The sequence below is a fragment of the Solenopsis invicta genome, chromosome 12 (assembly GCF_016802725.1).
Source record: "Solenopsis invicta isolate M01_SB chromosome 12, UNIL_Sinv_3.0, whole genome shotgun sequence".
In the NCBI taxonomy this organism is placed as follows: domain Eukaryota; kingdom Metazoa; phylum Arthropoda; class Insecta; order Hymenoptera; family Formicidae; genus Solenopsis; species Solenopsis invicta.
Window position 1 is genome coordinate 4,530,158 of NC_052675.1, and position 288,358 is coordinate 4,818,515.

Below are 288,358 nucleotides of genomic sequence, written 5' to 3' on the forward strand. Positions count from 1 at the left end.
AGCGGTCACCCATCCAAGTCGCGACTCTGGTGGACGTTGCTTGACTTCCATGATCGCTGCGAATTGATCCCTCATGATGACCTGTAAACATTTTATGCTGATATGTGTATATAACTGGTAGATCAGATCAATATACGTTATACGTCGAAAAAATGAAATATGTATAATTAAAGCTCAGTATTTATATAAACAAATATAAAATTATAGTTCTTTTTTACTAATTTTGCAAATACAGAATAGCATTTGGAATAACTTTTCTATTATTTGTTTAAATAAGAATGTAATTAGAAAATATACGAGGTGTGTTCAAAAAGTAACGGAAATTTTTATATTTGCGGGTTTGGAGAGTCCGACAGTCAAATTTTTTTTTTTGTTTATGTTGGTATACATGCCCCTGAAGTATGCTGAAATGTTGAGCTGTATTCATTGTTTACTTTGTCTGTGGCAGCCGCTAAGGTTACACGTGTTTTTATGAGCTCGGCGATTTTCGTTTCTGAAAAAAAATGGATCAAAGAATTTGTATCAAATTTTGCGTAAAAAATAACATAAAGTGTAACAAAGTGTGTGAAATGTTAACAAAGGCCTACGGTGAGTCTGCTATGAGTAAAACAAGAGTTTACGAGTGGTATAATCGTTTCCAAGATGGCCGTGAAGACGTTGAAGATGACGAACGCCAAGGACGCCCCAGCACATCAAGAACCGATGAAAACGTCGAAAAAGTGAAAGAAATGGTTATGAACAATCGCTGAATCACAATCAGAGAAGTCGCTAATGATGTTGGCATATCAATTGGCATATCAATGGAAAAACAATTCATGGCTTTTGCACCACGATAATGCACCTGCTCACACTTCATTGCTTGTTTGTGAATTTTTGGCCAAAAACAATACTGTAATGATGCCCCAGCCTTCATATTCGCCAGACATGGCTCCGTGTGACTTTTTCCTATTTCCGAAAATAAAGAGAACTTTAAAGGGCCGTCGTTTTACAAGCATAGATGATTAAAAGCGCATCGCTGAAAGAGCTAAAGGCTATCCCAAAGATCGAGTTTGAGAAGTGTTTCGGGGATTGGAAGAAGCACTGGCATAAGTGCATAATATCTAATGGTGACTATTTTGAAGGCGACAACATTAATGTAGACGAATAAATAAATATTTTTTTCAAAAAACGAAAATTCCCGGTATTTTTTGAATACACCTCGTATATATCAATATAATACAATAATTAAATTAAATATGAAAAAATTTTTATTAAAAATACAATTAAAAAATATTGTTTGTTTATTAAGTTGTAGATCGAGGTTTCTTCATATATGGACCTATTTCGTCTATAAATATTAAAAAATTATGATATTGCAATGTTTTCGGAATATTACTGGCATATGCCATGAGACGTTGCAGGTATATTGTTAATTTATGTTTCTGCAATGTCTCCGTAATATTACATTGCAATCTATAACATTGCAACATTGCTGCAATGTTGCTGCAAAATTTCTGTGCTGTATGGGATCTGTTCATATCTGACAATATCTGTGATTCTATATTTTCGAAAATAATCCAGATCTGACATATCTTTTCAGATCTGACAATATCTATCATTGATTTTCAACGAAACAATCCAGATGACTGCAGTATTGCTACAAATCAATGATAGATATTATCAGATCTGTTTAGATATAATCATATTTAACAGATGCGACCCAAAATACTTTACGTCTGACCAATGGTCAGATATGCATATCTCGAAATGTTATAAGTAGAAATAAGGTTGTATTTAATTAAAAGCTATTCAGATCTGAGCAGATTAAATTGATTTGATATCTGATCATATTTAATTATTATGATTAAATGTTTAATGATATTTATCTAATTTCATATTTAACTTTTACTAGCCACCATGGAGTCATTCGCATCCGAGCAAAATTTCCCGCGTTGTGTACTCCGGTCACTTTGGTACAGTACGTGCTACAGGTGCCCCGCCTATGATCAAAAACTTCTCATTACGGAGAAGTTTTTAATAGAAGCGTAAAACGCGAATAACCTCAATGCAAGAAGAGGCGAGAAACAAAAAAGTACGGCAAGTGTTAAATATATAAACAGAAATTTAGTTTATACATAGCAAATTAAAAAAATTTAATGATATAAATCTAATATGTTACAAAAAATCAATTATGAATACAAACATAATTTACTGAAGACAAAGTACTTTTTAGAAATAAAAAACGTCAGAGATTTAGTATAATTTTATTTATCAATGTGCCTTACATCTAAAATACAAAAGACAATTGCAGAAGAATAGAATTTAAATTATTAAGTACATAAGCTTATTAGGTAATAGTTAAAAAAGTAAAGAAATATCAATTTGATTGTTATTTAATAAATTGCATTAAAAATTTAAGTTGAAGTTATTTGGAGATTTGCATAAATAATTACCAACTCGAATAAGCATTATTAAGGATTCAATATTCTTAACTTTAATTAATAAGAACTGATTTATATGTTGAATAGGTATAATATGTTTAATTTTCAAAGCTTTCAAAGCTTTCTGACGACGAAAGAACATTTTAGTGAATGTAACATTATAAGGTTAAAAAATAAAGTAAAAATTATTATTATTTATTTCCAAGAAAAATCTAATAGATCCATATTTAGTTTTATTGTCAATGGTGGTTATTTATACATTAGAGTTATCATTTTTAGTAATTTCATATAGTTTTGAAGTATAAAGCTTATTTTTAATTTTAGCTCGAGCGAGAATAGATAAATTATCGATGTGTAGGCTATTTAATATTAATACTCTTTTCTCAATGTCATTCATAAATTTCAATTCTTGAGGAGAACCAAGTAATTTGTAATTTTTTTTTATATTAGGTGAATGATGGTTAGTCGTATGTTCGTCAGCAAAACACTGATTTTTAAATCGCTGCACCTTGAGCTATCTTTAAATTATTAATAATCTCTTGACTCATATTTTTAGTTCCATGTACACAATTTGCTAGAAAACCATTAAAGCTTTAAAATGGGAATCCCAATGTTGCCCATAGAGGATCCCATCACCGAACACACAAACCAAGATGTAAAAGTTGATGCGCATTGTAATAAGTTAGTTCTCTATTGCCGTACAAAACTTAATATCTTTATACGAATAATCAAATGACCAGATCTGATAAACCAGACATAATCAAACCTCAACAGATTTGAATTCAACAATATAATTATATCTAGTCATATCTGATTATATCTGGCCAGATCTGATAAACCAGATATAATCATATTTCAACAGATCTGATTTCAAAAATATAATTATATCAAGTCATATCTGAATATATCTGGCCAGATCTGATAAACCAGATATAATCAACTGATATGAATTTAATAATATAATTATATTTAGTCATATCTGATTATATTTGACGAGATCTTATAAACCAGATATAATCATATCTCAACAGATCTGAATTCAACAATATATTTAAGTCTAGTCGTATCTGATTATATTTGGCCAGATCTGATAAACCAGATATAATCATATCTCAACAGATCTGAATTCAACAATATAATTATATCTAGTCATATCTGGTTGTATCTGGCCAGATCAGATAAAACACATATAATCATATCTCAACAGATCTGAATTCAACAATATAATTATAACTAGTCATATATGATTATATCTGGCCTGATTTGATAAATCAGATATAATCATATCTCAACAGATCTGAATTCAACAACATAATTGCATCTAGTCATATCTGATCATATCCTGCCAGATCTGATGAACCTGATATAATCATATCTCAACAAATCTGAATTCAACTATATGATTATATTTAGTCATGTCTGATTATATTTGGCCAGATCTGAAGAACCAGATATAGTCATATCTCAACAGATCTGAATTCAACAATATAATTGTATCTATTCATTTCTGATTATATCTCGCCAGATCTCATAAACCAGATATAATCATATCTCAACAAATCTGAATTCAACAATATAATTATAGGTAGTCATGTATGATTATATCTGGCCCTATCTGATAAATCAGATATAATCATATCTCAACATATCTGAATTCAACAACATAATTGTATCTAGTCATATTTGATTATATCTGGCCAGATCTGATTTACCTGATATAATATTATCTCAACAAATCTGAATTCAACAATATAATTATATCTAGTCATATCTGATTATATTTGACCAGATCTGAAAAACCAGAAATAATCATATCTCAACAGATATGAATTTAACAATATAATTGTATCTAGTCATATCTGATTATATCTGGCCAGATGTGATACATCAGATATAATCATATCTCAACAGATTTGAATTCAACAACATAATTATATCTATTCATATCTGATTATATTTGACCAGGTCTGGTAAACCAGATATAATCATATCTCAACAGATCTGAGTTCAACAATATAATTATATCTAGTCACTTCTGATTATATCTGGCCAGATATGATAAACCAGATATAATTATATCCCAACAGATCTGAATTCAACGATATAATTATATCTAGTCATGTCTGATTATATCTGGCCAGATCTGATAAAACACATATAATTATATCTCAACAGATTTGAATTCAACAACATAATTGTATGTATTCATATCCGATTATATTTGACCAGATCTGATAAACCAGATATAATCATATCTCAACAGATCTGAATTCAACAATATAATTATATTTGGTTATGTCTGATTATATGTGGCCAGATCTGTTAAACCAGATATAATTATATCCCAACAGATCTGAATTCAACAATATAATTGTATCCAGTCATATCTGATTATATCTGGCCAGATGTGATACACCAGATATAATCATATCTCAACAGATCTGTATTCAACAATATAATTATACGTAGTCATATCTGATTATATCTGGTCAAATCTGAAAAATCAGATATAATCATATCTCAACAGATTTGAATTCAAGATTATAATTACATCTAGTCATATCTAATTTTATTTTACCAGATCTGATAAACCAGATATAATCATATCTCAAACAAATCTGAATTCAACAATATAATTATATCTAGTCATGTCTGATTATATCTGGCCAGATCTGATAAAACAGGTATAATTATATCTCAACAAATTTGAATTCAACAACATAATTATATCTATTCATATCTGATTGTAAAAATTGGCGCGTTTATTTTAAATATTGAGCTTAGATTGAATGGCTTGATTGAATAATTGAAGATGGTTTAATTTATTACAAATGAATTACTTTATTACGATTTGAATATAATAGATAATTTTGTTGTACAACGTCGTCACAAGAATTATGCTCTCCTTTCGGCAATACAATCGCGAATGTATATACTAACGTACGCCGGATTCCTTCGACCTAGGATCCTTGTCCCCACCTACTTGAAAATTGTCATGCGCGGTTCGATACGTATATCGATTTCAAACTACATCGTTTCATGAACTATCGCTCTACAAATTTGTACATTCTCCCACCAAATTAATGCTAATTAATTTAAATTCATTTTCTATTATATCGTCGTCAGCGATTGGTAATTTACAGAGTTTGTTAATCGCTCTTTTGCATGTTCCGTTTGCAGTTTTCGAGGTAATAACGCGTACCCTGCGATCACTTCCTTCGTGAATTTCGAGAACCTTTCCTAATTTCCATTTTAACGGCGGCGCATTGTTATCATGAATTAATACAACATCGTCGATTTTCAGATTTGGTTTCTCGATTTTTCATTTGCTCCTACTCTACAATGACGTTAAATATTCTCGACATCATCTATTCCAAAAGTCTCTCCTAATTTTCTGTATCAACTGCCACCTAATTGGTGCGTCACTCGTATCAATATCCGCCAGCTCCGGCAGAGGCTCTCCAATAAGAAAGTGCCCCGGTGTAAGCGGCTGCAAATCAACAGGAGTGGAAGGCGATTGACAAATCGGCCGCGAATTTAAACACGCCTCGATCTGAATCAAAGCCGTGTTCAACTCCTCGAAAGTCAACAACGTCTCACCGATGATTCGCCTCAAATGGAACTTGCATGATTTTACACCGGCTTCCCAAATTCCTCCCACATGGGGAGATGACGGGGGAATGAATTTCCATTCTATATTGTTGGATACACAAACTTCATCATTTAATTTCTGAAATTGTTCTTGGATGAGTCTTTGGATGTCATAGATTTCATTTTTAGCACCCACGAAATTGGTCGCATTATCACTATAGATGCACTGCGGACAGCCTCGACGCCCGATGAAGCGTCTCAATGCCGCAATAAATGAAGACGCGCTCAAGTCGCTAACGGCCTCCAGATGTATTGCTTTCGTAGCGAAGCAAATAAATAATGAAATATAAGATTTGTTAGTTTTTCTGCCGCGGCCCCGATTGACCAACGTTGTAATTGGTCCGGCAAAGTCCACGCCGGTAACAAAAAATGGACGCCTTGAAGTCACGCGATCTGCGGGTAGTCGCCCCATTAATTGTGATAATGCTCTCGGTTTATTATGAAAGCAGATCACGCAATTATGAACGACCCTTCTCGCGACATTCTTCTCTCCAACCGTCCAATATCGCCGGCGAATCGAGTATAATAATGCCTGTGGGCCTGCGTGTAGTAATCTACGATGTTCGCGCTCGAATAGCAATCTAGTGAACCTACTTTTCGGGGGGTAGCAGGATGGGATGCTTTTGATCTAATGACATTGATGCATTTTGCAGTCTACCTCCCACCCTGATAATACCCCTCTCATCCAAGAACGGATTAAGGGAAATCAACTTGCTGTTTAAATTAATATGTCCGGTTTTCCTTATACTTGCAAGTTCGCTTTTGAAATGAACCTGCTGTATTGCCGTGATTAAAGCTTTATGAGCGGTCATAATTTCACATATGGACAAACAATCGAACCGACGTTTTGTTTTAATTGATCGAGCATTAAGGGCAAATCGAAGCATCTACGCCACAATACGTTCCACTCTTGACAGCGACGAACACTTGTTGATCAATGCATCCACCGTCCGATTCAAACCATCAACATTCAAAAAAACCCGAGACTCCGAGCGCTCCTCAGACCTAATGATCTCCGACTCAATCTGCGACAGAGTTGTCAATCGCGCTCCATCCTGTGAATACTCATTGATCCGAGACAGCCACTCAGGGCCCTCCCACCAGAGTCTGCACTGTTTTAAGTCATACAGACTTGTACCGCGCGAGATCAAGTCGGCCGGATTGTCAGCGCTTTTAACATGACGCCAATGGTCAGCGGAAAGCAAGGATTGGATCTCGACCACTCGATTCGATACAAATACCTTTTGCCGTGACGGATCGCCGGAAATCCACGCTAACGTTATCGTGGAATCACTCCACGCATAGATATTGTCCAATTCAACTCCAAGGGCTTTCTTTACATTTTTAATTAAGCGGACCAAAACTACAGCTCCACATAACTCCAGCTTTGGCAGTGTGACGGTTTTACTTTTAACAGGAGCCACACGCGACTTTGAACAAACCAATCTGTAATTGCAATGGCCGTTACTGTCAATAGTCTGCAAATAGATGCATGCACCATATGCTTTCATTGACGCGTCACAAAATGCATGCATATTCAAACGAGTTGCGGAGCCGGGAACTATTCGACGCGGGATCTTAATCGAATGTATCTCTCTCAAATCATTCACGTACTCCCTCCACGCCCTCTGAAGTTCGCCGGTCAGTGGATCATCCCACTTCAAATTCGCGGACCACGTTCCCTGCATAATCAGTTTTGCGCGAATTAATATAGGGCTTATTAATCCTAAAGGATCGAACAATTGTGAAATAGTTGACAATACTTGACGTTTCGTTTTAATGGAATCGCTAATTGGTTGAACAGTGAACTGGAATATATCCCGCCTGTAGTGCCAATTTAATCCTAAGGTTTTTACTGCGTCTACGTTGATCGCGATCGATGACGATTCCCGGACCCGGTCGGTCGGCCTCAATTCATTCATGACTTCATCACAATTCGAATACCACTTGTGAAGTTCGAAGCCGCTGCCGTTCAACAGTGTCTTTAACTGCGAAATTAACCTGGTTGCTTCAAATTCACAACTGACATCAGTCAAGATATCATCGACATACAAATCATTCAGCAAGACTCTTGATGCCTCGCCGAATTGACTGCTCGAATCGATCGCTAATTGTCTGACGCAGCGTATAGCTAAAAATGGTGCGCACGCTAATCCGTATGTTACGGTGTTTAAATTATACTCCTGTATCGAATCGCTTGAAGAGAATCGCCAGAGGATCCGCTGATAATTTCGATCCTGTTCGTGTACTATAACCTGCCTGTACATTTTTTTGAGATCCGCTGTAATCGCTATGGCATGCAATCTAAATCGCAAAAGTAAGTCGATAATATTATCCTGCCAACCTGCTCCCACCATCAATGTATCATTTAAACTAACTCCCGATGCAGTTTTCGCAGACCCGTCGAATACCACGCGTAATTTGGTGGTGGTGCTTGACTCCCGAATGACACCATGATGAGGTAAATACACCGCAAATTTCGTATCGTCATCTTTGTCGACTTGCGACATGTGGTTTAGACGAATGTATTCCCGCATAAATTCCGAATACCGCGCGTGGAATTCAGGGTCGCGCTGAAATTTCCGTTCTAAATAGTTTAGCCGTTTTTCTGCTATTTGTCGAGATTCGCCCAACTGTGCCTTGTTTCCTCGGAAAGGCAGTCGAACGACAAACCGTCCCGAAATATTTCGCGTTACCGTATTTACAAAGTAGTCTTCGCATGCCTGATCCTCTGTTGACAACCTTGTATTGTCCTTCATTTCGTATTCCTCCAATTCCCAAAACCTTGCTAATTCGTTGTAAATAGAATCTTGTCTTACAAATAAACATGTATGAGCATTCGAATATGGACGGTTCGTCGATCGACTCGCGATTAAATGACTCGGAATCGAACCCGCTATCACCCAGCCGAGCTTACTATTTTGCAGCGTCGGCAAATTTTCGCCGAGCTCAATCCTCCCGGCCTGCAATAATTGCAGAAAGAACTCACTGCCGATTAGCGCGTCGATTCTACCAGGATTGTAAAAAATTGGGTCTGCCAATTTCAAATTCCCCGGAATTGCCAATTTTGAGATCTCAATGGTAAAGGGCGGTAATTCCCCTACTATTCTCGGAACTACCAAGCATTGCAAATTTAATTCGAATTCCGATACGCGTGACTTTACTTGCAATTGACAGCTATGTCTTATGATGCAGTTCATATTATTCAAACCATTTATATTTTGATGAACGTCGTCTAGTTTGACTCCCAATTTCCTACATGCTGCCAAAGTTACAAAATTTATTTCACTCGCGCTATCTAACAGCACTCTTAATTGATAATTGCCACCGTCCGCTCCCCTTACAATTGCCGTGGACATCAAGACCTGCCTACGCTTGAGTTCACCTGCCACGTGATACACCGAACCGCCGCTCGACGTTCCTGACGCCTCGGTCCCTGATGACTTCTCCTCCGCCGCGGCCGATCCTCCTCTCGCCCCAGCCGAAAAGCCTCCTGCTTCTGCCTATTGACAGAGTGTATTATGCCTCTCTCCGCACCGCCGACATCCGCTCGATCTACATTCGCCAGCAAAATGATTGGTTTTTAAACAATTAAGGCACAATTTTAATCGCTTGACCTCTCGCATCCTGTCGTCAGGCGAGAGCCTCAGAAATTGATACATGAATAAATAAGATGTGATCCCTGGCAGAAGTTGCATCGTCCTCCCTGGACCGTTGTGGATAGCGATGTTTTGTTCCGCAGATTTGAACACGGCTGTTGTCGTTTTCCGTCCTGCTTTGAGTCCGTCCTTGATTTATCGACGTGGTCTCTCGAGTCTCCGGTCAAGGATGCCCGCTCTAGTACTTGGCATCGACGCTGTAGAAAATCCAGGATAACACTAGTTGGTATATTTTCCTGTTGTTCAATATGTTCTTCCCAAGACTTTCTCGTGACGTTATCCAGATTTCTTTCAATCAGAAAGATTATGAGCTCTCCCCAGGACTCCGTGGGAAGTTTCATCGACTGCAAAATTCTCAAATGTTTTTGAACGTGATCCACGAGACTCTGAATTGCGCCAGAGGATTCTCGATGCACCCGCGGCATCTCAAACAGGCACTGGATGTGTCGCTTTTTAATGGCTCTCTCGTCCTCGTACCGCCCCTTTAGTAGCTCCCAAGCAATCGCATAATTCTGTTCCAAGATCTCAATCGATTCTATTATTCGTGCTGCTGGACCGCTTAAAGATCCAACTAAATACTGGTGCTTTTGTACGCTCGATAATTCACTGTCGTGTATTAATGTTTTAAACGTGTCTGAGTATCTCTTCCAGTCTTCAATGTTCCCGCTGAATGTGGGCAATCTGATGATCGGCAGCTTGACATGAGGCTCCCGCGATGCTCCTGACTGTACACTTACTCTTTCCAACACCTGAGTCTGCTGTGCTAACAATTGTGATAACACATCGCCGCCCGCCTCACTCGATCGCTCCGATAACCGCTCAAGGAGCGCGGTTTGCTGTTCTAGAATCGCCGCCAATGAATCCACCGAACGACCCTCAGTATCCGAACTCGAAGCAGGCAATGATGGATTAAGCCGCTCCATGTAATGTACCAGCATCGACTTTAAAGTGACATATCGTTCGTCAAATTCTAACTCCTCGTTTGCATCCCTCTCAGATTCTTCTTCAGGCACCAGGGATACTAATTGCTGTGATATGACTTGAAATTTATTATATGTCTCGTCTAAATATTGAAGACGTGTCTCAATCTCCTTAGTTGCCGTAATATTCAAATCGTCCTCAATGCGAGTCACAAAAGACTCTATTGTCGTCAACTTCGCCTTCAGACGTCCTCACTGTCTTCTAAGTCCGTCTATGCTCATCTTGTTTCTTCGTTATTACTCCACAGTCACAATTGCTCACTCGAATTTACCTTTCAGCGAAAGAATTTCGCACGGCACGAAGCTCCGATCACGCAGCCGACGCGTGCCAATGGAATGCGGCTCCGCACGATCACCGAATAACACCCGGCACCCCGGAGTCGATCGAGTGCTATACAAACGTTGTTAATAGCGTTTTTAATTGTTATAATTGCCATTAATCGTCATTTGTGTTATATCACTTGATGATCACGCGCACACGCGTGATCCGGCTCGAAGGACCATAATGTAAAAATTGGCGCGTTTATTATAAATATTGATATTATAAATATTGATTTATTATAAATATTAGATTGAATGGATTGATTGAATAATTGAAGATGGTTTAATTTATTACGAATGAGTCACTTTATTACGATTTGAATATAATAGATAATTTCGTAATACAACGTCGTCACAAGAATTATGCTCTCCTTTCGGCAATACAATCGCGAATGTATATAATAACGTACGCCGGATTCCTTCGACCGAGGATCCTTGTCCCCACCTACTTGAGAATTGTCATGCGCGGTTCGATACGTACATCGATTTCAAACTACATCGTTTCATGAACTATCGCTCTACAAATTTGTACACTGATTATATTTGACCAGATTTGATAAACCAGATATAATCATATCTCAACAGATATGAGTTCAACAATATAATTATATCTAGTCATGTCTGATTATATCTGGCCAGATCTGATAAAACAGATATAATTATATCTCAACAGATTTGAATTCAACAACATAATTATATTTATTCATATCTGATTATATTTGACAAGATCTGATAAACCAGATGTAATCATATCTCAACAGATCTGAGTTCAACAATATAATTATATCTAGTCATTTCTGATTATATCTGGCCAGATATGATAAACCAGATATAATCATATCTCAACAGATCTGAATTCAACAATATATTTATATCTAGTCATGTCTGATTATATCAGACCATATCTGATAAACCAGATATAATTAAATTTCAACAGATCTGAATTCAACAATATAATTTCATATAGTCGTATCTGATTATATCTGGCCAAATCTGATGAACCAGACATAATAATATTTCAACAGATTTGAATTCAACAATATTTATATTTAGTCATATCTGATTATATCTGGCCAGATCTGATAAACCAGATATTATCATATCCAAACAGATCTGAATTCAACAATATAATTATATTTAGTTATATCCAATTATATCTGGCCAGATCTGATAAACCAGATGTAATCATATTTCAACAGATCTGAATTCAACAATATAATTATATCTAGTTATATCTGATTATATCTGGCCAGATCTGATAAACTAGATATAATCAAATTTCTACAAATCTGAAATCAACAATGTAATTACATTTAATCATATCCGATTATATCTGGCCAGATCTGATTAACCAGATATAATCATGTCTCAACAGATCTGAATTCAACAATACAATTATATCCAGTCATTTCTGATTATATCTGGCCAGATGTGATACACCAGATATAATCATATCTCAACAGATCTGTATTTAACAATATAATTATACGTAGTCATATCTGATTATATCTGGCCAGATCTGAAAAACCAGATATAATCATATCTCAACAGATTTGAATTCAAGAATATAATTATATATAGTCATATCTAATTTTATTTTACCAGATCTGATAAACCAGATATAATCATATCTCATCAAATCTGTATTCAACAATATAATGATATTTAGTCATATCTGATCATATCTGACCAGATCTGATAAACCAGATATAATCATATCTCAACAGATCTATATTCAACACTATAATGACATTTAGTCATATCTGATTATATCTGGCCAGATGTAATAAATCAGATATAATCATACCTCAACAGATCTGAATTCAACATTATAATTAATTTAGTCATATCTGATTATATCTGGCTAGAGCTGATGAACCAGATATAATTATATCTCAACAGATCTGAATTCAACAATATAGTTATATGTATTCATATCTGATTATATCTGACCAGGTCTGATAAACCAGATATAATCATATCTCAACAGATCTGAATTCAACAATGTAATTATATCTAGTCATATCTGATTATATCTGGCCAGATGTGATAAACCAGATATAATCATATCTCAACAGATTTGAATTCAACAATATATTTATATTTAGTCATATCTAATTATATTTGACCAGATCTGATAAACCAGATATAATCGTATATCAACAGATCTGAATTCAACAATATAATTATATCTAGTCATATCTGATTATATCTGGCCAGATCTGATATACCATATATAATTATATCCCAACAGATCTAAATTCAACAGTATAATTACATCTAGTCATATCTGATTATATCTGGCCAGATCTGATAAACCAGATATAATCATACCTCAACAGATCTGAATTCAATATTATAATTATGTCTAGTCATATCTGATTATATCTGGCCAGATCTGATATATCAGATATAATCATATCTTGGCAGATAAATTTTTTTTTTCCGGGTGCTCTTTATAATGACAATCGATTTATCGAAGAAATATTTTGATATAAAAATTTTGCTTAAAAAACTATATTAACAAAATTCCATTGTTATTGTTTTAACTTGAAATGTATATGGTCAAATAAAAACTTAAATAACAAAAAAACACTCAAGTGTATGTACATTTGTGTGATAATACAATACACTCAAATTTAAGAATAATGCGGAAGTGTATCTAATTAAAGGTTATTAAAACTGTACCTTAATAATGTTTAGAATTGCTCAAAAGTAAAAATACCTTATAATAATTGTCAATCATTATGTATTGGCATATTGGCATTACTAAAAAACGGCGGGATATTAAACGAATATCTCCATAAACAATTGTTAGAATACGTCGCCTAATAACGGAAATAATAGGGATAGCCATATTGACGACAGTAGCCATAATACCTAGAGCTTTATATTATAAGAGTAGCGGAATCCTTTTATCTTAAGCGGTGTTGACTTCAACCGCCATGCTGGACATAATGGTCTCTCATCAGAGCGTCCCTCTGAGCGTTCAGTGATTTCAGTTTTCACACTTTTCAGCTAACCAGCATTAGGTCCAAGAATCGGTTGGTTGCGCTACTCTTATAATATAGAGCTTTAATAATATCCTGTTTTCCTCTACATGTTACGAGCGTCATATGATTCTGAATGAAGATCGCTATTTGGTCGCTGGCTTGGCGGTGAGGTAAGAGGAATAGTGGTAGGCGCAATTTATAATTAGATGAAAATCGACTAAAATATGCATTTTTTGCCGAGAACTAGTCTAAAATGTTATATGCTGTTTAATATTATTGTAGTAATGTTGTTAAAATGATATTTTGTTTACTGTATGTGAGTGCGTGCACGCGTGTGTGTGCCTGTATGTGAGCTTGCGCGTATATGTGCGCGCGCATGTGTGTGTGTGATTAAAAGACGTAATTTTCCATATATTGATTCTAAAAATAAAGGAAGATATGCGAAAATGGCCAAAACTAATCCGAGCAAAAACTTAAAAAATTAATTCCACAATGTTTCTTCTACACCCTACCGTAAAAGTCGTATGTGATGAAATCATATACGATCGTATATGATATTGTCAACTGTGTTTTTGGAATGTGATGTGCATAATATACGATTCATATATCTATCGTATACAAAAAAAGCGCAAAGTTTCTTTGAAATATCTACATAAATATGTATTATATTACACTACATAATCCCAATGAGCAACACAATATTTTTATAATATTTTATAAAAACAATTTTTGCAAAAAAATCCATTCTTAGGAATTTTTTTCGGAAATTCCTGAGCGGTCACCCATCCAAGTCGCGACCCCGGTGAACGTTGCTTAACTTCCAAGATCGCTGCGAACTAATCCCTCATGATGACCTGTGAACACTTTATGTGTATATAACCAATAAATCAGGGCAATATACGTTATCAAAAAAATGAAATATGTATAATTAAAACATAATATTTATATTTAACATACAATATATAAAATTATTATTAATTTTATTAGTTAATAAAATAGTTCTTTTACTATTTTCACAAATGCGAATTAGCATCTAAAATAATTTTTGTTATTTGTTTAAATAAGAATGCAACTAAAAAATATAGAAAATACTCAAATTCAATGAACGGCGTGCCGAATTAATTTTTAGTCATAACACAGTTCTAAATTGAACAAGATTTAAGTAAAGTATATAAAAATCACACAGACAATACAAGCACGAAGATTTAGCTGCAACCGTTGAAAGCATTCTTGTTCAATTTGTTTTGATACAGTAACGGTCAAAATATCTATCTACTACTTTAAAAAATATATGTTAATATAATACAATAATTAAATTAAATATAAAAAAATTTTTATTAAAAAACATTTAACAAATATTGTCTGCTCATTAGGATATAAATCAAGTTTTCTTTATTTATGAACCTATTTCGTCTAAAAGTATATATATGATTATATATTTTTCATTATTAATATCATTAATAATCTGTACAAAAATTCAAATACTGCATAGATTACAAAAAATAAACTGATTTTAAATACATCGACAATATATGTATATTATCCAATGTGTAACAGCCAAAATAATTATTTATTTAGAATGTATATAATTATAATTATTGCAAATAAATAAACAAATGTAAAATAATTTATAAATTGAGTTAACATTTATTGTTGTTATGCGAGAAAAAACTCGGTTTCAGAAGACTTTTTCAATGACGACTTCAATAATTTAATTAGAGTTACGCTTGGCAAAATATGCATGTATTTCGTATGAGATGTATATCGTATATGATGGATGTGCTATTGTATAGAATCATATATGATTCTTATACGATAAATCCGCATGTTAAACACGTGATTCTATATAATTTCCGCCCGTGATATGTAATTTGTATGTGATCGCATAACGATCGTATGTCTAATAATGCGATTGCCATGTGGTCGCATACGAGTCATATAAAAATCGTATGTACCTTATGCGCAATCTTATATGATTCGGAACATACGTCAAACATGTCACATGTGATTCCGAAACAAATGTCCAACGGTGATATGTAATTCGTATACCAACATATGTCTAATCATGCGATTAGCATGTGATCGCATACGATTTATATAAGATTCGCATATAATTCTTATACGATCAGATATGATTCATATATATCATTCGTATACTATTGATATATGATTCACATACCAAATTTACGGTAGGGCATAAAAGAGAAAAATAATATTTGTAATGCCGGGAAGTGCGTAGTTGTTAATGACACAGAATCACAACAAAATTTTGAAAATAAACAAAAATAAGTGTTTTCTATAGATTTTGGGTCACTATATCCGAATTCGTAAACCGTTTTGTTTTATCACATCCAGTTTTTATACGAGGGCAGTCCGATAAGTACTTAGCCTACAAAAAAAAACGAAAATTTTGGAAAAGTGGCGATTTATTTCTCATTATAGTCTCCTTTTAGCTTGATACACTTGACCCAGCGATGCTCCAACTTCTTTAACCCATCTGAAAAATACATTTTCTCGGGGTCTGTAAAGTAGGCCTCCGTGGCGGCGATGACCTCCTCATTCGACTCAAATTTCTGCCCGGCGAGTGACTTTTTCAAGTTTTGAAACAAAAAAATGTCGCACGGGGCCAAATCTGGAGAATACGGTGGATGGGGCAGCAGTTCGTAGTGCAATTCGACCAATTTGGCCGTGGCGATAGCGGAGGTGTGAGCTGGTGTGTTGTCATGATGGAAGAGCACTTTTTTCTTCGCCAAATGGGGCCGTTTTTTCTGCAATTCGGCGTCGAATTGGCCCAATAATTCGGCATAGTAGAGCCCTGTGCCCGTTTTGCCTTTCTCCAGGTAGTCGATGTAGATCACACCTTGTGAATCCCAGAAAACGGTGGCTATCACTTTTCCGGCCGATAGGACAATCTTCACCTTCTTCGGAGCACGTTCGCCAGGTGAAGTCCACTGTTTCGACTGCTTCTTGGTCTCTGGTATGGATCCGTGTTTAATCGACGGTCACGAAACGACGCAGAAACTCCTTCGGATTGCGCTTAAACAGCGTCAAACACTGCTCTGAAGTGGTCTCACGGTTGCGCTTGTTGTCCGGAGTAAGCATACGCGGCACCCATCGCGCCGACAGCTTTCTCATGCCCAAAATTTTATGCAGGATATGACCCACGCGGTCTTTTGAGATGCCTACAGTTTCAGCTATCTCGCACATCTTTAATCGGCGGTCTGCTAATACGAGATCATGGATTTTTGTCACGTTATCCTCCGTGGTAGCCATTTTCGGGGCACCTTGGCGTAGCTCATCAAAAACCGACGTGCGACCACGTTGAAACTCGTTAAACCAATTTTTGACGGTCGCCATCGAAGGAGAAGAGTCACAGCATCCAAGCGCTCTTTGATTTCGCTGCGCAATTTCCCTTCCAAAAACAAGAATCGAATCACTGACCGATATTGCTCTTTTTCCATTTTTCTAAAATCCGCGGACACGCCCGCTTCCACACGCGGTCAAAACAAAACTACGAGTCCGATTCGGCTGAAATTTTGACAGTAGCCGTCTACGAGAATGTATTACACGATAGTGAATCTCTCTTGCGATATTGGCACCATCGGACGGTGAGGCTAAGTACTTATCGGACCGCCCTCGTATATGTATAATCGCGAAAAATGATGAAAAATCTGTAAAAATTGACAGAAATATTTAAGGTAAAAGCAACAGTAAATTATGACATAAAAATGTGGTCGCAGAACTGATTTAAATATTTTGGTAAGTTAAATAGTCTAAGAAATGAAAAAATTTTATTTCACTAATATTAGGTATTATGGCACATCGTAAAACAAATCGATGTAAAATACCATTTTGTAATAAACAGTCAAGCGATCTGCATCAATTGTAGATTTTCTTAGAAATGAATTTTAATTGTTGCTTTTGCAAGATTAAATTAAGTGAGTTAGGCACAAAGTTAGGCACAAAGTGAAATTTTAGAAGAATTTTTAATTAGGCTATAATACCTAACATTAACATAATATCTAAAATTTGGTTATAATACCTAACATTAGTAAAGCAACTTTTTTATTATTTTTTGCGCTTTATTTAATTTATCAAAATATATTTAAATTCTGCAGTCGCATTTTTATGTTATATTTATTTAACGTTTCTTTCAATTTTAACAGATTTTTAATAATTTTTCTCAATTATCTAAAAAATTAGACGTAATGAAATAAAACAGCTTACAAATTCAAATTTAGTGATCCAAAATCTGTAAGAAACATCTACTTTGATTTAAGTTTATTTCCAAAGAAAATTTTTTTGTGGTCCTACGTCCCGAGTAGAAAATAAAACGCGGCCCTAAGAGGGGTACGCTAGGTTTTGCCCTATTGCCCGATCAGGTCTTGTTAAGGCAGCCTGACATGGCGCCTTATAAAAAATGTAACGTCGTGTTCTATATGGCCCTGATAGCAGTTTCCTGATCAGGCCCTAGTAACGCAATTCTTATAGGGTCCAGATAAGGTACTGTAAAGGAAGGAAGAAGGTTTATGGATTGCAGATATTAGATTTTTTAATTTACATTATTTATTTATTAACGAAATATATAAAAAACGTTAACATAACACTTTGGTATGAGCAATGAAAATACTAAACTCTATTACATAACATTTCCTTTCTTGGCTCGGATTGAACGATACCCTTCCCAGTCCTTTGCACTATTAATGACTGCGCCTACACTTTTACAAAAACTTTTGACGGTAATCGGCGAAGCTTTTGGATTATTTCTATATTCCGCAACAATAATATCTGGAAATAAATTAGTTTTTCTTGACATTTATCTTAAATAATTTTTTTTTTTTTTTATTTTAATGATAGCATAAATACTATCTGCTAGTGTTATGAGATACAGGTGAGAGTAACTAAACTAGAAAACTGAATATATAAAACATAGAAAACTAAATATATAAAACTAGAGATAACATCTTTTTGATAATAATGTTACTAACATAATTATCATTATCAAGATTCTTTACAATTTAATAATTCAATATTTATAATTTAAATTTTAATAAAAATATCTTGAATATAGGAAAAAAAGTTTGTTTGCTGGAAAGTGAGTTTCGTTGCCGTTTCTTTCACAGCAGTATATTTTTGTATCACATTTCTTGACATGTAACGTTTCAAAATGTTCCTTACAGTGTGGGTAAGTGAAGATTTGGAATCAACTAATGTCCATATATTAAACTTCTGAAAACCATAAGCACATCTTTATTAGTTTTAAATGCATTATATAAAAGTATGTGTTTAAAAAAATATTTTCACATTAAATATTTCTAATTATATTACAATATTGGTAAATATTGATTCTATATTTGTGTTCAACTTATAATTATTATTAGGAATATGATAATTAAATTCACAAAGTGAAAACTTACAACGTCTTCTTGAAATTTTGTATCCGTTTTTAATTTGCTGTCAAAATTCTGGAAATCTTCTAAATTTTTAAATGGTAAATCTATTTGGTACTTTTCCGTAAAATTTCCAGTATTACAGATCTCGGAGAAGTTGCCTATTTTTTTTTCTTGCAAAATATTATAAATTTCCTCTAACTGTGTACTTATTTTGGTTAGTTGTACGCTTTGGCTACGGAACCCTCTGTTTATTAAACCTTTAATATCTAAAAAAGTTGGAATAAAACAATTAAAATTACAAATATGTTTTGGACCGATAGTGTAACAACACAATGATAGTAAGAAAGCTTTCTTCGATTGCAGCTAGATCTTAGTGCTTATATTTATTATAAAACAATTGAATTTCAATTTTATTTGCAAAATGATTGTACTCACCATCCGTTAAAGACATCGGGTCAAAGTTCATGACTGGGATTTCATCGTCATATAATACAGACGTATCAGTGCTTCGCATGCTATCATTGCATGTATTTGTTGATTGTAAAGTCTTCAAATCAATTTCCTTTCTGGAAATCGAGGTATTAGATGGAGGTTTTTTATATAATTCTTTTCCTGTGTGTGAAAAATTTTTCTCTACAATACATAAAAATTAATTAATGTGATAAAATAAGTATACATATAAAAAATCAATTAAGTATAACTATCATAAAATTAATATATTTACTTTTATTTATATTTAAATCTTCTTGTTTTTGTCCAGATATTCCTTCATAATAAAAAATATTTAGATTAACAAAATGTGTATATATAAATATTTAAATTTAGCGTACTAAAAAGTTAAAAAAATACATAATTTACCTAAATTTTTATGAACAGATTCCACTTTTGATTTTTTGCTGCTCTTTTTATATGTAATGCTCGTATCATCAGAAGTCGAAGAAAAATCAGATGCTAATAATAGAAAAATTAAAATATTACATTTTATTATAGTTAAAGAAATATAATCAATTTATCAATAATTATAAAATAAATGATACATTTATCATCAACATAGAACTCTTCTAATGCAGGAACTTCCCAAAGATTCTTATTTGCATCATTTTTTTCAGATCTTTGCATTTTATAAAATTTTTTTAGAGCTGACACTTTAGCCTTTGCCGTAGTTTCATTGTCAGTTGAGAAAGCGTATTTTTGGTTTTTTAAAATCTCTACTTTTTTTAAAGCTTCCTCATACGTTTCTGGACAAGTTTATTTATAATTAAATTACATAATGTAAATATATATATATTGAAATAAAAATTAATAAAATTGATGTGAAAGTTAATAACAGTATTTAACGACTTACTTGCTTCACCTCGTACTTCAACGGTATAATTTGGCCAATTTTCTGGCGCATGTTTCTTCTGTTGCATAAGAGAATGCAAATAGGCTAAATTCTTATCATTATATGGCTGTGGCATAAATTTTGTCATCAGACCTGCTTTACCATCATAAAAAATCCAATTTGATGGGACAACATCGATACTTTTTATCCCATCACTTTCTTCAGCAAATTCAACCAGCTTGTACTGGTGCTTCACCCATCTAGGATAACATCAAAATTTAATATAAATACAAATATACAATACAAAATTCTTTATCTCATTTCTGCTAATTTTTCTGTAAAACAATCGAATTTAGAATAATAATCTAATACAAATATTTTTCATATTTTCTTCACAATATGTAATAAATTTTTAATTTAATTAATTTCTAAAATTATTGACGTATTTATAGAAAAAAAAACAATACAGCTTTTGTTGCGACTACCTTCCCTCTTTCCGATATATACCGCAGTTGATTTGTATGCACCGGCATTTGATAGGTTATATTATAACTTTGTGACTATAGGATTGTTATAATATGTATTGCCTATATTTTTATGAAAACCGCAATTTTCTAATAGCCGATATTTTTTAATTGAAATAAAATTTTGCATTTCTGTACTAATGTTCGTATAAGTTTAACAAGAAAAACAAATCTTACCTTTATGTGATACACTACGATCTCTTCGTGAGCGATGATTGCGATCGGCAATGGTCATGAAACAATAAACTATCAGCGGCTAGATTAACTCTGCTGGCTGTTCAAATTTACTACATACAATATTATAGTTTTCTAAAATGCTGAAATAAAATACTTTGGACAAAAAAGTAAAAATTGTTGAAATTAAACATTTATTGGTGAAGAAACGGCATTACATAATTTTTTTCTTGACCATAACCATCGATTTGAAAATATATCATTTTTGAAACTAGTGATCGAAGTGTACATATTTTTCTAATATGAGATTTAGTGACTTTCCACATATTTAATGACTCGGAATTGCAGGGATATATAAATATGGATTTTTCTGGATTTAAGATATTTCCAGAAATTTGAATGCCATTATTATTTTCATTTGGTGGAATATGAATTTTATCTATTTGTAATATTGAGCCATTTTTCAATAAAACTGTATTATCTGGTGAATTACATGATAATATAGCGTTATATTCTTTATAGCATAGCTTTTTGACAAGTATCTCTCCGGAGGGTAGCATACGTTTAACTTTTATATCACTAATAGCAGATTGTATTGTTACCTTTTCCTCATTAGCAAAGAATGTTTCATGAAGTCGACGACATATTTGAGGTAAAGGCCGGTTACCACTTCGGAGCATATTTTTTATCTTTCCTAAAGCATTTTCGAATGGAAACGCCGTAATTTTGCTTAAAGGGCACTTCATGTTAATAACATCATTAGCTAAATGGATAAGACTGTGCATATTCATTATTTGACTCTCTGTTCCCTACAAATTACGCGATAATTGAACAAAACGTATAAGATAAATTTTGGCCTGTCCGTGAAATTTTAAAGCTAAATTTTCTGAACACAATATCCGACACGCAACATGAAAAAGGAGAAAATGTTTGTAGAGATTACTCGGAAGGACTCTTTTTAATACAATTGGTCCACAGTATAATAAAAAAAAGCTTAATTCGGTAGCTTTCCATTTCGAAATGTCAAATATTGACCTTGTAGTCCGTTGAAAATCCGCCGATACTTGTGATTGCAAATTAATTAAAATCTGAGATAGTTGACACCTACTATTTTGACTTAATTTAGTGCTTCGATTACCTCCTAACCAATAAGCGATTAATAATTTTTTCATGATACCTAAACAGCAAAGGTGCATATAGTCCAATACAAAATGATTAATCATGTCAAGTTGAGATATTTCAATTAAAGGCGAGATGTTGATATGATGCTCGAGTTGGTCTACATTTCGAAAAGATCTGTCAGTTCTCTCATCAGAATTTGTAGAAATATACACAGTTCGTTTGTTGTATCGTTCTCCGCAAATAGTACAGCGTTCACACGAATAAAATCCACCGTGACCTTTTATGCACTTAATAAATGAGCGCGCTGGTCTGTCACATACAAAGCACTTAATATGCACTTTAAATATTCTTTCACTTATTTCTATTCCTTCCTGTAAGAGTTCTTTTAATTCCTCAATTAGACTTGATAAATATTCATTTATATCACTTGGCTTTTCGGTACCCGCATATATAGCCACAGGAAATACTTTATATATATCAGCAGAAAAATGAATTTTGCATAAGATTGGCCAAAATTGTTCACTACTTGATTTAAAAAGAGGCAGTCCGTCGATATCAAATTGTAGATACAGCTTATTCTCTTGATGCAGATCTGCATTTATACATCTTTGGAGATGTTTCGCGATTCCAAAGTATACAAATTCGCCAATAACAACATTATTCGGTCCTTTAAATTGTTTTATTTCATATTCAGCAGATGTTGTTTTCAAAAAAGTTTTGGAACATTTTGGCAACTCTGGAAGCATTCTTCGCCTAAGAATTTGAAGTAGAGAGTCTAAATGTGTATGTTTAATATTACATTTTATAGCCCATTCTCGAAGCGCTTCAATTTCATTAAATTCTTCTTCAATATCTTCTTCGTATTGGTCATCATCACTGTAATGATCATATTCACTGAAGTCATTCTCATCAACATCATCTCCACTTCCATCATCATTATTATCATTATTAATGTCATTTTCATTTCCTGCACTTTTATCTAAATCAATGTTTTCTTCACTTGCACTTCTATTTACAGAACAGTTTTCTTGACTTCTACATTCATTAGAGTTTTTTTCACTTTCATTTATATCATAATTTTCCATTAATAAACGTTTTTGATCAACGGTAAACGTCGATGATCCTGCTACTGAATAATTCTCATCTGAAATAAATTTTTTCATTTATAATACTTTTGCGGTACCCTGACCGAAAAATGATCTTTGCGGTTAACCTAAATTTTCAAAACTGGTGTGTAAATTAAACTATTTACATTCAAATGTGAAAGAATGAATTCGAAATATCCGGATACATGAGTTCCTACATTCAACAATGAATTGACAGCCATAGGGTATATAATAATATATAATAATAATTTAATCTAGAAATAATTAAAGTGTATTATGCACCTACCTTTTTTTGTGAACTGTACGAAACCTTTTAACACGTATTCGTGTTAGTTTTCTAATTTTTTCTGAACGATCCATTATTTTTTATTTGAAATCACAACAGTACAAAAATTGCGACATACAATTGAGACTTCAAAATAAAATTTTCATCAAACTCCGATGATTTGGTGCATGCGCACATTTGATAGAGAATTTTAGATAAAACTTAATCAGGGCCGCGTAAGGATTTCCGCAATTAGGCGCTGATAGAGCAGCCCTTATTACGGCGCTGACAGAGGATGCCACAGTGATAAATAATACGGCAATCCTGATTCAGGCATTAACAGAGCCAGATCAGGCTTTCCACAATAAGGCATGCCATGAAATTACCTGATTGCGCCCGGAACAAAATGCAGGCAAACCTTAATCATTTTCTACTCGGGGTTGTACATATAAAAAATGTCCATGATTAAAATATAAATAATTATATATATTTTATGTATAATTATAAATAAAAATTTTTTTACGGATACACAACAGCAATTATTTAATAATAAGTATATGTATGTAAAAATTATATGATGTAATATGTACATAAATAATTATATATAATCATATATATTTTAATATATATGGACGTATTTGATATATAAGTATATAGTTTTTTCTCGGGTATAAGTGTGTATGCAAAATATGTGCATCTAAAACTGAGCATAAATATACATATATATTAAAATATGTATATACAAGTCTGATCATATAAAAATAAAGAAAATTGAAACGGAACGTTACGTATGCATTATATATGTTACAGTTAAAACCCGAAATCCGTCAAAACCCGAATTTACTGGTAAATTCTAGTTTTAACTAAGCCAGCTCGGCAATTCGCGTTCTAACTGAAATAATGTAGTCAAAACTAGAATTGACCGAGTGCTTTAGTAAATTCGCGTTTTAATTGAAACAATTCAGTTAAAACTAGAATTAACTGACCGCTTTAGTAAATTCGCGTTTTAACTGAAACAATTCAGTTAAAACTAGAATTAACTGACCGCTTTAGTAAATTCGCGTTTTAACTGAAACAATTTAGTTAAAACTAGAATTGACTGTTTGCTTAGTGAATTCGTGTTCTAACGTGTCGCCGGCGCGCTTGTCAATTGTTTACGTGCAGTTGTGCAAGTCAGATGTGTTCGGATGTTCTTTCTGCGCAGACATTGGCGATGAGTGACAAAATGGAATGTGAGAATTTGTCTAGAAAAAGCTGGAAATTGCGTTTCCTGGAGGAATTGCTAACTTTAGAAAGGAAGGAAAGTCACTATAATGTGATGAAAAGAGATGAATACGATAAGTTATTAGCGGAGACTGAAGAAGCTAAAGCTGCAATAAAGAAGACGCCTTTGCAATACCGAAGAGTTAAAAGATTTGATGTTTTTGAAATCGGTGGAACGAAAAAGTTGATTTCAAAAGACGAACCAGTCAAGTATTATTTGCCAGCAGAAGAAATATACGACGTCATAGAAAGTGCGCATATAGCTGTAGGACATGGAGGTCGAGACAGAATGAAGAAGGAAACATCGAGGAAATACGCCAATATAACTAATGAAATGATAAATATTTTTTTGTCAATGTGCGAAACTTGTCAACAAAAAAGAAGCAAGCGCAAGAAAGGTTTGGTTTCTAAGCCGATCCTTCACTCAGAAATGAATAGCCGTTGTCAAGTAGATTTAATCGACATGCAATCTCAGGCTGATGAACAATTTAAATTTATTATGGTTTACCAAGACCATTTAACGAAATTTATCTTACTGCGAGCGCTCCAGAGCAAAAGAGCTGAAGAAGTTGCTTTGCAACTTACTGATATTTTTTTGACATTTGGAGCTCCCTGTATTTTACACTCTGATAATGGTAGAGAATTTGTCAATTCTGTCATAGAAGAGTTATTTACATATTGGCCGGAGTTAAAAATTGTTCACGGAAAGCCAAGACATAGCCAAAGTCAGGGTTCAGTTGAAAGAGCCAACCAGGACATAGAAAACATGTTGGCTTCATGGCTGAAAGACAACAATACCACCAAATGGTCGAATGGTCTTAAATTTGTACAATTTATGAAAAATAGAGCACTTCATTTTGGAATCAAACAATCACCTTATAAAGCAATGTTTGGAATTGAACCAAGAGTTGGACTGACGACATCATCATTGCCATCTGATATGATTACAAATATCCATGATGAAAATGACCTTCAGAACATAATCGAGCAGATGAATACAGAGCACGAGGAAACTGAAATAGTTGAAGAAGTACAAGAAGATGAAGCGGAGGCGATGCTAACTACAATATCGTCAAACATCTCCTTAGCCAGGAAGGAAGCCAAAGAAAATTTGGAGAAACAGGCCAAAAGAATGCAATTGATTTCCGATGCAACTCATTCTCCGGTTGATATAGGAGCTAATATCATTATACCCATTCCAGATGTTGACAGAGGAAAGGCAGACTTACGAAATCTCATAGGTATCGTTCTTGAAAGAAATGAAGATGGATTATACAAAATTGGCACAAAGGACGGAATTCTAAATAAATTATATTGCAGGTAAGTTTGGTGAATTTCCAAGCCGATTAATAATTCAGAAAATATGTTACATTAATATTTTTTTCAGATCTGAATTTGATATATCTCCTCAAATATTCTTGACTCAAGAACAAGTGCCGAAACAGGAAATTTCCTTGAGAACTGCAGCTAGAAAAGGCGCCGTTGGTACAGGACAAGGCTTTGTCCGCTGTGCTTGCACAAAAAATTGTACTTCAAAGCGTTGCTTTTGTATGAAAAAGGGCAATCTTTGCAACTTCTCTAAATGCCATAACAGTATGCCTTGTAAGAATAAGTAGTTTTTGAGCTATATAAATCTATTTTCTAATTTCTAATTTCATCCAGTTATTCGTAGCATTTAGTTTTAAAGGTGAAAGATACAGTATTATATAAAAAAATATTATTATTAGGTATTATTACTTATTAAGTTTTTTACTTATAATATTATTACTTATATTACCTATTACTTATATTATATTATTACTTATAATATTATTACTTATATAATTACTTTAATTAAAATTTTAACTTCACTGACAATTTATTTTATAAAAATTTTGTTTGAAATGTTTCTCTTCTCTCCTATATAATCAACATAATAAAAATGTTTGTTACGGTATAAGTTACAAAACCAATATAACCTGACTGAAATGATAATAAACATCATCAATCAGCATTATTTCAATATAATTATAACGCAAGAATCTTAATTTTTATTTTGTGAATATTATACATATATGTGTTACGCCCAAACACTGAAAGGCGACACGTTAGAATGCGAATTCACTAAGAGCAATCAGTCAATTCTAGTTTTAACCGAATTGTTTCAGTTAAAACGCGAATTTACTAAAGCGGTCAGTCAATTCTAGTTTTAACTGAATTGTTTCAGTTAAAACGCGAATTTACTAAAGCACTCGGTCAATTCTAGTTTTGACTAAATTATTTCAGTTAGAACGCGAATGTACTAAAGCACTCGGTCAATTCTAGTTTTGACTACATTATTTCAGTTAGAACGCGAATTGCCGAGCTGGCTTAGTTAAAACTAGAATTTACCAGTAAATTCTGGTTTTGACGGATTTCGGGTTTTAACTGTAACATATATAACATTTAATTATTACCAGTAATTTTCTCCGTACTTTTCCCGACATTATTATTATTTTGTTTCATATACATCAAGAAACACTGTGGAATTAGTTTTTTAGGTTTCTATTCGGGGCCAGTTTTGGCCACTTTCACACACCCTCTTTTAAACTTGAAACTATATATTAAAATTATTTTTTCTCGATAAACATAACAATAAAGAAAAATTATTTGTAATCACTATGCAATTTATGGTTCACCCTGTATATAACGAATACATTGGAACAGTATGTTGTTGCGTAAGTGTCATTGGTATATTATGATCGATAGCTGAACGACACTCCAAGTATGTGGGCGTTGGCACTTTGTTGCTTTCGAATTCCATTTTGTTTCTCTTTTCCTCTCTTGGCTCGCCTCGAAAACTCCGCTGGAGATGCAAAACAATGCGTATTTTCTTTTTTTTTTAATCGAAAAATGACAAAGGATAAAATTCGATTGTTGCTTGCCAATTAATCGCAATGTTGTCCACGGAGGGGAAAGCATAAAACTACACTTGCGTACGTAATATCATAACGAAGTTATCGTGACCGTTTTAATTACGCGCGCATGCATAATCACGCGTGACTCATAGAATTGTAGCCAAAGAATGCGTTCCGTAAGTTGCGAAACTGCGATCGTATAAGCTGTATATGCGTCATGATTGCAAGCCACTTCTTTCTCCTTTCCATTAATGCGGTTTTAGTTCCGGTTGAATTTGCTGCTTCATGATCTTGTGAAACTAAAGAATGAATTGTAATATATAAAATTTTTGTAATACATTATCCTCTACCTTCACCTTACAAGGAAAAAGACTAAGGTATCCTTCTTCGATTTTGACAAGCCTTTAATATGTTGTACAGATCAAAATAAGAGCACGTACTTTTTTATACGTGCTCATACGCACTTTTAGAGGGTGACACACCTCTTTGAAGAAAATCGGTTTTCTTCTTTCAAAACGTATATTGTCGAAATTATAAAAGATAAAAAAAATGTTCTAATTTAAAGTTGAATAGCTTGAAGAATACTTTATAACAGTAATAAAGAAAAATAAAAAAAAAAAACTTTTTACAAGTTTGCCCACTACTTACTTTTTTTTAAAAAAATTTTTATTTCTTTTTATAAACAAAATAAAGTTTCTTTTATTACGAATTCATTATACGAGTATGATAAAGTTATGTTCCGACATTTCCATTTTCCACATATAAAAACCACTCCATAACGCGTGCATGCACTACAGAAGTGTCCCCCTCTGATTTTGACAAGTCTTTAATATGTATAATAGTAATACAGATAAAAATACAGGACACATAGTTTTTTATACGTGCCCAATCTCACTTTTAGGGGGTAAAACATCCTTTTGAAGAAAATCGGTTTTCTTCTTTTAAAGCATATTGTCAGTGCCATGAAAACCATAAGAGAATCATAATTTTGTTAAAAATTATCATACTTGAAAAATTTTTTTTATTTTAAGGATTAAAGTCTCTACTTTAAAGTGCATTTGGTCAATTTTGAATTTCTGCTTTCCTTCTTCCGTTGTTTCTTTAAAAGTAAGGACGTGTTTTGTTTCCAAACATTTGCGTAGTTTGACGCACTCCACGGAGTAAGATAAATTTTTTTCGCAAATGTCACAATAGCCATCTTAAAATTTGGAGTTTTCCCTGCAAATTAAAAAGAATCAGGTTTGTACGATTTTTTTTGAGGAGTTAGGATGTATCAAAATTATGTATGCATTTTTGTCAATTACAGCCAGCATTACCCGGATTTCGATTTGTCTCATTGATAATGAAGCGATCATCTATAGCTGACTCGCCTTCGACTTTGTCCTCTTATTCACATTTTGCATGATTCAGAGAAACGCTGTGAAATATAGCAATTTACATTTACACCATAGAAACTACAAACACCAAAACTCTATATAAGCGTAAACTTATTCTTTACTGTAGCACTCAAAAAGCAAATGATAAAGTCGTAACAATGCCTAATTTGAACGAAATTCAATGTGCGTAAATCATTGCTCTTTTGGAAGGATTGAATCAAAGTTGTGTTGTAAAGAGAATTGGTATTCATCGATTTTCTATCTCTCGAGTTTGTGCTCGTTATCAAGAAACGGACAGATTTCGTCGAAGAAGAGGACAAGGTTGAAGACGAATAATGTCAGCTAGAGAAGATCGCCTTATCATCAATTCATAGAAATCGAAATCCGGGTAATGCTGGTGGTAACTGAAAAAAATGCATACATAACTTTCCTGAGTAGAAAATAAAACGCGGCCCTAAAAGGGGTATGCTAGGTTTTGCCCTATTGCCCGATCAGGTCTTGTTAAGGCAGCCTGACATGACGCCTTATCAAAAATGTTACGTCGTGTTCTATATAGCCCTGATAGCAGTTTCCTGATCGGGCCCTAGTAACGCAATTCTTATAGGGCCCCAATAAGGTACTGTAAAGGGAGGAAGAAGGTTTATGGATATATATTAAACTTTTTAATTTGCATTATTTATTTATTTATAAAATATGTATAAAATGTGTACACTTTGGTATGAGCTGCAAATTAAAATACTACACTCTCCTACTTTATTGCATTACATTATTGCCTTTTTTGGCTCGAAATGACTGATGACCTTTCTAGTCCTTTGCACTATTAATGACTGCGCTCACACTTTTGCAAAAACTTTTAACAGTAACTGGTAAAACTTTTGGATTATTTCTGTATTCAGCAATAATAATATCTAGAATTAAATTGGAATTTTCTTGACATTAATCTCAAATAATTTTTTTATTTTTTTATTTTTTTTTAACGGTAGCATAAATACTATTTGCTAGTGTTGTGAGATACAGGTGATATAGAAAACTAGAGATAACATCTCTTTGATAATAATATTACTAACATAACAATTATCATTATCAAGGTTCCTCCCAAATTTATTAATTCATTATTTATAATTTATATTTTAAAAAAAGTTCGTTTGCTGGAAAGTAAGTTTTGTTGCAGTTTTTTTTACAGCAGTATACTTTTGTATAACATCCCTTGACATATAACGTTTCAAAATGTTCCTGACAGTGTAGGTAACTGAAGATTTTGAATCGATTAATGTCAATATATTAAACTTCTGAAAACCATAAGCACACCTTTATTAGTTTTAAATGCATTATATGAAAGTATGTGTTTAAAAAAATAATTTTATATTAAATATTTCTAATAATTATATTACAACATTAGTACATATTGATTCTATATTTGTGTTCAACTTATAATTATTACTAGGAATATAATAATTAAATTCACAAAGTGAAAACTTACGTCTTCCTGACATTTTTTTCAGATTTTAATTTGTTGTCAAAATTCTGGAAATTTTCTAAAATTTTGAACGGCAAATCTATTTTGTACCTTTCAGTAAAGTTTCCAGTATTACAGATTTCGGAGAAGTTGCCTACTTTTTTTTCTTGCAAGATATTATAAATTTTCTCTAACTGCGTACTTATTTTGGTTAGTTGTACGCTTTGGTTACGGAACCCTCTGTTTATTAAACCTTTAATCTCTGGAAAAGTTGGAATAAAATAATTAAATTTCAATTTTATTTGCAAAATGATTGTACTCACCATCTGTTAAAGACATCTGGTCAAAGTTTATAACTGGGATTTCATCGTCATATAATACAAACTTTCGGTATTTCTCATATTATCGTTGTATGTATTTTGTTGATTGCGAACTCTTTAAATCAGTTTCCTTTCTGGGAATTGAAGTACTAGATAGAGGTTTTTTATATAATTTTTTTCCTGAAAAATATTTCTCTACAATACATAAAGACTAGTTTATGTAATACAATATGTATACATATAAAAAATCAATTAAATATAACTATCATAAAATTAATATGTTTACTTTTATTTATATTTATTGCTTCTTGTTTTTGTCCAGATATTCCTTCATAATGAAAAACATTTCGATTAACAAAATGTGTATATATAAATATTTAAATTTAACGTACTAAAAAGTTAAAAAAATACATAATTTACCTAAATTATGTATTTTTTTATGTATTCTTTTTCCACTTATTTCTATTCCTTCCTGTAAGAGTTCCTTCAATTCCTTGATTAGACCTGATAAATATTCATTTATATCACTTAGCTTTTCGGTACTCGCATATATAGCCACAGAAAATACTTTATATATATCCTCAGAAAAATAAATTTTGCATAAAATTGATCAAAATTGTTTACTACTTAATTTAAAAAGAGGCAGTCTGTCAATATTGAATTGTAGATACAGAATATTTTCTTGATGCAGATCTGCATTTACATATTTTTGGAGGTGTTTAGAGATTCCAAAGTATACAAATTCGCTAATAACAACATCATTCGGTCCTTTAAATTATTTTACTTTATATTCAGCAGATGTTGTTTTTAAAAAAGTTTTAGAACATTTTGGCAATTCTGGAAGCATTCTTTGCCTAAGAATTTGAAGTAGAGAGTTTAAATGTGTATGTTAAATATTACATTTTATAGCCCATTCTCGAAGCGCTTCAATTTCATTAAATTCTTCTTCAATATCTTCTTTGTATTAATCATCATTACTGTATTGATCATGTTCACAGATGTCATTCCCATCAACATCATCTTCATTTCCATCATCATTATTATCATTATTAATGTCAATTTCATTTCCTGCACTTTCATCTAAATCAATGTTTTCTTCACTTGCACTTCCACTTACAGAACAGTTTTCTTGACTTCTACATTCATCAGAATTTTTTTCACTTTTATTTATTTATATCACAATTTTTCATTAATGAACGTTTTTGACCAACGGTAAACGTCGATGGTCCTGATATTGAATAATTCTCATCTGAAATAAATTTGTTCATAAATAATACTTTCGCGTTACCTTGACTGCAAAAATTATCTTTGCGGTTAACCTAAATCTTCAAAACTGGTATGTAAATTAAACTATCATAATTTACATTCAAATGTAAAAGAATGAATTCGAAATATCCGGATAGATTCGACAATGAATTGACAAACATGTGTTAACACAAAGTGTTCGCAGATCATTACCAGGCATCAGTTTGCAGCGGTCTTACAGGTCAAACAACGTTCGACGAGGTAACGACTTGGATAAGCGGTTGAAAATTTTCGAAAAAAAGTTCTTGTGAAAGATTCCCGACTTTTATTACTTTTAAATAACAGTTATTTTATTTAACATTAAGAAAACGATTTTTTACAATATTAAAATAAATTTTTATAAATAAATTTTGTTTTCGGAAGGGTACTGAAAATTATGTCCATTTTAGGTCCTTTGGATGTCCAATGGACGTTCTATGGACGTCCAGCGGATTTGCAAACGTACCTCGGATGGACGTCCATCAAACATCCATCGGACCTTAATCGGATATCCATTGGACGTCCCAAATGTCCACAAACGGACGTTTGATGGATGTTCGATTGCCGTCCATGTGCTGTCTGGGTAGACATTTATGTTATCATATGTACGAGGGTTGCCCGAAAAGTAATGCCCCGCATTTTTTTTCTCGAAAACTATTCTACAAAAATGATGTTTTAACATATGAAAGAATGATGTTTTATCTACTCACTCTATTTTTTTGCATAATCTTCTTCTATTGCCTTCTTTAAGCGATTCACTAAGGCGTCTATGCCCTGTCGGTACTAGTCCTTGGTCTGGTTACAGAGCCAGGTTTTCACTGCGCTAATCACCTCTTCGTTGTCTTCAAAATGTTTTTTACGAATGCTATCCTTTAGTGGCCAGAAAACATTTTGAAGACGACGAAGAGCTAATTAGCATAGTGAAAACCTGGCTCCGTAACCAGAGCGAGGACTAATACCAACGGGGCATACACGCCCTTAGTGAGTCGCTGAAGGAAGGCAGTAAAACTTGAAGGAGATTATGTAGAAAAATAGAGTGAGCAGATAAAACATTATTCTTTCATAAGGTAACCGAGCCGAATAAGGCCCATCTAACTTATTTTATTTTTTATAAATTCTATTTACAAAGATATTGAAATAAACTGAGTGAGAATAAAATATTTATTTCAACCACTCGCCAAAATAAAATTATCTTTTATATAAAACATTTTTAAATAAACAAAAAAGAAATGTCTTTGAACTCTGACATTGGGCCTTATTAAATTTTTGTGCTTTTAATAAGGCCTGAATTAAAAATAAATTGAAAATCACAAAGGAATTAAACATTATTTTCCAACTCACTGTTAAAATAAATATTACTTACAAACATGAAATCTTTTAAGATCTATTTTACTGTAAAACATCATAATTATTTTCAATTTTGTCTATAACTAATATTTTAACTTTAAGAAATTCTGGTTATTTTAGTGCAATTTTAGCTTATGGAAAGTTAACGTCATTAAAAATCATTATTCTCTGCTGCAAGCCACATATATAATAAACAAATGGTTATGGCTATAACAATAAACGCATAAGTGGGCCTTATTTAATAATACATTATTTATAAAAAAGTATATTCATTCCAAAAATCATATGTATTTGTTTTTTTTCTATAGTTAGAAAGTTGAATATTATATGTTGTAATAAATCATAAAATAATGTATACTTATTAAATTTACAACAAATTTTTATAAAAACGGCTGATTTATTCACTTTGTTACAAACTTTTGTTGCACTGAATAAACTTTTGTTGCACTGAATAAACGCTACCGGTATTAAATTTCTAGTCCCTCTTTATCTACTTCCTATGATATATTTTTTAAGCATATATTTCAAACATAAAGCGCGTTTTTAAATGATAAATTTAAGAGTGGGCCTTATTTAGTACTGGGCCTTGTTCGGCTCAAGTACCTTATGTGTAAACATCATTTTTGTCGAATAAATAGTTTCCAAGAAAAAAATACGGGGCATTACTTTTCGGGCAACCCTTGTATAACACAATGGTAAGTTAAAATCGATCAATTCTCTTCGTTTCTTTGATCAAACTTGCTCATTCTTCGATAATGGAAAAACATTAGGGCGTATTTAAGATTTAATTTTTGATAGGAAGTTATACTCGAAAGAGATAATGAGAAAAGCATAGAGCAAAAGAAGAATTGTCATTCTATCGTTGGAGGAAATCCTAATAAAAAGATTTTAATGAAATTTTAATGAATTTAAGAAGGCACGTACCTTATCGACGCTGAAAAATTACCGATTTTTGGGAATTTTTTTGAAAATAAATAAATTTAATATCTACAAAAAGGCTTTTATTGAGGCTACTTTTGGGCCGTTCGGCAAAACACTCCTCCTGTATTTATACTCTAGTGCTCTGTAAAACAAACGGAAACCAAATTTTCCAAATTTTGTAAAAATCAAATATTTATAGCATTAAAAGATTCGATATTTGCGAATGTTTATAAAATGATCTTTAAATGTTTATAAAAATTGTTATAATTTAAAATGTAAGAAAATAACAAGTTTTAAAGATTTGAATTTTAGACATATAAAAATTTATTTTATAAAAAAATTGAAAATTGTTAAAGTTTTTGACTATATAACTATGGACTGCCAGTTGGCCATTTCACGCTGTCTTCAACATAACGCGCGCCTCCAACGGTTAAATAACAGAAAATTGAAACACAAAGTCGCATTTTGCTGATAAAATAGGAAGAAAGAGAGAGATGGAATGACATGACATTGTGTTGTTTTATTATACTTAGCAGTATTCAAAACTACTGCATTTGTAATACATAAATAAAATGTGCAAAAAAGAATGCGACTTTGTGTTTCAATTTTCTACCATATAACCGTCGAAGGCGCGCGTTATGTTGAAGACACAGCAAAGCATTGTGAGAATAGGAAAAGTGGGGATAACTAGCAGTCCATAGTTATATAGTCAAAGATTAAAGTTATGTGCAAATACTTGGAGAGGTGGACCCGAGAGCAGCCCTAGTAAAAGTCAATTTAAATAAGTCAAAATTATTTTTAAAAATTATTTTTTGTACACATTAATAATTTAATGAAACATGTTTTTGTAAATATAAAATTTGTTTATTATCCTTTACATAAAGTTCTTAAAGATCAGTTATTTTTTCAGTGGCGGAGAGATATATGCTCCATTAATATTTTATTAATTTTAATAAAGTTTCAATGAAATTTTGATTATATTTCGCTGAAAAGATTATTTTCTACATTTGATTAAATAAATGGCATTTTAATAAGAATTTAATGAAAATTGAATTTCCAAGAATAAACTTTCAAAAAAAATTATTAATACTATTATAATATATAATGTAAAAAAATTTAATTTAAAATTGTATTGTACTTTTGATAAAATTGCAAAGGAAAATCATAGATATTCCCCAATGATAATGATATTTTAATAAAAGTAATTATTATTTTATGAAATTTAAATAAATTTGTCGATCAAAATGAATATAAGATTCAACAAATGTTATTTAAATTTCATCAAAATTTTATCAAAAATTTAAAACTCTTTATTATATTTTAATTCTTTTAACTTTTATTAAAATTACAAAGTTAAAATGCACAAAAACGCGTCGAACAAAAAAACTCGAACAGGAATCGAAGATACAAATCGCGAAATTAAAGATAAAAAGAGAGCATAGAAAATACAATGGCGCGATATATACGTGTGACGTAAAAGTAACAGCGCCCACCATGCTCGCCGCGCTTCTACTCATTCGATCGAGAGACACTTCTCACTTTATTCTTGTTTCTTCTCGTGTGCGCACTGAGTTAAGTTTTCTCCTTCTCCTCAGTCACCGTTCGCCAACGCGACGGTATCGTACCGCATCATCGCCGCGATTCCGTCCTCGCGTGCACAGTCGCATGCACGCACGTATATTCTGTCTTAATCGTTGTTTACCAATTTTTCCGATCACGATTACGGTGCTCTAGATCGGTACGCGTGAGGTGAAAGTAACAATTTATATGACTCTTTAGTACATTCCAAATGAATTCGTCTACGCGGTAATATTTACGGGCGAGTATCGCAGGCACTGCTGTGCACGAATGTAAGTTTGTACACGTGATGTAAATATCGCAATTAATATTAGATAGGATTAAAGTCTTGTTTATAGATATTACAGTTTTATAGAATCTTTGCGTTTATACGCGTTTATTTGCATCTGTCAAATAATCGTATCTATGACCGTGCTGTGCATCTCGGAAAATGTCTTTCGTAATCGGTTGTCCTTGTGCGCGGCATAAAGAGACCGTACTTATGCGCGCGCGATGGAAAATGTCACGTGTACCAATACTGAAGCACATGGCACGCTCAATCTGATTTTTTAGGATTTTGGGATCGGTGATCTGATATTTCACAGGAAATAACGGATTTCGCGTCTCGGTCACAAGAGTTGCCACTTTGCAAAATTATAGGTAATACCTTCTTTTATTACCTCTCTCTTTCTCTCTCACCCCTGTGGTACAATTAATTTACTTAAAAAGTAGAAAGATATTTTGACCGTTACTGTACCAATACAAATTGAACGAGAATGCCTTCTACGGTTGCAGCTAAATCTTCGTGCTTGTATTGTTTGTGTGTTTGAATTTGAGGAAAGTAAAATCACACAAACAATACAAGATCTAGCACGAAAATCTAACTGCGATCGTAGAGGATATTCTTGTTCACTTTGTATTAATTTATTTAATTCGAGATATCGATATATTCTTAGACCGCACTATATAAAATTGGGATATAAGATGTCTTAAAAACGTTCATTGTCTGGGTTACCATAATCCACCGCAATTTAACAAGTGCATTACGAAAAAAAAAAAATTGTGAAATTTTATAGAAACCACTTCTATTATCGATCTTGAAAGTATACTTTGTAAAAGATAGAGAGTGCTTCATGAAGTTGACGCAGGTAGAATGGTCCTCCTTTTACCTTCAGTGAAAACCGCTTTGCATATTTAACTGGAAAGACAGTAAACCAGTGGGCGAAAGTGACGAGTGGCACAAACTTGTTCGACTTTCCAAATAAATTTCGTTTGTCCGGTGTTGGTGTCACAATTGTTAATAATACACAATTGGAAAATGCACTTTAAGTTTAATATATATGTAATTAGAATGTGTGTGTGTGTGTGTGTGTGTGTGTGTGTGTGTGTGTGTGTGTGTTAAATAAACTGTTAAATTTTAAGAAATGTTAAAAAAATATCAATTTAACACAAAATATTGAAAATAATCTAATCACTTTAATTTAACACGCGGTTATGTTAAAAATTCAATACAAAAATTTCAACAAGGGCTGAATTTGACATAAACACAAAATAATTCTTACTGATTAAATTCTTTCTTTCTTCTTTCAATGTTCTTTTGCATCTATTCGTTTGACTGCATTAGTATGTTCCACACATGAGATGAGATAGCACTATATCGATAAAAAAGAGTAAAGATAAAATATTGAAATACACAAAAATTGCGAGCAAACTTTATAGGATTGCGATTTGATTCTTGCTTCTTGCCTTCTTATTTCATTTACAAATTGTATTATATTTGCGAATGATTTTTGATCGATCGGATAGTTCATACAATTTAATTCGATTAATGATAATTCATTATAGGCGAAAGATTAAAAGCATGCTTTATTTCGATTCATACTATATGTTAGATGCGGACATCAAAGAGAAGGAAGCGATAAGAACACTATCTGATCTAATCAGCAAACAATTTTTTAAATGTTTTATTTTTTATTGTACTTTATACAATTTATTTATAACAATAATGTTTATTAAATATTTAACACTAATTATTTATTTGAAATAATATTTTAGACAAAATATTTATTTAATACTTATATTACATTGATATTATTAATTTTTCGTTCAAAATAATGATTTAAAAAACAGTTATTTCTATATAATTAGGACTGATTAAAATGTCAAACATAAAGATAAGAAAGCTAATATCAATTTTGTGGTAGTCTGCAGCGGATATTTGTGTCTAATAATGAGTTAGATTGTAAAAATTCACACATAAATTACACAGGTCTACAAAATTTAAAAAGGAAAAATCTTGTGCTTTGAATTTAAAAGAATATTTTTGTAGGACTTTGATGCATTGAAAATCACTACATTATCCGTTTTTTCCATCACCCTCCATTTTTTAAATAATTGCGTAAACAATAATTGCGTTCTTTTCAAAATTAATTTTTTTTTCTTATTTTTTCCGATTAAAAAAAAAATAACAAGATGCTCTATGGCATTTTATTCAGAGGTGTTCTCACAATACTGAAAATATTTTTTCGATACTTGTAAAAATGTTATATATAAACCGCAAATGAAAAACTTTGATAAAACCGTGAAAAAGCGGAAAAAAATGATAAATTTTGAAATATAAAATCAAATTATTCAAGAAAAAAATCTAAAAAATTATTTAAGCGTTTAGACTTATAACTGTATATTTCTAGTTTAAATCCTTTTTTGAAAAATTAATTTTTGATTATTTGTTAAAAAGTTATTGAATTTAAAGCAAAAATGTATCCCGCACGTCATCAACATCTTTTCTGCGGGTCTGACGCACAGTCACCGAATAAAATTCAAGATGTTATAAAATTATGCAAGAGCTTGTCGTGTATTGTTCTTTTGTCACTTATTTCAAATCTAAAGTGAAAATGGTGTATCCTATATAGAGTATATAAATTTAAAAAATGCATACAATAAAAGAACAATTTTATTGCAATGTTTAAAAATTTATCTAAATATAGATCAGATATTAATTTAATGTTGAACTATCAAAATAATTATGTAAAACGTTCAAAGATAATAATACGGCTACAAAAAGTTTTGACAGTCTAGTAGATAGCGAAAACGTCCAACATAAATTTTTTAATGATTCAACATAATTATATTTCAACAAAATTATTCTTTCCATGTACGAATTACATTCAATATTTGATGGTTTTGTAAATCTCGGATTACTATTTTGTAATTATAATTGTTGCACTGAAAATGGCAGATCCTATATGACGACAAAAGTTTAAACATTTATTGGCATAGCTTAAAATTGTATTATTTATACTGTATGACAAGACAACGAAAAGCATTATGCATCTTATTTAATGATTTTAGTATAATGTTCTTGGTATTTTAAATTCTTACTGTTTTAAATTCAGAAATTACATTTATTTTTTAAGAGTGAGATTAGAATCATTGAAAGACAAAGTGGTCTCTGCGAGATAGACCGCACACACATTTTCCATTATCACAAAAAGTAAAGGCATCTGAAAGAATATCGCGTATGGTTGGTAACGGGCGGGATGCATCTTTGTTTTAAATTCAATAATTTTTTAATAAATGATCGGAAATCAATTTTTCAAAATACGATTTAAATTAGAAGAATAAGTTTTAAGTCTAAACAGTCAAATATTCTTTAAGATTTTTTTTTCGAATAATTTAGTTTTGGAATTTTCCCGCAAATAAGGTGACATCTTAATAACCTCTTAATGACTTCCCTAACGTCAATAAGACGTCATTTAAACGTTACATCACGTCGTCTTGTTTGCTGGGTTATCATTTTTTTCCATTTTTTCACGATTTTATCGAAGTTCTTGCGATTTGGACAAAACATTTTTATACGTATCGAAAACAAATTTCCAGCATTGTGGAAATATTTCCAAGTAAAATGCTATAGAGTACATCTCGTTATCATTTTTTCTTTAATCGGGAGAAAATAATAAAATTAATTTTGAAAAAAACTGTTTATGTTATTATTTAAAAAATAAAAGATGATGGAATAAAACGGATAACACAGTGGTTTTTAGCACATTAAAGTTCTGCAAAAACATTCTTCTTGTAAGTTTAAAGTTTAAAGATCCCCTCCTTAAATTTTCTAGACCTGTGTTATTAAGCAAGATCCGCTGCAGACTACCACAAGACCGATATTGGACTTCTTAGCTCTATGTTTGACATTTTTATCGGTTCTAATCTTGTTATTTATTAATTTAATATATTATTAATTTAATATTTATTCAATATTAATTTAATATTTATTTTATTAATTACGTGCTTTAAATTATGAACTTATACAATTCTTATCTGATAAGACTCTGTTTTGAAAAAAGACGGTATCCGATAGCGCACGGTGCGATAGCCCACTAACCAATCATCTTGACTTATCTAATCCAACCAACGGAAAAACTCTAGGAATCGGCCGCTGTGAGTGGTGGTGTGCTATCGGTCCCGTATGCTATCGGGATCCGCCCTTTGAAAAACTTCAATTACAATAACAAATGAGTTATTAGAGTAGAGCCGGTTGTTTACGCTGTTAAATATTACATCTATCATAAACTAAATGTTTACAATTTAGTATACAAAACAAGACAAACGACTTTTTCATTTGATCATTTTTAGTGTCGTATAAGCAAATTAATTTAAAAAAACCTAATCTCAAATTATTTAATAAGAAAAAGCATAACAATATAATAAACAGCTACTACGTTTCCTGAAATTCCGTTTTCACTCTCTTTAACAATAATTGTGATTCTTTCTTGGTGTTGTCATCATAGTGCTTGAATTAGCTTTTGTCCATGAGAAACGGTTTTTTTGTGTGTGTCAATAGTCGCAGGAACTGGACTCCACGTGTCCTACGTTAAATATAAAATTTTTTTTTAAAAAGTCACTATTAAAGTGTCAAAGAATTTAAATGCGAAATTGATTGTTTTATCACAAAATTTGATATGTTAAAATTAAAATAAAATCCAGGATAAGACAGCAAAATAAATAAATAACACGGTTCTACAAAATTTAGGGAGGGGGAGGAGGCGTCTTATGCTTTGAACTTTGAAGGACATTTCTATAAGATTTTGATGCACTGAAAATGACTACGTTGTTCTTTTTTCCACCACTCTCCATTTTTTCAATAATTGCAAAAACAGTTTTTTTTTAATTTGATTTTTAATGATTTTTTTCGCTAAAGAAAAAAAAGCATCCTTTCGAGTCTGACGGACTGCCGTTAAATAAAATTCAAGAAGTTATAAAATTATACGAGAACATGTTGTGTATAGTTTTCTTAGTTGCCAATTTAAAAAATGAACAAATTAAAATGGCGGATCCAATATGGAAGATAAAAATTTTTTAAATGCGTATAAATAATATAAAAATTGACATTTAGTAATTTTATAAGTTTTTAATTACTGTTGTGTAATTATAATTGTTCAATTGAAAATAGCGTATCTAAAATGGCGACAAAAGTTTCAAATATTCATCGCAATAACTTAAACTTGCAATAACTTATAAAAATTTTGCTTAAAAAACCATATTAATAAAATTCCATGTTATTCTTTTAACTTCGTATAACTTGAAATGTGGCCAAATAAAAAATTAAAGAACAAAAAACACTCAAGTTTACATACATTCGTGTGATAATTAATACACTCAAGTTTAAAAATAATGAGGAAGTATGTGTAATTAAAGGTTAAAAGTGTATCTTGAAAAATTTAGAAGTGTTCAAAAGTAAAAATGTCTTATAACAATTGTCAATTATTATGTACTAGCATATTAGCATCATGACGGGTTACTAAATGAATAACTCTATAAGTAATTGTTACAATATGTCACCTAATAACGGAGATAATAGGGGTAGCCATATTGTCGACAGTAGCCATAATACCCTTTTCTTCTCTATAAATCATACAATTTTAAATTATTACGATAAATTGTTTAAATTTATGTCACCATGTTAGATTCACTATTTCTAATTAAACAATTGTTATTACACAGCAATAATCAGAGACTTACAATACCACCAAATATCGATTTTCATGTTATTTATTTTAAAATTCTTGTCTTCCATATTGGATCTGCCATTTTGATTTATTTATTTTTGAAATCGGTGACCAAAAAACTATACACAACATGTTTTTGAATAATTTTATAATTTCCTGAATTTTATTTGGTGGCAGTTCGTCAAACTCGAAAGTATGTTGCACACTAAAAGTGACGCGCGCGGGATGCATTTATGCTTTAAATTCAATAACAAATTATTAACAAATAATCGGAAATTAATTTTTCAAATAAAGATTTAAACTAGAAACATACAGCTATAAGCCTACTATAAATGGTCAAATATTTTTTAAGATTTTTTTCTTTCTATCGAAAGAAAAAAAGTAATTCAAATTACTTTGTTTTATATTATAAAATTTATTTTTTTACCATTTTTCACAATTTTATCAATGTTTTTTATTTACAGTTTACATAGAACATTTTTATATGCTACAAAAAAATATTTTTAGTATTGTTTCATGGTGCAATTTCTGTGTAAAATGCCATAAAACTGATCTCCCTATTATTTTTTCTTTAGTTAAAAAAAGTCATAAAAAAATCAAGTTTTAAAAAATCTGTTTTTGCTGTTATTTAAAAAATAGAGAATAATGAAAAAAAAACAGACAACGTAGTCGTTTTCAGCGCATCAAAATCCCATGAAAACATTCTTCAGAGTTAAAGCACAAGACCATCTTTAAATTTCGTAGACCTGTGTAATTAAGTGAGTAAAAATAATATGTACATTAATGAACAGAATAATTGCAACACTTTTTTTGATCGATTTTGGAACATAGCCTTGCTCATCGAGTGGTGGATGTAAGTGCTTCTATCCTCAGGTAAGAACCAATTAATTATGTTCAATAACTCCTTGAACAGGCTACATTTTGAAAACTGAAATCGAAAAAAAGTGCCGCAACTATTCTGCCTTCTACTATACAACATTAAAATAAAATAAATAAAACGAAAAGTTGACAAAAGTATTCCTGCACAAACTAAAAATAGTACCATCTACATAAATAAAAATATAAATGTTCGTTTATTCAAAATCTTAAATCTTCGAAAGTTCTTTAACGAATGCTTTGAAATTTTGAAAGAACGTTGCATTCGAATTTGCGCGTGTTTCTATATAAAAATTAACCAGACTGAGCCACCACGCGTGGCGGGATACAACTAGTTATTTAATAAAAATGAAAACAAATCTGTAGTCCGTTATCTCTGAAACCACTAATACTCAAACAAGAATTTTAAGGAAACTGTCTGTCACAATAGTCCAAACAAAAATAAGACGTTATCATCTAATTCTTTGCAAACTGAATCTTGCAGGAAAAAGGGAAGGATGCATGTACAGTTAAATAAGGGAAAAGAAGTTTCTTTGTTTACTTAAACTTTGTTGCTTGTTTTACCATTATGAATACCTTTTCCGATATATTTCTTTTTATCCATCCGCTTTTTGTCTAAAATTTTACCATTTTCCCATTCAAGTTCATGATTTTTGGAAATTCTATGAAATGTGATGACATTTAGAAACTTACAATTTTTAATGTTTAAACGGTGTTTCTTAACTTTAATTTTGAGCCGTCTTTTTGTTTGTTCCACACAAGGAGCTGCAGTCTTTACAGTTTATTTTATAAGCAACATTGCAGCTTGTGTCATTATTGTCTTTCCCCATTGTTATGAATCTTTTTAAGTTATTGGGAATTGAAAAAGCGACTTGGCAATTATACCTATTTGAAAAAGAAGTAAATCTCTTACAGACACTGCTAATGTAAGGAATAGTGAAATAAGTTGTTGCTATGTTAATCTCTTCATTCTGTGAATTAGAATTGAGACGTTTCTTTCTTTTAAAAAAGATATTTTAGTCTAGTCAAAATTGTTGTAAAAATCTAATGGGTAACCATTCTTTAATAAGGTGTTGATTTGTAAAACATTTATTATGGAACTAAGAATGAGATAAGTGAATTATTTTGTTAACAAGATTAAAAATAATGTAGGGATAGGTTGCGTAGATCGGATGACAGGTTAAATACACGGTTCTATTAGATTAAAAGATCCTCTTTAATGTGAACACGAGAAAGTTACATCATCTAGTAGTGTGCAAGATGGACGTAGTGACGTAGTGTCGTATAGTACATGATACCATAGATAGGAAAGTCACTACATAGGTAGCCGAAGAGGTCGCTCTCAGCAGAGAGCGGATTGTCGCGAGCGGATTGCAAGTACCAACATCCTCCCTCAATCCGAACGCTGATTATCTGGAATGTTGACTCCAAGTCCTTTTCTGAATTTTTCATGTTTAGCGTACGATAAGGGCTTCGTTAGGACATCTGCGATCATACGAGGTGTGTTCAAAAAGTATCGCGAATTTTGAATTTTCGCGGGTTACGTATATTCGAATTTCGATCTTTTTGTGGCGTTATGTTGGTACTCATGTCTCTCACTTATGCCGACAAGCTCGGCCATTTTGAATGTTCACTTAATTGTTGACAGCTGCTTTGCTTGCACGTGTTTTGGATCGTCTTCGATTTTTACCTATTCAAAAAAATGGATCAAAGAACCTGTATCAAATTTTGTGTGAAAAACGAAATTAAGTGCGCGGATGCATTCCGAATGTTGACTGTGGCATACGGAGAAGCTACCTTGGACCGAAGCAACGTTTATCGGTGGTACAAAATGTTCTCAGAAGGCCGAGAAGATGTGAACGACGAAGAGCGTTCCGGACGCCCGAGCACTTCAACAACAGACGAAAAAATTAATGAAGTGTAGAAAATGGTATTGGCCAATCGTCGAATCACCGTTAGAGAAGTAGCTGAGGACCTAAACATATCGATTGGCTCGTGCCATTCGATTTTTATCAATGATTTGGGCATGAGACGGGTCGCCGCGAAATTCGTACCAAACGCCCCTGCTCACACATCGTTGCTTGTGCGCGACTTTTTGGCCAAAAACAACACACTAATGATGCCGCAGCCACCGTATTCCCCAGATCTGGCCCCCTGTGACTTTTTCTTGTTCCCTAAACTGAAGAGGCCCATGAAAGGACGACGTTACGCTACGCTTGACGAGATAAAGACGGCATCGAAGGAGGAGCTGAACAAGATAAAAAAAAATGATTTTTTGAAGTGCTTCGAAGATTGGAAAAACCGTTGGCACAAGTGTATAATACCTCATGGGGATTACTTTGAAGGGGACAAAATAGATATTCATGAATAAATAAATAATTTTTGAAAAAACACAAAATTCGCGATACTTTTTGAACACACCTCGTATGGTCCGTTGGAAGGTATTCCAGTTTGATCGGTTGGCATCTAAGAACCTCTCGAATAAAATGGAACCGGACGTCTATATGCTTTGACCTTGCGTGATATATTGGATTGTGAGCCAATTTTGCAGCGCTCTGGTTGTCGTTGAACATCTGCACATTTGCGAGGTTCTCCAATCCAAGCTCCTTCAGGAATCCTATGAGATGGATGCCCTCCTTTGCAGCGTCAGTCAGATTCATGTATTCCGCTTCAGTTGACGATAACGCTACTGAGCGCTGTTTGCGGGACTCCCATGAGATAGCCCCATTGCTGAGGATAAAAGCTGATCCTGTGTAAGACTTTCGATCAATGCGATCGTTCGCCCAATCTGCATCTACATAGGATGAGAGGGGCCTGCCTGTTTTCTGATAGGTTAGGCCATGATTTGATGTACCTTTCAGGTATCGCAGAATTCGCTTGGCCGCGATCCAGTGTTCTTTTTGAAAGCAGTTGTTGTACTGGCTTAGGTAGTTCACGGCGTATGCGATATCCGGGCGAGTGCACACAGCTAAATACATAAGAGCAAATACCTAATAGCTCTCTGAACGGGTATTTGATTTCTTGAGTTGCGGATGTATCTTCGTTGATGCACTGTTCCGATCCTTTTATGGCCATTGGTGTATTTGCAGTCTTACAATCTTCCATGCCGAATCTCTGAAGAACATCCTTGATATAATTGGATTGTGATAATGAGAGTGTGTCTTGATTCTTGTGAATCTCGATTCCCAGGCAGTATTTTGCTGGTCCAATATCCTTGATGTCAAACCTCTTGGAAAGTTCCAGTTTTAGTCTTCGTATTTCCTTCTGGTCAGATGACGCGATGAGTATGTCATCTACATACAGCAGAACCAGTGTGAGATGCTTGGACGATTTGCGAAAGTAAACGCAGGGATCGGCATTTGTTTGTGTCAGACCGATATCGTGGAATGTCTTGTGAACTTTGTCGTGCCATTGCTTGCCTGCTTGCCGTAATCCATAGAGCGCTTTATTTAATTTGCAGACCTTGTTGCTTCCTTTCAAATCGGAGAGCATCACCTTGGCTTTATTTGTTAAATTAATATCGTTCTCCTCCGTGACTATTCGCCTTAACATTTCTTCTAGGAGATCCGGCTTACTCATGTAGATCACGGTATCAATGTCACCGTTCAAATAAGCCGTCGTGACATCAACTTGCTCTATATGAAGGTTTAATTCCGTTGAAAGCGCCATTAACAGTCTTAGCGAACTCAATCTGGCGACGGGAGCGAATGTATCTTGAAAGTCGATACCGGGTCTTTGTGCAAAGCCTTTAGCCACCACTCTGGCTTTTCGGCGACTGATTGATCCGTCCGCGTTATATTTGTTTCGTAGCACGGTTCTGCAACCGATAATTTTTGCGTCGGTCGGTTTTTCAACTATCTTCCACGTGTCGTTGATTATCAAACATTTGATTTCGGAATAGATAGCTTCCTTCCATTCGTTTTGATGTGCGCCGGTTAGTGCGTCTTTAAGCGAGATTTCGGATGCGTTAATGGCATACTGAGCATCGTACCATATTTCGTCATCTTCCGAAATGGAAATATCAGCAGCGTCGTTAACAGGTACCATATGATACATCTTGGGGGGTCGACCTGGTTTTCCAGTAAGGATTCTTCGCGGTCTTCCTGGTCCACGCTTCATATACGTTTCGATGGGTGCGATTTCTTCATCAACGTCTTCGTCATCTTGGGCCACTTCACGATCCTGTGATTGATTTGGACCTACTGCGGCTTCTCTAGAATGTGACTCATCAGTATCTAGTAACAGAAATCTGCCATTTTCAGTATGGCTGGTTAATATATCTTCATCTTGATTGTTTTTTTTAATTTGATGTAGAAATTTGATGTCTCTTGTAACGACAATCTTCTTCTGGGATGGTACCCATACTCTGTAGCCCTTGGAAGTTTCGGAGTATCCAACGAAGGTCCCTTGAGTGCCTCTCGGATCCAGCTTTCCTTTGTGTGGAGATTTATTCAGTATGTATACCTTTTCCCCAAAAACAGCGAAGTATCCTAGAGAAGGCTTCTTCTTGTGCCATTTTTCGTACGGGGTCTCACCATCCAAGCTTTTGGTGATACATCTATTCTTAATGTAATTGGCAGTATTAACTGCTTCAGCCCAGAAGGAAGTTGGAAGTCCACTTTGTATCACCAAACATCTCGCAGTCTCAATCAATGTGCGATTTCGTCGTTCGGCCACGCCATTTTGTTGTGGTGTATACACCGTAGTCAGTCGACGACGTATCCCGGACTTTGTTAGAATAGCGTCCATTTCCGAGTTACAAAACTCTTTGCCGTTATCTGATTGAATCGCCTTGATTTTTTTTTCGGTATGATTTTCTACTCTGCACTTGTATTCCAGGAACTTGGTTGCAACTTCATCCTTGCCTCTTAGAAAGAATACCTCGCATCATCGGGTATGATCATCTATAAAAGTCAGCAAGTAGAGTGCGCCTCCATTGGATTTCGTGCGCATCGGACCGCATACATCTGTATGAATAATATCTAATACATTTGCTGCTCGATTATGATTCGTGGGAAAGGGTAACCTTGACATTTTTCCGGCTAAACAAGTTTCACAAGGTTTTAGTTTGTGAGATATTTTGAACTTTAATCCTGATACCTTTTCGTTTTTCATCTCATATTTAAATCGTGATAGTTTAAGTGACCTAGCTTTTCGTGCCAAATTTCTGCATCCGTCTTTTCAGGTTCAGCTGCTCCGCAAATCTCTTCATTTTCTTCACGTAACAGGAAAAGGTCGCCTTTTCGATCTGCGATGAGAGAAGTTCTGCCTTTTGGATCCTTGATTACAGTACCGTCCTTTTTGAATATCACAGTGTGATTTTTGTCGACTATCTTTGATACTGACAGGAGATTTGTTCTAAGATCTGGCACATAAAGTGCGTTTTCAAGCTTTATTGTTTTATCAGCTTGTCCATTTGAAACGGAGATCCTTACATCTTTTGCGGCCGCCCTCGCCGTAGCGTTGCTTGCCAGCTTGATTTTACCTTCAATATCCTGTGTGTTGATAAAAGATGACATGTTGTTGCACAGGTGGGAGGTACTACCGGAATCCAGGCACCAAATACCAATATCGCCTTGAGTATCTACTTGAAAAGCTGTGAACGATGATTCCTCTGTAAGTGCGACGTTTTCATTTTTTGTATTTTTGGAGTAGCAATCGGATGCCTTATGGCCGAATTTATTACATGTTGCATCTGTATCTCGTTCGTTGAGTAGGTTCTTGCTTGGTTTTGTCTGATGGTTTTGAACTCGCATTGCGTTTGGAGGTACTCACAGGTTTGTTGTATTGCTTCGCTATCAAGGCGTTGGAAACATTCTCCGCAGCCTTTTGTTTCCTTGAGTCGTATTCCTCTATGATTTTTACTCGTAATGACTCCGCATCCGGAAACTGATCACGCGATTCTATGGCGCACCTGAAATTTTCAAAATTATTTGGTAGACTGTATAGCAGTATAATAGTGAGAAGGTCGCCATTAATTTCAATTTCCATCGCTTGGAGCTTGTCTACGATGTCATAGAAAGTCATTACATGAGTACGTACGTCATCGCCTTCTTGCATCTTACTTTGAATCAGCTGTTTTAATAATGCAGCTTTGCGGGAAGGGCCTTTTGAAGCGTACACGGACTCTAATTTTTCCCATATCTCCTTGGATGTCGTACAATTTCGAGTGTGTTTTAACTCTGAAGGACTGATGCATAGGATTAGATCCGATTTAGCTTTACGATCTTCCGCGATCCATTTCTGGTATGCGACTTGCGAACTAGCTTCGTCGGTGACAGTAGGTTTCGGCTTTTCACCGGAAACGTATTGCCATGTGTCGTTTTTAACTAGCAATGCTTCGACTTGTATTCGCCACGTGTCGTAATTATCCTTTGACAACGTTTCTATGCGCGTAGAGTTAACGACATTTGTGGCGGACATCTTGCTCGCGTTGGCGTATCCCGGCGTTTACTTCGAGTCTCGACGATTTATGTAATGACACGTGTGAGGTTAGGAGCGTCGTCTCGACACGAGAGAGATAGAGATGCAAGATTCGTTCGCGCCCGTTTTATATATTTATTAGTCGTGATGCACTCGACGATTATATTTATCCGAGTCTCGGTTTTTCGGCGATTGCTGTTCGTGCTCGAGAAACAGTTGTTACCTGTCTCGCTTCCTTACACTGAGCGCGTCGTCCGTTGTAGAGATCTCGCTATTGCTCGTGTTTCGTATCTAACCTTTTAGATTTTTGCCTCCTGGGCCCATAACCATTTGTAGGGATAGGTTGCGTAGATCGGATGACAGGTTAAATACACGGTTCTATTAGATTAAAAGATCCTCTTTAATGTGAACACGAGAAAGTTACATCATCTAGTAGTGTGCAAGATGGACGTAGTGACGTAGTGTCGTATAGTACATGATACCATAGATAGGAAAGTCACTACATAGGTAGCCGAAGAGGTCGCTCTCAGCAGAGAGCGGATTGTCGCGAGCGGATTGCAAGTACCAACAAATAACCTATCTATCTTCTTTTTTATTGACAGGATTGTTACGTCCGCCAGTTTAGAAACTGGCGGGATAATTGGTTTTACTGTATTTGTTTCGGTTTCTGTCACCAGTTGCTACTTAAATTGAGGAGCTCCCTCATTTAATTAACAACGATTTTATAGGAAATACGAAATAGAATTAGTCTTAGCAATTTAGTGGATATGAATTCTAAATGTGAAAGGTTTCCTTCGTGTAGTGCGTGGATAAGGGGATTGCGTGGTGATTGCGTGTAAAGAAAAGAATGCTAGTATTTGCTTAGTGCATTATACAAAGCGTCAGAAAACAAACGTTTTTGCTCTCGTGGGGTGATAGAGTAAGTCAAACTGAGAAGAAAAGTTCTGTATTACTTTGCAATTTTTGTAATAGTTAACGAGTTATAAATTAATAAAAATAGCGGATTTAGTCCCACCCGCCGCCAAATCCAATCGCACAATCGTGGTTGCCAAGTGCGCGGAGAGTTGCTGTTTTCTAACAGCGATGGCTGCGTAATATTATTTAATGTTTAATAATATTCTGTATATAGGCGCACAACATTATTTAATGTTAAATAATATTCCAATTAATATACTATAATGTAAAATTATTTAAATTAAGATTATGTTAAATAGTATTTTCAAAATATTAATATAAATATGTACATGTGTAATATTATAAAAATAATCTTATAGTTTCTAGATTTCAAATAATAAATGTTTCTTTATACAATTATTATAATAATAATAAATGGTACATTTAAATCCTTTTTTTTTGTATGGTACGAAATTTTACGTATTACGTATTTACATACTATTTTGTACGTAAATTTAATTTAATTTTTAAAAAATACATAATTACATTAATGTTTTGAAAATACTATTTAACATAATCTTAATTTGAATAATTTTACATTACAGTATATTAATTAGAATATTATTTAACATTAAATAATATTGTGCGCTTACATATAGGATATTATTAAACATTAAATAATATTACGCAGCCATCGCTGTTAAAAAACAACAACTCTCCACGCACTTGGCAACCACGATCGCGCGGTTAGATTTGGCGGCGGACTGGACTAAATCTGCTATTTTTATTAATTTATTACTTGTTAACTATTACGAAAATTGCAAAGTGGTAAAGGACTTTTCTTCTCAGTTTGACTTACTCTATTAACCCACGAGAGAAGAAACGATTGTTTTCCGACACCCTGTATGTGTATTTATTTTATTATAAGGAAGTACATGTACGTATATGGTTGTGTGAATCTTAGAGTAAATAACTGCGTGTGCGTTTGTATGAATAAAAGTTTTCGCGCTAATATGAATAATTTACAAAAATATAATTGCCTAATGGAGATTTGTTAATTTTATAATTGATAATGCGCGGGCTTGTACTCGCGGACGGTGCTGAGAAAGGGCGTCTTTGTTGATATTCTTTTGCAGGATTTATTTTTATATTAGATAAGTTTGCCACAAGAAGTTTTTTTGAGTTGAGAAGAGATTTATATGAAAATCTAACGCGATAATTCTTTACTGGAAATATAAATGAGTTTAGAGTATCGTGAATAAAGGTTTTTGCTTTTAATATTCAAGAGATTCGAATGAGAGAAATTTTAATTTTATCTTAAGCTCCCAAGAGAGTATTTTTATAGATCTTCCCCGAGACGTTATATTTAAATTTCCATTATGAGAGATTTATTTTTTCAGAAATGAAATCTTAATTTTGAAGAAAGGATGATCAGGGTTTCGCTGTCCTAGTGGTGGCTAAGAAGCGTTCGTCCTGATTTTGGGATATGTGCATGATTCAGACAGGAAGCAGATCAGGATTTCGCTATCCTAATGGTGGCTAGGAAGCGCTCGTCCTAATTTTGCTTTTGAGTGGAAAAGAGGAGTAGAGCAGGATCCTTTTATATTTTATGTAGGATAGTTAGAAAAATAAATTATTTTGGAAAAATGAATCTTGAGAGAATAAAATGTCAGAAAATAAATTTAGAGAGAAAATAAATTTTTACGAAACTGATTTCAAGAAAATAAATTTAAATATTAATTTCAAAATGGAAAAATAATTTCCTGATAGTTATTTGATCTTGGTGAAGCTCCATAATTTGAAAATATGTAACCCGCCCTTGATCTAACAGAATGATCTTGCGTTTAAAAGTCGTTTTAGGTTAACACCTTATCGATCATCAGCTCGATCTGATGACCAGAGCTCCGGTTCAGTATTGCTATCAGGGACGCTTTCTCGCTCATGTGTATTCAGATACAAGTTCAATGAAATATCACATTTAGTAAAAAGAAGATATTCGAGGGGGTAATCACTTGATATAATTGTGGGACAATATCTCTGAAATCACTTTAAGATCTTTACGAAATCTTCGTGTAAAATTATCTGTAATGAGATTAAATAATTAAATAAAATTATATAAAATAATAACAATAACAAATAAAATCATGTAATGTGTGAGACAACGTGCTATGTTACGACCCTAGATTTACTGTTGGCCATAATACGCATACGCGAGAAAACGTTCCTTATAGCAACGCTGCTCTAGTTTTGCCCCTATTTATACTGACAGGTTGTTGATAAGTGTACCGGGGGAGGGGGGAGATTTCCCAATTTTTGTCCCTTTTTCAATATGGGTTAGGTCTTTTAACTAGCGCACCTCGCCGCGCGTCGCGTGACTCTCGCCTTAGTTTGCGCTTACGGGAACTTGTCGGCGCTCGCGGGGACCGTGAGACGCGGGGCGACGCGTACGATTCTAGAATTAATACTTTGAACTTTAATATAAATTACAATTTTTAAGAGATTTTAATTTTGAGTATGCGGCACAATAGTATTTTACATGTAGAATCGTTACATTAGTAAAAAGCTAGAGTTTTAATATTGCTTCTATGTAAAGATAATTTTTATTTGCTCCAAATATTTAGATATTTTTAACTCTCTTAATTTTAACGCTATTTTGATTCTGCGAGTACAGTGTGATAATGCAATAAAAGATATAATGTCAAAATATCGATAATTTCTTAATTAAAGGGTATCGGTACTTCTCTAACATTCTATATTTTTTATGGTATTTTCTTGTAGTCGATTTCGAGAGCTTTCGAAAACCCTACAAGAAAGTTTATTTTTGTTAAGTACTTTCCGAGTTATGACGCTTGAAAGTTACAATACACTGTAACCGGCTATTAGATTCTGGAATCAAAAATAGTGTGTTCCATTTAAAAAAGTTAATATAATTTTGATCTGACTTTGGCGACGCCATCCAAGGTCAAGCTGATAAGATCAGTAAATAGATCTTTTGAAACCCTACAACTTTTATCTGAAACTCTTTTTCCTAAAATACTTAGTTTTCGAGATATTTTGCCGTCCCGAAGCTTTTTGGACATCCTGTACAATAAGGAATCAGTGCGCGCGCGTGTTGCGAGGCGCCAGCGGAAGCCGCGAGGAAGGTGCGAGCGAGTGCCGTGAGACGCATTCCTTAAATTCCGCATATGATATTCGATTTAATATAATTTATTTTGTATACGTGATCTTAGTTTATATAACGTGTACATTGCAATAGTGGCCAGTACACGTTATCATTATGCGATCTTGAATCTATTATTTTATTATTATTTATATTTTTAAATATAATGAAGAATATTACAAAAAATGAACGGTTACGCGTAGCTCTTTCTATTTTAATTATATAAATTCTGATTTGAAGATATCAACAGAATTAAATTTATTTTATATGCCAAATTTTTGATATAATTAATATTAATTGTATTTTTAGGAAAATTTAGCTGTATTGAAAATTATATTGACGCATGTATACGTAGGCTGCTCCGTAAGTTTTGCGACTTGGCAACACTAGCGTTACCAGGTAAAATCTAACCTTACCTTATCTAACTTATCAAAAAGTTTAACAGTTCGGAAGATTTTTTCACTCGAAACGTTTTGTCGTACAGAGGCTGCTTGTATTGTTGTACAGTAACTTGAAAATTGTGTCTTAGCAAAAAAATAGAATTAACACAAGAATACTTTCGTGCGATGATTTTTTACGACTTTTGACGTGGATTATCAAGACAAGAGTGCATTGATCAACTTGCTTCCATTTTTGGCAATAAAGCACCACACAAAACCACTATTTGTCGCTGGTTTAATAAATTCAATCGTGGTCGTAGTTCGCTTACCGACGAATCTCGCGAAGGTCGTCCAAAATCAGCTGTGCCAGAAAACATCGATGCTGTGCGTGAACTGATAATGCAAGATTGACATATGACATACGTGAGATTGAGGCATCTCTGGGTGTTGGTATGAATTGCATACAAACGATATTGCATGAACACTTGGCCGTAAAAAAAATTTGTTTACGTTGGATCCCGCATAATTGCTCAAAAAAAGGATCGTGTAAATTGGTGAAAAAAATGCTGAAAATATTCGATCAAGGTACATCAAATGCCGTGTATACACAGGTGACGAGTCATGAATCTATGCATATGAGCCGGAAACTAAACAGCAACGACTGTATGGGTCTTTCAAAATAAATCCAACCCTCAAAAAGTTGTTCGCGCTCGAAACACTTCAAAACAAATGGTCGCTTATTTTTTCGGAAAAACTGGTCATGTTGCAACAGTACCCTTAGAGAACGGTTAATTGTGAATGGTATACAACCATTTGTTTGCTAGAAGTCTTTGGCCAAATAAGGAAAAATAACTCAAAACGACGAATCATTCTTCACCATGACAATGCGAGCTTTCATATATCGGCCCAAACAACCACCTATTTGATCGATGAAAACATCGAATTAATGGGTCATCCACCATACAGTCCTGATTTGGCACCCAATGACTTCTTTTTGTTTCCAAACATTAAGAATAAACTGCGTGGTCAACGATTTTTGATGCCAGAAGAAGCGGTTGATGCGTTTAAAACACATGTTTTGGAGGTACCACTTTTGAAATGGCATGAATAATAAATGGTTTGAGTACCATAACATTATCAAAAATTAATACCGATTTAGTATAAAAAATTAGTACCGATTTTCTGTATTTTAACAGTATCATTACCGTATTACAAATCAGTATCCATATTCTGTACATTAACAGTATCATAATGGTATCAAAAAGTAATATCAATTTTTGGTATTTTAACCGTTTCTAACCGTAACTATTTCCGTTTTACAAATCAGTACCGATTTTCTATATTTAACAGTACCACAGCAGTATTGAAAATTAATACCGATTCTTTATATTTAAACCGTACAGTAACGGTATAAAAAGTCAGTACCTATTTTTTGTTCTTAGGTATTGAGTTCCGATATTAATTTTTAATATAGTAATACCGTAACACTACTAGTATCAGGATTTGTTATTTGCAATAGTACCAAATATTAATACTGATTCTTAATAATGTAACAGTAATTATACTGTTAAAAATTGATAATAAATTTCAATATTGTAATAGTTCTGTATCTCGTGTGAATTACTATATTATAATATCAATAATCGTTACTTGTTTGCTAAATTATAATAATATGTAATAATCATTTATTTATTACGTATATTTATCTATGTATAGTTAATTTTAAAATATTATTTGTAGTAAGAATTATTAATACCAGAAATTTTAATCAAGCACTATACGTCTATGCTACAAGAATATTAAATATACAAGTATTATTCATAAAAATCTGAAGTTTATTAAAAACAGCGCGGTACATATTATAAAAATTTGTTTTTTTAAATAAAATTAAAGATTAAATTTACAATTGTTATAATTGTTATATTGTTACAACTATTTTTATAATTGTTATTACTGTACTACTGTTAGTAAAAAAAATTTTTATAACGGTTATAATTACTTAATTACTTGTTATTATTTTACTTTATACTTGTTTTCAATATATAATTTTCATCATTTATATCGTTTCAAGTATGATTGTAAATGAAAATCGGTACTAATTTGTAAGACGGAAATAGTACTGTTAAAGTATCGAAAATCGATATTACTTTTTGATAATGTTATGATACTGTTAATGTATACAATATTGATACTAATTTGTAATACGGTAATGGTACTGTTAAAATACAGAAGATTGGTACTAATTTTTTATATTAAATCGGTATTAATTTTTGATACATTTGTAATAATATGATGTATTATAACATTTATATATTATTTCAAAAAATAGTACGTCTAATTGACAGCAATAGTTCAACGCAGTGATACGCAGCATTTTGTAAACTAAGAGCCATTTTCAGAAATAGACAAAGTTTGCGGATCGCATAAACACGCGCGCCCCCCCACACACACATATGTTATGTTACATATGTGTGTATAATAGTCAGATAAAAAGAATAATAAATAAAACAATAATCATTACCTTTTCCGCCTTTTTTAAAATAGATAAAATTTTATTAAAGAAATTTTTTTTTATGACAAAATATCAAGTTATTATGTAATATATATACTATATTAGCACATTATTTAAAAAAAAACCTTCAAAAAACTGGTGTTTAATTGATGTCTTAATTTTATTCAACCTTTATTTAAAAACCTTAACCTTCTCCAACACCTTCAATTCCTTTCTTTTTTCAATTTTATTTTCATTCTAAACTTCTTAGACCCTTCCTCCTTCTCTTTTTTTTTATATTATTTTATTTAAAAATCGTAACCTTCTACAACACCTTCAATTCCTTTCTTCATTCAATTTTATTTCCATTCTACACTTCTTCAATCCTTTCTCCTTCCTTGCCTTTTTTTTGTATTGTTCTATTCCTCTTTTTTTTTATTTCCAGTACACATTTTTAAAAATCTTTAATAAAATAGATAATATTCTATTAGAGAAATTTTTATTTTTATAACACAAAATATTAAAATATCACGTGGTATTCACCCATTATTCCTCTATTTAAAGATCATTAAATTTTTATCTTTTCCGCCTTCTTAAATTGATTACTCCTTTCTGTATTAGTTCCATTTCAGAACTCTTACTTCTGCCTTCCTTCTAGCATTAATTCATTTTTATCTTTTTTAAAACCCAACCCCCCATAATAATTGTATACAAACGAGCATTTTAATAACAATACTGTAATAAATGTTAAACGTAATTGCTATCTGAAAATAAAGTACAACACAAAGTATTAATTTTTTATAATGATAATTTTTCACTTATAAATAAGAACGTTTAACAAAAGTTATCTGAGACAATCATGAAGTCATCTAAGAGGAAAAGAAAAATCTTTAGACGCAGAAAACAGAACCAATACAAAAATAAATTTCTAATAATTATTTTGGTAACATATTAATATTACACTACTAACCTCTTGATGCATGTAACAATTCTTATGTGTATAACTGTCAACGAGATTAGGTATAACTATCAACCCGATCTCTACGATAACAGCAGTAAACCTCAAAAGAAAGCTCCAAAATAAATAAATGAATAAACGCACAATCAATCCTTGGCAAGAAGGCTGAGGTAGGCGAAGGTCAAGATTCGAGTGTTCTTTTTAATTTATTGATTTTCGACAATAATAAAAAGTAAATTAACGATTATAAAAATTAATCTTTATCAATTATTCTATACATATGTTTGAAAAACATAACTACGTTACTGCAAATTATAATAAAGTAAATATCAACATTTTATGATATTATTTAATAAATATTATCAAATCGGAGTATATAAAATAATTTCATTATTTACAATTATAGAAAAACAGTAGAATATTCCAGGAGTGGTGGAATATTGTAATATTTCATATAATTCGCGTTGAATACTAAGAACAACCGTTAAAAGTCGATTCTTATCAACAAGCTACGAAAACAGATAATATTCACGAATCGAGACAAAAAAATATTTATTTATGATTTTTACGAATTAAATACTTTGTGTAATAAATAAACAGTAATAATGAACAGTTTCTCATATCTATAAGTATATACATGCATTTATATTTAGTTATTGTGTTTTTATAAATGTCTATAGTAATGCAAGACACGATCAACTCATATGGAGATTGTTCCATAAGAAATTCAAATAATATTTGATACGGACTACTTATCGATTACAAAAATTAAGAAATTATGATTTTATTAACTTGTTGTTTTTTTCACATACGTGTGTGTGCGTGTGCGTGCGTGTGTGCGTGTGCGTGCGTGCGTGCGTGTGCGTGCGTGCGTGCGTGCGTGCGTGCGTGCGTGCGTGCGTGCGTGCGTGCGTGCGTGCGTGCGTGCGTGCGTGCGTGCGTGCGTGCGTGCGTGCGTGCGTGCGTGCGTGCGTGCGTGCGTGCGTGCGTGCGTGCGTGCGTGCGTGCGTGCGTGCGTGCGTGCGTGCGTGCGTGCTGTGCGTGCGTGCGTGCGTGCGTGCGTGCGTGCGTGCGTGCGTGCGTGCGTGTATGCGATCCGCAAAACTTTGCTTGAAAATAGCCCCAAGTTTACAAAATACTGCGTATTACTACTCTAAACTGCTGTCAATTAGATGTACTACCTTCTAAAATAATATAAAAATGTTATAATACATTATATTATTAATAAAAAATGTTAACACATTATTTTAATATTTATACTTTATTTTCGCGATATCTTTTTTTTACCAACTTTTGTATAGACTCGGTGATGTAAATATAACGGGAAGGTACAGTTTTGATACTGATACCCAACATATTACTTTTGCCGATTTCAATATTAATGTAATAACAAAAATCTACTGAAAATGTACTGGTTCAGTACTGATATTCGAAATATTCCTTTAAACAACTTTTGTATAGGCTCAGTATTGTAAATATAACGGGAATGTACAGTTTCGGTACTGATACTCGATATATTACTTTCGCCAATTTCAGTATTGGTGTAACAACAAAAATCTATTAAAAATGTATTGGTTCAGTACTGATATTCGAAATATTCTTTTAATTATTTAATTATGCTACGTCTCGTCCGGATGAATAAGTGTAAATGTTTAAAGCTTAGATTTGTTGACTAAACCTTTTTGATTTATTGAAAAATATAATTAGAGCAAAATATAAACGGATAACATATTGTAAGAACACTTGTAACTATGTAAACTCGGAAAGAGTATAGAGAGTAACAAAAATAAACTGTAATAGGTCTAATTATAAATAACTAAAGTAACAGAATCCACGAATTTAATATTGTTTCATGAAAAAAAACGTTAATTAAATGTTAATTAATGGGCAATTATAAAAACGAGCAAAAAACTTGCGAAGATTTGTTCCATCCAGCAGTACGTCTAATCTCGTCTAAACTAATACCTTTAAAGCTGCAAAAGAAGTTAAGGCATGACAAGTAGAGTGTTCCAAAAAAAGACTTATATCTATCCCCTCTGCGCCTAACTCCGTTTTGATCCAACGGCCAAGAGTTTGTGGAGAAACAGAAATGTGGGGAGAGCGAAGAGAAATGAAGAAAGAGCCGCAGTTTACCTAACGGAGATCATGAGTGATTTGCAAGTAAAATTTTATTAAAGAATAAATGCAAAGCTCTGGTTTGTCTGAGAAAGGTTTGAACACTAGTAAAGGCTGAGGTTTACCGACCCCGGAAGTTTTAAGTTTGGCAGGGATTTTAATAATTATGGATTCTGACATCGTAATATTAGCGACCTGAATAAATGCTAAAGTTTGCATTCTTTGGGCAGTTGTAAGAGCGAGAAGTGTCGTTAGTTATCTCGAAATTATTTCCAAGGAAAGATCCTCATGAGGATATAAAGAAGATAAATAGTTAATTACAGGAGATGGATCCCAAATATAATTATAACAAGGACGTTGTGGCTTTAATGCAGCGACGCCCTTAAAAAATCTTTTTACCAATAGGTGAGAGCCTACTTTGTCTGGGGAGATGAGAGAGATGGCCAAGCGGTATGAATTTAAGGTAAAATATGAGCCTATAGTATATCCGAAAGAGCGGAAGAATATGAATTCTAGTAACTAGAATTCTAGTAACTAGAACAAGAATTTTAGTAACTAGAATTCTAGTAACTAGAATAAGAATTCTAGTAACAGAGAAATTGAGGGGTTGAAGAAACTGGCTTGTTTCTGTTTACAAAAAGACCACCGTAATCTAAGAGGTTTTGTGTATTGCACCATGGTAGCGTCCGAAATTAAAGCTAACGTTGCATCTACGGCTGAAGGTGGCGTTCCTATGCGCAAGAAAGCTTGCCGGATAATCTCGCTGCTGCCAGGGAAATCTTGGTCCAAGTCAGGTGAATATCTCTGAAAGGCGATGAGAGCATGTTAATGTTAGGGTTAAATAAAATCGGTTGGTTGACTACGAGTCGGTTGAATAACGGAAACCACGGTTGAACCGGCCACCAAGGAACAACATCAATTTCTTCCGCCCTATCAGTAATAATTTTACGTAGTATTTTTAAGATCAAAATAAAAGGAGGTAAGGCATAAAAATAAAAATTACTCCAGTTTAATGTGAAAGCGTCAACAGCTTGAGCTAAGGGGTCCGGTAGTCAAGATATAAAGCACTGACATTTATTGTTAATTGACGTAGCAAATAGGTCAATATCAAAGGGACCAAAATAAGAGTCGATATTGTTGAAATAATCATGACCAAGAGACCATTCCTCCAACACGACGCGTGATTTAGTATCTGCATCAATATTTTGAGCAGAAGGAATGTACAAAGCATAAACGAAAATATTTCGTTCTGCGCACCATTCCCAGAATTCACGGGCTAATTTAGATAAAATCAGAAATTTAATCGATCCCATACGATTGATGTATGAGAGGGTCGTAGAGTTGTCAATTCTCAAAAAGATGTTTGAACCTTCTAAATGAGATGCGAAGCATCTCACTGCATGGAATACAGCCAGGAGTTCCAGGTGATTAATATGAAACTGCTTTTTACTAAGTGATCAAAACTCGTGAGTCTTAACTCCGTTTGATACAGCTCTCCATCCCGTCAAAAAGGCATCGGAAAAAATCTCAAAACTGAAAGAATTTGATCTAATATAATTACGCTGAGATCCGTCTGCAAAGATAGATTCCCACCATAAAAGATTTTCTCTAATCAAGGATGGGAGAGACAATTTAACTTCAAAATTTTCATTAGAAGATGCTAAAACTAGGAATTTCTCTCTTTCCAAAATCTTAGAGATTATGTTGTGTATAGTTTCTCTTTTGATCACCGATTTTTGGTGATGATCTCCTATAATTTTATAACTTCTTGAACTTTATTCGATGGTAGTCCGTCAGACGTGAGAGGATGTCGCGCACCGTAGATAACGCTCGCGAGATGCATTTATGGTTTAAATTCAATAACTTTTTAACAAATGGTCAGAAATAAATTCTTCAAAAAAAGATTTAAACTAAAAATTTATAGCTAATTTGCCTAAAAAGTCAAATATTTTTTTGTTTTTCGAAGATTTTTTGTTTTTTAATTATTTGGTTCAATATTTCAAAATTTATCATTTTTTTACGATTTTTCACAAATTTTTCAAAGTTTTCTGTTTATGGTTTGCATTTTTATAAGTTGCAAAAAAATATTTTTTAGATTGTGGTAAGATTTTTGCGTAAAATGCCGTAAAACTGACCTAGCTTTCATTTTTTCCTTAGCCAGAAAGAAATTCATAAATAAGTCAAGTCCGAAAAAGCCGTTTTTGCGAATATTTAAAAAATAGAGGGTAGTTGAAAAAAAACGGACAACGTAGTCGTTTTCAGCTCATCAAAATTCTATAAAAACATCATTCAACGTTCAAAAAATAAGACCCCTAATTTTGTAGACCTTTGTGTTATATGCTGAATATAATGTATAGAAAGCGGAAGTTCTTGTAATACCGAAAGAAATGTAATAAAGATATATATATATATATACACAGGGTGTCAGGTAACTACCGCCCGTGGTTTCGTGGGTTGATAGATCAAGTAAAACTGAGCAGAAAAGTCCTTTATCATTTTTTAATATTTGCCATAATTAACGAAAAAAAAAATTAATAAAGTCTGCGAATAAGTAACATATATATATAGTTACTATATATATATATACAGGGTGATTCAGAATAACCCGTTGTCTTTCAAGGAACGTATTCCTGGTCGAATTCTAAGACGATGTTTCCTTTGCCAAAAATTTGTCAGACGCTTAGATTTTGAAATATTAGCCGATTAAGTTAGCGTATCATGGGTCGAATACAGATGGTACGCAGGGGCGGCGTACTCACCGTTACGTGCGGGTGTGTCGTGAGGTGCCTGTTGCGCTCAGCTGATACAACACACAAGTCTTTCTCCCCCCTCTCTCTCTCTCTCTCTCTCTCTTTTTCTCTCTCTGTCACATCACAATGCTAGCTTTAACTTAAAAATGTAATTAATTTTCTTCTTAATTTTAATGATTTTAATAAGAGAAGTGCCAGGAAATTCTTTGTACAGTCGAAGAATCGAACAAAGAATTGCACGAAATCTACAAAAGAGAGAGAGAGAGAGATAGAGAGAGAGAGAGTGTGTGTGTGTGTGTGATAGAGAGAGAGAGAGAGAGAGAGAGAGAGAGAGAGAGAGAGAGAGAGAGTGAGAGGAGAGAAAGACTTGTGTGTTGTATCAGCTGAGCGCAACAGGCACCTCACGACACACGTAACGGTGAGTGCGCTGCCCCTGCGTACCATCTGTATTCGACCCGTGATACGCTAACTTAATCGGCTAATATTTCAAAATCTAAGCGTCTGACAAATTTTTGGCAAAGGAAAAATCGTCTTAGAATTCGACCAGGAATACGTTCCTTGAAAGACAACGGGTTATTCTGAATCACCCTGTATATATGTTACTGTAAAAACCCGAACTACGGTAAATCCTAAGATTTTCCAGTAAAACCTAAGATTTACCAACTCTTAATGGTAAAAGTCTGAACAGATCTGTGATCATTGTTCATTTCGAATTTTTACCACCATTCACTTGGTAAATCTTAAGATTTACCGACATGAGTTGGTAAATGTAAGGATTTATAAAAAAGGGACGATTTTTTCGGGTTTTATCATTAGAATTTAGTACATGCTAGGTTTCACCAGTGACGGTAAATGTTGGTTTTGGGAATAAAACAATAAGTACTTCTTAATCATTTACTTCAATTAACTATCAGTCAAAACCTTACATATTTTTATGTATCATATGAAAGTAATTATTAATCATTTATATTACTAATCAGTTAAATCCTTTCCTATTTTAAATTATTTTCATTTAGTATTTTTATTTATTAATTTTTAGTAACTAGTCATTTTAAAACACCTTTAAAATACTTCTTAAATAGTAAAAAATAACACAAATAAGATAATCTTTTCACAAACATAACGCTTACGTTGGCTAATCTAACTACATCAGTATTTTTCTTATTATTTGGTATTTAACAAACAAATTGAAAAAAGACAATTAATCAATTATCATTTATTAATAGGTAATAAAAAAAACATTTTACTTGTTACAACTAACGCTTACGTTGGCTAATCTAACTAAATCAATATTTTTCTTATTATTTGGTATTTAACAAACAAATTGAAAAAAGACAATTAATCAATTGTCATTTATTAATAGATAGTAAAAAAAAAAACATTTTACTTGTTACAACACGGAGTGCTATTGTGGCATTTAGAATTACAAAGTAATCCTGATAACTTGCAAGCGCATTTCTTCGACAAGCATTTTTTGAGACAGTTACATTTTTTGAATCCTTGTCCTCTAGTTAACGACAATTTTCCGACAACTTCTCGAAGACTCACTTCTTTATCTTTAACAACTTCTTCTATTTTTATAAAATCTTCAGAGCATGAGGTAAACTGATTCTGTGTGTAAAGCTGCTTTAGTACTCTAATTTTGGTACCCAGTTGGTAAAACTCATTGTCCTTTACATCTACCACAACTGCAATAATGCTTTTCGGGTCAGTTTTAGCTCTGTCAATGTCAGGTACTTTCAGTCTTACATTTTGGCCAACTTTCACATTTGGATATTTATCAGCCGACATGGCTTTTATTTTTTCAGCTTGGTTTTCCAAATTCAATTTGCTTTCGTTTTTATTGTCTGAACAGATTCTATCTTTTTCGGTATTGGATCTTCTTGAGCTTGAGTTGCGTTTTCTGTCTCTGAATCGGTATGTCTCTAAATCGTTACATTGGTATCATTGGTTATTTGCTTCTCCTTCATTTTTTTGGTTACAATCATTTCGTTTTCTTGTGTTTTGTTCCTCACGTTGTCACTGTTTATGTCCTCTTCTGACTCATTTTTAACAACGTTGTTTTCCTTGTCCTGTTCAATTACATTTTCGACGGTAATATTTTGTTCCGTGTTTTTTTGCGAATGCAATAAATTCTCTAAATCTTCTTCAGATCTTAATAGTCCAATCATATCCTTAGGAATTGCTGACGTCGCAATGCCCATTTTCATTGGACTACCAAACATTGCTTCGTAAGGAGAGCATTTAATTCCCTCGTGATATGCTCTATTTTTCATGGCATGGATGAATTTCAAGCCCTCTGACCACTTTGACAACTGATTGGTTTCCATCCACGTGCTAAGCATATTTTCGATGTCTTGATTGGCACGCTCCACTGATCCTTGACTCTGGCTATGTCTTGGCTTTCCATGTACAATTTTAAAATCCGGCCACATAGAGCATAAATTTTCAATTATTTGGTTACAAAATTATCGGAATAAAGGATGCTCGGCGCTCCAAAAGTGGTGAAAATATCCAAGAGATGATATGCAACTTCTGCTGCGAGTTTAGTTCGAAGTGCACGAAGGATCACAAATTTAGTAAGATGGTCTTGGTAAACTAATATGAATTTATAATTTCCGTCAGGGTTGGTTTGTAGGTCTATGAGATCTATTTGACAACGTGAGTTCATTTCACTATGAAGTATAGGCTTGATGACAATGCCCTTTTTCAAAGTCTTCTGTTTCTTTTGATAAGGTTGGCATAGCTTCAAATACGTCATGATAGCCTTAACTGTTATGTTTTTATACTTGCGGTTACATTCCGTTGTCCTTCCACCGTGTCCAACAGCAACATACATTTCTTCGAGAATGTTGAATAAGTCGACATAATACTTGATTTCTCCATTCTCTTCCTTCATCGGTGCAATTAGCCTTTCTTCGCCGCCTATAGTCAAAATATCATAGCGCTTTATACGCCTGTAATGAACAGCTTCCTTTTTTTCACGTTCTTTGCAGTTTTTACTTCCTCTAAACATTTTGCGTACTGTCCTTATCGAGATAAAAGTTATTATCTTTCTTGCTTGCCACGAGCTTGTCCATTATTTCATAAAATCTATGTTTTACACTCATTTTGATTCATAAATTACTAAACAAAACAAAATAAAATAAAAGTTAAGGCTCTTTTAAGTGAATTAATTTAGAGAAAAGTGAGCTCAAGAGCCACGCAGGATGTCGGGTGCAAATAAATAATAAAATTCTTCAATGTCAAACGTTTCGACCTTTAATGACGGTCTCCTCAGTGATAATACAATTCTATAAAACAACAATCGTACTGATTAAAATATACATTTCTCACAATAAACAAATAAAGAACAGAAATAAGAAATGAAAACAAGTTACCAAATAGATAGAGATTGTGCAAAACCACGGTGTACATCTTATTACAGCGTCTTAGAATAAAAATATTATGAAAGACCTCACAGAGCGTGTGCCGAAACAAGAGTTTTGTGAAACCACATAGTTGGTTGCTAACAAATAAATAAATAAATAAGAGAAAGATATTAAAACGATAACTTTAAAACTTGTGGCAAACAGCCATAAAAATTAATTAATTGAAAAAGATGAATAAAAGAAAAATCAATAAAAAATTAAATAAATAAATAAAAAAAGAATAAAAATGGAAGCTGTACAAGTCATTAGATATAAAATTGTAAAAAAAACACTTATACAAATTAATGTAAATTCAACAAAAAGGGGAAAAAAAGGAAATAAGCCGAAGCGAAAATTATATACAAAATACCTTTAAGCACCAAAACTCGTGTCACCGCCTTGAGATGGGATATTACATCTCGGTGAGAATAGATACAAATAATAAGAACCGAAGCGAGGTAGCCTCGGTGACCTAAACAGAAGGAATAGAAGAAGGAGGGGTGATGAACCTAAGAAGGGGGAATACGCTCGAGGATAGGAAGATACGCATCCGAAAGAAGTTCCGTATCGCTTTGTTTATTGAGTCCGTGCATTTGATTTTTGATGTGTAGCATCTCAGATATGGATCTTTTGACATACGATGGTTCCTTGTCTAAAATTTCCACGTTCTCCCAATCGAATTCGTGATTTTCTCCGATGCGGTGTAGCGAAATAACTGAAGGAGAACTGGCCTTTCTAATGTCTGCTTTATGTTCGCTAACTCTTGTTTTTAATTGGCGTTTTGTCTGTCCCACGTAAGTTCACAGTTAATTTTATAAACTACGTCATTACAAGAAAGACGCTCTGTATGGTCTTTGCCAGTAGTTATAAATTTGTTCAGTTTGGAAGGGATTGTGAACGCCACACTGCAGTCGAATTTACATGAGAAAGACGAAAATTTTTCTGATACGGACTCAGTGTAAGGGATCGTAGAAAATCTTCTCACACGTTTATCATCCACGCAGGTGTTATCTTTATAAAAAAGGTGTTTGAGTCTGAAATTTATCATAGCGAAGATAAAATTTAAAGGATAGTTATTTTCCAATAAAATGTTAACTAAAATTATGAAGTTGTTACGTCCCGACCGAGCGCGGTCGCCGTTGAGCGAAATACGCGCGTTTCGGCGAAACTGGCTGTTTCGAAGCCTAAGCTTCGGGGCTCCACAGCCCAGGAGCGGATCGCGTGGCCAGATTTACCGGCGGACGGGCCCGATTTTCCGCGACCGATGGCCTAGTGAGGGGAGTTTTATAACTTTAGAAGGGGTGCCGCGAGAGCGCGAGTATGGTGGCGTCGGAATCGTTCCAGGGACTATCTCCCTCCCGGATTAAATAAGTTACGAATTCTTCCAGCTCGTGGGGGCAACGGTCACAATCGAGAGGGTGACGGCGGGCAGCCACGGGCGCGCAGCAAGAATCGCACTTTTGCGGGTTGTATGGGTAGCCGAGATAGATGTAGTGAGTAATTACCCCGAGGTAACTTTCTTTCTTAAAACTTGATTGTTTGCCTTTACACTCGAGGCATAATACTGTTGACTCGTCGTCGTTTCGAAAATACAGTGAGGTTACACACTGAGCACTGCGTAACCATATACCGAACGAGCGATTCGCTTCGCGTTGGGTACGGACCGAGGAAATGGCAATGCGCTGCGGTGGGCACATGCTCTAATTTACCGTATACGTTTTACTCTTCAGGGCATAAGCATGTGCACGTCTCTTCGATCTCTATTATGGTAGGCTCGGTGTTAAGGTATGGCTTGGTTTCCGAGTCGTACAAATGACGCGCGAGGTCGTTTAGTGCTTCGTAGCACTCGACGCAATCCACCGCGGTCTCCGGGAATGAGATTAAACGATTGCAGGACGAGCAGCGTAGGGCTTCTTCGTCCCCGCCGACAATTAGGTAGTGACGCGTGACTGAGTTGAAAAATACGCGGTCGCGAAGGGGGAGATTATTTCGGCACCCGTCGCAAATGATGGTGTTGTTAATCTGGTGTTGATGGAAGGTGGCCAGGCTACACAACGCGGAGTTAAGCCAATCGAAATATGGGGCTTGAGTTGAAAAGTACGCGTGTGACATGCTTTGTTAGACGTTGCGACTTAGCTTTAGTATGGCGGTTGCTGTTGGAACTGTTGGCTATGCCTTGGTGGCCGCTCTGGTCAGGTGATGATCGTCCTCGTCCTTCCCGGCTGTCCGGCTGTCCTCGGGCCTCGATCGTGATGCTTCGGTTTGTGCACTACACTCGCGTCGCGGTGTTGCATGCATGGAAGCGGAGGAGGTTAAGCGTGGTAGTTTAAGCAAAAAAGCATTTGTGAATAACTACGCTTTTATTACTACGATATAAAGCACAATTTAAACTACGATTACATCGAAATTAAGCTTACAGTAAAAATAACGATGGATTTAGAGTTAGACTTAGAATTAGAATTAGAATTGGAATTTGGATGTGTCTCGATTTAGGATTTGAGTTAGAGTTTGAATTCGAATTAGAATTAAGATTGGAATTGGAGTGATTCGTTTGGATTAGCGCGAACTAGTAGCTCAGGGGAACTCGGTCGCTACAATTGCGACACGGAACCGTCCTGACTACACTAGCCCTGATCTCTACTCTCGAGTTCGAACTGCCCGGAGTCGCGGGCTGCATCCCTATTTATATGATTTTGAGACAAAGCTCTGAAAAGAGCGCGGCAAGTCGGTACCCTTAGTGGGGGGTTGCTGCTGATGCAACCACCACTCAGATTTCTTAAATGAGAAAACTCAAGTGCCGTGCGAGCGGACTTCTCCGCCGCGACCATCCGGCACTGAGAAATGTCAGGGAAATGTCAGTTCACGATTTTATGACTTTAACGGTCGCGCGACAGATTTCTCTGTCGCGGTGTCTTTCAAGTGCCGTGCGAGCGGACTTCTCCGCCGCGACCATCCGGCGCTGGAAAATGTTGGATTGAGATTTTATTACTTTTCGAGTGTCGTAGGCGCAGTTTTCTTCTAGCAACCTTCCGTCACTGGAAAATGTTAAATATGATTTTACGACTTACTGGCCGTGCGTGCAGATCGCTCTGCCGCGACTATCCGGCGCTGGAAAATGTTAAATTGAGATTTTATTACTTTTCGAGTGTCGTAGGCGCAGTTTTCTTCTAGCAACCTTTCGTCACTGGAAAATGTTAAATATGATTTTACGACTTACTGGCCGTGCGTGCAGATCGCTCTGCCGCGACTATCCGGCGCTGGGAAATGTTAAATAGACATTAGTCTATGATTTTATGACTTACTGGCCGTGTGTGCAGATCATTCTGCTGCGACTATCCGGCGCTGGAAAATGTTAAGAACAGGATGCGACCTGACAGTTAGATTTGTTAGCGAATCCCGGCTTGCCCGTCTGTTTTATACCGGTGTCGAAAAAATTTATACTCGCAACGTCGCGGACGTGACAAAGTTCTTCCGGTGGAATTGAGGATGTGATAATAACAGTACTTTGTCAACCATACCAAAAATAACACCCTTTTTATGACACAGGGGGTGGAGTGAGAAAAAATTTAAGTATCTTCCTGAAAAAGTTGGTTTGCGGTATTGATCGAAAATAATTCTATTATTCACATTTACAAGCATAACATCAAGAAAACTGATTTTTCCCTCGAACTCTCTCTCCATGGTGAATTGTAAACGGTCATGCATGGAATTAAACGTGTCAAGGATGCCCGATAGCGAATTAGCCGGGACTGCTAATATAATGTCATCTACATATCTGCAGTAAAAAGGTAGATGAAAAGAAAGAAGTTTTAACGCCTTGCACTCCAGATCCTGCATGATCAAATCCGACCGTTTACAATTCACCATGGAGAGAGAGTTCGAGGGAAAAATCAGTTTTCTTGATGTTATGCTTGTAAATGTGAATAATAGAATTATTTTCGATCAATACCGCAAACCAACTTTCTCAGGAAGATACTTAAATTTTTTCTCACTCCACCCCCTGTGTCATAAAAAGGGTGTTATTTTTGGTATGGTTGATAAAGTACTGTTATTATCACATCCTCAATTCCACCGGAAGAACTTCATAATTTTAGTTAACATTTTATTGGAAAATAACTATCCTTTAAATTTTATCTTCGCTATGATAAATTTCAGACTCAAACACCTTTTTTATAAAGATAACACCTGCGTGGATGATAAACGTGTGAGAAGATTTTTTACGATCCCTTACACTGAGTCCGTATCAGAAAAATTTTCGTCTTTCTCATGTAAGTTCGACTGCAGTGTTGCGTTCACAATCCCTTCCAAACTGAACAAATTTATAACTACTGGCAAAGACCATACAGAGCGTCTTTCTTGTAATGACGTAGTTTATAAAATTAACTGTGAAGACTGCGATTCTTCTTACGTGGGACAGACGAAACGCCAATTAAAAACAAGAGTTAGCGAACATAAAGCAGACATTAGAAAGGCCAGTTCTCCTTCAGTTATTTCGCTACACCGCATCGGAGAAAATCACGAATTCGATTGGGAGAACGTGGAAATTTTAGACAAGGAACCATCGTATGTCAAAAGATCCATATCTGAGATGCTACACATCAAAAATCAAATGCACGGACTCAATAAACAAAGCGATACGGAACTTCTTTCGGATGTGTATCTTCCTATCCTCGAGCGTATTCCCCCTTCTTAGATTCATCACCCCTCCTTCTTCTATTCCTTCTGTTTAGGTCACCGAGGCTACCTCGCTTCGGTTCTTATTATTTGTATCTATTCTCACCGAGATGTAACATCCCATCTCAAGGCGGTGACACGAGTTTTGGTGCTTAAAGGTATTTTGTATATAATTTTCGCTTCGGCTTATTTCCTTTTTTTCCCCTTTTTGTTGAATTTACATTAATTTGTATAAGTGTTTTTTTTACAATTTTATATCTAATGACTTGTACAGCTTCCATTTTTTATTCTTTTTTTATTTATTTATTTAATTTTTTATTGATTTTTCTTTTATTCATCTTTTTCAATTAATTAATTTTTATAGCTGTTTGCCACAAGTTTTAAAGTCATCATTTTAATATCTTTCTCTTATTTATTTATTTATTTGTTAGCAACCAACTATATGGTTTCACAAAACTCTTGTCTCGGCACACGCTCTGTGAGGTCTTTCATAATATTTTTATTCTAAGACGCTGTAATAAGATGTACACCGCGGTTTTGCACAATCTCTATCTATTTGGTAACTTGTTTTCATTTCTTATTTCTGTTCTTTATTTGTTTATTGTGAGAAATTCATATTTTAATCAGTACGATTGTTGTTTTATAGAATTGTATTATCACTGAGGAAGACCGTCATTAAAGGTCGAAACGTTTGACATTGAAGAATTTTATTATTTATTTGCACCCGACATCCTGCGTGGCTCTGGAGCTCACTTTTCTCTAAATTAATTCATAAATTACTTTTAAACATCAAAAACACAAACAGAAATCAAATTAACGTGCGTGTTCAAACGTGCCAAACAATCGACTGACTCGTACGGTGGCGGTACGGGTAGCGGGGGCTGCAGACTGCCCACGAATACGAGACGATGCGCCAAACACGTCATGTCTTGTCTTTTTCAACATTTAACGTGCCTTTGAGGTAAATCCTGAAGATTTACCAAGTGAATGGTGGTAAAAGTTCGAAATGAACGATGATCACAGAACTGTTCGGACTTTTACCATTAAGAGTTGGTAAATCTTAGGTTTTGCTAGAAAATCTTAGGATTTACCGTAGTTCGGGTTTTTACAGTAACACACACACACACGCGCGCGCGCGTGTACACACGCACACACGCGCACACGCGCACATACAGGATGTCCTAGACCAATGTATAAAGATTACTACGATGAGGTAGGAGGGATCGAGATAAATAAAAAATTCTAATAGCAGTTTGCAATATTTGCAATAATTTTCGTGTAATAAAATATTAAAGTCAGCCGAATAAGAGCGCGCAGAGAGGCAAACGGTTGGTCGCCTGAGCCATAAGATCGCCCGGTTCGACGCGGTGCGGTGTCAAGCTATCCTTTCCCTCGCCGCGCGCCACATACCGTCGCCTACAATCGGGCCGCAGTGGGCTGTCCTACGGCTCAGACGAGCGACCGCTTGTTTCTCCGCGAGTTCTTATTCGGTTGACCTTAATATTTTATTACTCAAAAATTATTGCAAATATCTCAAAATGTTGTTAGACTTTTTCATTTATTTCGATTCCTTCTACCTTCTCGTGATAATCTTTATACATTTGTTTGGGACACCCTGTATATATGTATATTAAATAATATATTTGTTGGTATTTACTGTATTATAATTTGTTATAATTTTCAATATTGATACCATTATCACGCAATATTCGTACAATTTGTCTATTGAAATGTATGTATAAAAAAAGATAAAAAGAACAATTTATAAATAATAATTAATTTAATATGACAGTTACAATTATTTTTATATTTGAAAGTCTAACAGCAACAAGTTCTTTACATTAAATTTTTTTTATTTCTATTACTTTTTAAATACCTTTCATATTCAATTAATGAGATATTATAATTTTCTTGAAGTAATAACTCAGACACAGATGTAACATCATTTTGTGTGATATTTTCTGGCAATTGGTTTTCTTGATTATCAAGGTTAGATGGTAACTATTTAAAAAGTTATAAGTTAAAATTAAAATTAAAAGGTCAATATCTAATATTGGCAACTTTTTAACTTAACTAATTAATTTTGCAAGTCATTAATTTAGTTAAATAATTCACTCAATTGATAGCCATTTCATTATTGTCAAATGACGACGGAGATGAAAGAGATGGTACATTTAATTGTTTTTTTAGCTCTTGACACTTTTTAGTATAATAATATTTTCTTTTTGGCATTTCTTCTTTAAATAAAGATTATATTCCCTCACTATTTATATCGTAACAAACCTCAAAATTTAGAAAAAAGCTCAAAAATAAATAAATGAATAAACGCACAATCGATTCTTGACAAAAAGACATAAAAGTTAATTTTTATTAAGAACTCTAAAAAAAACCAAAATAGTTGATTTAGGAAATCACATGGTGTAAGGAATACTAGGTATATCATTGCGCATAATGGCTGCCGTAGATGGGAATAGCCAATTAAAATTGGTCACAAATGCAGCCGCGAAATTTAACGTTAAGCCTTGTGTACCAATAAAGAAACTTCTAAAATAAATTAGTTTTATAAATTGGCTTCTTCTCTTTATATTTTGCGTTAGCAACAATACGAGCGTTCATAGAACTTATATTTAAATTAGTTTTTGTAATGCATTATAATTAAATAATAAAAAATAAAATAAAAAATTATACTGTGTCACTTAAAAAGAAGCATTTTAATTTACAGTTCCGTATAAAAAAAATTTAAATTAAATTTATAAAATATTAATTATAATTTCGGTAAGGTAAAGGAAAGTAATTTTACAAAAACATTAAATAATGTCAATTTTGTATATAGTCTTTTATTAGTTATGATTATATACATATTTTTAAGTTTTACAGAAATGAAATAGTTGATCACCAGCAAAATGCTTCTATAGGAACATTAATGACACAAATAAAAGAAGAAAAAGAAAAACTGTTGATAGAAAAAAATAAATTAAAACAAGAAAATCAAAAGCTTGTTGAGAAAAATATAAATCAATGTCAACAAGTGGAACAACTGCAAACAGATGTAGAGTAAAAATCAAATAATATTAAAGAAATAACTGTAAATAGACAAGCAAAAGAAAATATATTCAAATAAATTTTAGTGAAACTTTTAACTTATAAAATTGAAATATATAACAATAAAAGTAAAAATAAATAATAACTAAAACAAAAAAAATTTAGTAACTTATTGTAATATAAGATGTTATCTGTTTTCTATGTTTTTTTGTTGCACAATCTATATATTTTCTTGTTCTTTTTTTTAATTAAATTATTTTCTACGATTTCTATGTTCTTCTTTCTTAATCTTATATATGTTCTAGTTTGTACTAGACAGGCAATTACTTTTTTGGGAAAATTATTATTAATTTTTTTACAAATAATATCTGTTAATTTGTTGATTAATTTCATAGTGACAGTTTTAATAAAGATTCCAAAAATTTTGGAATCTTTATTACAACTCTCACCATGAAATTTTATAAATTCTTCTTCCATAATTCGAGCTACTTCCTGAAAGCTTGGATTTGGGTAAATACAGTTGCCTCTGGATAGGAAGGAAATCTAATTATTAGGTTGGACATTGGGTAAAGTTTTGGTTGGAACACCCAAGTCACTGTACTGATCTCGGAATCGATGTGCAACATAACCGGTGATATACAAAAGTGCACTTTCTTCTACTATTTTGCTAGCTGTAATTTGCTCAAAAGTCTCCAATAATTCCATTTCGTCGTGATTAGATTTATAATTGCTTAAATCTATTGCTCCAAACACAAATCCATAGAAAAATATTAAACGATGGTGTTCATAAGCCAGATAGCACAGAAAATTAAAAAAAAACTTTTAACAAAAATGAAGGTTTATATCACCAATTCTGAGTTTATTTTGAGATGCAGAAACATAAACCTGAATTCTTTTTGAATTCTGTATGCTATCTGGGAAATCAGATCATATATTCAAGATCGTTTTAAATTTTGTCAGAGATAGTCTACATTCAAATAATAAAATTATTATACAGTATTAATTTTGAAATCGCACTTAAGATAATCTTAAATATAAGATTGGAACATAAGTACCAATCACATTTGACATGATTGTCGCCTTTATGATTTATTTGCTGTTACTGTAGACCTTATAAGTATGAACTAGCAATTATCAGTCCATATTTATAAGATCTATAGCTGTTTCCAATAGAATTGTTGCCTAATATTTCCTGAGAAACATCCAATATGAGAATTTTTCATATTAGAAATTTTGTAGTCACAGAAAATTTTCAATAACTCTGAAATCTTTACAAATGCAAAAAAAAATTAAAAAATATATTTACAATGATACAAACTGATAACACAGTTAAATAAGATTACATTTTTCAAGTACTTTCTACTTCTTTTTCTTTTTGTTCTATTTTGTTTTCTTTATTTGCTTCTTTTTCGGCTTCGTTTATGGAAATGTCTTGTGATTCTGTAATGTTCATAAATGATTGTTCTTCTTCATTGATGATTTGATCTTCGTCTGACAGAAATTGCGAGCATGTTACATCGATGATATCAGTAGAATATGTATCTTCAAGATCAATCAATAATGTACAGTTACTATCCTCTTTAATATGTTGTCCTGGCGAAATTGCGTGTTCTGACTGCTTGCCTAGAATATACCATTTTAAACGATGTCGGAGTTCCACGGGTGTTGGATGATCATGACTTGCACCCATTGATCTTAAATATGAGAAAAAATTTTCGAGTATATCCTAGTTTAATCTCCTTGTTAGTAGATAGTCGACTTGAAATACTTTGGACGAGTATTTTTCTTGAATGTACAAAAACATTTCTTTCAGAGACTTATTGCATATTAAACTTTCTTTTTGAAATAGCAATAAAGCAGACTTCTATCCAACCCGCATTTCTTCAATAAATTGGTTTATATTATTTATAATTCTATTTTGTTTGACTAAATCTATGCCGTAAGCATGTAAACTACTATGATGTTGATACTTTAATTTGCTATTAAAGATATCGAACCAATCGTTAAATAATTTTAAGATTTCTGAGGTTTGTTTCCATTGATTGTAGTTGAATAGTCCTATTTCCCCGCACCATTGAATGGCTAATGCATTTTGGTTTAAAAACACTTGAGCTGCCATTTTCACATTTTGACGTTGTTTCCCTTTTACATCTAAATGTGTTCTACTTATGAGTAATTTTTAACTTACCTTTATTAAATGTTAACAATTCTTCCAAACAACTCTTATTGATCAAATCTCTTTTTATTCTAAAGCCAGAATCAAAAAAAATTATTTCTAGCCAATTTCAACAAATGTGAAACATCTGCATAAAAAAATTTTTTAGGGAGTTATCAATAGGATGAATAATAAAACATTGCTTTTCTACGTGCATTTTGGTGTTTTCAGAATTACTGAAAATGTTGATTCCAATGTTCAATTCATTCCATAATTTAATGTTAGTAGAACCCATGTCACAGGTTACTTCCACAACAATATATTCAGCTTCATAAAGATCATGTATCACGCTAAGGAGAATATTTTGGAACATTGGCTGATCGAAATCATAATATACAAGCTGTTTCCATTTTTTAAACAGTCTTCGTGCCATAATAAACTGACATATTTTATGAGAGCCATATATTTTTTGTTCTTTCCTTTCAATGTCCAATTTATTGGAAACATATAATTCGTCGAAAGTTAGTACGGTTAACTTATCAATTGTATTAAAATTACGGCCTTTATCTTTCATAATTTTTAATATATCTTTTAAAATGCCGGGTGAAATATCAAACGCCGCACACTTATATAACGTTGTCATGATTGGCAATGGTATTGGCAAATTTTTTTTATATTTTTCAAATAACGGTAAGCCTTTGGGCTTAATGATCTCAAGCCAATTGCAGATACAATGTCTTCGGATGACCATCTAACACGATTATTGTTGGGTGACATTAATTTTTTGATTTGTCCAGGCGTAAATAATTTACGTAATATATCAGTTACTAATCTCTCGGCTTCCTTCTGTCTATTTACAGTTATTTCTTTAATAGTATTGGACTTTTGCTTTGCATTTGTTTGCAGTTGTTCTACTTATTGACATAGTTTTATATTTTTCTCAACCAGTTCTTAATTTTCTTGTTTTGATTTACTTTTTTCTATCAACAGCTTTTCTTTTTCTTTTTCTATTTGTGTCATTAATGTTTCCACAGAAACATTTTGCTGGTCATCAACTATTTCATTTCTGTAAAACACAATTGGATTTTAATGTTGCTATTATACAATTTAAATTGTTTAAAAAAATAGAATAAAAAGAGTGATTAATTAAGAAATAATTTAAAAACAAACAAAAAAGATAATTACTGTTTAATGTTAATAAAATACACACAAAAATTAAAAATGATTAATAAGAAAAAAAAATAATAGAGCAGTAATTATAAATAATAATAGATTAACCAAGAAGTATAATACATACATCTCTTGCATTGGAATATTCAATGACAATGTATGTTCATCTTCAGAATTTTCTTTTGTTGTATATATACATTCTGTTAATTCTGTAATGGCACCTGTTTTTTTTCTGAAATATACCAGGAAATATTTATTTATTGACATTATATATATATATATATATATATATATATATATATATATATATATATAAATTGATCATTTTTCATATAGTAGATATACATATTACATTATATTTTTACATAGTAAAAGCTTTTTTTTTATTTTTTCGAAATAAGGTTCAAATAATTATGTATTTAAAAATACTTACTGTAATTTCATTCTTTTTTGTTTATTTGTTGTGTTCTTGTCTATAGTTTCCGTACTTATTGATCTTTTTTTTTGATTTTTCTATAATTAACATTTGTAAAGGTATAGAACCTTTTTTTAGCTTCTTTAGTTCTTTAGCAGGCACATTGTTTGAACGTGGTTTCGTCCACTTAATTTCAAAGCAATTTGCTTCAAAATAGAGCTCGCATATGCTTGCTAAAATTTTTATTTTATGACATATTTATTAATATAATGAAATATTTTATATGATCATTTTTAATATGATTATTATTTTTTTTTATAAATATTATTTTTTATATGCTTAATTTTATTTTTTTTTAATATAATTTTAATTTTTTAAATATAATTTTACATGATGTTAGGTCTTACATATGATGAAAGAATAACGAGTTATGTTGTGTTTAGAACACATTTATTTATTTATTTACTCATAAATTATACTTACCCAAATTAATTTTTGTATTCGTTTTATTCCTTTGGCAAGCTTCAAGACATTGCTTACAAATGTCAGATTATTTGGGGAATCTAAAAAATTTGACTTGTTTTTTATATACACCGTCTGTGCGACTTTCACAATTCTTGATGTAACACGTCGGCATAATAAAAACGCTTTGTGACAACTTTCTTTTACAAACAAAGGTTCTAAATTTTAATTCTCAATTATGGCACTTGAATTAGTCACGACCGCCACGACTGTTAGTAGACATATTGCTTTTTAACATTTGTGACCAATTCTGATTGGCCAATTCTATGGACTACTGCGCATCCACGGGAACGATACACCTAGTATTCCTTACATCATGGGAAATCATACATTGAAAAATACATTTACAAGTGCCACATGGAAGGGAATGATTATTACTAATACTTTATCTAACAACATCGTACAACTTAAAAATGGTGAAATTATTTAAATTGATAGAATTTTTTCATATAATTTTTTTAAATAAAGAAACATTGAATTAAACTATCACAAAAAAGATGCTTTTACGTATCCTTCCCTGCCTGCACCAAACGTAACAAGCACGTCACTGTGACGCGCTAACTCGTCGCATGTTACGTCTCAGCGACATCTCAACTGGTGTTCGAAACGTAATTGAGACGTCGCTGAGACGTAACTAACATCCCCATTTCTGGTGACAGCGACGTTGTAATGACGTGTATTTTGTGACTTATGCACTAATTGTGACCTGAAAATTATCGACCAATTTTGAAAAATTAAGATTGGTTTTTACTGCATTATGTACGTAAAATACTTGCTAGATAAAATGTATAATAGTTTTACACTGAGAGAAGAGAATGATTGCAATTACCATAATTCAACTGTAATTTATAATGGTTTTTGGTGCGATCTATAAATTATAGTAATTCTGAATTATAATATTCTACTTTTTATGTATAGTTACATCTATTATGTTTATATGGTTCCAAATATTGGAAGTTTAAAAAGGTTAGCTTTAATCATTTAGTAAATTAAAACATCTTCCACTTGATTTCATTTTCAAGGGAATTCATCAGAAAAATTAATCTATTCTAATAGAACCAGGGGTTACAAACTCCTACGCTTTCCTCGGTACCAGTGTTTACAGCGCCATCACTTTTTGACACCCTCACAGACGAGAAGTAAATTTTATTGTGTGAGTGTTCCGCCATATTGATATACACATACAAACTGAAAGTAGGTGAGGATGGTGAATAAATTGAGGCATTTTTTCCTTTTTTTAAAAATATTTGCTATCAATATTTATTTATAAATTAGAATACAATGAAAATAAGATTAAGAATATTTATTATAACGTATAATTGAAGTAATATCTTCGCCGGGAGTAGGATGCAATACGCCGAATGAACAGTACACACACCTTTTGGTATGAAAAGCTCTTTATTTAATGAACACAAGAATCACTTGATCTCCGCTCAAGACGCGATCTCAGAAGGAATGCACACAAGACGGTTGCTCACGTTCAAGCGTATCGAGAGATACGCACGAGAGGCGCTCGGCACACATGCCATCGCAGCTGCCATCTCTAATGGCGGGAGCGCATCGCTCGTTCAAAGCTCTGCTCTCAATACTCCCTCCCTTTGTGCGAGCGATCCGCGGCACTTCTCTGCCTCTAGTCTCTATCTGAAACATAACAAAAATCAGTTTATAAATAAGTATTGATCTCTAATTTTGTTCAGACTCTATACTCATTATCTTATCTCTTAGATACGCTAATGCTTCTAAGGGCAAAAGTTTTGTCATGATGTCTGCCAAATTCTCTTTGGTCTCGACCCATTCGACTTTCACCTTTCCTTGATCTACACACTGTTTGACAAAATCTCCATGAGTGTTGGCCATATGTTTTCTGTTTCCAGTTTCTTCTCTCTCTATTAAATTTCTCTTTATTTCCTCTAAGTTGTCATCAAACGTTTTAAGTTTATGACTTCCATCCTTCTTAGTGCAGTTTCCTGCTGCTCTATTGTCGCACCAGATTGTTGCAGGCAAGAATGTTCTTCCAACAACATATCTGAGTGACTTGTCTAACGAAATTACTTCTTGACAGGCCTCACTCATTGCTAGGTATTCTGCTTGACAAGTAGAAAGTGTAACATAATTCTGTTTATAACTTTTCCATGCTATTACATCTCCATATAGTCTGATTATATATCCTCCAGTGGATGTAGAGTCAACGCAATCTCTGAAACTGGCGTCTGTTAATGACTCTAACTCGTCTGTTTTACCTCTAAATGTTAATCCTCGATTTGCAGTTTCTCTAAGATACCTGAAGACTCTTTTCACATCTTGCCAGTCTTCTTCTGTAGGCTCTAACTGTTTTCTCGCCAAATAATTTACTGCAAAAGCTATGTCAGGTCGTGTAGCATTAGCCAGATACATTAAACTTCCTATCGCTTCTCTATAGGGTACTCTTGTAACTTCTTTTTCAGAATTCTTTTCTTCTAATTTACTCTTTTTGTTGCTCAGCCTTCTAGTGACCATAGGAGTACTCTGAGGCTTGCATTCATTCATATGAAACTTTTCAAGTACTCTCTCAGTATATTGCGTCTGATGAATGCTCATATATCTTTCTTCTTTGTTTCGCTCTATTGTTATTCCCAGAAAAGTCTTGGGTTCTCCAGTTCAAGATTCTTCGTCTCAAAGGTTTCACTCAATTTTTCTGTAATTTCCTCTAATTTCTTCTGGTCGTTGCTTGCAACTAGCATGTCATCTACATAAAGTAATATGATCACCATTATGCCTTCTTTCCTCCATGTGAACAGGCATGGATCGTGTAGATCATTCTCTAATCCAAGTTTCTTGGCTTCCTCTGAAAACCTCTTATTCCATCTTTTCGGACTTATCTTTAATCCGTACAAGGCTCTATTCAATTTACACACCTTCGTCTTCTCGGTGTTTTTATTCACTTCTAATCCGTCTAGAATTTCCATATATATTTCTTCTTCTATAGTTCCATTCAGGAATGCAGTTTTCACATCTAGTTGGAGGGTATATAGATTATGCTTGTTTATTATTGCCAATATGGATCTGACCAAAGACAATCTTGAAACCGGTGCATATGTCTCTTTCAAGTCATACACATTCTTGTCTTTACATCCTCTTATCACCAGTCTCGCTTTATATCTGGTTTATCCATCTGCTTCTAGTTTTCTCTTAAATACCCATCTTGAATCTATAATATTGGCTCGTTTACCGTCCATCGTCTCTCTTGGTCTATCAACAAGCCTCCATACTTGATTGATTTGCATAGATTCAAGTTCTTCTATTACAGCATTTTTCCAATTTTCTCTTTCGCTGCTCATCATCGCCTCTTCATATGTCGGGGGTTCTCTATGTAAGGATGCCAAAAGACATCGACTCATCTCATCTTCAATTTCTATATTCTGTCCAGTATTCTTTACAGTAATAGGCTTAGTGAAACTAATATCTTCTATTAGTTTCCGCACATTAGTGTCTTCCTTATCCTCTAATTTTCTTTTGCTCTTACTTCTAGTTATTGGAGTTTCGCTCTTATTTTGTTCGACCTTCTGTTTCTGTTCCTCTAACTGAGTTATTTGTTTTCTTGGTCTTCCTCTTTTCCTTTTCTCAGGAATCTCTAATTTTTGTTTTCCCTCTTCTTCATCTTCTACAAATTCTTTCATCCAATCAGAATCTTTTTCTTTTTCCGTTTGACTGTTTTGATATACATTTTTGTATGTCACCTTTTCATTAAACCGAATATGTCGGGACTCTATGAATTTTCTTGAGCTTGGATGCCAAAGTACATATCCAGTGTCAGTGTAGCCCACCAACACACCTCTAATAGCTCTCTTGTCGAATTTCGACGTGGACTTTGGTACTCTTGCATATCCAATACATCCGAATCTCTTCACTTGCTCAAAGTGACAATTCGTTTCCGGTGAAAACTTCTTCAACGGGATTTCATACTCTATAGTTTTGTGTGGAGATCTGTTGTACGCATGCACAGCAGCGTCAACCGCCAACTCCCACATACTCTTTGGTAATCCCGAGTCGAACATATATGTTCTTACTTTCTCTTGTAATGTTCTGTTAAATCTCTCTGCAACTCCATTGTGTTCCGGAGTGTACGGTGGTGCAAATATAGCTTCTATCTTTTCTCTTTTCAGCACTTCTCTAAATGTACCTCCCGTGAATTCCTTGCCTTGATCTGACTTCACGTAACACAGTTTTTCTTCTTTTCCTAATAGATTTCTGGCGGATATTAGATATTTCTCTAGAGCTTCTCCTGATTCATCTTTCGTCTTCAAAGAGTAAGCTTTCGCCAATCTGGAATAGTCGTCTATAAAAGTTATTATAAATCTCTTTTGTCCTGGATAGGATGTAGGTTTGATTGGTCCCATGATGTCCGTATGTATTACCTGTAATGGTCTCTGAGCTCTACTTCTATTCTCTTTAAACGGCAGTTTTGTTATCTTTGCCATTATACAGACTTCACACTCTAATATGGAATTATCAAACTTGACATTCTCTAATCTCTTTTCTACCTTTTGTAATTGTTTTAAATAGTTTAGCGATGCGTGACCTAGTCTAACATGCCATAACATTACCTCATTTATTTTCTCTAATTTCTTTACTTCTTCGGTTACTGAGCTTTCAAACATTTCTTCTATATTTTCTATTGTTTGTATGTCCTCTAACTTAATGGCTTGCTCAGATTCAGTATTGCTGTTGTTCACATTTGTGAGCTCTCCTTCATTCTCCCTCCCAATCGCAGAGTCAACATTATTTCTCTCATCTAATTCTCCCTCCGAAATTGATATCTCATTATTTTGAATGTTTGCTCGCGATTGTTCAGGAAACTCACAATGTGGAACAATTGCTGCTCTACATTTATACACAGCACACTCAACATTATCTTTGTCCTCTATATATTTGTTTTTGACTTCGAATTGAATAATCCAATTTGGCTTCTCATATTTTCCTTCGAAAACTGTTTTATTTGTTAATTTATTGTAAACTTTAAGCAATTTATCATCTAAATAAATACTGAACCCTGCATCAGCCAGTTTTCTTAATGACAATAGATTTTCAGATACTTCTTTCGTTGCCATAACATTTGTTAATTTAATGACTTTATTTTCTTTGGTATTCGATATTAATAGAAGATCTCCTTTACCATCTATTGAAATGTCTGCAAGCTCATTTTTATTCGCGCATTTAATAACTCTATCATTACATTTTTCAAAATTTGACAAAATCATACTTTTATTCACAATATGATCTGTTGCGCCCGAGTCTGCAATAAAATTAACCAACTCTTTTGCACTATTTCTATCTTTTATTAATCTAACCACACCTATTTTACCTTCTTTTGATTTATCTTCTGTTGCTGTCTTCGTTGAAGTTTTCTTGAAGTTTTGCAGCTTAGTTATCTTCCCTTTGTCGTTAACTCTTTTAGTGCCTCTAGGTTCAAATTTACCCTTTTTCTTTATATTTTTATTAACAACTTTATCTGCATACCTTTTTCCTCTAAATCTGTTCGCCTCTTTTCCGGAATTGGGGCAGCTATCCCCTTTATGACCTCGTACTTCCTGGCAATAATAGCAGAACCATGCCCCATGTTCTGCTAGCGGGCAATCCTTTGCCATGTGGCCCAGCTTGTTGCATCTGAAGCATTTTGTTTCCTCTATGGTTGCTCTCTGTGCTCTGATCTCTGGTTTGTCTATCTTCTCTACTTTCCCGTTTTTCTTTTCTGCCTCTAACTGCATCATAAAAGATTTTATTTCGTCTACATTCATTTCTTTAAGACTTGATTGTCTTCTAATCAAATCCACATTTCTCAGTTCCGGTACATTGATTGACACGGCCTGATATAATGCGGATCTGATTTCTTGTTCTGCGAGAGGCACTGCATCCTCGCATGACTCATATTCTCTAATTATCGAATCAAAACGTTCGCAAAAATCACTTACTTTTTCATCTTTTCTCATTTTAATTTGATAAAGCTTAGCTCTTACAGATGTATGAGTTACATTTATTTCGCTCTTTTTATATCCTCTTAATTTCTTTAATATCTCTATCGGCTCTTTTTCATATAAAATTCTCTTATGATAGCTTTCATCCAAATGATTTATAATAATATCTCTGACTAAAGCTTTTCTTTTAATGATTTTTGATTCGGAAAGATTTTCAGGACTTGTAACACTCAAATCTATTACATCTAATAAATCGTTATTCGTTAATTCAGATTTTAAATAATCCATCCAAAGATCAAAATTGTATTTTTGCGTCAGCTTGTATTCTCTTTTAATATGCAGTCTTTGTTTATTTAATTCTAACTCTATCGTGTTTTTAAATGTCTCTAAACTTTTATCTTTTTCGGCGGAACAGACTTTTATTTCATCTAACTTTTTCTTTTTAGATTCTACTTCTGATTCTCTAACCGTTGTTATGCTGTTATTTATTGAACCATGCACATTTTTATTGTTTACCTCTAAGCTTCTAAGTTTTACCCTTTCTCTCTCTAGATTGAGTGGGGTAACTTCCACCATGTTTTCCATCATATCGGTGGCTTTCGACATGATTTTGTCCATCAGCTTCATGGAATTTTCCATTTTGGTGACTAATTTCTCCTGCTTCTCGTATATCATTCTACTTCCGATCGGCAGCATCGGAAGGTTTTCCACCCATGCTTTAGTCACCTCGATGTTCTCGGTGACGACAGGCAGCTTCTTTTTCGGAATCGCTCCTGTACTTTCCGTCTTTTTCTCTTTCTCCCTCTTCTCGCCGTCTGCGCTGTCGTTCTCGATCACGGTAGTCATGCTGCTATCGCTGTCGTAGTTGACCAGCGCTTCCGGAATCTCATCCTCTAACGAGATATTTTCTACCTTGTCGTCCATTCTCTAATCGGGATTTAGCTGTTGATATATCATTAGTATATTAATTTACAATACTATTATCTAGTCTCTAAATTACAAAAAATTGTATGCTTGTAAGATCATATAGAACGCACTGCAATTCACAATAATCTCAAAGCGGGAAAACCATGTGCCTCAGCAGGGCTATCCGCGCGCGCACACCACTGTCCGTTGCGATCCCCAGCACTGCTGAAAAGATCTATGGGAACTCGGGTTGATCACGCACACGCACGGGGCCCTTACCAATTTACACGGCCTCCCTGAACAGTAATCAAGCTACACTGCACAGCAAGTCTGCTCGATCACCGACCCGATACACACCGATTTCAAAAACAATAAAATAAAGCTCTCGCATATTCATGCAAAACTCTATACATACGCATATCATGTTTACACATATATCGTTCTCTAGTCATCTATTCATCTAACACCGGTGTCGTATTGTTAGTCGAAATCGGTTATATGATTGTGCGCGCCCAGCAACAAGATTCGCGCGTAAAAAAAAAACAAAAGGCTCTCGCCGTACACGCTCGGACTTGCATACGCACTTCGCCTGCTCGTTCTCAAGCGGCATCTCTCTATTGTACACACTCTCTTTCAATTTCATCTTTCTCTACTTCTATCAAAAAGACAAAAAAGTTTGTCTCCTTCTAACTTCTAACAGTGTTTCCCGAACGTTCTTATTAGCCGGAAAACTCTACTTCTATGTTATACTCTATCTCTATCTCTCAAAGGTAGAACCTTCTTCTATCCTCTTCTAGCGGTATATATCGAACGTTCTTATTAGCTGAAATTTTTCTCGTTTTGCTCGTCAGCATCGAGAAATGTCATTTACTTACCCTCTAATCTTCTAATTGCTCTAATCTCTCACTGCCCTTCACCGGCGTCTCACAAAACCTCCGGTTGAGATATCCACGTGTATCTTTCCTCTTGCGCAGTGGACACGTGCACTGGGCCCATAACCTGAAGTAATATCTTCGCCGGGAGTAGGATGCAATACGCCGAATGAACAGTACACACACCTTTTGGTATGAAAAGCTCTTTATTTAATGAACACAAGAATCACTTGATCTCCGCTCAAGACGCGATCTCAGAAGGAATGCACACAAGACGGTTGCTCACGTTCAAGCGTATCGAGAGATACGCACGAGAGGCGCTCGGCACACATGCCATCGCAGCTGCCATCTCTAATGGCGAGAGCGCATCGCTCGTTCAAAGCTCTGCTCTCAATAATAATAGATACAATACACAATTATAATATAATATACAATATACCATTTATATTTTATATTTGTCAAATATTTTATGTTCTTTTTCGTATTGTTTTCCCATTTTCTATTGTAGTATAAAATTTTTGATTAACAAATTAATTTGATGTTCAAAATTGTATGTGATGAACATAATAAAAATTTAAATATGAAATAATAAGAAGAACGAAATTATAAGAAGAATCTCCGGTAAATGCCCAAGCAGAACATCCTGAATTGTATGTCGTCTTGCCTGTAACAAAAATAAAAAACAAAAAACTAAGTATATTCTAAATATTGGGAAAATAAAAAATTTGCAAAATATATATACTGTATTGTTTTATGATAAATGCATACTGCGCATAAAAGTATTTCTTACAATTACTATTTAAAAATTTTATTTATACAAAGTATGCCAATATAGAAAATTAAAATACAATAATAATATGATTTAAACAGGTATCAAAGCACTTATGAGGATATTACCCAGGAAAATTTATATGTGTGTGTGTGTGTGTGTGTGTGTGTGTGTGTGTGTGTGTGTGTGTGTGTGTGTGTGTGTGTGTGTGTGTGTGCGTGTGTGTGTGTGTGTGTGCATAATTACATCAATTGTTTGTTACATAAAATGACAAATGTGTGTGATTAATTTCAATGGATTAATCGGTCAATTAATCAGAAGTTGGTTAAAGTGGCTTTTAGTATATGCTATAATTTGTGCAAATTATTTGTAAATTATTTTGTTTTACTATTTTTTCTGTTATATTTCAATGACACTCTATGTGCGTTGTAATAAATGTAATGGTCATTTGAATCGTGCTTTATTTGTCCCTGTAAAATTTGATTTATCAATTTGCACCATTCAATAATAAAATAACGTGCAAAAGTATTAACCACAACATTGTGTACGTCATTACAATGAAAATATGCTGTAGACAATACTTCGTAACTTATTAATTTTACAAGTTTTTGTTGGACTTTTGTTTCATGACAAAAATGAAAAAATTTATTTTCGGCAATTTCCACAGCAGACTCTAGCAATTGTATTGTTTTCTTATCTTCCAATATTGTAATACATTGACTGCAGATTACTTGAATTTTTTTCTTAACGTTATTAATTAAATTATTTGCATCTATGTGTGAAACGGATGTTGTATCTGTTGTGTTCGGAATAGCAGCACTTTCACACTCGACAGTTTTATTTTCTTCTGGATTTTTGATTTCCTCTACCTGCAATAAATTTAATAAAGGTGAAAAACTTACTTGATCTTCCTCACAATTTACCGATACAGAATGTCTTGACGTCAAATTACATGTTAATAGTGCTTTAAATGATGTGCCGAATAAGTATGATGTAGGATTATTGCTTTGATGTCCGTGATTTCTTACTTGACTGAAAAAATTTTCTATAGGATCTTGATTTAAGTACCTCAAATTGAGTGTAGTAAATCCACATTTTTGGAGCATTTCCCATAAACATTTTACATTTCGTATTGTGTATCTCCAATTAATTAAACACTTCGGCTTATTTCTTTTCAAAGATATGTAACTTCCTTTCTCAACATATTCCATTTTGCTCAATTTATATAAAGCTTTCTGCCAAAACTTTAAATGTTTACTATTTAGTGTTATAATACTACTGAGTCCCTGATCACCATTTCCATTGAACAAATCGAACAAATCATCAAAAAAGAATAATGCTTCTTTTGTTGCAGAGGCATTTTTGGATAAAGCCATTGTTGTGTTATTTGTTTGTACGATTCCGTCTTTGCTGAATGAAAGTATCATATCTATAAAATCCGCTACAGTGTGGCTCAATGTTTGTACGGCAAACTTTACTTTCATTTTTGGAATTAAATGTGGGAGAACATGACTGTCTGTTAATTTTTTCATCTTCCGCCGATGTTGAAAACATGTTCGATCAATTTCATAAGCTTTTGTAATATGATCCCAAGAGGCATACTGATTTTCACGCTCTGACAATTTTGCATCTCTATTTAAAAGCAAGTCTTTTTCTAATAAATGATTACGCACTCCTTTTTGGAGATGAACGTAATCGTATAAAGGCACAATCCATTCATGTCCCACATAAAATATATTTTCTGTCGGTGTTTTTGTATTATGTCTGAAATGTTGTGCTCGTGTTTCTTGAATTAATGAATTAATTATTGCAATATTAGGTCCGCCCTGATCGCAAACAGTGACTTTCGGCTTAAAACCACATTGTTGAAGACGTATAAGCCATTCTTTTACACATCTTGATAATTGGACAGATGATGTTGCAGAATTGCAAAAGCCATAACCAACAGGCATTTTTTTACCAGATCCTAAACATCTTATATAAAATAAAATAGCATGATGTGCAAATTTCCGTGTGCGTCGCATTCCCTAATCTTCAAATCCAACAATCTTGTCATTTTTAATATCATATGTAAGAGCGGGTTGAATAGACATTTCGTCCCATGCAAGTGCAATGTATAAATCTTTATTATCCATGTAATTGGCACTCAATGTAAGATATTTCAAAATAATCTTGTTACAGCCAGTATTAATTGGAATTGTTATCGGACGATTTAATTGTGTGTTCAAAGTTGTATATGAAGGACATAATAAATATTTAGATATGAAATTATAAGACGAATGGGATCTACGATAAATGCCCAAACAGAACATCTTATTCTGAATTGTATATCATCTTGCCTATAACACAAATAAAGAACAAAAAACTAAGCATATGTATTATAAATATTGTGAAAGTAAGAAAATTGCAAAATATATACACTGTATTTCAAATATTGTGAAAGTAAGAAAATTGCAAAATATATACACTGTATTCCAAATATTGTGAAAGTAAGAAAGTTGCAAAATATATATACTGTATTCTTTCATGATAAATGCATACTGCATACAAGTATTTCTCACAATTACTATTTAAACATTATATTTATATAAAGTATGCGAATATATGTGAAATACAATTTATATATGTAAAATACAATTTAAATACAATAATATAATTTAAACAAGCATCAAAGCACTTATCAGGGCATTATCCGGGAAAATTTATATATATACAGGGTGTCCGGGAACTAGGGAACTTACCGTTTTGAGAATATAGAGATGGAAAGGAACAAAAATGTCTTATACTATTTTGTGATATTTGCAATAACTATCGAGTTATAAAATAAAACGTCTAAGCCAATGTGCGGTAACACCGCGCCATTGCACTTAGTTCGTAGGCAACGGCGCGCGGCGGGACAGGTGACGCGTCATTGTTTGAATTTTCACAGCGCGACAGTCTGAATCCACCGCACCGCGTGTACATACACTGCAAAAATCAAATGTGTCATTTATCAAATGTATAAGGAGTAGCTTCAGCTAAAATAACGCGGTGAGACGAAGTCAAACTGTCGCGCCGTGCCAATTCAGACAATAACGCGTCACCTTTACCGCCGCCCGCCGTTAACTACGAGCTAGGCGCGATAGCGTGACATCACCGCACATTGGCTTAGATGTTTTATTTTATAATTCAATAATTATAGCAAATATCGCAAAATGGTATAAGACATTTTGTCCCTTTCCATCTCCTCTATATTCTCAAAGCGGTAAGTTCCTTAGTTTCCGGACACCCTGTGTATATATATATATATATATATATATATATATATAAAAATTTATATATATATAATTATATATATACATATATATATATATATATATAATTATATATATATAAATTTTTTTACGGGTTTTTCACAATTATTAGGAAACAATTAACATTGGTTTATAATAGTTGTTAGCGTAAGAAATTGGCCAATCATAATAGATTTATAAAAAGATACTCGATTATGATTAACCAATTTTTACTATTATGGCTATTATAAACCAACTTTTATTCATATGTTAGGATTAAGAATTACCTGTGGTGGAACATCATTATTTCTCAACATCATATTGATAAAGTCAGTCCTCTCGTATTTTTTTAGTTTTATCCTCTTGGCCCTTACATTTTCTTCTATTTAATATCAAATTTTTGCATTTCTTTTGCTGTTTCATTTTGTTGATTATTCTCTTCATGCGTCTTTGCTGTGCTTGCAGTTTTATATTATTGTTATAAAATTTTCTTGCTATTGGACATAAAGTCTTCTTCCGCGTTATTTCTCTCAAATTTGGTCTTTTTGTTTGTAAATTTTTATACAATTGCAGATCCAATTTCTTGTGCTACTTCTTGTAGCTGATTGTTATGTTGTGCTTGCATTTCGGACAATCTTATATCCATATCTGTTTGCAACCGCTTGTGATCATCTTGATTCTGTTGTTGTTGTGACACTAGTTCTTGTAGCTCATTGTTATGTTGTTCTTGCATTTGGGACAATTTTATATCCATATTTATTTGCAATTGCATGAGATCAGCTTGTGATACTCCTTCTACGTCTTCTTGCATGTGCACGATAATCTCTTGCTGTCTAGGTATTACTTCTACGTCTTTTTGTAATTGTGCGATATTTTCTGATACAATTGTAGTTGTCTCTTGGTTTTGTAGTATGCTTTGTTCTTGATGCTGTATAATATTCTTAAATTGTGTTGTACATGCCTCTGTTGTCATGAAAGGAACAGCAGTCCAATTTAGTCTTCGATATTTGGAAGTCCCAGTATAATCATTTTCTTTAAAGTGTTCATAACAAATTTTAAGTTTACTAATTTCATTTTCTTTGTAGGGTTTCAAAATTAAACTTTTTAACCACTTTTCACGCATGTGTAGATTTATTGAAAATATATGCGATAACATATTTTTCTTTGATGTACAATTGAGTACACAACATGCTCTAATCATTCTGGTACACTTATTCTTTAATCTATAAACAGAAAAAAAACATCGGATATGAACATTAAATTTAATATATCTAAAGTAAATGCAATTGGTACTTACATACGCAAACCTAACTTAATAACGAGAAATACGTGATCTTCTTTTTCTTCCTTTTTATCCGTCCCCAATAATTCAATAGGATACTTTGACCAATACAGAAACAATAACTGGAATAGTAAAACACCGAAATCCGATTGTGATGCACTCAACAGACACAAAAATGTATCAGTAGCGGGCAGTAACGGACAAAAGCGTTCGAACTCCTAGGCAGCCACAGCCAAAAAGACGTGACGTTCATTTTCAATATGGCTGCCAATATGGCGGAACACTCAAAAATAAAATTTAGTTCTCGTCTGTGAGGGTGTCAAAAAGTGATGGCGCTGCAAACACTGGTACCGAGGAAAGCATAGGAGTTTGTAACCTCTGAATAGAACATCGGTGAAAAATCTTATAATGCTTCGCCTTGTATACCATTTACGTGTTTTCTTTCTTACGAGAAAACGCTATAACAGCCATCTAGTGACGGTTTTCTGTACTACTATACGCAGAGAAAAAAGTATTTGTGACTATAATTGCATGGTTAAGGAAATTATTATGAGAGATGCATCGGATAGTGATTTTTATCGGATAGCTGGATACCGCGATAGTATTTCCCAACTGTACGTTACTCTACGTAACGTTTTTACAATTACGTGTTAAATTTAATTACATTAAATGAAAAACATCATTTTTAAAAAGTGAAATGTTATTTATCTTTAAAATATAAGTAATAATACAAAAGAAAATTCAACAAACAGCTAATTAATTAAAACATTCAAATTATTTAGTTACGTCGCAGCGACGTGCACAAGACGTATCATATTTTCTGCGACTTTGTGATCAAAACAGCACGTCTCTGTTACGTCCGGTGCAGGCAGGGTTATAAATCATCTGATATCAGCTTATGGAAAGTAGTAGTATAATTATATTATCAAATATTTACTTACGATATATCTTTATATTTTATGTAAAGAATGTCGTAAAAAGCTCGGATACTCTCTTAAGAGCGGATTCTTTGGAACATTCTCTAAGAAAAAAATTCTAATACAAAAATGTCGAGGGCATAATGATTTTCAAATTATTCGCGATTAAGGAGGTTCTCCAGCAATCAGAAAGAAATGTGAAAAAATTCTGAAATTTGGTACACTATAATATATATACAGGGTGTCCCAGAAAGCTCGCATTCCATTTTAAGAGCGGATTCTTTGGAAAATTCTAAGAAAAAAATCCTACTATAAAAATGTCGAGGGTATAATGGTTTTCAAATTATTTGCGATTAAAATTTAGGAATCACTGAGCTGACATTTCGCGCGCTCAGGCATGGTGACATGACAAAGGTACCACAAGGGTACCTCTTGACATTGAGGTTGTCATATAAATACGCAATGACATTTATATTAAGAAATTACTACTTAGAAAACTTATTTGTACATTACATATGCACAATTAATGTTTTCAACAAAATATCAATTTAATAACAAGATGTTACGATAGCCGTTGGGTCAGTTGTCAAAATAAGTTCATTACCATGTTCATGTGATAAGAACTTTTATGGTAACATATCGATAATATCGATAATTTATGTGATAATATGAAAAAGATTGAATATGTTGATAAAGTAGAATTCATATCAAATTATGTCTATTTGACATTATCGCGTTTATATCAATTAAATTACCGATTTACATTTTTAATAGTTAAAAATGTAAATAAATTATCGATATGTTACCATTATCGATATGTTACCATAAAAGTTCTTATCATATGAACATGAACTTATTTTGACAGCTGACCCAACGGCTATCGTAACATCTTGTTATTAAATTAATATTTTGTTGAAAACATTAATTGTGCATATGTAATGTACAAATATGTTTCCTATAGTAGTAATTTCTTAATATAAATGTCATTGCGTATTTATAGTTAAATTTTCAAGGCCCGAGGTTGGTTTATAAACGAGATATTAATGATTAAAATTTTATAAATCTAACACATTGTCTTATGGGAAACTGCAGTTTTGGCGAATGTTTACATGCACATCTCAGTATATAACGAAATATGACATTGGAATGACAATTTTTGTACTATTAGTAAAATATTCAAAGATTATTTATTCATTTTTGTAATATGCGTTTATTGGCTGTAAGTATATAAAAAAAATTCATTTAGGGTGATAAATAACCTTTCTCAATAGGTTCATCTGTATTTTGAGTAGATATGGCAACAGCGCATTGGATACGTCGAGTGCATGATCAAGCTCGTTGTTATAATTGTACGTCTACTTTTTATTTACATTTTATTTATGATTTCTTTATTAAAATGAAAATAATGAATTAATAATAATTAAAATAGAATAGAGGCTCTATTTTGTATGAAAGACTCAAGTTATAAGGTTTTGATAAAAACACGTTTTTTTGATTATAAGGTTAGGTAAATGACAACTAAAAATGATAATGATAATTCACATCCATTTTGACACACTGTTATGTTTATTGTTTAGGTTATAAATGTGATTAAGATCCCAAATAACATTTCTTGCTGGCAAGTTTTGCGCGCGATGTGCATGCGAACTTTGTAACAGATTTGCATGCGTTTTGTTCGTAGAACGTGTTACATGGTGTATATTGCTTACAAGTGGCTAGCTCATGTATTGTCCCATGTACTGGCAAATTACATGCAGATGGCTAACATATTGCTAGTCGTTTGCTCCCCAGATAACATTTTTTGCGCTCAAAGTTTGCGCATCTTATGCATGTAAACTGTGTACGCAGTTTGCGTGAGTTTTGCCAGCAAGTTGAAATTCTGTAATTTCAGATTGAAATGGGTTTAACAAGTGAGTGCTAACGCCACCGCTAGGCGGCCACGCCGCAGGAGATTACTTTAGTGACACTTTTAGGAGCTGCTTTTTGTAACCTCGAGACAAATATTCGCTCTCATTCTTTTCAAACATAGCGTGTGTGTGAAACGCTGTTCCACATAAAATTTTATATTTTTATATATAAATAACAATTTGTATTGTTATTTAATCTTGTACATAAATTAAATATTTAATTCAAATTTAATCTTTTTTTAAATCTTTTTTAAGGAAAAGAATACAAGAAATATTTTTTTTTGTAAAATAAATATTTATTACATTTACATTAATGTATTCTGTTTTAATAAATCTATCTGGGTTTGGATCTTATTTTTCAATCGGTCTTAATACCATATTTTCGGTGCAGAAATTCCGATCGATTCAGATTAACTTTTTTTAAATCGGTTTTAATATTTATAGCACATTTTCGGCAGGGTATAGCTTATTGAGATCGCGCGCAAAGTGTGCTAGCGTTTTGCGTGCATATCGCTTATTGAAATTGCGCACAAAGTGTGCTAATGTTTTGCTAGCGCTATGACGACGCAGTTGGATAAGGTTTTGCTTGCGTTGTAGGAATCCCTTTTGCGCGTGATTTGCTGGACGTTTATCCGCAAAATGTTTTCTGGGATTGTAACGTAGGCATTTGTATATACATATGTATCACTTTTACACAGCGTTGCCAAATCAACTACTAAGCAAGTCAAGCACAAGACTACGGATGCTTTGACTCACTCCGTAACTGGAGAACCTCCTTAAAGTTTACAAATCACAGAGCTGACATTTCGCGTGCTCAGGCATACTGATATGACAAGGTACCACAAAGGTACTTTTTGACATTGAAGTTGTTATATAAATAGGTATTTATATTTTTATTAAGAAATTGTTTCTATAGGAAATATATTTATACTTTACATATGCATAATTAATGTTTTTTTGTGTACATACAAATATGTTTTCTATAGAAGTAATTTCTATTATTTTTTTATATATAAAATATACAGTTTCGATACTGATATCCGACTTATTACTTTTGCCGATTTCAATACAGATGTAATAACGAAAATCTACTGGAAATGTACTGATTCAGATAATTGACATATTCCTTTAACTTTTGTATAAGCTCGGTGTTGTAAATATAACGGCAATGTACAGTTTCGATACTGATATCCGACTTATTACTTTCGCCGATTTCAGTACTGATGTAATAACAAAAATCTTTTGGAAATGTACTGGTATTCGAAATATTGCTTTTGTCAATTTTTGTATTGATATGTTATTGAAATCTTACGGCAATATGCTGAACCAGTACTACTATTCTGTAATAATCTACATAATGGGCTAATACAATACCATTCATTTTTTAATGTTGGTCCAGTATAAGGCCGGTACAGAAATATGAATCTCAATTTTCGGTACAGAATCGCTACCTCGTTATTATTTAATACTGGTTCAATGTATTATATTCCTACTTGCAACACCAATAAAAAAATTTTTTTTTAATTTTTTTTAAACTTTTTCCCACCATGTTTGGGCCTTTAATGGACTGTATATTATGTGGAAAAATGAATATGCGAAATTGCTTAAACTGATATATATTTCAACGTGGTCGTGTTGCACACGTACGATACACACTTCGCCATGACACACCTTCTTCTCACTAGAACCAACCTTACTAAACTAAAACTAAACCTTTGCACACACAAAAATAACTAGGAAGTGCTCTAACTTCCCTAACATGCTCCCCGTCTTGAAAGACTGAGGGTCTTTCAATAAAATTGACAAATTAGGTCGGCAATAAATTATAAATGTTGCATGAACATTGTATACGTTGTACACTCGCAAATAAATTCAATTCATAAATGGAATTAAGCTAAACAACAAAAGAAAAGAAAAAAAAATTGCTAAAGTAATTGATTATAGTGACACATGTCTCTCTAAATAGTGAATGCGTTAATTATGATGTAATTTATCGTCGTTGGACTGGTCGATTCTAATGTTTGTTGACTTGGTCTCTATGGGTAGAGGACATAGCTTGACTATAGCACGACGCACAACGCCTTTAGACGTGCGAATGGTTGCTGCCCGTGTTATAGAGTCGGCTCCCGGGTGCAATTCGCTTATTCTGTCGAGCGACCAATGCAAAGGAGGTGTGTTGTCATCCTTTACCAATACTAAATCGCCTACTTTGAGAGCGCCGATGTTAGATTTCCACTTTGAACGACATTGTAACTCCGAAACGAATTCCTTAGACCATCGTTTCCAGAAATTCTGCTGCATCTGTTGTATCCGTTGATAGCGAGAGAGACGATTCTGATTGACGTCGGTTAGATCTGGACATGGCACGGTTGTCAATGTCCGTCCAACGATGAAATGGGCAAGCGTGAGCGGCTGCAAGTCCATGGGATGCGATGACATTGGAGATAGGGGTCTGGAATTTAGTATCGCCTCTATTTGCGTCAATAAACTATAAAATTCTTCAAACGTTAGTAGCTCCTTTCCAATGACACGTTGTAAATGGTACTTGGTTGATTTTATACCAGCCTCCCATATGCCGCCAAAATGCGGCGCATAGGCAGGTATAAAGCTCCAATTAATTTCTTCTGATACAAGACAATTCTGCAATTCGCCTTCATTCGATGTGAGAAACTCACCGAGAAGTTTTAACTCTCAACAGGCCCCAACAAAATTGGTGCCGTTATTGGATGATATCTTGCCTGGTCGTCCGCGACGAGCTGTAAATCTGCGCAGTGCCAAAATGAAGTTTTCGTTGGTGAGATCAGACACTAGCTCCAAATGGATGGCCTTGGTAGCCATGCAGATAAATAAACAGATGTACACCTTGTGCGTCTTACATCCTCTTCCTTTACGATCCTTTATGATAAAGGGTCCAGCATAATCTGTGCCTACGTTATAGAAAACAGGAGTCGGTGACACGCGATCGTGTGGCAAATCCGCCATTTGTGGTGTGATTTCTTTGATTTCTAGGTTCCGACCTGCAATGGGCCAGTATTTCTCTCTGATTTGTGATAGCAATGCTTGAGGGCCGAGATGCAGCAATCGCTTATGTTCATCCTCAAAAATGAGTTTTGTTAGAGAGTGCTTGGCCGCCAATATTATTGGATGTTTCTTGTCAAAATCAAAGTCCGCATGTCTTAAACGCCCTCCTACTCTGAGTGTGTTGTCCTTGTGAAGGAAAGGATTCAAACTTGAAATCTTGTTTCGAGTTCCTATTATCTTGCCTATAGATAACGCGTGGATTTCCTCTGGGAACGATTCCAGTTGTGCTAATCTTATTAGCGTGATTTTGGCTTGATGAACTTCCTCCGCGTTGAATGGGCCCCTTATCGTTGATTTATTTACTCGTATGTTAATGAATCTTTGGCAGTACGCCATTATTCTTATTAGTTTCCCTATTTGGGAATAATTTTTAAACTTAATGATAGTAGATCCAACCTGTGCGTGTAAGACACTGATTTTGAGCCTTGATTCTTTCACCTCGGGTAAATTGACAGGAATATCATTGTTCTGTGTAGGCCATTGATCTTCGCTCTCTGCCAACCAAGTTGGCCCATGCCACCATAAATTTGAATCAGCTAATGTCCTCGGAGACACTCCCCGAGACAGTAAGTCGGCTGGATTTTCTGATGATGGAATATGTTTCCAATTGCTTGCCAAAGATAACGCTTGTATGTCAGTCACTCGATTGCGTACAAATGTTTGAAGTCGATGTGGCTCAAATCGTATCCAACTGATAATGATAGTCGAATCACTCCAGTAATGCACGGAGTCAATGTTCAAGTCTAATGCTATCTTGATTTTAGCTATTAATTTTACAAGAAGATGCGCGGCACTTAATTCGAATTTGGGCATTGTAAGTGGCTTCAAAGGCGCAACTCTTGATCTGGCGCATAATAGTTGAACAAATGTTGACCCTGCTGTATTTACTGACCGAATGTATACGCAGCCTCCGTACGCTGCTTCGCTTGCATCCGAAAATCCGTGGATTTGAACACACTGTGGTGATGAGCAGCAAACTTGCCGAGGAATGCGAATGTCGTTGATGTAAGTAAGCTCTTTAAGAAATTGCGACCATTCGGATTGCAAATCAACCGGGAGCTCATCGTCCCACGAGAGTTTCAGCTTCCACAATTTCTGCAACATGACTTTGGTGATAATGATGCAAGGACCGATGAGTCCCATTGGGTCAAAAAGACGAGCAATTACTGATAACATAGTTCGTTTGGTGGTCGGTCTTTTGTCTAACTCTAACTTGACATAATATATTAACTCATCATTGGTACATGACCAAGATAGTCCTAAAGTTTTTGTAGCTCCTGCTTCACTTATCTCAATAACTTGCTGGTCGCTGTTAGAAATTCCGATGTCTTCAAGTATTTGCGGTTCGTTGGATATCCATTTGCGAAGTTCGAAACATTCTGATGACAAAATGTATGATACATCCTTTGCGAGTTGAATAGCTTCCTCCTTTGACAATGCGCCAAACAGCAAATCGTCTACATACATAAATTTGCGTATGATAGTTGCTGCCTTAGGATATGTTTCTTGATGTTCGTCAGCTAAGCTAAACAGGCACCTGATTGCCAAAAAGGGGCTTGACGCCATTCCATATGTAACAGTGTTTAGTTCATATGTGTCTATGCAATATGATGGATCTTCTCTCCAAAGGATTCGCTGATACGCGCGTTGCGATGGCTCTACCAGTACTTGGCGGTACATCATTGTAATGTCTGCACCTATGACGTATGAATGCTGTCTGAAGCATATGATAATGGATAGAAGATCTCGTTGTATGGTGGGCCCCACCATTTGTATATCGTTGAACGATAAGCCTGTTGAAATGGGCGCCGAAGCGTCGAACACGACGCGCAGTTTGGTTGTGTAGCTGCTTTCCTTTAGTACTCCATGATGCGGCAAATAATATGCTTGAACCGTGGAACAGTCGTTAGTAACCTTCGTCATATGTGCAAAATCTCGATATTTTCGCATGAACGCTGTGTATTCGCAACTCCTTGTCCGCTTGTAGTTTTTGTTCTACTGATTTCAGACGCCTTACTGTTATCTCTCTTGATTCGCCTAAAACATCCGGTGGTGTTTTAAAAGGCATAGACACAATAAATCTGCCGTCGTTGTTTCGTCTTGTATTGCTCATAAAATGTGTTTCACAATCTTGTTCCTCTACGGAAACATATGGTTGCTCCGGTAACTCTTCAATTTCCCAGAAGCGCTCTAAATGTCGTAATATGTCAGAGGTGCTAGTCAATAAGTTGCATAATAGCGTTGCTCCCTGATTGTGTAATTGAGAAAATTTGCCTGTTACAACATATCCTAATTTTGTATTGCGTAGATAAGAATGTTTCGGAGTTTCATAATAGATCAAATCCCAGAACAAGTCAATGCCGATGAGTATGTCGAATGGTTTGGGCTTGCGGAAGTCAGGATCTGTCAATGGAATGTCGATTGGAAAATCTGCTGCGCTTATCTCTAATAATTCATTTGGTATTTTGGAGGTGATTTTTGGTATCACCATGAATGCGAGTTCTTCTGTGTATTCATCATGTATTGATCCAATTGTAGCTTTCACAATTCCTGAAATTTTTGTCCGTGACTGATTTATGCCCGCAACCGTGTGGTCTATCCGGTTAGTGGGAAAGCCTAATTTATTACAAAGACTTGTCGTCATGAGATTCGTTTGGGATCCAGAATCTAGAAGAGCGCTGCATTTGTGTACTCGTCCATCCTTGCCGACGATTTTTACTATTGCTGTGGGCAATAGTCGATATGTCGAAGTTTTTGTCATGATGTGCGCCGCTACTGTTTCCTTATTTTCGTGTTTGACTTCTTGCGACTGAGTTGCTCGTTTATCTTCTTCATTCTTCTTGTCGGTTTCGAGATGTAGAAGAGTATTGTGTGATTTATTGTATTTTCGACATTTTTGCGATTTGCAGTTTATTGTAAAATGACCTGACCTCAAGCAGTTCAAGCACACCTTTTTTTCTTGATTTGTTCTATTCTTGCAGGTATTGGTAGATCAAGAAACGATTTGCAAGCATATAACGGATGCTCCTTATCACAGAGAGGACAATTGCTCTTTGTTACTACAGTATGCGATAGTGTCGAAGTACTGCCTTTATGCCTGCTTGCTGTTTGCGTTGCGTAACCTTCACCTGTCGATTTTATATGTTTGCTTATTTTTTCTAGAAGTTGACACCGCCTTTCGAGGAAACCTAAAAATTTCTCCACGTCCGGTAGTTCCTCGCTACCCACGAGTTCCTTCTCCCATTCCTTTTTGGAAGACATGTCGAGTTTATCTGAAATTAAATGTATTAAAAGACTGTCTCATTTATCGACTGGCTGTTGCAGTGCTAACAATGCTCGCATGTGCCCACGAGTGGAATCTACTAGTTTGCGTAAAGCTTCGTAACTTTCCTTTGTTAGTTTCGGATAATCGACTATCCCTCCTATGTGTTTGTGTATCATTAAATTTTTGTTTTGATATCTTTTACCTAGGAGATTCCACGCCGCGTCATAATTTACGCTTGAAATCTCGAGACCATCGAGAACTTTCAATGCTTCGCCTGTCAAGGCGCTTTGTAAATACTGGAATTTTGCAATTGTATCTATGCGACTATCAGAATGTATAATTGAGTTAAACATATCATGAAATGTCGGCCATTTGTCATATGATCCGTCAAATTGAGGGAGCTTTAGTTGTGGTAATTTAATCTTACGACGTAACGGAAGCGAATGCTGCGATGCGACATCTGAGCTTGCTCTACTACTATGATCCACGATTGGATCCTCGGGTTTTAAATCGTTAATTAACCTTTGCGCTTTAGACGTTAACGCGTAAAAATCTGTTTCGAATTCCTGTCTTTCGTCGTAACATTCCTCTATTGCGTCGTCGTCCGTTAGCTGTTCTATCTGTGACTGACATACATCATATTCCGCGATTAATTCCTTTAGTCTCTCTAAACGCTGCTCTAAATTTATGGTATCCTACTCTTCTACCTGATCTATACCGACATTGAATATTTCTAAAAAGAGACGGAACGAAGTAAGCTTGGCCTTCATTGCGCCTCGCTGGCGCCTGAGGCTCTTCAACCTTTCCTTTATTTCATCCATGTTGCGCTAATAATGAGCGTGATATCAACGTATAATACTTATCTCGTATGGTTGATGTTGATCATGCTACCTTCCGTTTATTGTTGTGTGTTGCGACTTAACCTCTTATTGCCACGCGTTGTGCTACTTAACCTCCTATTGCCTTGAGTCGCGCGCTGTGCGAGTTAACCTCTTATTGCCTTGAGTCGCTGTGCGACTTAACCCTTTATGTCCTTGCCGATGCTGTGAATTGCGTGCTAAGCCAGTGATAACCGCTGTATCCTGTGCCTTCCTTGTGTACTGAATCGCCGGTTGCAACCGCTGCGATACCCGTATGCTTTGTTATGCTTATTAATGCGTTTTGACACGACAGACGATTTTGTGTTGATATGCGAGATTCGCTCGACGTATCCGGCTCAATGGACCAATGTTTGGGCCTTTAGTGGACTGTATATTATGTGGAAAAATGAATATGTGAAACTGCTTAAACTGATATATATTTCAACGTGGTCGTGTTGCACACGTACGATACACACTTCGCCATGACACACCTTCTTCTCACTAGAACCAACCTTACTAAACTAAAACTAAACCTTTGCACACACAAAAATAACTAGGAAGTGCTCTAACTTCCCTAACACACCACTTACCTATTTTTTTTAAACTTTTATTTTTCTTTATAAGTAAAATAAAGCTTATTTTATTACAAATTCAACGATATATGATAAATTTACGATGTGACATTCCTATTTTCCAAAAATAATTAAAAACCTCTATACGCATGGTACGCGCACTCGTCCGCGCGTTCGTGCGCTACGGAAGTGACTTCCTCCAAATTCGACGTGTCTTTAATATGTTGTACATGCACCGGCAGAAATGGTGTCTCTCCGCGCTGACGCTCGGCTGCCGCACACACGCGAGTTACGCGCGGCGAGCACGTACGTGTTTCGTGGCAGAGCGGCGGAGGTCGGGGTGCCGGCAGAAAATAGTGGGGGACGTTTCGATACCGCATCTTTCTCGCTCGACGCTGGATCGAGAAAGAAGACACGGAATCGAGGCGCTCGAGAAACTGACATAAATGCTGTTCCTTATGCCTATACGGCCGATATACAGGATACCGCGATTAGTCGTACGCTGTTGTAACTTTTAATTGCATAAAGAAATTTACTCGGATACGAATATTCGTTTGAAAAATAATGTTAATAGAATTACGAATTTTAATAGTAAATTAAAATTATGTCGTCACGGCAATACAGCACTTACACGAAGAGAAAAATTTTCTTCACCTAAGCAAATTATGTCTGTTTAAGATCATAAATTCTTCCAAGAAGATTTTATAATATATTGTTGCTTATATATGAAACAATGAATTGTTGAGTTAACATTTTATTTTTTTCTGTACAGTAATAAATTAAAATTATGTCATCACGGCAATATATTTTAGCTTCAATTTGTGGGACTATTACTTTACATAGAGACATAATTTTTATTCATTAATGAATATAAATCTCTTTAATTACTTATTAAAATAATCTGTATTAGAAAATAATTTTATTTTGATTAATTTATAGATATGTTAACATCATCAGGCAAGCCAGTTTACTTTGTAATTAGCGTAAAACAATACTCTGAAAGAGGATCCGAATGAACGTCTGATTTTTCTTAAATTTCGTATAGTAATGTGTAACGTTAAAATATGGTAGCAGTATGCATGAGTAATTATTTTACAGTTTGAAACTTATAATTTTATTGTTAATACTATTTTTAATTGTTTTGTGAAGAAAGAAGGAATCAGTGTGCGCCAGTTGCGAGGCGTTCGTGAGAGCCGCGCAGGTGCGAGTACCGCGAGGCGAATTTCTTAGATTACACATAAGCTCTTAAATTTAATATAAATTGTATTTTATGGATGATCTCAGTTTAACGTGTACGACGCGTTAGCAACCAGTACACGCAATCATCATGCGATCTTAAACTTACTATTTTTTTATTATTACTATTTTTAATTATAGTGAGAAATATTACAGAAAATAATCGACTATACGTAGCCGCTCCAATTTCAATTATATCAATTCAAAGATATTAATCATGTTAAACTTATTTTTATACTTTAAATTTTTTGTTATATTTTATATTAATTGTATTTTTAGAAAATTAATTACCTTAAAAATGATTTTGACGCATGTATACGGATGAAATATAAAATATAAAGAGATTTGATAAAAGTGCACATTAGGGGAGCAGCTTCTGACGATCTTGACCTTTACATGTTATCAAGGAGAAGATACTGAGTGACTTACAAAAGGTTTTAAGTAATGCTCACTTTTATTTAAAAAATATCATTACATAAAGAAAAAACAGTCTTTTTTTTACTTATTTCAGAAAATATTTATTTTACGAAAAAATGCGTCAAACAAAAAATAAAGCTAGTAATGAGCTCTATAAAAAAGATCATATACATATTTTACCTAATTTCAATACTTTAGTTGTTATTGTAGAAAAATTGTTTTGCGTCGAAAACTTATACAGAGTACGCATTGGCGGGGGGGGGAGTCCGCCCCTCTATCTGCACTCTCTCCCCATATTTTTTATAACCCAACCCACTACGTCTCAGGCCCACTAAAGACGGGGTAGGTGTGGGAGGCTGGGTTGGGTTAGGGAAATTTTCAATTTCCACGCAAAACAATTTTTAATTTAAAACTGAGATTTAGGTTAAGTTGGATTAGTAAAAAAAGAGGGCGAAGGGAGGGGCTTTGCCCCTCCCCTTTTCAATCATTTTACGCCAATCGTAGAAAAACAGTTTTTCTACTATAACGACTAAAGCATTGAAGTTACTTAAGATATGTATATAACCTTTTTTATAGAGCTTATTACTGACTTCATTTTTTGTTTGACACATTTTTTCGTAAAATGAATATTTATTAAAATAATTAAGAAGAATTATTTTACTTTCTTTGATAATATTTTTTTAATGAGAAGTGAGCATTACTCAAAACCTTTTGTATGTCACTCAGTACCTTCCCATTGATAACATATGTCAAAGTCAAAGTCATCAGAGGCTGCTCCCATAATGTGCACTTTTACCAGAAATTTTTATGTGCCAGACGTAATACTTTGGACAAAATTTGTAAACGGTTTTAGTGGACCTCTAAGCAGGATGTAGAAAATTGGTGTCAAACATGTAAAGTTTGTAATGAAAGAAGAAAGCCTTTTAATAAAGGGAGGTCACCTTTACAGGTTTATAATGTTGATGTTCCCTTCAAAAAGATTTAAATGAATGTGCTGGATCCTTGTCCTACTTCTTCTTTTGGAAATCGGTATCTATTAGTAACAGTTGAGTGTTTCATAAAATGAGTAGAAGCTTTTCTTCTTAAGAATTCTAAACCTAGAATTATAGCAGAAATATTTTTTAACTAGATAATTTCTTGCCTTGGTGTCCTTGTTGAATTGCATACTGATCAAGAAAGAAATTTTGAATAGAGATTTTTCAAGATTGTTACATTTGTTAGGAATTAGGAAGACTAATACTACTGCTCTACATCCGCAGTCTGACGTGCAGGTTAAACATCAGTATCAAATAATTCTTAATTATTTGGTGAAATTTATTTCTAAGAATCGGAAAGGTTGGTATGATTGAATTTTTACGTGTCTGTTAGCTTATCGTACAGCAAAACATGAAGTCACAAGTGTTTCTCCTGCGGAGTTGTATTTTGCTCCTGATCTTCGCTTTTTTATTGATTCCGAGGATGACAGCTCCGATGATGCATTGAGAAACACGCGCCAACGCCTCAACCTATATCTACGCAAAACTTGTGTAGTACTTACAGCCTTGACGTACCCTTAATTATAGCATCATTGTCAGCCCGGAAAAAAAGTATATAGTGTTATTTATATTTTCGACAACAAAATAATAAAGATTCTTGAGATTAAATACAATAGTACGTAAAGAAGACTAATGAGAGTGCTGCACGATTCTCTTTGCGCAAAAGTATTTGAGTCAGTTATAGACAGAAAATCATTTAATTGAACGTTTCGACTCTCTTTGGAGTCATCACCAGCAAAATTTTACAATAAAAACGCATTTTTTTTTAACAAGTTGACAGTTTAGTCATTGTCGATCCAAATTATAGTTGTCACTGCCGGTTTGCCGATTCCGAAGTGCAACTTTCCAAAGTGATACGGGGGAAGGTTTGATTACCCATTAAAAATCGACGACGACCAACGAAGCCATGGATAGATAGCTTAACTCTTAATTGTCAAAAACGTTATTGTGAAAGCCGCAGTCGCTACAAGATGTTTCCAATAAAGCAACTAATGAGAGACCACTTATTTATATTTTTTTGCAAAGTGCAGAAATTGTTAAAGAAATGCACTGATATGCTGCTGCTGCTACTCATAGGCTTTCTTCCTAGTATAAATTCAGTTAGCAGACACTGTTGTAACCAGTACAACTACGCTAACAACCCACATAGCAACAGGACATCAATTAAGATTCCCATTGCTATGCATAAGCGTATCGGATTCAAATTCCGCATATGCAAAATTATTGAAAGACTCTGATAGTCTTTTGGGCTTCCGCGCTACGTTAGCTATTGCTGAGTCGCTTTCCGGTATTCGTATTTTGGCTAAACGTGAGAGCTGTATTTTGCAGGAACACGATTGGTCGAACCAAGTGACAAATTTCTGAATAAATAGAACTATTAAATCGGAAAGCGACGGGAGAGTCAATCGAACAGCTGACTGAGACGTTACTCGCCGTGCATGACTTACACATCAAGTCGGTAACGTTATCCAAAGATAACGCAAAAAGATCTACTGTATACACCGGGTCGTCCACGAAACCAAGTACACGATCGACACATATTATTATACACCAAGTGTAAAAGGGCAATTTAATGATATACAAATATATACATATATTAACGTTGGAATCAAAAGCGTCTACCATCCCGTCAACGCGGCCCTTTCTCAAGTCTTAACTTCTTGGGCGCAGCAACGATCCCGAAATACCTTACTAACGTGCTTGGACTACAACCGGGCATAACAATACTCTTTTTTGCGTGTCCAAAGGAAGGTTATGGTCGAAGAAACTATTATTTTCACTACAATACCGTTATAATTTTATACTCATTCTTTATTTTTTATATTGTGTTTAATTAAATTCATCACTCGCTTCTTACACTAACTTTTACAAATATTCTAACTTTATGTTATCCATTATCGTATTGCTCGCCAATAGTCATGTCATGTTTAAATCCTACTATTATAATAATTTGCCCATGTAGTGTTTTATTGCAACAATTACATGTTTGTGATTCATTTTGTGGCACGTTATTATCGACATGTAATCCTATTACAAAAATTTGTCGATTATACTATTACAGTAACTACACGCAAGTAATCCGTCATGTTTGATAATTTCAGAATTACAATAACCATACGGATACATTACTTAGCCAGTGATTTTTTTCCGTAAAAGAGCTAAAGCACATGAAGATGTTCTCTTAATGAATGGTGAAAAAAATTGTATATAATATTGAATAAATGATGTAACTTATATAGTATAGACAAAAATAAAATTAGATTCGAGTTTTTTTGAACATAAAAGCATTAGAAATGCAGCCAATTAATCTATTGCAGATTTCATTTCAATGATCATGATGACAAGAGTGTTCTTACTTTACACGATTTTACTTCCTTTATATACGAGTCTTTAAAACTATTAGGTCAAGAAGTTGTGGAAGGAGAACCTGTGCCGATTACGTTAAAAGAAAATACTTTATTATGGTTATAAGAACGGCTTGATCTTGAGTGCAATTACAGCGTACGAAAGTAATGTATATATAGTAGAACTAATAATGAGTACAAAACGTGTAAATTAAAGAAGAGGGGTGATGTAACTATTAAGTACGACAAGGCAGTGTGTATGTGAGCGAGATAGATAGAGACGCTAGTGACGTTGCGAGCGGTGACGTTCGATAGTGAAAGGATCTATCGACATATCGATAGATCGATATAGCGGAAAATTGAATTCCTAACACTCTCCCTCAATTTGACGTTCTATGCTGTAAAGAAGGCATCAGGCCAAGCTCACTGACGCAGAACTCGTGTTTTTCTTTTGGTAAGTATTTTATGAGAATGTTTGCTGGCATCATCTCCGTGGGTGTGTATTTTAGCTTTATGGTCTGATCCTGAAGTACTTCTCGGATATAGTTATAACGGATGTCTATGTGCTTCGACCTTCCGTGTCAAACAGGATTATGCGCTAACTGCTTTGCTCCTTGATTATCATTGTGAATGATGATCTTGGTTAATTTCTTGAAGCCCAGCTCTGTTAGGAAATTGATGAGATACACCCCTTCCTTGGCTGCGTCTGTGAGTGCCATATATTCGGCTTCGGACGAGGAAAGGGCAACGGTCCTTTGTTTTCATGATTCCCAGGAAATAGCTCCTCCTGCAAGAATAAATGTCATACCAGTGTAAGAGCGTCTGTCAATTATGCAATTGCCCCAGTCGGCATCTACGTAGGCGCGAAGATTTTCTCCAGTACGTTTGAAACATAGGGCGTAGTTGATGGTACTCTTCAAATATCTGAGCACATGTTTTGCGGCCATCCAGTGCTTCCTCCCATGATTGCAATTGAATTGGCTCAATACGCTCACAACGTGACCTATATCTGGTCTGGTGCCTAGAGCCAAATACATGAGGCTGCCTACGAGCTCTCTGTAGGGGAGTGAGTCGTCCGCATTTTCAGGATCTGCAGCATCCAGTTTGGTGCCACTAATCATTGGAGTGCTAGCGGGTTTACAGTCGGACATTCCGAATTTTTGTAGCAGATCTTTAATGTATCCTGCTTAGGAAAGGTGGAAGAAGTCCTTGTTCCGAATGATTTGTATACCTAAACAGTAGTCCGCTGGTCCGAGATCCTTAAGGGTGAGGCTCTTCTTCAGTGTGTTGATTATGCCTTTTACCATTGTGTGATCCTTAGAATGTCATCGACATATATTAGAAGGAAGATGGTTCTCTCCCTGTTTGTGTAGACATAGGTCCGCATTTGTGGGAGTGAGTCCGGTATTCTTGAGTGTGTCAGAAATTTTTAAATACCATTGGCGTCCAAATTGGCGTAGTCCGTACAGCGCCTTTCGTAAGAGACAGACTCTGTGTCCTTTATGAAATTGTGACAGCATAGTCCCAACTTTGTTTCGAAGCTTTCTCGTAGGTTCGATCTGTATCATTTTTGTGAGCATTTTTTCCAAAAGTTTTGGCGTTTTCATATATACTGTGGTATCCATGTCTCCGTGCAGGTATGCTGAGGCAACTTCAAGTTGTGATATTGTCATTCCGAGTTTGGTTGATAGGGCAACTAATAGTCTCATTGATCCTAGTCTTGCCACTGGCGCAAAAGTTTCTTGAAAATCAATCCCAGGGCTTTGGAAAAGGCCTTTGGCAACAATTCGAGCCTTCTTTCGATCTAATTTTCCATTTGCTCCGTATTTGTTTTTTAAGACCGTTCGACAACCAACGAAATTAGCATTCTTCGGTCTTTCGACTAAATCCCACGTATCATTGGCTACAAGACTCTTGACTCATAAATTGCATCCTTCCATTCAATAGCATTTGGGCCTGTAACGGCGTCAGAGAAAGAGATCTCTCCCGCAAACAAAGCGTACATTGAATCATGGCTTTCTGCTTCATCTTCCGAAAATTCAATTGTTATAGACGATTGCATACGTTGTTTGCTCTTGCTTTTTAAGTCGTATTCTTTGGTTGGAAGAGTTGATTTATTTGTTGCTCCTTTTGGGCATCTTGGTCCTCGTTTGGGAGGTATAGTTACCTCGGTCTCAGCTTCTTCTTCTTCATTAATGGTGGGTCCTTCAGCAGTTTCTTGATGTTGATTTTGTATGAGATCCGGATCGTGGTTATGTTCAATTAGAATTTCGGTTTTTTGATCATCTGTGTCGACGTCTTTCAGAATCTTGAGATGAGCGCTTCTTGTCTCATCAGAGATGATGTCCTCCGACAATCCTTTTGAGCTAAATTCATTAAAGAATTTGATGTCTCTAGAAATGTGAATTTGTTTGTCATTTGGGAGCCATACACGATAAGCTTTTGATACTTCTGAGTATCCAACGAAAATGCCTTCCAGGTCTCGAGCTTCGAATTTGCCTTTATTTGGAGATTTATTTAGAATGAATGCCTTGCAACCAAAAGTTCTGAAGTAACAAATAATTGGGCGTCTTCCTGTCCATCTTTCGAAAGGAGTGCCAGAGTCCAAGCTTTTGGTGAGGCAACGGTTTCTAATATGGTTGGCCGTTGCGATGGCTTCTGCCCAAAATAAAGGTGGTAGTCCAGATTGGATCATCATACACCGCCTTGCCTGTACTAAAGTGCGGTTTTTGCGTTTTGCAACGCCATTCTGCTCGGGTGTATGGGTTACTGTTAGACGACGGTGAATTCCGCGTTCTTTGAACAAGCTATCTAGCTCGGAATTACAATATTCCTTCCCATTATCCGATTGAACGGTTTTTATCCTTCGTCAAGTTTGGTTTTCTGCCATCCTCATAAATTCTTGAAACTTGTTAGCAACCTCGTTTTTGTTTTTCATAAAGTATACCTTGCACCAGCGACTGTGGTCGTCTATAAAGGCGACAAAGTATCGTGCGCCGCCTTCAGATTTGGTTCGCATGGGTCCACACACATCCGTGTGTATAATATCGAGTAGGCCTGAAACTCTGTTATTTCCAGTTGGGAAGGGGGAGCTAGACAATTTTCCTGCTGCACATGTTTGGCAATCGATTGAGGTCGATTTCGTTTCTAATTTTATGCCATTTGCTGCATGCGTTTTCCATATTAAAGTTATATCCTTTGCATTGAGATGTCTTAGTCTCTCGTGCCAAGTTTTGGTTAGCGATTGTTTACCCTTACTTGCCGTGCACGCTTCCGGGGAAAATTCTTTGGACAGATAAAAAAGATTATTAATGCGTTTGGCTATTATCTTTGTGTTACCTTGTAAATCCTTGACGAAAGCGCAGTTTTTAGTGAATAGGACTTGATGCTGGTTATCGACAATCTTGGCTACTGATAAAGGTTTGTTCTCAAATCCGGAACAAATAAGGCATCCTTCAATTTTATGTTTCTTTCTTCGCCATTGACCTTTGTCGTAACCTTTATGTCTCCTGTTGCTTCAACTTTAGTAGTTGTGTTATTGGCAAGTTTTAATCCGCCGGAAATATTCGTGATACTGACAAAGAGTTGCTTGTTGCCACATAAGTGGGAAGTGCATCCGCTGTCCAAACACCATTTTTTAGGCTCGTTGTCGTAATTTATTAATAATGTAGTTTTGTTTGTTTGATCCGTTTTCTTATCCGTGTTTCCTTTCTAGAAGAAGCAATTTGCTGCTCTGTGCCCGAGTTTCCTGCAATAATTGCATCTTATACGTGTGTTCGATAATGATTGTTTGTTTTTGTCGGCGTTTCGTGGGTTGACTTTAGATGCATTAGATTGTTGACCCTTTTGTTTTATGAACAATGCACCGGAAGAGCTATCAGGTAACTTTTGTTTCCTAGCTTCGCTTTCTTCAATTATTTTAATTTTTATGGTCTCGGCATCTGGCAAATCATCGCGTGATTCTATCGCGCATCGAAAAGTATCAAAACTATTTGGAAGGCTGTACAGAATGATAATTGCTAATATGTCACCATTGATATCTACATTCATGGACTGTAACTTGTCGACCGCATCAAAGAGATCATTCAAATGATCTTTTACATCGCCGCCATCGGGCATTTCATGTAGCATGAGACGTTTTAGAAGGGTTGCCTTACGTGCAGGTCCTTTAGATGCGTAAATCGACTCTAGTTTATCCCAAACATCTTTGGATGTTTCGCAACCACAGATTTGTTTTAATTCGGTTGGATTTATGGATAATATAAGGTCTGACTTAGCTTTACGGTCCTCGATGACCCATGCGTTGTATGCTGCTTGCGAAGTCGCTTCTGTCGATGCATTTGTTGAGATGACAGGTCGTGGCTTCTCTCCTGAGACGTATCCCCATGTGTCATTCTTTATCAATAGTGCCTCTGCCTAAATCCTCCAAGTATCGTAGTTAGTCTTCGATAGCAATTCGAGACGAGTCGCGTTTATAGTATTGTATGCCATGTCGTCCGTTGATATTTGCGAGAACTGTCTTGCACGATAATAGTCGTACTATCGGCACTGAGTTTTCCGTGATATATCAACATTCCCTTGGAATGCACACAGTCTTGTCTTATGCGTTCTTATGTATCTGCAATCAAGCTTACGTGTTCTCTCGTAGACTCTGGGCCCATAAGCTATTAGGTCAAGAGGTTGTGGAAGGAGAACCTGTGCCGATTACGTTAAAAAAAATACTTTATTATGGTTACAAGAACGGTTTGACTTTGAGTGCGATTACAGCGTACGAAAGTAATATATATATATATATATATATATATATATATATATATACCGGGTGTCCCAGACCACACGTCCCACCCGATTTTTTCGTAAACGCGACATTTTAAAGAAAAATGTTTCAGACAAAAGTTGTAGGGTTCTAAAAGATCTATTTACTGATTTTATCAGTTTGACCTTGGATGGCGTCGCCAAAGTCAGATCAAAATAACATTAACTTTTTTAAATAGGACACCTCATTTTTGGTTCCAGAATCTAATAGCTGGTGTCAAGACCTTTCCAAAACACTATAAGAAAGTTTATTTTTGTTGAGTACTTTCCGAGTTGTGAGGCTTGAAAGTTACGGTGTACTGTTACCTTCAAGCGTCATAACTCGGAAAGTCCTTAACCAAAATAAACTTATTTATAGTGTTTTGGAAAGCTCTCGAAATCGACTACAAGAAAATGCAATGAAAAATATAAGCAGAGGACACCGACTTCGCCCATGGTATCACGTTGAATAATGCTTTCTCTCTCGACCCAGCGTCGAGCGAGGAGGATGCACTATCGTAAAGCCCCCCACCACTTTCCGCCCGCACCCCGATCGTCGCCGCGCAGCCTAGACACACGTACGAGCGCGGCTCCGCGTGTGTGCGGCAGCCGAGCGCTAGCGTCGAGAGACACCATTTCTGCCGGTGCGTGTACCTATAGTCCTACGCGTAGAGTTTTGAAGATACCTAATTACCGAGATCTCTAACATTCGGTACAGCTCTATGATGCCGTTTATTCTTGATTTATTAATATTAATCTTCATTTAATGTTGATTATTGTAGCAATAAAGTAATTTTCACGAAAAAGCACCCTTACATACCACTCCTAAAAGTCATTGCTTAGAATTCATAATATTACGCAACTCGTCACCAATTCACGTTTTCTAATAAGCAACCCGGTCGTAAGCGTAATTTGTAGTTATGCCTTACCCGAACGAAGAAGCTGCGTTAATGATGTCAGTTTTGGGTAGAGCTGGAAGTTTTCGAGCAGCTGAAATAATGTGGCGAAATGAATATCCCGATCATACACCACATTCGCGCAAAGTTTTCAGTCGCTTACAACGTCGAATAATTGTAAAAGGTATTGTTCAGCCGGATCATAATAAGGGAAGGCAAATTCATCGATCAGTTCGTTCAGTAAGAGCACCTGATGTAATTGCATCTGCCTTTGTAACCCCGAATGATTCTTTAAAGCGACGAGCAAGAGATAGTGGAATAAGTCGAAGCACGATCAGTCGAATTTTTCGTGAAAATTCATTCCATCCATATCGAATGTCACTTCACCAGGCCATGACATTGAACGATCATAGACAAAAACTGATATTCTGTAATTGGATTACTCAACAATTACCTAATTTCCATAGAAGTATTTTATTTTCTGATGAGTGCACCTTTAAAAGTGACGGCGAAATAAACACACATAATTTTCGTTATTGGGCACAAGTGAGATTCCACATTGGTATCGAGAAATGGGTCATCAACGTATCTGGAAAGTCAATGTTTGATGCGGAATTGTTGATACGCATATCGTGGGACCATTTTTCTTTCAAGAGAATTTAAACCGTTTTTTATACGCCGATTTACTCGAAAACGAACTTCCACGTTTACTTGAAGATATTCCACTCCAATTACGTCTAAATATGTGGTTTCAACAGGATGGATGTCCCGCCCACACGTCTGTCATTGCTCGTCATCAAATGAACCGCATATTTCGCGGCCGATGGATAGGTAAACATGGTCCACATAATTGGCCACCACGATCACCGGACCTTACAATTTTAGATTATTATTTGTGGGGACGAATAAAAGACCTTGTATACCGCGAACGACCTACGACTGCAGAAGATATGAAAAACAGAATTCGACAAGTCATTCAGTCTCTAGATACTGACGAAATTCGTCGGGCGACGGATGATTTTCAAAGTAGGGTAACAGCCTGTATAAATGCACGTGGTGGACATTTTGAACATCGAGACTGAACAACATGCGTATGCACAAAGGTGACGGCAAGGGGAACCACCTTATGAAAGCACCCCGACAAAGGTGACGGCAAGGGGAACCACCTTATGAAAGCACCCCGACAAAGGTGACGGCGAGGGGAACCACCTTAAAAAAGCACCACGATAAGGTGTAAGTACGATCTTGTTACCTACACGTGGTACACCTTAGGTAACGCTAATACCTACAGGCGGCACCGATTATTTCGTTTTTACATTTTAAAAATGTTACTTTGACTTATACCTTTATGCCCAAGATCGATCTCAAGATCGAATTCAAGATCATCATCAGGTTGATCCCTCGAAATCATGCAAATTTTGTCTGAGCCATTTTTTTGTACAAGCACATCCCTACGTTTTAAAAGGGTGGGACGGGTGGTCTGAAACAGGTATATTTTTCATTGCATTTTCTTGTAGTCGATTTCGAGAGCTTTCCAAAACACTATAAATAAGTTTATTTTGGTTAAGGACTTTCCGAGTTATGACGCTTGAAGGTAACAGTACACCGTAACTTTCAAGCCTCACAACTCGGAAAGTACTCAACAAAAATAAACTTTCTTATAGTGTTTTGGAAAGGTCTTGACACCAGCTATTAGATTCTGGAACCAAAAATGAGGTGTCCTATTTAAAAAAGTTAATGTTATTTTGATCTGACCTTGGCGACGCCATCCAAGGTCAAACTGATAAAATCAGTAAATAGATCTTTTAAAACCCTACAACTTTTGTCTGAAACATTTTTTTTTTAAATGTCGCGTTTACGAAAAAATCGGGTGGGACGGGTGGTCTGGGACACCCGGTATAGTAGAATGAGTACAAAACGTGTAAATTAAAGAAAAGGGGTGATGTAACTGTTAAGTACGACAAGGAAGTGTGTGCGTGAGCGAGATAGATAGAGACGCTAGTGACGTTGCGAGCGGTGACGTTCGATAGTGAAAGGATCTATCGACATATCGATAGATCGATAGAGCGGGAAATTGAATTTCTAATAAAAACTTTAGCACTACTTTTGCGAAATCGTCAATAATTTGATCATGATTTCAGCAATGAGGATCGAGTAATCACTGTTTGAAATATTATCAAGAGACTACTTGAGAGACCGTCTGCAAGCAAGGAACAAATTCGGTTTCCAAAATCTGTCTGGGAAAATCTTGCCGAATACGAGAAATATGGCATTGGTGAATTTTAGTTTGCCCTATCAGTCTATGACACCGCTTCTTTACGCAGGCTCAACCGGAGATCATACAACTGTCAATAGTCTTCGTTTGAACGCTGTGTCACCATGGGGATCTGCACCCAGTTATAACAATCGGGAAAGCTTGCGTAATGAGCCCTATGCACCACCGAGCAAGTACCAACATCAACGTACTCAGCAACAGAGAAGTCATGAGATTTACACGGAACACACGTCATTTTCATCGACGCAGAACAACCGTTACACCGGATACAATCAAGATTTTAGACGGACGCAACCGAGGCAGCAGCAACAGCAACAACAGCAACAGATGAGACCGCCTTCTCCCTTGGAGTTTCAGCATCAGCATTCTTCTGAAACCATGAAAATTCAGCTAGAGAAGGAAAATTATCCAGACAGACTTATCGGGTAAATAAAGATTTCTTTTCTTCCTCTTCTTTCTTTTCTTTCTATCTGTTTTTTATAATGCAACATAAATAAAATATTGTTTATGTCTTTTCTCGTGGAAATAAATTATTGAAATAAATCACTGAAATCATTGAAAACAAATTTAAAATTGTTGTAATGGGGAATGGAATTTAATGAAAAATTGGTGAACATTTTAATATCAAGTACAAGTAAATAAATATTGTATATATACAGTGGCGTGCAAAAGTTTCCGGTCAGTGACATTTTGTACTTTAATTTATTAAAAAAAAAAACCTAATAAAATTTTCATAATTATCACGTATGAGTACAAGATATAGGTAACGATATAATATAGTAAAACAATGATAATTATGAAAATTTTATTAGGCTGTTTTTTTAATAAATTAGAGTACAAAATGTCACTGGCCGGAAACTTTTGCACGCCATTGTATATACAAGGTGTCAGAAAATTAAAACTTATGCTTTCGAGGGTTGATAGAGCAAATCATACTCAGAAAAAAAGTCCATTTTTCATTATTCGCAATAATTATCAAAATAAAAATTAATAAAGTTTGTCAAATGAGCACGTATTTTTCCTAGCCACCTCACGCAGAGACCGCCCGTCCGTTGCCAAATCATAGGCAGCCACGGCAGGCGGCGCGGTGAGAAGGGAGAAGCAGCTATCTTAGCCGCCTCAACGCGTCGGGAAAATACGTGCTCATTTGTCAAACTTTACAAATTTTCATTTTAATAACTATTGCGAATAATGAAAAATGGTAAAGGACTTTTCTTCTCAGTATGATTTGCTAACAACTCACGAGCATAAGTTTTAATTTTCTGACACCCTGTGTGTGCGTGTGCGTGTGTGTGTGTGTGTGTGCGTGTGTGTGTGTGTGTGTGTGTGTGTGTGTGTGTGTGTGCGTGCGCGCGCGCGAGCGTGTGCGTGTATGCATATATATATATATATATATACAGGGTGTTCTAGTATAAGTGGCCACCTCCCTTTATCTCGTAATCTAACAGAGATAGACTCAATAAATATAACATCAAATTAAATGGTTTGAACTAAACTTTATTGTGAGTACAGTGGTTACTTACAGAAATCATCTATGTTAAAGAACGAAGAGACATGCACAACTTTTGCATGGTAAAGTGAATATTTTTATACAATAAAAGTTGTAGCGTTTTTTCTAATAAATACAATGATATATGGTTTATCAAAATTATTTTACAAATTATAAAAGTTATGTCGATTTAAAGTTTCGCGGGTGACTAATACCATTTCAGTTTTGCCCCTGCGGTGTGGCTAACTTCCGTCTCGTGCTTTGGCAATTGACGTGCAACGTGTTGACATCTGATTATAATATTTGATGTACGTAAAATGTAAGTAATAATAATGCGAAAATCTACAGGTTTATAAAATTATTACACCAAATATTATAATCAGATATCAACATGTTACATGTCAATCGCCAAAACGGGAGTCAGAAGTTAGCTACACTGCAGGGACGAAACTGAAATGGTTTTAATCGCCCGCTAAACTTTAAACCGACGTAACATCTATAATTTGTAAAATAATTTTGATAAATCACACGTTATTGTATTCATTAGAAAAAACGCTACAACTTTTATCGTATAAAAATATTCACTTTACTATGCAAAAGTTGTGCATGTTTCTTCGTTCTTTAACATAGATTATTTCTGTAAGTAACCACTGTGCTCACGATAAAGTTTAGTTCAAACCATTTAATTTTATGTTATATTTATTGAGTCTATCTCTGTTAGATTACGAGATAAAGGGGGGTGGCCAATTATATTGGTACACCCTGGATATATATATATATATATATATATATATATATATATATATATATAACACACATATGCAGAGTATCTCGTAATGCTTTATAAATATTTCAGAAAGCGAAAGAGGATGAAATTTTGAACTAAAAGTTCCTTTGCCAATTTTGGCTTAGATCATTATTGACCGACTTATTAACGGTTAAAGTTGATCAATCAGATTGCGCTCAGCCGAAGCGCCCAGAAGCGTAGCGTGCCGTGGTATTTCTCGCGCTTACTGTAAACATTCTCCCGATTAAAATGTTATTCTAATTCTTCATATTAAATAAAAAAATAAATAAATAAATCAATAAATAGGTAGGTGAATAATCAAATAAATAGGTAAATGAGTAAAAATAAATTGCAATTGGAAATTTATCTAATTTTTGATTCTTATTTATTATTTATTTATTTATTCGTTTGTTTAATTCAATTATTTAATCCATTTGTTCATTTAGTTACTTAATTTCCATGGATAACCTCGTAGCGATAGAGAAAAATTAACTACGAGATGTTTGTCATGGGTATAGAAAAAGATTATCAGCTTTTTTCAACAACTCTGTCTAAAAAAAAATTCTAGTTTTAAAAAAACATTTTGTATTTATGTTATATTTATTATGATCCTTGTTAAAATGTCTGTGTTAAATAAAATTTTATTCAAATGTTAATTTAACGTTTTGTAACTGTATTATTTAAATATTTTATGTTAAAATTGTGTTATACTTTGTGTTTGGTATTTTACATTTCTTAAAACTAAAATAACATTTACAGATAAATGAACAAGTAATATTAAATAAATGTAGATTTGAAATGTAAATTCTAAGCTAAATTAATAAAAGACACGTGTCGACATTATTAATGTTAATTTTACTGAAGAAATGTGTTTCCACAATTTGTTTCCAAATTATGTCAGTGCTATATTTTCTTTGTGTCAATTTTTTACATAATATTTGTGTTACTTTTTAACATATGTATTTATCTTGAATTCAATTAACAAAAAAAAATTGAGTGAACTGTTTGGTACATAATAAAATACGTATGTTAAATTTAACAAAAAATTGTTTATTGTGTAACAAAAAGATGAAAATGACAATTGAGAATTTAATTAATTACGTATTCGTACTTTCTCGCACGCCGACAGGACTGAGAGTGTTTCCGTTTGCAGCTCTGGAAACGAAGGCTGAACCAATTGATCAGATTGGTCAATCTAGATCTCATGCATTGACATGCGTACGCACGCCGCGCCAAACGCAGGAATTCCGCGTTTGTCACCAGGGACTGGTGCCATCGGGCGACAACCTCGCTTCTCCGCTTACAATATTGTGTACAGTTGAATGTATTTGAAACATTTTGTGTTTACTTTTTGCTGACAACAAGTGGGCAAGAACTGTAAAATGCCAAATGAGATAAGTTATAACTTGTAACGGTGGTGGTTTTCGTGCGGTTGTGGTAGGTGTCAGGATACGGTTGCGGATAAGCTCGCCAGATTGGTCGGGTTCGGTATAATAATCGCACTCGGTATTTAGTGAACAAAAATACTAGATCTTTATTTGGATGTGATATTTACATGTAGCCTCATAGCTGATTGCGTCTAACGCCTCGTGACAAGTGGACCCAGCCTTAGCGGGGGCGCGATTGGCTCGCGGTGGTCGCGGCGACCAATTGCCGCTGTGCGGTCGGGATTGCGAGCGGTGGTAACGATGAGCGCGCGGTGACGCGTGGGCTAACGAGCGCGCTAGGCGAGAGCCGAGACTGAAGTTCGAAACAAGAATTAATAACCGCGAGAGTACAGATGAATCGGCAAAGTGACAAAAGATAATTCTAACTTATAATGAGACATAATAAGAACGGAAGTACTAGAACTACGAAATCATAAGAATACATGTAACTATAACTTAAAGTAAATCGCGTGGTTTGAAACGGACTCGGTGTCCGGGGAGATCGAGGAGCCGCGGAACGCGGGATCGGAGCAACGGCGACGATTCCGCGTCTCGCCCGAGCCGCCTCGTGCAAAAAGAGGCGAAGTTCTCGTCAGGACGCGGATGCCCTGACGAGGCTTTAGGTTACGAGAGACTCTTCCCTGGGGGAGAGGACGGACGGGATTGGCTAGGGATACCCAGCCTGCGGACTCGACGAGGATGCTCGTCGTGGGCGGTGATTCGCCGAGGATACTCGGCTACGGAACACGGCGAGGATGCTCGCCGCGATTGGCTGTGTACGGTATTCGGTATGACAGGATTAGCCGAGGATACTCGGTTAGCCGGAACGACGAGGATGCTTGTCGAGGGTAGTCAGGATGAGACGAGTATTCTCGTCCTCTTGGGAGTCGGAGTGCGGTCGAGGATACTCGACCTGTCGGATTCGGCGGACCGGGAAGATCTGTCTCGGCGTTCCCACTGCCGGCTTATATATCCGAACGCACGGTTGGGCGGACCAATCCGTGCGTTCGGTCGGCTGGCCCGGAGTGGGAGCGTTGCCGAACGCCACGGGCGGCGCGCGTGCTGCCGCGTGATCGCGACGGCAGGTTAGCTCGGTGCGCGCACGTGGCGTTCTGCCGGTGTATTGCTCGGGTGGACGGAGTGGAGTGGCCGTGCGCGCGAGGTGGAGGGGCGTTTTGTTACATCACCCCCCCCCCCTTTGTGAGTGGCGAACTTTGGCCACTACGCCGGGAATTCCCGCACGTAGTGGCACTGGCCATCACGACTAAACCGGAGCGTGAAGCGGCGGTTGGCGAGGCGAACCTTGTACTCGCGAAACCGTGGCCGCGGTACGTACACGGTCAGGTCATCGCGCACTCGAATCGGTATGGGTGGTCGGTCCGGGCGCAGGGCGGCTCGGTTCGTTGCGCTTCCTGGTGTTGGAGTGGCGATGTCGTCTGTGGTGGTGGTGATTGGTTCTCGGCCCGTGTCCACGGTCGGGGTAACGGTGGCTAGCTGGCTACCGGTGGTGACTTCGATGCGCCGTTCCTTTCGCTGCGTGGTGTTCTCGCTGCTGACTGAGACCGGCCTGGTTGTGTCCGCGTCTTGGCCTCCTGGTTCTGGGCCCATCGGTCGGTCTGCGACGCTCGGAGAGATTGCGGCGGCCCTCCCCGGGGCCGTGGCGGTGATGCTGTCGCGCGGTGGCGGAGTCGAGACTGGGGGTCCGTCGTCCTCCAGATCGGACAGCGTGTCTCCGAACAGCGCCGTTATTTGGTCCCGCTTCGGATCCTGCTTGGCTCGTGGGATCGTTGGATGTCTCGGTGCGATCTAGTTTTTGTTTCGCCCTGGTAGTGACGGGGGTTCGGCGATCAGCGCGGCCAGCTTCCTCGCGTTTATTGCTGAGGATCGCTGTATGCGTACCCCGATGATTGGGGGTCCGTTTCTTTTCGCCGGTGGGGCGGCGGCGAGGAGTTTAGCGGGTCGGGCTCCCCGGATTAAGCCGACTGGCGGGGTGCGCACGACAGTGACGGGCTTGGTGCGTCTGGCCCCTGCCGGTGCGGATGGTCTAGTCGAGCTGGCAGGTGGAGGTTCCCGCTTCGTCGGGAGCTGCTCTCCGGTCGTGCTTGCTGCGGCGGTGATCTCGGCCGGTTGTTCCCGTCGCCGCGGTGGTGCCGGAAACAGTTCCGGTGGACCTGACGGGGTATGTAGTACCCTCTGCCAGAGGATCTCGAACTCGGCGTCGTTGGCCGGTGCGGTGAGGAGTGCGTCTAGCTCGGAGTCCATAGTGGAGTCGGTCTTTCTGCAGGTTCCTGGTTGCGGTGGTCCCCCTTATATATCGTGCTGGATTGGGGGAGGTAGCTCCTTCCCTTCGGTCAGTCATGCCGTCCGGGTGTGATCGGCACGAGCCCTGCGGCTGGACGGGTCGTCGTTCGGTCTTGCCGCATCATCGTCGGCGTCGTCTGCTCCGGATTCATCGGTCCCGCCATCGTCCGTCATGGCGTCTCCCTCGGCGATGTCCGCGGTCGCGTCGTCTGCTTCCGCGTCGGCTGCTTCTATGTCGGCCGCTTCCTCACGGTCCGTCTCTGCGTTGTCTGTTCCTCGGGTCTGTTCGTGCCGATGACCCGGCTTAAGGTCCTGCACATGTATGTGACGGTGCCACTTACCGCGCTTGTCCCGCAGATCGACGACGACTGGAGAATGGATTTTTCGGACCTCCAATGGTCCGATGTACTTGGGTGCCAACTTTGAATTGAAGGATTTGCTCTTGTTCGAGAGGGGATGGTCCTTTTTCCAGACTAGGTCCCCTATGGCGGGTTTCCATGCCCGTCTCCTTAAATTATAATATCGTTCTTGGCGGTGGAAGGCTCGGGCGAGGTTTGTTCGGACTACCTCGTAGGCCTCCTGGAGTCGTCGCTGGTTGGTGGCTGGAGCGGCCGTCGGTGCGGGTCTCCCGTCAGTGTCCCGTGGTGGCGTCTCGAGCTCTCGCCTGTAGTTCAGGTAAGCGGGTGTGTAGCCGGTGGCGTCGTGGACGGCGGTGTTATACGCAAACTGCAGTGCCGTGATGTGCTGATCCCAACGGCGGTGATCCCGGCCCACGAATTGCGCGATCATGGTTTTGACCGTCTTGTTGGTCCTTTCGACGGGGTTGCAGTGAGGGGCGTGTACTGGAGCCGTCCGGTGGCAGATGCCCAGGTCGCGTAGCCGTTCGCGCACGTGCCCCGCCACGAATTGTGTCCCGTTGTCGGAGATTAGGATCTCGGGGCAACCGTGGCGGTAGACGACGCGGTCCGTGATGTTCTGGGCGATGGCGGTGGCGGTTGCTCGCCGCAGCGGCACCAGCTCCACCCATTTGGTGAAGCGGTCTTGCAAGACCAGCAGCCAAGCGGCTCCGTTGGTAGACCGTGGGAGGGGTCCTACTAGATCGGTAGTGACCTGTTCCCAAGGCGCCTCCACGTGGGTTGCGTGCATCAGTCCGGCCGGTCGGACCTGGGCACTCTTGTGCGCCTGGCAATTGGCGCACGCCCGTACGTGACGCGCGATATCGGAGAACATTCCCGGTCAGTAGTAACGTTCCGCGGCTCGGGCAATGGTTTTGGCGATGCCGAGGTGACCGGCGGCAGGGTGGTCGTGTACCCGTGCCAGCACGGCCCCTCTTTCGTCGCGAGGTACGCATCGCTTCCATTGTGTCTCGGCGGGTTCGTCTTTAAAGTTGGTCGAATGGAGTATACGGCGGTATAATCGACCCTGTCGGATCTCGTAATCCGCAAAATCTCCCGGTCGGTCCCGTACGCGGAGGAGCTGGCGGCGGTACCATGGGCACGCGGGGTGTGCTTGGTTACTGCACACGGCCGGTAACCTGGATAGCGCGTCGGCGACCCGGTTCAGCTTCCCTGCGCGGTACCGGACGTCGAACGTGTACTGCTGGAGCTCGAGCGCCCATCGGCCGAGTCGGCCGGTGGGGGAATCCAGGCGGCGCAGCCACTGGAGGGCCTGGTGGTCAGTGATGACCGTAAATTCGTATTCCTCCAGGTAACCGCGCATATGCCGGATGCCCCACACCACGGCCAGGCATTCGAGCTCGGTGGCACTGTAGTTCTTCTCCGCGCCGTTGAGCGATCGGCTGGCGTACGCGATGACGCGCTCCCCCTCGTCAAAATGCTGCGAGAGGACGGCGCCAAGACCGTACGTGCTGGCGTCTGTCTGGAGGATGAACCGGCGCGAGAAATCTGGGCACGCGAGGGTTGGTGCGGAGGTTAGTGCGCGCTTGAGCTCGCGAAAAGCGGCCTCCTCGTCGGGTCCCCACGTCCATCGGGCGTTCTTTCGCGTGAGGCGGGTGAGTGGCGCGGCGGTCTCGGAAAAGCTAGGTGTGAAGCGGCGGTACCATGACGCGAGTCCCACGAATTGTCGGACTTGTCGTACGTTTGTCGGGGTTGGCCACTGTGCGACGGCGCGAACCTTGTCGGGGTCGGTGCGGATTCCCCGGCCATCCACGATGTGGCCCAGGTATTTAAGTTCGTTAAGACAGAACTGGCATTTCTCCGGATTTAACCGGAGCTTGGCTTGGCGTAGTCGCCGAAAAACTTCCTGCAGGTGCTGCAGATGGTCGGAGAATGTTGCACTAGTCACGATGATGTCGTCCAAATAGACGAACACGTGCGGTTCTAATTCTGGGCCTAGTATTCGGTCGAGCAAACGTTGGAACGTCGCCGGAGCCGAATGCAGTCCGAAAGGCATGACAATGAACTGCATTAGGCCCCGGCCCGGAACGGTGAATGCGGTGATTGGCCGGCTATCGGGCGTGAGTGGAATCTGCCAATATCCTTGCTGTAGGTCGAGCGTAGTGAGGTATCGGCCCCCGCGCAGCTTGTCCAGTGTGGCGGGGATTTGCGGTAGTAGGTACGCATCCCGCTCGGTGACTTCGTTTACCTTCCGGAAGTCAATACAAAAACGGTGTTTTCCGTCCTTTTTTCGCACTATAATCACCGGGGAGCTCCATGCGCTGGTTGATGGCTCGATAATACCGGCTTCTTCCATTTTGCGGACCTCCTCATCGATGATGCTTTGCATCGCCGGGTTGCGCGGTCGGTACCGTTGTTTGATCGGTACGTCTGTTTTCAGCCGGATCTGGTGGCTGGCCTGGTCGGTGGGCCCTCACACCTCCTCGAACTTGGCCAACTCCATGGCCAGGAAGGCTTGGAGCTCCCGCTCCTCTTGTGCGGTTCGCTTTACCATGCCCGGGGTCACTGAGTACGCCGCGGGTGGCGTTTTTCGGAGCTGGAGAGGTGGCGGGGGTATAGTGATCTGTAGTCGGGCCCATAGGTCGGTTCCTATGAGCATCGGGCTGTCTAAGGACGGAAGGATCTGGAAAGTGTGTTCGAGTTGACGGCCTGCGATTCGGAGGCGGAGTTTGACGCGGCCGGGCGTGGTGGCAGTGGTGCCGTCGGCTAGGTGGATTGCCTCCTCCTGTTCCTGCGGCCATATCCGCATCCCCTTGGCGTACCCGGCGACCTGTCGGTTGATGATGGATACTTCGGCCCCGGTGTCTAGCAACGCGGAAATTCGGTGTCGTCCCAGGCGGACCGGTACATGCGGTCGTGGTGTGTATTCTATGTGGACTCGGGCCGAGGAGTGGTGATATCCCCGGCCGGTACGGCGTTTCCCGCCCGAGGATGACAGTCCTTTGTGAGAACGCCGTCCTTCCCGCACTGCGAGCAAAATTTGCGTGCGGGTCTCCTGCATTCAAAGCGGCTGTGTCCGCGCTGCTTACAGCGCCAGCAGGCGGTTGCGCAGTCGTAGGGATGTTGGCGGGTGTAGCGGTGTTGACTTTTTTCCTCTCGGCACGGGCCTCACTCTCCCGGGCCCTGGAGATATCTTCGAACTCGGCAGCCTCGTCGGCCAAGTCGGCCAGGTCCGTAGCGTCGCTCATGCGCACTTACAATTTGTATTCCGCCCGCAGGTTTTCGTACAGGCGGTCTACCTTTTCTGCCTGGGTAAAACCCCCGGCGCGCCGCATCATCGTAAGTAGGGCGGTCGCGTACTTGGCGTAAGCCTCGTTGGGTTGTTGTCGGCACTCTTGTATTTCGCGCATTAGTTTGGCTTGGTATCGCCGCGGTAGGTAGTGCCGTCGCAGGGCGCTGGTGAAGTCGGTCCATGTTTCCCAGGATTCTCGCTCATTACGATACCACGCTAGAGCATCTCCCTTCAATAATTCGGGCAGTCCGGCCTTCATCTGGCTGTCGGTGTATTGATATTCTTCTTGCAGTTCTGTTACGCGCTTTAAGAACGACAGAGGGTCGCGACCGTCGAAGTGGCAACCCCATTTGCGTATTTGATTCATGACCTTACTATGCGAGTGGGACTCGTTTCCGGTGACCGGTGGGGACGGGCTCGCGGTTTCCGGTGCGGGTGCACCAGCGGACTGGTTCGGATTGGACATCGTAAGGAAGTGACGGGTTACGCGGTATCGTAACTCGTCAAGTGTACCGGTCGTCTCTATCTGATAAGTTTGAGCTAACAACTCGAGCTGGTCTCGCGGTAGCTGTTCGGTCCACGAGGTCGTGCGCGCGAGGTGGAGGGGCGTTTTGTTACAAACTCATTTGAAAGGGGGAAACAAGTATATTAAAAGTGTAAAAAGATTAGCGTAAATGGGCCTTACTTTTTAAGAAAATTGCAATTAAAGTTTAACATTGGAACGTTTATATTTTATGTACTAGAATCTTAACACAGTATCTAAAAAAGCGTCATGACTGAAAAGGCTAAGTGCTAGCGTTACATTTTTTTCCTCTGCAACGAACCGGATTTGAATCTCTACAGCATTCTTTTGTAAGTCTTTTGCTATTATATTTTGCAATTACATTATCTTTAGTATTTTTTAAGTTATTAGGACCTTAACTTAGTTTCCGCTTGAAAAAGGCTAAGAAAAAGCATATATTGGAAAAAGTCTGTACAAATTATTTTAATGAAATTATTTTCCATTACTTTCTTCAACTTTTTTCCATCTTTCTGGCAACTGGGCAATACCATCCCAATAAAACGATGTCGATTTTGAAGCAATCCGTTTATCCACTCATTCTCGCACTTTTTTAACATTTTGGAAGCGTGTACCACTCAAGCCGTACTGCATTGATCTGAACAAGTGGTAATCAGAAAGCGCTATGTCTGTTGAGTATGCTGGGTAAAGAAGAGTTTCCCACTTCGACCTGCGTCAGTATTTCCTTGACAATTTTTCCAGTGTGTGGCCAAGCGTTGAGAAGAAGAATAACTTTGCGCCTGTTACTCGCTATTACTGGTCTTTTTTGCAACAGCTCATCATTTAATTTGTTTAAGTGACGTTTGTAGACATCGGCAGTAACAGTTTCGTTCGGTTTTAATAGCTCGTAGTACAACACTCTTTGCTGATCCTACCAAATGCAAAGCATTATCTTATGACCATAGATATTCCGTTTTGGCTGCGATGTTGTTTTGGGTCTACCCTGATAATTTCTTGCGTTTGGGATTGTCGTAGTAGATCCACTTTTCATCGCCAGTTACAATACGCTAAACTCTTCTTTTTTTGTCTTACAAGCAAGGAAACCGTGATATTGAAACGGTTGTGAATGGCACTTTTAGACAATTCATGTGGTATCTATTTTCCTTCCTTTTGGATTTTTCTAATGGTATGTAAACGTTTGGAAACAGTTGCTTCAGTAACTCCTAGCTTGTTTCCAAGTTCTTCTAACGTTCGAGCTGAGTTTTCATGCAATAATGCTAGCAATTCATCATCTTCAAATTTTTTCGGCTGTCCTGAGCGTGGTTTGTCATTGACATTAAAATCATTACTTTTGAATCGTCTATACCACTCTTTACATGTTGTACGCGATAGAACTTGGTCACCAAAACCTTTTTAAGTAATCGATGAACTCCTGCTACATTTGTTTTTTAATCAAAGTTGTGCACATGTCGAAAAAACACTTTATTGCGTTCTATTTTTCACAAAGCAAAAAAAATTGTTGTTTACGCAAATAATTGTATATGCTGACTGTATGTTATCAAGAAATGTCAAAACTAAGAAAAAAGTACCAGATGCGTTAGTAATGACTACTAGAACTGTTTACATCGCCATCTAACATTTGCGAGCGGAAACTAAGTTAAGATCTTAATAATAATAATGTACTTGAAAAAACATGTTCGTCATCTGGATATGGCCGGATGTGTCTATGATCGCTCTGTCGTGCGCTAGATTTCTGGGTGATAAAAAGCGGGAAAACGTTGTGTGTGAGTGCTCATCGGAACCGTCTCCGCGCGTACTACACGTGGGTGGACCCGTTTCAGTTGAACAAAGTGATTCTTGCCTCAAGACTGGCGTTAGTTCATCCACATGTGTTAAGACCATATAGAAAGTCGTAAAACAAAATTTTAGCATTTTGGGCTTGGGGCCTAAAAGTATCGCCCGGATGTTGTGTGTGCTGTGCTAATTTGTCTCCTTCGCGTTTGATAGTCGAGAATTGGTCAAGCTTAGCCGAAGTCGGAAAGATTAATTTGCTAAGCAAACACGCGGTCGGGCAGCATAGCGTTCGCAAATTCATCGGCAACGACGGCGACTCAAATAAACTCCCAAGTAATTTTGGATATGAGGGTAATAACAGAGCTGGGACACGCAGGGCCATTTCCGCAACATTGGCTGAAATCTGAGAAATGCCCTTAGATCTCGGGACTTTGTGCAGTGTCGTGCTTCTGGTAACTTCCTGTATCACTCCATTAGTCAGCGCTCGGCCGTTATTGTAGGAAAGCAATAAGAAGTAGTGAAGATAGCACAAAAGAGGGTAGCGAAGCAAAAGGAAGCAAAAGATAAAGTGCATGGAGAAGTCCGCAATAACAACGAGTGGCAGTGCAGGAGTAGACAAAGATAAAGTGAGCAGAAAAGACGCGGTTGGCAAAGCAAGAACCAGGGTTGAAGGTAAGAACGAGGACAGGGAGAGAGAGAAGGATATAGATAAGCACAAGAGCAACAGCGGAGAGGTAATAGTGAATAGGAAAGGAAGACCAAGTAAAGCAAGCAGTTTCACAAGAGAACGGGTGAAGAGCGCGGACTCAATTTTGGAGCTAATACACAAGAGGAAGAGAGAAATTGTACAGGAGGAAGAGGAAAACGGAGAGACAACGAAGTGGAGGAACAGTGCTACAGAGACGGGGACAAGTGAGGAAGAACAGAAAATAAATTGCGCGGCGTGTGGCCAAAGGGGGAAAAGACAGAGACGGAGGAGAAACAGTCACTGGATAGAATGAGTGACAAGGAAATCCTAATAATGCTGATCAGGCAGATAGCGGGTATGCAGGAAAGAATGAAAGCGGGAAAGGAGAAGTTCAGAGAGGAGATGAAGAGATTGAAGGAAGGAACAGGGGAGGGCAAAAGAAAACAAGAAAGGAAAGAGAAGGAGATGGAGGAAAGAATGAAGAAGAAACTTGGACATATCGAAAGGAAAATAAACAAGATATCAAAAGAAGAGGAGGTGAGGAAAATCTCGAAAATATTGGAGAAAGTGAAACTTGGCGGAAAATGAGGGGCGACAAAAGGAGTAGTTGCAGAGTCACGTAGGGGGCAGGTGGATAGAATGGTACGAGCGCTAGAAAGAAGAGAAAGGGAGGATAAAAAAAAACCTAGTCATTAAAGGATAGAGAATTAGCGAGTGTGCAGAGGACCTAAAAAAGAAGATAGAGCAATTCTTCAAAGAGAAAATCAATGCTGAAGTGGAGTCAGTTCAAGTTATAAGAAATAAAAACCTTATACTGGTGAGAATGAAATCAGGAGAAGAGAAAGAAAGAGTTATGAGAAACAAGAGCAGGCTAGGAAAAGAAGAAATTTATATAGAGGACGACAGAACAAAAATAGAGAGAGAAGCGCAAAGAAAAGTGGTGGAGATTGCGAAGAGGGAGAGAGCAAAGGGCAAGAAAGTAATAATAAAACACTAGAGACTCAAGATAGAGGGAACATGGAATGAGAGAAGGGGGGGGAATGAGAAAGCAGGATTTCGGATGAACATAGAAACAGAGCAATAGGGGAAGAAGGAAAGGTAAAGGAGGCACAAGAGAAAAGCTGCAAAGAGGAACAAGGTATAGGGAAACTAAGAATTTTCTTCTGGAATGTGTCGAGATTGATGAGGAAGGATGAGGAGTTTTGGAATTATGTGGAGCAGTTTGATGTAATGAATCTGTTAAAGACATAGGGTGAAGAAGCAGCATGGAAGAGAATAGAAGGGAAATTACCAAAAAATTACAGATGGATCGTAAAACATGCCACAAGGGACAAGAAAAGGAAAGGGAATTGGAAGTATGCTAACAGGAGTAAAAAACCGATTAAAAAATAGACTATATATAAGGACTTAACGAATGTGATAGGTTATCAACTTTGCATCGGAGGAGAGAGATAGAAAATAATATTTGTATACAATAGAGCGGGCAAGAAGAGTTTTCTAGAGAAAATAACAGAAGAAATAGACGAAGTAGAAAGAAAAAAAATAATAATAGGGGGGAGTTTAACGCGAGGGTAGCAGAAGAGGAAGGACTGTTGTGGGATGGAGAGGAAGAGGCAAAAAAGAGAAACTTAAAAGACAAAACAATGAACAAACAAGGGGAAGATCTAATAGAGGACATCCAGAAACACGGGCTAGGGATACTCAACGGAAATATGATAGAAGATGAAACTGGAGAATGGACATTTGAAGGAGCATAAGGAAGATATCAGTAATAAATTACGCAATATGTAATACAGAAGCTTGGGAAAAAGTGAAACAGATGAGAATAAGAGAGAGGGCGGATTCGGACTACATGCTTTTGGAAATAAAGATGGAAATCGAGATACAGAAAGGAATAGATAGAGAGAAGAAGAGCGTACAAATAGAAGACTGGTCGGTCAAAGAATGTAGGGAGTACGAGGAAAATATGAAAAGGAGGAGAGAAACAGAAGGGACACTCCAAACTAAATGGGATGAACTAAAATAAAACATAAGAAGGGCAATACCAAGGAAAACCATAATACAGAGGAAATTCAGGATAGGGCAGAAGAAATGATGGAACAGAAAGTGCAGAGAAAGTAAGAAAAAGTTAAATTAGACACATCAGAGAAATGAGGAAAGGAAAGATAAAAAGGAAAGAATACAGGGAAAGCAAGCACAAAAAAGTGTACAAAGAAAAACGAGAAAAGGAGAAGAAAAAGGAGCAAAAGAAAGTAATGGAAATAAAAGTAGGAATGAAATCTAGAGATACATCAAAAAGGAAAGAGGAAGAAGAGAATGGCCAGATGAAAGCATAACGGAAGAACAATGGAGGAACCATTTCATAAATTTGTTGGAAGGCAGGAATACAAAAAGGGCAGAAGATAAGGTAGTTTAGTAGGGGAAAAGAGGGAAAAACGGAGAGGGAAGAGTTGTGATTGCTACAAAGTAACTGGATAAAACAAGGAAAAGACTGAGAAAAGGCAAAGCAGCGGGGGAAGATGGACTGGAAAATTAAGCTTGGTTGTAGGCAGACAGAGATACGCTGGAAAGGTTGAGAAAAATTCTGCAAAGGATAAGTGACAAGGGAGAAATATCAGAGGGATGGAAAGGCTGAATATGTCCAATTTTCAAGAAAGGAAAAAGAAGCAAAGCGGAGAACTATTGAGGAGTGACGCTAATAGACACGGCATACAAGATATTCACAATGATCCTTGAAGAAAAGTTTAAGAAAAAGATGGAGAGACTGAAATTGCTACTAGAAACACAGGCGGGATTCAGATAAAGAAGAAGCGGAATGGATAACATTTATATATTAAAGATAGTAGTAGAAAAAACTCTTAAAAAAAGGCAAAATGTTTGTGTTTTTTACGGATCTAAAGGTAGCATTTGATAGGATGGATAGAAAGAAGCTATGGAAAAAGTTAAGAGAGACAGGGATAAACGAGGAGCTGGTGAAAAGAGTGGAGAAGTTATACAGAGAAACATCATGCAGAGTTAAGATAGGAGAGAAAAGAACAGAAAAGTTTTGGACAGAAAGAAGATTAAGATAAGGATGCCCACTAAGCCCGTTGTTATTCATTTTCTTTTTAGCAGACATCGAAGAGTACCTAAGCGCAAAGAGAAAAGGAGGAACTGTCACAAGGAGGATAAAAATATATATGTTAGCCTACGCAGACAACTTAGGAGTCATATCAGAAACGAAGAGCAAGATAAAAAGGATCTTGAAAAACCTGGAAAAGTTTTTTTGACAAGAAGGGATTGACATTGAATGTAAGGAAATCAAAAATACTAGTTTTCAGCAAAAGAGACAAGAAGATAAATGGAAAAGAATGGAAATAGAAAGAAGAGAAAATAGAGGAGGTAAGAAAGTTTAAATATTTGGGATACACTTTCATGAAAAACAATAAGGATGATGCGCACATGAAAGAGATAAGAGGAAAAGCGGCAGCAGCAATAGCACAGGTCTGGGGGATTGGAGAAAGGAAATTTGGCGTCGATGTAGACAGAAGATTAATAATATTTAACGTGTTGTTTAAAAATATATTCATGTACGGAATGGAAATATGCTGAGAAGAAAGAAAGGAAATGGAAAAGATACAAGAGAGATTCATGAGATGGATACTAGGATTAGATAGAAGTACTCCAGGATACATCGTGAGAGAGGAGTTAAAGATAGAAAACATCACTATTGAAGCAGGAAGCAGGGCACTAAAGTCCCAAGAAAAATTGAAGAGGCAGACTAAAAATTTGATCTTGAGAGAGTGCAGGAGGGAAAATGAAAAGGAATATTGGAAGAGAACAAGATGGGGCAGAGCAATGGAGAAGATGTAGGTCACGGAGAGTGGGAATGGGAAACAAGAGAAGATAGAGGAAAGAATATAATAGAAGAATGGATAGGAAGAATGAGAGAGAAAAAAAGAGTGGAGAGGAGGAGGAAGATAGAAGAATCAAGATCGGCGAAGGAGTACCAAAGATGGATCACAGAAGAAAGGCCAAAGTTTCTGGAGATTGAAGGAAAAGGGAGAAAGGTTAAAACCATAGCTAGATTCAAATGCTGCAACGAGTGGAGGGAAAACAGATATTGGGAGAAGGAAGAAAATAGAAAATGCAGATTATGTAATCAACAAGAGGAAACGTGGGAACACGTGCTGAGAGACCGCGAGACAAAGACGGAAAAAAAAGAAAAAGATATAATAAAAGAAGAAGGATCAAATGTGGAATGGATGCTGTGGGTGGTGAAGGAAAGGAATAAGAGGGTAGCAACAGGATAAGGAGGAAGGAGGGAGAAGAAGAAGAAAGATGAAATACAAATCTGTCAAATAATATATTAAGAAAGTTCCGTTGAAGCATGTATCCCGAAAAGGGAATCATTATTTTTAATTAAAAAAATAATAATAATGTACTTACATATAATAATAAAATTAAGCAATTATTTATTAATAAAAAGTTAATAAAAGTATTGAATAAATTACTTATTATGACAAAATTACTTATAAAGATAAATAATTAGACCTTAACGAGCAGATTTATTCCGAACAATAATACACTTTGAGAGTTTTTACAATATCATAAATTATAAGACCATAGTAAATTAGTTATGAGCAAGTTATGGCCTTATAATTTATGATATTGTAGAAACTCTAAAAGTGTATTATTTTTCAAAATAAATCTGTTCGTTAAGGCCTAATTATTTACTTGTATAAATAGTTTTATTATAATAAATAATTTATTATATATTTTTATTATTTTCTATTAATACAAAATTGCTTAATCTTATTATGTGTAAATACATTATTACTAATTTAAAAAATATTAAAGATAATGTAATAGTAAAATTTAATAACAAAGGACTTAAAAAAAATGCTGCGGAGATTTGAACCCAGTCCGCCGCGGAAGAAAAAATGTAACGCTAGCACTTAGCTTGTCAACCACAACGCTTTCTTGGATACTGCTTCGAAATTCTAGTACTTAAAATACAAACATCTCAATGTTAAACTTTAATTGCAATTTTCTTAAAAAATAAGGTCCATTCACACTAACCCTTTTACACTTTTAATATACTTGTTCCCCTCTTTCGAATGAACTATGATTCATCTCATTTGACATTTTAGATCTTGCCCACTCCTTGTGAATGGTGTTTATTTTTGTAAATCATACGCAATAATATGCACAGTTGACGTCAGGACTATTCGAAACACCAAACGTCGAATCGTCGTTCGGATGATTTTTTTCTTTCAAATTTGCATTCTATGTACTAAAATACACAATTTAATACTCAACAGATGTAATTACACGAAATAAGAATAATCCCTGACTTGTTTCGAAAAGGCTAAAGCAATAAAATTTTCTATTGTGCGTTTGTATTCTTTTATTGTATGTAACATTTCTTCATAATACTCTATATCCTTTTCTGAATAAAACAAAACTTTAACAATAAGTTTTTTTACATTTTTTCATCTTAAAACATAAATTTCAAAATATTTCCTATTTCCTCCCCGGACTACCTTTGAATTACCTCGGGCTCGGAGATATTCGAAACACTTGGCACTGGTCAACATTTTTATATGTAATTCAAAGCTAATACATTTCCGTCTGTAAGGGCATTCTGAAGGGAAAGGTTCAATCTTTCAAGCCGTCCAACTTTTTTTTTAATGAATACAAGACAGTGTTCTTAATAGCCTCGGTCTCTCCTATATTAATTCTTCCGACATATAACAAATGTCTTGGGACAATGTTCTTTCTTCTGCAAATTTCGAAATCGAGCTAAGACAATAAACGCGTAATTCTATAATTTAAGTCTATTCACTGTTTTAACAAAAATGAAGTATGTGACCCTAACAATTGTTTTACGAAATTCAAATTTCAACGGCTATAACAACATTAGATATTATGATCACGCATTGTAAGCGTATAAAATAACATTAGAACCGCAATAATTAAAAATAACGATGATAAGCTGGATATTACCATTAACTTTGCATTAACAATATCTGTGTAATTATGGTTTTTATTTTGTCAGCCGTTCTGAGTAAATACAATTATTTGTAATAAGTCTTGCATTTAATATGTGTAATTATACTTCTTTTGTACTCGAATATTCTCATTATTTATCTTGTTTGTGTACATGATGTGTACATGACTCATTATTTATCTTGTTTGTGTATATCGATTGAGGAAAATCAAGTTTGATCGAAATAAGTCCAGAGATTGATATTTGTTAACATTTTAAAAAATTAAAATTATGATCCATTAAATTTGCAGTATTGCTCGTTATTTTGGCCTATATTTCTACATCAATTTATATTTTTATAAATCTGTCATAAATATATAGTTAGACGTAAAGAATGCTTATTTCATTGTAGCTTAACATTAACATGTATTGTCACGTATTTTTCTTACGCCGGAGAGCTACGGCGAAATACGCGATGAGGCAAGAAACAAGGGCAAGAAATTATACGCAAAACGCGCGCGAGAACGACAAAAGTACCGATATTCATGTTTGCGCTAAATCAAGAAATTGGGCACCAGACACGATTACCGGTCGCATCACTGGGTTCGGTATACAACGCGAAACAATAATTAACGCCAAGACACAATAGTTCGAAAACGGACTTTAAACAAAAACGCGAAATCGTCGCTCACACGCGGTCAGCTAGCTCCTCTAATCGATAGAGGGGCAGGGATGCGGAGACAGGGGCGAAGCAGCTCTCTTACGGAAGGAGGCGGGTGGGCGAGAAATCAAGCGAAGTTAGGCTGATGTAACAGGCATGAAAAGTAATATAATAAATGATAGAAATGACGTACAAAAAAAAAGTGAAACGGATGCACAGAAGTGATAAAGCAATAGAATTACGCAAAATGTGGGCGGAAAAGTAGAGAGAACGCAAAAGCCCATTTAAATCGCTCGCAACAGTTTTGCAAATCGAAATTACCGAGGCTAATCACGCGCCGAACACGATAGCCAATCGCTCGGGTCCAGAACAGCGCGAGAACACAACATAGCCAAGCCTCCGCAAAAGAGATTCCTTTACAATGAACGCACGAAAAGGTACAGGCTGACGATAACGCAATCGTCGTGAACCAGAACAAATTACTCCAACAATGCGCTATAAAAAGACGCACTGGTATATCCAGCGGCCATGCGATCACGACCGCGGATCGGGTGCGTACAACTTGCGCACGTGTGCGAGGGCTTTGCGGCTTTCCGGGAAGCCGATCGTCCGCGAGTTTCCACGGCGGGACAGCTAACGTAAAACGCGGCAGCAGACAGCTGGGTGGCTCGACAACGTGCTTGAGGTAGATTGCCCACTAAACACGAAAAAGATGCGTTCAATCGCCACGCGGCGGACGCACTCGCGCATCAATGGCTCCACCTCAAAACATGAGCGAGTTGGCACGGGCAGCTCGTGGCTTTACACAACGCTTAGAAGGATAACCTCGTCAACGGCACAGTCTCTCCTCTGTTCCGTGGATCTGCGGGGACTCATCCAGGCCTGGCACACCTTCCAATAGCCGGCACTCCGATAGCTTAGGCCGATATCAATTGCTTACTCTAGCACGCATACGGATCGCCGGGTCGCACGCAAAAGCCAGGAGGATCGCGCTCAATGCGGGATCGATAGGCGCGACCCTTCCCACAGAGTGCGCGATGTCCTTGGCGTGGCCTATCAGCGGCTTATCTAGTCGTGACATCACAACCGCGCAGTGACGAGTCTCCGCAGGTGTTGTGCAGTTCCCTTCGGCATCCAAAATCCTTGCCGCTTTTGCCGTCTCCCCGGACGGTAGCCGCATACTTGTCCGGCGACGATCCTCCGCCGATGTCTTTTCGGATGGTCAGCTGGCTTCCGACGATCCTCGTCCTGGCCGTTCGTCCGCTATAGCCTGACGGTTCACTTGCACATCTCGCAAGCTTCTCTCGCGCGGCGCCTATCTTTCGTCACGCTCGGCATTTTTCACTTTTTGTCGGCGGTTTCAAACGTGTCGGCCCTAGACAATCGTTTCCGCTTCTTCTCACTGCAACCGACATTCCTCGCCGCTGCTGCTTTCTGGCGATGTTTGATAAGGTACCCTATTTAACATAAAAATAAGTCACGAATAAATAAAATAAAATCATACACGCGATTCAGTCCCGCCGGAGATCTCGCTCTCTCGCTCAGTGCCCGGCCCGGTCGTATGCGCAACTTTGCGCTTCGCGTAAGCGGAGAGATGAAGTGGCGAGACAGGAAAAACTGCCACGTCGCAGTATATACATGGAATTTGATAAGTATTTTTTACTTCGAAATTTGGTATCGACTTTTTTATTGCAAAAAATAGTTTCGCAATTAGTAAAAATAAATTAATATTAATGTTATTATTATTACTTGATGTTTACTAAACTATATTTTGAAAATTCTTAACGTCATATTGTACCAACTTTGCAAGTGAATCGAGAATATTCCGTATTATTGATATTCTATTTAATTTTTTTACAGATATAAGAGAGTTAACGATGGTAGCTCCGTCGGTCCGGATATCAAAACTTCGATTCACGCTGTGTTGGACTACGACGATGATTTCGATGATTACTACGATGACGAGGATCAAAACATACCGACGAATACACATGTCACGCCTATTCAGGGTCCGATCTTTTTGAAGAATGGCTCCGTACCTGTGGTACCTTTGTATTCGTATCCTCAACTAAACAATGGGACATTCGTACAAATACCGGTCAGTATTATGGAGCGAAAAATATCGTTTCTGATCGTTCTTAAATATCATGGTCTGAAATATCAATGTGACATATACAGGGTGTCAGAAAATCACCGTCTATGCTCTCATGGGTTGATAGAGCAAGTCATACTGAAAAGAAAAGTCCTTTACCATTTTTTATTATTCGCAATAGTTAACGATTTAAAAATTAGTAAAGTTCGGCGAATAAGCGCATATTTTCCTTGCCCACCGCACGCAGGATCCACTCTTCGATGATTAGTAGTCAAAATTGTAATTTATATTGCAAAAAAGAACACGTAAAGCTCTCGTTTTATCAAATTCAGTTTTCTAGATTGTACAAATAATTTATAACTGGCATTCGTTCGGTTATTGTTTATTTAGGCGATTTTTGGTACGACGTTAGGTACAAGTACATACATTAATATGCATTGTGACGGTGCAACGACTTGCATTCGTCGTCTGCCACAAGTGTCACACGGTCCGACCACGGGGCGCGACACAGATGCTGCATCCTTCCGACTCGGGAGTAAGCGCATTTCCGTTGGCGCGATCGTTCAGTGTGTATGATTGTTTTGTGCCGTCTTTGCGCTTGTCAAGTAAGCAATAGAGCGGTCGGAGAAAGAATGATGTGACTACGAGAAGCCCCTTTTAATACTTAAACGTCTCGTATTGTTATATTTCTTTGTTACTTTCCACCTAATCATTATAAGTTACCTCTCGATCCCCTGCATTCTATCTCCCAGCACCGACCGCCCTCTCCCTTGTCTCTGCCGATTAACAGCTGAGTTGTCGAATTTCGGTGCTGTCGAGCTTCACAGCTGTTCACAACTAAGAAAAATCGCTTAACCTTTTTAGTGGTAGACGGGGGCCAAACTGAGTAGTCCAAAACGGCAGTCAAAAAATTTTGGAATTTTCTATATTGTAGTATATCGTTTGAAAGAGTATAAACAGAGAAATTATTTGCCATAAATCCCTAGTCGATACGTTCACCTATTCAGAAGTTATTTAGGATCAAAGTTCGAAAAAAGTTAACTTTGTATTTATTGGTAAGTAACGCAACGTATGATTCAATACTCATTCTTTCTTCGTCGAATACTCAAGTGAATACCCGACAAAAAGAGAATGAACATACAGTGTTGAAATCATACGCTGCATTACCTACCGATAAATACTGTAAATAAATATAAAAAATAATAGAATAAAAATAAAAAAATTAAAAGGTAAAAACTAAAAATATTAAAAATTAAAAATTAAATAAAAAGAAATAACAAGTAAAAAATAAAATAAAACCAAACTAAAATACACAAAAATGAAGTGTAAAATCATCGTTGCAGTCTCCTTCCGATACACTTGGGAATCATAATAAAATTATATTAATGATGGGGATAATTTAATACTACTACTACAATTTCTGTAGAAATCTGCAAGTTTTTTGCTTGTTTTCATGTCAAATTTGCAATCAGCGATCAAAAAAAACCTCTAGATACCACTTTAAGTGATAACAGTATGATTTTCACGTTTTTTTAATACTTTACGCCATATAGCGGGCGCACCGCTTTGGTGACATACGCCATATAGCGGGCGCACTACCGAAAAGGTTAACAATTTTTGTGTGTAGCGTTTAGAGAAGAGCAGCACGCTCTCTCGTGTCTGGCGCCTAATTTTGTTGCGTTTCAATGTGAGAGCGGAACAATCATTTCATGGTAAAGATAAGCCGTGAACGGACGACGAAATATTGTGTCAAACGAGTAACAACGTCGTCACATTTATACGTTTAATTGATTTCTAATTTTTAAAAGTATCGTTTTAATTTTTTAAAAAACAAAAGTTTTACATTTATATTTTATAATTTAAAAGAAAATTTTAAATTTATATAATGTTGAAATAATTTTGTTTTAATTATATATTACAAATTAAAAAATTGATTTATGACCCGCCAAATTTTCTTTTGATTGAAAGAATTGAGACTCAATTTCTTCTTTCAATCCTGTATTATGGACAAAAATTTGAGTTTTTTGAACCACTTTTGGATTGGAAGAATAACAATTATGTTATTTTAATTCTATGTTATAGATTAAAATAAATTGCATGGGTTGTGTAACTTTTTTTGAATTGAAGGTACAGGTAATAATATAAATTAACGAAAATTAACTAAGCTAAAGTGCCGCGCTAGATGTTGTGTGCAAAAATCAAAACACATTGGTAAATAAATGGTAACGTTTCGACCTTTTAATGACGGTTTTCTTCATTGTATATATAACAGTTTAGCTATCTGTAAAACCATAACATAATATTCGCCTGATTACAATTTTTATACATTAAAATGAACAAAATAAAGTACCAAAATTAAATAAAGTTTACTAAAATAAATGGAGAACTATGAAATACCGTGATTTACATTTTAATCAATCTCACGTGTCTTAACATATTAGAGCGGCCTCAAGAAACGTGTGAAAGACACCAGTTTCGGAACATCGGTCTGAATTGATTGTTAACAAAATTGTAAACACAACAATTAGCAAGAAAATATAACCAATAAATAAATATTAAGCTGTACATGTCAAAAAATTATAAAATTGTAATAATAAACAAAACAAAATAAATTAACAAGAAAATATAAAATTGAGCTGTACAAGTCACGAATTATAAAATTGTAAAAGAGGACAATGCGAAGTGAATAAATAAAATAAAATAAAAATAGAAATATAAAAAAGGAAAGAAAGGTAAATATATCGAATAGGAGAGGCAACCCCGATGATCTTGACCTTGACATATGTTGTCAAGGTCATGATTCTAAGTAACATCCAACAAGTTTCAGCCGTCGCTCCCTTTCGTTACAAAGTTATAATCATAAAATGTTTATGAAAATTAAAAGCAATAACTACATATATACTCACATATATTTACATATACTCACATACACACATAAAAATGTGGTACAGAGGACGCGGGGGGGGGGGGTCAGAGCCCCTTCCTCTATACCCCTATTTTTGTCGAAATTTGTAGAGATATTAGATTTGAAATTATGGGTTGGATTAAAAGAAATTTTTACGTGTGATACAGAGAACTTTTCCTTGCGCCCCCTTCCTTTATTTTTCTTAACCTAACCTAACCTAACTTAATGCCTAACTATATCTTAGTTTAATTTTAAATCTAATATTGCAACGTGGTCGATTGGATATCCTTGACCAAATTACAACTAAAATAAGGTTAGGTTAGGTTAGGCGGAGCCCCTCCCCCGCCCACGCGTTCTTTGTACTACATGTGAATATTTGAGTTTTTCAGAGTTTTTTTACTAATTTTACTTTTATACACATATTTTATTCGTCAGTATTATTACTAAGTGGGTACATATCTTTTATAATTTAAAAAAATGCATCAATTCTATCATCAAAAGGATAAACTCTTTTAAATAAAAATTTGGCGAAATAAAATTTATAGTGCTTTTGAGGTATTTCACATTGAGGAATTGCACTACGCATATCACATTGCATATCACGCTATATTCTTTCAATATTTTGGGTATAGCAGCCCGTTACTGGGTCAACAAAATTTTGCGAATGATTTATACAAACATAAATATAATTATGTTGAGGGAAGGGGGTGCAAGGGGAGGGGCGGAGCCCTTCTTCCGCCCACGCGTTCTCTGTACTACATTTGTATGTATACGTATATGTGAGTATATGTGTAGTTAGTACTTTTAATTTTCGTAAACTTTTTATGATTATAACTTTTTAACAAAGGGCGAGCGACGGCTAAAATTTATTGGATGTTACTTAGGGTCATGACCTTGACAACATATGTAAAGGTCAAGGTTATCGAGGTTGCCTCCCCTATTCGTATATTTACCGGAAATAAAATTAGCAACAATATACCTCAAAGTTCCAAAACCTATGTCTTAGCATTATAAGATGGGATGGACATCTTGGCAGTTTCAAACACAAATAATACTGACCGAACGAAAAAGTCTCGTCGAACCGTATGAGGAGTAGAAGAAAGAGGAATGAAGAACTTAAGAAGGGGAAATTCGATCGAGAATAGGAACATATGTTTCGGGAAGGAGTTCGATATCACTGTGTTTGTTGAGTCTTTTTTGTTGTTTCTTAATATGGCTGTGTTCCGATATAATTGCCAGTACTGGCAGTGGTGAAAAATCCGTTCCGTTATTGGTACGCAGCGCACTGCGACAGCATCTAGTAACATCAATGACGTCATGAATGGTAGCCATATTGCCACTGTGACTACTGCAGCTTCCAAGGTGAGGTAACTACAGTGCAATATGGCTACTGCAATGCTGTTCCGAAATACGATGCTATAGCAGTGCTGGCAGTAATGCAATAATATTGGAACAGTTGTGACAATGTACTGTCATGACGTCACATTTACTGCACTGCCAGTAAAAACGGAACACAGCCTATGTAATATCTCAGATATCGTTCTTCTAACTTAAGATGGTTTTTTGTAAAAAATTTCCATGTTTTCCAAATCAAGTTCATGATTATTCTCGATGCAATGTACAGAAATCACCGAAGGAGAACTGGGTTTTTTGATATCCGCTTATGTTCCGAGACTCTTGTTTTTAATTGGCGTTTTGTCTGTCCCAAATAAGATGAATTACAATCTTTGCAATTGATTTTATAAACTACGTCATTGCAAGAAAGACTATCAATGTAATCTTTTCCCGTCGTTATAAATTTGTTAAGTTTGTACGGGATTGTGAAGGCGACATTACAATCATACTTAAAAGGGAAAAACAAAAATTTCTCGGATACCAAATTTATATAAGGGATCGTGGAAAATCTCATATGATTTTTCTTTTCCTCACTTTTGTTTTTATAAAAAAAGTGTTTCAGTCTGAATTGTATTATTGCAAATATAAAATTTAACGGATAATTATTATCCAATACGGTATTAATTACCTGTATGAGATATTTTTGGTGAAATTGTGGGTGTAATAATGAAATTACTTTATCTATTATATTAAAAATAACACATTTTTTATGACACACTGGGTGATTAGAAAAGAAATTAAGATATCTACCAAAGAATGTGGGTTTGCGGTACTAATCGAAAATGATGCCATTGTCGGATTTAATCAACAACGTACCCAGAAAATTAATTTTTCCGTTTTTTTCCATCTCCATTGTAAATTGTAAGTGTTTATGTATAAAGTTAAAAACATCCACAACATTTAATGAGTTTGTTGGGGCAGCTAATAAAATGTCATCTATAATAAAAAAGTATCTGAAACGGAAGACTTTCAGTCGCAGTACGCTCTAAATCCTGCATAACTAAATCTGCTAATGTGGGAGACAACGAAAATCCTATCGGCAAACCAAAAATTTGTTTATAACAAACATTATTGAATTTGAGAAAGGTAGAGTCTATTATTAAATTTACTGCTTCAAGAAATTCATTGTACGGAAAGAAGGTATTTTCTGACATCAAATCCCATCTCAATGTGACATTTTCCACCACTAAATCTTTTGGGACATTTGTGAAAAGTGACACGACGTCCAACGACGCTAATAGGTGATTTAATTCCAAAACAAAACCATTAAGCTTGTTAACCAAATGGTAACTATTTTTTATGAAGCTAGGAGTTTCTGGAATACTATTATAAATAATTTGATGTAGAAAATAAGCTAAAAAATATAGTGGGCTATTAATTAAAGAAATTATTAATTTAAGAGGGTTATTCGGTTTGTGTATTTTTGGTAAGCCATAATCTCTCGGCAAAATGCCGTCCGTTGTTAGAATTCTTCTATATGTCTGTTGGTTGATATAATTATTAATCTTCCATTTAGAGAGGAGAGTATCGACTTCTATTGTTAATTTCTTAACTGAATCAACAGGAACTCGCACGTACGTAGATTCGTCAAAAAGCAAATCTTTCATTTTTTTAACTTACTCGTTTTTTTCAAGAGCCACGGTTATATTACCTTTATCTGCTCTGGTAAACAAAATGTTGGAATGCTCCCTGACAAACCACTCAGTACTACGTAACCAGTCAACAATAAGATCGTTGTTAATATTAACCGAACAGCCGCTGCGGAACAAATCATTCATGATCAATATGGATTGATTTCAGATTGCCATATGTATATTTTTTCTATATTTAAAATATTATGTTTAATGTGCTTTATGAATTCCAACACAATTCCTTTCTATATACCTTTCTAACATTGGTAGACCAAACCGATCTCCCAATTGTAACAAATATTATACATCTTTTGGGATGACAACATTGTTCAAATTAGAGAAATATTATGAAAGATATCTAGAGGTATTACCTCACAGTTAATTCTTCAGGAGACACATGAATCTTATGTGACATTGCATTTACATGAGATGCAATATGTTGCAAAGAAAATGTTGTTTTTAACTGTTGTTGTTGGTTAAAAAAACTGTAGCTAAGTTAGTCACAGCCTCGTATTTAATGTGCTTGATCTTACTGATTGTGAAACTTTATTTAATTTTGGTCCTTTGTTTTGTTCACTTCAATGTATGAAAATTCTAATCAGGCGAATATTATGTTAAGGTTTTACAGATAGCTAAACTGTTGTATTATATATACACTACCCAGCAAAAAAAACGGTACACCAAAAATTTAGGAAATATTTACCAAACTTTAAATGCTTGTAAAACCAGAAATATTTATGATACGGGGATGATTCAAAAATAAAAATAAAGATTGAAGCCTGTACTTTGAGAAACTTTTAATGCCGATTAAGTGACATAATCAATTTGCTAATGACCGATGATATAACAAAAACTTGCAAAATCGAAAAATAAAAAGTTTCTAGAGTTACATGGAGTGAAGCAGTTGACGTAACTCAATGAGGTAAAAAGCGCGTAAGAGTTCGAAATTATAAATTGTAATGACGCCGTTATCAATGCAAATTACTACAATTCTGTCCAGGACACGTTTGGTTTGGTTTAAAAACATATCCATGTGTGTGCGTGCGTGTGCGTGCGTGCGTGCGTGCGTGCGTGCGTGCGTGCGTGCGTGCGTGCGTGCGTGTGCGTGCGTGCCTGCGTACGTGCGTGCGTATTTACATACCACAAGGATAAGAAACACGTGGTTCGTCAATTCCACAGTATTTAAAGACTTCAAACACTCCTTGTGGTGTGTGCGTCTCTCTCTCTGTGTGTGTGTGTGTGTGTGTGTGTGTGTGTGTGTGTCTGCGCGCGCGCGCGCGCGTACTCACACCACAAGAAGTGTTTGGAGAGAAACCACAGGTTTCTTATCCTTGTAGTATATAAATACGCACGCACGCACGTACGCACGTACGCACATACGCACGCACGCACGCATGCACGCTCGCACACACACGCACGCACGCACAGACGAATATGTTTTCAAACCAACATCATGTTCTGGACAGAATTGTAGTGATTTGCATTGATAACGGCATTACAATTCATAATTCATTATTATCTCGTAAAAATCTATTTTTCTATAAATTGGCATAACTTCCCGAAAAATTATCGTATCGAGTTCTGCAAAAGCGCATTTTGAAGGGAAAAATTTCAACTTTTACGCGCTTTTTACCTCATTAAGTTACGTCAACTGCTTCACTCCATGCAATTCTAGAAACTTCACGTTGTACTTTTCGATTTTGCAAGTTTTTGTTATATCATCGGCCATTAGCAAATTAATTATGCCACTTAATCGGCATTAAATTTTCTCAAAGTACTTCAAGCTTTACTTTCATTTTTGAATCATCTCTGTATCATAAATATTTCCGGTTTTACAAGCGTTTGAAGTTTGATAAATTTTTCCTAAATTTTTGGTGTATCGCTTTTTTTGCTGGGCAGTGAAGAAGACACTCTCATACACTGAAAAAGATCGTCATTAAAAAGGTCGAAACATTTGAATTTATTTACTAATGTGTTTTGATTTTTGCACACAGCATCCAACGCGGCTATCTAGCTAAGTTAATTTTTGTTAATTTGTATTATTACTTATATAAGCTTGTAATTATTTGAAGGTATCTGAATCACTCCGTTTTAATCCAGTTTAATTTATTAAAATGGATTGATGTGGACTACATAATCTCTTCTGGATTGAATCCAGTATAGAAATCCCTTAGTTTCAATCCTACTTCACGAATTAAAGTAGATTCTTAAGAAATTGAAATAAATATTAGGCTAAATTAACGAGCCAATTTTACTTTAATGGATTAAAATTTTTACTTCAATAAAGTTTACATAAATGTATAATTATTCATCACGGGACATTTTTCTACCTTACTTGGTCCTCTTCAAAGCCATCAAGTATCAAAAAATTTGCATAAATTTTTAAATGTCGAACGTTATTGTACAATAAAACGAAGTTGTAATTATATTAAGTCCTGGTGCTAATTACATTTCTTAGAAAGAATTTTAATTAATGTTCAATTTGGTGGACTGTATAATATGAAGCGGAGAGCGGACCGAGTTAGGGAGAGAGCACGCCGGCTACGCGTAATCATGCAATAATAGCACACTTAATTCATAAGAAACAGAGTTTTCTTTAATCAAGCTTATTTTACAGTAAATCTTCAATACTCGTGGTATAGATGCGGCTGCTTCCACGAACCCGTAATACTTCTCAGATGAAGTGAGCAACATCGGAAGTCTTTCCGGATTCATTGTCCGTACGATGCACGCGTTCTGCACGACGACTCGTGAGACAAGCAATTCCTCGAAAGTCAAACGTTCCACACGACAAGCCGCTGGATACGTGTTACTTCACGGCACACATAGTCAAACAGGCAATGCGACAAATTGCTAAATACGCGTAACTTATTACGCGGAGGCATTATAACTCGAGTCGTACATGCAATGTACCAAGCGTACGTAGCGTGTGGATCCTCGAGCTCCCTTTTGCGCACTGATTCTTGCAGCGCTCGGTAACCGTAGTGTCCAGCAAGGAGAATACGTTGAGATTGACGAATAGCATCGATCCACCTCGATGACACATATTTCTGTGCCACATATCACGACACGGTGTCGTGATATTTTCGCGAACAACGATAACACTCAGCATCGGCCGAGCCAAATCAAGATCTAATAACCGAAGAAACTTAAATCTTTAACACATGAATAAATTAATAATTCTAAAAGAACCTGGTGTATCGAACAATACACAGCTATATGTTAAAGAATAAAACAAGTGAACTTATAATACATAATTAACTACAATGATGGAAATAATAACACTGTAAATCAAATAGTTAACAACCATTCAGTTTGTTGCTCGTTGTTAAACTGAGAAGGTCAGAGCAGATTACGACTCGTGTCAGATATTAAAGACAAACCATTAAAAAAAAAAAACAAACGTTTCCAATATTATAATTTAAAAAGTAAACGAGAATATTCACTGTTTAATAATTCAGTATCTTCCATATAATTAATACCATTAATTTGTAGTTTAATATAGATTATTTCTGAGACCAATCTTTTATAATAATTGGTCTCGAAATCTAATATTTTTTTATTCTGCCAATCAAATGTATGATTATATTTTAGCGTGTGTTATACAATTATTAAATGTTTAAAAGTACTCAAATTATTGTTTTCATATGTTTATTGAATCTCGTCCTTAACTGTCTCTTTGTTTGTTCCACGTATGACGCATGACAATTTTTACAACAAATTTATACACAACATTATTACTAGAATTCACCGGCGTTTTATCCTTGTGTCTTTTTTATGAATTCAATTAATTTATATAAAACACGCCCTATCATATATTCTTTTTTATCGATGGCTGAAGGGATCATTTCTGAGACATTGTGCATATAGGGTATGGTTATAATTTTCTTATTAATTTTACAATCCTCTTCTGTTTCTATATCAATGTTCGGTTTATTTATAGTGAGATTTTTTTAGTTTTTTTCTTATTTTATCAAATATTAACTCAATTGAGTATTGGGTATTGGGTAATTATTTTTCAATAACGTGTCAACAACAAACTCCAAATTTGTTTTATGAAAAGTCAGATGTGATAAAAGAATCGTTCTATCATGCTGTCATCATGCTATACATCGTACCAATCTTATGACAGAGCAGATGATTAGATAAATAAGATAAGTATCTTCCTGAAAAAGTTTCTTTGTGGAACTATGTAACGATACGACTTTTCTCGCGGCCGCGGATTAGCTCGCCGGTGCCAGGGTCGAGAAAAGAAGGAACTTCGATTTGTGAAGAAAAACAAAACATTTATTTTAAGAAAGTCTCTCTACACTCTGTGTTAGATAAATATAAAAATAAAATGTATTATAAAAGAAGAAGTCGACACCTTTAGGACTTGTGTCCCACGGAACGTTTTTTACTCGCGGAAACTTAGAAAAATATCTTACGCGGTGTCGTTGAGTTCTAGTTAATTATTGCGCTGGAATACAAATAATATCGCGGTTCTTACAAAATAAAGCTCGGATCTGAATAAAGAAATATCTTCTAACGCAAATCTTAAATCTAACACAGTTCTTATAAACTAAGATTTGAACACGGCGAATTATTAGAATAACACAGACCTTGATATTAACGCAACGCCTGAGGAAGGGACAAGCTACGCTCGCTACGCTAAGAGGGCGCTTGGTTGGACGGCACGCTCGGGACGGAGAATATCCGAGAAAATTTCCTGAGGAAGGTCCAGCGAGGAAATTGAAACGCGTCATTGCCGACCGGGTGGTATTATTATAAATTCGCTTTGAAAATAAAACAAAAATTAAGAGTCAAAATTACAGGACAGGTAAAAAAATGGCTAAGTACGCCCGGTATTAGGAAGCCGAGAAAGCCCGGCACAGGAAGCCGAAGACGGCTGGTTTCAGGAAGCCGAAGACAACTGGTTTCAGGAAGCCGAGAACACCCGGCACAGGAGTGCGGTACGGAATAACCGAATACGCCCGGTATCAGGAGGCCGTGAACGACCTGTGTCAGGAAGCCGAGAACGACCGGCACAGGAGTGTAGATAACCGAGAATACCCGGTGTCAGGAGTGTTCAAGAAACCGAGTATAAGGAAGCCAAGAACACCCAGCCAAGGAGTACTCCCGGAGTGTCGGTACCGGTGATTTGGAACTTACTGGTTGCTCCGACCTGGTGTGGTTCCGTATTTATATGCTTGAGACGCCCACGCAGTTAAATCCACGTGGCTTCCCCATTTTTCGGCGCGCACCCACGCGCACGTGCTCGCGCGATGCTATGCGTGACTTCATGCGAACGGGCGCGAGAGCAAGCGAGAGGGAGAATGATATCGACGTCACGTGACCAGGCGCGAGAGCAAACGAGACAGAGAATAATACCGATGTCACGTGGCCGGGTACGCGAGCGAAAGAGAAGGACAGATATTTTGCGAGCGGGCGTGCGAGCGAGAGGGAAATAAAGTTTTACCTGCGTAACGAGGCTATCGTTACAGCTATCATCAAAAATGTATAAAAATGTGGGAGGATCTGAATAACGCTGCTGACAATGTTTTGGCGTAAATATATTTTATTTTGAATTATTAGCCATTCAATACAATATGAATTACAGTTACTGACTCTATTGCTTGTCTTTTTATGAAATGTAATTAGCATCAAGACTTTATATAACTTATAATTTTAACTTCTGTTGTGCCCGGTGGCAGTCCTGGCACGTCACTAAGGATTTGGGATCGTTGCTGCGCCCAAGGGGTTAGAGCTCGAGGAAGAGCTGCATTGATGGTAGACACTCTTGATTTCCCAACGTTAATATATATAGTGGTAGTCAAAAGTTTTCGGCCAGTTTGGTTTTCTTCTATCATTCTTATGAATAAACCATACTTTTTTATAAGGAAAGGCACGTCAAAAGAACGCCAATGATGTAGTATATATTGTTTATTAAAGCAATATAACTTTTTTATTTACAAAAAATCAAAATTTACATGGACAAAGTTTCCGGCCTTGTTTTCACATTTTACGGCCGCTGTGTGTTGCTCCATCTTGATTAAACAAAGAGTGTTAGTTTGTAAATAAACATGGCTCGACACATAAGTATTCAAATGTGTGAGATGATGTTGCGGTTCTAGAAACAAGGAAAGAGCTTGCGGACTATTCCATCAATAGTGGGTGTATCAATGGTGAATGATTTTCTTACAAAATATTGTTCAGGATATGATTTAAAAGATAAACATCAAAGCGGTCGTCCACAGAAAACAACTGTTCGGGTGATAAAGGTCATTGAAAGGAAGTCTACAGCGGATCCTAGGAAAACAGCAAGTGATATCGCGCGCGAATTAAGACAAGAAAATCATGTTACGGTGATTCAACGCATTATTTCGAGACGTCTGAACAAAGTTGGTCTAATGAGTCGCGTTGCTGTCAAGAAATTTTTCATTAGTAAAAAGAATAAAAAGACCCGATTAGATTTTGCTAAGCAACATCGAGAGTGGACTTCGACAAATTGGAAAAAAGTTGCTTCTTCGGATGAATCAAAGTTCAATTTGTTTGGTAGCGATGACAGACGATATGTTTGACGTCCTGTTGGTTCACGGTATGATAGTAGGTACCAAATACCCACGGTTAAGCATGGTGGAAGGAGCGTACTTGTTTGGGGAGTATTTTTAACAAATGGGCTTTGTCCACTCGTCTTCAATGAATGGCCCAAAGTATAAGATTCATTTCATGCGTGTCTCACCTTCATCGTATTTGAATTGACGCAGTAGTCACATAAGTTAGATTAAGTTGCGCAGCATCTCTTTCGACTTTTCTGTGAATATTTCGTCTAATCCGTTTTCGATCATTTCTGTGCATTCGCTTAATTCCTTTTTCTTCTTGTACATAATTCTATCCATTGCTACAATATATTTCATTTCTGCTAGTTATATCGGCCTGCTGTACGTAATTTCTCGCCCACCCGCCTCATTCCGTACGAGAGCTGCTTTGCCTGTTTCCGTTTCCCCGCCTCTCTACTGGTTAGAGGAACTAGCTAGCAGCGTGCGAGCGACGATTTAGCCCAAAGTTCGATTATGAATTATTGCGTAGTCGCATTGATTACTATTTAGTACTGAATATCGGATCCGGTGACGCAACCGATAATCGCGTCTGCCGCCTAAGTTTTTGTAAATTAGCGCAAATTTCATGTCGGTGTCACTCGTCGCTCTCGCGCGCGTTTCGCGTACAATTTTGTGTCTTCTTTTTACTCGCGTATTTTGCCGTAGCTTTCCAACGACTTATAAAATACGTGATTATATATATATATATATATATATATAACCGACGCGAACCGAACCGCCACCGAGCGTTCCCGACGTCTCGAGATTCGGGTATAAAAGCGCCAGAGCAGCGAGATGCTGCGCTTCTTCTCTTCCGACTTTTCGGACCGCTACTCCGCCGGCTAGTCTCCGAAGAAGTCTCCCTAGGTAGTCAAGTGTCTTGGCCTCTGTCGAGCGTTCTCGACGGCTACCGCTCTCACACCCGTCTCTCCTCGCCGAAGCTGGGCTCAAGCGTCTTGGGCTCTGGCAAGCGTACTTGCCCGACCGGCGTCCTAGCACCGATCCGATTCTACCGCGGCGGCTAACGAAAAACGGGGTAAGGCGTCTTTACCTCCGTCGAGCGTACTCGGCATAGCCGTCGCATCCTGCCTGCGAGAAACCACGCGTCGTACAACCAGCGGAATAAAAGGACGCTCAGCCCCGCGCTCCGTTTCCGCTCCGACGACCGCGAAAGCCATGCACGCGACCTCGCAAGGCCGATAAACACGGGACCGCCCGGCGCGTCAAAAAGAACGCCTGTAACGTAAACACACATCTATTGCGCGAATAATGGCAACCGCGCCGACGACGATCCGCGCACCGAACCCGGTACACACCTGTACTCGCGATATTCGTTACCGAGATAACCGTCACCCCCGAGCGATACGACCGACGACGTATCAGCGGTGACGCTCTAGCGACTTTGTAAATAGTAGCAATAAGACATTGTATTTCGTCCGTGTGCCTTACTTAATAAAACTGTACGTATATTACACGTCAAACCGCAAGTCTAATTCTCTCTTAACCCAGATCGTGCCCTGGAATTCCCGACGAGCTACGTCCGTACGCGATATCTAATCAAGAAACACGGGTTGTTACAATATATATGTATATGTGTGTGTGTGTGTGTGTGTGTGTGTGTGTGTGTGTGTGTGTGTGTGTATATACAGGGTGATTCAGAACGACCCATGTGTCCCTGTAAAGACGTGTTCTTGGATAAATTCTGAGACGATTTTTCCTGTACTAAAATTTTGTCCGACGCTTACTTTTTGAATAATAAGAGGATAAAGTTAGCAAATCACACATGGGGCCGTGTACACATGGTAGACAAAGGCGACGCAACTCACCGTCCGATATGGGTAAGCGCCCGCGTCGGACGGTGAGTTGCGCCGCCTTTGTCTACCATGTGTACACGGCCCGTGATTTGCTAACTTTATCCTCTTATTATTCAAAAAGTAAGCGTCGGACAAAATTTTCGTACAGGAAAAATCGTCTCAGAATTTATCCAAGAACACGTCTTTACAGGGACACATGGGTCGTTTTGAATCAACCCTGTATATATACAGGGTGCGAGAAAAGTTCCGGGACGGCGAAATATCTCGAAAACTAAGCATTTTAGGAAAAAGTGTTTCAGACAAAAGTTGTAGGGTTTAAAAAGATTTATTTACTGATCTTATCAGTTTGACCTTGGATGGCGTCGCCAAGGTCAGATCGAAATTACATTAACTTTTTTAAATGGAACACCTAACTTTTTATTGCATATTCTTGTAGCTTATCTCGAGACCTTTCCAAAACATTACAAGAAAGTTTATTTTCGTTGAGTACTTTCCGAGTTGTGAGGCTTGAAAGCTACAGTGTACTGTAGTGTGGGTCCAGCCAGTTAAGGCAAGAGTGGCGTGTGGGTCCGGCCAGTTAAGGCAAGTGTGGCGTGTGTCCGGCCAGTTAAGGCAAGTGTGGCGTGTGTCCGGCCAGTTAAGGCAAGAGTGGCTGGACCCACACTACAGTACACTATAGCTTTCAAGCCTCACAACTCGGAAAGTACTCAACGAGAATAAACTTTCTTGTAATGTTTTGGAAAGGTCTCGAGATAAGCTACAAGAATATGCAATAAAAAGTTAGGTGTTCCATTTAAAAAAGTTAATGTAATTTCGATCTGACCTTGGCGACGCCATCCAAAGTCAAACTGATAAGATCAGTAAATAGATCTTTTTAAACCCTACAACTTTTGTCTGAAACACTTTTTCCTAAAATGCTTAGTTTTCGAGATATTTCGCCGTCCCGGAACTTTTCTCGCACCCTGTACATATATACAGGGTGAGTCATTTTAGTCTATGGACCCGAATATCTTCCAAATAACGGTATCTACAAAAAAATGATTTAGATAAAAGTTGACCAGGATAGAGGGGGTCATTGAATTGTACCATTGATTTTGACCTTGAAGTCAATTTTGAAGGTTATTTCAAGGTCACGATAGTTTTTTTAAATGGGACACCCTATTTTTGACTGCGGATTTCGAAAGAGTGGAAAATTTTACATCAAACTTGTCTTATGAAAAAATTGTTTTTGCGACTTTGGAAAGGTCAAAAATGAAGGTGAAATGCCTGAAAAATGATCTGGTGTACTTTTCTGAAATGACGTGGTTTTCTGGGTAACACAAATGTGCATAATGCTTAAACAAAGTCAATGAATTGTAAAAGTGTTAATCACTTTGACTAGCTTGACCTTGAGGTCAATTTTCAAGGTTGTTTGAGGCTCATAACGCATTTTTTGATTAGTAATCCCTATTTTTGACCGCAGAATCTGTTTCTTGACAATGGGCTCTTAAACAATGGCACTTTTTACATGAGCATAGGGATTTTTTAGTTTTTCGACCTGACCTTTTGAAGGTCATATCAAGGTCAAAAGCACTTTTATCTTACTTTTAGCGTTACCCGGAAACAACGACGTGGACGTAGTAAGTTCTGTTTCCTTTAGGGTGCTTGATTATCGTGAGTCTCCTTGCCTCTCACGTCGGGGTGCTTGATTATCGTGAGTCCCCTTGCCTCTGACGTTGGGGTGCTTGATTATCGTGAGTCCCCTTGCCTTTCACGTTGGGGTGCTTGATTATCGTGAGTCCCCTTGCCTCTTACGTCGGGGTGCTTGATTATCGTGAGTCCCCTTGCCTCTTACGTCGGGGTGCTTGATTATATTGAGTCCCCTTGCCTCTCACGTCGGGGTGCTTGATTATCGTGAGTCCCCTCGCCTCTCACTGACACTGTAATTTAAATGAATTACTCACGGAGTAATTGTTCAAAATTACCTCCGTTGGCTTCGAAGCATAACTGCAATCTGTTTTGAAAACTATCCACAGTTCTAAGCAGGGTAGCTCTAGGAATGGCTGCACAAGCTCTGCGAATGCGGTCCATAAAATCATCTTTTGTGGTAGGTCGTTCAGCAAAAACAACATTTTTCAAATAACCCCATAAAAAAAAATCAGGCGACGTCAAATCTGGTGAGCAAGGAGGCCATTCAACTGAACCCCTTCGTCCAATCCATCTGTCATTGTAACTGGCATTTAAAAAGGCACGTACAATGAGTGCATAATGCGGTGCAGCACCATCTTGTTGAAGCCACATTCTTGCTCTTGTTGCTAAGTCAACATCTTCTAATAAGCCTGGTAAGTGATCTCTTAGCAACGATAAATAACTGTGTCTATCAACGTTCTCTTCAAAAAAATAAGGTCCAATCAAATAACCATTTACAATGCCGCATCACACCATAATACTCCATCGATTTTGATGATCTATTGGCCTATACCAGTGGGGATTAACATCTGACCAATAATGGCAGTTGTGTCTATTAAGTTGTCCGTCACTATAAAATTTAGCCTCATCTGAGAAAAGCACATACCTAAAAAAATTAGGATCATCGTGTAACATTTGTAAAGCCCACTGGCAAAAAGCAATACGCATCAGATGATGATTAGGCTATAAAGCCTGCATAAGAGTGATGTGGAAAGGGTGATAATTTAGAGCTCTTAAAATTCTAACAACAGTTCTTTGTGGTATACCTATTTCCCTTTCAATCTGGCGAGTACTAACATGAGAATTAAGGTGAAGTATTGCTAAAATAGTTACAGCTCGCGCATCATTTTCCTCATATTCATGATGTTGACGTTGACAAACAAGATGTCCATTGCGAGCTCTTTGGACTGAACTACGTATTGTCATATCAGTTGGATGTCGCCTTTCAGGAAAACGTTGAGCATAAAGCCTTGATGCTACATTGTAATTGCTATGACACTCCCCTAAAACTAATATAATATCAACAATCTCATTAGGACTATAATCAGCCATTCTGGAAAGGTAACTTGTGAATGTAATTACCTACATACCCTGTATGTATGTTTGGAATTTTTTAATTTAAGCAACTTTAAATAGTAAATTTTTCAATTATGCAGAAGTGAGTAAGAAAGAAAAGGAATAAAACTCTATAACAATAATTATAAATCTTAAATCAAACGTAATTGTTTAGTTTTTTTCAATCGTTGATTATTAGCATTAGATATCGCAGTGCTGTCAGCTACTTGCAACTTTCGGCCGGATTCTTCCACGCACGCCTATTGCTCTCCTCCCACCGCTCGCGCTTTAGCAACGGCGCCGCCGGACGGCGTAACTAAGGAGCGCGATACATCGTCTCAGGACCGTGTGTTACGCCGTCCGGCGGCGTCGTTGCTAAGGCGCGAGCGGTGGGAGGGGAGCAATAGGCGTGCGTCGAAGAATCCGGCCAAAAGTTGCAAGTAGTAATGTTTAAGCATTATGCACATTTGTGTTACCCAGAAAACCACGTCATTTCAGAAAGCGTACACCAGATCGTTTTTCAGGCATTTCACCTTTATTTTTGACCTTTCCAAAGTCGCAAAAACAATTTTTTTATGACAAGTTTGATGTAAAATTTTCTGCTCTTTCGAAATCCGCAGTCAAAAATAGGGTGTCCCATTTAAAAAAACCATCGTGACCTTGAAATAACCTTCAAAATTGACCTCAAGGTCAAAATCAATGGTACAATTAAATGACCCCCTCTGTCCTGGTCAACTTTTATCTAAACCATTTTTTTGTAGATACCGTTATTTGGAAGATATTCGGGTCCATATATTAAAATGACTCACCCTGTATATAAATATATATAAATCGTTATTATCGGCAGAAAGTCGCGCAGTGATTTTATATTGTTATTTGTATAGGGCGTAGTAGAGATACATTCACCACAACGCTACTGTGACTCAACACAGTAACAATAACTCCCACAAACTTGTCGAGTTCAATAACTGTCATATCAATATCAATCGCGCAACAAAATTCGACTCTTTTTATTGGTCAAAGTTTATTTAGCCATGTCCTATTCCAATGAAGAAGCATATGATATGCTGCTAATTGTAGGAAAGTGTCGAGATACATTCGTTACAGCTGAAAGATTGTGGCAAGAACGTTATGTTGTGCCCGGTGGTGGTCCAGGCACGTCAGTAGGTATTTTGGGATTCGCTTTTGCCCAAAAAATTAGAACTCGCGGGACAACAGCAGCTCAGACAAGTCGCCAATCAAGAAACACCTTTCTTAGTGCAGTATATATAATGTAAATTTATTCTTGATTCTTCTTGTTGTACATGTAGTACTTATATTTAGGTGCCCCATTGTATTGGGCCGCGATGCGCGTTATCTTTTTTTCTATCGCGTCACGGCTCGACGTATAAGTTACGCACGGTCGTAATGTTACTCTGACGGTTGTTCAAGTTATTCTCTACCGTTTCCCGATTTGGATGCCCTTTTTATCCTTCAATATTACTGATGCTGAATTGCAGGTTGGTTGCACGCTGAATCGGCGGTGGCACAACATCCGGCAAAAGACTATCTTGTCTTCAGTCGTTATTGCGTCGTTTTCTGCACGTCTTTCGAAAGGAAGTTTTGAAAGACGATCCACGCTTTCCGTTGCTCTCGCGTTTCGGTCAATTTCGAAGCGCGAGTATTTGCTTAAAATTAATGTGCATATCAACAAAATCGCTTTTTGTTGCTATGTACTGGTGTTAACTTGGGCTACAACACTCTTCTCTCATTGGAAAAGAAAAACGAAGGAAAGGAGTTTTTCTGTATACAATACCTCTCCCTCGTTGGAAAAGAAAAACGCAGTTTTTCTAAAAAAAAAAAAAAATTATTAATTTAAAAAACGTGCACTTTTATTGCGTTTGAAGATTGATTTTGGTTTTTGTAAGTTATCGTTATCTTTTAATTTTGTTGTCGCACGTTTTATGGAGTTACTCCGTTTCTTTTTCCTTATAACGTATATTATTATGCGTATAACAATTATTGTGATTACTATCATGGTAGAGCCACTGGTTGCCATTGGATAAATAAAATGTTTTGATTGAAAATACGTATTATCATCTTTATTCATATCATTACTTAATTGTTGTAATTTTGTATATTTGTTGTATACTGTTTGTATATTTTTTAATTCTGAAGGTTATTTATTGATTTTTTGTATTTGTATTGCTTGAGATGTACTTACATTTTCATTTGAATTATCTCTTGGTAGTGAGATGTTATATTCTGATAAATATGATTCTATTCTCTTTCATTAATTATTTTTGGTGACTTAAGTATTATATCATGACTTATAAGTTCACAATTATTTCTTAGTTTGATTTTATCAGTATTTTCAATTTCTTGTCCGTAGTCTTTACAAAGTATATTAATATATTATTTTATTGACAATAAATACAGCCATGCATGTGGGTTTTTAAAGGCCCACATGATGTTATTTGTTATTATTTGTTTTATGTCACAATTTTTTTAAAATTCTATTTTCTATATATATGTTTATTTTGCAAATTGAGTTATTATTTATTCTTTGTATTTGAAAATTTTGTTCGCACAAGTAGTTAATGTTAGTAAACTTACATGCTTGCAGATTATTCTGCGAAAGTATTATGTATGCGCGTTGCTCGGAGCTTATCGCTATTAAGAGATTTTTTATCTCGATGATAGTAGATATATTTTCGTTTTCTGGTACAAGTAACAAAATTATATTTAATATTTTATATTTTGGGTGTGATATTAACGGAAATTCTAATATCAATAATATATTTTTTGTATCGCAAAACGCGCTCATAATCATTAATTTTTCTATTTTGAACTATTTATTTTTATTAAGGCGGAATGGAAAGTAAACTTCTTCCGACAATTGTAAGCTCGTTTTTTTTTTAGATTCTCGATTATATTTTTATCGGTGCTAACCTAGGATGTAATATCTCTTGTTTTATTGTAGTTAAGTAATCTAGTATATCTTTTATGTCACGGTTTAAATCTGCTATGATCGCGTTTATTGTGATAAAATGTTCGTGAATATTACTGTGGCGTTCGTTGGCTATTAATTGCTTTCTTAAATTTTTTGTCATGTTGGCAAAAAGATTTTCGTTTCTTTGTATTGTTTTTTCGGTATTGTCAATATGGGCTATTGTTTGTTGCAGTATTTTAATTTGATTTTTCATTGCATGTTGTGCCGTTTGTTGTTCGTCGTGTAATGCGGTTGATTGTTCGATAATCATTTTTTTTATCATTTGCATCCTATGTGCCAAATAATGACTTGGCTATCGTGTCTATTCCGTCAACTAAATCTCTTCTTTTTATTTCTGATGATTCACACATAGAATTTATTTTTATCAGTTCTTTATTTATTTCCTCGTAGTCTTCCTTTGTAATTTCATACATATTTTGACATGTATCTTTATTCATTGTAAAAATTGGCACATGCTTTTTAATTTTTGTAAATATTGTCTCAATTGTTCTAATCGATTTGTTAACAATATGGTGTTTTCTTGAATCATTATTTTCAATATCGATTCTAGTTGATGATTCATCTTCTTTTAAATATTCTTCTTTATGTTCTTTTTATTTCTTATTTTGTATATATGTATATATGTAATTGAATATATGTTTGTATATATGTTTGTATATTTTTTTTTATATTATTGTATATATTATTATTTTTATTATTTTGTTATATTTTTTTGTATTATTATTTCGCGCGTATATATTTTTTATTTGTTTGCGTCGTGTATTAGTGACTTAGAGTAAGGTTGCCGAAAACGCACCATTTTTTACATAAAGGCTTATAACTAAAGCTTATAATTATGAGGAATGTTTTTAATTTTTTTATGTCATAATGAAGTACAACATTTCTCCTTTTATATTTATTTTTTTCAAAATTTTATGTATTGTCATAAATTTTTAAATGACGATTTTTGAGAAGCCTTCAAATAGTGCTATTTAGGCAACTGGTCTCCTAAATCGCACCACGGGTTAATATTACTCTTTTTGGGATAAAACGATACTTTTTCTGTTAGATTTTTTCTTGTTGAGTAAAAATGCGTTAGATAAACATAATTTTATTAATGTTGGAAATAAATACCGTAAACTAAATATAATTTCAGTCAATGTCGTCATTTTGATAATTTTTCAATAATATTGTAATAATATTGTTACATTATGGCAATATTGTTATAATGTATGTTTGTATGATTATTATATTTGATTATATATATATATATACACTACTCAAAAGAAAATAGGGAACACTTTCCAGACACCAAAAATTAGGCTATTTTCAAATGACTGTAACTCGGTGAAAAATCATCGTAGATAAAAAATAAAAAAAGCATTTTGAAGCTTGAAGATCCAACTTTAACGCTCTATCAGCAGATTTTCAAAATTCTTTTAACTTCCTTGTCTTATGCAGTAAAAAAGCACACCCTGTTTTGTTCCTTAAAATTTCGTATTTTTGACACTTTGCAGCTCGACCAACAAATTTTTTTCGAACAATTCAAGTAAAGCTTCATAAACTACAACATTTTGCCTACAAAATGCTTTTTTAAAATTTCTCTACGATTTTTTTTGACCGAGTTACGCTACTTTGAAGCTAAACCTGCATTTTTTACAAATGATATCCGTACTCCGTGAAAAATCATCGTAGACAAAAAATCAAAAACCATTTTAAAGCTCGAAGTTCCAGCTTTAACATGCTGTTAATGGTTTTCAAAAATTTTCTCAATTTCTTAGTACTATGCCCCAAAAAAGATACACTGTTTTTTCCTTAAAATAACGTATTTTTAACAGCCTGTAGCTCAATAAAAAAATTTTTCTCGACAAATCCAATGCAAGTGCCATAAAGTATGACATTTTCTCTACAAAATGCTTTTTTTAAAGTTTTCTCTACGATTTTTTTTGACCGAGTTACAAGACTTTGAAGATATACATTTTTTACAGTACATTTTTCCGAAAAATGACGTCTACCGCCGACATTAGCATTACCCAATGTGCACCACGTGGAGGTTGTCGGTCGGATTTTTGCACATCGTGTGTGTGTGTGTGTGTGTGTGTGTGTGTGTGTGTGTGTGTGTGTGTGTGTGTGTGTGTGTGTGTGTGTGTGTGTGTGTGTGTGTGTGTGTGTGTGTGTGTGTGTGTGTGTGTGTGTGTGTGTATGTATCACAGCAGAGATAAGGACCCCGCAGTTCGTCACTTCTGCAGTATTTAATGACTCCAAACCCTCTCTGCTGTGTGTGTATGCGCTCGCGCGCATGAGAGTTCAATAGTGTGTATTTCCTCCTCTCTGATCAATTACTGCTTGCAAGCGTTCTCGCATATTTATACATCTTGCAATACGATCTTGCGGAATGTTGTGCCAAATTTCCGTTAAAATTTCTCCCAATTCTTCTAAATTTCGCGGCTGTTCCTCGCGACGCCTTAATCGTCGTTCCATTTCATCCCAAATGTTCTCGATTGGATTTAAGTCCGGGCTATTGGCGGGATGATTTAACAGTCTAATTGCGTGTCGTTGAAAAAAACGTCGCGTTATATTCGCCGTATGAGGTCGAGCGTTGTCCTGCATAAAAATAAAGTTCCGACAGGTTCGATTTAATAGCAAAACGTGTGGTCGTAGAATATCGTTGATATAACGAACACCCGTCATTGCCGGAGGTGGCAGGATCACTAGATCACTTCGTCTTGTAAGTGATATACACCCCCACACCATCACGGAACCGCCGTTGTAGGATCGTATTGGCATAACGCAACGTCGATCATAGCGTTCATTTCGTCGATGCCAAGTACGTATACGAGCATCATTGCCATAAAGGCAAAAACATGATTCGTCGGAGAAGTATACATTTCTCCAATCCTGTGAACTGTAAACATATAGCCGTCTTAGTCTAAAAAAAATCTCTTTTTAGACAAAGATGACCATATGTAAACATTGCATGCTCAATACAATAAAATTTTGTTTAGTACGCCGGCGATTCTCGCAGTGTGATAAGCGACACGGAATTTTCAAAATGCCGCGTAGACATTTATCGGCCGTAGAAGTTGCACGCATAATTGCGCTTTTGCAACAAGGTTTTAGTATGCGTTATGTGGCGCAAGATATTGGTGCATCTGTGTCCGTAGTGAGTAGAGCTTGGTTACGATATCAAGACACGGGAAATTACACGAGACGTGAAGGTAGTGGTCGTTCTCGATTAACGACAAATAGACAAGATCGAGCCATTGTTCGTTATGCATTAGAAAGACGAATAATTACCGCAAGAAACATTCGTAATGACATTCATTTGCGCCATGTGTGCGAACAAACAATTCGCAACCGTTTGAGAGAAGCCGGTCTTCGTTCTCGTGTTCGTGCACAAGTATCAAGACTCACACTCGTACATCGCCAAGTACGTTATCAATTTGCGCGCGATCACATAAATTGGACCGCTAGGGATTGGAGAAATGTATATTTCTCCGACGAATCACGTTTTTGAATTTATGGCAATGATGCTCGTATACGTACTTGGCATCGACGAAATGAACGCTATGATCGACGTTGCGTTATGCCAATACGATCCTACAACGGCGGTTCCGTGATGGTGTGGGGGTGTATATCACTTACAAGACGAAGTGATCTAGTGATCCTGCCACCTCCGGCAATGACGGGTGTTCGTTATATCAACGATATTCTACGACCACACGTTTTGCTATTAAATCGAACCTGTCGGAACTTTATTTTTATGCAGGACAACGCTCGACCTCATACGGCGAATATAACGCGACGTTTTTTTCAACGACACGCAATTAGACTGTTAAATCATCCCGCCAATAGCCCGGACTTAAATCCAATCGAGAACATTTGGGATGAAATGGAACGACGATTAAGGCGTCGCGAGGAACAGCCGCGAAATTTAGAAGAATTGGGAGAAATTTTAACGGAAATTTGGCACAACATTCCGCAAGATCGTATTGCAAGATGTATAAATATGCGAGAACGCTTGCAAGCAGTAATTGATCAGAGAGGAGGAAATACACACTATTGAACTCTCATGCGCGCGAGCGCATACACACACAGCAGAGAGGGTTTGGAGTCATTAAATACTGCAGAAGTGACGAACTGCGGGGTCCTTATCTCTGCTGTGATACATACACACACACACACACACACACACACACACACACACACACACACACACACACGATGTGCAAAAATCCGACCGACAACCTCCACGTGGTGCACATTGGGTAATGCTAATGTCGGCGGTAGACGTCATTTTTCGGAAAAATGTACTGTAAAAAATGTATATCTTCAAAGTCTTGTAACTCGGTCAAAAAAAATCGTAGAGAAAACTTTAAAAAAAGCATTTTGTAGAGAAAATGTCATACTTTATGGCACTTGCATTGGATTTGTCGAGAAAAATTTTTTATTGAGCTACAGGCTGTTAAAAATACGTTATTTTAAGGAAAAAACAGTGTATCTTTTTTGGGGCATAGTACTAAGAAATTGAGAAAATTTTTGAAAACCATTAACAGCATGTTAAAGCTGGAACTTCGAGCTTTAAAATGGTTTTTTGATTTTTGTCTACGATGATTTTTCACGGAGTACGGATATCATTTGTAAAAAATGCAGGTTTAGCTTCAAAGTAGCGTAACTCGGTCAAAAAAAATCGTAGAGAAATTTTAAAAAAAGCATTTTGTAGGCAAAATGTTGTAGTTTATGAAGCTTTACTTGAATTGTTCGAAAAAAATTTGTTGGTCGAGCTGTAAAGTGTCAAAAATACGAAATTTTAAGGAACAAAACAGGGTGTGCTTTTTTACTGCATAAGACAAGGAAGTTAAAAGAATTTTGAAAATCTGCTGATAGAGCGTTAAAGTTGGATCTTCAAGCTTCAAAATGCTTTTTTTATTTTTTATCTACGATGATTTTTCACCGAGTTACAGTCATTTGAAAATAGCCTAATTTTTGGTGTCTGGAAAGTGTTCCCTATTTTCTTTTGAGTAGTGTATATATATATATATATATATATATATATATACCCTATGATCAGAAAGTACCGGGAATTTTTTATTTAAAAGTACCGCGCATGCGGGAACCGGTTTATTTTTTTTTCTTATGTTGGTACGACCTTAAGACGCACATCTGTCAGGTTTTAGTGCCATCCGATCATTAGTGTCTGCCTGGCGTTTGTTTACATCAGTCAACTTTTTTCATTTTGCCGCATTTTACCATGAATAATTTTGTTGAACAAAGAGTTTGTTTGAAATTTTGTGTTGCGAACGAAATTTCGTGTGCCGATGCACTGAAAATGTTGCAAAAAGCATTTTGCGAATCTGCTCTATCAAAAACAAGAGCATACGAGTGGTATAAAGACTTTAAAAGTGGTCGTACAGTGGTGGAAGATTTCCCTCGTTCCGGACGTCCATCGACGTCGAACACCGATGAAAACGTGAAGAAAGTGAAAGAAATGGTGCTTGAAAATCGTCATACCAGTTTAAGAGAGATGTCTAGTGAACTTGGCATTGCATATGGAACGGCACAGCATATTGTGGTTGATGTTTTGGGTATGAGACGCGTGGCAGCCAGGCTCGTTCCGAAGGATCTGAATTTCTTGCAAAAACACCAATGAATTATTTGACGAAACATCAAGTAAATACCATCAAGCAAGCACCGTATTCACCTGATATGGCTCCGTGCGACTTTTTTTTGTTCCCCAAGTTGAAGTTGCCACTTCGTGGAAAGAGATTTCAGTCGATCGAGGAGATCAAAGAGAATGCGACGAGGGAACTAAAGGCCATCCCTTCGTCGGCCTACCAGGGATGCATGGAGGACTGGGTCAAGCGTTGGCACATGTGTGTTGCTTCAGATGGATCATATTTTGAAGGAGATAAAATAAATTTGCCTGAAATTTAACTCTATTTTGTTTTATTTAAAAATTCCCGGTACTTTCTGATCATAGGGTATATATAGCCACGATCAAAGTAATGGTGCAATTTAGACATGATGTGATTTAAGAAACTAAAGCATTTTGTAAAACTTTATTTATTTAAAAACATAAATTTAAGAATTGGGTCAGAGAGACGAGCTAAATAATTCTGGATGTCAATTAAAAACTTTTATTACGATAGTACGATTGCGATGCTACATACGCGGGTCAGACCATGAGACAATTGAGGACCAGAGTGAGGGAACATAGGAACAACATAAAGCTCGATCCATTGAGACATTCTGTAATTACCGAACATTGAATTAACTTTGATCACAACTTTGACTGGGAAAAAATAAAAATTCTTGACTCCGAACAAAATTTTAGAAAAAGATTAGTTTCAGAAATGATACGTATTAAACGGCAAAATAATGGAATTAAAGGATACAAAACTTTTACATGATACATATTTTTACTTACTTGACTCGGTCAAAAACAAAGATAGAGATACAGAATATCAGTCTCGTTTACCGCTCTATTTCACTTATGCTTGGTCTGTCACGGCAGTAAGATCGTTAGCCGTTTATATTCGCTCACATGTTTTTCGTTTTCAAAATGTACAACACAATGAGTTTCGATTTATTTAGGTGCGTTAGTGAGTCGTATTATTTATATTTTTATGTTTCTTCTATAGCGCAGATGACTTTCGTTAATTACTGTCATTGGGTATTGCATATGAATTCATGTCTGTTGCGGCTGTTCATCATGTAATCGACGAATTCGGATCTCGATGTCTTTCTTACATCGTCAGTAAATGAAGTGACGGAATTGTGAATTTTGTACACAATAGAAAGCATCGTCCGGAGCTGTCACCGATCCTCCAGCTATAACAGTACTATGTAAGCAGCGACGTAACAAGCATAGACCGCCTCTGGACCATTCACCGTCTAAGCCGTCCGGCCGAACATCCGCTGGATGGCAAAAATCGGCGCATAGCGCCACATAAATTACTAGCCACAAACAAGCGAGCATTCAAACGCATCCGCGCGTCGAATATCTTCGCGCGCACGGTTTGTTTCGGAATACCCAAGATCAAGTGGCGAGGATGTTGCCTCCGTACCGTTTGCCTCCGTACCGTTACCGATCACTCTCCACAAATTCTCTTCTCTTGACTCGAGTATAAAAAACCGCGTTTTGAAGAAACGTGGTTCTCTCTGTTTCCGACTAGCTCGCCGTAAGGAAGACACCCAGATCAAGAACGAGATCAAGCGTCTTGGTCTCCGCTAAGACACTTAGCTCTTGATAACACCGATCCGATCCGATCCGCTCCAATCCTTCTAAGCGGGCTCAAGCCAACTTGGGCTCAGCTAAGTCACTTGGCGGAAAGTACATCTGAATCCGCATCCCGAATCCGGCACTACCGCGTAAGGGGGGTACAGTGTTCCGTGTCTCCACCAAGCGCACTTGGCGTAGGGTAGTGTCACCCGGCGATGATCAAGCTGTATTAACCGCCTTGTGACGGGCCGCGCAAATCAATATCGAAACTCACGGATCCGTGTACCGCCTCGCGTTTCCATCGCGCTTTGCGCCACGAAACCATTGTTCCGGCCGACAATAATAATACGACGCACCTGTGCTGAGAATTGGTGACGTCGCAAGTCTAAAAAAGCAGTCGCGTAATTCCGCGAAACACGTCTCACGACACATTGTAATTAACCAATTCCGTCTCGTATTTTCTTTCTGTTCGCAAATCTAGTCTATTGTCAAAATTATAACGTCCGCCGTCCGTAATTAAAATACCAATCACGTATTCGTTCTATTTTCTATAAACTTGTTACAAATATTAAGAGTCACTTGTCATTTTTCGTGTTACATTATTATTAATAAACATTAACCCTTAAATACATATTAAAAATTGTTCTAGAGTTTCGATCGTTTACTGTGTCAAGACTGAATAAGAAAAAAGATTCGGACTAGGTGGAAAAAAGTTGGAAATCTTCTCTATCGACTACTACGATTGACCAATTTTATTGCTTAATTAAAATAAAATGGCACTAAAATAAAGTTTTTTCGGGAAGATCTCTCAGACCTACTTATGTGTTTAAGGGTTAATAAACATCTATCGCTGTTATCTATAAAATCAGTTTAATTCCTTTTGCGACCCTTCGCCTTTTTGTTCCCGGCCAAGCACCGTCCGTGCACGAAGCGGAGTCGTTACAAAAATGCTCGTTAATTTGGCCTAATATTTATTTCAATTTGTTATTAACATAAACCAGCTAGTCTATTTGTCAGATTTTTAAGCCTTAATTGAATCAAAATAAATTTAAAAAAGAATCAAGAATTTGGATTTGGCAATAACCATACACATTCATTTTAATCTATTTCCATTTGCTGGATAACACGATTAAGTACACATCTTAACATTGTAACAAAACGCCCCTCCACCTCGCGCGCACCATCACTCCGCTCCGATCGCCCGAGCACCGCGACAGCGAAAATCACGTGCGGGCATCCAGCTAATCTCTCGGCGCGACCACGCGGCAGCACGCGCGCTGTCCGTGGCGTTCCGCAACGTTCCCACTCCGAGCCAGCCGACCGAGCGCGCGGATTGGTGCGTCCAGCAGCGCGTTTGGATATATAAACCGGCAGTGAAAACACCGAAGCAGATCTTTCCGGTCCACTAAACCGTCCTGGTCGAGTATACTCGACCCGTTTCCGACTCTCTCGAGGACGAGCATACTCGCCTCATTTCGCACCCTTGACGAGAATCCTCATCGTCCTGAGCGGCCAAGAATCCTTGGCTAACCGTGAACTACTTCTGCATCGAACACCTTTGCCTCAGCCAATTACGGCAAGCATCCTCGCCGAGTCCCGCAGCCGAGCATCCTAGGTTAATCACATCTCCGCCCGCAACGAGCATTCTCGTCGAGTCCACAGGCTAGGCATTCCTGGCCAATCCGCTCCGTCCTCGAGCATTCTCAGGGAAGACAAGGCGCAAAAACCCTTTTAGTTTTGTTTGTTCAGCCTTGCTGTGAATCAAGTTTGACTGCGGCGAGAACGTTGAAAGCTCGCCCGTTACGAGGCACTTAGTTAAGTAATAAGTTTGCTTTGTTCTGATTTTGTTACCTTCTTAAATAATGCCACAAGGTACTTACGAGGGAACCGTACAAAGTTGACACACGAATTTTGTGAAAAAAAAATATCTTCGTCTAGGTCTACTTAAACTAAAACGTGTGTGATATGTCTAATTTTTTGCTAGCCAATTTGAAAAAAAAAATGGAAGATTGAATAAGTTAGCGCGCGCGTAGTAAGTCTATTATATTGTTGACTTTTTTATTTTGTTGAATTTCTGTTTTGTTATGATAAGCGTTCACTGTTAAGTTGTGATACAAACTATGATTTATAAAGAAAATGCAATACTTTACCTAAGTATTTTTTGTTATTTATCCTTTGTAATCGTATTTGCCGTACATCCAACGGCAAAGTTGACACTAATAAAACACGTATAATAATAAATCTTTGTAGTCCATGTTTTACATACATTACAACCTATCCTGCTCAATCAACAAAATAAAAAAGGTCAACAATATAATAGACCTACTACGCGCGCGCTAACTTATTCAATCTTTCATTTTGTTTACAAATAGGCTAGCGAAAAATTAGACCTATCACACATGTTTCAGTTTAAGTAGACCTAGAGGCAGATTTTTTTTTTTTTTTCACGAAATTCGTGTGTCAACTTCGTACGGTTTCCTCGTTAGTTAAGTAATAGTTCATTTTGTTCTGATTTCGTTACCTTCTTAAGTAACGTCACGAGGCACTTAGTTAATTACTTAATAATTCATTTTGTTCTAATGTAGTTACTTTCTTAAATAAAATTTATGATCTTTAATTCTGTTTAACTCCGAGTGCGATTATTTCACCGAACCCGGCAATTCGACAAGCCTATCCGCAACCAACTCCTTGTTTTCTCGAACCGCTCAAAAACCACCAGCGTTACAACATAATTAAATATATTTGTTGAGATTATGTAGCGTGGTAGGCATGAAAGAAAATCTAGGTCTTATTATTGAGGAACACAAAAGTAATACTGTATTTCGTATATGAGACAAGGCGTACCGCGGATGTTCAGTTGTGCATGCACACCCGAAAAGTAGCGAACAAACGAAGATCGCGCAGTCGCACACAGAAGAACTCACATATACACACAAACCGCTCGCAGTCAAAGCGCCATCTCAAATCCGTTACACAAACTTACATACAGGCGCTCATCGCTTTCCTCTTTTTCTTGAAACGCAAAAAACAATTTTCTTTAACAATATTAAACGACGTAATTAATCAGAACGCTATGCAAAGTGTGTACTAAACGTTACGATACGTTTTCTTTACATTTCCGCTTGGTTTTTGCTGCAATGTTTCAATTTACGTTTAGAGATTTTCTCGACTTTATTACATCATTTTACGTAACATTTTTGCCGGGGTGTCCTTTTCTGACATGTTAATGTGCATCAAAAATCGTATACTTGGAGTTACAACGTAAATTCGCGTTGATAGCTGCTATATTGTAAATCCAGGTGTATTATTCTTACACATAAACGTTAAGAAAATAACACATTGACTGAACCATTTTTACATGTTTCTTTTAAAAAGCAAATTGTATGAAATAATGTAAGTAATACATTTAATTTAATACGTAATTAAGAAATGTGTAAGAAAAAACATTATCTAAAATAACACGTTTAATTTTGCAGTGTATATACACGCGGTGCAGCGAATTCAGATCGTCGGGTGCCAATTCAGACAACGACGGGTTACTTTTTCCGCCGCACGTCATTGCCTATGAGTTAGGTGCGACGGCGCAGCATTACTGCACATTGGCTCAGACGTTTTATTTTATAATTCGATAATTATAGAATGGTATGAAACTTTTTTGTTCCTCTTCATCTTCTGTTTTCAAAGCGGTAGGTTCCCCATTTCTGTAAAGTCTTTGCGTTTTATATTCTTTAGACTTATTTATTTCGCAATATAAGGACTTCACAACTATTTTTTATTTTAAAATTATTAATTAAATTATATTATTTACGTAGTATCAAATAATTGACCAATAAAAATTGATATTATCTAGGTTGTGGCTGAAATTATAATTTGGTATTAAAAGAAATATTCGTTTTTGATAGAATCCCATTGCGATACCACGCTAAAGGACCCCGAACAAATCTTATAGGAAATGGATTCCGGTGGATTTGGCTAAAACTTTGGAAATTTGTAGTTTACGTGATCTTGATGAAAAGCTCTCGTTGCTCCAACTTGATGCATTGAACCGTTTATGCTCTAGGGACAGTAAGAAAGTAGAAAATAAGCGACTGCGTGTAGGAAATCACTCAATAATGTCTCTCTCCTATCCTCTTCCCACACCTTTTTCGTTCTTCTTCTTTCCCCTTCCCTTCTCTGTGTGTGTTCGTGTGTGTGTGTGTGTGTGTGCAAGCGTTACAGATAAGTATCTTATGTTTCGTCATTTCCGTAGTACTTTATGACTCCAAATCCTCTCTGCTGTGTGCGTGTAAATGTGTGTGTGTGTGTGTGAGGGGAGGGGTAGAACAATGAATTAATGTTTAAACATTAATAACGTTTTGTATATTATCAGGATCTTCTTGCGGTGGCCTATTTGTTGCATCGCGAATAGTATAAAGAACTCTCGATAAAAGGTACCGAACATGTTCATGTCATTACGTATCCAATAAACCATAAAACACTCGCTATGTATGCACATGTACCCAGAGTTTGAGCATCGAATTTGCAAGTGCAGTAGTAACCTTGGATGTAAGGACCGTCCTGAACATCCATTCCATCATTCATATCATGATGGTCTGTCGGTCGATATGATATCCATAATTGATATTTTGCTGCATTGCGAAATCGAGAATACACTCTAACTTTTATTAACCAGGTTGATTTTGGGTCGACAAACGTGATATGGATAATGGAATAAATGTTCAGTATGTTCCTCACATCCAAGGTTACTACTGCATTTACAAATCCGCTGCTTGAACTCTGGTACTTACATAGCAAGTGTGTTATGGTTTATTGGATACGCACGACACAAACATGTTCGGTATCCTTCATCGAGATTTTTTATACTATTCGCGATGCAGCAAATAGGCCACCGCAAAAGGATCCTGATAATATAACAAAGGTTATTGATGTTTAAACATTAGTTCATTGTTCTACCACCCACCCTCTCCCCCACTTCCGCACTATACATTCACATGCATACAACAGAGAGGGTTTGGAATCATAAAATATTGCGGAAGTGACAAACCGTAGAGTCCTCATCTCTGCTGTAACGCACGTACGCTCGCACACACACGGAGATGGGAGGGAAAGAGAAAAAGAGACAAAGAGGAGTGGGAAGAAGATAAAAAAGGGAGGCGATTTTCTACACGCAGGTGATTTCCTACACGCAGTTGCCTATTTCCTACTTTCGAATTATCCCTAAGACCCAAATGGCTTAATGCATCAAGTTGGGGCAATGAGAGCTCAGGGTGCGTCTGTTGGTTAAAATGCGTGCACTCCCCTAGTCTGGACAGGAGAATCACCATGGGGTTTAGTCAGTAGGATTCTGACATAACCTCCCCCTCTTCCCTAAGAGTGGGGGGTATCCATGATGGATCTCTTCATGTAAAGAAAAGGCAATGAGAGCTTTTCATCAGAACCATGTAAACTAATTTTCAAGTTTCCATGTAAATTTCCAAAGTTTGAATCAAATCCATCGGAACCCGTTTTCCATGAGGTTTGTGCGGGGTCCTTTGCTTTATGGTACGACATTTTACATGTATTGAAGCATTTTTTAAAATTTTTTCAGATTTAAAAAAATGGATATAATTAGATTTTCTTTCACGTGGAATGCCCCATATGTACATTCATACAAAATGTACATATATTAAAATACATTTATACCACAAATCTCTCTTATTCAATTTGAATAAACACTAATTAGCCTATTACTTTTGTTATAATCAATTATCAAACCTTACCGCACGTTTTCCCATCCTTATGCAAATCAAAAATTATTGGAACGTAACAATACATTATTTATACAATATTTATACAATACTTATAAAAAATAAATATTGATACATATTTTTAAATAAGTTTTTACGTCCTGCGTAGTAACAATTCTTTTCTTTTAAGCGGATACACCATTGTTCAACAGAAAGATACGCATAAGCTCCTCCAACAAATGCTAAAGCCACGAAGTCGATAAACACAAGTACGCAGCCATTTCGGCTTCCAGCACTTCAGCGCTCAGACCACAATAAATCACTGATAAAACTGTCATTCTTCGCAGTTTGATAATGAGTCACTCGCGCTTTTTATTGAGAAGCTTACTTAAGTAGACGGCGTCTTTGAAACGTGTCCGATCGGCAAAGCGTTAGAGATAAAGAGCGTTATTAAACCGAAACTCGTGGAAGAGCGCATAGACGTTACAATAAATGAAATCGGTGCGCACGACCCCAAGAATCATCAACCAAAACCAGTATAAATAAGCAGCGTTTTTAAGCAGGAGATGCATTCTTTCTTTCCATTTTATCCGTCGCACAGTCCGTGGCATCTTGTATGCTCGAGTCTGTGCAATCGGATCCTCATTAACACTCATTGTCAGTTATTTGATTGGCAACAAGTTCTGCCAGTGCTAAGTGCTAAGACATTTAATAGAAGTTTTTACAAGTAACCTCTTCTTGCAAGTATCATGGGGCTAGACATCCTCCACTCAATGGGCAACCAGCAACTCGCTGATCGCTACTGTCAAGCAGTAAGTCTACACTCCGCTTCTTTCCTTCATTTAACCTCTTACATAAGTACCTACCTTTCCTCTCTCGTAAAGGTTTTTCTTACATATTTATCTATATAAAAGTTACTGCCATTCCCATTTTAATCTCCCTCTCCCTCTCTCTCCCTCGCAAGTTTTCTTGATGGTTTAAATTGCCATATTATTCTCCTTTGTTTTGCCATCATCTTTCCCGTCTTCTTCGATCTTTTCAACTTTTCCTTTAACTTCTTCACCTTTTCCTCTTTCTGGAAAACCTGTCATGTCATCCCTCTCTCCAAAACCGGTAATCCCTCCATCCTGTCTGACTTTCGTCCCATTTCTCTCCTCTGCTTCCTTTCCAAGCTGCTTGAGCAAATTGCCTACGACAGCCTGGTTCATATTTTTCATCACAACCTTCTTAATCCTTTCCAGACCAGCTTCCGAAAAGGCTACAGCACGCAAACCGCCCTTATTAAACTCGTAGACGATGTGAGACTGGCCATTGACAGACGCATGATCACTCTTTTAGTCATGTTTGACTTATTCAAAGCTTTTGACTCTGTCTCTCACGTGTTTCTTCTTGAGAAGCTAAGCAGCTTTAAGATCTCGTCGTCTGCTCTGGCCTGGTTTCGATCTTATCTTTCTGACAGACACCAATGCGTCAAAAGGCCTGACGGCTCTCTCTCTTATCCGCGTAGCCTGTTCTCGCTGGTGTTTCTCAAGGTTCCGTCCTGGGGTCCTTATTTTTCTCTCTTTTTGTGAACGACCTTAGGCACTCGCTCAGGCACTGTCATTACCTGCTCTATGCCGACGACCTCCAAATCTATCTCCACTTCCCTCCTTATAACCTTCCTAATGCGATCGCACTTGTCAACGAGGACATTGCTGCGATCGAGCGATGGGCGGCGCACAATCTTTTCAAACTAAATGCCAGTAAGATCAAAGCACTTCTTATGGGTAGTGCTAGGTTTGTCAACTCAATCCCCACGTCTAGCATAGATTTGTTTGTCAATCATACACGTGTTCAGTTTACTGACAAAGTCCGTAACTTGGGGTTGCTCATAACTAACAATCTGAGCTGGGCTCATCAAATCCGATCTACTTCGAGCCAGGTCAATGGGATCCTCTGGCGCCTGAACCATTTCAAACACAGTCTCGCGCTGTCCCTAAGAGTGCAACTTATCAGGTCACTAGGGTCTCCCCAGTCTTCGACTACTGCGCCGCGGTTCTCACTGAATTAACGGTACAACAGAGGCTCAAGCTCAAATGCTTAATGAACACCTGTGTGCGTTTTATTTTAGACCTTTGCCGAAACGAACATGTGTCCTCCTGGTACAAGCGTCTGGGTTGGTTGTATGCCGATGACCAAAAAGAATACTTGACTTACTGCCTAATCTTTTCCATTATCCATTCCGGCTCTCCTCCCTTCCTGGCACCCTATCTCCAGCTTGCTCCTAGGTCTCTCTCCCATCTTCGCTCCGCTCTTTCTCCCCGGGACTTAACAGTTCCGTCCTGTCGCACCTCCATCTATCAGCATTCGTTCTTTTTCTCTTGCTGCACCATGTGGAATGCTTTCCCGCCACACATTAAAGAGACGAACTCTTAAGCATCGTTCAGGAACTTTTTCTTTGGCCATCTGCTGCGAAGAGGCTGGATCTAACCTCACGTTCTTTATTCTGTCTTTATTTTAATTTTGTTCTCTTTATTCCTTTCTTTTTATCCAACTCGGGGCAACATCAAATTCTGATGTCCTTACTATTGATGCACCTCGCGTTGCTCACGCTGCAATTTTAATACTTTTTTTTTAGCACACCTTCTCTGACTTCTTATTCCTTTGCGCTTATCTTTACTGCTTCTATTTTATTTCTATTTCTTTTCTTGCGTTCTTATTTTTATTGGATTTCTCTTCCGTCCAGGCGTTAAGATGCTACTTTTCTTATATGAGTTTGATTTCTTTAAGTTTATTTTATTTTATTTTCATTTTTATTTAATTTTTTTATTTTAAGTTCCATTTAACTAAAGTTTATTTGTCATCTTTATTTCTATTATTTCTTTTTTTTGTTTATTTTTGTTTATTTTTGTTATTTACATTGTAATTGTACTCTACCCTTGTACTTATTTCTTGTATTTTGTTCTTTGAGGGCTACGTCCTAGAATCAAAAGGCGCGGTCGCGTCTCGTGCCAATTCAAAAAAAAAGCGAGAAAGACTGAAGCCTGTTTTACGCGAGTCAGTGAGTTCAAGCATAACGAGATTATCAGATCTCAGCAACGGCTAAACCGATCAAGTTCAAAGTCGTCTCATTCGATAGCTTGGGAAAAATTGCATATATAAAAGTGTTTTTATTTTTTCTCTCCGTGCCGTACAAGCGAAGATATCGCGATGCAAATTCTAATCTCTACATTTTTCTGTAAGATACGTCTCCTTGGTCGTCGCCCTCAGGAATTCTCCCTTTCACATTTTCGACACAGTGTGGCGCTCGCTACTACACTATCAGCATCTATGCGGTCAAGTGATGCACCATGTGATGTGCATGACGTGACCGCGATCATAATTGCGCGTATGACAGGTTTCCTAACCTGTAACCTGAATCGTCAATAATATCTCGGTTTGCGGGGCAAACGACACATTTTTCTGCCGAATTCTTTCGCGTGGTGCAAAAATGCGTTGAATAAGCTTATTATTAATAAATATGTGCAGTTAAAAATATATATTTTGCATTAACTAGAGTCAATATTATTATATATTATACTTCTACGAGTGCTACGTATAAAATTTTTCGAGTGTCATAAGAAGATATGATTTACAAAGTGCACATGAATATGGTAATGAAACGAGGTTAATTAGATCGGATGCACCTTATTAAATCTATTTTTATCTTCCTACCTTTTTCCAATGCATATTTACCTTTCTCAGCAAAAATGTAGTTTGCTTTCTCAGGTCTGCCTCTAAGTCATGCTTTTTTAATTCTAGCGTTAATGTAAATGTATATTTTTAATGAATTGACGTTTGAAACAAGCATCAAATAATTGAATAAAGATATAAAAATGATTCCAATGCCTGGTGTACGTGTAATTTTACAAGTTGAGTCTCAGAGGCCTCAACGCTGCGTGTACTTTCTGGTTTCAGAAATTTGTAATTGGATTAATTAATAAGTAAGGTAAGTACATTTTGAATCCTGTTTATTAAAAAAGTTAATAAAGTAAGTGTAACTTTTACAATGTATATAGAGTTTACTGAAAACTAGTTAAAATAATACATGATATTAAATATCCTCGCTGTGTTACAAAATGAATTATCTTTTATAAGAAAAAATATTTTTTATAAAACGCTCAGAATTATTAAATATTAAGTAACAGCGAGATTAACACATATTATTTATTTACAATTAACATTTATTTTGTAATACAGCGAGCATATTTAATATCATGTATTATTTTAACTAGTTTAGTGAACTCAATATATATTGTAAGAGCTACACTTAACTTTGTTAACTTTAATAAACAGGATTCAAAATATACTTACCATACTTATTAATTAATCTAGTTATAAATTTCTAAAACCAGAGAGAGTACGCAGCGTTGAGACCTCTGAGACTCAACTTGTAAAATTACACATATTTTTATATCTTTATTCAATCATTTGACACTTAATTGTTTCAAACGTCAATTCATTCAAAATATACATTTACATTATACTAGAGTTAAAAAAATATGACTTAGAGGTAGACCTGAGAAAAAGCAAACCACATTTTTGCTGGGAAAAATATGCAGTGGAGAAAGATGGAAAGATAAAAATAAAGTTAATAAGGCTCATGCAATCTAATTAGCTATGTTTCATTATCATATTCATATGCACTTTGTTAATCATATCTTATGACACTTGAAAAATTTTATACGTAGCATTCGTAGGAGTATAATATAATATTGACTCTAGTTAATGCCAAATATATATTTTTAACTGCATATATTTATTAATAATACACTTATTCAACACGTTTTTGTACGAGACAAACGAATTCGGCTGAAAAAAGTGCATAATATATAATCTTGTCTGTACAAGAGACATATTATTTATTGTGGATGGGAGTTGAGGTTAATTATATTCACGTAAGCAGTTTTTGATTTGCTTGGTGTATATATATATATATATATATATATATATATATATATATATAGTGTGTGTGTGTGTGTGTGTGTGTGTGTGTACACACACACACACACATTATAATCTTACTTGTAAGTTAAAATCATGACAAAAAATAAATATATTGCTTAATACTACAAAAACGCGTGACATCAGTACAAAATTACCTTTTCAAAAAAAGGTAAAAAAAAGGTGCCAATTTATGTGTGTGCGCGCGCACCTTATCTACAATTTTTTTTAAAAACTCAAGTGGTACTATGTTTTAATTCAATCTAAATGTATTTTTTCCAAAAGTGTATGAAATCTTTAAATTGCGCCAATTATAAAGAGAATATATTGTTGTTTGAAATAACTGTTGTACTACTTTTATCGAATAAAATGCAAGTGATAGTATATTTATTTTTTAAGTAAAACCCAAGTAGCGGTATCTTTAATTCCTTTTTAAATAAAATTCAAGTGATACTGTCTGTGTATTTTTATTGAAACATTTTTCTGTTCTAACCTAAGTGGATGTACTTAATTTAAAAAGGTTTCAATGAAATATGTAACATTTAATCTCAAAGAATTAAACAGAAATGAGAATGTTTTATTAAAATAAAAAATTTTTAAACTACAAAAAATTCCGCTGCTAAATGTCTAACGATAATCTGAATAAAATGTTGTAAAACAGCAGCGCCAATTTTTGTAGTTTAAAAATTTTTTATTTTAATAAAACATTCTCATTTCTGTTTAATTCTTTGAGATTAAATGTTACATATTTCATTGAATCCTTTTTAAATTAAGTACATCCACTTAGGTTAGAACAGAAAAATGTTTCAATAAAAATACACAGACAGTATCACTTGTATTTTATTTAAAAAGGAATTAAAGATACCGCTACTTGGGTTTTACTTAAAAAATAAATATACTGTCACTTGCATTTTATTCGTTAAAAGTAGTACAACAGTTATTTCAAACAACAATATATTCTCTTTATAATTGGCGCAATTTAAAGATTTCATACACTATTTGGAAAAAATACATTTAGATTGAATTAAAAAATAGTACCACTTGAGTTTTTAAAAAAAATTGTAGATAAGGTGCGCGCGCACACACATAAATTGGCACCTTTTTTTTACCTTTTTTTGAAAAGGTAATTTTGTACTGATAATAATAAACGCTAAGTCAGTCAGTCAGTCTCTCTCTCTCTCTCCCCTCTTCTCTCCCCCCTCTCCTCTCCTCTCCCCCTCCCTCCCTCTCTCTCTCCCTATCTCCCCCTTCTCTCTCTCTCCTCTTCCTTCTGTCCCACTTTTGCGAATTTTAACAAGCAATACTCGAATAGATTCAAAGTTCTTATTCTTCACTCCATTTAAGAATTTAATCGAGTTTATCGATTAGATTCAATTCTACTTTTACTTTCTTTCTTTTTTTCTCCTCCCCCCCTTCTATTAACTAAAAACCGATTATTGAATAATCACAGAAGTTAATATACCGTCTCTTTCTGATATATTGAATTAATTATAATCGCGTCAAATTGCCCTCGAACATGTCTTATAATTATACATACGCTTACTTATATATATTTTTGTAACAATTGTTTAATAATCTATAAATTATAATTATTTGAGCAATCTTGTAATAATCAAATAATATTATTTAGATTATATACTTAGATTATGAACTGTCAAATGTGTAACGTTCGCAATTAGTCATCTCCTTTACTTACAACTCAATGAGAAAAATTAACGTTAAACCAATACATTCCTAGTAATAAATGTAGCAAATTAAATTCTCAAATGTAAAATTTTCTTTTCTCTTGTATAATGTATAATAATTACCCTATTATGTACGATAGTTTTAAAATAGATGTTATGCTAGTTTTTATAAAAAACTTTAATTGTTAAAACTTATTACATTTTCTCCTCAAATTAACCCGTCTCGTTGAACGCCTCCTCCTAGTAAAAGATCACGCGAGGTCCGATCCCGAGTTAAAGAGATTTGATTCTTTGACTCAAATGAGGACCAACGATCGCACAACTCTTGGAAGGACGTCAAAGCGTATCGTGGTCCGGTGACTCAATTTCCAGAGTCATAAAAGTGCGCTCGCCCTCGTGTCGTGCATCCGTCTAGTACGACCACAAGTTTAAGGATTTTATTGCGTCCTTCCCTGCCTTCCCTAAATTCCAGATGGCCTTTCCTTAACCATCTTTCCTTTAAGGTGGGACGTAACAAAGTAAATAAGTCAATATTATGTGCTGTCTGGAATAATATTTTCATAAAATTCTTAAAGAAAACAAAAATAAACACATATTTCTGAATAAAATTTCTAAACTTATTAACTTACAAAAAAATAAAAATTTTAGTGATATTTTTTTGCATTTTATAAAAAAAACATTTTCGAATTTTATTGCAAATGGTCACAATTACAGTAAGGCATCTTATATAAAACTGAAAACAGTATTTTTTTTTCCTACATTATTTTAAGCATTATTTTTGTTAGATATTATTAACAATTATAATATTGACTTTTTAGATACTGTGGACTGCACTATCGGTAGCTTTGGGTATCGAACTGAAGGGAGACTTGGTACGAGGCGCACCATGCATCAAAAGATATCATCAGTTGTTCTGTCCAACTGCTGGAAACACATACCCAATGTATGTATAAATAACTTTATTATTTTTTAATATGTGCCTAGAAATAATATTATGTTTGATTAACCCATTACATAACATCAAATACAGGAGTCTAGCAACAGATGAGAGAAAATTTAAAGATTGATTCTACTCTCTAACACTTGTAGAGTGGAAAAATTACTCGAAAATTAGACTCAACTTTCAATCTTTTAAAATAACTTTATTCTATAAGATTTAGAAAATAGATAAAATTAAGTGAGAAATAATAAAATTGTGATTAAGATTCCGTTTTTTATTATAAACTAATTACAATAAAAAGATATAATAAAAAAAATATGGTTAGCAAAAACGTTATTGTGTCTCACTTTTGATATTCAAATATTCACATAAAAACTGTATAAAACATAACAACTTGAACATTTAAAAATTATAATTAAAGAATAAAGCCGCTACTGAAATTTTGTTATTCTTAATTCTAGAAACAAACTAACTTTTTTGCTTTTAAATCGTACACTGGGGTACAAAACTATTCCACTTTTTATCATAACGTAAAATGTTTTATGTGAACATTAGAAAAGATTCAATAATATAAATCAATCTCTTTGTCTTTTAATAAAAAAGAGAATGATGTTAATTAAATTAAATTTTATTCACCGAAAGTTGGTAAAAAAAGTGATTTAAATGAAAAAGACAATGCAAAAATGACTTTTATTATACAGGATTCTCAATATGGCAGCTATTTTCATTTTATTGAATAACTTTGTTTATAATTAACATTTTCTATTGAAACTTGAACGATTACATTTGTCAGACTGTTGTTTAACAGATTTTAGACTTAAAGTAATGAAATATTTATTGGGATCTCCGGAGATTCGGGAGGTACCAGATTCGATCGCTGGCTGAGGTGACATTTTTGCAATAATTTCTTTACAGTTTTTTCAGGGGGGGAGGGTTAATATTAATTTTAATAATACGTGATATTACTTAATCTTGTTTAATTTAGAACTGTGTTATGACTGAAAATTAATTCGGCACGCAGTTCATTGAATTTCAGGAAAATATATAAAATCGCACAAACAATACAAGCACGAAAATCTAACTGCGTTGAAGACATTCTTGTCCAATTTGTATTTACACAATAACGGTCAAAATATCTTTCTACTGTTTTGAAATATTTATTATTTAGGACGTGATTATTTTATCCCTGTTTAACATTAAAGAACAAGCATAAAATGATGTCTCTAATGATTCTAAACACCGCTCTTTGAGATATAGCTATCCATAAAAATAATTTCAAAAATTAATTTAGTTTAAAAGAAAGTATCTTGTTACAAAATTATATATTTTTAATTTTCCATTGTTTAGAATTTTCCTAATTTAGAATTATCCTGCGTTCAGAAGCTTCAGAAATACCATTAAAAATTTCATTAAAAATATCATTTTATCTCTGTTTAACATTAAACAACAAACATAAAATGATGTCTCTAATGTTTCTGAACACTGCTTTTTAGAATGACAAGCGATTTATCGAAGAAATATTTCGATATAAAAATTTCGCTTAATAAACCATATTAACAAAATTCCATGTCATTGTTTTAACTTTGTATAACTCGAAATGTCTCGACGCAACTCTAAAACTACACGTATGCTATTAACGCCATCGACATACAGAATGGACTGCTGATGACCGTGGTGGGGGTAGAAAGACACAGAGAGTGAGAGGCAGACAATATGAAGTAGAGTCCTATATAAAGAGAGAAGCGACATCGAACCCCCACCACAACCTTCAGTATCCAATTGAGTCCTCCACCACCATTTTGGGACCGCTCTAACGTCATCAAACACCATTCGTATCATTCTACAAACAGCTGTGGTCACAATATGGCTGCTCGCTTAGCCAATCAAATATCAATCAGATTATCAATCAGAGCTTCGGACATCAATGTCGCTTCTCTCTTTAGGCTGCGTTCAGATTCCCCACCCGAGTGCACCCAGGCACCTAAAGAGCGTTCAGATTCCTTTAGAGTGCCCCTACCGGACATTAGGTGGGTCGTTCACTTTATCACTCTGTCTATCCCGAGAGAGTGGAAAAACCACATGGGTCCTTGAGCCGGGTGAAACGGGTGGTAAAGGGGTGGTAAACGGGTGACGTAAAGGTGCGTTCCAAAATGTATCGCTATAAAAATTTCTATACAGGGTGTCAGGTAACGATCGCCCGTGGTTTCGTGGATTGATAAATCAAGTAAAACTGAGCAGAAAAGTCCTTTACCACTTTTTAATATTTGCCATAGTTAACGAAATAAAAATTAATAAAGTCTGCGAATAAGCGCGTATCACCACGCGCAAGGACCGCCCGCCGGTCGCCGAGACGTAGGCAGCCGCGGCTATAGGCGCGGCGCTGTGCGGTGAGGAAGGAAAAGCAGTAGCTGTTTTTCCCTCCTCACCGCACAGCGCCGCGTCTACAGCCGCGGCTGCCTACGTCTCGGCGACCGGCGGGCGGTCCTTGCGCGCGGTGATACGCGCTTATTCGCAGACTTTATTAATTTTTATTTCGTTAACTATGGCAAATATTAAAAAATGGTAAAGGACTTTTCTGCTCAGTTTTACTTGATCTATCAATCCACGAAACCACGGGCGATCGTTACCTGACACCCTGTATATTTGTGATAAAGCTCGTATATTTAAAACAAATTTAAAATAAAAAAATAAATTTAATTTAAAATATTATAGTAAATAAAAATTAAAATGTATAAATAGAATAAAGAAAAACGTTAATAACCAAGTAAAATTTAAACGTTTTGTTTATTATTCTGTTTATGTAATTACAGAATAATAAATATTAATCTTTTATTCTATTAATGTAAGGTTTCTTGGTCTACAGTCTCACAAAACCGTTATATAAATATTTATATTTGAGATTAGTATGTTAAAGATTTTTAGTATTATTAAATATTTTCTGATACTAATAAAATATACTGTTTGTTTTCTGTTCCTGAACTCCCTGAATTAGTGTGCACTTAAAGTGAAATAGATATATATTTGAAAGTTAGTGAAAACAAGAAGGAACGTTCCAGTGCAGTCTAGTGCAGGAATAGAAAACAAGCCTATACATATAATAGATGATATGCGCAATATATATCTTCATCTAATTTGTTAAAATAAAAATTTATTTTCATTGTTTAAATTGATTCGTCCTATTCTACTAACATTTAATTTTCATCTACTTTAACTATATTGATAAAAATATGCATAGTAAAATATTTATGTATTATCTTTATCGTTTATCTTAATTTATTATGTAATTTATTCTGAATCTGAGATATTTATGTTACTATTTCTCAGCGTTATTGCTAAACACACCCAATGTTTGAGAGTGCGTTCAGATTCCATAAACCACTAGGGAGCTTTTCATTAGCTCCGCCCATTTACCCAGTCACCCAGAGATCACTCACCGGGTGGAGAATCTGAACGCAGCCTTATATAGGACTCTAATACGAAGAACGTTCGTTCTCTGTCTACTAAGTCTGATTGGTTGCTGGGGCCACAACAACCAATCAGACTTAGTAGACAGAGAACGAACGTTCTTTGTATTGTCTGCCTCTCACTCTATGTGTCTTTCTACCCCCACCACGGTCATCAGCAGTCCATTCTGTATGTCGATGATTAACGCACATGGTGTAAGAATATAAGGTGAAACATTTTTGTGAATGCGCAATCGTATACGCAGTCGTCCACTCTTAGGCTACGTTCCGTTTCACACATGATGCGCATGATGTATTATTTTGTCCTTGTTTAACATTTGGGGAATTACAAGGACAAAATGATGTGCCATGCGCATTATGCGTGAAACGGAACGTAGCCTTAGACTAATCAGAAATTTATTCCGAAAAGCATTATAGCCATCTTCATTTCGATTAATGACAGCTGTTATCATGGAGAAAAAATTTCAAAAATTTCATGGAAATTTTTTTAACAACCATAAAAATGTTTGACAAACTAACAGATATCGTATGTATAGAGATAAATAATAAAATTCCTAAACAAGTTATTGCCTGTCTTGTGTGTACTAAAAAGTACACTAGACTAAAAAAGCTCAATAAAGAAATACCAGGTGTATGCATAAGTTTTTTCCGGTTTTTTGGTAAAAGAAAACACGTAATTTTCAAGGAAAATTAATTTTTTTTCATTCAAAATATTGACCATCGGCTTCTACACATTTCGCCCATTTTTCAGATAATTTATGAATACCATGCCAGAAAAACTGCTTGTCTTTTGCGGCAAACCATTTGTCGAGCTATTTTCCAACTTCCTCGAAATTGCTGAAGTGCTACTCTGCGAGCGCGTGCCCCATTGATGCGAAGAGGTGATAGTCAAATGGCGCCAGGTCTGGGGAGTACGGCGGGTGCGGAAGGATGTCCCATCCAAGAGATTTTAAGATGTCTTTCACTGGTTTTGCTGTGTGAGACGGTGCATTGTCGTGTAACAAAATCATTTTGCCATGTCTTCTGGCCCATTCCGGTCGTCTTTCGATTAATGCGTGGTTTAAATTAATCATTTGTTGGCGATAGCGTTGTGTATTAACGGTTTCGCCGAGCTTCAAGAGTTCATAATACACAATACCGCTCTGGTCCCACCAGACACAGAGCATGGTCTTCTTGCCGAAGCGATTTGGCCTTGGTGTTGATGGACCGGTTTCGCCAGGTGAAAGCCACGATTTTTTCCGCTTCGGGTTTTCAAAATAAATCCATTTTTCGTCACCCGTCACAATTCGATACAAAAATGATTTCCTTTCGTGGTGTTGAAGCAGCATTTCACAAGTAACTTTGCGATTTTCCATTTGACGTTCATTCAAATTGTGTGGGACCCATTTACCGAGTTTATTGATCTTTCCCATTGCTCGTAAACGTATGCTAATTGTTTCTTGTGATACATGCTTCTGCTAATTGCCGTTGAGTTTGAGTTGGGTCTCCATCCAATAACTCCTGCAATTGCTCGTCTTCGCATTTTTGTGGTCTACTAGAGCGCTCACTGTCTTTCACATTGAAATCACCACTTTTAAATTGTTGAAACCATGTCTCACATGTTCTAATCGATGGAGCGTGTTCACCATATGTTTCTACCAGCAAACGATGACTTTCAACAGCTTTTTTCTTTTGATTAAATAAAAAAAGCAATGCGTGCCGCAAATGTTGTTTTTCAAAACTCGACGTGATCACTGAACAATAAAACAAAGACGCTAGTTTTTGGCGGACTCAACTTATGTGTGTTTGTAGTTCTATGTCAGATGAACAAAATGACGTATGTGTCAAATTAATACGCTGCGTACTTTTCGCTGGCGCCATCTCTTAGTGAAACCGGAAAAAACTTATGCATACACCTGGTAGTAAATAATAATTTTATGAAGAAAATGAACAAAAAATTATATAAGTTAAGTAATAAAGAAAATGTAAGAAATAATAAATATTTATAAAGAAACAAACTTTATACATGTTATAGTTTATCTAATGAATAATAAAGATGAAATAACAAAAACTTGCGCTAACAACTTTAGAAAGGCGTTCTACGGATTCTTACCTTCTCTTCCATTATATTACAAATACAATCAACCGCAATAATTTTTATATATGGTATAACACGAGAAATATACTTATCCATATACACACACACACACGCATGCTCGCACGCACGCACGCACGCACGCACACATCTATATCTTATATATATACAGGGTGTCCGGGAATTAGGGAACTTATTGCTTTGACAACATAGAGGAGATGAAAAGGGACAAAAAAGTCTTATAACATTTTGCGATAATCGCTGTAATTATCAAGTTATAAAATAAAACGTTTGAGCTAATGTGCGGTGACGTCGCGCCATCGCGCCTAGCTCGTAGGCAACGGCGCGCGGCGAGAAAGGTGACGCATTGTTGTCAGAATTGACACGGTCTGTCGGTCTGAATTTGCCGCACCGCTTGTACATACACTGCAAAGATCAAATGTGTTATTTTAGCTAAAACTTCTCCTTACATATTTGATAAATAACACCTTTAACTTTTGCAGTGTATGTACACGCGGTGAAACAAATTCAGACCGTCGCGCCGTGCAAATTTAAACAACGGCGCGTCACCTATCCCGCCGCGCGCCATTGCATACGAGCTAGGCGCGATAGCGCGGTATCACCGCACATTGGCTTAGACGTTTTATTTTATAACTCGATAGTTATTGCGAATATTGCAAAATAGTATAAGACTTTTTTGTGCCTTTCCATCTCCTCTATATTCTCAAAGCGGTAAGTTCCCTAGTTTCCGGACACTCTGTATACAGGATGATTCAGAATAACCCGTTGTCTTTCAAGGGACGTATTCCTGATCGAATTCTAAGATGATTTTTCTTTTGCCAAAAATTTGTCTGACGCTTAGATTTTGAAATATCAACCGATTAAGTTAGCGTATCACGGGATGAATACACATGGTACGCAGGGGCGGCGCACTCACCGTTACGCGCGGGTGTGTCGTGAGGTGCCTGCTGCGCTCAGCTGATACAACACACAAGTCTTTCTCCCCTCTCTCTCTCTCTCTCTCTCTGTCACATTACAATGCTAGCTTTAACTTAAAAATGCAATTAATTTTCTTCTTAATTTTAATGATTTTAATAAGAGAAGTGCCAGGAAATTCTTTGTACAGTCGAAGAATTGAACAAAGAATTGCACGAAATCTACAAAAGTATTTACATCTTGAGTTTTTAGAAACAGTAGTACTTTCTTTTGTCACCGAGAGAGGAGGGAGGGAGGGAGGGAGGGAGAGAGAGAGAGAGAGAGAAAGAGAGCGCGCGTGTTTGCATGAACAAGTTTGGACATGCATTTACTTACGTATTATTCTGTACAGCGATCAATTAGTTGTCTCCACGATGAGACAGACCAAAGTTTCTTTGATTCTCTCGTAAATTATCATTTTAGTATCATAATACACAATTCATTCACTTGATCGATAAAACTTGAGTAACTAATTAACGATCACTTCGAGTAACGAAGTGCACCACTGCAAATAATTATTAGTCATTCGGCGTGCGAAAATATGTAGCTCGATAAAACTCGTGTTTACGCGCAATAAACAGACAACACGTGTTTACTCGACAACAGGAAAGAGCCGACTGATGGGTTACGTTATGATCGAATATGAATGCGTGATTGGTCAAACAGAAGTTAGAACGCGGCAATTTAAAAGTAAAGTAGTGATTAATATTGTTTTTAATAATAAAATTTATTGAAAAATATTTTTCTATTTATTTTATTAAAATTATTTTTTTATATCAAGAGATTTTACAATGAGAAAAAGTTATTGAATTTTAATAAATATTTGTTCGAAAACTTGCAATGACATAATTTATTAAATGTAATTAAATATTTCTTTAATACAAGAATCACTAATGTAATTTAACTATCATTTTTTTACTGAATATATACATGTATTTATTTACATTTAATAAATTGTGTCATTGCAAGTATTCAAACAAATTTTTTTTCTCAGTGTAATAATTTGTTAAAACCAAAAGATTGTTCCTCGAAATAAATTATTTGGTTGCCCTGAAAAGGGCAGATTAATTCTCTTCGAAGAATTTTCTTCATAACAAGTGCTCAAAGTGACCACCGTTCATCGTGATGCAGGCTCTCTCTCTCTCCCCCCCCCCATTTCTCTCTCTCTCTCTCTCTCTCTCTCTGTGACAAAAAAAGTACTACTGTTTCTAAAAACTCGAAATGTAAATACTTTTGTAGATTTCGTGCAATTCTTTGTTCTATTTTTCGACTGTACAAAAAATTTCCTGGCACTTCTCTTATTAAAATCATTAAAATTAAGAAAAAAATTAATTACATTTTTAAGTTAAAGCTAGCATTGTGATGTAACAGAGAGAGAGAGAGAGTGAGAGGGGAGAAAGACTTGTGTGTTGTATCAGCTGAGCGCAGCAAGCACCTCACGACACATCAGCACGTAACGGTGAGTGCGCCGCCCCTGCCATCTGTATTCGACCCGTGATACGCTAACTTAATCGGCTGATATTTCAAAATTTGAGCGTTTGACAAATTTTTGGCAAAGGAAAAATCGTCTTGGAATTCGACCAGGACTACGTCCCTTGAAAGACAACGGGTTATTCTGAATCATCCTGTATACATACATACACACACACACACACACACGCACACGCACACGCACACGAACACGCACACGCACACGCACACGCACACGCACACGCACACGCACACACACGCACACACACACACACACACACACACACACACACACACACACACACACACACACACACACACACACACATATATATATATATATATATATATATATATATGGGGCATTCTCCGTCGAAAAGGCCACCCCTGCTGCCCATTTCAATTTTTGAGATAAAATGTTCGAAAAGGGCTTAAAATTTTCGTTGAAATGTCTATTTTTCGAGGCCGTTTGGCCTTTTGGAAAATTCAAAATGGCGGACCTAATATCACGGCTAGAATGAAAAAAGCCTTTGAAAAAATATGTAATAACGTGAATAAATGTGCAAGATATGACGTAACAAAGGTCTAATCCTTTTGTGTAAGTGTGTGAGTGTGTGTGAGTGTGTGTGGGGGGGGGAGGGGGGGGGAGGGGGGATACGCGCGCTCATACGCGTGCGTGTATAAATGAATCACGTAAAAATCCTTGCTCAACATGGTCTGGCTATCAAGACATTTGCATACAAAATTTCGAATCATTTCATTATCCTTGTCCTGAAAAAGTACGTCACAAAAAACCTCCGGTACAGAAAATATTATTCTTTAAAAAACATTTTCTCCACAGAATAATAGTAAGATTACTTAAAATTACTTTGAAACTTATATTATCCCTCATAACATTTTTTACAATTGCAAATGTTGGCAACAGATTAGTTAGTAGAAAAACCGCAAACAGAAAACATACTTTGTTATAGTCAATTATGGTAGCACACTTTTGTTAATATGCAATAATCTTGGTAAAATATATGACAGAGTGGTTAACAGTAAGCAAATGTCGAACATATTGATGACAGACTGTTAACAAACGCCAAGCAGTTTTTTGTTGCAAATAGTGTTAGCAAACATCACGTAAAAATGCAGCAGCATCTGTTGATCAAAATACATAAGATTGACAGTCGATAGCGAACAAGTCAATCGAATATATTGACGACATATTCACTGCATGAACCCAAAAGATCTATCTTTAAAGTCGTACACCTGCGAGTAGTACGCGGTATCGCCGCTAGATGGATGTGGCAGTGCTTATATTGTGGGGATTTCCACCACATTTCTTCCCTAGCGCTGAGCGGTACAAACTAGTTCTAAGGTTGGTACCATGCTGCCTGCGAGCAGCTCTAAAAAGATTCAGATTCTCTCTGACGCTAGTCCTGTACACACGTTGTACCTTGACAATATATCCGTTCTACTAATTACGTGGTGTGTTTAATTAATCAGTCTTCCCTTCCGTACGTCGTTAGTGGGTACGTCTCGAGGACTCGAGCCATCATTCCCCACATTGGTGACCCCGACGTGATCTAAGGAAGCAACTGATTTCGGCCGCCGGCCGATCATCCACGTGTTCCTCGAAACGAGAAAAACTGAGGAAAGGCACGCAGCCACGTGCCCATCGACTGCACGCCCTTACTTACATCCTAAAGGAGGGCCGTGCACAGAACGAGCGTCACTGCCCAAGGTATTAGTCTCGCCAAGGGCACGACAATAACTGCGATCATCGCAGTAGGCGTAACCGCCAGTAAGTGCGCCACAGCAAAAGGCGTGCGCCGAACGAGACTTCGGCATCCAAGGAGACGTCGTCGCCGTGAAGGCGATTCCACCAGGACCGTCGCCGTGAAGGCGATTGCACCAAGGCACCGTCGCCGGGAAGGCGATAGTACCGGCACACGTCATTGTTAAGGCGATCGCACCGTGACACTGTCATCGAGGGTGCGAGCAGACCCGGACATTATCGCCAGGTGCGCGGCTGCACGCGGCATCACCGCTGGAGGCGTCAAGCCGCAGCTGCGGTCTCATCATTGGCATCAGCCGTCGAGGTACCCTTCCGCGCGGCGAAGCGCGCCCATCGTCGGGTTCGTGCGTGTCCCATCCGTGAATCGTACATCGACAGCCATTACGGCCATTCGTTTTCGCGCGTGTCCCATTCGTGATTCGCGCATCGACCGCCATTACGGCCATTCGTTTTCGCGCTCGCACGCGAGCTCGCGCAACGCCATTTTCGCGCCGTTCGCGCCTGTCTTCTTTCCCGCCGAACGCCATATTGAAATTTATTTGCTTTTGTTCGCTACGCATCGTTTTAAGTCTAACACGTAGCACGTTGCGTTGAGTACGGCGCATGCGTTTCGGCTCAACATTCATGCAATTTAAAATCGCTATATTTCCGATAACCAATACAAGCCGCGAGCGTCGTGGTAAATTAACTCTGTAACGCGTCTTAGTAACAATGCCTCCGCCCACGGTCGAAGAGTTGCAAGTACAATTGGCGCAGATGCAGACCACCTTGCAGCAGATGCAAGGGCAGGCCGGAGTTCCGCGCGTGGATTCTTATCGAATTCCTAAAATCCCACCCTTCTTGATCAAAGATCCCGTCATCTGGTTCATTCAGGTTGAGGCGTCTTTTGGGACCGCCCGCATCTCGGACCAAAAGACCAAAGCACATCATGTCATCAGTGCGCTAGATGCCGAAGCAATCGCGTGCTGTCGTGACTTGATCGCGGACCCTGACGAAACAGAACCGTATACCCAGCTGAAAGAGCGCATTATCGAAAGCTTTTCCGCGTCAGCCGAAGCTCAGCTTCGACAATTATTAAAAGGCCAAGTGCTTACTTCCGGAAAACCGTCGCAAATTCTTAGCCGGCTGCGTAACCTTAATGCAGATAAACGTTGCGATGACGCCGTCATTAAAACTATTTTTTGCGAACATTTAACGCCCTACATGCGTGGTATACTTGCGGTTTCGGACTGCGCGGATTTAGATAAATTAGCGAAAATGGCCGATAAGATCGCGGAGACGGCCAACGAATCGGCACAGTGTGCAGCCTCCTCTGCAAAACAATCACAGCCATCGGACCTCGAAAGCAAGGTCGATCGCCTTGCTGCAGAGCTCGCTACCCTCTCGGCTCAACTTAAACGATCTAGCAGGTCGCGAAGTAGAGATAAATCACGGCACCGCGAACGTTCTAACAGTAGGCAGCCTAAAGTCTGTTGGCCGCACAGAACTTTTGGCGAGGCAGCGCGGGCGTGCAAAGGCACAGATAAGTCCCCGTGCTCGTGGAAACAAAACAAAGCCGCAGTTACTGAGAAGGGGGAATAAACAGGTCCACCATTACGGAGGCTAGCATGGTGGACCCCAATTTTTCTAAACGCCTCCACGTGCGCGATCGACTCACAGGAGAGTTATTCTTGATTGACACGGGGGCGGAGATTTCATTGCTTCCCGCTGGCGATACCTCAAATAAAACGCCCGGTAATCTCAAGTTATACGCGGCTAATGACACCGTGATTAACACATATGGGCAATTATTTCGCACGTTGCATATCGGTTTACGTCCACTCACGTGGAACTTTTGTGTTGCAAAGATTCCGTACCCGATCATTGGGGCCGACTTCTTGAAACACTACGGTCTTCTGCCAGGCCTCGAAGGTCGCAGACTAATCGACGCGCGCAACAATGCATATACTTCGGGTATTGTTAGGGCAACGCCTTTCCTTAAAGCCAGCACTGTCAATCCAGACACGAAATTCGCGCATATTCTCGCGGACTTTCCGGAAGTCACTGGCCTCAAGCAGGCTACGCTACCAAGTAACAGCGACGTACAACATCGTATCATTACTACTGGCCAACCGGTGGCCGAGCCTCCCAGAAGGCTAAACTCGGAGAAAGTTAACATAGCCAAAAAAGAGTTCAAACGGCTTACAGAGCTGGGCATTTGCCAACCCTCCAGCAGTCCATGGGCGAGTCCCATCCACATGGTGCCCAAAAAAGACGGATCGTGGAGAGTATGCGGTGATTACCGTCGCCTCAATGCCATAACCACTCCAGACAGATTCCCTGTCCCTCACCTACACGATTGTTCCTCCATCCTTCGGGGTAAAAACGTGTTTACCAAGCTTGACCTCTTTCAAGCGTATAACCAGATCCCGGTTGCGCCCGAGGATGTGCCCAAAACAGCAGTAATTACGCCTTTTGGTCTGTTTGAATATAAATTCATGACTTACGGTCTGAGAAATGCCAGTCAAACATTCCAGCGACACATCTTTCGCGCACTGGGGGATTTAGAGTTCGTTTTCGCGTTTATTGACGACATACTCATTGCATCCTCGTCTTCCGAGCAGCACGAGAAGCATCTGCGCATTGTCTTGCAACGCTTAAAAAACTATAACTTGCGACTTAACGTCGAGAAATGCCAGTTCAGTCAGTCAGAAATGGAATTTCTCGGCTACGTAATCAATAGCGAAGGATGCAAGCCATCCCCTTCCAAAGTTCAAGCCATCGTTAATTTTCCCAAACCGCGCACAATCGTCGAATTGCGTCGTTTCTTAGGTTTAGTAAACTTCTATCGTAGACTTCTGCGTAACGCCGCCAGCGAGCAAGCGCCGCTTAACGAGTACCTCCGTGAGTCCCGAAAAAACGATAAACGTGTAATTGCGTGGACGCCAGAGGCGGAGGAGGCGTTTGTCAAATGTAAAAATAGCCTGGCCAGCGCGACAATGCTCTCGCATCCGGATGAGTCCGCCGAAATGCGCATCATTAGCGACGCGTCGGATTTCTCCATGGGAGCCGTGCTCGAGCAATTGCTTGACGATGCGTGGAAACCCCTCGCATTCTTTACGCGCAAGTTTACGCCCGCACAGTGTAAATACAGTGCTTACGACCGCGAGCTTACAGCAATATTTGAAGCTATCAAGTACTTCCGTCATCATTTAGAAGGTCGTGATTTCAAGGTTGTTACGGACCACAAACCACTCATTTACGCGTTCCTGCAACGCTCGGGAAAAGCGTCACCGCGTCAGCAAAGACAGCTCTCTTTCATTTCCCAATTTACAACTCGAATCGAACACGTCTCGGGTAGCGACAACGTAGTCGCCGACTCATTGTCACGCGTTGAAACCATTCGTTTGCCCACCGAAATCGAGCTCGTCGAACTCGCTGAGCATCAGGAACGCGACGATGAGTTACGAACTATTCGCGAAACACCGGACTTCCCGCTTTCATTAAAACGTATTCAGTGGGGTCCTACTCACACCACGGTATTTTGTGAGATCACCGGTGAGGCCATCCGACCTTACATTCCGAGCTCATTACGAAACCGTGTGTTTAACTTGTTCCACAACACGGCTCATCCAGGCCCAAAAGTCACAGACCGCTTAATAAGACAACGCTACGTGTGGCCAAACATGCACCGCGATATCACCAAGTGGTGTAAGCACTGTATACAATGTCAACAAGCAAAAATTTCGCGGCACGTCCATTCTGTTCCGGAAAAGTTTATCGCGCCGGATTGCAGGTTCGAGCACGTGCACTTAGATTTATTGGGCCCTCTGCCCGAATCAGACGGCTATAAATATTGCCTGACGCTCGTCGATAGATTCTCGCGTTGGCCTGTGGCAATTCCGCTCAAAAATATTGAAGCCCTCACAGTCGCGCGAGCGTTTTACGATGGTTGGATCGCCAACTTCGGGGCACCTCAGACTCTCACCACCGATCAGGGTAGCCAGTTTGAGTCCCAACTGTTTGCAGCGCTCCTCCAGCTAATTGGGTGCCAGCGTATTCGCACCACTGCGTACCACCCTGCGGCGAACGGTCTCATTGAAAGATGGCACAGGAGTTTTAAAGCGGCGATTATGTGCCACGCCGATAAAGAATGGTCGCGCGCGCTGTCAACAGTTCTGTTAGGTTTACGGATCCATGTCCGCCTTGACACTGGCATGTCGCCAGCCGAATTCGTGTACGGTACTACACTGCGGATTCCGGGTGAACTTGTGCTTCCCGAAGATTTCACGCCGAACCCTCATGCGTTCGTGGAAGAATTCCGTGAGTACATGCGCAAAGTGAAACCTGTTCCCGTGGAACACAAATTTAAAAAGCGCGCATTTTGTTTTAAAAATTTAAACTCATGCTCGCACGTTTTTCTTCGCGTAGGAGCCGCTAAAAAATCGCTTGAACGTCCGTACACTGGTCCCCATCGCATAATCAAACGCGTATCCGACCGGATCTATGACATAGATGTAAACGGCACCAAGCGCAGTGTGTCCGTCGAGAACCTCAAGCCGGCATTTTGTATTCGTGACGATCTCACCGACTCTATTTTAAGTAATAATCCAACTTGTCAACCGTCCAGCAACGAACGTCCGCTGATAAAAACGTATACACGTCCAAAGAAAAAAGTTACGTTCCAGTTGTAATATCGATATCTAATATAGCATTTATTTACTGTCACTCGGGGGGGAGTATGTGGGGATTTCCACCACATTTCTTCCCTAGCGCTGAGCGGTACAAACTAGTTCTAAGGTTGGTACCATGCTGCCTGCGAGCAGCTCTAAAAAGATTCAGATTCTCTCTGACGCTAGTCCTGTACACACGTTGTACCTTGACAATATATCCGTTCTACTAATTACGTGGTGTGTTTAATTAATCAGTCTTCCCTTCCGTACGTCGTTAGTGGGTACGTCTCGAGGACTCGAGCCATCATTCCCCACAATATCTCGTACATAAAAAACTACACATATAGAATAAAAGGCACAGCAATATTTTTTCATTTTTCAAATTTTCTCGTCTTGTTTTGGATTAGAGAACCTCATCACAATACATTTATTAGTCACAGAATTTTTCGAGTTAATTAATTATAGTTTGCAATTCAGTCAATCAATAAGTTTTTTTATGTTAAATAGAATATTCAACTCACGTTTTTGTCTCTTCTTTATCGACTTTTACTTTTTCTACAATTATTCCAATTATCTCTTACCTGTACCACATCCAAAATAAAAAATGTCGGCTAAATCTCGTACAGATAGATGTATGAATCCATTCAAGAAACTTGGTGAAAAAGGACATTGTGGTAAAGATTTACGAGTGATACCAAAATTCATTCGGGACAAATTTCCTGAGATACCGACTAATTCTAAAATTTGTTGTGCATGTAGGAAAAAAAGTAGGACTGAATATGTTGATATGTCTTTAGATGAATCTAATGATTGTGTCACAAATATGGAATGTGATGGAAGCTCATTAACAATGGATATTGATAACTCAGAGATTTCTTATAATGAAGATAACATTCGATCACCTAGAGAAATTGAACTGGAAGTAATGCTTGATGGTCTTAAACAAAAATTTTCCACCTTGAAACACAATAATCCTTTAAGGGTGCGAATTCTCACTATAGCTCCGTCGTCTTGGAGTGTGAGAAAAATAGTAAAAGAATTTGGTGCATCACGATATTTAGCAAAAAAATCTAAGAAATTGAAATTCAACCATGGCGTATTAGCTGATACTACTAAAAGAGTTGGGAAAGTTTTACCGCAAACTACTGTTGAAAAAGTAATTGAGTTTTATAATAGTGATATAAACAGCAGGATAATGCCTGGAATGAAGAATGCCATTTCCGTAATAAATAATAATAAACTATAGTGCAAATAATAATGCAAATAGGATAATAGTGCAAAAACGTTTTTTACTATTAAATTTAAAAGAACTGCATGCCTTATTTAAAGAATCCAACCCAAAATATGATGTTAGCTTTAGTACATTTGCTAAACTTAGACCTAGAAATTGCATACTCCCTGGGGCTTCTGGAACACATTCCGTTTGTGTTTGCACAATCCATGAAAATATCAAGTTAATGATTGATGCAATTGATGTACGGAAACTAACAGAAAATATAGACAAGCCACTTTCCAATTATAAAGATTGTTTGAAATTATATGTAAGAAATCGAATCCTGATTGCTATCTTGATAAATGTGATCAATGCCCAGGTACTACCGAGCTTTCTACAAAGCTTTCTAAACTATTGGACGATTCATGCATTTCCCATGTTCAATGTTCTTTATGGACCGGAACTGATCGATCAACTCTATTAACGCAACAGTTAAAAGTTGATGAGTTCATAAACGAGTTATGCAACAAATTACAAATTCTGAAATCTCATTCATTTATCGCCAAACAACAAATGCTTTTTATTTCAGAAAAAAAAGAGAATCTTTGTGAAGATGAAGTAATTGTCATGTTTGATTTTTCTGAAAACTATTCATATGTTTGTCAAAATGCCTCACAAGCATTTCACTTCAACAATGATCAGTGTACTGTGTTTCTTGTTATTTACTATTATAAAGAAAATTCTGAATTGAAGAACAAGAGTAATGTATTTTTATTAGAGAGTTTGAAACACGATACCGCTGCCGTTTACACTGTACAAACATTATTAATTCCAGAGATTTTAAAAAATGTCAAAAATCTTAAAAGAGTATTATACATGACGGATGGGGCGAAACAGCATTTTAAAAATAAATTTCAGATTGCTAACTTAGTGCATCATAAACATGACTTCAATATTCAAGCAGAATGGCATTACAGTGCGACTGCTCACGGTAAAAGTGCTTATGATGGCATTGGTGCTACTTTCAAAAGAGAGGCATATAAAGCAAATCTTGTTGCTAAACCACAGGATGCAATACTAACATCTCAAGTTCTTTTTAATTGGGCTAAAAAACATTTCAAGAACATAAAGATTTTTTATTTAAAAAAAACTGACCATGAGAAGGTAAAAAGAAAACTTAAGAAGAGATTTGAAACTGCACCGTCTGTACCGCAAATTCTTAAAAATCATGGGTTTATAGTTGTGGACGAGAATAAAGTACTAATCAAAAGGTATTCCAATGATACAAATGGAATACTATGGCAGTTATGAGAACAAAAGTAAGAAATATAGGATAAAAATAAAAAAATATTTCATGAAACATCTATCTACATATACAGACACACATACACATACACGCACACACGTACACACGTGAGAGGCAAGGGAACTCACGTAAATCAAGCACCCCAAATGTGAGAGGCAAGGCGACTCACTTAAATCAAGCACATCAAATGTGAGAGGCAAGGGGACTCATGTAAATCAAGCACCCCGAATGTGAGAGGCAAGGGGACTCACGTAAATCAAGCACCCCGAATGTGAGAGGCAAGGGAACTCACGTAAATTAAGCACCCCAAATGTGAGAGGCAAGGGGACTCACTTAAATCAAGCACCTCGAATGTGAGAGGCAAGGGGACTCACGTAAATCAAGCACCCCGAATGTGAGAGGCAAGGGGACTCACGTACATCAAGCACTCCGAATGTGAGAGGCAAGGGGACTCACGTAAATCAAGCATTTTAAACATAAGAGTTAAAGTGACTAATATAGATCAACTATCTCAAAAAGAGGAATATAAGTATAGTATAAGTTTCAAAGTAATTTTAAGTAATCTTACTATTATTCTGTGGAGAAAATGTTTTTTAAAGAACAATATTTTCTGTACCGTAGGTTTTTTGTGACGTACTTTTTCAGGACAAGGATAATGAAATGATTCGAAATTTTGTATGCAAATGTCTTGATAGCCAGACCATGTTGAGCAAGGATTTTTACGTGATTCATTTATACACGCACGCGTATGAGCGCGCGTATCCCCCTTCCCCCCACCTCCCCCCACACACACACTCACACACACTCACACACTTACACAAAAGGATTAGACCTTTGCTACGTCATATCTTGCACATTTATTCACGTTATTACGTATTTTTTCAAAGGCTTTTTTCATTCTAGCCGTGATATTAGGTCCGCCATTTTGAATTTTCCAAAAGGCCAAACGGCATCGAAAAATAGACATTTCAACGAAAATTTTAAGCCCTTTTCGAACATTTTATCTCAAAAATTGAAATGGGCAGCAGGGGTGGCCTTTTTGACGGAGAATGCCCCATATATATATATATATATATATATATATATATATATATATATATATTGTGACGGTGCAACTTGCGTTCGTGGTCCGTCACAAAGACCGTATGACCTGACCGTAAAGTGCGACACGGATGCTGCGTCCTTCCGGCTCGGGAGCAGGCGCGATTCCGTTGGCGCAATTGTATAAGTGTGTGTGTTCGTCTCTGTGCTATCCTTGCATCTGCTATTAATTTCAAGTGAGCGGTAGGTCCGTCGAGGAGAGAGACGGTGACCGCGGGAAAACGTATTGTACGTTTCGTCCAGAAGCACCGGGAAGAAAGCAAGTATCCAGGAACATCGCCGAGGAATTTACGGAGCACCCCGAGACGCGGGGGCTCGCAGGTTGTACCGCTCACACTGTCCCTTTCGCTTGCCGCAGAACAAAAACCTTGTCTGTCAGAAATTAATTTTTCAGAAAAAGAACGGCAAAGTTACGATTCCGCAGGCGGAAGTTGTGCGAAGCTAAAAGGTTGAAACGAGAACGAGGCGAGATGGAGAACCGTGCAGAGGAGACATCACGGGCCTGAGGTGGCGGCCATCCGTCACCGGAGATAAGGCCGGCCGATATCAGTTCCCGGGGACGCCGAAAATCACCTTCCAAATTTGGGCCTCGCGCGCTATCAACGTCAGAAGCGCAGAACGATAGAATAATGCGCACACCGCCAGGATCTAGCCGCCTGATAACAACTAATGCGGAAGCGGCAGCGGCGATAAGTGGGGCGCGACGCCGCGGGCCTCCCGCAGGATCGAGGATTGATGCTCATTTATGCTATGAGCGTGTCCCGGAGAGCCGAACACCAGAGGCCCAGTAACGAGAGGACATAGAAAGAGGTTCCTTGCCGCGCCGAAGAGTGAGACGAGCGTAACTCACGTAAAGTCGCCGATTTCGCGATCGAGAACGAGTGACATCGCGACTAACAGGATTAAGTAGAGTCCGCTCGTATTCGCGTGTTATATCGTAAGCGTAGCCGTTGTTACAGCCGCGACGTTGCTCGCCCGATCCCGCCCTATTAAGGCAGTTTCTTTAGTTTTGGTATTTGCGCCACTGCCAAGCCGTCGTTGTGTCGTAAGTTCATGTAATTGTACGTGAGTTTTGCCGGATCTCGCGGGTTGAACATAGCTCGGTTACGGTAGTAGCGGTGAGAGAAAACGCAAGATCTTTCGGCTAACGTGTGCATGACTCGCTTCGCGGAATTCCGCCTTTATGTATGCACCTTCTCTTGCGGCGACCGCCTCACCGAGGCGATTGAATCATTCCGCTTGTGACTGCCGTGCGATATCGTCCAATTACTAAGCCGCTTGGAGTAACGTTCCGCGACTCTGTACCGCACGCTGGTAAACCGCGTGCGAGGTTTTGTAGTTTACTAACCCGAAAACTCTAAATATACGTTGTTATTTTCTTTGTTAAATTCTGGCCTCGTTATTCTGCGATTCTCCCTCGCTCCCCCGATCACCACCTGCCCGTACCGACCCCCGCGCCTCTATCGACTTAGCGGGGAGCTGCCGAATGGTCGTGTCACCGCTCACGATTAGTACGTTAATGTAGAGTCGCAAAATTAATGAACCGGAAAGAGTGGCACGCTCTCTCGTGCCTGGCGCCCAATTCCGTCCGCTGATAATTAGTTGAGAGAGATCAACACCACGTTCCTAAGATTCGCCGTGAGCGGGCGACTGAAACTTGTGTCGGGTGCGTAAGAACACCGTCACAATATATATATATATATATATATATATATATATATATATATATATATATTTTTACAAAACAATCGGGTGAGACGGGTGGTCTGGGACACCCTGTGTCTCTCTCTCTCTCTCTCTCTCTCTCTCTATATATATATATATATATATGAGAGAGAGAGAGAGAGAGAGAGAGAGAGAGACAGGGTGTCCCAGACCACCCGTCTCACCCGATTGTTTTGTAAACGCGACATTTTGAAGAAAAATATTTCAGACAAAAGTTTTAGGACTTCGAGGGGGACATAAGATGGTGTCATTGGTTTGACCTTGGATAGTTGTTTGAAGATCACGTGAAGGTCACCTTTAATTTCTTAAATAGAAATCCCCATTTTTCAATGCATAGTTTTGTAGCTTACCTTGAGAGCTTTCCAAAACGCTATAATAAAACGTTTTTTTAATCAGTACTTTTCGAGTTATGAGGGTTGAAATTTACGGTACCGCCGGTATTACCATTACCCAAGATGTACCGCGTGGAGGTTGCACGGTCGGATTTACACTTCTGGTGTGTGTGTGTGTGTGTGTGTGTGTGTATGTATGTATGTGTTTGTGTGTGTGAATGTGTGTGTGTCAAAAGAGACAAGGACCCCACGGTTCGTCACTCCCGTAGTATTTATCGACTCCAAACCCTGTCTGCTGTACGCGCGCGCACGTGTATGTGTGTGTGTGTGCGTGCGTGCGTGCGTGCGTGCGTGCGTGCGTGCGTGCGTGCGTGCGTGCGTGCGTGCGTGCGTGCGTGCGTGCGTGCGTGCGTGCGTGCGTGCGTGCGTGCGTGCGTGCGTGCGTGCGTGCGTGGTGTGTGTGTGTGTGTGTGTGTGGCTAATGTTATTAGGCCTGGTGTTTGAAATGTCCACCGTTTACTTCAATGCTAGCAAGTACTCTTTTCTCGAAATTATTTGTTGCATGAAAAATTTCATCAACATGTAGAGAACGAATAGCGAGACGTATTCTACAAATCATATCATCTCATGTCGTAGGGCGTTTGAGGTATACCAGTTCTTTTAGTCTTTCCCACAAATAGTAATCGAGAACAGTGAGATCCGGTGATCGTGGTGGCCAATGATGTGGGCCATATTTACCTATCCATTTATCTGGAAACGTTTTGTTCAACCGTTCACGGGCAACTCTAGATGTATGCGCTGGACATCCATCTTGCTGGAAAAACATGTTTAGGCGCAATTGTAGATCAATATTTTCAAGCAAGGGCGGAAGATCATTTTCAAGAAAATTGGCATACCAAATACCGTTTAGGTTCACTTCAAAGGTATGCGGTCCAACGACATGTTTTCCAATAATTCCGCACCAAACATTGACTTTCCAAACATGTTGATGGTCAATTTCTCGGAACCAATGAGGATTTTCTTGTGCCCAATATCGATAGTTCCATGTATTTACTGAGCCGTCACTTGAAAATATGCATTCATCAGAAAATAAAATTTTCTAATGAAAGTTGCGCGATTGTTGACAAATCCAATTGCAAAATTCGAATCTGTATCTAAAATCGTCAATCATCAATGCTTGGTGAAGAGACATTCTGTACGGATGCAGCTTTTATGGAAAATCCGCCAGATCGTGCTGCAACTAATTCCAGAATTTCTTTCTGTACGTCTTAATGAATGGCAGGGATGCAATTAAGCGGATGCAAGAATCTCCTCCGGCATCCTTTCATTTCCAACTTGGCGTTGAATTCGTCTACTTTTATTGTGATCTGGTTGAATAATACCTTTATTGGTAATTCGGTTAGCTAAGCGAAAAAAAAACTTTGTACGAATGGGGAGCGCGATTTAGGTATCGTTCTTACCACAATCTTGTAGCTGCTCTAAATTAACCATCACATTCATCTAAAATGAACATCATATCACAAGCTTCCGCGTTTGAATACGACATGGCTGGTAAATGAGAATTTTGTTACACCTTACGTGACAGTATCAGACATGGAAAACGTATATGACAAGACAAAACGTTTTTAATCAATTCAAGGCTGATGTTGTTTTGAATGAATTTTTGCGGTTGTTCGTACGTAAGAAATGCTGGTGGAGAGTTTTTTCATTACTACTGACGAAATTACTGAACTAAAAGAAACGAAACAAAAGAAAATGTGCATGTGTACGTGTGTTAGACTAAAGACTAAACTAAACGGGAGTCATATATTCGGTCCTCGGTTTAATTAACGCAGCGCGTAAAATCGGATATTTCCGACAAAATCTACTTTCCTTCCGCCATTGCTTGAAAATATTTTTTTATAATTGCGCCTAAACATGTTTTCTCAGCAAGATGGACGTCCAGCGCATACATCTAGAGTTGCCCGTGAACGGGCAAAGATAAACACAAACACGCAAAACACACACACACACACACACACATACACACATAGGAGAGGTATAAATCCGACCATGCAACCTTCACGCGGTACACCTTGGGTAATGCTAATGCCGGCGGTATTGTAACTTTCAACCCTCATAACTCAAAAAGTACTGATTAAAAAACGTTTTATTATAGCGTTTTGGAAAGCTTTCCAGGTAAGCTACAAAAATATGCATTGAAAAATGGGGGTTTCCATTTAAGAAATTAAACGTGACCTTTACGTGATCTTCAAATAACTATCCTAGGTCAAACCAGTGGCACCATCTTATGTCCTCCTCAAAGTCCCAAAACTTTTACCTGAAACATTTTTCTTTAAAATGTCGCATTTTCGAAAAAGTCGGGTGAGACGGGTGGTCTGAGACACCCTATGTGTGTGTGCGCGTGCGTGCGTGCGTGCGTGCGTGCGTGCGTGCGTCCGTCCGTCCGTGCGTGTATATATAGGAGGGACCGACTATTCATAGACTTTTTTTTGTCTCCTAAGTTCTACATTCATTAAAAAAAATCAGAGATTTGAAATGTTGAACTTTCCCCTTCACAATGCCGGTATAGATAGAACATGGAAATGTACTTGCTTTGAAGTACATATTAAAATGTCGATCAATTCCAAGAATTACAAATAGTCCCAATCCCGGGGTAATTCGTAACTAGTCCGGGAATATCCCAAAATTTGTGTTTTAATTTGAAAGACTGTAAAAAAACTATTGTTAAGTCTTTCTTTTATTAAAAAAAAAAATAAGTATACAAAGAACAAATGCAAACTTATATGTTCGCATGTCTTTTTATACCATCGGTGTGACAGATTTCCTAACCTCACAAGTGTCAATCTTTATTGGTTTATAACCTTTTACCTGCTTAAGAGCAACGATTTTATATTCATATTTATGTTCTATTTACTAAAATACACAATATTATCAATTTTGAACTAAATCAATAAAGAATTTCAATTTACTTCAATGCTTAATTCTGCGTACCGTAGACGTTCGTAAAGCAGTCAACGTAAGGTTAGGGTTACCCATAGGCGATGCAATCAGTATTAACGAATCGCCCCGGTGCTCGGTATTACGAATAGCTCCAACATCAACTGTGCGCATTATTGGGTATGATTGACAAAAATAGACATCACACAGGAAAAAGTAAACACGAAATGTTTCAAATACATTCAACTGGACACGATACATTCAAAGTTTTAAAAAAAACATTATTATCTTACTTAAATTTCTAAGAAATGCTAACTATCCAAAATTACTACGACTATCACAAAACACATTTTTCATTACTACGACTTCAAAATGACGCCGTTGCCAACAAAACTTTGTTAGCAACATCGTTACATTAAGACGTGTCTACAATGCTTAAAGTAAATTTTTTTTATGTACCCATAAAAAGATACATGGGTTATTTGAAAAGTTTCCGGCCTCGTCAACATAAAGTAACTGTAGAGAAAAATTTCTTTCGCCGTCCGATAGATGGTCTTGACATATGTAAACCGTAAAAATTTGAAGTCATTCTGCATTACTTTCTCTATGTTAATCTTTCAAAGTTGTCAGTTGACATTGTCTGTCAACAATGGAGAAAATTGAGTATCGCGCAGTGATGAAATTTCTTCATTTGAAAGAGAAAAAGACTGAGAAAATAAAAAATGAGTTAGACTCTGTATACGGAGAAGCCTCCCCTTCATTTACAACGGTCAAACATTAGCTGGTCGAGTACAAACGTGGTCGTACGAACATTTTAGACGAGGAACGTTCTGGGAGCCCGAAAATCGTTACAATTGAAGAAATGGTCGATTTAGTGCATCAAACTGTAATGGAAGATCGTCGATTGACTATTAAAGATATTGCTGAGTCTTGTGGGATATTATCTGAATGGGTGCACAAGATTTTACATCAAGAATTGGATATAAGAAAATTATCCGCGCGCTAGGTGCCGCGCTTATTGACGATCAATGAAAAGCGCATACAGATGGACATGTCGCGCGAGTGTCTTAGTCTGTAACAAAAAAATTCAGCGGAATTTTTGCGGCGAATGATAACCGTCGATGAAACCTGGGTACACTATCATACGCCTGAGACCAAACAACAGCCAAAGCAATGGATTGCGGTAAGGGAACCAACTCCAAAGAAGGCGAAGGTCGTTCTCTCTGCAGGAAAAGTGATGGCGACTGTTTTTTGGGATAGCCGTGGAATAATTCTTATCGATTACCTTGCAAAGGGTGAAACAATCAACGGAGAGTACTACGCTGCATTGCTGGATAAATTGAAGATAATAATTAAAAAGAAACGTCCGCATTTGGCCAAGAAAAAAATCCTGTTTCACCAGGATAACGCTCGGGTTCATACGTCCATGTTCGCAATGTCAAAATTGAACGAATTGAAGTTTGAATTGCTTCCGCACCCACCCTATTCGCCAGATCTAGCTTCCAGCGACTTTCTCCTGTTTCCAAATTTGAAAAAATTTTTCGGGGGAAAAAATATAAGTCAAATGCTGAGGTGGGAAACGCTATAAATCAATATTTTTCAGGTTTAAACAATCAATTTTTTTCTGACGTATTAAAAGTATGGGAGAAACGTGGGACCAAATGTATCGAGTTGCATAGAGACTACATTGAGAAATAAATTTTGTTTTGCTTTGAAATATGTGTTTTTCTTAAAAAGGCCGGAAACTTTTCAAATAGCTCTCGTATTTCCAATTATTGAATTACCCCGTCTAACAATTTGCCCCGGTCTTCCTTATTAGTGTTCTAGAATTAGAAAGCTCCAAGACGGCGGAATATGTCAAAAGCTAAGCATTTTAGGAAAAAATATTTCAGATAAAAGTTGTAGGGTTTCAAAAGATCTATTTACTGATCTTATCAGTTTGACTTGGGTGACGTTGCCAAGGTCAGATCAAAATCACATTAACTATTGTAAATTTTCTTTTCTCAATTTTGTTCTGTAGTTGGCTTGTGACTTCTTATTTTTCATATACTGCTTTATTCAACACGTTTGCACCTTCCAGCATTCTTTGCGCAACATCACATCTTCATTTTGTTTCCTTTCAGCGCTTTTTCAAGTCAATCATTTACCTCGTTTAAGTTTATCGGACGCTTTTTTTTTTAAATTTTACCTTTTTGTAATGTTTTTCCAAGATTTTGATATCTTATTGAGTTTTTCCTGCTCTAGATATTTGTTTTTCTTCCGGATTTCCTCTTGCTCTTCTATTTCTCGCAATTTTTCCGTTTCTTCTTTTCTGATCATCTAAGTATCTTTTATACTTTAAATATGCAAAACGTGCGGATGTTATAAGAGTTGTTGGTATATGCATAAGGTCCATTCGCCCATTGCACTTGTACACTGCCTCTTTGACGTACTATTGTGCGTTGAACATTCTAACCTTTATCATGACTTTGTCGGAGTCAAAATCTTTTTTGAAATCGAAAAACCTCTCTCTACATCAGCACTCCCATGCGCCAGAGTAAGGGCAGTCTTTACTACCTATTTCAATTGCGGGTACCTGCGCGCTCCCAAAGTATTTTTAATTTTAAAAATATCTCTTCAATAATGAACAACATAAAAGTGCATTTTTTTGTTTTAAATTTCAAGATGGATTGTCTCCAATTGCAGAAGCTTCAACTCGCCCATCAATGCACTCTCGCTTATGCCTAAGAGTAAAATTCTTGCGATTTTCACAATATGTCTGATCAAGTTGCTTTAATGTTTCTGGTGCCAAACACTTGAAATATTTTAAAACTCCTCCTGAAATCAAAAGTGTCTTTTCCAGTAAATGTTACGGGCCTACAATAAAATACTCTTGAACTTTTTTTCTTAATTTGAATACTACAGAAACCTTCAGCTTAGCTTTATACAAAATTTCTTCAGCTGTATCACCACAGTTAATGGCAGCCAAGGGCAAAAGATTTTCTGGACTAAAAACAGTAGTCACATTTTCTATATTAAAAAGAGTTTCTGGTTTGCACACTCATCCCATGATTGTTACAGTCAAAGAGAGAATTTCTTTATACATGTAACGACCCTGTTTCGCGCACGAACGGTAGTCGGTCGGTGGACGAGAGCACGATAGAGTCGCAAAGAGAGAGCTAGATTTCCGGTTAGATGATAAAAAGAAGTAACCGTTTATTGCTGATATAGAAGTACATGCAAGATAATATAGATATATGACGTGAGCTACAAGTATACAAAAAATACGCCGTTGCAATGTAAGTCAGGACCAGTACAACGGACAAAATGCAGAAACAATAATAATAAACGGAACCGATAATAACGTGATTATGCGAATGATGGACGTGACAATTTAGACGGTCGATAGTATTCTTGAACGCGGACAGAAATACAAAACAGTCTATTTACATCGGCGTCGAAGGCGTTGAAGCCGTGAGACGGATTTCACGGAATACGTGTATTGTTCCTTCGATTTGTGATGTCGACGGATTCTCGGCGTTGATAGCTTTGTTGTTGTGATCTGACAATAGCTTCGTGACGTGACGTGGCACGAAATGCGACGGGAGTACGGCGCGATACACGGATCCGTGTTTTCGGTGTCTATTTCATCGCGATGCGTTTAACACTATCGCACTGGGACACACGCCAAGTGCGCTTGGTGGAGGCACGGAATTCCGTACCCCCTTACGCGTGGTAGTGTCGAATTTAGGATGCGGCGAGAACGGTTTGTCTCCGGCCAAGTATTCTTGACAAAGCCCAAGTTATCTTGAGCCTCATGCAACGGCGGGAGCGGGATCGGAACGGTCTTCTGGTCGAGTGGCTCGACGGGAACCAAAGCGCTTGATTTTGGCGGAGACCTGGGGGAGCATCTCCGTGGAGGCGGACAGGAACGGAGAGCCACGTCTCGTGGAATCGGCCGGCTTATATACCCGCACCTCGAGTCGGGGACGCTTGAGGAGACGTCGGCGGCTAGCCTCCCCGCCACTCGCGATTGAGTCTACGGGACAAAGCCTGCCTCCACTCTGCGCGGTGCTGGCCGGCGCTCGAGCACATCGGTATATTGTGGTCGACCGAGGACGCCTGTACTGATCGATGTCGGTTCGGAGGTACGGAGCGCCGTTCTAGGCACTTTATTACATACAACATATAAATAAGAGGTTCATTCTTTTGAAATATTAAACAAAAACGCTCAAAAATTGAAGCACTTTTAGCACAAAAGAAACCTCTGCTTTTGGCTGGTGATTTTAAGAGCGGAGACAATTTTTTGATATTGCACCGTTTCCATAAGTTTCTTTACCGAGTTTTCAGATTTTTTCGGTATATCTCGTAGGAAATTCCGTGGCAGTGCAGGCCACTGTTTAATCAGTCTTGCAGCTGCTGATAAAAAAGTAAGCCACCTAATAGGGGTATACTTTAAAAAACAATGTAATGATATTTTTGTATAGTGCTATATCTTCACATACTCTTTCCATCTTGATCGCCAACCATTAAAAAATGCAAAAATACTTACAACAAAATTTACTGTGTTAGCACCAAATTCTTCAAGGGCTTTGCCAAACGCATTGTAAACTATATTCAGATTGCATGTGCTAATATCTATTAGACCTTTAAGCTGATTTTCCTTGACAGTATTATTCAGTAGCCTAAATACTTTTTTGTTCACATTTGGTCCATCTGAAGCTAGCATCAAAAGCTTTGAAAATAACAAATTAGCATTTTTTACGGCTTCCTCCAAGTGCTGCTTTATTATTTTGCTAGTAATTAAGCCAATGAAGAAACTTTTTAGATGCCTACAAACAATTTGATCTTCTTCTGTTGAACAAAATCTGACAACAACTTGTAGCTCTTCGAAACTTTCAAAATTTGTTGCTTTATCATAATGAAGAGAAAAAAATTTATTTATGAGGTTTTGAAACAGTTGTGACCGGAAGTGAGGACTTAAAGTCTCTGTGAGATAGTAACCAACCTTAGTTTTTACTTTGCTGAATCTTTCGGGAACGCTAGTACTGAACATGGATCTAAAAAAATTATCAATATTCTCACAGGATTTAAAAGAATAATTCGCGAAGACGCACTTCATCACTCAACACAGCTCTGTGATAATCGCAATATCCTTAATGCAGATAAAGCTTGGCACTTTGTGCATCGTATTTGCCGTCGATGTGTCCCCATATTTTACCAGTCGTAACTGAAGAGGAGTCAGTTTAATCTAGGAATTTTGCATATGCGTAGTTTAGGTGTGCTGAGGGATGCTTTACAATCCCCCTTTTTCCACAATGTATCGAAACACTGCAGATATTGCAGAAAACTTCATTTAATGTGTAACAACCTGTGTTTGTCCAAGCACGGACGAACTCAGGGAAGCCAGGGCTCGAAGGCAGGTTGCCGAGTTAATTAAATCTGAGATGAGGAGTGCGTAAAAAGAAAAATACAAATTTATTATAGAAGAAATGAAAGTAATACATGCAAGTATATGCTGTAAAAACAGAGAAACGCGGTATGTACAAGAACGGCGGTGTAATCTAGAAATAGAAAAACGCGGTATGTACAAGAATAGCGGCTATTTACAGTACTGTCTTTTCCTCACGGCTCGCGGTCAGTGCGAGAAAATGGCGCGGTAACGTTGTCTTTGTTGCGCCCGTTCGGTTAGGACGCGGATTCATTGTGGTGTTTACCTCTTCACAGTTTTGTGGCCCGCGACGCGCGCAAGCTGGGACGCTATTTAGACGGCGCGCCGGTGTTCTCGGAATTCGGTCTCGCGACAAGTGTTCTTTGGGATTCCCTTAGTAGGGGGATAATATAATCTATAATCCCTGCTCACGCGCCGGTGCCGGCTGCCTCGAGATCTCTTGATGGAGGCAAAGATCACTTTATCCCCGGGATGGCAGTCGTCACCGCAGACTCTGAGGTGGAGACGGATTTCGGCGGGATCGTAAAGATTTCTCGACGGTGGCAGAGCTCGTTCTACCGCTTGGATTCCTCGAGTATCGGGAAAGCGAGATCGGAAATCACTGAGATTTCTCAGCGGTGACAGAGCTCGCTCTACCACGGATTTCCTTGGTCTGGCTCGGAAGCTAGACCGGGAAAAAGTCGATCTCTCTACAAGATCGTCCGTCTTTTATACCCCGATCTCGGAGAGTCGGGGATGCTCGGGTGGAGTTCGGTTCTTCTCGGAATACAGCATCCCCGCTGCTCCAAGATCGGTCTGGTATTGCGCTCTCGCTCGCGCGTACGCCTTGCTCCAAAGCCAGGAGCGTGCGGTTTAATGCGCGTGCGCGCAAAGTTTGCACGATTAAAGCCCGTGTCACACTACGTATTGCGGATGTGGATCGGATTAGGATTATGGATTGCGAATTAGAATGCAACCAATCAAAGCCAAGCAGCTTCAGATCCGGATTGCGAATCGTAGAATAGATGACTTTCTATTTGCTGCATTCTAATTTGCGATCCACAATCCTAATCCGATCCGCATCCGCAATACGTAGTGTGACACGGGCTCAACGGCGCGTTCGCTGAACCGTTCGCAAGCGCGTGTACGAGGCTTTTATCGGCGCATAGCTCTTGTTTGCCCGTCCGGCGGGTGTTCGGCCGGACAGGGGGGCGGTTCGTAGCCCCAGGGGAAACGGTGTGGAGGTGCATCGTTACAAATAATTGCTTTGTTACTCACAAAGAAATACAGTGGCCATTCGGATCAATTTTTCTCAATCAGTCTGCTTTTACTTTGCACTTCATGTTTATGCCCTCTTCGTATTATACGTTAGCTTGATGGTACAAAGAAAAAAAGAAAACAAAGCTCAGAAAAACAGGAGACAAATAGAATATAGGAAATAAATTTTGAAACAACATACACATACAGTTAAAAAAAAATGTTTAAGAATAAAAAGATCTTAACACACTTATGTAAGTATGTAACATTGTATATGCTTTTTTTACGTATTTGTATGCGTGTTACTTTTTACACGCTTAGACGGATATTACAACATTAACCCGTAAACACAAGTAAAATACATAAACACATTTTTGGGTTTGGGAGACTTTTTCAACTTTGAGAAGTTATAATTTTCGTTCTAATTCACATTTTTCAACAATCTATTCTTTTACATGAAAGTCCAGAATAATGCCGTTACTAATAGCATTATCCATGTCGCGTGAATGTTGTCAGATCTGATTTCTTCCTCTTGTTGATAAATGCATGCACGCGTGTGTCTGTGTATTTTTTCTTCCATCCCTTCTTCTCCCTTTTCCATCAGCCTGCAGGCTACATAAGCTAAAGATCTCTCCTGTTAAGTTCATTCGATCTCTACACGTCTTCTTCACACTTGTGAGTGAAGTTTAAAGTAGCAATACTTATTAAGATAGAGCGTATATTCCTTTTGATAATGTGAAAATAGGGCATGGTGGAAGAGATAACATGGCGTGTGCAGTTCAGCCGTGTCTCTCTCTAAAAATCTGCTCTCTCCGTCTATCAATGGGTTATAGTTGACCAGACAGCCAAGTGTGAAAAGTAAAATTATTTAGCGTTGACTAGTTGGTATGCCGAGTGATCTGTCCTTATTTCATGCACTTATTCAAGTAGCTTAACTTTCTAATGGGAACAATTGTGCACATGAAATGTTACACTAATTTTTGACCGAAGGTTAGGTTAGTTTTCTCTTCATCGCAAGAACACGTGAGAAAGAAATAGAAAATTTAATCTGTTTTGCACGTTGAGAAAAAAAATGAAAAAAAAAAAAAATGAAAAAAATTACTTCCTCCAGAGTAAAGCAAAAATTATAAATACGTTGCATATATTGTACATGTTGTATATAGATTACATTTGTGTATTATATATCTGATTATATAAAAATATGCATATACGAGGTGTGTTCAAAAAGTATCGCGAATTTTGAATTTTCGCGGGTTACGTATATTCGAATTTCGATCTTTTTGTGGCGTTATGTTGGTACTCATGTCTCTCACTTATGCCGACAAGCTCGGCCATTTTGAATGTTCACTTAATTGTTGACAGCTGCTTTGCTTGCACGTGTTTTGGATCGTCTTCGATTTTTACCTATTCAAAAGAATGGATCAAAGAACCTGTATCAAATTTTGTGTGAAAAACGAAATTAAGTGCGCGGATGCATTCCGAATGTTGACTGTGGCATACGGAGAAGCTACCTTGGACCGAAGCAACGTTTATCGGTGGTACAAAATGTTCTCAGAAGGCCGAGAAGATGTGAACGACGAAGAGCGTGCCGGACGCCCGAGCACTTCAACAACAGACGAAAAAATTAATGAAGTGGAGAAAATGGTATTGGCCAATCGTCGAATCACCGTTAGAGAAGTTGCTGAGGACCTAAACATATCGATTGGCTCGTGCCATTCGATTTTTATCAATGATTTGGGCATGAGACGGGTCGCCGCGAAATTCGTACCAAAATTGCTCAATTGCGACCAAAAACAGCATCGCATGAACATTGCTAATGAGATGTTGGACTCTGTCCGCGACGACCCAAATTTGCTTCAGAGGGTCATAACTGGTGACGAATCGTGGGTTTATGGTTATGACGTGGAAACCAAAGCTCAATCATCTCAATGGAAGCTGCCGCACGAACCAAGACCGAAAAAAGCGCGCCAAGTTCGGTCGAATGTGAAAGTTTTGCTGACAGTTTTCTTCGATTGCAGGGGCGTGGTGCATCATGAGTTCTTGCCACAGGGTAGAACGGTCAATAAGGAATATTACCTGCAAGTTATGCGCAATTTGCGCGAAGCAATCCGCCAGAAACGCCCGGATTTGTGGAAGAACAAAAATTGGCTTTTGCACCACGATAACGCCCCTGCTCACACATCGTTGCTTGTGCGCGACTTTTTGGCCAAAAACAACACACTAATGATGCCGCAGCCACCGTATTCCCCAGATCTGGCCCCCTGTGACTTTTTCTTGTTCCCTAAACTGAAGAGGCCCATGAAAGGACGACGTTACGCTACGCTTGACGAGATAAAGACGGCATCGAAGGAGGAGCTGAACAAGATAAAAAAAAATGATTTTTTGAAGTGCTTCGAAGATTGGAAAAACCGTTGGCACAAGTGTATAATATCTCATGGGGATTACTTTGAAGGGGACAAAATAGATATTCATGAATAAATAAATAATTTTTGAAAAAACACAAAATTCGCGATACTTTTTGAACACACCTCGTATTATTTTAACACATATAAATTACATTTAACTTTCATATGTATATTGCATATAATCTTTGATATAAAATCTCTGTATATAAAATGTGTATTAAATTATATCCCTTTTAACACCGATGTTAATAATAACTTGAAAATAAATTGATTGTTATATGTAGAGGGTCAAAAATAAAATAATGTTTATTTTTAGAATTATAATCAATAATTAGTATTATTTAAAGTATAATTCTTAATATTAAAATTAATATTTAAGAGAAAAAAGTATATATAATAAATAATTGATGAGGTAATACTAAAAATAATTAAAAATATAATTATTATAAGTCAGATTAGTCGTATTATTTGTGGAACAAAAAAATTATTTATAAAAAAAAACAATTTAAAGGTGAGAATTTAATGTTATGAACTTTTTAATTAATTCTTAAATCATAAAAAATAAATAAACTATAACTTTGGCGTAAATCAAGCAGTGTAAACGATGTCTATTAAGCTGACACAGCTACTTCAGCACAATTCATAAAACTTATATAAAAATTTAGTGCTCTTTTATTGCTAATTTGTTGCTCAATTCCAAATTTTGTTGTTCCAGCCAATTCGGAGAAAATAGGGGCTGTGATGACTTAAGATTAAAGCTAGCACAGCCATTAAAAAAAAAAAAAAAAATGCAGATTCTTTATCTACTAATTTGTTGCTAATTTGTTGCTCAATTCCTAAATTTGTTGCTCCTGCAACTCCTAAAAAACCACCCCAAATAGTTGTACGTTAGCAAAATACAATAACATTGATAATTAACAAGATATCTCGACTGATTACATCTCTCCGATTTTGTTGTTCGCGATTTTCAACAAATACGATTTTGTTGCTCTATCCTCGACTCTCGAAAATCTACCTCTAACAATCCTACGCTAACACACTTCTACAATTGGTAATTAACGAGATATTTTGACTGATTACGTCTCCTCGATTTTGTTGCTCGCAATTTTCAACAAATACGACTTTGTTGCTCCACCTTCGATCCTCGGAAAGTAACCCCTATCGATTTTACGGTAGCATAATTCTATAAAATTGATAATTAACGAGATATCTTAACTAATTACGTCTCCCTTATTTTGTTGTTCGCAATTTCCAACAAATACAATTTTGGTGCTCAACCCTCGACTCTCGAAGAGCCATCCCTATCAGTCCTACCGCAGCACAATTCTATATAATTGGTAATTAACAAGATATTTCAACTAACTACGTCTTCCCGATTTTGTTGTTTGCGATTTTCAACAAATACGATTTTGTTGCTCCATCTTCGTCCCTTGAATAACCATCTGTAGCTGCTGTATATCAACATAATACCTCGAAACTCTGAGTGGATAATATAATACGTTTTCTTGTGTTACTTTGATTGACGATTTTAAATGATTTTTCACTTATTTTCTTCGCAATGTTTTAAATTTGTTGTGCAGTGTTATTGCAATCAGTGTTATTACAATGACGTTTTAATTTGAATTTATTGTTAAAATTTATATACTTTTTTAGAAACAAAATTAGGGAGACGTAATTAGTTGAGATATCTTGTTAATTAATAATTTTATAAAATTGTACTCTGGTAAGACTGATAAACGTGGCTTTTCGACGCCAAAAGTGAAACAACAAAATCAAATTTGTTGAAAATCGCGAGCAACAAAATCGCGGAGACGTAGTTAGTCAAGATACCTCGTTAATTATTAATTTTATAGAATTGTGTTACGGTAAGACTGATAGGGGTGGCTTTTCAAGGGTCGAGGGTGGAGCAACAAAATTGTATTTTTGAAAATTGCGAGCAACAAAGTTGGGGAGACGTAATCAGTCGAGATATCTCGTTAATTATTTAACTATTTTGTAGAAGTGTGTTAGCGTAGAACTGTTAGGGGTGGATTTTCGAGGGTCGAGGGTGGAGCAACAAAACCGTATTTGTTGAAAATCGCAAGCAACAAAATCGGGGAGATGTAATCAGTCAAGATATCAGTTAATTATCAATTTTATTGTATTTTACTAACGTACGACTGTTTGGGGTGGTTTTGCAGAGGTTGCAGATGAAACAACAAATTTGGGAATTGAGTAACAAATTAGCAACAAATTAGTGGATAAAGAATATGTATTGTTTTCTTTTATTTTTTTTTCAAATGGCAGTGCTAGCTTTAATCTTAAACCAGCATAGCCACTATTTTCTCCGAATCGATTAGAGCAACAAAATCCAGAATTGAGCAACAAATTAGCAACAAAAGAGCCCTAAATTTTTGTGTAAGTTTTATTGAATTGTGCTAAAGTAGCTGTGTCAGCTTAACAGACGTGTGTAAACGTAATCATTGACAGGCAGTGTACACCCATGGAATTTGATTCTGTCCATGGGAAAATTTTCTAAATTGAGAAGTCACCACTTTCTACATACTCGCAGTTTATGATTAATGTAACGACTAGAGCTTATTGGTCGTTACGTTAATCATAAACTGTAAGTATGTAGAAAGGTAGCGACTTTTTAGTTTGGAAAATTTCCCCATGGACAGAATCAAATTCCATGGGTGTACATACAAGATTAGAAAGAGAAATTAACATGTGTGAAACAAAGGAGGTAGATTCAGCATACCAAGTGGTTAACACTAAATAATTTTATTTTTTACAATTGGCTCTCTGGTCAACTGTAGCCCTCGCAGAGCAAAGGTGGGCGTGGTTTAACCGAACTGCACATACCATGTAATCCTTCCATCATGGGATGGGGTGATTGTAAAAGATCTTACGTACACCCAAGGACTTTGATTCTGTCCATGGGGAAATTTTCCAAACTTAGAAGTCACCACTTTCTACATACTCGCAGTTCATGATTAATGAAACGACTAGAGCTTATTTGTCGTTACGTTAATCATGAACTGTAAGTATGTAGAAAGATAGCGACTTCTCAGTTTGGAAAATTTCCCCATGGACAGAATCAAAGTCCTTGGGTGTACAGTTATAAGCTAAAAGGTTTCAACACATTTTCTTCGATGGTTTTTGGAATGTAGACTTGCTCATCGATCGGCAAACGTAATTGGTTGGATCCGCAGGTAAGAATCAATTATATTCAACGTTCGATGAAAAAGTCTACATTCCAAAAACCATTTAAGAAAATATGTTGCAACCTTTTAGCTCATGACTGCACAAATGACAGAATTTTTCAACCAAACTTTTAGAAATGAGAAAAATGATATATCTAAATCAGCTTCCATTCGTACTGTACAAAATTTTAAAGAAACAGATTTTGTGAAAGATCAAGTTAGACAAGGTAGACGTACACCCATGGAATTTGATTCTATTCATGGGGAAATTTTCTAAACTGAGAAGTCACCACTTTCTACATACTTGCAGTTTATGATTAATGTAACGACCAGAGCTTATTGGCCGTTACGTTAATCATAAACTGTGAGTATGTAGAAAGATAGCGACTTCTCAGTTTGGAAAATTTCCCCATGGACAGAATCAAAGTCCTTGGGTGTACAACAACGATAAATCTTAATAAAGCATTAAATGTGTAACGTGGGCACTTTCGGCGGGATCGGGATTGATTGCTTGGATGTGCTCACTAAATGTCAAGATTTGTAAATGATACGTCGGTTGTGTTCTATATAACTACAAAATATATATTTTTGTTCTTAATCAAATAATACATAGAGTGGTGGGCTTGCGTGCTCACAAAAGATATCCCTGCTATTTTAAACAAAACAAAACTGCGTACTTATGCTTGCGTTTACACTAAGGGGCTTATTTTCTAACTTGACCAGACGGTATAAAACACTTAGCTTATAGTACTAGACCGGAACGAACTTGAAAACGCGTAGGATCAAACTTAAAGCTTTGAAGCAGCGTACTTACTTCTAATGCTTAATGTATGGCCGTGAGATAGCGTAACTAAACTTAACACTTAAATGCTTAGCCGTGAGGCAAGCTTAAACCTACGTTGAATCGTTCGCCGATTGATAAAGCTCGTATCGGTAATCGCGACCGCGAAACGCTGGTGGCTATGGAACGCTCTAATGTTCGGATGGCGGGCGTTGATTGGTGTACATGCATGAGTACGGTCCTGCCAACTTATGAAAGATTGAGCGCAGCGACGGCGTTCGCGAGTGCGTACAATGAGTAAGATCAACGATCTCTTTCCTTCCGGAACGCAGATGCTTCGGGGGAGGGGGGAGTGAGTTACAAATGTGAGCGCGTATTTTTTAGGAAATCTGGGTATGTCGAGAATTCTCAACAGAAAGACTGACTTTGAGAATCTTCGGGGATGGATCCGAGAGTATTCGGCCGAGAAGCGAACAAGGATACTCGTCAGACGGGATCTGATAGCGCACGGTGCGATAGCCTATTAACCAATCATCTTGACTATCTAACCCAATCAATGGAAAAACTCTAAGCATCGGCCGCTGTGAGTGGTGGTGTGCTATCGGTCCCGTGTGCTATCGGTCCCGTGTGCTATCGGGATCCGTCCATACTCGTCGCAGAGAATAGAACTGGTTGGTGCGTCGACCACAAAGAGTGACAAAAATGCTTGTCGCAAGGTGCGGACCTGATTGGCCGAGGATTCTCGGCCAGTAGGATCAACGAGTATGCTCGTCGGGAAATAGCAAAAACGAAAATTCTCGTCCACGAGAAAAACTCGAGGATACTCAAGTCGAGACCGTCGAGAATTTTCGGCGCCGAAGGGAGTAGTGCTTGGGTCGGATGGTCGGAGCAATCTAACTCTCGGTTTCCTATTGCCGATTTATATACTCGCTCGCGTGGTTGGACGCACCAACCAGTGCGCGGGATTAGAGCGGCCGTAGTGGGAGCATTGCTGAACACAGCGTGTGATGCACGTGGCGTCGCGTGCGCGCGGAGAGGTTGTACCAATGACTGCACGTGGCTAGACTTACTCGGTGTTCGGTCGGAGGGAACAGAATGGAGGCGTGCAATAGAAGGGCGTACCATTACAAATGTTATGCAGTCTTTTGAAGAAAATCGGCGTAATTTACTTTGAAAAATTGCACAACAGTGTAATATCAATCCTATGTCAGTCCGTAAAATTGTAAGAGAAAAGAAATTCCATCCATATAAAATCCATTTAGTACAAAAACTATGTGAAGATGATTTTGATCGTCGCATAAAATTTTGCGAAAAAATGGCATTAAATATTGACAGTATCAATTTGTAGGTAACATTGTTTTTTTCAGATAAAACTACTTTTAACTCTTAAATACACAAGTGGGTCTAAGAGACCCAATATAAAGTTTTAAACGCTTGCTGTGTAAAGACGGAATCAGATAGGAGATTCAGACCAGTAAAAGACGTAAAAAAAAGTTTGAAATCTTTTCTTTCAATTGATACGGTTGATCAACTGTTTTGGTCAACGAGAATTCTAATAGTACGGCAGCAAAGCTTTGTTAGGATCAATGCGACCCATATAGTGTATAACAATGCGCATTTGTATTGGTCTCCCCCCTGGGGTCGCAAACCGCCCCCCTGTTTGGTCGAACATCCGCCGGACAGGCAAACAGGCGCTATGCGCCGATAAACGTTACACAGCCGCGCGTCTAAACGGCCTAGCGAACGCGCCGTTATCGCACGAACTCCACGCGCAACTCTAGACGCCCGACAGAGAGGCATACGTGCGAGCGAGAACGCTACACCGAACCGATCTCGAAGCAGCGGGAATGCTATATTTCGAGGAGTGCCACTCTACTCGAGCATCTTCGACTCTCCGAGATCAGGCTATATAAGGGGGACAATCTTGCAGAGATGAGAACTTTTTCCTGTTCCAGCTTCCGAGCCAAACCAGAAAAATCCGTACGATAAAGTGAGCTCTGCCACCGTCGAGAGATCTCGACAATTCCGCCGCTTTCCGTCCTGCATACTAGAGAGGCCAGTTACCGCGGTGGAGCGAACTCTGTTCCGGCCGAGAAATCTCGGCGCTGGTTATCTCTCATTCTGATACCGGAGTCCGCGACGACGACTGTCACCCAGGGAATAGAGAGATCTCGAGGCAGCCGTCGTCATCGCATCGGCAAACTCCCTACTAAGAGAACTCCGCGTGACACCTGTCGCAAGTCGCGAGACGAAATTCTAGGAAATGCACCAGCACGCAGCGTGCCGTTTGTGCGGCGTCCCAACCCGCGCGCACGCCGCGAGGCCTCGCAAACGTAAACACCTCGAACGCATATGCGCCATACGCAAACGCGTGCGACCACGACTGCAATACCACACCGTTCCCACTCATCGACCGTGGTCTGGGAAGAAAACCTATAAATAGCTACCGCCGCATTGTAAATACCGCTTTATCATACTCTTTTCTAAATTGTACCACGATCAATCTCGTTGATAATAAACTTGCATTTATATTCGCACGCCCGATCTCAGAGTTAATTAACCCCGCAACCTCCCTTCGAGCTCTGACTTCTCTGAGCTTCCCGTGCTTGGACAAACGCAGGTTATTACAAGTGTGTGAATAAAACTTTTTTGTGAGTAATCTTATGTAAAAAAAAACTGGACAAAACACGTTCAAACAGTTTGCTTCGTTCACATATGTTATTCTGTCTAAAGTTAAAATAGTATAGTGCTGTGAAAAAAAGAATTTTTGAGTAGAATCCGAAATATATTAGGAAACACATCAATTTTCAATTTTAGACACCTTGAGTTTATCAAAAATACCTGATATTTGCTTTGTTACATAAGTATATATTTTAATAGAAATGGCAGTGACATAATTTTTTTGAAAGTATGACTCTTTTGCTTTAAAACGCTGTATTGTAAAGTCTTTAAAAATTTCTTGTTACAAAGATATGATTTTTTTTTTAATAAAGTGGATTTTTAGACCCCCAAAAATACTTCATATTCTCCTTGTTATATAATATAATTATACTTTTTGAAAGAAATGATAATACCATAATTTTTTTTGAAAGTATGACTCTTTAACTTTAAAACGCCGTATTTGAAAGTTTTCAAAAGTTTTTTGTTGCGGAGATATGATTTTTTAAAGGAATAGTGGATTTTTGGACAATTTCTAATTATTGTTTAATGGTTTTTCTTTTATAATTTAGCAATAAATCATTTTTCGGCAATGCCGATTATGTAGTCACATTTCTGAGGTTCTGAACTTTTCACTCATGTGAAAAAAAAGATTGTTGAAAAATGTTCATTGGAATCAAAGTTATAACTTCTCAAAATTGAAAAAGTCTTCCAGACCCGAAAATGTGTTTACATATTTTACGGGATCAGTGTGTTTAAGAGTTAAGCTAATCGAGAATATAAATCGACGATTAGATATTGGAGTGATGAAAATCTTTACTGGATGCACAAGGCACATACTCAGAATCCACAAAAAGTCAATGTATGGGCTGGAATTTTAAGTGACCAAATTGTTGTGCCGTTCTTTATTGAAGGGAACCTAACAGCGGAGAGTTACTTACAAAGGAACCTCTTGAAGTGTCACACCCCGATTTTAATGAAACTTTACACACATTTAGGTACCATAATTAGATGACTTTAGAAACTATCAGTTGCGGCCCAAATTTGGTTTCAAGGGATAAAATCATCCCTTATGTGTATAGTGGTTTTCAGCTTTTATCAAGAGGCGCGGTCGCGTCTCGTGCCAATTTAAAGAAAAGATAAAAAACGCAAAGCGAGAATGACCCGCGCCTCTTTTACACGAGTCAGCGATTTCAAGCATTAACGAGTTATCAGATCTCAGTAACGGCTGATCCGATCAAGGTCTGAGTAGTCTCAATCGATAGCTTGGTAACGAATTGCATAATAAAAGTGTTTTTATTTTTTCTCTCCGTGTCCTACGAGCGGAGATATCGCGACGCAAAGTCCAATATATATGTTTTACATGTTAATATACGTCATTATCGTCGCCTGGAATCTTGTCCAGTACATCTTTTCGACACGAGTAACGAGTGGCGCTCATAGCCGTTCTATCACGTGATGTATCATGGCCGTACCCATAAGCATCATGGCTGTCTACGACTATATTGGCTGTGTTCCGATATTAACTGCCAGTACTGAAAATGTATAGTATATGTGACGTGAACTATAAATTTTCAGTACTGCCAGTAAAAACGGAACACAGCCATTATATGTGTACATAAATGTAATGGGTAAGTTGACAGTTTTCCTAACCTATTTGCGGATTCGCGAATCAGGCACGTCGCGTCGCGAAAAACGCGGTGAATTAGGTATACGGTCGTTAGTGCCGGGTGATGGTACGTCCTCGTGATTCCACGACGAGGACAGCACATTTCAAGGACGCACGACGACGACGACGGCGACGACAACGACGACGACGACGACGAGGCGACGCGACGGCGACGCGACGGATTCCGGCGAAGTGGCGCTACCGTCGATGATGACGACACACGTCGACGATCGGCGACGGTCGGCGACGACGGCGGCGACGACGACGCGGCGGCGACGGCGACGGCGATGACGCGTGGTAACGACGACGACGACGACGGCGACGACGCGCGGTAACGACGACGACGACGGCGACGGCGACGACGCGCGGTAACGACGACGACAACGACGACGGCGACGACGCGCGATAACGACGACGACGACAGGCGACGACGCGCGGTAACGACGACGACGACGACGGCGAGGACGACGACGACGACGGCGACGATGACGGCGACGGCGACGACGCGCGGTAACGACGACGACGACGGCGACGATGCGCGGTAACGATGACGACGACGACGGCGACGACAACGACGCGCGATAACGACGACGACGACGACGACGACGACGGCGACGACGCGCGGTAACGACGACGACGACGACGACGGCGACGACAACGACGCGCGACGAACGACGACGACGACGACGACGGTGACGGCGACGACCGCACGGCGACGGCGACGGCGACGGCGCGCGACAACGACGACGACGGCGGTAACGACGACGACGACGGCGACGGCGACGGCGACGATGCGCGGTAACGATGACGACGACGACGGCGACGACAACGACGCGCGGTAACGACGACGACGACGACGACGGTGACGGCGACGACCGCACGGCGACGGCGACCGGCGAGCGACGACAACGACGACGACGGCGACGGCGGCGACGACGGCGGCGACGACGACTGCGGCGGCGACGGCGACGGCGATGACGCGTGGTAACGACGACGACGACGACGGCGACGACGCGCGGTAACGACGACGACGACGACGCGCGGTAACGACGACGACGACGGCGACGACGACGGCGACGACGACGGCGACGGCGACGACGACGGCGACGGCGACGACGCGCGGTAACGACGACGACGACAACGACGTTATTATTCAAAGGTAGGAATAGAGGATTGTAGATTAAATTGTGGGATCGATTTTTTTAAAATTTGGTGATCCTAAAGATGTGCTACTTAACGATAATGTTGAATTTTTAATAATAAGATTTATTAATGTTTTTTGTTATAAATAATAACGTAAGCATGTATATATATATTTTTTCAAAGAAAGATAAAAAAAAAGTCAATTTATGCGTGTGCACGCACCTTATTTTTAATTTTTTTTTAATTAACAGAAAAATTTTTCCATGCTAACCCATGTAATAATTTTATTTTTAACTTTAATTTTACAAAACAAAAGTAGTACTACATTATACTTTGTATTCTCATTGAAAAATTTTCTTATTCCAACCCAAGTGGTATGTATCTTCACAATCTTGCAAAGTTAAAATCATGTATTTCATTACAAACAAAATAAATATTACTTAACACTACAAAACGCGTGATACAGTACAAAATTACCTTTTCAAAAAAAGGTAAAAAAAAGGTGCCAATTTATGTGTGTGCGCGCGCACCTTATCTTTAATTTTTTTTTAAAACTCAAGTGGTACTATTTTTTAATCCAACTTAAATGTATTTTTTCCAAAAAATGTATGAAATCTTTAAATTGCGCCAATTATAAAGAGAATATATTGCTGTTTGAAATAACTGTTGTGCTACTTTTAACGAATAAAATGCAAGTGATAGTATATTTATTTTTTAAGTAAAACCCAAGTAGCGGTATCTTTAATTCTTTTTTAAATAAAATTCAAGTGATACTGTCTGTGTATTTTTATTGAAACATTTTTCTGTTCTAACCTAAGTGGATGTACTTAATTTTAAAAAGTTTCAATGAAATATGTAACATTTAATCTCAAAGAATTAAAGAGAAAACAGAAATGAGAATGTTTTATTAAAATAAAAAATTTTTAAACTACAAAAAATTGGCGCTGCTGCTTTACATTTTATTTAGATTATATTTAGACATCTAGCAGCGCCAATTTTTTGTAGTTTAAAAATTTTTTATTTTAATTTAAAATAAAAAAAGTTTATTATTTTGTAGTATTATAACAAAAGATATTTTGTCATATAAACTTGGGGGAATTTTCATGTAATAATGGTATATTTTTCAAGAGAGTGAGGACGGCATTTGAAATTCATGCATTAAAAAATAAAAAATGGAATAAAAAGTGGATTAGGCCTACGAGGGAAACCACTATAAAAAAGCGCGCCAAGCTGTTCTACCTCATAGGTGGTGTGAAAATGATAGCAGTTTATTATTTTGTAAATAATTAATATATATAATTTTTAAAAAGTTCTAAAAGTTTTATTGCCAAAAAACAGAGTGTCACAACCCGATTTTAATGAAACTTTACATACATTTTGGTAACATAATTAAATTTAGAAAATATCAGTTGCTACCAATATACGGTTTTAAGGGGTTAAATCAGTCCTCATATGTAAAGCGATTTTTAGCTTTTTTCTTTATGTCTCGATAATCATTTAAAATATAAAAAAATATTTTATACAAAAGTTTTACAAAAATATTTCTATATGTTTACGTCAATAATACTTTTTTAGAACAATTTTTTTCACAACCCTGATAGTCAACTGTCTATGTTGTTGCTGCAATGTTGCCGAAAACAAAGGGCATTAGTTTTCAAATTTAGAACAAAATGTGTGCTTTATTTGCCTTTGCTTTTACATCACACGAATTCAACACGTTTTGCTGTCAATATGCTGCGTATTTGCTATCAACGGTTTATCGCTATACATAAAGAGCAACATAAGAACAAGTTACCAACATATGCTGAGTCATAAATTTCAGCAAAAATTCAACATGTTGAAAACAGTTAAATATATGTTTTGTACTCTTATTTATTTCAAATATATATTAGGGTCAATCAAATGAAAACAATACAGACTGTATAACGAGCATGGCACGGAATAAACAAATTGCGTGGAATAAACAAATTCGAGAAAATTGTTTATTCCACGAAAACACAGCCGGTGTGAAGTTGGCACCCCATTTTTAGAAAATAAACATTTTAATCAGAGTTCCGTTTGCACCCACAATAGTTCTACAGTTCCTGATAGATTAAAACAATAGTTCTGTCGATTTGAGCAAAAAAATTGAATTTTAAAAATATGGGGTGCCAACTTCCCGTAGCACCCCAAGTTATGAAAAAAATAAATTAAATCACAAAATCCTATAGTTCTCGAAGAGTTCTATAGTTCTTGATAAATTTTAAGAATAGTTCTGCATATTTAATATTTTTAAACAATTTTTTAATCTGACCGCTGGCACCCCAAGTTACGAAAAAAATAAATTAAATCACAAAATCTTATAGTTCTCGAAGAGTTCTATAGTTCTTGATAAGTTTTAAAATTAGTTCTGCATATTTAATAGTTGTAACAATTTTTAAAAATCCAAACGAAGACATCTTATCATAAGAGTAAAGTACTATTTTAATGCGAGTTCTGGATCGCTCTTTGGCATTTTCCGACAGTTCTGCGATAGTTCTAAAGCTTTTTATAGGATTTGTAAACAGTTCCAGCGTTTACTTATTATTAAACAATTTTTAAACCTAAATTCTGGCACCCCTCACAAGAGTAAAGTACCATTTTAATACGAGTTCTGTGCGGCTCTATGGCATTTTCCGATAGTTCTGCGATAGTTCTAAAGCTTTTTATAGGTTTCGTGTAGAGTTCCGGCGTTTACATATTTTTAAACAATATTTAAACCTAAACTCTGGCACCCCACACAAGAGTAAAGTACCATTTTAATGCGAGTTCTGGATCGCTCTTTGGCATTTTCCGATAGTTCTGCGATAATTCTAAAGCTTTTTATAGATTCTGTCAAGAGTTCCGGCGTTTACATATCTTTAAACAATTTTTAAACCAAAATTCTGGCACTCGACACAAGAGTAAAGTACCATTTTAATGCGAGTTCTGGGCGGCTCTATGGCATCTTCCGATAGTTCTGCGATAGTTCTAAAGCTTTTTATAGATTCTGTCAAGAGTTCCGGCGTTTACATATTTTTAAACAATTTTTAAACCTAAACTCTGGCATACAAGAGAAAAGCACTATCTTGAAGCGAGTTTCGGATGACTTCTTGGATGTATTGAGATTACACAATCGGACTTTGGGACTTTGCACGCCATGTGTGTGTGTGTGTGTGTGTGTGTGTGCGTGTGCGTGTGCGTGTGCGTGGGCGTGTGCGTGTGCGTGTGCGTGTGTGTGGATCCTGCTCTCGGTGTTATCCAGGATCAACGGCGTGGACGTGGCAGGAATCTGACCCCGTGTGTATGTGTGTGTGCGTTTTTGTGTGGGTGTGTGTAACAGAGATCAGGACCCTGGGGTTCGTCACTCCCCCAGTATTTTCTGACTCCAAACCCTCTCAGTTACACGTGTCAGTGTGCGTGTGCGTGTGCGTGTGTGGTGTGTGCGCTTGCGTGCGTGTTTCGTCCATGCGTGTATGTTTACGCGTTCTCGCGTGTATGTGTCGTTTGTTAAATATATTTAATTCTGTTTGACATATATTATTACGTGTGGTCTAATCTCTTCTAAACAGTTCGCTATTTCACGCTTTTTGTTTAGATCATCATATTTGTACCATCGTGTACCCGTGAGTGCAAAGGCAATGTAATGCCCATTATTTTTCTTATCATATTGTATATAATGGACTACACCTGTTAAAATATAATTTATATCACCTAAAGTGATAACTTTTGCGATAGAGTTCAATGTGTGCTTTAAGTCTAGTCTCCGATTATTGTAACGATAATCTGTGAAAATGGAAGCATCAATTATTATGTGATTACCATAAGTAATGCAATGTTCTTTTAAGATACCACATTTGCAACAGATTGAATTCTTATTTCTTGAGTCGTTAATTGCACGTTGCATATGTTGCAAACCTTCCTGTAGAAGAATATCAACATTAATATTCAATGTTATTGTTTGTCGCGATTCTTTAACGCCACAAGTACAAGTTGTTGTGATTGTACAACTAGGCTCATTTTCAAAAAGATAATCCGCTAAATGAGCAACATTACAATTAACATTAAGTCGCTTAATACTTCGTGTATAAAATTTAATCGAATCGCGAAAAAGGGGTAGATTTTTTAAAATATTAACTCGTTCATAATAATGTTTTGATAGTATTCTACCATCTTCTAAAAGAGATTTTGCCAATCGAAATATATCATCCGAGGATTCAACTGCATTTCTATACGCGGCATGTGTTGCGATTCCATTTGCAACAAGTTACAAAAGTGAATCTAATGAATGCGCACGTGTCTTGTAAAGTCATCGTTGACTTTTCTATTTTCCAGGTCCACATTTGTTTCCATTCATGATAAGCGGTAAATTAAAGGATTTTATATTTTTCAGATAGTCCCATTCGGGGCATTTGTCTAAATAAGACGGCTTAGCTCTTTTTTTGATGGGAACTTCATCAGGTTCGTTGGTGATTGAACTTACTAAGCCATGCCAATTTTCTGAAATGTTCCAGCAATGACTTTTATCAGTATCCATTAAATCATTGGAATTTTCTTTGGCAGAAGAAGCTACATCATTTGAATTGTCTTTTGCAGAAGAATCTACACCATTCGAATCGCATTCCGTCATAAATGTGCTGTTGCTTATTGCATCAATTTCTGGATTAGAAACATTCTTTATACTAGGAATAATACTCTCAGAAGAATTAATAAAAGATGTTTCGTAGCTTTCATCAATACAGACTTCAGAAATTTTACGTTTTTCTGGAACAATTTCAGATTTTCTAAGATAGTCTGCCGTTTCAATTTTTATTGCGTTACTATATTGATCGGGTAACAAATTTTTTATTTGACCATTATTTTGCGATGACACATCATCGGTCATAGGAATGTCTTCTTCGTTAGAAGCCAGCATAATTTTTTTATCCAAGAAATTTCAATGCTGGATGACAAATTTGTCAACTTTTATGGGAAGTTGGCCTTTAAAGCATCGATTTTTCAAATCTGAAAACTCTGCTTCGACGCAAGAAGACGCAGCAATTTCGCCAGATCTTTTAAAGACTGGACGCATTACACCTGTCCATATGGGTAAATACGGTAGTAAACGTACCCTAACTTGTTCAGCAAAATCAGGATTGTAACAAGCGTTGATAATGCTACCATCTCTCGAGTCTTCGGCAATTTTTTTGGACGAATTCAGAACAGAAACGCTCCATTCCTTCCAATCGGTATCATCTGTTTCATGTTCGGAAAAATCGTCAGAACAACGTTCAGTCTCATTATCATTAGGATTTTCATCTGTTTTATTTTCTATTGTTTTTAACATGTCATTAATTGCACTGCTACCTTTAATTATACTATTTAAATATTGCATGCGTACATCGGACCTTAATGTCTCCCCATTGTTTGTGGAACCAATACTTTTACTTAGCGCTACACTCAGTAACGATTCCATAAAATACTCTAATTCCTTAAAAGAATCCATGAGGTAGGCTTGACTAATGCATCGGAGATAAAATGCTCGTACTAAGGTCTTATCTTTGCCTTTTAAGCATTTCCATTTAGAGACCATAGAAATAAGATGACAAACGTCCAATCTGATGTAGCAGAATGGAGTTAAATCAATATTTTTTAAAACTGCTGCAGCGAAACATTTACGCAAATAATCTTGGAAATTCACACATTTTGCGAAAACGTCAGAAACGGCAATAAAAATGGCCCATCCAAAATCACTTACAACTGTACGCGGAACAGGTACACCTGCGGCAATAATATTGCGTAAAAAGAAAGCGATCATCAGTGCTCTGTGATCGGCCGAGATCATTTGAAATACAGGTGTACTACCACTTTTAATAACAAGAACACATTGATACAAAAATATCGGTGGATCTTGCGACGATCCGCGCTTAATTATTCCGCCTGTGGCATCGATTGTTAAAAAAGCTTCCGCGTTTCGTTTACATCTTTCTGTATATAACATCTTTTGTTCGGAAGTCCAATATATACAATAAAATGGTAATAAACCGATACTAATAATCGATCCCGTATGAGTACTGCATTTTGCGCTATTTAATAAATTTAAAACTGGATTGCTGAATACTAATCCATGCTGTTTCAATAATCTTTCTTCTTTTGCCTTACGCAAGACAGCAGACGAAGGAAGTATAGGAGGATCTTTGTCTCCGAATACTTTTAAGCGTTTTGCTTCTTCTCTACGGAAAGTGACAGCATCTGCACGTTCTTTGATCATTTTATCCGCTATTACTTTACGACGAATACCTTTTAAATGTCTCTTTTTGTTATTAATATGTTTCGTATAACATATATCTTTTACTTTGCATGGAAAAATGACGTCCGTATTTTCAGTTGGTTTTTTAAGCACCATGCATTCAATTATTGCACTACATTTTATACAACTACCTCGAAAAAACACGTCGGTGTTACGGCGGCGGTGGGGGGACAACGTACATGCGCAAAGCGACTCCGTCCCCCCCCGCCGCCGTAACACCGACCGCTGTGACCGGGCCTTGCCATATCTTCTCCTTACCGCTGTTTGCCGCTCAAGCCAGCTCAAGGTTGACGTTCGAGCCGCCGAATACGCGTTGTCAATCGCGCGATCGTACATTGTCTTGCGTTTTATCTACTCTCTTCAAAGAAGTTAAAGATTCGTTAATTCCGCTTTTTTCTGCTAATTTTTATACATATAAAATGTATGACAAAACAATTTTATTGGAAATTTTATTAGACGATTCATGTCGTATTCTTGATAATGATGGCAAACCTTATACACCAAATACATCAGTATATGCTACTATCTCGCAAAAAATGCAGGAACGTGGTTCTAAAATCACCCCGAAACATGTGTACACGATTATAAAGGAGAATCGCAATGGATATAAAGATATATTATTAAAACATTTAGGAATCCAGTCGAGTGTGGAAGAAAAACTTGACAGTACTGGCAATTCTGAAAATACTAATATGGATACATCTGATGCATCATCCATTGCGTTACATTCTAGAACGTTTAATATAATTGTATCTGCAGATAAATGGCTGTTGATGAAGCCTATAAAAAAAATATATAAGAATCGGGTTTATTGGGTACTGCAACCTGGTTGGACCGATATTATAGCTGAAAAAATATGGCAACAACAAAAACTGGATTGCTTATTCAAATTTAAAAAGCACCGTATTCATCTTCGTAGCGATGCACGTTGTTACGTGTTTTTTCGAGGTAGTTGTACAAAATGTAGTGCAATAATTGAATGCATGGTGCTTAAAAAACCAACTGAAAATACGGACGTCATTTTTCCATGCAAAGTAAAAGATATATGTTATACGAAACATATTAATAACAAAAAGAGACATTTAAAAGGTATTCGTCGTAAAGTAATAGCGGATAAAATGATCAAAGAACGTGCAGATGCTGTCACTTTCCGTAGAGAAGAAGCAAAACGCTTAAAAGTATTCGGAGACAAAGATCCTCCTATACTTCCTTCGTCTGCTGTCTTGCGTAAGGCAAAAGAAGAAAGATTATTGAAACAGCATGGATTAGTATTCAGCAATCCAGTTTTAAATTTATTAAATAGCGCAAAATGCAGTACTCATACGGGATCGATTATTAGTATCGGTTTATTACCATTTTATTGTATATATTGGACTTCCGAACAAAAGATGTTATATACAGAAAAATGTAATCGAGACGCGGAAGCTTTTTTAACAATCGATGCCACAGGCGGAATAATTAAGCGCGGATCGTCGCAAGATCCACCGATATTTTTGTATCAATGTGTTCTTGTTATTAAAAGTGGTAGTACACCTGTATTTCAAATGATCTCGGCCGATCACAGAGCACTGATGATCGCTTTCTTTTTACGCAATATTATTGCCGCAGGTGTACCTGTTCCGCGTACAGTTGTAAGTGATTTTGGATGGGCCATTTTAATTGCCGTTTCTGACGTTTTCGCGAAATGTGTGAATTTCCAAGATTATTTGCGTAAATGTTTCGCTGCAGCAGTTTTAAAAAATATTGATTTAACTCCATTCTGCTACATCAGATTGGACGTTTGTCATCTTATTTCTATGGTCTCTAAATGGAAATGCTTAAAAGGCAAAGATAAGACTTTAGTACGAGCATTTTATCTCCGATGCATTAGTCAAGCCTACCTCATGGATTCTTTTAAGGAATTAGAGTATTTTATGGAATCGTTACTGAGTGTAGCGCTAAGTAAAAGTATTGGTTCCACAAACAATGGGGAGACATTAAGGTCCGATGTACGCATGCAATATTTAAATAGTATAATTAAAGATAGCAGTGCTATTAATGACATGTTAAAAACAATAAAAAATAAAATAGATGAAAATCCTATTGATAATGAGACTAAATGTTGTTCTGACGATTTTTACGAACATGAAACAGATGATACCGATTGGAAGGAATGGAGCGTTTCTGTTCTGAATTCGTCCAAAAAAATTGCCGAAGACTCGAGAGATGGTAGCATTATCAACGCTTGTTACAATCCTGATTTTGCTGAACAAGTTAGGGTACGTTTACTACCGTATTTACCCATATGGACAGGTGTAATGCGTCCAGTCTTTAAAAGATCTGGCGAAATTGCTGCGTCTGTTTGCGTGGAAGCAGAGTTTTCAGATTTGAAAAATTGATGCTTTAAAGGCCAATTTCCCATAAAAGTTGACAAATTTGTCATCCAGTATTTAAATTTCTTGGATAAAAAAATTATGCTGGCTTCTAACGAAGAAGACATTCCTATGACCGATGATGTGTCATCGCAAAATAATGGTCAAATAAAAAATTTGTTACCCGATCAATATAGTAACGCAATAAAAATTGAAACGGCAGACTATCTTAGAAAATCTGAAATTGTTCCAGAAAAACGTAAAATTTCTGAAGTCTGTACTGATGAAAGCTACGAAACATCTTTTATTAATTCTTCTGAGAGTATTATTCCTAGTATAAAGAATGTTTCTAATCCAGAAATTGATGCAATAAGCAACAGCACATTTATGACGGAATGCGATTCGAATGGTGTAGATTCTTCTGCAAAAGACAATTCAAATGATGTAGCTTCTTCTGCCAAAGAAAATTCCAATGATTTAATGGATACTGATAAAAGTCATTGCTGGAACATTTCAGAAAATTGGCATGGCTTAGTAAGTTCAATCACCAACGAACCTGATGAAGTTCCCATCAAAAAAAGAGCTAAGCCGTCTTATTTAGACAAATGCCCCGAATGGGACTATCTGAAAAATATAAAATCCTTTAATTTACCGCTTATCATGAATGGAAACAAATGTGGACCTGTAAAAATAGAAAAGTCAACGATGACTTTACAAGACACGTGCGCATTCGATTCACTTTTGCAACTTGTTGCAAGTGGAATCGCAACACATGCCGCGTATAGAAATGCAGTTGAATCCTCGGATGATATATTTCGATTGGCAAAATCTCTTTTAGAAGATGGTAGAATACTATCAAAACATTATTATGAACGAGTTAATATTTTAAAAAATCTACCCCTTTTTCGCGATTCGATTAAATTTTATACACGAAGTATTAAGCGACTTAATGTTAATTGTAATATTGCTCATTTAGCGGATTATCTTTTTGAAAATGAGCCTAGTTGTACAATCACAACAACTTGTACTTGTGGCGTTAAAGAATCGCGACAAACAATAACATTGAATATTAATGTTGATATTCTTCTACAGGAAGGTTTGCAACATATGCAACGTGCAATTAATGACTCAAGAAATAAGAATTCAATCTGTTGCAAATGTGGTATCTTAAAAGAACATTGCATTACTTATGGTAATCACATAATAATTGATGCTTCCATTTTCACAGATTATCGTTACAATAATCGGAGACTAGACTTAAAGCATTGAACTCTATCGCAAAAGTTATCACTTTAGGTGATATAAATTATATTTTAACAGGTGTAGTCCATTATATACAATATGATAAGAAAAATAATGGGCATTACATTGCCTTTGCACTCACGGGTACACGATGGTACAAATATGATGATCTAAACAAAAAGCGTGAAATAGCGAACTGTTTAGAAGAGATTAGACCACACGTAATAATATATGTCAAACAGAATTAAATATATTTAACAAACGACACATACACGCGAGAACGCGTAAACATACACGCATGGACGAAACACGCACGCAAGCGCACACACCACACACGCACACGCACACGCACACTGACACGTGTAACTGAGAGGGTTTGGAGTCAGAAAATACTGGGGGAGTGACGAACCCCAGGGTCCTGATCTCTGTTACACACACCCACACAAAAACGCACACACACATACACACGGGGTCAGATTCCTGCCACGTCCACGCCGTTGATCCTGGATAACACCGAGAGCAGGATCCACACACACGCACACGCACACGCACACGCCCACGCACACGCACACGCACACACACACACACACACACATGGCGTCCGATTATTATTCAGCCATCAGAGAGTCGTCGAGGCTCTTCAAGTCGATGCTTTTCTCTTGTGTCTCGCCGAGTTGGAGTTTAGGTGGTTAAAAATAATAATGACGCCGGAACTCTACGCGAGGCCTGCTCAGAAAGCTTTGGGGGGTTAATCTTGAATATCGGAAGATGCCATAAACTGCGCAAACTCACGTAAATCGAACGCTTTTACTCTTGTGATGGGATTAACCGAGGCTACGGTTTAAAAGAAATTGTTTAGATATGTGAAGCGGAAGTAAAGTCTATGGCTTTGGAATTTTCATGAAATCAGAAGTCTGAGAGCTGATCAAAATCATTAAATGGTGCTTTACTAACGACCGGTCGTGTAAGTACGTTTAAAATGTTTAGTCGCCTTCGACGCCGGAATACGACAAGTCATAAAGCTTTAGAGCCTATCGCCAGAATATCGGAAAATACCAAGAAACGTCCCGGAAACTCGCATTAAATGACCGCACCTTTCTTTATTGATGGTGCCAGGTTTTAGGTTTTAAATGTGTTTAAATATGTAAAAACACCGGAATTCGAAAACCTATAAAAAACTTTAGAGGTATATCGCCATCGGAGGAAAGTACCATGAAACTGCGCACCCAGCTGTATTAAAATGTTACTTCTCTTGTGTGAGATATGCTGAGAACAGGGGCAAAATTGTTTAATATGAAACAAACGCTGGAGACTGTTTAAATCCTAGCTTTAGAACGATATCGCGAAATAATCAGAAAATATTGAAACGTCAGCTCGCATTAAGTACTCTTATGATAAGATATTAACTGTTTGGACACAAAAATTGTTACAACAATAAATATGCGGAACTGAAACTGCAAAACTTATCAAAAACTATAGAACTTTTCGAGAACTTCAAGATTTTGTGATTTAATTTATCTTTTTCGTAACTTGGGGTGCCATTAGTCAGATTAAAAGGTTATAATTTATGATCAGATTAAAAAATATTAAATATGCAGAGCTATTCTTAAAATTTATCGAGAACTATAGAACTCTTCGAAAACTATAGGATTTTGTGATTTAATTTATTTTTTTCGTAATTTGGGGTGCTACGGGAAGTTGGCACCCCATATCTTTAAAATTAAATTTTATTTTTCAAATCAACAGAACTATTGTTTTAATCTATCAGAAACTGTAGAACTATTATGGGTGCAAATAGAACTCTGATTAAAATATTTATTTTCTAAAAATGGTGTGCCAACTTCACATCGGCATTATATTTCCTTTTTTCTTCCCAAGATATCTTACTAATTTTTCCGAGTTTAAAACATATTCTCCTTCCATATATTTCTGGGCTCTAACAAAAATAAAAAAAATAAATAAAAACAAAATCACATTGTCATTTAAAATGTCCATATTACGTAAGTACTTTCTGTATACTAACATGTATAATATTAAGTTAGGAAAATATATTAATATATTTTGTGATACTGTTTCATGTAAAAAATAAAGTTTATTTTTTACTGTTGTAATCAATTTTAACTCGATACTATCCTTAAAGCTTCCTTAAAGCTTGATTGCTCCTATAAAAAGAGTTACAATGTAAATTAATCATTAGATTACCTTAGATGCCAAATTACGTAATTGTATCTTTTCAAATAATTAAACTTCATAAAATAATCTTGAAGTGTCTAAAATAACCAACAGGATCATAGAAAACTTGACGTATTTTACCGGATTGCTTTAAATATTATGTCTTATACATTTTATCAAATAATATGATCTCGGTCATTTTAGTCATTTTAAGTTTGTTTTATGAAATTTTAAATTATTTGGAAAAATAATAAAATAGATTTGGATTTTTACTTTTCTTAGTATATTTTTTTTTTAAAAAAAAGGTTTTTATTTTGCATGATTTCTGTCAAGGAGTACTATTATAACTCAAATAAAATGCTACACGGAAACGTCGTTGCGACGGCGGGACTGACGGAGGTAGCGGAAGGGAGCGCATGCGCATAATGAATGTACCAGGAGGAAGAAGGTTGTAACTGAGCTCTCTTTCTCTCTCTCTGTAACCGAATAGTAGCAATACACACGTTTGTGACCAAGGAATCAAATTAAAGTAATTCTTTCTCATCCTAAGTCCGGCGTTTTCAGTTTAAGACCTTCAAGGTCTAGACATTTGGTCCTTCGAGCCGGATAGCTGGGTGAGGCAGAAATCACGTAAATCGCGAAGCAGGCGCGATCGCAAGTAACGCAACGCACATTGAGGTTAATGCGTGGCACGGCGCGGACGAAGGTTCGAGAAGGCACAAGAAATTGAGGCATCGACAAGCAGGTAAATGAATCTCCGTATCCTATCCTGAACATAATCCTTCAAATTCCTTTATAGCAATGGCTGAATTAAAAGGTTTACATGTTAAAAGAGGCCAGATCAAAGGTCAGGTTACACGATTCGGCAATTTTATAGAAAGCGATATAGAAGATTTGCAGGAAATTACCGTGAGGCTTGAAAGATTAGTAACCGTATGGGATAACTTCCAAAGCATACAGTGCCAAATTAGAGAGACACGTAAGAAGGGAATTCCGGAAACTGCTGAAGGAGAGGCACAGTTAGAGCAGATAGAACTAGAAGAAGGAGATGAAGAAGCAATATTCGAAGACAATTACTTTAGATTAATCACCATTGCCAAACGAAGGTTAGGTCAAGACAATCAAATAAATAATGCTAATGCAGTTGCGGAAGCAGGAACAGTACCAGTCGTTAAGTCGAGTGTAAAACTACCAACGATTACGTTACCTACATTCAATGGGCAGTACAGCCAATGGATGACATTCAAGGATGCATTTTTGTCATTGATTGATAAAAACAAGGCGCTCTCAGATATTCAAAAGCTACAATATTTAAGAGGAACGTTAAAAAATGAGGCTTTGAATTTTATAGAAGGACTAGAGACTACTGCGGAAAATTACAAAATAGCATGGCAATTATTAAATAATCATTATGAGAACAAGAGACTTATTATCAATACACATCTTAAGGAGCTCTTTGAAACAACGCCGATGGTGAAGGGCAATCGAACAGTAATCAGACAATTTGTTAATCATATTCGCATGCATATCAAGGCATTAACTACATTAAAGTTACCGGTTGACCAATGGGATGCAATCCTGATTTATCTAGCAAGCAACAAGATGGATTATTACACACGCAAGGAGTGGGAAACACACATTAGTACAAAGGGCATAAATGAATTACCAAAGATGGAAGAACTGTTTGAATTTTTAACCAATCGATATCACATGTTGGAGATGGTCGAAAAAGAAAAATCAACAACTGAATTACGTAAACCAAGCGAAAGAAAGTACGACAAAGCAGTAGCGTTAGCAGCTACAACCAATCACGAATGCGAATATTGCAAAAATGCTCATCGTATATTTAATTGTGAAAAATTGTTAAAGTTACCAATAGAAACACGAGCAAAGGAGATAAGACAATTAAAACTCTGCCTAAATTGCTTACGCAAGGGGCATTGGAGTAAGGAATGCAGAGCAACAGGATGTAAAATATGCAAGGCAAAACACAATTCTCTTTTGCATCTGGAGGCGACAAAGGAGAAGGAAAGGCAAGAAGAATCAAGTCAAGATTGTACTAACCATATAGTGTCAACATATTGTACTAAGGATCGGCAACAAGTTTTATTATCAACAGCAAAGGTATACGTCTCTGACAGGAGAGGAAAACAACACGTATGTAGAGTTTTATTAGATCCTGGAGCACAATCTAATCTAATTACTCGAGCATTGGTAGACAAGTTACAATTAGCATGCAAAACAGTAAATGCTCCTGTTAGCGGAATTAATCAACATAAGACACGTGTTAATCAATCAGTAGTTATTGAAATACAGTCACGACACAATAAAACAAAGTTTAATTTAGAATGCTTGATATTAGGCAAAATCACGGAACGAATACCTCAGACCAGAATTAATACAGAAGCTTTGTGTTTAAAAAGGATGGTTCTCAAGCTTTTGCTCTCAAAATTATACAAAAGAATAATTTTAGTACAGGGACTGGAAACATTTTCAATAGCGTAGCGAATGTCAGGAATGAAGTTGAAATATTAAGGAAGTTGAAGCATGTAAGTTCCGACATGCATTGCAGCATCTTTCTTGTATTGCTGTAGTTTGAACATCAATGATAATAGTTTTGTATTTTTGTTTCAGCCCTGTATAATTGATTTGGTGGACATTCATGATACATCTGAAGCCATGTACATCATTCTCGAGCTAATGGAAGGTGGCGAGCTCTTTGATAGAATAAAAAATAGAGGTATATTGCCTGAACCGTGTGCAAAATTGATATTCTATCAAGTTGTACTTGCCGTCAGTTATCTTCACAAGGAAGGTATTACACACAGAGACTTGAAGGTATAATTTAAATTGGCTGAACATTCTACGTGGATATATAATTTAATGGAAATATTTAATAAATAAAGAATTTTTACAGCCAGAGAATATATTATTAAAGGATAATTCGGACTATCCTTTAGTCAAAGTATCTGATTTTGGAATGTCAAAATTCGTGGATACCCAAACTATGATGAAGACATTCTGTGGGACTCCAATGTATGTTGCTCCTGAGATTCTGTCAACCCATGGACGCAGTTCTTACACAAATCAAGTATGTATTTTACATGTTTTAATAAAAAATTACACTTATAAAGGACACGGCCAAAGTCAATTTTATTTTCTTATTTAAAATCGAAACACATAATAATTTATCTATGTTGTACCAGATAGAACAAAGCTGAGATAAATCTCTATATGCAGTTGAAAATTTATAAAACATTAGATTTTAAACATTACATTAAACATTATACTGGTTCTGATTTGGCTTTTTTTATGTTTGTAAACTTATAATTCTCGACAGTAGCGGAACAATAATCTTGGAATAATATTTTTTTCACTGTTGGTTTGTAAGATTGCAGGACTTAGAATCGAACCTGGATCTTTTGCTTTGTGAACAATTGCTTTATCTATTGAACTATCCTGCAATCCTGAGAAATAATTATGAAAAATTGGTTTTATTTTATTGGAATTCTTTCAGGTTGATGTGTGGAGCTTAGGAGTGATATTATACATTTGTTTAAGTGGCTTGGCTCCCTTTAACAATAATACTCTAGTAGAACAAATCATAGGGGGAAAGTACGAATTTCGACGCGCACATTTTCAAAACGTATCGCAAGATGCGATGAAATTGGTACGATGCGGTAAAATTGCAACGCCCGTACTTAACTATGATTCACTTTACGTTAATGAAATATCTTGTTCTAGATTAAACGTATGATGACGGTAAATCCGAAGGAACGTATAACAATGTCATATATCTTGCTGGATCCATGGTTAAGAGACATTCCTATGCGACGAGAAGTTTATAGACTGATATCAGGCAAAGAAAACAATGAGAATGTGTCTCTAAATACTTACAACAAACGTCCACGGACTGCGGTTTGAGAAAAAAATCATACTTTGAGCAGTAAAGTACAAAATAAATGTCATTCCGCGAGTAACGATAAAGGAATGTCTAGTGTCCTTTTGAGTTGTCTTATCGTCTCATTTACGTTGTGATACGTGGATACATTACCACTTTATTGCATAGACTAATTTCCATGTAAAATACGGTCTTTGAATAGATTTTTGATACAGATTTAAATGCGGAGAATCTTATTAAGTTTGTAAAGACTGTTTCCTATGTACAAATAGAAAGTACAAATATAGTACAACGTTTAATAACATTTAAACATTTAATTACATTTGTTCCATTTGATTATAATTGCAATTATAATTGCAAATTTAATTATAATAGCAATTTATATATTAATTCAGGTATAAAAAAATCATGAGAATATAAATGATAAGATATATACTTTGTGATAGGATATAAATACTCCACGTGATACTTTTTTTACTTCTTGACATCTCAATTTAATGAGTATAAATTTGTGATTTAACTCACAACATAGAATTCTTATTACTATACTATATAAAGTAAGTAACGCGCACTGCGAAGATTGTTAATCAATATCAAGTACCAATTTATTTTTATGATCTTTGATTAGGAAATGATGATCACTAATCTGTGAATTGATGTTTGATAAACATAGCAATGCTAATAAAAGGAGATTAAGACTGCCTTACGTTTATTGCCAAACGCGTGCAAAATGTAGGCTTAATTTATATTATCTTACAAGTTTATCACCTGTTATATGATAACAAAATCGTCATAGTATATAATTATACAAAGTTTTTTATTCAAAGTAATGGGTTCTATACAATAAAGAACATTTCGCGAATTGTGTTGTTTTGTCATTAATATATATATTTTTTTTATTCCTTTCTGCATAAATATTGCTCTTCACCATTGCAGGGATTCGGAAGTGGTGTTTCAAGGTCTGGTTTCTCTTTCTTCGTAAGTCCGGCCAGTAGACGTTTTAATTGCGCTATTGCTTTTCCCGGATTTAGACCCTATCGGACAAGTAATATCGCGTAAAATTAAAATATGGATATTTATCTGCTTTTTTTTTACAGTGAACTAAAATCTTTTTGTATCGCAGAAGAAAAGCGTGACAATAACGTCGTTTAAGACTTACCTTTGGACACGTCTTGGTGCAATTAAAGATAGTGTGACATCGATAAACTGAATAGAAATCTCGCAGCTTCGCTAGTCGCTCCTCATGTGCCATATCTCGCGAATCTATCACCCACCTGTATGCCTAGCGATGTAAGCGAACAGATGCAAAATGATGACGCATCTTCGTTTTGTTTATCATAGAAAAATGTCAAGTCGTTACCTGCAGTAACACTGCAGGCCCTAAGTACTTGTCGCCGAGCCACCAGTAAGGAGGACACGAGTATGTGCAACATGCGCACATTATACACTCGTACAAACCGTCAAGTTTGCTTCTATCCCTTGAGCTTTGCAGAATTTGCCGATAACCGAGGAAGTCGTCCTCAGCTGGTCGCTTTAAATATGGATCGATTTTCCGGAATTGTTCCAGGAACTGCCCCATGTCCGGTATCAAGTCGCGAATCACGTACGTGTGCGGTAGAGGATAGATGATTAGCGGTTGCGGAGATTCTTTTATCTTTCTGGAGATTTCAAGCAGTTTCCGACAACATTAAGCGCGACTTGAAATGAGGTTTATTTTGAGAGTAAGTTATATCCCTATAATATAAGATCAGAAAAGTAATTGCAAGCGCGAATATAAAATGTAAAATTAACGCGACCATTTAAAATTCCAGACATCCAAAGCTCCAAGTATCCTAAGCATCCGAAACATTAAAGTTACTTTATATATATTCAAAATCGTAAACATCGGAACTAAGTTCTATCAAAGTTTTCAAGGATCAAATCCAAAGAACTCGATATTCCTGTCGTCTGGTTTACTGGCATTGGAAATTGTATGGTAGAACGAGTTACGTTATACAAGCCAAGGTGTTCACGCCGTTTATATTCATCGCGCAACATCCGCAGATGCCCTCGCGACAGGATCTCCGGAAGGACAACGTCGGATCGTGCTGCGCTTTGATACACGTCAACACATCCAGCACCATCGTGCCGCACTTGTTCAAATCCACGCTGAATTGCTGCATATATGGCTTTACGTTTGGCGTTTCCGGATTCCATCGATATACGCGTACAATTTGTAGCTTCGGTACAACTTTTTTCTCCTGCGAAAGATTGGTTCTAAATAATAGTTTCGCTTAAGTATTGAGTTGGAACGAAAGTTCGTAGCGACACATATGTGGTTATAATAAGTCTGCACTAAGAAAATGAAATTGTTAACTGGACTAAATTTTTTCAATTCTAGTATTTAAAGTTAAATATATAAATACTTAAAACTGAAGCTCGAATATTTTATGTACTTAAGTCAAGTACATAAATATTTGAAAGAATTTTATTGATTTGAAAAATTTAGTCGCAACTTTTTTCTCAGTGTGTATACAAATATCTAAATTATCTTTAAATTTTATTTTAAAAACGCTACGAGCTTTTGTTCCAATTTAACATGTATATGTACAGGTGATTTAAATCGTCCAATTTCTAAAGCTCCATGATCAAAGATATCTATCCGCACGTTATATTTATGCGCGAAAAGAAAGCTTCATTCAGCAATAGAATATATCACAAGGTTGGTTCTCGTAGCAGAATTTTTGTTCTCATTTTTTATCTTTTTTTTTTTCGCCCCAACGTCTGATATATATTTCAATTTAAATATAAAAAGAATAATGTTCTGAAAAGCTACAAAGAACAGATCTTTAGATCTTTAGATATTCTAAGAAGCTGTAATTCGCTGAGAACATTTAACAAAGAGATGCATAGCACGTTGTTTTTGTATATCGCGCGAAAGGAGATTTTTGCATTTTCCTGCGCAGTGGAAAGAGAAAAATCTTCACACTTTTTCTCGAGTGACTAACAGAGTGACTAACTTTTAAAGACGTTTTGCACTCCGTAATGCTCGTGACCTCCGCCGCCACCGCCGCGTCCAGCTCGGTCGTGGTCTTCTTGACCGATGTCGACAACCTCGATCCGCGAACATGCGCGAGTCCACGCGACCAGAAGCGGCTCACAGCAGCGTGCATGACCCACCCCCTGTCTAGCAGCCTGCCACCGCCTCCCGCACAATATTATCTCGAGGACGATGTCTTCGTGTTGTCACGTCGCGCTATTTCAATCATTACGTCTCGTCGCAGCTGCGATTATCTCGTCAAACGTCACGCGAACAAAATATCATCGAGCGGACGAACTTCACGAACAGTCCGTGACGAATTTATGCCATCAATTCGAGACGCCTTCGACGATTTAAAATCCGCTTTAGATGATCTAGAACTTGCGTCGAATTTCAGTAGAGAATTCTCTGTGTAAATTGACGTGTGCCATGCGCTTTGATATTTGGTATTTTAATCTTTACATATTTTTTCATATACAGAGTGGACAAAAAGATGAAAGAAAATTTAAGGAACAATTTTAGATGGGAAAATAAGACGAAAATCAAATACAAACGCAATTTTGATTAAAAATTGTGTTTTTTAATTGTAATATCTAAATATTTACGTGATTAGAAACTTTTTACATAATGAATATTTAAACTTTTATAATTAAAATACAAGGTCTTAATAGCAATTTTATTATTTTTTATTTTTTTATTTTATCATCTCTTAGAATCATTCATCCTTTTCACCTGTTGCAGAACAGCCTGTATATTTACGTGTTCTTCAAATGTTTTTCGTATTACACACGGCACATTAAAATTAAAAATAACAAAAAATTATAAATTATCTTTGTTACGTAAAGGATATATTTTTTAGTAAATGTAACGCTCACATTCTCGTATCATTCGTCTACAAAATGATTTTTTAAATTGCTAATTATTCGTTGCACGTTCAAATCCTCGTTGAAAAACAACCGATCGATCGTAAAATTATTTTCGATCTATAACGACAGAATTTATAGATTGATGGAAATTGCGTTGTTTGAAACCAAACAATTTCAATTTTTTTACGTTCCAATAAAGGAGTGTTCAGCAGCTGAGTGACAGGAAGGATTATATAAACGCAAATCTTTCGATTACAGCAATGTATTTTTGTAGAAATGAGCTTTTTTAGAATATTTTAAATAGATTTAAAATTTATTGCAGTGACCATTAAAATATTACAAAAACATTACTTTTCTTCAATATTTGTTCATTCCTGTCATGTACCATTGTTTTCTCGACATGATCGATTTACAATATGTGTTTAAAAACTCAAAGAAAAGTTTATTATGTTATCATTAAAATATTATAGAAAAATCCGCCGTTTGTTTCTTACAAGCAAACCTACCCAACTGTTACACTCCGATTTTGATGAGCTTTGAATATGTTGTAGTCTAGGTCAAAATAAGAGACACGTATTTTTTTATAAGGGCCCATACGCACTTTTAGGGGATGAAACACCTCTTTGAAGAAAGAGACTTTTTTTTTTCGAAGCGTATATCGTCGAAACTATAAGAGATAGAAAAAAATGTTCTAATTAAAAGTTAAATGGCATGAAAAGTACTATACAACAGTGATAAAAAAAATTTTTTTTTTTTAATTTTTTTTATACTTTTCCTCATCACCTACCAATTTTTTTCAAAATTTTTATTTCTTTTTATAAGCGGAAAAAAGTTTATTTTATTACGAATCCAACGATGTATAAGAAAGTTATATTCCGACATTTCCATTTGCCAAAAATAATTAAAAACTTCTCTATATTCATGGTACGCGCACCCGTCCGTGTGCTACGGAAGTGTCCCTTTCCAATTTTGACGAGTTTTTAATATGTTGTTTTCTATTTATTCTATTTCTATATTAATTAGTTGATTTCTGAAAAATGTGTCTTTGGGCTACAACTTTATCATACATGTTTAAATTTGTTGTTAGGCTATAAGTTTTGATATAAGATAAATTTTAAATTTTTCAAAAATTTAGAAGAGGAGGGAAGAAGATTTTGAGAAAAATGACATTTTCAAAAAACCTGAGCGAACGGTTATAAAGTACATAGAAAGCCATAAAACTTTTATTTGAAACTTTTTTTTATATCTTTTACCGTTTCGACAGTATTACCTCAGAAATTAAACAATCAATTTTTTTCAACAGCGTGTTTCACCCCCTTAACGGTCATATGGGCGAATAAAAAATGCGTGTCCCATATTTTTATGTGTATTACAACATATTAAAAACTCGTCAAAATTGGAAAGGGACACTTCCGTAGCACACGGACGGGTGCGCGTACCATGAGTATAGAGAAGTTTTTAATTATTTTTGGCAAATGGGAATGTCGGAATATAACTTTGTTATACATCGTTGGATTTGTAATAAAATAAACTTTATTCCGCTTATAAAAAGAAATAAAAATTTTGAAAAAAATTGGTAGGTGATGAGGAAAAGTACAAAAAAAATTAAAAAAAAAAAATTTTTTTATCACTGTTGTATAGTACTTTTCATGCCATTTAACTTTTAATTAGAACATTTTTTTCTATCTCTTATAGTTTCGACGATATACGCTTCGAAAAAAAAAAGTCTTTTTCTTCAAAGAGGTGTTTCATCCCCTAAAAGTGCGTATGGGCTCTTATAAAAAAATACGTGTCTCTTATTTTGACCTAGACTACAACATATTCAAAGCTCATCAAAATCGGAGTGTAACAGTTGGGTAGGTTTGCTTGTTAGATTGCATTTAAAGTTTCGCTTCTTTTTCCGAGCTACGTTTTACCATTTGATTCAGTGAACTCAGTAATATTTTATGTAAAAAGTAATCTTATGCTCGATAATTTCAAAGCATAACGTAATATAAATCTGAAATGACATATATTGTTCCATTATTATCTAGTTAAATTGTTCTTTATCATGCTGAACAATTTGCGTAATGTAATAAAAACTTACTTCCATATCTTATAAACGATCCAGTCTGAATAGCTAAGAGATGCGCATAAACGCGGCATGTTTACATCAAGTGGATTTATGATAAGTAACATCGCGGACTTATAAGACATGCGTAAAAAAGGATAATAATTCAACGGTTCGACAATGCATCTCGTAATGTGTTCCCATTCGCTTGTCACTTTCTTTAAATTTGGAATCATCCAATATTGACAATAATCTTGGAAGCATCGTTTTATTTCTTTGAGACTACCACGGTAGAAGTTGTATCTGTGAAGTAACATAAAGTAAAATAAAGTTTCGTATAAATTTTAGTTATATAAAGAACATAAAAAAGTTATACATACGAGTATCAATTACAAGAATGTGATATTAATGTATACTACTTATTAATGATAATTTTATAAACATTTAGTTATAAATCAATCATATTCTATTTTTATTTATTTATAATTTGTCATTAAGAACCTGATCTGTCATTTGTCATCGTAAACTCTATTATTTTTAATTAAAAATGTATAATTAATTTTTAAAATTTTTATTATTTATATTTAGTTATATGTAAACACGAAATTAAATAAATGGCGCTGGCGTAGCGCGCGCTTGTATTGTTCTAGTATAATAGAATATGCAAAAAGAATAAGTAATGAACTTATGAAACGTAAGATTTTCATTTTTTTTTCTCGAACAGCTACACAGCTAATTCATAGTGACGACAAACGCGTCGGATTACGCTGTCGCGTCGTAGTAGTCTTGTTAAATTTTTAATGATAAACTGACAATACAGTACTAATTTTATAATTTATTGTTATCCTGAAGTTTCATAGATATGTTTATATATTTGTAACGAAAATTCCCGAAAATTCCCGATTTTGATTAAATATTGCAGTTTTGATGTTAACATCCAAGTTTGATTATCGACAGAGATAATAACTGATCAAAAAGAATTACAATTTTAAAGCAATATACAATAATGCTATTAAATATAAGTATGCATACTTGCTTATGAAGTATTTGTATAATAAAAAAATTAAGATTTTAATAATGTATCTCAAATATTTATATTAACAATCATATAGTCGATAACGTCATCGTTCTTCAATTACCGCCGGCCCCTGGGGCCCCTGGGGCCCCAGTGACGGATCTAAAAATTTACCCAGGGTTGACGGTCTTTAATAGTCTCTCGTCGGTGGTTTGCGGAAGGTCAGGATCGCCCGATCGCGTATGTCAGCCGCGTATCATCGCGCGCTGAAAAAAATTATAGTTATATAACAGAGTACGACTGAAAAAGAGTTGTCAGCAATTGTATGGGCCGTGAAACATTTTAAGCCATATCTTTACGGAATAAAGTTCAAGATAATTGGTAGGCAAAAAAAAGGATAGTCGTGACCGATATTTAGAAGTGTTTTAAAGCCATCTGATTAGTATGTTTTATCTAAATTTGCTTTACTTAGAAATAGCATGTTTGACAAAATTACGTGTCATTTCACGCAATCTCTTGCTTCTGACGTCACGACTTCAATATAGTCGCGGCGAGTACTCAGGAACCTTAAAATTTGATAAATATTTTCTAACTTTATGCATATTATGTTATATACCCAAGTAGAAATAAAATACATTAAATCAGTATTGAATACTGACGAGATAGCGATTCTGCACCAAAAAATGAGATTCATATTTCAGTACTGGCCTTGTATTGGAACAACATAAAAAAATTAATGGTATTGTACTAGCCCATTATGTAGATTAGTACAGAATAGTAGTACTGATTCAGCATATTACCGGTAAGATTTTCAGTAACATGCGTCATACAAAAATTGACAAAAAAAATATGTCGAATATTAATACTGAACCAGTACATTTTCCATAGATTTTTGTTATTACATCCGTATTGAAATCGAAAAAAGTAATATGTCGAGTATCAATATCGAAATTGTATATTGCCGTTATATAATATTTACAAAAGTTGATAAAAAGAAAATAATGTGTAAACATTAAAATAATGTGTTAACATTTTTTATTAATAATGTAATGGATTATAACATTTCTATATTATTTTAGTACATCTAATTAATTGATAGTAATGAATATACTATCTATTACTAACTATCTATATGTAACTAATATTTGATACATTGCAAGAATTATCTAATTGATATGCTGCATATTACTACTCTAAACTATTGCTATCAATTAGATAATTTTTGCAATGTACCGATGGTTAAGGTACGAATCTTTTGCGCCGATAATACGATATCGTAATTTCTTTCAAGAGTCTGTTTTATCTCCGTGTCCATTAACGAATCCATACCCAAGTCGGCCAAGGTATTATTGGGATTAATCGAATCAACATCTTTAATGCCTAAGATATTGGTAACGGTTGCGATGAGATTGGTCTTGTTGTCATTGTCGGATTTATATTTTTCAGCTAATACCGAAGAAGCCAGCACCGGATACGGTTGTTGAAGGAATATATCCATCGTTGCGAAACAACTCGATATTCGTTGTGGTATACTACCGCTCACCTCGGCGTCGTTACCTCCCATCATTTCTGAAAAAGTGAAAATGTAAGAGAAATTGTGTTATTTAAAATCAATAAATGTAGAACAACGTTATATAAAATGTGCATTAGGTATCGCTTCATTATTATTTTATAAATTATACTTTTTGAAAAAAACATAAAATAAAGATGATTGAATTAACAAATGCAAAAGAAAGGCAAACTGGAAAGGTTTAAAAACGATTTATTCAAGAATTTGATTAAAGGAGAAAAGATTTCTATTTTCTCAAACTATTTCATATATTAGTATATTACTCATGATTAAGCCAACGTCTCCGATGGCACCCCATTGGATGGCGAGACCAGGTAAGCCATTAGCCTGCCTCTCTTCCATTATTCTCTCCATGGCCGAGTTTGCAAAACCGTAGTTGGTTTGACCCTTATTGCCGCGACCGCTCGATAGAGACGAAAATACCACAAAATAATCTAGCGATAGGCAGAGCTTTCTCGATACCGCATCTAAATTTCTTGTAACGTTGATTTTTGGTAAAATAACCGTTTTGAAATCGGCTTCTTCCAGGTTTTCGATGAGAGCGTCACGTAGGACGGCTGCCAAATTGAATATGCCCCCAATAGGAGCCAACCGGTTGCTTTCTTCAATTAAGTGTTGAGTACCGGATAATGTCGTAACATTCTCTGTAAAAATGACGATTATTTTGCCGTTTTCGCGCCAGCGACGCACCTGTAAGTCTTGATAACCGGTGCGTATGCCTGAGCGCGATACGAGAACGATAAATTTGGCGCCGCGGCTGATCATCCAGTCGGCCAGTTCCAGGCCGAAACCACCGAGACCGCCGACTAAGACGTATGATTTTTCCGGATTTAAATAAGTACGCCGAATTGCGGTTACTGTCTTCGGCATTGGTACGCGCATCTTCGGTTCCTCATCACGGATTTTCAGTAGCACTTTGCCAATGTGATTGCCCGTCGCCATGAATCTGAATCCCTCCTCAAGCTGTTGATCTGAAAAGATCGTTGCTTGGAGCGGACGTACCGCGCCATTCTTGATTCCCTCCGAAACGAGTTTTACCAGTTCCTTTTTTATCGTTCTATTTTTTTCGTCAACATCTTCTCCGAATAATATATCCAACAATACACCATGGAAAGATGTATTTTTCAAAAACATTGACATTCCTATACGGCTGTCATTCGACAAATCATACTTGCCGATTTCAACAAAACGGCCATTGTACGCGAGGCACCGAATGCCGGCTTTCAATTTTTCTTCTGCAAGTGAATTCAGTACGACATCGACTCCACGTCCTTGTGTCTCGACGCGTATCAATTGTTCAAAACTAGTATCTCGAGAATTGCCAATGTGCCTGTCGTTTAACTGCGGGAAGACTTTCTTGAGATATTCTCTTTTTTCTGGCGTACCCACGGTAGTGAAGACATTACAACCAGCATGCAAAGCAATGGAAATCGCTGCTTGACCGACACCGCCTGTACCAGAGTGGATTAATACGCTTTCGCCTGCTTCTAATCGACCCCGTACAAATAGAGCATAATAACTAGTCGCGTAAGCAATCGGGATCGTTGCTGCTTGTTCCAAGGTCCACTTGTCGGGTACCTCCCAAAGAAAATTTATATCCGCTACCACAGTAGTGGCTAATCCTTTAGCTTCAACTATGCCCATCACGCGACGACCGTCAGCGTCTCTCCCGGAGAATTCGAATCCTAATACGGACTCTTTCGTAGCCATATTTCGTGGCAAGATGTCTGGTGATAGTTTGCCACTCGCCAACATGATGTCCCTATTATTCGTATAATTTATATCTTTTTTCTAGATGAAGGTCCTCATTATCTAAATTTTCAATCAATTTTCAATAAATATTACATTGAAACTTACCTGAAGTTTAGTGACGAATAATATATGTAGCAAAGTTTTTTATCAGGACCTTTTTGATAATTCAATGGCCCTTCGATCCATTTCAAGCTACTAAGATGTCCTCTCCTCAACGTATTTGCATACGCGTGATGTATCTGCTTTAAACATACATCTAATTGTATGTGTCGATAACTGCCCCATTGTCCTCCTTTTAGCACATTGGCCATCAATCCTTTGTTTAATTGTTCTTCGTAAAACCGTACGGATAAGCCAAATTTGGGAGCTCTCTTGTCTTGGATGAAGACGTAGCGCGCGTTCGCACCACCTGTCTCGCGCCGTATGCAAGTCATGAGTCCGACTAAGCCTATGATTAAAAAGACAAGATTTTGATCCGTTTACTTTGATTTTATTCCGATCCTTAGAATTGCAGAGCAAATAAAAAAAAAATGAATTTTTTTCTATCTTACCAAGCGTTTCTTCGCCCTGGGATACAAGGAGCACTTCTTGACCCTCGTTATCAGATTTCTTTAATGCTGTTTTTACATCCTCCAGCCACGAGAGATTGTTCTCTGTGATTTGTATGACCATCGGTTCTTTCCTTTCTTCTCGTTTCTTTAGCAGCAAGTACGTTTTTCCTACCGGATCGGTTTGTTTCCCGGCCAACGTCAGATCAGTTTCCTCTAACGTGATCTTCAAATCCAGTTGCTTAGCGGTTTCCTCCAGAAGAATGAAACAACCAGGTTTTAAAGCAGCCACCAAGTTTTGGAGAATAATATGAGACTGATTTGACAAAACATCCGCCGCTATGACGAGGTGCACATCCTGAGCGGGAGGTGCAGACTTCACGTCTCGCGTTACGACGTTTACTTTCATGTTCATTTGACTCAAACTCTCTATGTAATTGTTGGCAGAAACTGCGATTACTTGTAAATCAATCTGAAAAAAATCAAATGCTTTTATAGTAATTTTAAGTGATGAAGAGGAAAGTATTGCTCTTGATAAGAAGCAATTACAAATAGAAACAAATTATGAAGTCAATTCGAATATGCCTTATTTCATTTACAAGTTTATATGCATTTTAAAGCTGTGCATACAAATATAAGGAATAAGTAAACAGTGTAATAAAATAAAATAATTTTTATGAATATATCATCATAATCAGCACAATCATAGATATCTCATCTCTAATTATTTCTAGATTTTTCGTTCATCTTTGATATTATATACACGAGGAGACACTAGAAATTTTGAATTAAAAATTATTTTATTTTGAATGACACAAAACAATTTATTAAAATCACTTACGATAGGTGAGCCTAGTTCACCATTAAAAATGTCAAATATAAGCGGCGCCAAAAGAGCTTCCGCAGCTCGTTCGCCCGCAATCTCCATAGTTTTCAGTTTCAATGCCATCACGTTCTCACACATAATTTGCAAAAGGACAGTGAGTGCGTGTATTTTTCCTCTCTTTGGATCCTTTACTAGATTTTGCGAATTTTCATAGGGCACGAAAGTGTATTGTTCATATTTAGGATCGGCTTGAGTCTGCTGTCGTCGAGGTGCCAAAGAAGATTTTAATCCTCTGAGCTCGATACCACCCGATTTAACAATATCGATGTCCTTATAGTGATACACCGGTAAGCCACCATTTTCTGGTAATTCTTCCACCAGTCGTTTATGAAGAATGGGATTGATCGCCGCGTATTGGAGACGCGTCGGTAAATACATTACTCTATGGCTAGTGGACATTATGCTGAACTGAAGCATAGTGTCTATGTACGGAATCCATTGATTGAACCAGTACAATTGACCAGCAACGCCGTAGTTATCGCAAGATTTGATTCCTTGAAAGATATCGCGATACTCGTACCCGCGCAATCTCAATTCCTTATAAATGTCTTTGGCGTTCAATGGCAAAATCTCGTTGTCAGTAGGCGGTGGTGGTGGCGGCAGCTTCAGTTGATCTTTCTCGATAGCCTTGGATGCGTGGACGTTTCCACTGACGACGATTGTACCGGCCTCACAGATTTCAAAATCGCCCGTTCCCTCAAAGATGGTTATCGAGAATTTCACCATTCGCTCCTTTGGCATAATAGTGGCTCGCTGAAAGCGCACGTTCTCGAATACCACCGGCAATCTTTCAAAATCGGTGCCACGCAGTTTCGCCAAAGTTTTCCATACTAACAGAATATAGCCAGTAGCTGGGAAAAGGACTCGTCCGTCTATCTGATGTCCAGCTAGATACGCGTCCGTTTCTTTCGACAGATCTATCTTGACGATACATTCTCCCGAGTGACTCGATATTTGATTGAAAGAAGCCACATCCCACGCGGTGGAATGATCCCACTTTACTAGAGGCCCGATCATTGGTGTTCCTCGACCGACCGGAAAACTTACCGACGGATATAATTTGAAAATATTAGGTTGCGCACCAGCATTATACAGCTTACCCACATTAGACAGCAAAAAGGCCAGGTTGTCCGAATGATCTCGTTTATGAAGGCTGATATTCGACACCGTTGGTGGTAACGATCTGCGCAAAATTGTTTGTAGCAAACAATGTGGTGCAATTTCTATTGTTATCGCGTTCTCTGGAATATGCGCGATCGCTTCGTGGAAGAACACAGGAGAGAGCAAATTATTTACGTGATACGCAGACGAGCTAGATTGCGCGAGCGGACTGCCCCATGCAGACTCGGGTATGGAACTGGAAATCCATCTGGCTGATCTTTGCTTTGGATTTGGGATGATTTTGTCGAGCGAAGCGCGTAGCTTAGGCCCAGCCGAGGCGATATATTTGCTGTGGAAGGCGTAGCCGGAACTTTTCACCATCTTTACGAAGATATCTTTGCTCTTGAGCGTTTCTGCAAATTTTTGCATAGATTCAGGCGGACCGGAAATAGTGATCGAGTCCGCGGCGTTGTGACAAGCTGGAACGATATCGGGTGGGCACATTTTTCTGATCTCCTTCCAACTCAAACCAACTGCCGCCATAACGCCCGGTTCTAACTTGGAGTCCATAATCGCCTTGCCTCTAGAGTAAGCCGCTAAGACAGTTTGCTCTAGTGTAAACGCACCGTCAGCATAAGCACAACCCAATTCTCCAATGGAGTGTCCGATTATACCGTCCGGCGATATACCTATCGACGTTAAAATATCCACGAAAGCGACCTGCATAGATGTGATAGTCACGAAAGAATTTAGTACATTCTCGAACGTCTCGTCCGTGGCGTTCATGATGATATTCATGAGGTCGATGCCATGGGGTGCCAACGCGTCCGCGCATCGTTGCAAACTACGTTGAAAAGTTTCAATGCCGAACAATTGACGTCCCATGCCCGCCCATTGTGTGCCCATACCGGAAAATATGAACCAAACTGGACGCCTTTCTTTAGAGCTCATTATCTCACTCACTTCACGTGTGCCATTGATGTTAATTATTTCGTAGCCGCGAACATCGTGGCCAAAAATATCATTATTGTGAATTATTCGTAATAACGAAAGAAATTCATCGTCATTACAATACTCTTGTGCTTTATCTAATAAAGCCTGCACCGCTTCTTTTGTACGACCTGATACAACAACTAATTTCGGCAATGATTCGGCGATGTTCAATAGCAGTGATGGTTTTGGTTTTGGATTGCTGCGAAGAATTATATGTGCGTTTGTGCCACCGGAGCCAAATGAATTAATTCCTACGAGACCACCGTTCCACGGTGTGGCCTTGTCGACTACTCGAATGCGTCCCTCTTTCAAGGCTGGAATATCTGGATTTGGTTTCTTAAAGTTTAAATTGCCGGGTATTACGCCTGCTTCCATCGCGATTAGTACTTTAGCGATAGAGCATAATCCACTGGCCGGTTCCGAGTGACCCATATTGGATTTGACTGAGCCAATTAGCAAGGGAGTCTTCCGGTCTTTGCAGAACAGTTTCTCAATAGCAGATACCTCCACTTTGTCTCCTACTTTTGTACCGGTACCGTGAGCCTCCACGTAACTCACGTCCGCGGGATTAATTCCTGCCTCGGTATATATGTCGCTCATCAATTGATTCTGCATTTCATCATTGGGATATGTAATACCCTGCGATTTATAGCCGTCGGTATTTGTTTTTGTACGAATGACCGTCGCGTACACTCGACGTGCATCTTTTGCTTTCTGCAAATACATCGCCACAACCGCCTCAGCCTGAGGGCTTCATCATTATACGCTACACATAATGCTGTAAATGCAATACGAGCTGGCGAATGCGATGCTGCAATCGTGGGTGGACTGAATCTCGTGCGAAAACCCAACTATTCCTTACAAGGATTAAAATTAAACATGCTGTCTCAGGATGGCAAATGCAAAACGTTCGACGTTTCAGCTAACGGTTACCTCACGAAAGCGTATTAATCCACTCTGGTACAGGCGGTGTCGGTCAAGCAGCGATTTCCATTGCTTTGCATGCTGGTTGTAATGTCTTCACTACCGTGGGTACGCCAGAAAAAGAGAATATCTCAAGAAAGTCTTCCCGCAGTTAAACGACAGGCACATTGGCAATTCTCGAGATACTAGTTTTGAACAATTGATACGCGTCGAGACACAAGGACGTGGAGTCGATGTCGTACTGAATTCACTTGCAGAAGAAAAATTGAAAGCCGGCATTCGGTGCCTCGCGTACAATGGCCGTTTTGTTGAAATCGGCAAGTATGATTTGTCGAATGACAGCCGTATAGGAATGTCAATGTTTTTGAAAAATACATCTTTCCATGGTGTATTGTTGGATATATTATTCGGAGAAGATGTTGACGAAAAAAATAGAACGATAAAAAAGGAACTGGTAAAACTCGTTTCGGAGGGAATCAAGAATGGCGCGGTACGTCCGCTCCAAGCAACGATCTTTTCAGATCAACAGCTTGAGGAGGGATTCAGATTCATGGCGACGGGCAATCACATTGGCAAAGTGCTACTGAAAATCCGTGATGAGGAACCGAAGATGCGCGTACCAATGCCGAAGACAGTAACCGCAATTCGGCGTACTTATTTAAATCCGGAAAAATCATACGTCTTAGTCGGCGGTCTCGGTGGTTTCGGCCTGGAACTGGCCGACTGGATGATCAGCCGCGGCGCCAAATTTATCGTTCTCGTATCGCGCTCAGGCATACGCACCGGTTATCAAGACTTACAGGTGCGTCGCTGGCGCGAAAACGGCAAAATAATCGTCATTTTTACGGAGAATGTTACGACATTATCCGGTACTCAACACTTAATTGAAGAAAGCAACCGGTTGGCTCCTATTGGGGGCATATTCAATTTGGCAGCCGTCCTACGTGACGCTCTCATCGAAAACCTGGAAGAAGCCGATTTCAAAACGGTTATTTTACCAAAAATCAACGTTACAAGAAATTTAGACGCGGTATCGAGAAAGCTCTGCCTATCGCTAGATTATTTTGTGGTATTTTCGTCTCTATCGAGCGGTCGCGGCAATAAGGGTCAAACCAACTACGGTTTTGCAAACTCGGCCATGGAGAGAATAATGGAAGAGAGGCAGGCTAATGGCTTACCTGGTCTCGCCATCCAATGGGGTGCCATCGGAGACGTTGGCTTAATCATGGGTAATATACTAATATATGAAATAGTTTGAGAAAATAGAAATCTTTTCTTCTTTAATCAAATTCTTGAATAAATCGTTTTTAAACCTTTCCAGTTTGCCTTTCTTTTGCATTTGTTAATTCAATCATCTTTATTTTATGTTTTTTGCAAAAAGTATAATTTATAAAATAATAATGAAGCGATACCTAATGCACATTTTATATTACGTTGTTCTACATTTATTGATTTTAAATAACACAATTTCTCTTACATTTTTACTTTTTCAGAAATGATGGGAGGTAACGACGCCGAGGTGAGCGGTAGTATACCTCAACGAATATCGAGTTGTCTCGCAACGATGGATATATTCCTTCAACAACCGTATCCGGTGCTGGCTTCTTCGGTATTAGCTGAAAAATATAAATCCGACAATGGCAACAAGACCAATCTCATCGCAACCGTTACTAATATCTTAGGCATTAAAGATGTTGATTCGATTAATCCCAATAATACCTTGGCCGACTTGGGAATGGATTCGTTAATGGACACGGAGATAAAACAGACTCTTGAAAGAAATTACGATATCGTATTATCGGCGCAAAAGATTCGTGCCTTAACCATCGGTACACTGCAAAAATTATCTAATTGATAGCAATAGTTTAGAGTAGTAATATGCAGCATATCAATTAGATAATTCTTGCAATGTAACAAATATTAGTTACATATAGATAGTTACTAATAGATAGTTAGTATATTTATTACTATCAATTAATTAGATGTACTAAAACAATATAGAAACGTTATAATCCATTACATTATTAATAAAAAATGTTAACACATTATTTTAATGTTTACACATTATTTTCCCGACATTTTCTTTTTATCAACTTTCTTTTGTAAATATTATATAACGGCAATATACAATTTCGATATTGATACCCGACATATTACTTTTTTCGATTTCAATACGGATGTAATAACAAAAATCTATGAAAAATGTACTGGTTCAGTATTAATATTTGACATATTTTTTTTGCCTATTTTTGTATGACATGTTACTGAAAATCTTACCGGTAATATGCTGAATCAGTACTACTATTCTGTATTAATCTACATAATGAGCTAGTACAATACCATTAATTTTTTTATGTTGTTCCAATACAAGGCCAGTACTGAAACATGTGCCTGCTTGGGATGTATTCCAAAAAAAGCTGCATCAAAGCTGCCGAGGTCCTTGATTTTGGCAAATCTGGCTGGTAGCCCATATAGGCCCCTTGGCCAACGGCGCTCGTCATCCGTCACCATATCTATTTCGCTCATTAAATTTTTTTTGAATTCGTCGATATTAGCTGATTCAGGCAGACGACCTGGGAAAAGTGTTTGTTTGGTTGATACGTTACGCTCTCATAGAGATCCGGCAAGTCGTGCCATAATCAACAATTACCTGATATACCAGTAATGACAATATCATTATCGACATATGGTAGCGGTACTTCATTTCCAATCGCGGATTCCCGCGTCATAGGACCGTTGACACTTTCAAACTGAGCAAACATCTTGACTGTAGAAAACTCGTATTAATCTTTCACTCTAAATCTGCAAAAATAGAACCAATTTGATCTTTTTTACGTTTCTCAACGCATCTATCCAGTCAACAAAGTGCCAGTAATTTGCCTACTAATTGCTGCAATTTTGCCGGACTTAAAACTGCTTTAACGAAATTTCTTTTTCTTTTCAGGATTAGGGGGAGTACAAGGTAGAGATGCGTACAAGCATCAAATTAATAATTAAATTGATTAGCAATTTAATTTTGTGTTTTACATTCAGATTCTTCTTTAAAACTGTATTTTAAGTCTGGCGAAATTGCGGCAGGCAGTTTGCGGGAATCTTGTAAATGTTTATAAAATTTACTTAAAAAATTATTGAGCCCTAAGAACTGCTTTCGACCGGTAATGCCGTATTCAATATTTTTATTTGTTATATTATAGCCTCAGTAGCTATATGAATTTCGGCTTAGCAATAATCAGGCCACAAGTGCGTGTTGCTTCGGAAATGCAAGCTGGCAGAAATCAACTGTCGCGCAAGCGGCCTAAGCCAAATTCAACAACTTTCCAGGATTGTTTGACGAAATTTAATAAAGCTATACCAAAGCTATACCAAATCAAGAGGCTAATACTATTGCAAAAGAATTTGTACAAAAAATTGTGCTGGAACACGAAATACTAGACAACATTTTAACAAATTAAAGAACTAATATTGTCAGCAAAATATTTAAAGATGTATGCAAATTATTAAAAATAGAAAAAATTTAAACGACAGTTTATCATCCGGAAAGCAATAGAGCCCTAGAACGTACTCATAGAACAGAGTATCTACGGCATTATATTAACAACGACCAGACGGATTGGGACGAATGGATCCCTTATGCGAGCTTCGCGTTTAACACTATCTCGTATTCAGCAACAGGGTATACGCCGTTTGAATTACTCTACGGACGTCAAGCTATAATACCGTACCTTCAATCCTAACTACCCCTCCAAAACTTACATATTCTTTCGAGAATTACGCTAAGAATTAAGAGAGGGAATACGAGCGACCAACCAAATTAATAATTTAAAGGAAAAAAATTTAAAGGAAGAAAAGGAAGAAGCAAAAGAGTACTAAGATAGAAAAAGGTAAAAAAGATAAAATTCAAAATAGGGGATAAAGTATTGTTATATGATGAGACGTTCCGACGCGGACGATCAAAAAAACTCGACTCTTTGTGGAAAGGCTCGTATACAATTTTAGAGAAGAACTTTGATATAAATTATATTATAAAAATTAATAAATATTAAATGTAAAGACCACGGGCAAGTAAAGAACACAATTGAAAATACAGGGACAATGTCATTACAAAATAATTGTGAGTTAATAACACATGAAGTAATGTTAAAAACACAAAATACATTAAACGAGACAAAATTAAAATCATTCCTGAATATAATATATCATTGCTAGAAGATACAAAAAAAGATTAAAAACAAATACGTCTCAACAAATAGAAAAAGAAAAATCATTTAAGATCTTTCAAAATTAAAAAAAAACTATTTTGACGGAAAAAGAGTGTTAGAAAATGAAAAACTCCTTAGCTTTTAGCCTTATACTTCATCCGTTTCGTATTTATTATTTTCACATTTGTGGAGAATCGTTCGTGTTCGTATTTGATCTTCACGTCTAACAGAATCGATAAGATCGGTAACGTTCGGAAAATTCGGGACTCTCCGCGTTTTCCGCTCCTATTAGACAGGAGGCTGAGAGACCCGTTGCTTCGCGGAGCGTATTTAGATTACAATTAGCCTCGGTCTTGAACACATATTTGGAAAAAACACCGCTCACCTCAAACTCAGAACGTGGACAACTTAAATAAAGGCACAATTCAGACTTAGAAATCGGCAGTCGAGAACCATCTTTAAATAAGCACATCCATTCCTCGATCTTGGCGACAAAAATTATACTGACAAAATACGAAACTATTGTAAATATTTACAAGCAATTAAAATGTTGGCATAACATCTCGCCAACAATAACCATAAAGACGTTTTCTGTTTAAAAAACGTTTAAACAGAAGTATTTTTGAAACCAAAGAAACATATTTAAGAAACATAGTTTTTTTACGTTTTTTTTTTAATTGTAGAAACGTAACAAATACGTATTTTGGTAATTGTGCACTATAGGGGACCCAGCTCCAATCATGTTGACCTTGACATATGTTATAAAGGCAAGGATACTGACCAACTTTTCCTTATAAATTAATTAGCGCTTTCCTACAGATTTCGAGATATACTTAGAGAAAGAAAAAACAGTTTTTTTTAATTATTTCAGAAAATATTTATTTTACAAAAAAATGTGTTAAACAAAAAATGAAGCTTGTAATAAGCTCTATAAATAAGGTTCTACACATATTTTAACTCCAATACTTTAGGAGTTATAATCAAAAAATCATTTTTAAAAAATTCTGACAAATTCAAATTTTTACATGTTGTACAGAGAATGCGTGGGCGGGGGAGGAGCACCGCTCCTCCCTCTACACCCCTTCCCCGTATTTTTTCTAACCTAACCCACCCTGTTTCAGTCGGTCCATTAATGACGTGATGGGTGCGGGAGAGGGTGGGCCATAATTTCAAATCTAATATCGCAACATGGTCAATTAGATATCCTTGGCCAAATTACAACTAAAATAGAATTAGGTTAGGTTACAAAAAATACGGGGAGGGGGTGTGGGTGAGGAATGTGGGGGAAGGTGTGGAGGAGGTTTGGGGGGAAGGGTGTGGGGAGGGTATGGGGAAGGGTGTGGGGGAGGGTATGGGGAAGGGTGTGGGGGAGGGTGTGGGGGAGGGTGTGGGAGAGGGTGTAGGAGAGGGTGTAGGGGAGGGTGTGGGAGAGCCCAGCCCAAGCATCTACATTTTACGCAAAACTAATCAAAATAAAAGAGAATTATTTTAAAACAGTCTTTCTACTATGACAACTACAGTATTGAAATTAGGTAAAATATGTATATAACCTTTTTTATAGAGCTTATCACGAGCTTCATTTTTTGTTTGACACATTTTTTTATAAAATAAATATTTTCTGAAATAATTAAGAAAAACTGTTTTTTCTTTCTCTAAGTATATCTCGAAAACTAGACGAGAGCATCAATTTACTTATAAGAAAAAGTTGTTCAGTTGTATCCTTGCCTCTATAACATATGTCAAGGTCAACATGATTAGAGCTGGATCCCCTATAGTGCACAATTACCCGTATTTTTTACGTTTTATTTCAACTGTAGAAACGTAACAAATACGTTTCTTAAATTATGATTTCAAAAACGTTTCTATTTAAACGTTGTTCCAAAGTTCTTTACAGTTATGAAACTATGGATACGTTCAAAAAACGTATTTAAAACCAATATAATATTATGTAAAAAAATTATATAATTTTATTTAAAAAATGGCGATAACTTTCAAATGACCATAAAAAATAGTTTTTTCAAAAATTATAATAATTTTTCTATTATTTGTCGCTCTTCAGACTGTTACATCCGAAGGATTTCACAATTTCTCTTTTCGCGTCCATCATACAAAATATGAAACGCGAAATAAGTTAAAAGATTGTTTGTAAAATTTATAATACTTATATCCGGAACGCCACAATTTCTCTTTTATAACACTATCACCCAGTTACTATAAGAAAAATCAAACATTATCTTCGGAATATATAATGGCATCCGGAGCAATAAGTCCGTTAAATAAGTAAAAAGAGAAAAATTGTGCGACGACAAAACTACAAACAACGGCCTATCCTAATACAATAATTCATATGAACAAACAAAGCCTGGACTTGAGAAAAAAAGAAAATCTAAATGCTATTAAAGTCTGGCAACAATCAAAGATAAGATTGAGTCGCGACGCCGGATGGAAACTATAAAACTATAAAATCAAAACTTACAACCCCGGCTTTGTTTATTCGAACCTATGTTTCATCACGAACGGAAAGATGATCCATATGGAAAGTTAGTCCCAAATAAACGGACGCGACGATATAAAAATCGGGACTAAACGTTCCAAGAAGAGAAACCGTAAGATAACGAATCCCTTAGGCGATTGGGTGATGCAACTGCTCGCCCCTCTTAAAGTTAAGAACAATCAGGAGAAGATGGAAAATTATCCAACGAGAGATCATCCAAGAAGATAATTGTGGTAGTGAGCGTTGGTGAACTATCCAACGAACAAGCCCAAAATTTTGATAGCAAAGAATCTCCAAGAAAAGGGAAAAAGCTCAAAAGGGCTTTACCCAATCAAATCTCCATCTTATCTACTAAATCATTTCCACGCCCTTTCCTAAACTCTCAGTTAAAAGTAAATTTTTTAACTTTAATTATTATTTAACTTTTGAATTTTTAACCAGTTACTTTCCAATATTAATTATTACAAAGAATGTAATTAAAAAAATAGAAAATACTATACTTAATAAGTATTAAATAAATACTTTTTCAATTTCTATATTGTATTTTATATTTAATTGAATAAATAGATAAAAATCCACAATTTTTATCAACGAAACAATATGATCTTCTTGACTATTGTATGTATAATACACATAGGTTAGAGAATTTAACACGCTGACTTCTGATTGGAAAGGTCTTGTCGCTATCACATTGTGTATCGACGGGAATAATTTTTTATTCCATGTTCCCTATTCATACTGCCTGTGTTTTTCATTGTGAATATGTCTACAATTTTAGTACAATTTTACTAGAAAGAAATTTGCAAATTTACATGTACATGGATAATTAACGGTAGTACAATCATTATAAATATTCATTTCAGCCATGTATGGTTTATATCAACATCGGAAGAAGTATTTCATTAAAATTCAAAATAGTCGCAACAGTAAAAATTGATTGTACGAAATAATAAGTTACAAAATTCATATCACAAACTTCATTATTATTAATAATGGACCTGTCAATAACTGATTAAATTTAAAAAAATTAGCCGATTAAATTTATGAATTGCAAACTAAAATACTTAAAACTGATTATGTTATTTTGTTGAAAAGTTTTTTTTGCGAAGATATAATTTTTTGAAGGAAAAATGGATTTCTGACCAATTTCTCCCTTTTGCTTAATGGTTTCTGCTTTATAACTTCACAGATTATTTTTCGGCAATGTCGATTGTGCAGTCATATTTTTGAGATTTGAAACTATTATTTAAAAAAAAGTTATCGAAAAATATTGATTGCAATCAAAGTTATAGCTTCTCAAAGATGAAAAAGTCTCTCACATCCGAAAATGTGTTTCTGTATTTTCCAGGATCGGTGTGTTTAAGGGTTAAGTAATACTTATTTTGTTAATAATTGATTAAAAAAGTTATCAATAATAAATACCAATTATAAAAAAGTAATATCGCAATAAAACTGATTTGAGTTCATTTTGTAACAGACATATATTTATTTATATTAATTGTCAGTTTTAGTATTATTACTTATTAATTTTGCATTAGTAGCATTTATATTGCAATAAAATTTGTACGAGTTAGAAAGCCTGACAGAGTTTACGAAACTATCGATTTAATTTTTATAATAATTAGAAATATACACTATTCAAAAAAAAAAATAGGAAACACTTTTCAGACACCAAAAATTAGGCTATTTTCAAATGGTTGTAACTCGGCGAAAAATCATTGTAGATAAAAAATAAAAAAAAGCATTCTGAAACTTGATGTTTAACGCTCTATCAACAGATTTTTAAAGTTCTTTTAACTTTCTTGTCTTATGCAATAAAAAAGCACATCTTGTTTTGTTCCTTAAAATTTCGTATCTTTGACACTTTGCAGCTCGACAAACGAATTTTCTTCGAACAATTCAAGTAAAGTTTCATAAAATACAACATTTGGCCTACAAAATGCTTTTATTTAAAATTTTTCTACAATTTTTTTTGACCGAGTTACGAAACTTTAAAACTAAACGTTCTCGGCTGAGGACTCAGGAGCCTTAAAATTATTGTTACTTTTAAAAATAAAATTGTATCATTGTTTTATATAACGTGATTTTTCTGATATTATTCTACATGTATTAAGATAAAATTATCCAAAAATCAATAATTCATAAGTTAATGAATATTTTATTTTTTATTCTAACATATTAAAACATAAAATATAAAATATTTCGCAAATAGTTGATTTTTTAATAATTTTACCTGAAGGAAAGATAATTTAATCGATGATTAAAAAAAATATCGTTTTTGTGGTAATTTATTACTGAGAAACTAACACAGATATTAAAGCATAATTTTTTACACAGTATTATATGTACTTTCTACTATAATATTCTGAAAAATATCACATATAAATTTGACCAAACACATAGTTATGTAGTTATTACTGCAAACTTTGAATTTTACAAATACTGCTAACATTAAACAGCATAATGCATCATATAATAGTCTGAAAGTAAAAATGATGTACTCATCTTATAGAAGAAACTTAAATCTTGTCCTCCTAAAATGGTAGTTGTTTGAAAACAAAGATGTAATTTACCTCAAGAATTTTTGACACATCTCTGTTAATATTAGAAAACAATATACGATTAGAAAATTCTACATAAAGGGTAAAAAAAGGTAGAGTAGCAAATACAATTAAAAATTGATATCATTTATTTGATTACCTTATGAAATATGTTCACCGATTTTGAAAACATTGTTTCGATAAAAACGTTGCTATATTCAAGTGTCTTAACAAATCTACATGCGACAAATTTATAACAGTAGAAAGTAACATTTAAATAATAGTAGGAAGTACATTTAATATCATTCAAAAGAATTTACCGTAGAACGGTATTTATATCTGCATGATTTCTTCGTATCAAACATCACCAAAAATTGTACGTGCTCAAGTTGAATTGAATTTTACATGCTGATAAATTTAAAAGCAATCTACATTTCGAAGAGAGCGCAAACATGATAGCGCGGATCGAAAATCAAAGAGATGTAATCTTTTTGTACGCGAATCGCTACAGGAGACGATCTTACAAGTGTCTTCGTTTCAACGAAAAAAATTGTGATAAAAGATTCAACTAGCAAAAAGAGTACCACAAAGTTTACTATTAGAGATTTTCAGGAATCTTTTGTTTATGTTGGCAAATCTCACCAAGAAATAGAGGATCATCTTATGCACTTAAAAAGTAGGAAAGAATCTATTCAACTTTTATTATGTATGTTAGTGAAAATATATCGAAAATAACAAACATTTACGTGTATTTCGACAATGTTAAATATTCGTTTAATAACTTTCTCAGGGCAGTTGACATAGTATTTTAAATTGTTCATGTATTTAATTTAAGTTATTCGATTAAAAGTTCAATGTTTTGGAGTTTTATTGAATCAAATCTTTTATGAAATTAAATCTAATAATTCCTTTTATAAAGTTCACGTATTAATAAAAAATCTTAAAGCTGTATAAAAATATTAAACGTATTTTACTTTCTCATATATGTAAAAAATGTAATACATATGTATTTTACTTTCTTATATAATGTATAAAACATGTAATACACATGTGCATTCAGCATAATATATTTAATAAAATTCTTTTGGAATAAAAATTCTTATTTTGCGTTTCTATTTTAATCTAAATATCAGTTTTTGGGCAGTCATCTTTATTTAACTTCTACTTTTAATTTAATTTTGAACGATTCTATTTATTTTTGAAAATAAATTATTAGTTAAAATTATTCACAGATAGATTAGTGCTATTAGTTATAGTACTTGTTCAAACAAAAATACATTTAATATTAATAAAATTGTATTTATTAACTGGATATCTAATTTAAATGTTTAACCATGCTTGTTGATATAAAATTGTAAATTTTGATTTGTCACTATATTACTGAATTTTGTAATAATGTAGTTAAGTGATAAATCTGTTAAGAAACTAATAAATAACAAATTTAATGGTTTTATGTATACTTTTAATAAATTTTTAATAAAATTTATTATCATAATACCATACTCCCCTTAGAAAAACATATTACTCCAAGTATTAAATTGGTTAATTAATTTTTTATTTTAAGTATTAAAAACACTAACAACAATGCTTTTAGTACTTAAAATAAATAATTAATCACTAATCAATTTAATACTTAAGAAATAAATTTCTCTGAGAAACAAATATCATTTTATCATATTAATAAACATAATTAAAATTTAATTAAATAGTTCATAAAATTAATAAATATATTCATTAATACTAATATGTAAAAAATATTTCTCAATTAGATTATTCATTAATTTAAAAAAGCTTTTTAATAAATCTATGAAAAAATGTATTAATACAACGCTAAGTCAATCATATCATTTTATAATATCAATAAACGTGATCATAAAATAATAAAATAATTCATTAAATTGACGACTACATGATTATTAATATTAATAAAATACAGTGCATGACTCAATTACATTACTCATTGACTCAATAAAATTCTTGTTATCATAATAAATTCATGGAAGATTTTTTCAATTAACATAATCATTGTTACAATAAATTTTAGTAATAATTTAATAACTCAAATCATTCTTTTATAAAGTCTAAACCATTATGATAATAAAACACGTCGTTGGACCAATTTTAATAAATTTTTTCATTAGTTTAATGAATATTTTTATTGTATTTACTTACAGATTTGATTGAGTGTATTAATTTTCTTCTTTACTTTTACACAGAATTAAAATAAACCCACTTCTTTACGTTTAGAGAGAATGATAACAAACGAGATTTGCGGGGCTTTATATACGCGACAGTACGAGGGAGAAAGAGAAGGGGAAGAGAAAATGTGTACGGCCGAATCATTCTGCACAAACTCACGTAAACGCGACGTTGCTGAGATCTGATAATCTCGTTATGCTTGAACTCGCTGACTCGCGTAAAAGAAGCGTCAGTCTTTCTCGCCCCTTTTTTTTTTTTTTTTTTTTTATTGGTACAAGACACGACCGCGCCTCTTGATGGTGCATCTCAATTAAGTAAATACATAAGTCGGATTAACAGATGAGATTATAATCTACGGTCTAATTGCCTAGGGGCCTAGGCAAATTTAGAGGACAGCATTTTTTTTTTAAACAATTTCTTAAAAATTGCACTTTTCGTGCGAATAATTAATAAAATTGTCCATCGATCTGGATCCACTAGATTCAAATTTAGGTTTTGCGATCTACATTTGTTTTGAAATAATTTGATTGTTCTTCCAAAACGTTTTGAGCACAAAAAATAATTAAATGTTTAATAAAGTTTTTTTTTACGATGGCCGGTAAAAAGCAAATTTTCGTGACTCTCAAGTGGGCCTGAGTTTAATTAAAAACCGTTGAAGAGTTATCGATTGTTCTAGTTTCACGGAAAATAAATACAATTCTGGAGAAGTAAAAACTATTTAAGGGGATTAGGCACACATCGCTTAAAAATAATGATCTTTTTTATGAGTCAATTACAAAGAAATGAATGTATACATAGATTTACTGTTTTTACAAAAGATTTATTGTTAGTATTTACACTCAACAGCAAAATTAAAGCATCGCCTATTCTAACTCTCAAAAATAAGCGAAATTCAAGAGAGTGTACATAAATATTGCAACAAACGTCTTTATTACAGTAAAGGTGTGAATGAATACAACACATCCATAATATTTTATTAAAATCGCTGTTATAGTTATAAAGAGTTTTCCTTGTAAGTCCTCCCACAAGACCGGTGTGTGAATTGCAAGTTTATGATTTAATCAAGAACATTTTTTTTCCTTCGTACGTCCGGGACATCATCCCTTCTTCTACGGCCATCGACCTTCTATGGACGTTTATATTGACGATCTTATAATGACATTGGAGGAGACCCGAAAAGGATTATGTAGATTGTTGAGCAAAACGCCCGCTCCAAATACGACAAACGGCTTTGCTCAAAGGAGAAATCGTTAAGCGCGCTTTTCTCGGGCTGTGTGCTGTCCACTCTAAAGCCGTTACTGTACATTAGCAAAAAAAAAAAAAAAAAAAAAAAAAAATAAAGGTAAAACCTATTTGGATAAAGTTTTTAAAAGATTGAATTGAAATTATGAAAAATGTTATTTGAAACATGTTCAACGTTATAAACAGTTACCAGGGAAAAGAAATTTAAAAACAAATACACCCGCATTTAAATTAAAACGTTGATTACGTCAAAAGAATTAAAAATTATTACAAAATAAGAGATGCCAAATAGAAGGAAAAATATACGAAAAAAATGTCGAATTATTTGCAATGCCAGCTCTAGAAAATGAGTAAACTGTTGAAAATAATAAAATCTATCTGTATATAAAGCATCGAGAGATTGATATTTCCTTTTTTATTTGAAGGTTTTGCCATGAATCGCGATGGTCTGTAGATTGCAATAAAATGTGGTAATTCGGTATTTAATGAATATATTTATTCAGATCAAATTATACCATGGCGAAATTCTCAAGTATACGGTGTAACATTTAAAGAAGGAAATGTATTATTGCATTGGCAGCAAGTTGAAGCGTTCCCAAAACAAAATGTATTCAAAGATATAATCTTTTTAAATGATCCTACAGAAAGTACAGAATAATCTTTTTAAATCTTCTTAATGGTTTTAAGAAGATTAGAAAGATTATTGCAGGTTATATATTAGCTCTATTTAAAAAGAAAATTTTCCGACCAAAAAAGTAAAAGACAACTTACATTATCAGCTTTAGCATAGGATAGAATAACTTTAGATATAAAAAATACGCATAACGCCAGTTATAATGTACTTTTGTTAGAAAATCTTGCAACTTTTCATTTTGATTGTAATACATTTTATACTGACAATGTTTTATTTAAAGCAATTTAAAAAAAAAACAGAAAGCTGATCCAAGCAAAGAAAACAGTTTAATTTTCTTACTCTTTAAAAAGGTCCACACAGTAAATGATTTCAGTCTCCATTGAAAAATGATTGATACATTTAAGATATACTATATTTTCGTTATGTGTTACTTTCACAAAATGACTTTTTCTTGTCGAGAATTGCATTTTTCTCACGTCCAAATAAATTTTTGCATAAAAGTCGCAAATTTATTCATTTAACCTTTGAATACTTGACACTTTGCTTGAAGTAGTCATATTACAATCACGATCATTAATCGGGACAAGCATAGGTTATTAATTGGGACAAAGCAAAATCGAACGGTCACTGATACGTACACTTAACTGTAGCGATAAATGTGTTATTTAATGAATAAAGGAAAGTGGGGTAAATCGGACCTAGCTGCAGATTTTGTTCTCCATAAGGCGCAAATAAGGTCCGATCGTAAGGTGCCATTGAAAAAATAATTTAATTTCCTTCATTTTTCCTTTAGACCATTTGACGTATCTCTCATCTGTGTTGAACTATAACGAAAAATGTAAAAAACGCTTTTTTTGCTTCGATTTGGAACTACTGGTTCCAAATCAGACTATCCCCTGGTCCAAATCGGACACTCCCACTTTTATCAACTTTTCAATAGAATTTCAAAAAATAATAATATATTTTTGTTTAATATTGAATAAAAACAAGCAATTTGACAATAAAAGATAAAAATTTTATTAAATAAAACAAATTAGTAACAGTTTATATAGTTAGACGTTTTCCGATCATGTTATGACATTGTTATTATACAATTACAGTTGAAATCAATAAAATTCAATTATTCCGAGTCTAATAACTCATAATATTTTACTAATTTAACATTTTTAGGACCAGATTTGGACAGCTGCCAGTACTACGATCAAGTTGTAATTTCGACGTAAAAGTTCAATTTGAACACAAGTCCTTTTAAACTTTGAAACAATTTTTACAATAAACCGCAAAAGAGATCTCAAAATAATTGATATTTTTGAATTCTACATACTTTAATTATCTTAAATCAATTATCTTTAAAATTTTTAAAACCGTTTAAACAATAATTTACAAGAATTTTCGTTTTTTTTTTAATTTTTGCACAATGACTGAAAATACATATTCGCGTTTATTATGTAAATGTTATGACAGAGAACTGTTAAACTGCTGTCACACAGAACTACTGTTCGGTGTCTTATAAGGACTTTACATTATAAATGGCACGCAAATTTGCTTAACCGTATACATTTAAATTAAAAAAGTCCGATTTGGAATACGGTCCGATTTATCCCACTTTCTCCTGTGTATAGCATTACAAAATTATTAGCGATAATTTTTCTGTTGATAAAATGACAAATGACCGAGCTTTCCTATAATAATAAGAATTTCAATTGAAAGCCAAGTTCTATTTATTTAAATCTCATCTATTTCTTTCACAGATCTTACTTGGTCATTTATTGGGACATATTTACCTTATGTGTATCGAGGATTAATAGTGTAATATTAAATTTGTAATTTCTATAATTATGTAATATTAAAAGTTCCGTAGCGCGCACCTGTTTTGCTAGTCTCTATTTAAAAAAAAAGGCATATAAACGATACATGAAATATGTCGAAGTTATTATTGTCGCGTCTTTGCGTAGCCGATTGGTTTTTTTGCTGTGCTAACTTCGTCAAATATCGCGAAGATACATAATACATAATGATACGTATAAAAAAAACAAAAGACCGGCATTAATCTAAATACAGAATAAACAATACATCAAATATGTCAAAGTTATTATTGTCGTTTGTCCGCGATACCGATCGATGATTTGTATTTCACGATGACATACTCTCGAAGAGGTAAATCTAAAGACTAATCCAAATCGCGGAGCCGCGTTACGACGCGCGCGCGCTATGTATTAATATATATACATTTCCTACTTATACATATATAAAAAATACATGACGATACATCGATTTTTTTATCTTAATGGTATATTAACAAAATAAAAAAGAAATTGAAAAAAAATATAGCTGTATTGAGCATGAAACATTTATAAATATAATTAATCCATATACATGTTTACAGAAAATGCTTAATTATTTCTAAATTACAATGTAAAAATATTGCAGCATGAAATATATTACACATATTCAGCATGGTAACACTTCAAATAAAAAACCAAACGGTACTGAAATAATTAAAAAAATTGTTTGATTTTTTATTTAAAATGTTACCATGCTGAATGTGTAATATTTCATACAGCAATATTTCTACATCATAATTTAGAAATTTAATTGTGCATTTTTGTTAACATTTACTTATATTAATTCTTTTATAAATGTTTTACGTATAGCACAGCTAAAAGTATCTTTCCTAATTATTGAACAATTTCTTTCCAAATTTAATTTTATATCATTAAGATGATTCGCCTATCGCATATCGTTATATTTTTACTAAAATACTATTTCAAAATTAATTGAACAATTATCAACATTTAATAAAAGGTCAATACTTTTACATCTATTTTTCTAAATGTACCTACACAATTGCTGCTTACAATATTTGGTCATATAATTTAATACATGTTGTCCTATCGGGAAATGTCACGCGTCTCCTTGCCAATTCGATAACTCCAGATCTGAAGTCACATACGGCTGTTACTGTTGCTGTAACATGATTTCGAATCTTGAGATTCTTTAGTCGAATTCTGGCAATTACAATATTCAGTACTTTAATACAGCAATTAAAAAAATGTGTTAATATTTAAGTCCTTTCTTGGTCACCATACGCGTTTTTTATTTAAAATGTATCACGTAACAAAAAATTATGCTCATTTTTTTATATGAAATAAATACAACTATTGCCGAAATTATTTTTTTTCGATAACCTGTTTCCTTACATTTACTTTACTTTACATAAATATTTATTAACACAAACGTACATAGTGTTGCTCAACGGAAACCGCGAGAAGGTGGTGGTCTCTTCCGTCAGGAGAAAATTGTAAAAAGTTTTTATCTATACTTAAAAGTAATAAGAATTGAAAGTAATATTTAATCAGCTACATTGTTTTACAATATTAACTAGTCACATAAAAAATGGAATTAGTTAACATTGCAAAATAATGTAACTGATTAAATATTACTTTCAAAATAAATTTATTACTTTTTTTTCTTTTATAGCGATTTTTGAACAATTTTTTATTTTTGCCTAATGGTTTTTCTTTTATAACTTTATAATAAATAAATAGTTAAAGAGCGATATAATTTCCCTGACACTAAGGGAAATTGAAATTTATTCAATTTGTAACAAATACAAATGTTTGCCTACATTGGATGTTTACATTTTTATATACGTATACGTAGTATGTCATAATATATTCTGATGTAGTGTACCACATTATACTCGTTTAGGAATTTGAACCAGGGGTAAATACGAGCAAAGTTACAATAGAAAATGAACATGATTCGCAAACACACGAAGAGTTGCAACTGGCACACGTGAGTTGTATATATTAATGTTAAACTGTAACATACATATGTTGCAGGTAAATAGTTATTTTAGAAAGATAGTATTTGACTAGGAAAATACTATCTGCCTGGTTAAATAGCTCTCGCTCGTTTATTTTTGTGTCCAAATTTTAATTTGATGCAACAAGCGCATGTTTGGTAGTAACTTGTAATGTATAAATTTTGATTTTTAGCAGAACAATGGTCATACAGAGACTGAAAAAAGAAAACAGATGTTACCTCAAAAAGGAAAACCAATAATAACAGAAAATGTTATAAAGAGTGCATCGGAGTTGTCGAAAAAATCTAAACGCTGGTATGTATGGTAAATTTTTGTATAATATATTCATAACAATGTTATATTTACCGATGTCATGGAAAAAAATTCCGTGTGTGTATTGTATGAGGTATGATCATAATAAATTGAATGTTTAGCTGATTTGTGCGTTCAACTCATATTGTCTCGTAATGTTGTATGATGGTGAATAAATAACTTGATTGATATAAGACAAATTTCAATTTTAAAGTGAAAAAGAAAAAATACAGGATAAAATTTACGAATACATAATGTAATGTGATTTCAGATTAATGAAACGCGAAAACTGCCATGCAAACCGGTAAACGAGCGGCATTATTTATAAAGTTGCAAGATTTACGTAAGCTATATGTTGCGGAAAAAAAGAAAAGTGAGCAACTAGAAGCTGCTTTAGAGTCGGCCAAGATTAAAATAAAAGACTTGAAAGCGATGAATAATGAAATGACGGGGTTAAATATGGAATTGCAGAAAACTGTTATCAGTTATGTGAAACAATTGACGGGTATGCTTGAAATTATTTTTCCGAAAATGGTTTATAATTTTAAATTATTGTATGAGTATCATATTACGTTTCTTTTCACCGATGGTGAAAATAATACGATACCTATAAAGCCACATGAAAACATAATGAACGATGTTTCGGTGGTGCATTATGTACATGAATATAATAAGGTGGTGGATAATGAACATGAGATAAAGAATTATCTCGTAAAAACAACTTCTACACTTTATTTCACCTTTAACTAATTATTTTAATAATATAAGCTTCTTGAATTTGTTTACAATTCCCACATGTTGCACAGATCAAATATTTTATGCATCACATCAACTGAATATCTTCAAACGTCATCAAAAAAGACCAGAACAGTTGCGAGAAATGATAAGCCTTTCACTCTACGTATACGCTTGGAAATTGATACCCTCTTGCATATTCATAAGTTGACTTGCATTCGTTCGTAACTCATTTTCATGTTTAGAGAGGAGATAACGAACTGCGCTTGAGATCCAAAATTATAGCACCAGCTACATCTACAGAAACCGTTGAATTGAATACGGTATTGCATTATTGGCATGGCAACAGAATCAACACACATACAAAGTAATGATAATTGTATTATCATGTTACAGCCAGTCTTATAATGTTTTAATCGAACTCCCTTTTGTCTTAGGCAGTTTGTTTCTTCAATTAAGTGTGTCGTATAAAGAAATATAAAATCTGCTTTTGTTTATCATTAAATATGATGTTGTCTGTAAACAGACAGGTTTATAATTAAGGCCTTTAATTATGCGAAATTAAAAGAAAATGTAAAAAAAGATTTACAGAAGTTTTTAATGTGCAATCTCGTTATTGGAAGAATTTTTTCATTTTAATTACTCACGTATTATTTCGCACTTATGCAAATAAAACATTGAACGAAGACATGAGGTAATATTATATAACTTTTACAAGAACATTGACATTTATTCCTGTATTCTATAACTACACGCAGAAAATTTGCACATTTTTAATAGTACGCGTTCAGAAGACAATATATTCTTTAAATGCCAATTTAATCATTAATAATTTATTAATTATGCAATGTGTAAGAGTCGAATAACATTGTTATTTAAAAAATATCTTAAAATACGTAGATGAAAATTTACCAAGAGATTAGAATAAATGTAATAAGCATACATTATTAAGATAACAAATTTTTTTTACCATATCGTGTTTATTTATGTATATTCCGTCCATATATTATTACTCTCTAATGAACAACTATCAAAAAATAGCGGATTTTACAAACTTTAAGTTAGCACAAATTGATGTTGTTCAATAATGCCTTTTTCATGTAAATCCATTTTCCAGTAATTTTTATTTATTCTTAGAGTTAAAGTTTATTTACGATCTAGAAAAGAATAAAAAGAACATTTTCAAAGACATTATTGATTTTTAATATACAAATTAATATTGATTAATGTGTAATGTAGTTGAATGATTTCAAAGTTATTTTTACTAAGTTTATAATAAACAGGAATTCTAGATGATATGCTTGAAATTTTATATGCTTTAATATGTACCTAACAATTAATAACTGTTTTATTAATTTTGATTTGTTTCCGATATAACCACAAACTTTAGAATAGATTAATTAATTTTTACAAACAGAAATTTAAACAAAATCCAGTGTTTAGACAAAAAATATTACAATAAATCTAAATTCAAATCATTCTTTTTAACTTTATCTTTGATTTTTTGTTTTATTATTTAAAAAAATAAAGAGACTTACATTTCAAGCATGCTTCTGCGTCTCTACGCTTTCGTCAATCGACGATCACATTTGAGACAGAGATCGTCAATTCGATTTGCTTAGGAAAATTTTCTACTTACGTTGAATACCATTGTTCAATCCAATCAGAGATCCGATTAGTTATGGTAAACAACGCGCATCGGCGGCTCGATGCGCGGTAAGAGGCGTGACTCGATGTGGTGAGCCAATGAAATTTGGGTCCAAATATATCCGCGCAATTTGAATACGAAACAATCATATGTAGTCACACGTATGTGCTTAAAATGTAGATGTTGTTAAGAAAAATAAATATAAAAATGTAAAAAATTCTTGAAATAATACAAAATGCAAAAATGTCTTTATTTATATATAGCGTTTAGAAAACTTAAAATAATGTAGATAAAGCTAAAATAAATTACATATGAATTTTAGACAAGATAAAGATGATTAAATTATAATTTATATAGATAAAAATATTTATATAGATAAAATTATATAATTTATGTAGGTAAATTAAGCAGAATAGAAAACGGGATATGGAAACGACATATTTTTATTTCTAAATCTTTATTTGTTAAAAATTTTTGCAAATAATTTAATCTAACAGAAACTATTATTCCTCTTTAAATTCAAAACAAATAAAAACTAAACATCAATGCAATAAAAATCAACGTAATAAAAATTAAACGTAATAAAAGTTAAAAAATTAAAAAATTATATAACTCACATTATGACTAAAAAAATTAAGACTGAGATATTGGTATTTCTTAAGTTTTAGTAAATTCTATTATAACGCTAGTCATCAAAAAAATTGAATCAAGATCTCGGATTTTTAGCATTGTGGACTACTTTATTTTTTTTATTACAAATTTTGTGCAATTTTTTGGATTTTTTCTTTAAATAGTTGTTTTCAGTAATATCTTTGTTCATTTTTCTCAATCTAATATATGTACGAGTACGCACAAGACACGCAATCACTTTCCTAGGAAAGTTATTATTTAATTTCCTGCAAACAATATCTGTTAATTTATCAAAAATGTTACTTTCTCGATCAAAAAAATTGCCATGGAAGTTTTCGAATTTGTTATTCATAATTTGTGCTGCTTGGAAAAAGTCAGTACTGGGATACATGCAGTTTCCTCTGGATATGGATGAAAGCCAATCAATATAAGTCATGGCAAGCATTACTACATTTCTTCATCATCGAGAACGAGACGTGTAATATAATTTATTATTATAAAAGTTCTAATAACTTGTTATAAAGTCGCATACGCAGCACGTGTTGCCAGCAATATTTTAAGCAGAATCGGAAGCCACTTTCCTCAAAAAAGATTACAACTTAGCAACGCATTTTTATCAAATTGATAGCAACATGAGGAAAATTTGCTATGTGGGTATATATATTTAAAGAAGAATTGAAATTAATTCAGGTTAGTGTACGAACATGTTCTTCATCATACTTGCACTCCACATCAAACTTATTTTTTTGCTCGTTTTTCTTGTTATGTTATTTTCCGGTAGTAGGGAGTTACAGTTTTTAACAAAAGATTTTTCTACTGTATTGTTGATGTTTTTTTTCCATTATTCCTTTTTTTGACATTAATATTTTCTTTATCGCTACAAATTTTATTTTTTATACCACTGTCACAAAGATTCCTGCAATTTTAATATAAACTCATAACTTTTTCTGTTTAAAATTTATGCCATTACTTTCAATATATTCAATTGAAATAATGTGAAAACTACAAATTCAATAAAGCCTCACAGGAAAAAATTTTGTGCCTACATAGATGACGATCACAAATAAACTTTTTTTTTATATCTGACAAGATAAAAAAGTTTATATCAGCAACGGAAATTATTGTAATACTGAAAGAAATAATGAATGAATATTTTGAATATTTTGTACATTTCGTATGCAATGTACATATTATGGGGGGCGTGCATGCGTGCGTGCGTGCGCGTGCGCGCGTGTGTGTGTTGTGTGTGTGTGTGTGTGTGTGTGCGCGCGCACGCGCGCGCGCGTGTATCGTTCAAAAAAATGGATCTAATATATATTTACTTGTGACAAGAATTATAAAAAAAAAAATAAATCTTAACAATAATAATAGAGGCCAATAAACGAGCAAAAATTCAGTATGTTCGTATAAAGTGTAGTTTGTATTTAATAACAACTTTTTGTCACAGACGTTTCGACTCTACGGAGTCTTCTTCAGTGTGTATATGACTTTTACATTACAATGCTAACAACTTTTTTCAACGCGGCTTAGAATATGATACAGTAGTTAAAGTTCATGGTCCAATTTCGTTAATTGCTTCGTCGTTCCCAATCTGTGAAACAAACCAAGACCAGATGTATGTACGTGTCAAAGTTCACAAAAACTGGAGCAACAAAACAGAATGTAACAATGTTGTTTATAAATTAAATTATAATGACTGTAATGCTTTATATGTATTATAGGACAAACCATGGAGCTATGAAATAGCTGGAGGGAGCGTAAGCTAAATTTTCAAGCGAGGGGGATGAAGCCGGAGAAGTGAAGGGAATCAGCTTGCGGCCATCTTGGTCCTTCATAAATATATGTAGACTCAGGCTATTCACCCGCCGTCGGGCGGGTTGGCTCGGATTGGCTCAGTCTCAACAAAAGATTTGATGTATTTTACAACAGTCTCATGGAGTTTTAATTCTAGTTTTGATTTGTTTTCTATAAATCCACTAGTAATGGTACATACATAATTTTTCAAACTTATATATCCATGGCTCTCCACAGTATTAGTATACAGGTTTAACATTTCCTTCGGTATCGTAACTATACCACGAACACAATACTCCTACTTCATTTGATTCATAATTGATAATTGCACATTCTTTGGAAAATTCTCTAGATTTTCCACTTTTACCTTGAAGGTAGGAAAAACTTAAAATCAAACCTAAGAGTATTACATTGTTTTCGGTTTGTCGAAATAGACACCACTCACCGACAGTTACATCATCACAAATTTTACAAGATGGTATTGAAAGATTCGATCTTATATCCGATCTTCGGGAAACTAATATTTTTAGTTAATTTGCTAGCTAAGATATCACTTTGTAATTGTATTTTCTTAATTCTATGTATGATATCAAGTAAACTACAATTTACAATAGTTGAATAAGTAGTGGACATAGATCTAATTTGTCGAAAAAATGACTCACAGGGTTGACTACTAAACAATAACGGCATAAACAGATCTGGCATATTGCTATCTCTTAAGTTTTTTATTATATTTATCATACTACGTGCATTGATTTCAATACAGGTATAACAATTTAAACGTAAAAAGTTGTCTGCTAAAGTATATTTCCGGTTATTTTTTATCCAATTGCGCCATATTCGAATTATAAATACACAATACCATAATTTAGAAAGCCTTTCCAACGGTGTTAAATAGGGATCAGTATATGACAGTATTATATTATTTAATAATTTTTAATATAGCACGGTACCCTCAGAATCAGGGATATGATTAAGTAGTAATTTTTGAACATATTCTTGTGATATTTTCTTAGCAGATTCAAAATTCATTTTGTCCTTAGGTTCAATATCAGATAAAGATAATAAGTGCTTATCCTTGGACATAATATTTATCAGTATTTTTAAATGACTTACAGAAATAAGTTTGTTCCCTAACGGTAACAGAATAGAGGGTTTCAATAATCTGTTTCTAAGTTTTGTAGCTATGTGTATGGTATCTTGTACAAAACTATTGTCAGTATATATAGCATTAAACCACGTCCAATTTGACGTCAAACTCGAGTTCGAGGTACTACACACCTGTGAAAGTCCTAAATGTATTTCCGTGCGCATTGCTTTTAATAAACGAGGATCTCCATCTGACGAAAATCCTAGTACATTTATTTCAAGTTTAGCTAGTTCTTTACAAATAAATTTCCACTGTTATCCAGTGTAATAACATCTTGTACGGTAAACTTATTATCAGTATCAAATAATGAAAGACAAAATGGAGTAGTATGTTCTGCGATGGGTTGTGCCATAATAACATAAACTAATGAGGCAGTTTTTCCTTCATTGAAGTGATGTTCAATTTCCTTGGCTGATCTGGCCAAAAATGAATACGATATAGGCATTCCATGCTTATTGCTATAAATGGTAATACTAGTCCTATTAATCGATTTGTAGAGGGATCATATTGAATTTTACTAGTTATTCTTGTAGCATCTTCCGAGATCCATACAGTAAGAGGCAAGTTTCTTTCACGTAGGTAAGATTTCAGTTGATCGCAACATAATTTTCCTTCAATAATTTTTTCCCCATTCTCTTGCAAATATCTGCCTATAGACGTAGGAGAAGGTAATGGAAGATTCTCATATAGTGTTTCGTATAATAATCTTCCTCCAAGCATAAATATATATGTTGAAAATAATTTGAGAGTCTCATTGTACCTAGAACTAGAGTTTGACATGTTTACATTTTTCTCAGCAGAATTAATTAATGTTTGTAATAAAAAAGTGTTCTTTTTGTCATAATTTTGTCTAACATTTTTTCCCAAGTTTTCTTCTTTAATTAATAAAGCATTCTCTAAACATTCCTTTAACTCTGTATTTTTTTGGAAAATTAGGTCAATTTCGTTTAAAATTTTAAAAAATTGCGGTAATCGGGTTTGATTTTTTATAATGGACTTATAGCGTAACCTCTGTCTTTTGTATAATCGAGATCTTTTGTCCTTACGTTTTATAATTTTGTTTAGTTTTGTTTTTAAAGCTACTGGCGCATGATGACGTTTTTCTGGAGCAATAGTGCGCCTCGACTACTCCAGGAAGTTATTCCCCCGAATTCGCAGAATCCATAACAGAATTCGTCGATTTATCGTCTTCAAGATGATTTTCCTTGACAGAACGCAAAACAAAGTTCTCAAGAAGCTTGCTTTCAACTTGCTTCGAACTGCCCGCAATGGGAAAATGAGATTTGATATGCCTCTCAAAATTTGATTTTACCCATCTCATTTTTCCTTGTTTTCCGTATTCAAGTTTATGGGCCTTTGTTTTTTTTGTACATATGGGACAAATAATATTAGCCTCAACCTTAGTAGCATAGTTGAAGTTCTCCAGATTATTTATTTCTTCTTCAATAATGGCTATTTCCACAGAAGCAGGCGAAAATTTCTCTACAACTTGCTTGCCGACTTGCTTATTTATCTAAAAAATAATTGTAGAAAGTTGTAATTTAACATTATTTTAATTTATATTATCATTGCTTTGTTATTATTAAAACAGAAATTTTAATGTAACTAAGGAAGAGAAACACATTAAGCATTAGACCAAAATTTTCTTTTTGGTATTAATAATTATCTCGATAATTATTTTCGTAATTATCTATATTAGTTGAATTTTGAATAGTTGTTCATTTATTTACATTTATTTATTTGTGTAATTTTAATAATTAATTAAATATTTAAAAAATTTTTTTAATTTATTTTTTAAATGGTAACTCTGTTTTCTCTTTCATTTATTAAGCAGTGTCACATTTTTATAAATCGCCTCTTAAGTAATAAATATTTCATAACTTTGAATCTAGAATCTTTTAAAGAACTATTTGATAAATATAATTGTTAAAGTCTCAATATGAAATATTTATTATTAAAGTTCTTAAACAAAATGTAAGTAGGTCCTATATTACTATATTCTCCTCTACATATTTGAATTAAATTATATACTTACTTTATTTCGGTTTTTCAACCATGTCATTACTAAGGCATAAAGACAGTCATGCTCAGCATTCAAATTGATATCAGGAGTGTTTTGATTTGATCCATTACTGGAATGTTGCGAGGAGCTCAGCGAGGAATCTTCATTTTGAGATTTACTTATTACTTGACTTGCATAGCTTTTTTATTTCAAATTTACAGTGGAATTCATGCTTTTTTAATCTTTGGAGTTGACAGTTGGATTTTTCAAGTTTTAACTCAGGCGTGAAATACATTTTATCTGAAGAGAGTACGTTAGCAACAAATTTCTGTATTTCATTAAGTAGTACCTTATGTCCGGTTGAAATGCGGAACTCATTGGTACAAATATAATATTTGTCGAAATAGTCGCTGAGTTTCTCGTCCTTTTTTATGAACTTGAGCATTTCATTTTTACCAAAGAATTCTAGATTTTCAATGTCATCTGTCGTCATCTTCTGTATTGCAATACTTGTGTCATAACCTTCAAGACGCATGATATTTTTTAAATATACAGGAATTTTTAGCCCCATTCCCGTCTCTATTTTATTCCACATTGTAACTGCAGCCATGGCAATTTGACCTTCTTCTTGAGTTTCGGTTTGAGTTTCGGTTTGAGTTTCAACACTAACATAAGTTGTTTTATTTTTATAGGTTATTTTGTCATTTTCCATTATTTGAATAGAAAAAAATCTATTGATAACTCAGGATCCAACAGTGTTGATTCGTGTACACTTTTGACGTACAATCGTTTATGCAAGTCAATGATATCAGAATATTTGTCCCCAAGAGCGGCTAACAGTACCGCTGAAAATATTTTAAATATCAAATTACAGAAATTGTCGGAGCAACATAAACGCGATATGGTAAAAAAAATTTGTTATATTAATAATGTATGTCTATTACATTTATTCTAATCTCTTGGTAAATTTTCATCTACGTATTTTAAGATATTTTTTAAATAACAATGTTATTCGACTCTTACACATTGCATAATTAATAAATTATTAATTATTAAATTGGCATTTAAATAATATATTGTCTTCTGAACGCGTACTATTAAAAATGTGCAAATTTTCTGCGTGTAGTTATAGAATACAGGAATAAATGTCAATGTTCTTGTAAAAGTTATATAATATTATCTCATGTCTTCGTTCAATGTTTTATTTGTATACGTGCGAAATAATACGTGAGTAATTAAAATGAAAAAATTCTTCCAATAACGAGATTGCACATTAAAAATTTCTGTAAATCTTTTTTTACATTTTCTTTTAATTCCGCATAATTAAAGGCCTTAATTATAAACCGAATATTATGAACGTAATGAATATTACCTAAACAAAGTTATACAAAAATTGTATAAATGTTAATTTATTATTATAATTATTTGCCACGATATCTGAAGTTACTGTATTAGATTACATAAAATTGTTAATTTAAACATTAAATTGCTACATAACGTTTAATTATTAACAATTACTTTTTAAAAATATTAAAATACATATTTGTTTTTATAAATTACGTTGCTGACAAAAATTATTTATACGAAAAATTATTTTAATCAACATGCCACAGTAATAATATTTTCATAAATTTACGCAAATATTAATTCGAAAGTAACAATGTATGTGTATAATGTTCAGAACATATTAAAAAAACAGTAATTCAGGTAATGCTCAGGCCCATGTCGAAATTAATTATGTGTAACATATCGCAATTCCTTGATACATACAGGGGTTAGACAAAATAATATGAACACCTATTCTGAACAACCGAAAAATAGGCATAATTCAAGAGAGTGGAACTTTGTCAAAAATAATTATAAAAAGATTTAAAAAAAAGCATTTTAAAGCTTGAAATCTCTAGTTTTGAAATTGATAAGTCATTAAATGATTTACAGATTGTTTACGAAGTTACGCGGATTTAAATGTTGATGCGTTAAATCTCAAAATATTTTACAAACTTTGCAAAGCTCCACGACGCGATATAAAAATTGCATGCAAATGCGGTTTACAGCATTTGAAAGCGTGGATCTTTACCTTTAATTTGCTTTTTTGATGAGCGTCGTACGATTTTTTTTCACTGAGTTAGGCAACACTGAAGCAAAAATGGCCTCTTTTCCTTCAATGTTGTATAATTCAGTGAATAAAAATTGTACAACGCTCAACAAAAACTAATTAAAAGTAAATTAAAGGTATAGATTCACGCTTTCGAATGCTGTGAACCGCATTTGTGTGCGATTTTTAATTCACGTCAAATAAACTCGCAAAATATATAATAAATTTTGCCGCATCTTTATTTTTATCCATAATACTTCGTAAAAAATCAGTATACGTTTTCAAAGTCGATATTAAAATTGTAGAAACATTAAGCTGTAAAATGCGTTTTAAAACATTTGATTTATCATTTTTGTTGATTTATCATGTTACACTTTTTTTAGAGAGTAACTGTAGGTGATTAGTTTTTAATTTTGCTGTTGAACGCTCATTTAATCTTTGCTGAAGTCAATATTTGAACTTTGTAAAAAAAGAAAATTATAAAACGATCTTCCAGGGCTCATTTTAAAGGGCGAAACCTTTCGATTATTTAAGTTAATTTTTCTAGAAAATTCTTTTACACTAGGAAATGAAGGAAGAAATTCAAGAAAAAGAAGCCATTTTTGCTTTAGTGTTGCCTAACTCAGTGAAAAAAAATCGCTCATCAAAACGCTCATCAAAAACGCAAATTAAAGGGAAAAATCCACGCTTTCGAACGTTGTAAACCGCATGCAATTTTTATTTCGCGTCGTGTAGCTTTGCAAAGTTTGTAAAATATTTTGAAATTTGACGCATCCCCATTTAAATCTGCGTAACTTCGTAAATAATCTGTAAATCGTTTAATGATTAATTTCAAAACTAAAGATTTCAAACTTTAAAATGCTTTTTTAAAAATTTTCTTACAATCGTTTTTGACAAAGTTACTCTCTTGAATTACGCCTATATTTCGGAGTCAGAATAGGTGGTCATATTATTTTGTCTAACCCCTATAAATTACTAAAATTATTTCAATACTTTTTGTCCACTTTTTGTCCACTTTTGGTTTACAGACAACATCATATTTAATGATAAACAAAAGCAGATTTTATATTTCTTTATATGACACACTTAATTGAAGAAACAAACTGCCTAAGACAAAAGGGAATTCGATTAAAACATTATGAGACTGGCTGTAACATGATAATTCAATTTTCATCACTTTGTATGTGTGATTCTGTTGCCATGCCAATAATGCAAAACCGTATTCAATTCAACGGTTTCTGTAGATGTAGCTGGTGCTATATTTTTGGATCTCAAACGCAGTTCGTTATCTCCTCTCTAAACATGAAAATTAGTTACGAACGAATGCAAGTCATCTTATGAATATGCAAGAGGGTATCAATTTCCAAGCGTATACGTAGAGTGAAGGGCTTATCATTTCTCGCAACTGTTCTGGTCTTTTTTGATGACGTTTGAAGGTATTCAGTTGATGTGATGCATAAAATATTTGATCTGTGCAACATGTGGAATTGTAAAGAAATTCAAAAAGCTTATATTATTAAAATAATTAGGTAAAAGTGAAATAAGGTGTAAAAGTTGTTTTTACGAGATAAAGAATTATCTCAATTTCTTATCATGTTCATGTACACAATCCACCACCGAAACACCGTTCATTATGTTTTCTTGTGGCTTTATAGGTATCGTATTATTTTCACCATCTGTGTAAAAGAAACGTAATATGATACTCATACAATAATTTAAAATTATAAACCATTTTTGGAAAAATAATTTCAAGCATACCCGTCAATTGTTTCACATAACTGATAACAGTTTTCTGCAATTCCATATTTAGCCCCGTCATTTCATCATTCATCGCTTTCAAGTCTTTTATTTTAATCTTGGCCGACTCTAAAGCAGCTTCTAGTTGCTCACTTTTCTTTTTTTCCGCAACATACAGCTTACATAAATCTTGCAACTTTATAAATAATGGCTCGTTTACCGGTTTGCATGGCAGTTTTTGCGTTTCATTAATCTGAAATCACATTACATTATGTATTCGTAAATTTTATCCTGTATTTTTTTTTTTCACTTTAAAATTGAAATTTGCCTTATATCAATCAAGTTATTTATTCACCATCATACAACATTACGAGACAATATGAGTTGAACGCACAAATCAGCTAAACATTCAATTTATTATGATCATACCTCATACAATACACACACGGAATTTTTTTCCATGACATCGATAAATATAACATTGTTATGAATATATTATACAAAAATTTACCATACATACCAGCGCATTAGATTTTTTCGACAACCCCGATGCACTCTTTATAACATTTTCTGTTATTATTGGTTTTCCTTTTTGAGGTAACATCTGTTTTCTTTTTTCAGTCTCTGTATGACCATTGGTAGTAACTTGTAACGTACAAATTTTGATTTTCAGTAGAACAATTCCGTGTGTGTACATTATATAACCTTTTTTTCTTTCTACCATCTAATCTTCAAAATCAAATAGGTTCTTACGACGCTCGAGTAAATCACCATTTAGCCTTCTGGGCTCACCTACTATGAAAATTAATTCGGCGCGCAGTTCATTGAACTTGAGAAAAGTGGATAAAATCACATAAGTAATACAAGCACGAAGATCACCTAGCTGCGACCGTAGAAGGCATTCTTGTTGAATTTGTAAATATATATTTATTAAAGTAGTAGAGATAGATATTTTGGCCGTTGCTGTATCAATATGCGAAAAAATTATAATTAAATAAAAAAAATTTTTAATATTTGTAATCGTATACTTTTTATGACAATAAAATGTACATTAATTTATATATATATAATAAACTTAATTTTAACAAGTAAAGAAAGTAAAATTTTTAAAATCAAAAATTTGTCAGATGGTAATTCTACGTCTAAAGCTTTTATTGTAAGTTATTAGAAAAAAAGAAACATAATTATACCCTATGAAGTATTCACTGACTGATTGACGGATTTATGCTACAAAATGCTTCATGATCAATCGTCTTACTGATATAACACAGAACATAAATAAAATATCGCGCGCGGTGCTACAAAAACAAAAAAGATCTTAAACACTTCTATCTACGAATATAACTATTTTGTATGCTACATGTCCATAAATTGTTATATAGAAAGCTCCATAGGTATTCTAAAAAATTTTTAAAAGTGATTTCTCACGTTAATTTAAAACTTATATTTTTCATTCTAATCAAATATTTGAAACAACTTGGTTTCAAAAATACAAGTTAAAAGAATTTTGTTTCTACAAAAAATTTCGAAAATGAATTGTGTATGTGCATACTTTGTGTATTCAACATGACATTCTATATCTTTAAAACTAAGCCATTTCGGACACATAAATATGTGTATAACAGAAAACATAAAGAATAATTAAAACTTATGAATGTATTTCAGAATAGACAGAATGGATAATCGTTAAAAAGATAAAATTAAATAAAAAGTAAAAATTAACGAAGATCCTTATTCTTGACAAGTATCGGTATAGTCGTTATAATGTCATCGATATTGTTATGAAGAGTTAAAAATAAACCTTTGTAAATTAAATTTGAGATTAACTTATTTTTTAAATAAATTAAATTTTGAGTTCAACTAAAATTAACTGATCTTTCTTCAAATTATTAATTTGTTTTTAGCATGTACGAGTCGTTATCTATATCTTATGTAACGGCTCGTATATGCTGAAGCAAATTGATAATTTTAAGGAAGATCAGTTACACGACCAAAGTAAGATAGAATGGATGTATTAAATTGTTACTTCCGTAAACAATGTTTTATATATGTAGTAAATTATATATAGTAAATGAAACGCTTTGGCTTTATTCATCTTTTTTCAATCGTGTCAAATTATATTAATTTTAATTTCTTGTTATTGAAATGTTAAATGTGACGGAAAGATATGGAGCTTGGGCTGCCGTTTATGCAGCTGTCATTTGTTATCGCGGATAATATTGAATTTTTATGTGTAGTTATGTAACCCGCGTATAAAAGATCGTAATATTTCGACGTAACAATCCTTTAATAATACTTTTATATTTTCACCTTATTTTTATCTGCATTCTGGCCAATTTCAAGAGTGCGAATAAATTTATAGAAGCGCCATAAAATTTCACCTTAATTTAGAAATACATTTATGGATACAGATATAAAAAAAAAATATAATAAAATAATTAATAAAATAAAATATAAATGGTAAATAAATAAATATATAAAATATGTGAAAAGAACAAACTATAAAATAATATAAATAAATAGTAAATAAACTAAAACAAATAGTAATCGGGAATTAGGCTAATAAGAGTCAGCGCGGTTAAAAGTACGCAATTCGTATTAATATTATACAAATTATTTATTTATCTTTGAATAACGAAAATGAACAAACGTTTTGACTCGCTTTGGAGTCATCTTCGCCGTATTAAAAATCTTTTAAAGTGCGCCTATTATGAAGAGAATATACTTTTTCTACAAAATCCATGGTAGTATTTGTATTTTTTTGAAAAATATTCCTATTCTAACCCAACTGGTAGTATCTTTATTTTTTATACAAAACCCACGTGGTACTATCTCTTCTTTGTATTGTCATTGAAAAATCTTCCTATTGCAAAAATTCAAGTGATAGCATCTTTAATTCCCATTGAAAAATTTTATTCCAACTCAAATGGTATTTCAACATTTAATTTCAAAGAATTAAAGAGGAAACAATACAAAATGAGAAAATTTTATTGAAATAAAAAATTTTTAATGTACAAAAACATGGCGCTGCTAGATAGAAAAAGCAATGAGAAGAATTGAATAATTTCTATACAAAACCTAATTGCTACTATCTTCTTCTACTACTTCTCTGTATTGTTATTGAAAAATCTTCCAACCCAAGTATTTAATTGAAAATAAATAACATATTAAAATTTTGTAATCTATTTTAACCTAAATAATTTATATGTTAACAGAAATGAAAACATTTTATTGAAAGAATTTTTTCATCTTTATTTTTTTAAGATCCAAGTGGTGGTATCTTAATTTGACTTACGATGTTACTTAAATGTTAATGAAACTTATTTCATAAATTGCTTTTATAATGCATATTTTACAAGTGTTACATTTATTGCATTCTTTCTTATGTCTTTTCTGCTTTTCCTATCTAGCAGAGCCATGTTTTTGTACATTAAAAATTTTTTATTTCAATAAAATTTTCTCATTTTGTATTGTTTCCTCTTTAATTCTTTGAAATTAAATGTTGAAATACCATTTGAGTTGGAATAAAATTTTTCAATGAGAATTAAAGATGCTATCACTTGAATTTTTGCAATAGGAAGATTTTTCAATGACAATACAAAGAAGAGATAGTACCACGTGGGTTTTGTATAAAAATTAAAGATACTACCAGTTGGGTTAGAATAGGAATATTTTTCAAAATAATACAAATACTACCATGGATTTTGTAGAAAAAGTATATTCTCTTCATAATAGGCGCACTTTAAAAGATTTTTAATACGGCAAAGATGACTCCAAAGCGAGTCAAAACGTTTGTTCATTTTCCTTATTCAAAGATAAATAAATAATTTGTATAATATTAATACGAATTGCGTACTTTTAACCGCGCTGACTCTTATTAGCCTAATTCCCGATTACTATTTGTTTTATTTTATTTACTATTTATTTATATTATTTTATAGTTTGTTCTTTTCACATATTTTATATATTTATTTATTTACCATTTATATTTTATTTTAATAATTATTTTATTATATTTTTTTTTATATCTGTATCCATAAATGTATTTATAATTAAGGTGAAATTTTATGGCGCTTCTATAAATTTATTCGCTCTTGAAATTGGCCAGAATGCAGATAAAAATAAGGTGAAAATATAAAAGTATTATTAAAGGATTGTTACGTCGAAATATTACGATCTTTTATACGCGGGTTACATAACTACACATAAAAATTCAATATTATCCGCGATAACAAATGACAGCTGCATAAACGGCAGCCCAAGCTCTATCTTTCCGTCACATTTAACATTTCAATAACAAGAAATTAAAATTAATATAATTTGACACGATTGAAAAAAGATGAATAAAGCCAAAGCGTTTCATTTACTATATATAATTTACTACATATATAAAACATTGTTTACGGAAGTAACAATTTAATACATCCATTCTATCTTACTTTGGTCGTGTAACTGATCTTCCTTAAAATTATCAATTTGCTTCAGCATATACGAGCCGTTACATAAGATATAGATAACGGCTCGTACATGCTAAAAACAAATTAATAATTTGAAGAAAGATCAGTTAATTTTAGTTGAACTCAAAATTTAATTTATTTAAAAAATAAGTTAATCTCAAATTTAATTTACAAAGGTTTATTTTTAACTCTTCATAACAATATCGATGACATTATAACGACTATACCGATACTTGTCAAGAATAAGGATCTTCGTTAATTTTTACTTTTTATTTAATTTTATCTTTTTAACGATTATCCATTCTGTCTATTCTGAAATACATTCATAAGTTTTAATTATTCTTTATGTTTTCTGTTATACACATATTTATGTGTCCGAAATGGCTTAGTTTTAAAGGTATAGAATGTCATGTTGAATACACAAAGTATGCACATACACAATTCATTTTCGAAATTTTTTGTAGAAACAAAATTCTTTTAACTTGTATTTTTGAAACCAAGTTGTTTCAAATATTTGATTAGAATGAAAAATATAAGTTTTAAATTAACGTGAGAAATCACTTTTAAAAATTTTTTAGAATACCTATGGAGCTTTCTATATAACAATTTATGGACATGTAGCATACAAAATAGTTATATTCGTAGATAGAAGTGTTTAAGATCTTTTTTGTTTTTGTAGCACCGCGCGCGATATTTTATTTATGTTCTGTGTTATATCAGTAAGACGATTGTTCATGAAGCATTTTGTAGCATAAATCCGTCAATCAGTCAGTGAATACTTCATAGGGTATAATTATGTTTCTTTTTTTCTAATAACTTACAATAAAAGCTTTAGACGTAGAATTACCATCTGACAAATTTTTGATTTTAAAAATTTTACTTTCTTTACTTGTTAAAATTAAGTTTATTATATATATATAAATTAATGTACATTTTATTGTCATAAAAAGTATACGATTACAAATATTAAAAATTTTTTTTATTTAATTATAATTTTTTCGCATATTGATACAGCAACGGCCAAAATATCTATCTCTACTACTTTAATAAATATATATTTACAAATTGAACAAGAATGCCTTCTACGGTCGCAGCTAGGTGATCTTCGTGCTTGTATTACTTATGTAATTTTATGCACTTTTCTCAAGTTCAATGAACTGCGCGCCGAATTAATTTTCATAGTAGGTGAGCCCAGAAGGCTAAATAGCGATTTACTCGAGCGTCGTAAGAACCTATTGGATTTTGAAGATTAGATGGTAGAAAGAAAAAAAGGTTATATAATGTACATCCTTTCACCTGTGGGGGAAGCGTCTACAGGTTTTCAAAAATGTAAAAAAAAATAGTCACATGAAAATACTCGAGCGCATCAAATATTGATAGTGTATATGCCCCACGTGTCTCTGATATTAGAGGTATGTTAATCTGCCGGTTTGCATGGTGAGGGTGGCTGTACGGAACGGTTGAAAACGAGAAAAAAAAAATTTATTTGAGCGCGTCAGATATTCAAAAGAGATGTTAAGTGAACCCGAAAGAAGCTCCCATTCAAAAAACTGACGATTCGGACATGACGCAAGCTCATGGCGGCTTCTTGATAATGCAAAAAAAAATCGCCATTTTGAAATACTCGAGCGCGTCAGATTATTATACAGGTGATTCAGCTTGATGTCCTAGTCGTGCTGACCCATAATCTGATGATTATTTGGAGGGATTTTCTTAATCTGACGAATTGAAAAAAAATTTTTTAATTGAAAAAAAAATTTTTTTTTAAATTACTAAATATGACAAGTAAAATGGAAAATAGAATGCAAATAAAAAAATCTATTTCTTTCAATTATAATATACAGGTACAAAAAAAATAGTAAAATAAAAAAAACTTTAAAAATATTTTTAAAGTTAAAAATAAGCTGATAAGCTGTGATGGCGTCATGGCGACGGAAAAAAAAGTAGTGAAAGGGAAATAGAAGCGCGGAGTGGGGAATACCTACATGCTTCACTGCAGCTGCACGCTCTAAACTTTTTTGACGATTTGTGCTACTTCGGCTTGTGAAAATCGGCAGATTATATTTTTTCCGTTATTCTTGAATTATTTCCTTCAAAATAAAAAAAAATTTGACCGCGCTCGAGAATGTCAAGGTGACGTTCTTTTTTGCAAGTTTGTGACCCTCCCACTTCCTTACGTCACGCTTAAATCATCAGATTATTGAAATGCACACTTTTCAACATGTTATTAACCCACCTTACCTTAATCTGACGCGCTCGAGTATTTCTAACGATCGATTTTTTTTTACTATTCTGTTCGGCTGCCCTAGACGCGCGATCCTATATTAAAGGCTTATATATAGTGAAGGTACTCAACAGGGTGCAAGGTATTCCCCTATATGTTAATCTGTCGCGCTCGAGTAAATCGCAAAACCCCCTATTGGGCTCACCTACTATCAGTCATAACACAATTCTAAATTGAACAAGATTAAGTAATATCACGTATTATTAATTATTAACCCTTTTTAAGATTGTACATTCTTTGTTTAAGAGCGATAATCGACATCATAAATTGCTCAGAATTATGATTGCTTATTTACGCTAGTATAAACTAAATTTCTCTGGTCCCAAGATTATCCTAGTGGTTTTTCCCCCCTTTTTTTGTTACTCATTTAATAATTAAGGATATAACGCAAGATCAACCTTTAAAGTTTATACCTAGGTTTTAAGGTTTATCTTAAGTTCATATGATTAAGTTGATTTACTTTCTTCCTCTATAAAAAATTTTGTTATTATCTGATTTTGTTTTCTTTTATTAATTGTATTTATTTCTTTGATCCCAAGCTTATCTTAGAGATATTTCCGTTGCTTTATCTATTTATTTCAACAGAATTATTTCATGAAATATCCATCTAGGATTAGTTTGAGGTCGTTCTCCCTTTTTTATATTTCATTTTTTCCTTTTCTTATTTTATTAACTTATAATTATGCTAATTTGCTACTTGGTGATTTATGCTAGGCATCGCAGAGTTTGTTACTTCCTTAGTTCGTTGAGCGCATCCCATGCGGATGAGCAGTTCTTGAGGATTGTTTATCTCTTCGTTGCTCCCGCATTTTAATTCAAATGAGATGGTTGCTGATGGTTATTCCTCACGGGCCGGATGATCCGCATCCACCCTTCTCATTTTTCCAGCAGCAAACGGGTGAGCTCTCGGACCTTTCGGGGTCATCTTGCTTTGGCACCTTCTGGCTCGATGTGGGCAAGCCCACATGGAATGGCTTCCCAGTTCCTTTCACGGAAGCGATCCTCTAATTGATGTAAGTCAAAGATAGACCGTCGGATCACACGGCCCCAGTCGCGCAAGGCGACCAATACAGTGTTCTCCGCCAGGAAGTGGGTCACCACCCTCCCTCTGCCATCTTTCTCTTTCTTGGATTGCTACTTGTTCGCCAAAAAAAACGGGTCCGATGAAGCGCAGAAATCTAGCTCTTCTAGACATTCTGCGAGTAAGATTCTCCAGTAACTCTTCTAGGTCTTCTCGGGCGTGGTCTATATGCATCCAGAATAGGGTTGGTGACTCCACCTTAATGACTCTGATCTTCAGTGAACCGCGGGTCAAAAAGGTAGTGTCGATTTCATGATTGTCGGAGGTAATGTTTCTACTGGTTTCGGAGTAATTTTATACCAAGCGTCCCCCAAGAGATACATAGGCGGAGCAAAGGTGTTGCAGTTAATTTGAGTGCCTTGTCTCAATAATATATGAGTTTGGAAAGTCAGAAATAATGATTGATTTCCTCTTAATACAGGTAGTTGCTCATAGCAATTTTGAGTCTGTGTCAATTTTACTTCGACCGGTACACATTTTATTATGTGAATTACCTCTCCGGCTAAGAAAGCCATGTACCCAGGCCCTCTCATAAAATGATAGGCAAAGATGTCGGGTGATTGTGTTGCTATGGCCAAGGCGTTCTGCATCATTCGTAATTCAAGGTTATGACTGAAAATTATTTTGGTTCGCAGTTCATTAAACTTGAGGAAAGTGTATAAAATCACATAAACAATACAAGCACGAAGACCTAGCTGCAAACGTAGAAGGCATTTTTGTTCAATTTGTATTGATACAGCAACGATCAAAATATCTCTTTCTACTACTTTAAATATATATTTACTTATATTCGTTAATTTTCAATAAAAAATAATTCATTAAAAAAATAATTAGATTTAGACAAGTATAAAATTACTTCTATTAAGGCTGCAGGTGATGCATATTCCGATTTAACGTATACTGAAATGGAAATGGAAAAAGCAAGAAATGGTTAAGAACGATACGAAACTAAAAAAAACTCAATGCACGTGAGAATAATCCGTTTTTCATGAAAGCTATGGAAGAGTACATGTCATGTGAATTATATAAAAACGATACGGCGGATGCTCGTATGCATAATACTCATAATTCCAAAGCAAGGTCAGATACATCAGTACAAAATTACCTTTTCAAAAAAAGGTAAAAAAAAGGTGCCAATTTATGTGTGTGCGCGTGCACCTTATCTATAATTTTTTTCAAAAACTCAAGTGGTACTATTTTTTAATTCAACCTAAATGTATTTTTTCCAAAAAATGTATGAAATCTTTAAATTGCGCCAATTATAAAGAGAATATATTGCTGTTTGAAATAACTGTTGTACTACTTTTAACGAATAAAATGCAAGTGATATTTATTTTTTAAGTAAAACCCAAGTAGCGGTATCTTTAATTCTTTTTTAAATAAAATTCAAGTGATACTGTGTCTGTGTATTTTTATTGAAACATTTTTCTGTTCTAACCTAAGTGGATGTATTTAATTTAAAAAAGTTTCAATGAAATATGTAACATGTAATCTCAAAGAATTAAACAGAAATGAGAATGTTTTATTATAATAAAAAATTTTTAAACTACAAAAATTGGCGCTGCTGTTTTACAACATTTTATTTAGATTATAGTTAGACATTTAGCAGCGCCAATTTTTTGTAGTTTAAAAATTTTTTATTTTAATAAAATATTCTCATTTAAAGATTCTCATTTAAAGATTTCATACATTTTTTGGAAAAAATACATTTAGGTTGAATTAAAAAATAGTACCACTTGAGTTTTTAAAAAAAATTATAGATAAGGTGCACGCGCACACACATAAATTGGCACCTTTTTTTTACCTTTTTTTGAAAAGGTAATTTTGTACTGATATCACGCGTTTTTGTAGTGTAAAGCAATATATTTATTTTTTGTGATGCCCTGATTTCAACTTACAAGTAAGATTATAATGTGTGTGTGTACACACACACACGCGCGCGCGCGCGCGCGCAATATATACATACATACATACATATACAGGGTAGTCAAAAAGTATCGGACCCCCCCCAATATTTCCGTTCCCTTGCATTTTACAAGAAAATGTTTCAGACAAAAGTTGTAGGGTTTAAAAAGATTTATTTACTGATCTTATCAGTTTGACCTTGGATGGCGTCGCCAAGGTCAGATCGAAATTACATTAACTTTTTTAAATGGAACACCTAACTTTTTATTACATATTCTTGTAGCTTATCTCAAGACCTTTCCAAAACACTACAAGAAAATTTATTTTCGTTGAGTACTTTCCGAGTTGTGAGGCTTGAAAGCTACAGTGTACTGTAGTGTGGGTCCAGCCAGTTAAGGCAAGAGTGGCGTGTGGGTCCGGCCAGTTAAGGCAAGTGTGGCGTGTGTCCGACCAGTTAAGGCAAGTGTAGCGTGTGTCCGGCCAGTTAAGGCAAGTGTGGCGTGTGTCCGGCCACTCTTGCCTTAACTGGCTGGACCCACACTACAGTACACTGTAGCTTTCAAGCCTCACAACTCGGAAAG

The 288,358-nt window shown here is 35.9% G+C and overlaps 11 protein-coding genes and 1 pseudogene across 19 annotated transcripts; 4 read left to right on the plus strand and 8 right to left on the minus strand.

Annotated features, from left to right (window-relative positions):
* Positions 1-5,784: 5,784 nt before the first annotated feature.
* Positions 5,785-6,483, minus strand: LOC105205095. Its single transcript, XM_011174389.2, has one exon. It carries the CDS (start codon positions 6,481-6,483, stop codon positions 5,785-5,787), a length of 699 nt encoding a protein of 232 aa, XP_011172691.2.
* Positions 6,484-6,958: 475 nt separating this feature from the next.
* LOC120359078 lies at positions 6,959-17,297 on the minus strand. The gene is made up of 4 exons (XM_039455381.1): positions 17,099-17,297; positions 16,703-16,998; positions 9,784-10,758; positions 6,959-9,574 (listed from the first exon to the last, which is right to left on the minus strand). The coding sequence occupies exons 1-4, from the start codon at positions 17,295-17,297 to the stop codon at positions 6,959-6,961; spliced, it is 4,086 nt and encodes a 1,361-aa protein (XP_039311315.1).
* A 1,051-nt stretch (positions 17,298-18,348) lies between these two features.
* Positions 18,349-24,383, minus strand: LOC120359214. 3 transcript variants are annotated; one of them, XM_039456008.1, is made up of 8 exons: positions 21,443-24,382; positions 20,763-21,001; positions 20,276-20,368; positions 20,142-20,183; positions 19,853-20,029; positions 19,442-19,683; positions 19,203-19,253; positions 18,349-18,812 (listed from the first exon to the last, which is right to left on the minus strand). In XM_039456008.1, exons 2-8 carry the CDS (start codon positions 20,887-20,889, stop codon positions 18,738-18,740), a joined length of 807 nt encoding a protein of 268 aa, XP_039311942.1. In that variant the 5' UTR covers positions 20,890-21,001; positions 21,443-24,382; the 3' UTR covers positions 18,349-18,737. The 3 variants fall into 3 exon arrangements, 2 of the variants coding, with proteins under 2 accessions (XP_039311942.1, XP_039311941.1); XM_039456007.1 differs by lacking the exon at positions 18,349-18,812 and having other exon boundaries at positions 19,023-19,253; positions 21,443-24,383; XR_005576046.1 differs by lacking the exons at positions 18,349-18,812; positions 19,203-19,253; positions 19,442-19,683; ... (1 more) ...; positions 20,142-20,183; positions 20,276-20,368 and having other exon boundaries at positions 20,917-21,001; positions 21,443-24,383.
* A 775-nt stretch (positions 24,384-25,158) lies between these two features.
* On the plus strand, positions 25,159-27,587 carry LOC120359278 (KRAB-A domain-containing protein 2-like). The gene has a single exon (XM_039456204.1). It carries the CDS (start codon positions 25,251-25,253, stop codon positions 26,517-26,519), a length of 1,269 nt encoding a protein of 422 aa, XP_039312138.1. The 5' UTR covers positions 25,159-25,250; the 3' UTR covers positions 26,520-27,587.
* Positions 27,588-36,318: 8,731 nt separating this feature from the next.
* Positions 36,319-177,828, plus strand: LOC105206053 (protein spaetzle 3). Of its 6 annotated transcripts, XR_005575957.1 has the most exons (6): positions 36,319-36,625; positions 36,906-36,992; positions 114,290-114,848; positions 135,549-135,786; positions 166,776-166,985; positions 168,887-170,844. XR_005575957.1 is itself a non-coding variant. In XM_039455680.1 (5 exons), the coding sequence occupies exons 2-4, from the start codon at positions 114,415-114,417 to the stop codon at positions 166,929-166,931; spliced, it is 828 nt and encodes a 275-aa protein (XP_039311614.1). In that variant the 5' UTR covers positions 36,319-36,992; positions 114,290-114,414; the 3' UTR covers positions 166,932-166,941; positions 176,491-176,614. The 6 variants fall into 6 exon arrangements, 4 of the variants coding, with proteins under 4 accessions (XP_039311614.1, XP_039311615.1, XP_039311616.1 ...); XR_005575956.1 differs by lacking the exon at positions 36,906-36,992; XM_039455680.1 differs by lacking the exon at positions 168,887-170,844 and adding an exon at positions 176,491-176,614 and having other exon boundaries at positions 36,319-36,992; positions 166,776-166,941.
* On the minus strand, positions 64,310-64,819 carry LOC105199873 (KRAB-A domain-containing protein 2-like). Its single transcript, XM_011167151.1, has one exon. The coding sequence runs from the start codon at positions 64,817-64,819 to the stop codon at positions 64,310-64,312; it is 510 nt and encodes a 169-aa protein (XP_011165453.1).
* LOC105199874 (KRAB-A domain-containing protein 2-like) lies at positions 64,837-65,400 on the minus strand. The gene has a single exon (XM_011167152.3). The coding sequence runs from the start codon at positions 65,398-65,400 to the stop codon at positions 64,837-64,839; it is 564 nt and encodes a 187-aa protein (XP_011165454.2).
* LOC105194951 lies at positions 95,623-100,815 on the minus strand. Its single transcript, XM_039455383.1, has 6 exons — positions 100,702-100,815; positions 100,197-100,620; positions 99,790-100,001; positions 98,747-99,703; positions 96,387-98,643; positions 95,623-96,272 (listed from the first exon to the last, which is right to left on the minus strand). Exons 1-6 carry the CDS (start codon positions 100,813-100,815, stop codon positions 95,623-95,625), a joined length of 4,614 nt encoding a protein of 1,537 aa, XP_039311317.1.
* Positions 177,829-187,089: 9,261 nt separating the features above from the next.
* LOC120359079 lies at positions 187,090-187,959 on the plus strand. Its single transcript, XM_039455384.1, has one exon. The coding sequence runs from the start codon at positions 187,090-187,092 to the stop codon at positions 187,957-187,959; it is 870 nt and encodes a 289-aa protein (XP_039311318.1).
* A 46,948-nt stretch (positions 187,960-234,907) lies between these two features.
* Positions 234,908-237,530, minus strand: LOC113005339 (succinate dehydrogenase [ubiquinone] iron-sulfur subunit). Its single transcript, XM_039455980.1, has 5 exons — positions 237,107-237,530; positions 236,097-236,347; positions 235,468-235,765; positions 235,267-235,389; positions 234,908-235,141 (listed from the first exon to the last, which is right to left on the minus strand). The coding sequence occupies exons 1-5, from the start codon at positions 237,257-237,259 to the stop codon at positions 235,004-235,006; spliced, it is 963 nt and encodes a 320-aa protein (XP_039311914.1). The 5' UTR covers positions 237,260-237,530; the 3' UTR covers positions 234,908-235,003.
* Positions 237,531-242,240: 4,710 nt separating this feature from the next.
* Positions 242,241-248,924, minus strand: LOC105207169 (fatty acid synthase-like). 2 transcript variants are annotated; one of them, XM_039455943.1, is made up of 6 exons: positions 246,914-248,924; positions 245,769-246,838; positions 244,931-245,399; positions 244,485-244,827; positions 242,891-244,389; positions 242,241-242,626 (listed from the first exon to the last, which is right to left on the minus strand). In XM_039455943.1, exons 1-6 carry the CDS (start codon positions 248,631-248,633, stop codon positions 242,265-242,267), a joined length of 5,463 nt encoding a protein of 1,820 aa, XP_039311877.1. In that variant the 5' UTR covers positions 248,634-248,924; the 3' UTR covers positions 242,241-242,264. The 2 variants fall into 2 exon arrangements, with proteins under 2 accessions (XP_039311877.1, XP_039311876.1); XM_039455942.1 differs by having other exon boundaries at positions 245,769-248,924.
* Positions 248,683-250,729, plus strand: LOC113002970 (annotated as a pseudogene).
* Positions 250,730-288,358: the final 37,629 nt, after the last annotated feature.

Bases quoted from the DNA above. Each gene is read 5' to 3' on its own strand.
- LOC105205095 (XM_011174389.2), bottom strand. From the start codon at position 6,483: ATGGGGCGACTACCCGCAGATCGCGTGACTTCAAGGCGTCCATTTTTT.
- LOC120359078 (XM_039455381.1), bottom strand. From the start codon at position 17,297: ATGGCTACCACGGAGGATAACGTGACAAAAATCCATGATCTCGTATTA. The intron at 16,999-17,098 runs GTGAGACCACTT...GATCCATACCAG, and splicing joins TCCGGACAACAAGCGCAACC to AGACCAAGAAGCAGTCGAAA. The intron at 10,759-16,702 runs GTCGAATTGCAC...GTCATATCACAG, and splicing joins CTATCGCCACGGCCAAATTG to CAATTAGTATCCCTGGTGCC.
- LOC120359214 (XM_039456007.1), bottom strand. From the start codon at position 20,889: ATGACAAAATTTATGCCACAGCCATATAATGATAAGAATTTAGCCTAT. The intron at 19,684-19,852 runs GTGAGTACAATC...CAACTTTTTTAG, and splicing joins CCCGATGTCTTTAACGGATG to ATATTAAAGGTTTAATAAAC. The intron at 19,254-19,441 runs GTAAGTTTTCAC...TATGGTTTTCAG, and splicing joins CAAAATTTCAAGAAGACGTT to AAGTTTAATATATGGACATT.
- LOC120359278 (XM_039456204.1), top strand. From the start codon at position 25,251: ATGAAAAGAGATGAATACGATAAGTTATTAGCGGAGACTGAAGAAGCT.
- LOC105199873 (XM_011167151.1), bottom strand. From the start codon at position 64,819: ATGTGGCCGGATTTTAAAATTGTACATGGAAAGCCAAGACATAGCCAG.
- LOC105199874 (XM_011167152.3), bottom strand. From the start codon at position 65,400: ATGTTTAGAGGAAGTAAAAACTGCAAAGAACGTGAAAAAAAGGAAGCT.
- LOC105194951 (XM_039455383.1), bottom strand. From the start codon at position 100,815: ATGGATGAAATAAAGGAAAGGTTGAAGAGCCTCAGGCGCCAGCGAGGC. The intron at 100,002-100,196 runs GTAAAAGATATC...ATTTAATTTCAG, and splicing joins CGCGGCGTGGAATCTCCTAG to ATAAACTCGACATGTCTTCC. The intron at 98,644-98,746 runs GTAAGGCGTCTG...CATATGACGAAG, and splicing joins GCGAATCAAGAGAGATAACA to GTTACTAACGACTGTTCCAC.
- LOC105206053 (XM_039455680.1), top strand. From the start codon at position 114,415: ATGGCATTGGTGAATTTTAGTTTGCCCTATCAGTCTATGACACCGCTT. The intron at 114,849-135,548 runs GTAAATAAAGAT...ATTTTTTTACAG, and splicing joins TATCCAGACAGACTTATCGG to ATATAAGAGAGTTAACGATG. The intron at 135,787-166,775 runs GTCAGTATTATG...TTAATTTTGCAG, and splicing joins GGACATTCGTACAAATACCG to TGTATATACACGCGGTGCAG.
- LOC120359079 (XM_039455384.1), top strand. From the start codon at position 187,090: ATGCCTCCGCCCACGGTCGAAGAGTTGCAAGTACAATTGGCGCAGATG.
- LOC113005339 (XM_039455980.1), bottom strand. From the start codon at position 237,259: ATGCACGCTGCTGTGAGCCGCTTCTGGTCGCGTGGACTCGCGCATGTT. The intron at 235,766-236,096 runs GTAACTCGTTCT...TGAAATCTCCAG, and splicing joins AACACCTTGGCTTGTATAAC to AAAGATAAAAGAATCTCCGC. The intron at 235,390-235,467 runs GTAACGACTTGA...TTACATCGCTAG, and splicing joins GGCCTGCAGTGTTACTGCAG to GCATACAGGTGGGTGATAGA.
- LOC105207169 (XM_039455942.1), bottom strand. From the start codon at position 248,633: ATGTATTTGCAGAAAGCAAAAGATGCACGTCGAGTGTACGCGACGGTC. The intron at 244,828-244,930 runs GTAAGATAGAAA...TTTTAATCATAG, and splicing joins CCAGGGCGAAGAAACGCTTG to GCTTAGTCGGACTCATGACT. The intron at 244,390-244,484 runs GTAAGTTTCAAT...TACGAATAATAG, and splicing joins TATTCGTCACTAAACTTCAG to GGACATCATGTTGGCGAGTG.